The sequence below is a fragment of the Toxorhynchites rutilus genome, chromosome 1, assembly GCF_029784135.1.
Source record: "Toxorhynchites rutilus septentrionalis strain SRP chromosome 1, ASM2978413v1, whole genome shotgun sequence".
Taxonomy (NCBI): Eukaryota; Metazoa; Arthropoda; class Insecta; order Diptera; family Culicidae; genus Toxorhynchites; species Toxorhynchites rutilus.
Window position 1 is genome coordinate 1,127,793 of NC_073744.1, and position 288,358 is coordinate 1,416,150.

The 288,358-nt window shown below is 39.0% G+C and overlaps 8 protein-coding genes and 2 pseudogenes across 10 annotated transcripts; 5 read left to right on the top strand and 5 right to left on the bottom strand.

Moving 5' to 3' along the window:
- Nucleotides 1-34,936: 34,936 nt before the first annotated feature.
- Nucleotides 34,937-38,037, bottom strand: LOC129770866 (zinc finger protein 420-like). Its single transcript, XM_055774015.1, has 4 exons — nucleotides 37,970-38,037; nucleotides 35,800-37,910; nucleotides 35,497-35,739; nucleotides 34,937-35,437 (listed from the first exon to the last, which is right to left on the bottom strand). The coding sequence occupies exons 1-4, from the start codon at nucleotides 37,978-37,980 to the stop codon at nucleotides 35,145-35,147; spliced, it is 2,658 nt and encodes an 885-aa protein (XP_055629990.1). The 5' UTR covers nucleotides 37,981-38,037; the 3' UTR covers nucleotides 34,937-35,144.
- A 7,865-nt stretch (nucleotides 38,038-45,902) lies between these two features.
- Nucleotides 45,903-52,065, top strand: LOC129773426 (zinc finger protein 492-like). 2 transcript variants are annotated; one of them, XM_055777037.1, is made up of 5 exons: nucleotides 45,903-45,981; nucleotides 46,043-47,290; nucleotides 47,343-47,694; nucleotides 47,753-48,062; nucleotides 51,950-52,065. In XM_055777037.1, the coding sequence occupies exons 1-5, from the start codon at nucleotides 45,920-45,922 to the stop codon at nucleotides 52,045-52,047; spliced, it is 2,070 nt and encodes a 689-aa protein (XP_055633012.1). In that variant the 5' UTR covers nucleotides 45,903-45,919; the 3' UTR covers nucleotides 52,048-52,065. The 2 variants fall into 2 exon arrangements, with proteins under 2 accessions (XP_055633012.1, XP_055633010.1); XM_055777035.1 differs by lacking the exon at nucleotides 51,950-52,065 and adding an exon at nucleotides 48,323-48,934.
- Nucleotides 52,066-55,772: 3,707 nt separating this feature from the next.
- LOC129775173 (coiled-coil domain-containing protein 12) lies at nucleotides 55,773-56,656 on the top strand. Its single transcript, XM_055779557.1, has 2 exons — nucleotides 55,773-55,994; nucleotides 56,053-56,656. Exons 1-2 carry the CDS (start codon nucleotides 55,867-55,869, stop codon nucleotides 56,393-56,395), a joined length of 471 nt encoding a protein of 156 aa, XP_055635532.1. The 5' UTR covers nucleotides 55,773-55,866; the 3' UTR covers nucleotides 56,396-56,656.
- Nucleotides 56,398-58,170, bottom strand: LOC129775169 (spindle assembly abnormal protein 6 homolog). The gene is made up of 4 exons (XM_055779550.1): nucleotides 57,921-58,170; nucleotides 57,243-57,859; nucleotides 56,633-57,183; nucleotides 56,398-56,570 (listed from the first exon to the last, which is right to left on the bottom strand). The coding sequence occupies exons 1-4, from the start codon at nucleotides 58,077-58,079 to the stop codon at nucleotides 56,461-56,463; spliced, it is 1,437 nt and encodes a 478-aa protein (XP_055635525.1). The 5' UTR covers nucleotides 58,080-58,170; the 3' UTR covers nucleotides 56,398-56,460.
- A 5,859-nt stretch (nucleotides 58,171-64,029) lies between these two features.
- Nucleotides 64,030-66,975, top strand: LOC129771741 (zinc finger protein 345-like). Its single transcript, XM_055775741.1, has 3 exons — nucleotides 64,030-64,311; nucleotides 64,365-66,283; nucleotides 66,342-66,975. Exons 1-3 carry the CDS (start codon nucleotides 64,301-64,303, stop codon nucleotides 66,905-66,907), a joined length of 2,496 nt encoding a protein of 831 aa, XP_055631716.1. The 5' UTR covers nucleotides 64,030-64,300; the 3' UTR covers nucleotides 66,908-66,975.
- A 3,647-nt stretch (nucleotides 66,976-70,622) lies between these two features.
- LOC129766631 (transmembrane protein 132C) lies at nucleotides 70,623-181,566 on the top strand. 2 transcript variants are annotated; one of them, XM_055767211.1, is made up of 15 exons: nucleotides 70,623-72,186; nucleotides 166,115-166,979; nucleotides 167,046-167,219; nucleotides 167,289-167,514; nucleotides 167,567-167,710; nucleotides 167,771-167,973; nucleotides 168,032-168,344; nucleotides 168,405-168,652; nucleotides 168,710-168,902; nucleotides 173,400-173,490; nucleotides 173,554-173,943; nucleotides 174,000-174,189; nucleotides 174,247-174,367; nucleotides 174,429-175,244; nucleotides 175,300-181,566. In XM_055767211.1, the coding sequence occupies exons 1-15, from the start codon at nucleotides 72,153-72,155 to the stop codon at nucleotides 175,312-175,314; spliced, it is 4,023 nt and encodes a 1,340-aa protein (XP_055623186.1). In that variant the 5' UTR covers nucleotides 70,623-72,152; the 3' UTR covers nucleotides 175,315-181,566. The 2 variants fall into 2 exon arrangements, with proteins under 2 accessions (XP_055623186.1, XP_055623182.1); XM_055767207.1 differs by having other exon boundaries at nucleotides 173,400-173,943.
- Nucleotides 181,567-244,042: 62,476 nt separating this feature from the next.
- On the bottom strand, nucleotides 244,043-244,175 carry LOC129763699 (U4 spliceosomal RNA; annotated as a pseudogene).
- A 4,063-nt stretch (nucleotides 244,176-248,238) lies between these two features.
- On the top strand, nucleotides 248,239-257,638 carry LOC129762520 (cytochrome P450 18a1). The gene is made up of 5 exons (XM_055760829.1): nucleotides 248,239-248,925; nucleotides 251,274-251,395; nucleotides 251,498-251,927; nucleotides 252,000-252,264; nucleotides 255,403-257,638. The coding sequence occupies exons 1-5, from the start codon at nucleotides 248,541-248,543 to the stop codon at nucleotides 255,797-255,799; spliced, it is 1,599 nt and encodes a 532-aa protein (XP_055616804.1). The 5' UTR covers nucleotides 248,239-248,540; the 3' UTR covers nucleotides 255,800-257,638.
- A 4,220-nt stretch (nucleotides 257,639-261,858) lies between these two features.
- On the bottom strand, nucleotides 261,859-267,582 carry LOC129778427 (cytochrome P450 306a1). Its single transcript, XM_055785318.1, has 6 exons — nucleotides 267,407-267,582; nucleotides 266,929-267,238; nucleotides 263,320-263,465; nucleotides 263,003-263,208; nucleotides 262,429-262,909; nucleotides 261,859-262,366 (listed from the first exon to the last, which is right to left on the bottom strand). Exons 2-6 carry the CDS (start codon nucleotides 267,236-267,238, stop codon nucleotides 262,007-262,009), a joined length of 1,503 nt encoding a protein of 500 aa, XP_055641293.1. The 5' UTR covers nucleotides 267,407-267,582; the 3' UTR covers nucleotides 261,859-262,006.
- A 4,136-nt stretch (nucleotides 267,583-271,718) lies between these two features.
- LOC129761317 (40S ribosomal protein S10b-like) lies at nucleotides 271,719-272,144 on the bottom strand (annotated as a pseudogene).
- Nucleotides 272,145-288,358: the final 16,214 nt, after the last annotated feature.

The following is a 288,358-nucleotide window of genomic DNA, read 5'->3' on the forward strand; positions in this document are numbered from 1 at the left end:
ATAATCATGCGCAGTGCGGTGGCAATATCCCGCCTTCGGATCACAATGACAAATATTGACTTCCCAGAATCGACAACTTCCACACCAACAACAGCGATAGGGCACGTTAGCCGGTAAACAGTGACTGGTATTGATTACGAATCACGATTGCTGGCGCAATAGGCTGGAAGACGTGGCACAATTTTCATCAGCATAAATTTCGCTTGCCCCATAAATCATCCCGACAGCAAAAAGTTATACCATAAAAGAAGCCAAACAAAATATTCGATTCTCGTTCCTTTCAATGGTCTTTCACATTTTTGGGTGGGAATTGATTTCCCTATCCGAAAGGCACGGTTTTGGGCAGAGAAGCGTGTCGCTATGGAACCAATCTCTAGCGCGACAGTCGTTGCCATCTTGCAAGCTATGGGAAAAGCGGAGAGGGATAAACTCATTTGTTCGCAGTTTATTTATTCAACGAAATTTACGATTTTTTGCCTTTTCCCCTCGGTACGACTTGCTACTCACGGGATTGGCGCGTAAATTAAAGTGAATTGAAATTTGTCAAATATGCAGGGTGCGAGACGTAAAATTTGATACAAGCTTACTAGCATGGGTAAATAAAGTTTCGATTTCTTGTCTAAATTTCTCGTATCATCATGGCACATAAATTCAATTCATTCCGGCTTGAAGCTGCCCGGTATCTCTTTATGCATGGGGCAGCGCAATAAAATGGAATCTCATTAACATGTAACGCCACGAGTTGGCACTGTACTAAACCCGGGGATCAATTATCCTTTTTCGCCTTTCATTCGCCAACACCCGGCGGAACCATATAAAAACTTTATCTGCTGCGATCCAATCCCGACCAAAGTTGTGATAGAAAGAGAGTTTCCATAGAAGCCTGAATTGCGCTGACTATGCCGTTTTCCCCAAAGTGGATACCACGCTGTCAGACTCGATTGCAGCAACTAAAACAATGTTGTTTGCTGTTTTGTCGACCCCAATGTATGTGCGAATATGTGATTGAATTTTTTACGACTTTGCAGAGTCTCACACGCTGCATACTGCGCCCGGGTAAGGGGATTTAAATCCGTGCTGAGCCTTGACTCGGCGAGAGATGGTGCCATAGGAACCGTGGCGACAGTTTGGATGACCTCCGCCGAGCACGAACATGACATAATAACTTGGGCTCCATTTTTGTCCGCATCCGATGCGTTCATTCGAACAGATAAAAGCTTTGCCCCGTGAACGGTTTAGTTTCAATGCCATTCCTCTCTTTCGCTCGAAATGCTATCCCACTGTATCAACAACAGGAGAAGAGCCGGAGAAGAGTTTTAATTTAATTTTCATGTTTGCGCTCGTTAGCATAAAAATGAGAGATTTAATCGCTCCTTCCCTCGTATTATCTTAGCGAATGCAGCATCAGAAATGCCGGCGCTTTTATACATTCCTCTCAAAACATAGCATTTTCGCTAGTTCATTTCGTTTTGTTTTCCCCTCCCAATTTGCATATTTTGTGTTTTTATAGGGTTCCAGCAATATGGTGAGACTATAGTGTTTTCGGGTTTAATGTACCACAATTAAGACGCATCTAAATCGGAGTTTCTTACGATGCCGTTACTGGGAACAGCAAACCATAGGTAGCGGACTGATATACATTAAGTGTGGACTCTGTGTAGTGAACTATGTTGGATTTCATATTGTTTTGTTTTTCTCATTCATAGGAATTTAGATGGAAAAATATTTTGAATTGTGTATCATAACCGTTATCGATCTATCCCAGCTTTGAAATAATACAAAAATTTATAAATATACAGAACTTTTCCAAGCAGGGTCCCCATAAATGCAGATTAATCTATATTTCAACATATTTATCCAACTTTTTAAAACCAAGAATCCGTAGCTAAAAGTGTTGAAAGTCACTGTAATACAGACAAAAAAATCTGTAGTTGCATTTTTGTGGATTTACATTTACATTTTTTTTTCAAAAATTACAATTGAAAGTACTTACCGTCTAAAACTATCATTGATGAACGATGTAAACTACAATTAATACGATTGAACAGAGCTCTGCAAAACGGTTGTGTCCTGTTCACCCGAATACCATTCACCCGAAACACCCGAAACACAATACCCGAATGCAACATATACCCGAATGCGACAAATACCCGAATACGGCATTTACCCGAATGCAACATTTACCCGAATGAGAAGGAAAGATTCCGGCAAATCAGATTATGAGTTTCGTTGAATTTCCTGTTGATAAATAAAATTAAATCAAAACAACATGAAAAAGTAACCAAAATACGATGTGAAATGAAAAATTGTAATGAAGAAATTTGAAAATGATTTTGAAGACTTCGTGGTGTCATTTTTAAAAATTAGTGTAGGCACAATTGACATGTCGTTCCATTCCACTACGAAAGGCCTATGTATTTGCTCTCGCCAGTCTTTCACTTCTTCACAATAGTATGTAGCAAACATTACATTCGTTGTGAAAGTAGATACGAATGCAAAGAATGTGATGTAGGTTTATGCGTTGACCCTAGAATATAGAATATATCATACAGAAAGTAATTATTAAATTGTTTCTTTAATTGATATAATTGAAAATCCCTAAGATGAGTTCAATGCTATGCTTAGAAAGCTATTTAAAATAAATAATAAATTAATATTTTTATTTTATTTGCAATTATTGTTTTTAAGTTTTTAACTCACTAGTCACTGGTCTGGCGCAACACAACGACCGACATGCGCATAACGTGCCGTACCCTCTGATGGATTTCTCCGAGATTGGGCCGCAGTGAAAAGGTTAACATAAAAAATATAAAATATCATGGCAATTGATAAAAAATGGTACTTACCTATTTACCACCGCAGCACAATTTTTATCACGAATTTCTCATTTCATGAGGAAATTTATTCTGAGGTCAACGTAATGGGGGTGAAGTCTCTATTTAATGAGGATAACGAACCGGGGCGGCACCAAGCCGCCGAGGTGACGCAATCCGAGTTGGCCGCCGACCCGCCGTCGGAAGCGGCGGTCTCTCGCAAGCAAACCTGTGTTCCATTGATTGACCGGTTCGAAACATAAGAGACGATCCTTTAGCCAGGTCGGCATACGTTTACCTGGTGCATTACGTTTGCTTGGTTAATTATGCATGATATGTATTTTGATCTCAGAATGAATTTAATTGCAAAAAAAATTTCCTAATCAAAATTGCACTTCGGTGCCATAATACGTATGTACCAAAATTGTCAGCTTTCTTTTAAGTAAATGGGCTGCGTGATAGATATGAATGGATAATCTTCATAATACGTTATAAAACTACATTCTTTCTTTTCTCATTATTGTTTTTGATTGCTCACATTATTTTGAAAAAGATTCTATTTAACGCCACTATTTCTCAAATTGCACTACCCACGAGCATACTTTTTGAATGGAAATGCACACTGATCAGAAATAAATGTACAAATACTTCCTGATAATAATATTTGGTATTATTCGAATATATACTTCTTTCGGGTAAGTGTCGCATTCGGGTGGACGTTACATTCGGGTGATTGTTACATTCAGGTAATTGGAATTCGGGTGAATGTCTTTCGGGTAACTGTCTCTCGGGTGAATGGGTTTCGGGTAAATGTGACACAATCGCAAAAACAACCACCGGAACTTGAGGATAAACAAGGCAGGATAATTTTACAGCATGACATCGCCAGACCAGAAGTTCATGGAACTGTTAAAAATTATCTAGAAAGAATGAGTTCTACTCACCCGTCGTATATCCCAGATATTGCTCTCTCAGATCACTATTTGTTCCAGTCCATGGCATTCGTCCTTTTCTGAAAAGCGGGTTCGATCTTGTGAAGAATTCAAAAATTGGCCTGATAACTGGATCGCTCCAAAATAACCAAACTTCTACCATCATGGGATTCGTGTATTGCCTGAAGCACGAGCCTTTATTGTGTTTTATGTTTCAAAGAAGTAATCAAAGAAAAAGGCCTTTTTGTTTGTCATTACATGCAGAGTAACATATATAACATTTCTTCGTTGTGATATTTTTTTTCCATTATTGGGTGGAATGATCGAAATTTGAATAGAAAACGAAGTAGAAGTGTGTAACGGCCTTGGTTTTTTTTTTAATCATTCTATTTTTTTGTAGTTCGGTAACTTGTTTGTTTTGAACTGCTTTTAGCTTTCCACCATTTTTGCGACTTCTTGAAGCTTCGTTTGACGATGATCCAATATCTCTTCATGGGGCGGTGCTCTTTGGTGTTGCGTGTTTTGTTATCTTTAGGTCCCTCTATCACATTATTCTCGATATACCATTCCATCGCCTTCTTTCCATAATGGCAAGATACCAAACCTACTAAACCTGATATTTTGTTGAGAACTTGGATAGATTTATAGTTTTGAAAATATTTGGCATCTTTCCCCTTCCAGTCGCCGTATGAAGTTCCTTTCCCGAAAGCTACCTTAAGTCCGATTTTACATACGTCTCATCGTCCATCGAATTTAATATGATGTTCGTGTAATTCGATGTAAACTTGATGAGATATAATGTATTAGGAAATTTAACCATGTGTGTTGTCATAATGGATGTTGAGAAAAATATGTTCTTGTAGGAAATTTTGTGTATAGGAAATGTTATACTATCCTCCTGGAAAGAAGATTGATATTCTGGAAGTAAAAGCATTTGTTTATAAATTAATCGTTTGTAAAACTTATCTTCACCAGAAATAAGCCAAAATGGGATTGGAAAGAAATTCATTATGCGCATCTACCAGGCAGAATTAATTAATGTGATAGGCGTTGTCCATCAGGACCACGCCAAACTTCGTGTCTCTTCGACAACACGACAAATTATTTTGGATTCTGGCTGAGATGGCAGAAGTATCCCAATCCGGAATATCATCACGAGAATGGGTGAAGCGTTTCTTGAAACGACATTCTACCAGATTAAAACGAACGGCAAATCCTATATCAAAATTGATTTGGACAAACTGATAATGGCTGGATGAACTTTAAAGCATTCTACGAGTATATTACCAACGTATTCTATTCTTGGTTAGTAAAGAAAAAAATTGAGCTTCTGGTTGTTATTTTTGTTGATGAGCATCGCTCCCATACGACTTACAACGCGGTTCAATTCTGTTGAGATCGCAGCATTATTTTGGTCCGATTGCCACCAAATTTCACTAATTTTTCAAGGTGGATTTCAAGTGGGAGCATTTGCTATAACTTCGCGAAGCACCATTCGAAAACCCCTGCTGTAATCTATATGAACAGGATGTTTTTTTACTAATGCTACTTTGAGTCTCTGGTCATCCAGGAATGGACTTTAACTTTTTAACCCGCAACGTCGAACCACACTAGACTGTGCCAAAACCTACAACATCGTACTTGACGCCTGACGAACCTGACCTGAAAATGAAATCGTAGGGCAAGGGGTTAATATAATACTGTTATGTTTCTCCTAGTCTACCCTTCAGTTTGTCAAAGTACTCCAACTCAATATCGTTAAATTTTTCCACCGTTTGAAAAAAAATGCTTCATGTGTTTCACCTGAATCAAATAGTTTGTAGTAAATAACTATTTTTGCTACGCACCCATCGAATTGGAAATTCTCTATGAATGTGGAGAGAGGAGATATTGCAAATTAATCCCGTCCGTTCACAACTTATTGGGTATAAATAAGCTATTCGCGATTTCTAATACTTTCAATGACAGAAACATCATCTCTTTCAACATGGCGAATAAATGTTCGAAAGGTCCTTCGCTCCTTCTGCAGCCAAAATTTTCTGATCGATGTAATTTTTACACCACATAATTCAGCATGAATTTGGGAGAATATACCAACTGAATATTCTTGCAATGTTTCGGTGTTTGAATATTCTTTTCAAATCAGATTTACCTATAATGGTTCATTGTGGATTCCAAGCTTCTGTTTCAACAAGATGATAAAATGCACATAACGCTTTTGTCAACTAACACTTATAAATCACATATGCAGTACTTGGTCTCATGATCATTGCGTTTTTCTCTACGACAAAGGTCGGTAAAATGACGCTTCCGTCCCCAATATGTTCCCGTGGCCGAGTGGTTAGCGTTCCACATTATCATGCCGGGGGTTCGGGTTCGATTCCCGTTCTGGCCGGGAGATTTTTCGTCAAAGAAATTTCTTTCGACATGCACTATGGTCACACGTATTCTAGAGCTTGCCACTCCAGAATACATTCAAGACGTGTTGTCCGGCATAGAAATCTCAACTAAGTGCTACTGATAAAAATGACGCAAGTAATATTACGTGGAGAAGGCAGAAGTTCCACTGGGAACGTTAGGGCCATCCAAGAAGACAAGACAAGAAGATGTTCCCGAAAGATGTAAACCAACGTCAAAAAGTTTTTACACAAAAACAAATACAAAAAATCAAAATAGTCGACAAAACTGAATTTCTTAAAAAAAATCAGGACAAATGCTAGAATATGAAAAATAAATCAGGACGCACCAAAAATATCTCAAAATCAGGACATGTCCTGCTAAATCAGAACAGATGGCGTAGGACGTAGGACTATGTCTATGTCTATGGTACTAAAATCAGAAAATAGGACATGTTTCTATGAAATAAAAATAGTAAATGCAGCATTCGTTCTACGGACAACGTGGTTAGAGAAAGTATTGCAATTTAAGCCCCGTCTGCTTCCAATTTATTAAGCTATATAATAAGCGAGTGTCTAGTATCGAAAGAATTTTCGCGATGCATACTGAATGCGCTACATGCATTGGCCACGAGGACACAAATATGGTGTATTGTTCTCGCGGGAACAAGAATGAATCATGAATCACCCATCTTCAAGTACTTCTATAAATCATGCAAACAAGTCCTTTTCAGGGTCACCAAAACTATCGGTTAAAGAATTATTTTGAAAATATCGATGCATTCTAAAATAATATCCGGGTTATCAAAAGCAAATTGATTTTTATAATTTCTTACTGGAAGAAATCTTTTATGAATTAAGAGGCATGTTTAGATTTATAAGTGTAATGATGATGATGTTTTGTATTTTAGAGGCTTTGTCAGACTCTCTGACTTCCTCAGTTCATTCGTCTCTAGCTCTTGAAAAAGGCTATTACGCGAGAATTGCTTATTGGGGCTTTTTGCGATTGATCAATTAGTTTTGAATTTGAGCATGTATGCAGCTCACCAGCAGTAAAGCGCTTAAGCGAGCAGCATCCTGTGCGTAGAACGAGATACACACTACAACATGACGCAGCTTGGTCGAAATCACCCCGAATGGGATATTTGAACTAATTGAGAACTAATAATGACCTAAGTATTAGAAAATTATTGTAATTCATGTGAAATTGACGTTAATTTTGTATGGGAGTGAGAGTTTTTCCATCTGGTTCTATAGTTATGAAACACTGGAATTTTAGTTTTTCGAATGTTTCGCGCCTGAACACAACAATAAAGTTCAAATGGCCAGGCTTATAAATGAAGATAGTTATTATATCCTACAGCATATACTTCAAATCAACCGACATCTTACATATCTCTGGAAACTCAGAAAAATTGAGTGGTTCTATAGTTGTAAAACGCAGTGTATTTGCTACCAAAAGTTTGTATAAAGAGTACGTAAACAATGCGGTCGTGTCTTGGATATCACCCATCTCTCTTAATTTTTTTTACGGCCCGCAACACCATGACTAATACGTGTTTGTGGCCCCTCTGAAGAAAAGGTTCAGTATCACTGATATAGAACATCAATTGAATGTTGTTCTAAATCGTTTAAAATAGTGAAGATTGATAACATAAATTCTAAAATTCTGTCAAAATTGATGTTGAAAGCACATGGTAGAAAAAATGAGAAACGCTCCCTCGTGTCAATAATAACTTAATTCACTTTATAATCGCACAGCGTGAATCGCTATTTGATGAACAGTAATTGATTCTACACATTCGCTCATCAAATTACCGTCCTACGCCCAATATCAATTAACTGTTTGACCGATAGGTTCCTCACAGCTTCTGCTTCTGCTCAACGAAAGAACCATCGAGTAAGCGGAAACTAATTACTACCGCCTAGACTGCGTGCATTAATCATAATGCTACAGAAACAAACTGAGCTAATCATCATTAAACTTTTATTTGTGTCTATCGTGTCGCCTTATTGTTCGTATCTATTGTTATGCCTCGAAATCAACTATCATCCCTCGATGACAATAGAATGTAAGCCAAAAATTTCTTTGTGCGTAACGATCACAGGTTAATTACATCCCCACCGAGCTCAAAAGCACTTTATTCATTGGTGGCTGTTTTAGTCACATTTATTTCCCAAGCAAGACAAGTTTCACACAGACAATAAAAAGCCTCCGAACAAAATGGCCGCACCTTCATTCGTTCACACAGGTTAACTTGAGCGGCAAGTGCGAGAACCAGTTTAAAAAGCATTCCGTTGTATTCAGATTTAATGTTATCAGCCGTCGTTCTCGGTCTTCGTTCGCGTTGGATCGCATTTCGATTCCCATGGTCAACTCATTATCAACGGTATCCGAAGTCTTTTGTCGTTACTAGAAGAGTTTTCCACCTGTTTTGGGGGAAGTTGGAACGGAAAGATTGATGTTGTCTTGATTGATGATAATTTTTTGTTCGTTCTCATTTCGTTCGTTTTTTTCTGGTTTCGAAGTGCTCTGCACAGCAGTTGAAGATTGAAGACAAACTGAGGTAACACGAATCGGAGGGAAGGTTTAGTTCTGGAGCGTTTGTAATTCGATTCCGCCCGGTTTGAAGACCGCGTCAGCCAGGGTGCGGTGGGAGTGGCGGTGGTAAGGTTGAATAAAAGAAATAAAGTATATTAAATAAATTAAAGAAGGAAGAAAAATATATTTTACGACTGTGGTGATTAAAAACACATTCTGGAATGGTTTCTTTCTCTCCATCTCTCGTTTATAACTGCCTTTCGACAGTCGTGTTCATTAGAGTCAGCACTGTAGAGACGAGGGGCAAAATGCATGGGATGTAACTGGAAACCGAAACATGGCCGATTCAATCTTAGCAAGTTTAGACGTTGTTTTTTCACTCGGGGGAAATCTCTACGTACTGACCTGATGAATGATGGAAGTGGAATAGTGGAGATTAATATTACAAGAATTGTCCAACCATACTCGAATCGAAAAATCACTCCGTTATCCCTCATTCGAATACCCCTTTCATCACTAATCGGAAGTATCCTAAGCGCACTCTGATGTGAGCAACGAACTGGTTGTTTTCATAACGGATAAAATCAGAGGTTCAAAAGAGACGCTAAAGCTCCAATGATTAACAGTTTATGTTGGTCAGAATGAAAGGAGCACAATAAATCAATAATCTCATTACGTCCAAATAATGTAAACTTTTCGAACCGCACCGCCGCAGGGTACGTTCCCAGCCGTAACCGAAAAACGAGACCCGGAGAAGCACCTTCCTCGTACAAACGGGCGCGGCTTGCTATGCTAGATGCCGCAGATAATCAATGCCAAATTTCGAATGAAAGAAATAAATCTTCATTGTGACAGGTTGAGAAAAATTCGATCGAAGTTGGCGTGTTTCGTGTGGCAATGTGTAGGGGATAACACGCGAAGCAGAAACCTATGGCATTGTCGTGCCAAACTTGGCTCCAGGAAACTAAGCAACAAGCGCGTTTTTCGTTCCTTTTTGATTACTTGGGGGAACGATCGCATAGCGTGGCCGTAAATTTTGTTGTGTCTGACAAAGAAACTGAATACATTGGTTTCTCCGAGTGATATCGATCCTTGGCGAGGTTGCCAACGGCAATGTTCTCCGCTACTGCCGAGGGTGCCACAGCTATCCCTGGTGACAGTATAAATCGCGGATACTTCCACATCAGGGAACCAATGGTTACTATGACGATTTGCTGACGGTTGTGGATAGGGACTGACATTTCAGGATTTTACGAGCGTAATTTAAGTTAGTTTGCTTAATGAAAAACTCCAGAAGCATGTCCTTTCTCTCGAAACATTTTCCGCACAGCACAGTATCATAAATCAGAGCCTAACAACAAACGTTTCAGCTGACGGCTGCAGAAACAACAGAAACCGCAAAGCTTGATTATATGGGTAAAGCCGATGGCTGTAAAAGGAAACACCATAAAGTATGTCGCAAACAACACCTTTCTTTATCTTCATAAACCAAAACCTAACTGAGAGAAAATTTTTGCGGTTAGAAGGAATCGTAACCACAGCCATAGTGTGGAAGAAACTTGCAAAAATGTGGGCAGTTTGCGTGTAGAAAACTTGCTTCAAACCATGGAAAATGGGAATTTTGTATTGGAATACGTCAGACAAAACAACCGAACAAACCTGTTCGGTTCGTTTCAATCGCCTTCCCACTGATGAAAACCGTTTATTGCTTTATTGCACCAGAGCTTGTGAAGGTGTATCTTTTATGAATGCTCGAAAGCGTGCTTGTCCACTACCGACAGAGAGCCTCTTACTGATTAATTTCAAACTTGTCAAATATCCAGCCGAAAGAATTACAATGCTATTGGATTGTGCTATTGTAAATTTTTTATTTCAGCGGGTTTTCTAGATAACCAAAATACCATTTTGACCACCATGGAACCACGGTGGGAACCAATCCGCCAGGGTGGTCTTTTCGATTGCACACTAAAGCGCAACTTGCGCACTTGTAAAAATTAGTGGAAACTTGACGTCGTTTTGATTTATAACGAATAAAAAGCTTTATTAAATTGGACACAACAAAGCGGGTCCGATACTTTACAGCATGCATTTTTGTTTTTCGTCATCCCAAACTTATCCGGCGGCTGCTTATCTGCGCATTAGAACAGAAACATTTGATTTTATATCATATTGAAACGGAGAGCAAATGCATGTTGGCTATAAAGCAGCAGCACAAACCGCATTTTATGGCACTTTCATTCTAATGGTGACGGCGCTCTCGCCATCAGTTAAATTCGTTGGTGCTGCGTGATTTGGGAATTTGAAGTGACTTTTAATGCTGGTCGATTGCGTTGGATAGCCATATGTTCCCGATGAAGAGATTTATATGGTTTTTTTATAAAACAGTCTTCAGTAGGGAACAGACTTAAATTGATGATTTGATGATTGCACTCTTTTGTTCGATATAAACTTAGGCTACCATTTTCACATAAGTGTTTTTCGATGCGATGGCAAGATTTAGATATTTTTTCTGTGTGTTTCTATGCATTCTTTTGAAACCCCCATTATTTCCACCAATTTCGGTCGATTCTCTATTTTTCACCAAGCCCTCACTGCCCGCAGCCATGATGTAAGCAAACCATTCCCGGGGACCGATCGTAAACTCCCGATAAAGCCTTCGAGATCCTTCCACGAAAAGTAGACGCAGTATAATTTACGAGAGAGGAAAAATAAACACACATTTTCATTCGCGCGCTTATCGCCGGATAAACGCCGCACCCATAATTGCGACAGCGTTCGTTTTGCCCACGAGAGGCGGGGACCCGGAATGGGCCATCCAATCATTTTAGTGTCCGTACTTTTATTTATATCCTGACGTGGATAAGCGAAGGCTAAGGGCTATAATCATGGACATGAATATGTAAAACCTATTTGATGCTGCCCCCGTTTTTTTGCGATGGGTTTTGTTGGGACGAGGAAAAATAATTAAACGGACAGAACATGACAAAAAAGAAGTGAGAGTTGCGATGTTAATCTACATGTTGAATAGTGTGTCGATGCAGTTTTGTGTTTAACGCCACTAACAAAGATGCAAACCATCCTGATTTTTCAGAATTTCCCACACTTTTTGGTACTTTCCCTGATATCCTGACAAACACTCAATTTTTCCTATTTTTTCTGAAATGATCCTGATTTTTGTACATTTCACTTTTCTGAATTTCTGTAATAAATTTTATAATTTCTCTGAAAATTATCTGCAATAAATATACAAAGTTTCCTTGATTGCAAATGAAGTTGTCATAATAGCCTTCATAAGAAAAAAAACCCTCTGGTGCGCACTTGAATTATATGTAATCTTCATTTCGCTTATTATCTATCAATTCAGAAGCAATTCGTGTTCTCGAAGATACACTGTCGACCAATGTTGCCACACGTACAGATTTATCTGGAAAGGTACAGATTATTTTCGTTGTTTTTGGTAGAGTTTCTGTACGGTACAGTGTACAGATTTTCGTCAAAAAGTACAGATTGGTACAGATTTTTTTCCGCGGGTAAAATTTCTTACAATTAAACAAAGCTAAGTTAAGGTACATGATGACTTTTACGTCGCAGTATCGCTTGGTGTGGCAGCTCGAAACATTGAATAAATGATAGTATGCAATCTAGATTCAGAAAAACTATGTATAAGCATCATCAAACACACGAATGACGAGTGAAATGTAAATGTGATATTTGTAGTAAATAAATGAGTTTTTTTTAAGCTAATAAAATGGAATTTTCTCTGCAACGAATATTTTCGATGGTGCAAATTTTTGGAAGAAAAAGTACAGATGAGAAAGATTTTTAGCCCCTCTGGTACAGATTAAAATGTAACAACACTGCTGTCGAAATGTATTGAAGTTCAATTTTTCGTGAAAGAGAAATACTCTATCAGATTAGCACGCCCGAAGGCAGTTTCAAGTCTTAATATTTTGAATGAAAATCATTACTTGATGTTTTTTAATGTTTGAAACACGTTATCTTCACTCTCACTCAACCATCTATCTATATTTCAGAGATGAATCAGCGTTCGGCTGAAAATCTCCTGAATAAAGAAAGGGGAAAAAAAATATCTATATAAATAAAAATCTCGTGTCACGATGTTTGTTGTCGAACTCCTCCGAAACGGCTCGACTAATATCATTGAAATTATACACAAAAAGTTTGTTAGGCATGAGAACAGGTCGTAAAGATATATGGATATATGGATGTATGGATTAACATAATTTTAATACTGATTCTGAATTTTTATTTCAAGATTTTCATATTTTTGTATACACAATCTCCAAATAAAAAAAAATAACCGCCGCTCATTTTTCAAACCGAAAAATTCATTTACGTTGTTGAATGACAATGACAAAGGAAGCTACTACAAAAGCTTGGACTTGAGTCGGTACTTTATTCGCACATTCTCCCGACTTATGTTCGTTAGACGCCCTACTCTTTCGTTTCAATCTGGCCGGCAGCAATCTATGCGTTTGTGACCGAGGTTACCACGATATCGAACCCATTGTTTGGTCGTGTGAGGTGTATCTTGTCGCCAGATCGAATTTTGGAAACTTCCTTCGGGCTCGAGGGAAGCAGCCCAATATGCCGGTGAGAGATGTGTTGGCTCGGTTAGACCTTGATTACTTGTCCCAAATCTGTATTTTCCTTAAAGCTATTGATGCTCGTGTGTGATTATCCTTATATCCTTATTCTCTCGTTTTCTCTCTTTGCTTTGCTTTTCTCTCTTTGTACCCTTGCTATAAACAGTAAAATAAGTTGAAATGTAATACACAATAGATAGGGGAAGTCCGGGCAAGACGCCCATGTTAAGCAAAACAGGATGAAACTTGTATTTTTACTACATATTTTAACGTTTCTTCACATCCATAACGTAGTCACATCTGTTTTCTTTGTAATGACATGAGCAAGAACGATTACGAATAGGCTAACCAACAGAAATAACGAAAATTCTAAACGCATTCATATTAAACCATTCTTAAATAATCGAGGTAAAATGGCCATAAGCGTGTCCAAAATGCACCACAACAACGGGTCAAAATGGCAAACGACATCGAAGCGCTTATTTTGGATAATTCTATATTCGTTGCTTATACCTTCCGCTTCCATTATGTTTCTTCCAGTTAGGATCATCAGATGATCTCGAATTTTCGAGGCATTTTTGTCGTCGAACCCAACACAACACAACAATTAATACAATCGTATTAATATGTGCCACTGTTCATAACAATATTACTAAGTGCCGCTGTTCACAAATGGGCTGCCAGTCTTCTGGCCGTTATGTTTATGAGTTTTTATTTTGTTTTTAAGGTTTGTATTATTCTTAATAATGGATGGGTTTTAGTAGTAGGAAACATTGTAAAGATTGTGTTCGTTCTGGGTTCTATTACATAATACAAAAAAAGATATGTTAAAATGGTTTTATGCTTTTCAGAAACCATTTAGGCATAAAACAATTGCAGAACATATCTGAAGAATTTGGAAACACTGGAACTGACTAACTCTTTATTGATCTCCATAGGGGCTGTCCACATACCACGTGGACAGAAAAAGCATGATTTTAGACACCCCTCTCCCCCTCCGTGGACAAGCGTGGACATTCCTTATACCCCTCCCCTGTTGTCCACGTGGACATTCCTCCGGTTTTGAGAAAAAAAATCAAGCAATTTTATTTTTTTCGCTTAAATTTAATTTCAAGTTTGTTTCTATTTTCTATTCCATATTTTTATTGATAAAAATTATAGCCTTACCAATGGTAACGATTTGTCTTGAAATCTTCAATTTTTTTCAACATTGTCCGCTCATTATTTTCTTCCGAATTCCATTTACGTTATCTCCATATCCATTTTAAAATATCGATTGTGAACTTATTCTCGAGTATTTTTATTAAAGCTGGCTGGCTGTTTGAGTTTTCAAAAAATCAGACAATGAAATCAAGCACTTTGTTTGAAAACAGAATTTTCTCGTCTGAACATCAATGACTTTCGCTTTTACAGGTTCGGTAGTGCCTGATGGCTATAATGAACCTAGTAAAAACAAAACATCTGCAGTATCATCGTGATCGATGATTCCGTTGACCTACAACCTTCAATTGTTAAATCATGCTAAATATTGTCCTGAAAAATTCGTGCCGATTCTAAGGAAAGAATCGCCATTTCCTGTGCATGAGAGTCAAATGCGCAAATAATGAGCTATTTTAAAATCTTAAAAATGGTTTGTATGTATGCGAGCAGACATCTCTTTCTGTTTTCTTTTCTTTTTTCATTTGGGATTGTGCAAAAAAAAGTCCATACGACGTCAATGGGGATCGATCGAACCAAGGCCGGCTGGAATGTAAAGTTACTTTACACGACCACGCTATCCATATAACTGCCAACGCTATTATAAAGGAGCGTGATAATATTACACCTCATCATAAAATGTAGTTGGAAGGTATTTTCTAAGACGATAAAGAAGAACATGAACGAGAATATATTTCTCTGTCTGGGCCGTGTATTTGGCAAACTATACGAAAAGCTTTCATATGCTTTCATTTGAATGTGTCTCCTGTTTCGCTCCCTCATATTTGCTCTAGCATAATATTATACAAATGATATACATGTAATGAGGAGTAGAACATTTTATGTTATCAGCTCATTTAATGTACAACATTCATTGATCATGTACAACATGATCCAATATTCTTTGTGTAATTGGGTGTCTATATCCTGACGGATTTAAGGGCCCTCTATTACCGATTGGAATAAATTGATGGATCCAAGTTCATGTGCGTTACCTTCAGAATATACATATGGATGTTTGACCGAGCAGCACTCTCAGGCAGTTCAGTCTTTTTATTGATGAATACTGAATACTCAGGGCAGGCGCGAAGTTCAAAAAATCGTGTAAATACAAAACAGATTTCATTCAATTTTGACTATTAACTTGAATGTTTTACTTGACAAAATTACTTAACGTATCCACGTGGATATTATCAAAAACCCCTCCCCCCTCACCGTGGACAAGCGTGGACATTTTCGATGTGTATTGTAAGTGGATTTTTATGTGTATTGTAAGATGATTCGACGCAGTCAGTTTTACGTCATTCTACGGTGCTGTGAGCTGTGCCAAAAATTCATGGTCGACATGTATGCGATGGTAGAGAGCGAACGGCTGCGATTCCTACGTCACAACCGACAGAGGTGGCGTGGGGAAGAATAAATTCACTTGCGAGAAGCTATCACGAACAACGCCGACACAGCGTTCGCTATTGCCAAAACACAATAGATAGTGAAATTACCTCGGAAATTCCAGATCCGTTTTCTGATCAACTAAACACCTGTGTTCTGAAATACGATCGATCCAGAATTACCCGAATGGATCGCATTTTTTATTCTGTAATCCGTTCGACTCAAGACCATTGCGATAAAGATATAATCTTGTCACCCAATTCGACATAGACGACACTGAGTTTCGTGTTCCATTCTGTAAAAATGGTAACGAAATGTTGGGTGAAATAAACACGTTTTTGAAATGAAAACATAAATGGAAATTGGCTATACCGTTTCAGATATGTATTCTATGTAACAGAGTAACACATTTTCTGCAAGTGGGTAAAAATCTTGAACGAAAATTGTCTGAAAATGTTTTTCTTATTATGAATATGAATGTTTTGCCGGAAATTCAAGTTAAAAAATATAGAAAAATAGTGAGGACTAAGTCTTCTAAGTATTAAAATAACATCAAGTTCAAATATCAACAATTTAAAACTGATTTCGGGTCTGTCAATCTGATAGAGAGTAAATTGCTCTAGAAATACGGATGAATTAGTCTTTTTTATTTTAATCAAGGCAAAGTTTCCATATTCGCATAGAACGATTAAATTTGAGTCGAACGGATTTCGTCTTGCATGGCAGATGGAAAATGTACAAAGCGTTTTCTTAGAGATTTCACCAATAGCACGATCACAAGCGTAGTCGAATATCCAATATAAAAAAGAAAAAAATACTGATAATGGCGGAAAATCATTCACAAATATCAACGCAGACATTGGCGAACTGGAAATCGTTGGGTAGTACCATATCCGCCTCAGTTGAGCAAAACAATCAATGTTCAGTTCCGCAGTTCAGTGAAAAGCAATAAATACATTTACAAGTTCGTGTATAAGGGAAGCAATATGGCAATATGGTCAGAGTACCGATGCGAATACTCCTGGATTGAATAACAGCGACGAATTAATACGCTGCCCAATTGGCCAGCATCAGCTCCAAAGAGTTTTTTTTTTTTGTTGTTTCTCAAATTTTCATTTTCTCAATTCAAAAATGGGACTCAACAATTATGAATTTTGCCGTTCATTCAGAAAATGGCAAGCGGCTTTTTTTCACCAACGAAACATCAATTGAACAAATTTAATATTGATTTTCTTTATTTCATTTTTCTACAACTTATAACTTTGATACTTTCTTCCACTTTACATTTTACTTTATATATCAACACTTTAAAACAAACATGACAGTTACGTTACTAAAATACATTGAAATAAGATGGTTTGAGTGGTTTTTTTTAATGTTGTCGCCAGTCATCGTCTTTAGTGCTCAATTCCTCTGTATATCATAGATCGCCTCATATCCGTTTGATCTTTATCAAAAAATTGATCAAAAACGTAATACCATTCAAACACACTTACAATACATTTATTTTTTTTTTATTTTGCAACTAAAATATTTACTAGAAATAATTTATTTGGCAGAACAACTTTTGTTGGGTCAGCTAGTTCGTCTATAATTTTTTTTGCTATTTTTATTTTTAATTTGTAATTTGAAAGTGCATTTCAGAATCAGAATTGATTCTGATGAAGAAATGAAGCGGCAGGAATCAGTGATTGTGGCAGTGCCACACAATTTGACCGAAAAAAACCTTAAATTGATTGCATCTCCATTCCGTTTATGCTGGAAAAAAATACAGTGCAAACCAATGCATGGCTTGACAAACGTTATCCGTATTCTGCTCCAGCAGAGTCAAAAAGCAATGCTTTATCAATACACGAAATTCGGATTTTTCCATTTTTTTCACAATAACAAAAGTTGCTCCACTCTCAATGCTGTAACTTACGAACCAATCGACCGATTGCTGTCAAATTTTGACACGTATCCATTGAAAGGTGGTGCTTTGTGATAGTCAAGTAGATTTTTGCAAGAGGCTCTATCTAGACGTCAACCTTATAAACTTTTCAGCCGAACTGTTATATCTGCCTATAAAAATGATGCTTTTGTTTTCCCAAAAATCGGCCCGAACTTTCCTGACTACCCAATATGAGCTATGCTGATTTCTTCCTGATTTATTAAAATTATAATTGGCAACCCTGGACGCTAGTCCTTCATCAAACATGTTGATGTTTTCTGCTTCTGAGAAGTTTTGCGTAGCCAGCAGCGACTTGATCGAACATCATGGAACATTTGTTCACAATGAAAATAACTATGCGAAGAAACATTTTCAAAACAACTGATATTCGTAACCATTTGTTGTCTGATACTTTTTTAACAAGATGACCTACATGATCCTGACTGTGAAGAAACCTTTTGCACCTTACAATTCATTAAATAAATCACTCATTCACACAACTGCGTGTGAGCCAAAAGAAAACTTCATCCCGTGCCACAGTTCTTTATCGTCCTCATCGTCGTCTGGGATTTCAAAGATGGCTATTTTTACGACCATTCCTGCCATCCTCTACTTCTCCCGAAGATAATGCTCTTCCTGGGGATGTATTCAAGCTCGACTCGCATTTCTTTCGCCTTCCATTTTTTCCCGTCTCCGCGTATCCCAACAAATGTCGCTATCCGATATTGAAACCGACCGAAGAATCGGACGCCGCTAGAATAAGAAAACACTCCAGGGAAATAAATTAAATCAACAGACAACTCTCGGGCGAGTGCACGACGGATGGAAGAAAATGAAAAATATGTTCATCCCTCCCGTACCTCTCGATGACTTCGTTATAAATTAAATCTCGAATTAAAGCTAAAACTTTGCCCTGTTCGACCTGTTTTCGTATTTGATTTTGTTAGAACCGAACCACCAAACCGAAGAAGGGTTTCACGGGTTAGCTGGAACAGAACGAACCATTCGCCGCAGTGGAACTGATTTGAAATTTTAATTAAAATTTATGTTTAAAGTTTGGCGCTTTACGAGTTTGATTTCGTGGAATTTTCCAACCGGGAGACCATGGCTTCGGGCTTGGTACCGTGAATTGAGATATTTCTAATTACTCGACGTGATTGGCATAAGGTTGGCTTAATTACCTCGGTTTGAGATTTTTTTTATTGTTCACTTTGTTCAGCTACTTATGGGATTATTTACAGTTTCGAACGATGTCATAAACGGATTCATAAATAAGCTAACATTTTCATTTTACATTAGATATATTTTTGTTGGGGGTGCAAACATTGGTAAAAAACAATAATAGCATCCATGAATGTAAAGATTGCGGTTGAATCACGAAGTAGTGCAGAATCATCTGGAAACCGTCAAGCAGAACCACTTTTTAAAGCGTTGGGCTCTTTATTGGCACTAAATTTCTTTATCACCTAATAAAAATTTGTATTTAGTACTAATAAAGTGCATGAAACTGACTAACTCTCACTTACAAAAGTGTCACTTAATGTTTACTGTGGCCCATCTCTCCTTTTTTGTTGATATTTGATTTTGATGGTTCGGTGATTGTTGACAGACGCTCGGAGTCTCTCGTGTATGGATTGGTAGTTAACTGTTTACTCCGATGTGCTTCAAGTATAGTAAAGGTTTATTGATGAATAAACTCGCACAGGTTCTCGCTCGTTAGGGGAACGAAAACATGTGTCAGCTGTTCTATCGAAGACTTTTTTCGGGTGGTTACCACGGCTATAAGAGTGATATTAAAAATTTGTTGGCTTTTTTACGATTTGTTTACGTAATTTCACTTTAATTGGCTCATTTCGCTAGGCAATCTGTCAGTCTATTATTCCACCTTGTAGACCCCATAACGCAATCATTTTCAGGGGTCTTCAACCTACTCGGCCCAAATCGTCCTTACTAGCAGACGAGAGATAAATTAACAGCAGACACCTGAATATGTCAGATATCTTGAACGTTTTAATCCTGAAACATGGAATTGGATTTTTAATTTCTTTAAGAACAACATAAATTTTATTCTGACATTTTCCCCTGTTCTTTCATCAGCGTTTTTAATGGTCTTTTACTTATAATACTCTGTTCTTCGATTCGTTCTTCAGGTTCAGAACATTCGTTTCGTCATCGAGAGCACTTTTCGGTTGTGTTAATTTCCGAACAAGTCCCATGTGCTCTGAACAAAGAAGCGTCATTCCAGCTCAGTCGAACGAAACGAAAAAAAAAATTCTCGTCCCATGAAGGCACACTGAACCCACCAAATACAGCAGTAGCAACAACTACCCACCAGAACAGAGCATTTCAGCCGCGTTTCGGGTTTCCTGCGCTATAAATTACTTCTACATGACAGACGGCCATTTTGATCCCGAACCGAAACAGCGCAAGAGGTTTGTCTCCCATCAGCATGAGAATGAAAGCGAATAAAAATAACACACGATAAGAGAGGCCACGACCATGTCTGGCTCTTTCTGCAGCGTTCGAATACATTATGCATGATGGTTGCCCACGCTGCTCGGCATGTGGCCTGTGTAGGGTTGGGCAGGCTTTTATTTTCAACCTGTTTTAATTCGTTCCTCCAATGAATCCATCAAATAAAGTTCCACGAAGCCGCGCGCCGCTTTTTTTTGGGAAGGGTGAGATAGGAGAATTATAGTGAATACTATTTTGCCTCCAGTCGAAAGGATTTTTTTCTCTGTCCGATTGGATTTTTGATAAGTCAATTACAATAATGATATGAAAAAAGGAAAAATGATCGTAAAGTTTTTATTTTGTTGGGCTTATTTCTGATTAGTTGGCAGTTGCGCCTATAAAAATAGTATGTAACCAACGCACACACACTAAATATACGAGTTATGACTATTGATCCAAATAGTTCAATCATCATGTTGTAAAAGCTCTCGAACTTAAATATTCAAAATATATTTTTTTCCTGAACGCCAGCGGCATTGAAAACGTGAGAAACTGATTTAACAAACGGGAAATCGAATATATTTTGGAGCATTTTAGATTAAAACTCTCACAATAATCAATTGCCTTAAATGAACAAAAAGAGATTGGTCGATCAATTCAATCTGTAGGGATGACATTTTTATTTATTCGTATTCAAACTTGTACCATAGGAATTTTGGTGAACAATCGAGAAAACAGGACCTTTCTGTATAACTTGAATTACAATCGATATGAACGAATAGCGATAAATGTGACACTGTTCCCCAATTATTTCAAGTTTGAAAACCAATGTTTTAAAAAAAATCGACGTTTCTGGATTTATTTTGTGATCGAACCACAAGTTGCATGCCACAATCGGCTTTCATCTGAAATCTCATAAAAGTAACGCTGTTCAAGGATTAAATGATAATTAGCAACGCAGATATGTATGATTCGAAATCTGACTCGTTATATTCATCTACATTCCTAAAAACAAGTGACAAAAGCAAATGGAAATGCATCTTATCATCTCAACTGAAATAAAGAATAGAGCAAGAAAAAACGTCGTTTGTTGGTTCAACAAAATTTTAATATTTAATTTACTCTTTCACTTTTTAGTTCATATACACAGGAGAGCTATTGTAAGTTTAGGTGAATGTCCCGAAATCTACCAACGGTAGTCTTCAAAACAATCAATAACACGGAAGCCAACTAACTAATATCAATAAGCGCATTCCAATAGTAATTGTGACTTTTTGTGTACTTTTATTACACTTTATGAGCATGATGATACCTAACTAAATAGCATAAAGAGACCCAATCATTTACGTCTTCCGATACGCCATGACATTGAGGAGCACTCCCCGAACGCACAAGAACATAGAAGAAAACATTTTTTTTTCGGTTGCGATTTCACTCGCCTTGTTCCAATGGCAGGGGCCATAAAGATAATTGGTTTTCCATTTTCTAAATGCTTTTTTTTTCTTCCGAATACCGCCTCTGCCTTCGAATTTTAATGTCCGCGTGTCTGCTTTGTTATACGCACCTTTATGCTAATGTTGTATAGTCGTGTTTTTTTCACGATTATTTCACAGTGTTCAAGGATTTTATCTCATGCAAAACTGCCCAAAAACCTTGAAAGTGGGAATTGCTCTACATTTTTTGCGCCATTCACGCTCATCGGTTCGGTAACCCTTTTCTGCTCCTTTTTTTTTGCTGGACCGTTTTTCTAATTTTATGGCAGTCATATTCAATTGCATGAAATTAAGGCAAGGTCATTGAAAACAACATCCATTATAAGAATATAAGAACCAAATTTGCTGGATGCTGATGAATGCCACCAGTAATAGCAACACTGCAACTTATCAAAAAAAACTTTTATCATTATCGGTACAATCCTTTTTTTTGCGTTTTATATTGTACATCAATTTGCAATAAAAAATCAGTAAAACTTTTGCTTGACAGTTAGTAATTATATAGTTCGAGTGGAATTGTGCTTGTGCCACATCGCAAAGGAATTCAAAAGTGAAGAAAAAACATTCAAATCTATCCTTCATTTCCTATCATTCTTTAGTGCACCGTTAACCTTTGATCCCCATTTAAATGTCAGTTTTAGCACCAATTCCATTCATGATTTGAGTCTCGACTGTCACTCATCAAATGCTCGCGTCTAGGAAATTGAGGAAATTCATTTGTTTTTCTGTTGGGTGTGAGCCACTGCATCAATTGTTTTGAACTATTGTGGTATGCCCCATTTTTTCTACTACACTTCAAACTTACCTACCGCCTATTGAGTAAGAAGTAAGCATACTCATACACTGTTTGGTCGAAGCCAAATATTTGACTCTTGTTGACAGATAAAATTTGGTCAACGTGTAATGATCAAATTTATGCGACACAAAACACGACAACCAAATATTTTCATGAATATGAACTCATGAATCCGGAGTGAAAATTTAGCTCGATCAGCTGCTCAAAATTTCCGATCACCAATGAGTTCATGACCTTACACCGGATGAAGAACTGAAGAGATAATAAATTGAAGCGATCTTTTAGTGGGAGTACGCCTGCCAAAACCTCGAGACTCATGGTATGCGTTGAGGGCATACATCCCAACGCGATACGGAGACAAAGATACTGAATTCGCTCGAGTTTAATGAGGTGTGTTTTGGCAGCTGATTGAAAACAGAAACTGCCATACTCCATCACTGAGAGAATAGTTGTTCGATACAACATTATAAGATCTTCTGGGTGGGCTCCCCACCAGGTGCCGGTAATTGTACGGAGAAAGTTTATTCTTTGTTGGCATTTTTTACTCAGATACCTAATATGGGCCCCCCAAGTACATTTGGAGTCGAACCAGACCCCAAGATACTTGAATGACATAGCATGAGTGATCGGTTTACCCAAAAGTTGAAGCTTTGGTTTTGCTGGTCTATGCTTCCTAGAAAAAACCACCATCTCTGTTTTCTCCGTGGAGAATTCGATCCCTAGCCCAATGGCCCAGGTTGAAAAATTGTTCAAAGTATCTTGTAAGGGTCCTTGCAGGTCGGATTCGTTTGGTCCTACGACAGACACCACTCCACCATCTGCAAGTTGTCTTAGGCTGCAATTTTGTGTAAGGCAATTGTCGATGTCGCTTACAAAGAAGTTGTACAAAAGGGGGCTTAAACATGAACCCTGGGGGAGGCCCATGTAAGAGACCCGACTTACTGCCGAATCTCCGTGAGAAAAGTTCAAATGTTTCTCACAAAGCAAGTTATATAACATATTATTCAATAGAGGCGGCAGACCCCGAGAGTGTAATTTGTCCGACAAAACCTCTATTGAAACAGAATCGAAGGCCCCCTTTATGTCCAAGAATACTGAAGCCATTTGTTTTTTTTCGGAGTAAGCCATTTGAATTTCTGAAGAAAGCAACGCAAGACAATCATTCGTCCCCTTGCCCCTGCGGAACCCATATTGTGTATCTGAGAGTAGGCCATTCGTTTCAACCCATCGATCAAGGCGAAACAAGATCATTTTCTCCAACAATTTCCGTATACAAGACAGCATTGCTATTGGGCGGTACGAATTGAAGTCGGACGCGGGTTTTCCGGGTTTTTGAATAGCTATAACTCGTACTTGTCTCCAATCATCTGGAACAATATTATTCTCCAGAAACCGATTGAATAAATTCAACAAGCGATGTTTCGCCACATCAGGGAGGTTTTTCAGCAAGTTGAACTTAATTCTATCCGATCCCGGAGCAGAATTGTTACATGAGAGCAGAGCAAGAGAGAATTCTACCATCGAAAACTCGGAATCAAGATCGCACCTACCTTGTGGTATATCTCGAACAATTTTTTGCACAGGAGCGGAATCAGGACAAACCTTCCGTGTAAAATTAAAAATCCATCGATGTGAATATTCTTCGCTTTCATTCGTTGAAGAGCGATTTCTCATGTTTCGAGCCACTTTCCATAATTTTTTCATTGACGTTTCTCGTGACAAACCTCCCACGAAATTTCGCCAATAAGCACGTTTTTTCCCTTTGATCAAATTTTTGAACTGATTCTCAAGGGCTAAATACATTTGAAAATTTTCAGGGGTTCCACGTTTCCGAAAAGCTTTAAATGCATTCGATTTTTCTACATAAAGCTTGGAACATTGGCTATCCCACCATAGATTGGGAGGCCTTCGGGAAATGGTGGAACCTGGGATGGGTTTCGTTTGAGCGCGAACCGCGCTGTCTAAAAGATCAAACGAGAAAGGAAGTTATACTCCTCCAATGGAGGTAAACCATCTCTGGAATTGATGGCTAGAGCAATCGCGTCCGCATATTTTTTCCAGTCAATGTGTCTTGTGAGGTCATATGCCATGTTTATAGATTCAGAAGAATTCGACCCAATGGTGATGGAAATTTTAATTGGCAAGTGATCACTACCGTTGGGGTTCTGGATTACATTCCACTTGCAATCTAACGATAGTGAATTCGAGAAAAGCGAGAGGTCAAGAGCACTTGGGTTAGCAGGAGGTTTAGGTACTCGTGTTGTTTCCCCAGTGTTCAAAACGGTCATATTGAAGCTGTTACAAAGGTCATATATCAACAATGAACGATTGTCGTCGTACTGTTCCCCCCAGGCAGTTCCGTGAGAGTTGAAGTCTCCCAAGATCAATCGTGGCTCAGGAAGGAGTGAGCACATGTCATCAAGTTGTTTGCGGCTAACCGCAGCTCTCGGAGGCCAATACAAGCTGACAATACAGAGGTCTTTGCCTCTGATGTTTGCATGACAAGCAACAGCTTCGATCCCTCCAATAGGTGGAAGGTCAATTCTAAAAAATGAGTGGCACTTATTGATCCCCAAAAGCACCCCTCCGTATCTATCATCACGGTCCAAGCGTATAATATTAAAATCGTGGAAAGAGATATCATCTCGCGAAGAAAGCCAAGTTTCGGACAGAGCAAAAACATCACAATTGTAGTTATGAATTAAAATTTTGAATGTATCCAATTTAGGGATAAGACTACGACAATTCCACTGTAAAACAGTGATATCTCCGACCTCTCTATTTGAATTAGACATCAAGAGAGATAATCATTGCAAGGAGGGGCCATGTTTGCATCAATTGTTGCAAAATTGTCTTTAAGGGGGTATTCTAGTGTAGAGACACGAATTTCGGACGTTTTTTCGAACTCCGTAAAAATAAAACAAAGAATATTTTTACTATCCATTATATCATTATTCGTTTATCTATCTTTCAACAATAAAACAAAAATAGTACGGAAAAAAAATATTCATAATTAGAATAGTTACATGCTGGTGAAGTGAGGGTGTTCAAAAAAAAGTTGTGCCATGGCGTACACGATTCCAGTCCTTCTGGTTATCTGAAACAAAAAAATCGAACAGATTCTGAATCAGTAAAGATGTCGCTATGGCATGAACCTCGGACAAGTCAAAAACATGGGTTTTAACAAAATGGCGGCCGTTTGAAAACAAAAATGCTGTTTAAAACGTTTTTTTTTTGCATTTACCGATTTTTTAAAAATAGTAAAATTAAAAAGTTATAATTTTTTATTTGTTCATGCGATAGAGAGATGTATGCAGATTATTTTCATATAAATTTGACATAAATCGGTTCAGTAGAACTTGAGATATCGTGTACGCCAGTTAGAAAAAAACTAGTTCCGAGAGAAACGCGTTTGAAGTTCATTGTGATGGCCGTAACAGGTTAGATACCACATCACTAAGATGGCTCTAACTAGGTAAATAATAGGATTTTCGATAAGTCCTTTCTAGAGTATATTCTTGAATGCCTAAACTACAGAAATATGGTAAAAAAAAAATTTCGATTTTGTCAGATTTCTAGACTAGAATACCCCCTTAATACTGGAAGCATTGAGATGACAAGGGTTCTGATGGAGTCGGAAACATTAAAACACTTGAAGATTTGGTCCAAAAGGTCAGACAACTTTATAAATCCCTATTGGGAAGTTGAACTGGACGGAATAACAGGGACAGTTGGGGTTTTTGATGTCCCCTCGAGTGCTGGGCCATTCGAAGGTGAATTATTCCCACGGAAACCAGGAGGAACCTGATTTTGCTTGTCCGCTGCACTCGATTTTTTAGGCATGCTAACAGGGGGTATCACCGGAGGGGCTTGTCCTTGAACTTTGGGAGTGGTCACATTTTTGCGCCGGGGATTCCCTTGGAAAATGAACGGTGTGCCCCCGTTAGCTGTGTCCGCTTCTATTTCGTCAACGGGCAACGTGGCGAAGACATTTTGTGTGTTGATTGGTTGTGGTTGTTGGGCCAGTGGAGAAGCGCCCTTTAAAATATCCGCAAAAGTGCGTTTCAAGCGTTCCTTCAAAGAGCGCTTCTGTTTCTCCCAGCGACTCTTGTAATTTTCACAAACTGAGAGCTCGTGTGGGGATCCCCCGCAATATGGACATTTATGCTCAGTCGCACTGCAGGATTTCCCCTCATGTTGCTCTCCGAAAGTGGCACAGCGCTCCTTGTTGGCACAATAATCCGAAGTGTGACCAACTGACTTGCATTTGTTGCAAGTCATGGGCTTTGGCACGAAGAGTCGCACAGGTAGTCTCAATTTGTCCACCATAACGTAGTCAGGGAGGGCGGCACCAGCAAAGGTGACTCGAAACGAGTCGGACGGCGTAAATTTAGTTTGGTCCCCATCATGGGAAAGTTTGCCGAGTTGGCGACAGTCCAAGATTTTCACTTCCATTGAGGGGAGCTTCTTGAACTTGCCTTTTCCTTCTGCTTTTATTTGTTCACTCGTCAGACCCGTTTCAGTTATCACCCCCTCAATTTCTACGTTATGGGAGGGTATAAATGTTCGATATTCGAGAGTGAAATGTTGATCAGCAACAATCTCGTTTGCGTGTTTCCGTTCATTCACGACATCTCGCAATTTGTTCGGTCTAACCCTGCGAATTTCAGATACAGAAGTGTATCTGGCCAGATCTTTCATGATCTGAATCACGTTAAGGTTTTTTCCTTTCGGTTTTGGCCGGAGGAAAACAACCCAAGGGCCAGTTCCAGGTGCATCTTCTGGATAAACTCTGACACGTGGAGCGGAGACAACAGAGGGGGAAGACGAGGACGAGGACGAGGACGAGGACGAGGACGAGGATGAGGATGAGGACGAGGACGAGGATTGGGTTGGATCGGAAGCATCAGAAGGGGGAAGCGAAATCGATGATGGAAGAGGGGGAGTGGAAGTAACAGTGGGTTGAGAAGGGAGGCTTGCAATTTTCTTAGAGGGGGGCTTGGTAGGATGAGCGGATTCGTCCCCAGAAGAATTATCTTCCTTATGAGGGACTCGTTTATGTTTTTTCCCAAATCTTGTATGAGATTCATTATCGGAGATCTCCATCTCTGGAGATCCTCCACTATTCTCCATTTTACAAAAATTTCTGTCTTATTTCTAAATTATTATTGATTTTAACAATAATCTTTAAAAAAAATAGCAAAAAAAAAATTATGATAATAATATCAAACAATGAACAAATGAATTGAATAATAATATTAATAATAAATATGTGTACCTTAATATATAAGTTGTTCCAATAATGCGCTCTACTGCCCTAATCAGGGAGAGACAGAGGCTACGCGCTACGGAGACAACACAATAGCGCAAGAATAGCTTACGCAGCCACGTGATGATGAATCCCGTTTGCGACAGTCACGCGATGGCGATCCCGTTATGCCGAATCAGTTCAACAGCCGCAATCCGGCTCGCTGTAAGAGCGCTGCTTCCTTTGTTCCTTCGTTCCACTTCACAAAAGGTCAGGTCGAAAGCGGACAGCAATGACCTTCACTCGTACACGATTCACTCGTACCAATAGCACAATAGCAAAAGTGGCAACGCACAATACCGACACTGAACTTTACTCGTCAAGAGTTGGATAGCGAATGGGATTTCGGAGGTTAAACGCGATGAATTTGAGCTTTGTATGGAACCACAAGTTCGGCGCCTCTGCTCTGAGAAAGCTTCAGATTGTCAAGGTTTGAATACACTGGAGTTTTTTTTTCTGAAAATTGAATTCCCATATGTTCTAAAATTACATCGTGATAGTTGATCTTTGGAAATTGATTTTCAGGTAAAATAACGCACACCTATATCTACTATCTAAAGGGTCATCCATCAGCGACTTGACAGTTTTGTGTCTTCGTGTGAACGAACCCTTAAAACATTTTAATGACCCCAATTTTCGTCCGTCATAATCCCGGCAGGCTGTACATAGTTTAGTGACCAAATTTGAGTCTACAGTTTACAAACGTCATAGTGGTATTTTTTGCTTACAAAGTCAAATTGACTCAAGAACTAAAGCAACTTGACCATATGCAGCGTCGGAACTTTTCCGATTAGGCTCTGGCAAATCTTGAAGAAAATGATAATTTTCAGCGATGAGGCTCATTTCTGGCTAAATGGCCTTGTGAACAAACAAAATATGCTTTATTAGTCAGATGCAAACCCACTTGTGCTTCAAGAACCACCATTGCATCCACAAAAAATACTGTTTGATGTGGTTCTCATGCCGGAGGTGTTATTAGGGCGTATTTCTTCGTAGATGAGAACGATCGTCATGTTATGCGGGCGCTACACGATTCGTCCAACGTTTAACTCTTATGTTGGACTCAAACATTTGACTCGATGAATCGACAAATATTGTGACGAATGTGCTGCTACACGGTGAAGTGAATATTCGATCCAATGCATTCGGTCCAAACAATCGGCGAGTATTTGGATCGAATGTTTATTATTTTTGCTTACCACCAAAACCGTTTGTAAATTGGATGACGATGCGAGTATTGAAATTGCTGCCGTAGCAGTTATAGTGATATCGGGCTGTAAATCAAAAGTTATTGAAATCAACATTATTAAACGGGGTTTTCGTAGCCACTTGGTTACGCGTTCGCTTATTGAGCGATCGATCGTGAGTTCAAACTCAGGGCCCTCAATTGACCATCTTTGTGTTGTTATAGAATAACTACGTCCACGCAACCATCATCAGCGATCGATCCACGGTGGAATAAAGATCGATTCATCCATACTACTGCTATGCTCTGCATGAAACATCAGGCTGCTATTCTATTAATAACCCAACAATGATCAATATCAACTGTCTCCGCTGTCCGGTCTGCTGAACAATGGAAGACCAGAAAGAAAACCCTTACACCTAAATGGCTACTACTGTGTAATTTACCATAATGTAATGGAACAGAAAACCTAACGCCTAAATGGCTACTACTACTGTGTAATTCACAATTTATAGAACCATAAACATTTATACATGTACACGATTAAAACCCGGCTCTGTTACAGCTAAAATACTAATGAGCCTAATAAATAAACAAATGGGAAATAAACATTATGAAACGGCAGTATTTTGCCGAATATTTTGAATTTTACGAAACAATTTCATAGCTCCTTCATCTACAACTTGTGAGCAAATCGAGCATCAAATCGAGTGAATGACAAAAATCCTTTGACTCGCGCCACTCGCGTTGGAAGGTAATCCACAACGAACGGATTACCTTCCAACGCGAATATTCGACGCTCGGCATTGGAGGTTCGTAGTTCGTACATCAACTACACGATGCACCGAACCATCGAGCGTCCAATATCCGAGGATGTTCGTAGCGCCGGCTTTACCGTCAATGGAGAGCACTATCGAGACATGTTGGAAGACTATTTTTGGCCGGAATTGGAAGATACGTGGTTTCAACAACACGGTGTCACTTGCCACACAGCGCACGTTACAGTGGAAATTATTGAAAACTAAGTTTGGAGAACGTGTTGTTCCGAGAAATGAACCTGTCGATTCATTATTTAGCCATTAGATTTCTTTTTATGAGAACTATGTAAAATCACTGGTCTATGCCAACAAGCCAGCAACTTTAGAAGAACTCAGAGTCAACTTCAAACGAGAAATTCGTAACATTCCGGCCGAAATGTGTGGCCGAGTAGTGGAAAATTGGGTCCAATATAAGAGTTGAACTACAACCAGAAAAAAATTGAACTCAATATCTCAAAAAAACTATGTTTTATTTAAAAAAAAAGTTGACCATTTCTTAATGGGAGACCCGAATTATGCTTCGTGTTTCGTTGGTGTGAAGCGAAAACGGCAGTGGATTTTCAGGTGGAATAACGCGCTTTGAAAGTGAATGTTATTTGCAAATTAATCAAGAATCTTGAGCGAAAATTGTATCTGAAAATAAATCTATGTTATAATAACGGGTTTTGTAGAAGTACGAAGATAAAGTGACCAAATGGTCAGAGGTCTCACGCGGGACACTAAAACAATACGTTTGGTACAGTAAAACCCCGATTATCCACAGAATAGTCGAGCAAGGTCACTACGAATGATGGAAATCGCAGATAACGCAATAATGAACTAAAAATGAAATGCAAACACGAAAAAAAGTCGTTTCAACAAGAAAACTAAGTTTTATCAATACAATAATCATAAAACTATACATCTATAAGGTCGTGTGCACCAATGATCAATGAGTGTTATGTAGTTATTGACTGCTAGTGGTAAAAGTAGTGATAAAGATCGATTCCTTTTGAAACAATTCGCGGAACATCTCTTTCTGTTTTCTTTTCTCATTTCTGGGCCGTGTATTTGGCAAACTATGTATACGAAAAGCTTTCATATGATTTCATTTAAATGTGTCTCCTGTTTAGCTCGCTCATATTGGCTCTAGCATATATATTATACAAGGTTCCCGGAATAAATCGCCACAGAAAACGACTGCAACAGAAACCACCGCTTATAAAATGTGTAGTAGGCTATAAATATTGTGGCGCGGTATTGTATTTCAAAACAAGAATTAACCGGGCAAACGTATCGCCCCAGGCAAACGTAACGCCCCGGGCAGACGTATACCGTCCGACGCTCGCTAGAGCTCGGTCGGACATTGCTAAAGGATCGTATCCTATGTTTCAAACTAACCGGGCAATCAGTGGATCCCAGGTTTGCGTGCGAGACACCGCCGCTTCCGACGGCGGGTCGGCGGTGGACTCGGATTGCGTCATCTTGGCGGCATGGGCCGCCTCGATTCCTTATCCTCGCCAAATGGGGACTTCGTCCCCATTACATTGTCCTCAGAATAAATTTCGAAAAACGAGAACAAGAGAATAAATTTATAATAGAAATGTGAGGCACATGATGTTTTTCCCGCGCCAAATATTTCTAGCCTACTACACTTTTTCTAAGCGGTTGTTTCTGTTGCAGTTGTTTACTGTGGCGATTTATTCCGGTCACCATTATACAAATGATATTCATGTATTGGGGAGTAGAACATTTTCTGTTATTTTTCAGCTCATTCAATGTAATGAATCGAGATGCCATAACATGTGCTAAAAATTAACTTTGGGTGTAGTTGTGATTTTTCAGTGGTCCAGATTTTGTTTACGCCTGGAAAAACTCGCTCAGTCACAGCATTTTAGGCTGGCAAGCACGATTCGAATCCTACAATTTTTTCAAATTATCGAATGGAATGCTTAAAAGTTTTAATCCATTTTTCAAAGATTTTAGTGTCACCGTATGCATTAAAGAAATGGACTAATTTCGGATGGCGATGGAAAAAACGAGAAGATAATTCATTGGAACAAATGTTCCCTAAATCTTATTAAGCTTTCGACAATAATGATTCAATGCTATTGTACCACAGCAGTAGCACAGTCAAGCAACTTAATGATTTTATCATATTGCCAGCTCCACCCCACAGCGAAGGAGTTGGACTTCCTGAAGCACTTCGTGAACGGATATTCTCGATCTGGTTTTTACAACATCATCTTCCTGCTGCTCCTTAAGCCGAAGGATCGATGCAACCGACCAAACGGTGAAGAAGAATCTGGCCACAATGGACATTTTTCTGCGGAAGACGAGACCGACCGTGTCTGAGCAGCAGGCAATCACCAAGAAGGAGTAGCTGGAGGCGCTCCTTCTTCCCGGCGAAGCTCTATGTCATGCTCATAATGAAAGATGAGACGTACTTGACGATAGAATTCAACGAATGATAGGGGACCGGGTACTTTACATTCCCCACCTAGGAGGTATGCGATGACCTCAAATATATCTTCCACACTAAGTTCTCAAAGAAGGTCAGGTGGCAGACGAGAAGGGAATGTTCAAGCCGCTCTTCTTCCGAGTATTACGGTGAACGGGGAGAGATGTACAGTACGAAAGACCGCCAACATCTCCCAGCTGCAACCGATAAAAAAATTTTGGGCGAACCTAAAACGGAATATTTCCTTCAAGCATTTCATGGCCAAAATGGAGAGACAGCTGACCGCCAAAAAAAGCCACGAAAGGTTAAAGAACTTGCTTACATCCATCTTTTCATCGGCCATGGTTGGGGTCAAATTCCGTAAGGCCACCCGGTACTTCATTTACGATACTTCATCAAACAACTCTGCCTCTTCCTGTCCAAAGTACAGTAGTTCTTCCGACTTATTTAACACGTTGAGCACCGACCGAAAATGAACTTTTCGTCTGACTCACATCGGTCTCTGCGGATCAATAGGGGACTTTTATAATAATCATATTTCAATTTTGTTGCTGTCGTTCCCAGCTTACACTCTCTAAACAAAAAGTCCACTGCCGGTGCGATCAACGTGTCAGCTCAACGTGTAAATCTTCGGATGCATTGGAAGCGCTCTTGAACAGTATGTCAAATAAATGCTTTTTTTAGGTTCATCCATTTGAGGAAATCAACATGATCAAATTGTAATTCCTTTGCCATTCTTTTGGACGTTTCGCAGGACGTAATCCAACGCGGGACACTTTGTTGAAATGCGGGATGTGTTTAGTTTATACACTGAGTTTCATGACTATAAAACTATAAAACAATTTTTTGAGTTTCCAGAGATATGTAAGAAGTCGGTTGAATTGAAGTATATAGTGTTGGATATAATAACTATCTTTATTTATAAGACTGGTCATTTGAACTTTATTGTTGTGTCCAGGGGCGAAACAAGCTAAAATTCCAGTGTTTCATAACATAGAACTAGATAGAAAAACTCTCACTTCTTTACAAAATTAACGTCCATCTCAAATGAATTACAATAACTTTCTAATTCGTAGGTCATCTTTAATTCTCAATCAGTTCAAATAATCAATTCGCGGTAGTTTCGACCAAGCTGCGCTATATTGCAGTGTGTACCCCGTTCTACGCAAACGATACTGCTCGTTAAAGCTCTCCAAATCACTCATACTGCTTGTAAACTGCATTCACTATTCGTATAATCACTCCTCATAGGTTCTTGATAGGGTTTCGATCTGGTGAACAAGCTGACAAGTCCAGAATCTGAAGCCCCTATTCATTAAACCATGCCATGACTTAATGGATTTTATGAATTGTTTCCAAATTATCCAATTATCACATTGTTTTAGATGCAAAAACAGCAGTAAATGATTCTGAAGTGCTTCGTTGAACTTCTGTCTGTTCATTCGTAGTGATGGTAAGCTATCTAAACCAGGCCTTTTCGAGAAAATTCTCCCCAAACCATAGAAATCCCATCTCCAAAGCTGCGGGTCCAAAAACTAATGTGGAAGCTAATCCCAGAATTTCTTCATAGTGGAAGGAATTACGGAACATGTCATGTAATTTTTCAGCTCGTAACTTTGCAGACGTCAGTTTGATGGTTTATATGGTAAATATGTTCAAAAATGCCTGGTTCAGATAGCTTTTTATCAACACGAATGCACAGTCAGAAGTACAATGAAGTACTTCAGAATCATTTACTTCTGTTTTTAAATCAAAACGCCGTGATAATTGATAATTGGCGTCACTTGATAAAATCCGGCATGGTTTAATGAATAGGGGCTTCAGGTTCTGGACGGGTCAGCTTGTTAACCTATCAAGAACCTATGAGGAGTGATCATACGAATAGTAAATGCAGTTCACAAGCAGTATGAGTGATTTGGAGAACTTAAACGAGCAGTATCCTCTGCGTAGAACGAGATACACACTACAACATGGTGCAGCTTGGTCAAAAACACCCCGAATGGGTTATTTGAACTGATTGATAACTAAAGATGACCTACGAATTAGAAACTTATTATAATCCATGTGAAATTGACGTTAATTTTGCAAAGGATTGAGAGTTTTTCCATCTGGTTCTACAGTTATGAAACACTGGAATTTTAGTTTTGTGAATGTTCCACGCCTGAACACAACAAGAAAAGGAAGGAAGGTCTTGTATTATAGAGACAAGAAAATTCAAATGGCCAGTCTTTTAAATGAAGATAATTATTATATCCTACACTATATACTTCAATTCAACCGATGTTTTACATGTGTCTGGAAATTCTGAAAAATGTAGTGGTTCTATAGTTGTGAAACGCAGTGTACTAGAAAAATTTATAATAAAAAGAAGTTGTGAACGACCAATTAGAAGAACAATCAATGAAGATTCTTCGATTAAACCCACGAACGTTCGCTTAGTAAGAAAACGTGAATGTTCGAGAGAATTTATATCTAAAAATCAATTTTGGACGGGACAAGATTCATCGGGTCAGCAAAAATTAATAAAAAAAATCTACAAGATCTGTTTCTGAAGGAGACTTCGATTCGGATTAAAGTAATGCCGGTAAACTGAAAACTAAATGTTTTTAACAAATCATTTGTTTTATGTATCAATCACAATTTTATTACCGCGACGTTGGCGTTTTTTTCACAATCGGTACAGGCATATATGTATACGCATATAGCTAAAAATGTCATGCTTAAAACAAAAATTTCCGCCTTGATAATTCACTTCAACTGACAAACTATCTTAATGTAATGCTTGATGCGCCCTCAGTTTGGAGAAACTAATATTTATGTTACAAATTCTATGATATTCGAACCTAAATCATTTCTACAAGAACAGGGTAAATCCTTTCCTCGCTGTCCATTTCATCGACGATGGGCATTCCATCCACAATGGTTGGGTTTGGCAAATTTGCCACCAACTCAGGAAGCACAGGTTTACACATACTTTGCTTCACATGTCGCTTATAGTTGCTTCCTCCAACGAAACGCTGGCCACAATTCTCACACGCAAACGGCCGCTCACCGGTATGTATTCTTCGGTGAACCGTCAGTTGTCCACCCTGAGCAAAACGCTTATCGCAGAAATCACATTGATATTTTTTCTCACCTAAAATTCGAAAAGCTATATCAGCGCAAACGAAATGGCTCAACCGTTATTCAACCAACCCGTATGTGTTGTAATGTGTTTCGCTAATGCAGTCGAGGTGGTAAGTTGACGGCCACAAATCTTGCAGGTATATTGCTTGTACTTCTTGCCCTGTGCCCCTATATCCACCGGGGAAGCGATCTGCTCCGCGTTTGGAATGTACAACTTGCTTTGTGGATTGAAATGCATATTGTAATGGCGTCGCATCTCATTCTTATCCACGAAACCTTTCTGACAAAGCTGACAAGTATACGGCCGTTCTCCTGCAATCAATCAATGTGATGAAACTATTCCCATAACTCCCATGTGAATTACAAACTTACCCGTGTGCAACCTGGTGTGTATCGTAAGTGTGCCCTTCTGGGTAAATGTCTTCCCACAGATATCACACATAAACGGAATCGATGCCTTCCCATGGTTTTTCATGTGACATTGCAAGTTTTTCAAATGTTTGAAAATCCGGTTACAGAGTGTACATGTCATTATACCCGGCAACGTGTGTTTGAACTCATGTTCCACAATTCGCTCTGCATCGCGAAAAGTCAAATCGCAGTATCGGCACTTAGTTTCCGGGATCTCAGGATCGTGATCAATTTTCACATGTTCCAACGCTTGCGCCAACGAATCGAAATTATTAGAACAAAGGCCACAAAAGCATGGTCGATTCGCTTCTGTTTCCGAGCATGTCTCCTGATGCTCCTTAAGCTCTTCCGGTAAGCGAAATGTCGTCGTACAACCCTCGCAGATATAGGGCTTTCCAGCGTAATGTTGTGTTCGAGTTCTATGGTCCAGCAAATGACCAATCGTTCGGAACGTTTTGCCACATCCTTCACAGGAAAAGTTTGCGTTCTCGTCGTGATTTCGTCTCTCGTGGAGCGCTAACGAAGAGGCTTTAATGAAAGCCCTACCACATTTCGAGCAAACGAAAGCATTGCTTTTTGTGTGTAGATTCTGATGTTTTCTAAGACTACTGAAGAGAGTGTACGATCGATCACATTTGTCACACTGGAAACGCTTCTGTCCATCAACAACAACCACATTAGCGTTGTGGGTTTCCGCAATAATCTTTGCATCCAGGAGTTCATCAGCTTCCTTTTCTGCAGCATGACTCCGCTCATGGGCCTGACAAGCAGCCAAAGTAACAAATCGCTCCTCACAATACACACATTTGACCGCCAATCCCTCTTCATGCTGACGAAGATGCTCGCAAAGGACACGAGCGGTCGTAATCTTTTTGTTGTCACACTTTTGGCAGTGATATGGAAGCCACTCTTTGTTGTGCAATGTTACATGTGTGTTAAGATCTTCTCTCGAGCCTCCCACAAAGTCATTACAAATATAGCACTTTAGTTCCCTTTTCAGGAATTCTGCGTCGTTCGTGTTTTCTCTTATGTGACGTTTCTCGTGAGTCTCATGGTCATGTTTCTTGGTAAATTTCTTACCACAGAAGCGACATACGAATCGACGATACTTTTCCATATCCATGTTGTACTTTTCGTTGTGCATCCGCCGCATGTGACTGCTTTGCGCCTGGGCGGAATGGAATCGTGCTGCACAATACAAGCATTTGTGTTTTCTGTTTTCATCGTGTTGCCGGAAGTGTAAATTCAGCTCCTTCAATTTGTGAATTTCCCTAGATACACAAACAGCACATTTGAAGGGAAGCAGGCCTTTATGCTCCCTTCTCAAATGCTTAATCAACTCCCAGGGTTCCTTCAGATCGCTCACGCATATGAAGCATTTGACAACATCTTCACCTTCGGATTCTTCGCTTCCGTCTTTCTCCACGTCGGATTTAACTTTCTTGCGTTGTCTTTTCCGTTGCTTCTTTTCCTTTTTGATGCCATCTAGAGGGGGTTTGTAGTCGTAATCATCGGTGTGACCATCCAAGCTCACTTCCGAATCAGTGTCGTTTTTCTCTTTTTTGACATCCACTTTTCGTCTGCGCCCTCGTGTCGATTTCTGAACCCTCTTGGCCAGTGGGACACAATCATCTCTTGCCCAATCACCATCCGAGCTGACACTTGTTTCCCTTTTCACATCCCTCAAATGATCTTGAGTTTTCTGCAACTCAGGTTTATTTTCCTTCGTAGCTTGTTGTACCGGATGTTCCTGCTCATTCTTCACTAAGAGTTCCAACTTTTTAGGGATATCTTCCACTTTCACAAGCTTTATCTCTACCGGAATCGGATGGAGCAACGGTGTTGGTGGATCATATCTTTCATAGACTTCATCCTCTTCGTCACTCCCGTGAATACTCAACGGTTCGTCTTTAATTTCAACATCTTCGTTCTCGAGCAAAGAGGTCGGAAGCAACCCTCCATGTCTGCTGGAACTAGCCGCAGCCAAAGGATTGCTGTTCGGTCCTGTTTGTTCTTCCTCCTGTTTCACTATGTAGATTTCCTCCACATCGTTGTTAGTGGGAATAACATGTCTGAAATTGGCAGCAAATACATGAAACAAATGTTTGGAAACTGATTAATAACTATCTACCGAAGAAGCATTATTTTCTCCGATCACAGCGTAAACTGAAACGTCAAACCAAAATTGCACTGTGGAAAGAAGAAGACATCGATGAAATTACCAGGGGTACGACTAAAACGTCAAATCCCTCATATTGCCAGTGTACCCAATATTGCTGCGGTTTACTGACATTTTGGTTCAATCAATTACTGTTGTTTACAACTCGGTCCGGTTATATAGTTGAATAGTGGCTAACTTTAAACTCCATGTTAAATGTGAACACCTCCATGTGAAACCGAAATATGAAAATCGCTCATGCAGTTAGAATAAAGCAGCGCATTTTTCGATTTCAATCCTCGTAAATGATATGTTGGTAAACAAATGACGCTATATTGATTTTGATTTTGAGTAGCCTATATTCAATTGATGTCTAACCCCTGGAAATTACTCTCGCATCGCACAGAATCTTGTGTGCTTGTGTGTAATTATAAAATCAAGGCGTCTAGAAGTATATCCTAAGGTGGGCCAACTTGCTAAAACCACTCTTCAGCCATCTTGGAAGTCTACTGTGTTATGTTTGTAAACAAAACACAATACGCTTGTGCAAAAGCTCGCTCGTGATCAGTTTGTCTCTTTCACGCTTCAAGCAAATAATTCCCCTTCTGCTTTCTTCCGTACTGTTTTCATATACCGCTCCCTTAACCAACTTAGTGACGAAACGGCCTCACCTAGTACCATAGACCCGTCTTGGTATAAAATATCTCCAGCGATGTTTCGAAAGGGCCTAGTAGCGATTCAGCTGATCAATTTCGTTTCAGCTGTCAGTTATGCACTACAGAAACATTGCCTGCAGTTCAAAATAATGAATAGGCGCAGCGCTTACAACTTTGTATAATAATAATTATGGATACAAGAAGTAGCACACGGTGTACCCGATATGGTACACTTGTATTCATTTTTGGTATGTGAAAATTGTACTATACACACATTCCAAAATTCCAAAGAATTTCAGAACATTAATAACATTGTCATTGTGGGCTAGAAGTATTTTTTTTTCGTTTTCGCATGTTTTTTTTAAATTTCAGCTATTTTTTGTAAAAGTATTAGTTTATCAGGGTATCGGCTCAAAACTGGAAAAAAAAACCCTGATATTCCATGATTTCCCAGAAATTTATCTGAAAAATTCCAGATGTAGACTAAGGCGGCGGTGACACTGGATGCAGAGAAGTGATCGTACGAATTGTATGCAATAGTGAAAGTAAACAACCACATTGAGTTGTATTGGTGTGGTTACATTGCTTCCCCCTTGCTTCGGTCTGTTTCTATCGAACAAAATTGTTTGTTTCTATTCGTACAATCAAATTTTCGTGCGTACTCCTATCCAAAGTAACCTTAGCCTAACAATAAAATTTTCTACTAGGTCTCTTCCGTTCTACACATAGTTGTGACAATTTGCACTTTTCTGCATAAAACGATGTTTTTGTGCCTAATGAAGATAACACTAAAAAGTTGTAATGAAGGAAAACACTAAAAAGTTGTAATTCGTGCCCAGATTTTAAAAAAACATCAAGCTGAACTGTCCCATGTTGACATTCTATTCATAACTGTCCCACCATGATTTTTTTGTGGATCCATATCAAATAAATCGGTTCAAGTAGAAGAATTTTATGTCACGCTTTTAGCAGGGCTGATGCACTAACTGATGTTTGGAAGAACGAACTAATTCTCGAACAAATAAAAAAAGTTTAACAGAACACGTGTACACCTTATTAGCGAATGCCTAATAACAATGACATTTATATTCTGCAGAGTATTGCAGATCACTCCCTTCTTCATAAAACGATGTTTTATGCATAATATTTCGGAAAAACACGAAAAACTTATTGTTTGTTTCCAGTATTCCAAAAACAACATCAACTTCAATTGTCCCATGTTGATATTCTAGGCATAACTGTTCCGCCATAATTTTCTTCAAGCCCGTAACCAAGACTGATTGATATGAATGAAAGGATCTTTTCACATTTCATTAAACAATAGATTTCTGCTTATAAAAAACCCAGTGTATTGCTAAACCGAAATGCTTGAAGCTTCTGGTAGACAAATATGCTAGAAAACTTTGAATGCGTTTTTGGGACAACTATGCGTAGAACGGCAGCTCTGTAGTTGAAGTTCTTAAAACATTTAATTGACTTCAACAATGAAATTGATTAAGGTCTCTTGATATCTTCCCATAAATGAATTGTTTGTGATTTTTAATTGAGTTGAACGACGACTGAGGAGTGTCGTAAAAGATAATATTTTTTTCATACAATTTAAAGTTATCATGAAGGATACTTAAACCCTAGTATAAAACGAATCATTTTAATTTTTAATCGGATCAATCTCAAGACACTGCTACGATTTGAACGGAACGATTTTTTCTTTCAATTTTTCGGCTTCCTTCTGTGCGTTTTCCACATTTGTTTCGTTTTTCCTCGAGAAATTTCACTTCTGTTTCTCGTAGCCATTTCATTATCTTTGATTCATTTGACACAAAAGTTTTTTTTTCCGGCTTTCCTTGTTTTCTGGAATTTTGAACTCGTTGAAACTTTCTGCTTACTCAAACATATCTTACCAGCAAAAACAGTGCAAATGTAGAAATCGTATATTTAAACGCTGTTTGCGCCTCTAATGAACTGACTTCACCTACAGGCAAAAGAAAACAACCTATTGAAGAACCTACTTAATAACCGCAATAATCAAAATTCTCATCGGTGGACTTGCATTTTCTCCAGTTTGTTGCCGAAGTTCCCTCATATTCCATGACGTTTAAATTCAGTGAAATTCCCTGATTCGAGAACTCCGAAATAGTCTAGGAGGAATGTAGAACGGGATCTGCACGAGCAATTCAGCACAGTCCATAGATCTTCTGAGAATGTCAAATATAAATAATTGCTGCATCGTGACTCGTCTAGCTGATAGTACTTCCAGTCCTATCAGCTGGCATCTTTCCGGATATGGAGGAAGGTGGGTTGCATCGTTTCAAGGAAGTAGATTTTTTTTGTGGGGTCGCTCGATCGATGTAATGACCAGACCAAACTGGCGCAGCATACTCCAGCGTGCTACGCACTAGCGAATAGTAAAGTATTTTAAGTGCATGTATGTCTGTAAACTCAGCTGCGTGGCGTCGTATGAAACCCAATCCAGAGAAAGCTTTCGCAGTCATGGCGGCTACGTGCTTACCGAATCCGAGTTTGGAGTCTATTGTGACTTCAAGGTCGTAGATTGACGATACACGTTCCAATACTTCCGTTTCCATCGAATATTGATGAATGACAGGACTACAGCAACGGCCAAAGAAAATTACTTTGCATTTATTACTGTTCACACGCATTCCGTTGTCGCTACACCACGCCAACATAGTGATGATATCTGCCTGGAGCGCATCATAATCTGAAGGAGACTCGATGGTGCGGTAAATTTTTAGGTCATCGGCGAATGAGAGTTTGGACGAAGAAAGCAACCAGTACAAGTCGTTAAAAAATACTTGTTGAACATGTGATATTCAGGACACGGAAGCGGGTTGAGTAACGGGCGAAATATGCGGTTCTGTTTCACAATTACGAGGAAATACAATTCGTCAGTGAATCCGGATATCCCATGTGTTCAACCTTCTTGATGAGAAAGATATGCGAAACCGTGTCAAAGGCTTTCGCGAAATCAACAATTACTGCGTGAACTCTCTTCTCAACACCTATTTTAATTCTAGTTTGGTTAAAATGTAAATAAACAAAGCCAGAGTCACACGTTTTGTTTTGACTTAAACTCTTTTTATTTCTTAGTTTTGTTTACATTATCATATAAAACTACATTTCAAGTAATGAACCTAGGGTTTTACATCTTTAAGTTAAACCAGAGTCACAAAAACGTTTGCTCCTTTTATAGGAGAATCATTTGACAGCATGCGTAGAAAAGCCATGGAAAAAGGCGCCAGAATTTTTTCTTGCATTTGAAAAATAAATTTGATTGACTGTGCACTACAGTAGCTATTTGCTAACTGGATCTGCTTTGACTGGACTGCTTTTTAGCTGTGCGAACGTTAACTGAGCTTTAGCCATGTTGAAAAGAGACAAAGCGTAAAAAAATGATATCATATTCAATTTGAAATTGTTCTATGAGATATTCGAATGTAATTTGAGACGTTAAAAAAGCTGACATTATTTTCGCATGACAAAAATATTGATTAAATCACTGAAATATAATTTTCTCAATTTATATTTCATACCTATTGTCGTACTTAATGCAAAATTTCCATACCAATTATCCAATTTCACGATTCAGAGAACCAACCTATTCTCTATCATATTAGAAGGCCCGAACTCAAATTTAAAAATTAATTTGCTAAAATTTGAATTAAAATTTTTACTTTTTTTTTATATATTTTTTATTAAGGCACATGTGGCGTTAGCCTGACGGGGCCGGGAGTCCAATATCTTGACAATTTTTGTCTTACAACTATGTTAGTAATATGTAACCGATTACTCGCGGTTGGCTCGAGGTTAGTATTACAAGTGTTCTCATAATTGGTATGTTGCAGTCTTCGATGCTCTATACGTGTGCCCGACACGGGCTACTTCCTATTGGGATGCAGCTGACCATTAATCAGCAACGCTCCCTAGTCTGTACCCCATATCTAGCGTGGTGCGTCTTTCTCGACTCGAGGAATCCAGGATAGAATGGTCACTAGCCGGCGCAATCATCAGTTCGTGTAGAGTTGTCATGAGCGGTACAACCTTTGGCTCTTGTTGAATAATCAGTGGACTGCACAACCTTTGGCCCGTGCATCTGTAAAGAGTGTGTGTATGTATTGCCGCGACTAAGTAAAAGTTTATCGATCGGATAGGAGGGATATGAAACGGGGACACAACGAAGGAAACATCATTAAACGTTGACATCGGCGTTTCTGAGGAACAGGTATAGATGAAGCAGAAGATCAGGATCCCGGCTACCTAAGATATCCCGGACGGGTATATCCGATTGTCTGCCTTTTGCTCTCAGTGCTCTAGAGATCTGGGAGCGAGCAGCATGGAACCGGATACACGACCAGACAACATGCTCGATGTCGTGGTAGCCATCGCCACAATCACAAAGATTGTTTGCTGCGAGCCCAATGCGATAGAGATGCGCGTTTAGGTTGTAGTGATTGGACATAAGCCGAGATATCACGCGAATGAAATCACGACCTACATTCAATCCCTTAAACCAAGCACTTAAACCAACCTTAGGGATAATCGTGTGTAACCAACGACCGAACTCATCTTCCCTCCACATGCGCTGCCAACTAACGAGTGTGTCCTGACGAGGAATGTGAAAAAATTCGTTATAAGCAATTTGCCTTTCAAAAAGTGTGCCTTCTGAAGCGCCCACCTTAGCTAGCGAGTCCGCTTTCTCATTCCCCGGAATCGAGCAATGAGAGGGAACCCATGCTAAGGTAATCTTGAATAATTTTTCGACCAAAACACTCAATAGATGTCTTATTCTTGTTAGGAAATAAGATGAGCGTTTATCAACTTTCATTGAGCGGATTGCCTCTATTGAGCTGAGACTGTCTGAAAACATAAAATAATGGTCGATGGGCAGTGTTTCAATGATCCCTAGAGCATAGTATATCGCACCCATTTCTGCGACATACACGGAACAAGGATCTTTGAGTTTGAAAGAGGCACTGGAATTTTCATTGAAGATGCCGAAGCCAGTGGACCCGTTTATGTATGAACCGTCAGTAAAGAACATTTTATCAGATCCAACTTTTCCATATTTTTCCGAAAATATCGACGAAATAACATTGGAGCGTAGGTGATCTGGTATTCCATGGATTTTTTGTCGCATGGACAGATCAAAAATGACAGAGGAATTGCAAAAGTATGGGAAGCAAACTTGGTTGGAGATGCCTGGTGAAGGGTGCACGTCGTGGGTAAGGTACTCATGGTATAAAGACATAAAACTTGACTGAGGAGTCAGCTGGAGTAGATTTTCGAAGTTATCAATCACCAATGGATTCATGATCTTGCAACGGATGAGAAATCTGTAGGATAATTCTGTGAACCGAAGAGTAAGCGGGGGTACTCCTGCCAAAACTTCGAGACTCATCGTATGTGTCGAATGCAAACACCCCATGGCTATACGCAAGCAACGATATTGTATTCTCTCCAGCTTGAGAATATGAATCCTGGCAGCTGATCGGAAGCAAAAACTGCCATATTCTAACACTGACAATATCGTTGTTTTGTACAACTGAATGAGGTCTCCTGGATGGGCACCCCACCATGTTCCGGTTATTGTTTGGAGAAAATTGATTCTTTGCTGGCATTTCTGTTTCAAATACGCAATGTGTCTCCCCCAGGTACATTTAGAATCAAAATATACACCCAGGTATTTGAAAAACATAGAGTGTTGGATCGTTTTGCCGGATAGGTAAAGCTGGAATTGGGCGGGTTCGTGCTTCCTAGAAAAAACGACCATTTCAGTTTTCTCCGTAGAGAATTCGATACCCAGCTTGAGGGCCCACGTGAACAGATTGTTCATGGTATCTTGCAACGACTTTTGCAGAGCGACGGGATTAGTACCCGTGATGGAAATAACTCCATCGTCTGCAAGTTGTCTCAGCGTGCAGTCTCTAGTTAGACAATCATCCATATCATTGACGTAAAAACTGTACAAGAGGGGGCTTAGGCAGGAGCCTTGCGGTAGGCCCATAAAACTGTAACGAGAAGATTTTGAGTTGCCATGAGAGAAATTCATGTGCTTTTCTGACAGTAAATTGTACAGGAAATTATTCAGAATTGGTGAAAGTCTACGATTATGAAGCTTCTCTGAGAGAATTTCCATGGAAACTGAATCAAATGCCCCTTTGATATCTAGAAAAACGGAAGCCATTTGTTCTTTGCGAGCAAATGCGATTTGGATTTCAGAAAATAGCAGTGCGAGACAATCATTCGTCCCTTTACCTCGGCGGAAGCCAAACTGCGTATTTGACAGCAAATTGTTCGTTTCGACCCACTTGTCTAAACGAAGTAGAATCATTTTCTCTAACAATTTGCGAATACAGGATAACATTGCAATCGGCCTATACGAGTTGTGATCGCAAGCCGGCTTGTTGGGTTTTCGTATGGCTATCACTCTCACTTGTCTCCAGTCATGCGGGACAATATTCAGCTCCAGAAACTTGTTGAACAAGTTCAGCAAACGCTGTTTTGCCAAGTCGGAAAGATTCTTCAACAAGTTGAATTTAATCTTGTCCGACCCCGGAGCTGAATTGTTACATGAGAGGAGGGCAATTGAGAATTCTACCATCGAAAAATTCTCATTCATTGGAGCGGAATATCGCGTACAACGCTTTGTGCAGGAACAGAATCGGGACAAACCTTCCTTGCAAATTTGAAAATCCAACGGTCAGAGTATTCCTCACTTTCATTGGTATGGTTCCAGCCACGCATTCTCCTAGCCGTATTCCAAAGAGTACTTTTTACTTGGTGTTATCTAATTACATAAAGCAAATAGTCCTGATCCTAACCTATTATATCTAAATGTTCAGCTATTCCTACTTAAACCTATAATTATAATACGAAATCATCTCAAGACAAATTTTCGTAGAGAATTTCTTCAGCACTTGCAGGAAAAAATGATTTTCATTTACATAGAATACTAATTTGATTGGGAAATGAACCCCATTCATAATTCTCATCTCAAAATGTGTTCATTCCACATGAGAATCCATTATTCTTATCATCGTTTCTCAAATTCGGAGCACTAAGCTTAATGTTGTCATAGCAAATCAAACAAGTCCACCTCGTTTTCATTTTTCGTTTTACATGCCGGTTCAGTTAGCAAGCAAGCTTTCCCGCCCAGTTAGCGAAAGACTACTGCATAATAAATCAACTTCGTTGCGCCCTTTTGAAAGCGTCGAATATTAAGAAAACATTGAAACGTCATCACAAACCAATGAAAATCGACGAACGATTTTTTTTATTTATTGATTGTAATCGATTCAGAATGTTGTGTCGGTTCGTATTGTTTTGTATTTCTGTTTTTGAACAATCTTATTGGAATTTCTTATGTTTGCAGGCAGGTAATACCCGACACGAATGGTATAGAGCAGATTTACATTGTTAAATCTGAAAATGTGCCGGAATTGCGTGACACCACCGATGCACTCGGTCCTCCGACAATGGACCCGGAGGAGGTCGAACAAATTAAACAGGAACCTTCTAGTGACGACGAACAAGTTGACGATAAAATTGACACTGGAGATAATTTTGGAATGTTAGATGTTATAATCAAAGAAGAACCAGATGAATTTCGTGGAAAAAAGGAATACACCTGTGAACGAAATTCAAACCTGAAGAATAGCAATGCCAAGGATTCGTTGAAGGCGGAGTATGATAGTTGTTCCAGCGATGATGATGAAGATGAAGAAGGCGATGAAACATCGTCGAGCTCTACTAGCGAAGAGGAAAATCATGTTAAGTGGAGAGCAAGGCCATCCAAGAACAAACATATATCTGACGACTCAGAAGAACCCTCCGATGAACCTGAAGCGTTAAAGTTGGTTAGAAAAAGAGGACCATACAGGAAAAAGGCAAAGTCCAAAGACGATTCAACGGCCATCAAACGTAAAATAATAAAACGCTTTATTTGTCACCACTGTCCGAAGAAATTTTCCACCTTGTTCAATTTGGAACGCCACGAAAAAAGTCACGAATCCGAATTGCCAGAGGATCAGCTGCCCCAGAAGAAACGAAACCTGTGCTATGTATGTCAGAAGGAGCACGAAACCAAGGAAGAGCTGCACGAGCATCTGTGTATCCACGCGGATATGCTTCCATACACATGTGGTGAATGTGAAAAACCTGTGAGGGTCATTTCCGTTAGGCTGCTAAATAAACACTACCAGTTGCACCAAGAAATGGAAACCGGGATTATAAAGTGTATGTATTGTCCTGCCCGGTTCCATTCCCTGTCTGGATGTCGTCAGCATGAAAGAGGCCACATCGAGGGTCAGCATATAAAGGAGGCGGAAGCTAGAGCTGAATTCGAAAGTAAGAAATTGAACGTAAAGGTCATTATTGTGGATGGCTTGAAGCGATACGAATGTGATTATTGTAAAAAATCATACTCCCTTTTGGCCACCCTTCGAAGACATACCAATTCCCACACAATGGAGAAGATATACGTGTGTAAAACCTGCGGCAAGACATTCAACAAGGCGTCTTCACTAACTTTGCACGAAAAAGTTCATTCAGATTTTAAACCGTACAAATGTGAGACATGCGGGAAAGGTTTTAAGGAAACAATCCGACTCATTGAGCACAGGTAGAATTGATTTACACTTTTAAGGAAAATGAAGAAATATGTTTCTTTTTAGGCGAATTCACACTGGTGAGAAACCTTTCCAATGTCACTGCGGAATGGCGTTTCGGAAGAAGCACATACTGAAGGAACATAAGCAAGCCTGTGAAATTCCGGAGGATTTGAAAGCTTCAAATTGTCGTTTTTGCCATGAATCGTTTCCTTGCTACTCCGATATGATAAACCACGTCAAGCAGATTCACGGTCTCGGAATGTCCGACACGAAGTGCCAGTATTGTATGTCGAAATTTAAAAACGCTGTTCTTTTGGTTATCCATGAACAACGCCACCAATTGCCAAATGTCATCAAATGCGATCAGTGCAACAGGATCTTCAAACAACAATCCAATTTGCTGCGACATTTGGAGGTAGCGTCGGTCTTTTTCTAGTTTATTCTTCTGAAATTGTTTGTTTATCATTCCCCAGATCCATGCGAATGAGCCTGAATCATACATGTGTGATGTCTGCGGCAAGGTTTTCACCCAAAACGTGAATTTACGCATTCATAAACGAATTCACAGCGAGAAGCGGCCTCACGTGTGTGATTTGTGCAATAAACCGTTTTACTGTCCGGGAACGATGCGTCGGCACCGCTTGACACATTTCAAGGGTAACAGTCGGAATTACATTCCCACGCTCGACGAGGATAGAACTAAGGTGGTCAGTGATCGAATTGCAAGTGCGGAAATGGAACCTTCGGCAGGGATATTCACCGGAGAATCAACGAATGATAAAAGTATGTAAAAAATGTATTGTATATATTTAAATATGGTTGATAATTATCAGTTTTCAAACATTTCAATGTATTTCTCCGTTTTAACTAGTATGTAATGATTCACGCATAAAGTTCAACAATATGAATGAGAAAATTTTCTCAGAAGTAAGCATTTCTTGCACGTTCGGTATCACTTCCGCGCTTGTTAACTTTAAGGACCGTTCCGCTTGGTCTTCTCAAAGCGTTGTTGATGCCTCTCACCGTTTCGTGATAAATTTCAGTCCTTGCCGCTGAAACCAAATCGAGTGGTTTCTTGAATATCTCATCCGGCGAGATCGATGGTTTTGCGCTGCCCGAGGAACTTCCCAAACCTCTGGCGTCCGTAGGAGTGATACGTTTTGCACTGGAAACATTGGATCCCCCCTGCGGATGGGATCTGCCATGACGCGAGCCGCTGACTGAACCAATGCCACTGCTATCCGAATCTGAATGTCGGTTCCGTTTTAGTCCATGTTGTTCCAAAGCATTTCTTTTCAGGGTCGATACTCTGAGGGATTCATTTTGAGACTGCACAGTTATTGGACTCGCTGGCGAAATATTGAGAACACTCGAAGATTTTCTCTGTGCACGCATTTTACGTATGAGTGCGATTTCCTCATCGATAGCTTTCTTCAACGCATCGTAATGCTCTCGTAATTTTATAAGCTTTTTCTTTTTAGTATCATATTTCTCTAGTAAATCGACTTTACCTGCGATGAAAGCATCTTGTTTTTCGAATTGTAGACTACTCACTTTCACTGCTTTTGAAATAAGTTCCGAAGCTGGAATAAAATAATCCTTCAGCTGCTCGGGAGGATTATCTTTACGCAGTTCAATTATTCGACAGAGTTCCTTGCACACGGTACAGTTTGTTGTGCTATTGGCACAACGACGACAGAATAAATGTCGGCAAGATGAAATCATCAGATTTCCAACAGTATCAGTTCGTCGAAAACAAATTTCACAAAAGAGAAACATCTTTGGTAGTGATTGCAAAACACGTTTCTTTCTTTATCGTAAACTTAAAAAGCATTTAAAGAACTTGCCGATTTTGACGTATAGATGGAATATTAGTCATTATTTTTGAGACAGATGGATAGTACAGTGAATTACCTCTAATTCGACATCTAACGAATCTACGTTAGATTTTCAACTAGATGGCGCAGTGGGGAAAATGATGATGTTTTGTTTTTTGGTTTGAAATTCGTAATTTTTATTGGCGATCAAACGTACAAATCTACACCTAGGCGGTGCTGCGGTGAAAGTGATGATGGTTTTAAATTTTACCATGTGAGCTTATGGAAGGTTTGTAGTTCTTTCCATAAATTACAATGTTATAATCATAAAAGATTATTTGATTGCGATGAGTTTGTAAGAAATTTAATTCTGCGCAATTTTATATATAACATGTTATTTATTTACCTCTTTCAGTAGTGAAAACTATAAAAATGTTGACAATGGTTAAATTAAAGAAGGAAATTCGAGAGCACAATCAAACACAAGTAGAAAAATGCACGATTCTTGCATGTGAGAACTACCTTGGAAAGCCCGGAAGTAAAATATACGTGATTTGTTTTTGAGTTTTAGGTTACATTAGCATCATTTTCTTAGTTCAAAAACAAAATCCAGATGTCTTACCGATCGTTTACGTTTTGCGTTAGATTGCCAATACGAAAAATCAGATTTTGACGTAGGATTACGTCTTTCGGGAACATATTGGGGTACAAATTGAAAGTCGAAAATCGAGCACATCGTGAAAATTGTTGTTTCAAACGATTATTGCTCAGTCATTTCATGATGAGTTGATGACATTTTTGCGTCAATTGATTTCGGTACTCTATAACATTTTTTTTATATTGAAGAAAATAATATATATCATGAAACTAACTATCGAACAAGTGAAAAATCTCAACCCCTATCCTATCGGAAATACCCACTTCTGATTGGTCGAAATTGATGACACATGCGGTGGGTCCCTAACAAAGACATCAAAACCAAGCTGCCTGGGGGAAACCGACATTGCAAATACATGGAAGTAAAATTAATTCCCTAGCAGAGACATCAAAACCATGCTGCCTGGGAGAAATCGACATTGCAAATACATGAAAGTCGGGGGCATTTTTATATCGCAAGTATGGTGAGTGATACGATTAATTCTAGCGAATAAAATTTAAATTCAGCTGTCTGTTTTGTTGTGTTAATTTTCACCCAAGGAAAGTCTATACGGCGAGAAAAATTGGAAAAGTGAAGAAATACTAGAAAAAGCGATTGCTCTACATACTACATACTAATAAATAATAAAGTTGATAATTGTGTTCGGTATTGGTAATATTCTTATATTACATTGGTGAGTTCTTTTTCTTTATTTTATCATACATAACACAGGAGGCATCTCGTCTAGGAGAGTGGTTTTCATCATATCTCGTTCCACTTCGGTATCTTTTATCTGATTCGCACCAACCAACGACTGTTCGCCATCCTTCTGTAAACAAACAATACCCAACAACCAAACAAAACGGCCCTTTTCAGGAGGCCACCAAATAATTATCAAAGAGTTTAACGATGTAATTTCTCAAACATATCGAAAATCAACAGATAGGTTAACTATGCGGTCGTGTCTCGGACACAACCCTCCTGTGACTTTTTTTCAAATTTCCCGGTTTCAAATATACCAAATTGGTTGTCAAAAAGAATCCGATAGAAATTTAAAAAGAGATCCAATAACCTAGAGGGGAAAATATGTCAACTTTCTTATAATGATCCACTGCATAGATAAAGCTTTGTTATTGAAGGCTAAAATAATCAAAATTAATGAAATTGAACGAACGACTAGCATTCAGAAACAGTAAGCTCTAGTATATTGACATGGACTGGAATTTCAGTATTATTGATATAATTCAATTGTTCATCCCGCCAAAGTTCTTTTTTTTTTGTTTTCGGACGTTATAAAAACATTTTTCTTTCATTAAAACAAAAATATGAATTATATGAATCACAACATTTATTTCATTCGAGTTCATACAAAAGGCTCAATGGTTCAATGAATAATACTTAAATGAATATACTTCGACTACCGTGCCACTTGAATCTGGTCTTCATTGAACACTTTACTGAGGCGCTGTGAAACTACGAATTGCTTACTCAGCTGATTGAATTTAGATTTCCAATACTGAGCCACATTTTGTGCAATTTGTAATTAGAATATTCTGAATGTATCAATCAGGATTGTAGAAAAATTACCCTTGATATTTGGCACAACATTTTGGTGTTTTAACTTTTCCCGGGACCGATGGATAGAGTTTTCGGAATTTCACACTCAGATTCTGCGATGTTGTCGCCAGGATTAAGACCTTCCCGAATGAAATCCGCGTATTTATGAGTATAGTGGCAAAATAATCTGCGCTACATGTTGGTGATGGACGTAGTCCTCTTGTTCGATAATCGGTCTAATTGTTGGAGTGTGATGGTCGGATAATGTGAAAGCCATGACCAAAACAAAAGAACAAGAATCTATCACTCACTGACAGATTTTGGAAAGCTTTATATAATTACTATAGAGCTCATTTTTGCGGATCGCGAATCGCGAATAATCAGGGTTCTACTGTATTTCTATTGAAATGATAAATTGAAAACATAGCAAACTCTATTAGTTTATAATAATTCAACCAATGCACTTACTCTACAGACACGGAAACCTTTGTTCGGAAAAGTCCGAGTTAGAAAACGTTTGTTTCTTGATCGGAGAAACATTTGACAGATAGTGTGAGGGGCTCTTCGTAGCCTAATTGGTTGCGTGTCCGCTACTAAGCGAACAATCATGAGCTTATAACTCAGGGCCCTCAACTGACCACCTTTGTGTGTTATTCTAGCTACTACGTCCATGCATCAATCATCATGTGATGGTGATGCCAGCCTCTCACTCCACATACGATCGATCTGCTGCATCGGTAATTGGTGTTATTTATAAACACAACAATGGAAGCCTCATACCAACAGTCCCGCTGCGTCCAGCTGTGAACATTCAAACAATAGGAATATTGTAACGCCGAACAATGCGACATGTGTTGTATAGGAATCCTCTAACGCCTTATGTGTAATAAATAAAAATGTGTATCGATGGGATAGGAAAACTCTTACGCCTAAATGGCTACTGTGTAATATACAACATGGTAAAAATGTACACGATAAACTCGGCTCTGTTACAGCTGAATTGCTAGCTTCGCACAAGCGAACAGTTCAAGGCTTTTAGAACATACACATCGGCGAAGAACTGCGTACGACGTTTTAAAAATCCAAGAACTGTAAACGTTTTGGCCATGGATCGTGCTATCTTCTCGTTGAACTGGAGCTTGCTATCGAGTAGACACAAGTCATTCACGAACAGAACAAAGAGAAGAGGTCCTAATATACTTCCCTATGGCACACCGGAAGTAATCGCAAATTTCTTCGAATGCGTTGAATCAAGTTTAACATAAGCTCTGCGATAGGTAAGATATGATCAGATCCACTCAGTGAAAAGTCTGAGCGTCAATTATGCCACTTAAGTATTTTACTATACTATACATTTCGTTAAAACTTGATAACAACTCTATAACATATATGCACTCCTTTCCAGTTAATCCTAGTGCAAAATCATCATGACCTCTAAATTCATAGAAAATTGAATAACTGTTTCAGTTACTTTTTTTCCCAGTTGAGAAATCCAAAAGAAATCTAGCAAAAACCATTGCATTGAAGCATTGGCATTGAATAAGAGTTTTGCGATGGGTTAGTGAAATTTATGTATTGAAAAATCTGATCACAATAATAATCACCTTCAAAATACTCACCCTCATTCCGGTTCACGATCGGCGGTTGGATTGATTGGATTTCACAATCCGAACGAGTTCGAATGTTTTGCATTCTGCCCGTTCGCCACTAATCCTAAAGGGCGGTGATTTTCGAACTTTCATCGCAGCTGTCATACAACTGTGAAATCAAAACAAGCAAGCCACTTTCGGAACGATTATTCCATTTACTGATTCTGATGTAATTCGAACTCATTGGCATCCGAAGTTGAACCAGATTTTCCTTGGGTGTGGAAATGGAATTATCTGTGGATTGTGCGATGAGAAGCGAAGTATGAGAGGAGTCAAGCTCTGCGTGGATCGTGTCTATCGCCGGAAAAGATGCGGAAGTGATCGGAGCCGCCCAAGTCATTACTCCCCACGCGTTTTCAATGTTCCATCAGGAGAAGGAAGGAAGGTATTGAATTAGAGAGACTTTAAACTCTGAGAGTTCATTCGTCTCTACATATCAGGAGAAGTCTCGCTCTCATCGGAAGAAGATGGAGAAGGATCGATTGATTTTAAATAAATCCAAATTTTCCCACTACCAGTGAACAAAGGGGGCGTGTCACCAGTTCCGGAGGCACCTTGACGTCGTATGTAATTAGAAATCTTGGTCTGAACAAGAGAGTGGAAGATGATCAAGATCCTCGTGAGACACTTCTCAAATATGCTAAGTATGTAGAAGAAAATCCTTATTGGATTGTTCCAGTCTACTCTAAAATGCAACCTAGGGCAATATCTGTCTATGAAGATGAGCCGAAGAGTAAAAAAGCGAAGAAACAATAAAGAAAATAAAAAATATTAACGCTTACATCTATCAAATAGTCAATTTAATTATAATAATCTTTAAAGATAGTATGCTGTAAATGGAAACAGTTTCTAGCAATCTTCCATATGTTGGCTCCGGCTTGCAAAGCTTGCATTAATGCTTTCGTTCCGGTCTTGGCGATCGTACCAAGGTTATTGACCAGATCGGTTTTGGTCATTCCGATACAAGTATCGATGTTAGTCAGAGTTGCAGCTTCCTTGCTAAAAATGAGCTTGATAAACAGCTCCTTGTTCGCTGTCCAATTTTAAGGGTTCGATGAGCGATTTATAACGAATTTTGTCGAGAGCATACCAAGAGTTAGTGCTCAATTCACGCAAGAATATTTGTTCGGGTAGAACATGTTGATGATAAGCGACATCAGCTCAGAGATCTCAGCCTTAAGGCAAAGGTTTCCACATCTCCGGTTGGTTGTGGCATCTGAAAAATGATAGTAAAACTATATTGTAAAATCAACCGAAATCACGCAATACTTTACATTTTCAAATGTAAGAAAATTTCGTATTTCACATCGCAAATAATCGATATGAGAATAGGAAATATACATACCTTCGAGTCCTTTTGATCTTTTTGTAAAATATTCAAAAGTTTTACTGTAAAAGTTAAGCTTTTCAAAAACACGCTCTGGAAAAGTTTGCACTGCAAACATCTAGAACTATCAGCTAAAGAAAACCATTGAGAAATATGTTTTCGTTTTGGGCAAGGCGCCTCTATATATACCAGGTGAAACAATCATATGAAATGCACTTTCAGCCATATTGGAATTGCTGTCGGTATTGTTTACAAACAGCATCAGAACGCTTCCGGCGACTCTCTACAAACTGCTCCGACGCTTATTCGAACGATGCCTACTATGGGCCTGATTCTCGAATACACTACGAATACACTTCACGGTGGAAACGGTATGAAACGCATTCGCGATGACAACGGTACGGTGTCGACATCTGGATGCGAGATTAGTTTCCCACTAAATTTATCATTATAATATCAAATTATCTTCAGATGAAATTTTTGTATGAGATTATTATACCACATGAAGAAAACAAAGTTTTCCACTCACATTGAATACCAGTTTGATACGAAGAAGATAATTTTTATTAATGATTTTTTATTTGAAAAGTGCTCATTCTGCCTGAAAACTCATCATTATCTTCGACACTTCACTAACTCGTAAAACGTAGTTCAATAGCGTGCCGTTATTGTCGTTTCCACCGTGAAGTGCATTCGAGAATCAGGGCCTATGTTCGGCTTTCGCGAATTTATGTGAAAAAGAAGGGATGATTTTGTAGAATGTCATTCTCATTTCCACTACTCTCGCATGTGAAAATGCACAAATGGCGTATCCTAGCAACAAAACAAACAACCCCCGCTCCACAAACCGTAATCCCCTTCTTATTGTAGTGATGATGTTGCTTCACCTGTTATACATTGATATAAGCGCCTTGGTTTTGGGTTTTGCCAGAGTAAACGTCATCGTCTCCAGAGATGCCAGATGTTTTTTTTAAGTCTGCTACGAAAATGTTAATGTGTATAAATATCCGCCAGCTACCTTTTTAACCGAATCGCAAAGTGATGTCTAAAAAAGAGGTTGTTAGCGCAGGAAACTGAACCAAACCATAAAGAAGAGAAATACCATATCCCTGCAGTCTGCAACAGAATAGAGCTTGCGACGAAAATTAAATATCAGTAAAATTGCGAACAAGTCTGCGAATTTGGCATCCTTGCATTGATGAAAAACAAATTTCGAAATAATTCGAAGTCGAACGGATTGATAAAAGTGCTTATTCGAGGTCGAACGGGTTACAAAATGCATCATTTTGCTAATTTCAAACCCGTTCGTGTACCGGAATAGAGGTGACTGCCTCTTAAGCATTCAAACCAGCAAATTAGGCGAACAAAGGAAAATTGTAATAATACGCCTTGAAAAAATAAATATTAGCATTCCTCAGAACAGCGACATCTGAAAGTGAAAAATAGGTGTGAAGCGATTGCTGAAATCCTGAATTTTAATTCCGCGTGTAATATTATTTATGGGGCTAACTTCAAGCTCGTTTTCTGTATAAACAAATCGGGAGTCATTAGTTCCCAAATCGTGCTCGAGTTTATTTCATACTTCTCGTAAATCTATATCATGACTGATTCAGTGGGGAAACTCGAAGAGGAAGCCTTGAAGCGCAAGGAGCGGCTGAAAAATCTGAAACGTAAAATAGAAGCATCCAATAGCGGAGATAATGGTCAGTCTACTGAGACAATTCCGAAGTAAGTTCCTCAAATTTGTATATTTTGTTGCCTTTTTGATTTTTGTTTTGGTTTGTAGGCCTGTCTTCCGCAACTATCGACCGGAAAGTGAAGAAATTAAAGAATGCGCCATCGAGGAAGTGAAACCAACCGATGTGGTGTCGGAGATAAGTTCCCAGTTGGAAATGATGAAGGCGCCGATCGTGATTGAAGAGATTGACATAGCGAACCTGGCCCCGAGGAAACCAGATTGGGACTTGAAGCGAGACGTATCCGGCAAGCTAGAGAAACTTGAACGACGAACCCAGAAAGCGATAGCCGAGCTGATTCTCGACCGTCTCAAATCGGGACAAGAAGATATTCTTCAAGCGGTAAATGTCGCATCTGCGACTATCACTTCCGGTAAAGATGATGAAGAGTGATGTTATTTTGTATAAAAATCTATATTTTCAACACAATTTAACTATTTGTACAATTAAACGAGTATTTACTCGATCCGATTATGTGGTCTCAGATAACGATTCGTCAGACACGTATTTATGATAGGTGTTTCCATATTCTGGGCAGGGGATAACTTCACAATGAGATCATTGATTTCTGTAAGATACCAATAAATGTTAAAACAAATAAATCACAATGGATATTGGCAGGAGGGATACTTTTTCTGTATTTTTCCTCGATAACGTCGGACGTTTCCTTAATTTTTCGCAGCATTTGTGCATAATCGTCATTTGCTGATCGATTTTTGAGATGTTCCTGATGTATTTGCTTTACCGTTCCCTGAAGCTCGTTATACTCTTTTTCCTTCTCCTGAATAACTTTTTCTTGTCTCATGGCGATTTCAGTACGCAATTCAACTTTACTTCTCAGTTTCATCACCTCTTTGTTCAAGTTGTTTATCACAACATTGGCATTCGCTATTTCGTCCGTCGTTAACTGTAAGGCATTTTTCTTCGTTTGGCAAATATTCTTCTCTGCCTCTAATTCTGCTTCGAGTTCGGACTTTTGTTTCTCGGCGATTTTCAATTTGCTCTGCAAATCTATTATCTGTCGGCGAAGATCCGATATGGCGTTCTCTTGCCTTCCGTCGCGGTTCTGACATGACTGCAATTCCGCTTTTTGGCGGTCCGTTTCTTCTCGTAGATAACTGTTATGGGTCTTCAGCTTATGATTCTCCTCCCGCAGTGCTTCGTAACGCTTCGAGTCTTGTCTGCAATTGATAAACATGATTAAACGAACAATAAGTCAATGGAAAATTTAAAGACACACATTATTTTATCGGTTCCGGCTAGAAGTTCTTTGTTTTGCTGATCAATCTTCTCTTGCATTCCTGAAATAATCGCCTTCAAGCGTTTCTCTTCCAGTTCTTTGGACTCATTAATGTGTTTGATGGTTTGCTGGAGACGGTTGATCTCCTCGGTATTCCGGTTGAAGATCATATTTTCTTGTTCTACGAGTTTGGAGTTCAGAGTTCGTACTTCGCTTTGTAACCTTTGAATGGTTTCATCTCTGGCATTGATTTCAAGTTGGCATTTCTGCAATTGACTCGCGTAACCCGCCGTTTGATCATGGAGCGTTTGCAGTGATTGGTTGATATGAAATAGGACTGTTTCGGTCGACGCCGGCTGAATTTGTAAAAACAAATGGGTGAGATTTTTGAAAGAACTTTTCTCGTAGAACTGTAGCAGACGGATGGTTTCGTCGTTCACTAAACTCATGTAAAGTTCCTCTTTCTTGCAGCACTCCAGGATCTTCGTCAGATGATCGATAAATCCTTGGAAGGTGACGTGAAGCGACTGTTCAGCACGTATCCTCTCATAGCTGTTGTTGTCGATAGTACTTATAAACATCTTCGATTGATCATTGGCTTCCGTGAGACGAATTTGCTGCAATTTTAGTTCAGGTAAATACAATCCTATTGGATATGGTTTTTAATTGAGAACTTACAATAAGGTTCTGCAGATCCATCTTTTCCACGACGACATTATACTTCAGCTGAGTCCGGATGCCGTGGCTGTCCTGACTCACGGAAAGCAGATGGCTCGGAAAGAGTACTTTCACTCCCCTTCGGCGTTGAGCATCTATGAAATAAGTATCCATCTGCATAGAATATTATTGAAATGAAAGCTCAACCGCTTTATTTACATTGAAAGTTCAAATTCGACCGAGTGTAATTTTTTGACAGTTACGCATTGAATGCTTGTTTTGAAATTGGGAAATGTTTGAGATGTCAAACAAAAGCAGTGTTGCCAGTTGTGATGATTATCGAATATTGTCATTGCAACTACAGTAGAACCCTGTTTATCAGCAGAATTGACTAGTAAGGTTATTGCAGCCGGGCGCTATGATTGATGCTAAGATCGTTAAGCGGCCCTTACACGATCAGTAGCATCGACATTATCAGTAATGGCAATACTAGCAAGACACACTCCATTCGGCATCATCATTATTTTTCAACCCTACACGATCATTTTCATTGCTTCGAGGAATGCAGCAATTCTAGCCTTCATAGTCGTAAGAGAAATCTACACATTTTCGAAACAAAAACTATCAATGAAAATCAATTTTATTGTATCAAATAATAAATATCCACATCAATAATTTGAAAGGTTTTCTGCAAACTATGAAAAAATCTAGAACGAAAGTTGTTCCTAATAATGGTTTCTAATTATGATTTCAACAATTTGATCTGTTGATATAATGTCTTTCAGTGATGGATGAAGAAGATTCAAAGCAATATGTTATGAACATTCGAAAATCATTTTGAAATTCTTTTTATTAATCTATTCACAATTTAAAACTGTATCTTTCAATAGTTATCTCAATAGCTTATGCTTGATTCATTACCATTTAATACCTTTGTACATGTCGACACCGTATCTCACCCGTATGCTTCACCCACTCATTTGGGCGAAAGATGTCGACACTGCACCGTCGCTATCTTGAATTACCATTTTAAGCTTCGTGCTCCATCGTTGTGAAGCGAAAATGATAACGGGTTTTCAGGTAGAAGAAACAAACTTTTAAAATCAAAAAGAATAAATGAAAATCTTTTTTTTTTGCATCAAATATGTTGATCTATGTAATAGAGCAACAGGTTTTCTGTAAATGGTGAAAAAATCTTGAGCTAAAACTAATTCTGGTGGTAATTTTATTTTATACTAATGAGTTTTAGTAGGCATTTCAGAAAAATTATAGAAAATTGATCAAGTAAGGTTCAGTGCTACGTGTTTTATGCATTCAAGTAACAGCAAATAATAACTTTCATTCACTAATCTGATAGAGAGTAATAGAGAGTAAATTGGCTCACAAACATAGATTTTGACACAAGATGTCTCACAGTATCATAGACACCTCGAATGATAGTGTCCCTGCTCTATTACAGTAATGATGGAGCGAGATCAGAAAATCCGGATTTACATCATTATTGCCCTTCATATCAATTTTGTCAACCTTACACGATCATTGTTATTGTCATTCTGATGAAGTAATGTCATTATCATTTATCGTGTAAGGGACCCTTTGGATCTCGAGCAGAACTGTCAGTGGGGAACCAAATTCAAAACAAAGGGAAAATGCCAGTAAACAACGCGATATGTTGGCCTCTGACAGTTCAATAAGGGTTGAATTTGGATGTCACCTGCGTGGGTTATTGCGGAAATCGCAATAAAGCTTTCAAGTTTTTCAATCCTTCACGATGAAGACAGATTTTTGGGTGGTTTTCCGTCAACCAATTAGAACTAAGCACGGGATCACTTACGAAGAAACGAGAAAAGATAGGACTTTCCGAGCGAAAAAATACGAATTCGCGTTACTTTGACAGTTGTCTCTGTCCACATCTGACAATCAAGACAATCTGGATGGGTGACACAAGATATACTAATTTTCGCTCAGCTTCACGTCGATGGAACGATGTAAGCAACATTTAAGCTGGATGCCTATTGCTGCAGGATAACAAAAAAAATTACGAATTTCTATTTATACTCTATTGAATTTTCTAATATTGAATTGTATCGAGTACGAGATATACTTGATCTCGCATTTGTGAGTAATACGAATTTGTTACAATAATCGATTGTTTTTTGTTGGAAATATACTTAAATAATAAGCCGCCACTGGAAGACAATAGTTTGTCAGATTCGCATGATTTCGTAATTCAACGTGAAGGACTTTAGCGAAAATATTTTGTAAGAAAGAGTTTTGCACGTGAACGATTCGTTCATTCTAAAACAAGTTTAAATGACCAGAAATCTAGGTCTCGCGGAGTAAGGGCGTTCATACACTGTTCGGTCGCACCCAAATATTTGACTCTTTTTGATAGATAAAATTTGATAAACATGTACTGATCAAATATATTCGACACAAAACACAAAACACACAAAACACAAATACAATAGAACCCCGATTTTCTGCAGAATAGTTTGGCAAGTTCACCGCGACTAACTTAAATCGCGGATAACGCTAAATAGGACTGAAAATGAGGTCCAAACACGGAAAAAAGATGTTTAACCATTCAACAAATCTTGTACACCAGTGGTCAGGCAATTTAAAATCCATGACCAAAACAGAAGAACATGAGCCTACCACTCACTGACAAACTCCGGAAAGGGCTATAGATTTACTATGGAACTCGCTGCGGTGAATAATCCGCACTACGGATAATCGGGGTTCCACTGTATTTAGTTATTGGATGCATAAAATATTTTCGTCTGTTCGTTGGTTAGATTACCTTAAATATTTCAGTTGATTTTTTCCATGTTCGATGTTTGACATTGTTTGCCAATGTTGATAATTAATAAGTGACAAACAAAAACGTGTTTGTACCAAATTCAAACCAAACTTTATCTGTCAAGAAATGTCAAATATTCACAGGAAAAATTGGTATATACGACGAATTTTTTGGTAAATATTACCAATGATTAGTCAATTTTTGCAATACGAATTATTCGTACATAATACACGATAACATTAGTAAAAAAAATGTCAAACCGGCCAGTATAACCCTTCATAAGGCCGAGGACATAGTAAACGCGGTGCGATGCGATTCGATGCTGAGCGATGAATTGGAGCTCAACGAGTGCTATGACATACTGATCGCGCGTGATAGTTTAGCTCTATGCCGCGTTGTAACTTTGAGTTAAAGCACAGCGTCAGTGGAAACGGAACCTTCGTCTTGATGAATCCGGGAAACCTTCCAATTGATCGAACCACCGATCACAATCGTCGGCAAATTATTTATGAAGTTGCTCTTACCCAAATCTGACAGCATAGCGGTGGAATTAGGATTCGGCAGGACTCGTTTTTGTTTCTCGAAGAATCCAGCCTCCTCACTATTGAAGTAATGTCTTCGCATTCTCCCGCAGCAGACGAGGACGGATCATTGATTGGCTGTCCAATAGGTGTCAATGTTGATTAAAGAATATAAATTGAATTGATATTTAAGAATGCCAAGAATGTCCTGAATCTGAGTTTATCCGACCGTCTTTTGTGAACAAACCAAGATAAAAACTAGCGCTGCTCAACTTAATTATCAGCTCGGCAATAAGTTTAATAATGTTATGTTTACATTTTCTTCGCGGGTTCCAGTAACGACCATCGTCAAAGTTACCGATACCGCATAGTAAAGTGTATCAAGTGATGGTAGGGATTGTAGTATCGTAACCTTGCTAAATGTAATACCTCTCTTATGTATATATACCTTGGTATCGAGCTTCGAGAATCGTAGTCTATATGCGTATATGTAAGCTACAGGGGATTCGTCAATAAAAGATTCATTCGTGTTCTAACTGAAATGTGACCAGATGCGTTCTACTGCGTTCCTGTTTAATCCGAAGATCCTAGGAAAATACTACAGGGATGTGTATTGTATCTGACATATTGGGTGTACAAATAAGTCCCAATCGTTTGACTCAGTTGGTTTGCCATTTCAAACATACACATCGGACAACACTGAACACAGCTTTATTATAAAGATAAGGGTTGAGGCTTCAAGTATCAGTGCGTATTGAATCCTCAAAGTCAAAACAATACAATACAAACAATATAAACAATATAAACAATACAAACAAACAAAACTATTTTTCCCATTTCCCAATTTCGTTCCAACGAAGCCGTTTTTGCGGGGAATTCTTTTGCATTACTGCAAACAAAAGAAGAGAGCAGCTGAGACACATTGGATTCTTGTGGAAAGTTACGGTAAGCACGCCCTCTCGGAACCAACATGCAGAGCTTGGTTTCACCTTGGTTCAGAAGAACTTGCAGAAATGTTGGGAGTAACACAACAAGCAATTTCACATCGTTTAAAGCTACTCAAGCTTGATTCAAGAACAATGCAATTGGGTCCCATATGAGTTGAAGCCGAGAGACATTGAAAGGCGCTTTTCACCAGTCACCGAATCGTGGCTGGTGACGAAAAGTGGATACGGTACGATAATCCTAAGCGTAAAAAAGCTTGGGTTAAGTCCGGCCAGCCATCAACATCAACCGCAAAACCGAATATTCATGGTTCCAAGCTTATGCTGTGTATCAGCATAATGGTGGGATCAGCTCGGAGTCATTTATTATGAGCTACTCAAACCAAATTAAACTATCACAGGAGAGCGTCACCGACAACAATTGATGCATTTGAGTCGAGCCATGAAGCACAAGAGGTCGCAATACGCCGATAGACACAACAATGGGATTCTGCAACATGGCAACGCTCGGCCGCATGTTGCAGTAGGTGTCAAAAACTATCTGGAGAACATCACATGGGAAATATTACTGTACTAGACACCAGACATCGCTCCCTCAGATTACCATTTGTTCCGGTCGATGAAACATGGCCTGGCTGAGCAACGATTTTCCTCCTATGAAGATACCAAAAAATTGGTCCATGACTGGATTGCCTCTAAAGACCAGTTCTTCTTTCAGCGTGGAATCCGTATGCTGTCAGAAAGATTGGAGAAGGTTGTAGTTAGCGATGGACAGCATTTTGAAAAATCTTTGACTTCTCTTCCCTCATAATAAAACGTTGAACTTTTCAAAAAGTTGTTGGGTCTGGGCCAAGGGGTAGGGACGGGATCTTGACATAGGACTGTGATTGTGTGTTGTAATTGCATTTGAATAGAGTTTATTCATTGTTTAAAATCTGTTACTTTTCTCTGTTGATACATCCATTGAAAGCCCTGAAATAAACCGTTTCCTGTATGAATTTGTATCCTTTAAACGGGTTAGATAAGATAACGTGGTAGAATCCGGTACCATAATTACATAAATTAGTAGTAGTAAGACCTACACTATAGAAACGTCAATTGAGCACGAATCAATTGGGCAACATACAATACAATAGCTGATGAATGCCTTACTTGAATGGCGTTAACGTTCCCTGTGGAACTTTTGCCGTCTCAAAGTATGTATTAATTAGCGTCATTTATTAATACTTAGTTGAGATTTCTTAAGCCAAATAACACGCCTTGAATGTATTCCGAGGGGAGAGCTCTAGAATACGCGTGACCACAGTGCAAGTCGAAGGAAATTTCTTTGACGAAAAATCTCTCGGCCAGAACGTGAATCGAACCCGAACACTCGGCATGATAATGTGAGACATTAACAACTCGGCCACGGGTGCAAATGCCTATTATCGGTAAATGGAGAATAATTCATTCTATGCATCAAATCACACTGTGAGCTTACGCTCGGATTAAGGCAAGAAGGTTGCTCGTTGCGTCGGGGAGGAGAGTGGTATATAACAAAACAAATGTCGCAATAACGATTTTGAGTGATATGGGTTTGAAAACTCCTCATAAATCGTTACATTTTTCGTAGAGTGACCCACCTATATAGAAATCAAAGACATAGTTCTGTGTCAAAAAAACGCTGGAAGCTTATAAATTTTACATACAGTTGGTAACATTTACAGAAAATATGTTTGCATTACAAAGATTTAGCAGCCTTTTTTTCGTAACCCATTTTCTGGGTGTATGTACGAAGAAACGTTTACTCTACCAAATCTATACTAAATTAAGTTTTGAGTGTATTTATGCGCTAACATAGCGCACAAGTTATTAAACTGTCAAAGTAGATAGTGTTGTTTATAGAATTTCGGAAACATTTTTCATCGCTCATGAAAATTAGATTGAATTTCGATTCAAGATATTCTACCGATAAGAATTATTTTGTATGTAAACTAAAAGCAAAACAAGTTAAAAAACGTGAAAGTAAGATTCAGTTGGCAAAATACCAACTAAACTGTTTTACTCGAGCAGATTTTGGACAATAAAGATGGAGTGCTATTTATAAGGTTTCCTTTCTTCAAATATCTTTTCAACGCTATATCCAACGGGAACATGCTTTTAAGGTATAAATATACGCCTCATAAAGGAGTGATAATATTTTTTCAATCACTTGCAGACAGTTTATTTCGGCGAGTAATGCCATCGAAGAGATCTATATCGTTAAGCGAGAGAATGAAAGCGACAATGAGGAGAACCCTCCGGTGGATAAGCTACTGCCGGAAAACAGTGCCGTGCCTATTTCGATGACAGTGGATGTATCCAACGACGAGTACCTCACACTAGCGGTTGAGATAAAAAGTGAACCGGAAGACGAACAGAATGACGACAATAAAGAGCTTGAAACTAAGGTTGTGAATACTGATGAACCGCGTTTGGCTGCTACCGATGATTTGAAACGAATAGTCGAAGAGAAATCAGAAGTTAAGAGCGAGGAGGATGACGATGATGTACCATTGGCTGTGCGAATAAGGAAAGCTAAGCATGCAAGCGCAGAGAGAAACAGAAACCTCAGGAAGGTCCCCGAGGACAAGAGATGCGACAATTCTGACTCCGATAACGCGAACGATGATGACTGCGATGATAGCGATGATGAGAAACAACAACGGCAGGATCCTAATTGTAACATTTGTGATATAAAGTTTCATACGAAGCACGAACTTAAGGGTCATTTGCGAAGGAAGCATACGGACATGTTGCCGTTCGAATGTGATAAATGTGCCTCGGGTAAGCTGAAAAGCGTTTGCTCACTAAATAAACATTTCGCGATGCACGACCGAACCAAACCTCACAAATGCTATTATTGCGAAGCGAGATTTTCTTCACGAATACACAGAACCGCGCATCAAAGAAAATTGCACAAGGAAGACGTGGAAAACGATTCGATCAGGAATGCCAATCGGCGCTTTGTTTGCCGGTATTGTAACAAACGATTCGCAGCCAAATTTAATCTGGAACGTCACGAGCGAAACCATGAAATGAAGATTACCGACGATGAATCTTTCCTAAATCGACGAAACAAGTGCTATCTCTGTGCGATGAAACCTTTTGAGTCGAAGGATGCCCTCATTGAGCATCTTAGTATTCACGTGGACAAATTGCCGTACACGTGTAGGAAGTGCGAACAGCCGGTAGTTATTACATCTGTTCGTTTGTTGAACAAACACTTGGCCTCGCACGAGGAACCCGAGAAGCCTATCAAATGTGTCTATTGCAGTGAAAGATTCATTTCGGTTGTTGCCTGCCAGGCCCACGAGAGAACTCATGTTCAGGAAAAGGAAGCAGATGAAGTAGCGGTTGCAAAGATTGAAAGTGAAAGGATCTCTGCTAAGATCATTATCGTAGATGGAATGAAACGATACGAGTGTGGCTATTGTGGAAATTCGTACTCTCTGCTGAGTACTCTTCGGAGACATGAAAACATTCACACAGGGAAAGTTCAATATATCTGTAAGGTGTGTGGGAAAATATTCAGCAAATCATCCTGCTTGCTTCAGCACGAGAGAACACATTCCAGGAATGCACCTTACAAGTGTGAAATATGCGGAAGAGGTTTCAAAGAAACAATAAGACTTATCGAGCACCGAAGGATTCATAGCGGCGAACGTCCATTCACATGCGAAATCTGTTTCAAATCATTCAGGATTAAACCGTTGCTAAAGGAGCATAGTCTACAGTGTACTGCACCGGATATCAGTATGGAGAGCAAGTGTCGATTCTGTCCGAAGGTTTTCAGCTGTTTCCGAGAACTTTCAGGGCATATCACTAGCGTCCACCCGACGACAATCGAGGAAACGCAATGTGAATTTTGTGACTTGCGGTTCAAAGACGCAATCCAACTGGCGGAACATGAAAACTACCATCGTAATCCAAATTCAATCAAGTGCGAGGTTTGTGGGAGGGTCTTCAAACAGCTTTCGAACCTACGTCGCCATCAGCGGTTACATAGCAATGACGCCGTTCCCTTTCAGTGTGATCTTTGCGGGAAAAGTTTCTCGCAAGCTGGAGCGCTGAAGGTGCATAAACGAATTCATTCAGGTAATTTGGGTTTTCTAATTGTTTATGCATTTTTATTATACCATTCACATATTCGCAGGTGAGAAGCCATATAAGTGTGAGTTGTGTGAGCAGACCTTCTACCACAGCTCGACGATGAACCGTCACAAACGTTCTCACTACAAGGCCAAAAGTAAACTGTTCTTGTTCGGAGAAACGAATCGCGCTTCGAACACAACCGTTCTTCAGCTCGATGCTAAATCCATGGTCACGTCCATTGCGACGATTCCAGCAATTGCTTTCGTCCAACAGCAGCAGCAGCCTAGCCAGAATGGACAGAAGCAGTCGTGCGAATCTGGAGCCATGCTCAGTCTGGAAGCAGCATCAATTCCAGTTTCTGTAGAGTCCCACAGTTTGCTAGCTACACAAGTGCCTAATGCCATCCAGAACCAAGCATCACAGCAAATTTCCTTCGCTAGTTTTGGAATCGCCGCAGCAGGCGCACTTCATGAGAGTGCTTCGGCTACTCTCGAGGATGGAACGCCTCTTTACGTACTAGATACGAAATTGTTGATTCCGCAGACAATTATGCAGAATCAAGAGGACGGTTCAGCTGGTAGTCTGGATTTGGAGACATCGATCGAGGCCAGATTAGGGCAGCAGTGATAAATTCGAATGGTTGTGTGGTCTGACCGGCATTGTGTTTATGTGTTTGATACGGAATTATAGGGTATATGACTACTGAATGAGTTTTGTTTGACTTGAGAAAGCCAAGTTTTAATTTTGATGTACTGAAGATGTTTCTTCGTTTTACTTGTTAATTTGTTCACTTCTATTAATTTGCAATAAGTCATAAAAAAGAGACAAACGACACGTTCATTTGGCACAACTCAACATTTACAATCTTCGATGCATATCAAAATTTTCTTCCAAAATTTCGTGTAGTATTTACATGTAGTTCATAAACCATTAATTAATCATACAATTCGAGCAGATCAAAATGTCGTTTCCCACCACTCGAACATTACTGTGAAACAATGTTTGAGGATCTTTTCTCCGCATATTTCACACTTGTAAGGTGCTATCGAGTCTGTACAAAATATTAAGTATGTAAGAAAAATACGCATGGCTGCAAAGACCAGCCCATCATCGACGCAGTCATAGTCGGACAAGTGGTATATAATCAGGGGAACCTCAGTATGGCCCATATCGACTATCGGAAGGCTTATGACTTCATACCTCACTCGTTTCTCGTCCATGTATTGGAGATCTGTAAAACTGATCCCGTTGTCGTTAGATTTCTGCAGCATGTGATGAGGCAGTGAAGCACGACTCAGTGATGGGGCAAATGTGTTGCAGTCTAGAACGCTGAAAATAATGAGGGGAATATTCCAAGGCGACTCTTTCAGCCCACTTTGGTTTTGTCTGGCACTGAACTCCCTCGGTAGGGAACTCAAAAGAAACGGACATGGCTATAAGATAAGGTATGGGGTAAATATCTTGGATTCTGACAGCTCATCAGGATTCGTCACTCCGATATCAAGACGGAGCTGTGAGACAAGCTCTTTAGTCGAGTGAACTGTGTCACAAGGACTTTCCAACAGAATACGCGCAATCAACAAATTCGCAGTTCCCCTGCTGACCTTCAGTTTTGGAATAGTCAAGTGGAGCAAAACTGACCTAGAAGACCTTGAGAGGAGGACAAGGAAAGCATTCAAAGAGGCCGATAGTACCCGAAGATTGCAGGTTCGTGTCCTGTCACGGTTGCCATGTGGTGTTTTCGGATTCAATAAGTACGGTAAGTAAGATGGTTTGGGACAAAAGTCCCGCTCATTGGTTTTATTCAACGTGAAGTTTCCTATGTAAATGATTATGCTAAGATTATTCCTAGGCGTGGTCAGACTCATTCTTCAAAAGACAGAGAAAGATATCTCCTTCGAGCTGCAAAAGTAAAAAGGAATAAATAGTGAAAATACACATGTTTCTCGAAGCACAACATGTGTTTACCATTCGTTACTGCTAGCCAAGCTAACGGCAAAGCGGAAAGAAAACATACGCACGACTTCACTTGGTGCTGCGCGTCGTTCTCGAGTAATATTACACCATCCCCAATTGACATTGGAGAGAGAATCACTACCACACAAAGAAGAGGGACTTTGAATCGTTGACATATCTGCACTGTGTGTTGGCCACGTACGACAACTGCGCGAGTACTTCGTAGAACGTGCCAATCAAAACGCACTATACCGGGCTGTCTGCGCCAAGGATACAGCGCTCTGCACATGGCGCAAGCGGAGTACCAACTCAACTGCAATCTGCAGACAATGGTGAAGAAGATTGCAGCTGGGAGCAGAAGGCATTGCATGGTGCCTGTGTGGCATGCCCAGTTCTGGCAACACGGGCATCGTCAGTCTAACGATTAAGTTGACCGGGTACTCGGGACATTTTCGCCATGTTCTCAGCAGGCAGTCACGGCTCGGCTTCAGGCGGTCTCCGATTATCCCGCGAACGCTCGTGGGTACACTGCCAATCCCCATCAACTGGACCGGCCACGCGTTGCCAAGGCCGCATCTAATCTGTGGCTAACGCGTGGTGAACTCTCTTCAGTAGTAGAAACCGACATGATAGCCATCCAGGACAGGATAATGCCTACAAGAAACTGCAGGCGGTATGTCTGGCATGAAGTTGATGACATTTACCTGATGTACCATCAACCAGGTGAAAACATTATGGAAGGCTGTCCGTTTTGGCCAACGCAGTCTACACCGAGCGACACAATAACGTGGCCCGCATTGTCCATCGACAACTGGCGTTCCAATGTGATCTGTTGGAAGACAACATACCAACCAACCGGTACCTGCCTAGAGATGTCGGTTAATCGCTCAATTAATTCAATTAATCGAATATCTGAAGTTATAATCGATTAATTTTGTATCGAATAATTTGAAATCAAAATATGAATACATCGAATAATAATCACTGTTATCGCGATTAATGAAAGAAGGAATCTTTCTCAAGGTTAATGCATTTTTAGGCTATATAATTTTTTTTATCCAACATCTAACATCAGGCGACCAGAATGACAACGTGTTACGTGATTATTTCGAGAAATAAACATTCGTTCGATTAATCGAAAATTGAAAGAGAATTATTCGAATGAATCGAATATTGAAAAATGTCCCAACGATTAAGCGATAATCGAATAAATGAAAAATTTAGACATCACTATACCTGCCCTGGAAAATGACCGTTCCAAGCTGTACTGGGATCGCACTGTTCTGACCGACCTCTCGATCCACCACAACCGTCCAGATATTATGGTATGCGGCAAGAGCGACCGACACGCCACCATCATCGATGTCGCTATTCCGTTGAACCAAAATCTGTAGGAGACCCACGGTCGCAAGATTTGTTGGTCGTCCTTAGCACCTACGCGATTGAACGATAGAACCTAGTCCTTCTTTGGTATTCCGTATCAACCGATGCAAACATTCTTCCGATCCAATAAGAAATGATCGAGTTATGAGTATTCGGAATCTTTCATTTTTTCATGCATGTTCTATGTTTATGTTTTCATTTTACCCCGGTTAGACGTAGACGTAGTAGACGTAGACGTTTTCATTACTCCGGTTAGACGTAGTCCCACGTCAAAATGATTTTTGGCGGGACGAAGTTACCTTCATTTGGCACACCTGAAGAACATTTACAATCTTCGATGCATATCATAACATTAGTTTCCTGAAGCAAGGTATGTTTCACATGAATTTGTTCATTATTAACACTGCCAATTGACGAAATCATGCAACACAAGATGCACAGTTATGAGCAGCCTCTCCCAGTGTAAGTCGTATGCTAGAAGTATGCTCACATTGAGTTATGGTCATTCTCTCTCATTCTCTTTCAGTCACGCAAAGGTATCGATCACATACGCTATGTGAGCACTGAATTGGTAAAGTGTGCCACAGTGGATGATGCTGCCAGTGGGAGGACGGTGGGTCCACGAGTATGCGAATGATACAATAACTCTTCTGAATTGTAGCATGATGAACTACTTGAATATTGCGCCAATTCTACGGAACGTGGTTGCAGCGTAAAAACTATGTCCTATCATACATGTTTCAGGATTTATTGTCTTTTCCAATTCGGCGGTGACATATGATTGTGCATTATAAGCATAGAAATTTATGTTATGTCAACTGCGCGAAGCTCACGACCACAAATCCATCCGTGTATCGATGTGTACGTTCTGTTATTCTCGCATATTCTCTCTTCCTAAGCAGAGTTCATCCGTCGAGCTCTGCACTTTGCATCCATATGAGCATGCTGTCAGTTGGCTGCGAGGAGGCTATTTACATCCATTCGAATGCTGAAGCAAGGAGCGCAGAAATTCCTGTTCTCAGTCGAGTTGGGAACGTCGTCGTTAATAGAAGTGCTGCTGTTTTGCGGCCCGCGTGCGTTACATACTCTCAGAAATCAGCAAAAAATATCAGAGCGCAGCAGTGGGAGGACAGTAAAAGAGTGTCACTTTCGAGAGGGTGGCAGCATAATAACATAATACCCCACACTCTGCACCCAGTTTTCTCTTGTGTCCCTTCTGTCTCGTTTGCCATGATTATTTCTCCAGATCACCAGCATTGAAAGCGGAAGGAACGTGCGTGTGAGTGACACCCGAGCAGTGTGGAAAAAAAATCGCCGAAGAAAAAGTGTCGCCTTGCGGGTTTTGGATGAAACGGATAACGGTTCTTATCCTGCCTGTATGTAATAATATCATCTCGTGTGTAGGTTCGCAAAGGCTGAAGGTACGGAACGCGATGCTGCCGTTGTTAATAAAGTGATTAAAGATTCAGATGTTTGGAAGAGAGTGAAATAATTTCCAGTTTATGGGTGAGAAGGTGAGCAGAGCAATCAGAAGAGCAAAGGTACGCGAGGCAGGAAATGAAATAGAAGGGCAGAAAAAGTGAAGTTTATCCGTATACTTCTGACCGAAAACAGAAAGAGGCTGCACTGGTTCGTGTTCGCTTAGGTGTGAGGTGAAGAGGAGAAATGGTTCGCAGTCGCTACCGCTGTCGTGTACGTTCGTAGTAACAGAGTGTCAGGATGAAAACGCTGGGAGTCACCAAAAATATGGAGTTTGTTGTTAGTTCAATTGAAGGCAAAAGTTCAGTGGATCTTTCGGAGAAAAATTAAATTAGAGAAAACGTAGGCATAGCAGATCGGAAGCAAGCGCGTGCTCGACACGCGACAAAGTTCGTGTGGGTGGGGTGGTATTCTGGTAACAGAACATGTTTCCTAACATCCAGGAGGGTAATAGAAAACTTCAAAAACATGGGCTGGGCATCCAATGCCTGTCATAGCCATCTTCTGATGAGTGTTTCCAGCTTGGAGCGATTAGGCTCTGATGGTTCTATCAATTAAACTTTCTCATCGAGGTGTATGAAGTGCAACAACTAATAGCAGAATCCATCGAGCAAAATTCCGCAGCAGATCTCACTCCGACGGTGTGTGCAGTGTGTATATTCTAGTACCTTGTATCCCAAGCGTGCCGAAAACGAGCGGAACCAAACGAAACGAGAGCGAGAGCAAAGTGAGAAGCAAAGCAGCGAAAAAAAAATCGATAAAAACAATCTGCTTCTCATCAAAAATACATTTCCACCGAAAGAGAGAAAATTACCTTTTCTTTCGTGGGGTGTTTCCTTTCGCTCCTCATCTTAGAAACATCATTCGTCTTCTGACGTTTATATGGCTGCTTCTGGACCGTGTTGGGAACGACTTCGCCAACAGTAACAGGAACCATCTAACCGGAAGAGACAGCATAAGGAGAGCCGCATCCAAAAGACACCCAGCGAAAGAGCGAGAGTGGCGAGAAACCAACATTCGAACGTGAGAAATTACATCCATTCGAGAGCAAAACATGGATTTCCGGATTACGCTGCTGCTAATTATCGGTAAATATTTTAACAGAAACCTTGCTTGTTACAAGATAACGCATTCCATTCATATGATCATAAACAGTTTGAAAGTTATCACATCGAGAGCGGTCCTGAGAGGATAATTACTTCCGAGAAGTCGTTATTATATTAATAAGAAATAAGCGCAACGGGTTGTGAAAAATCATCATCGTTGCAAGTGAAGATCCTCCCTAGTCCCTTGGAGGGGCCTTTTAGTTCAAGTTGATGTTTTCCTGCTGAGAACAAGCGATGAATGCAAAGGGGAAGATGCAAAACATCACTTCTATTTCCGCACGTATCAAACAGTGGTTTGTTATGCAATACGAATGTTTGCCTGAATGAAGGAGGAAATCCTTTATGAAACTGCTGCGCTCAGCCGTTGTTTTGAATAAAAGTTTTGTGTTCTTCACATTTCTGTCTTACTATTGTGCATTGAACCTGTATGCCAAATGACGTTTCATATTTGAGTTGACTAGAACAGGCTTTAGAGTACCGATGAACGAAGCAGTAAATAATGCTTCGAATAAGCCGGATATTTAGTTCGCAGTTCTATCTCCATACATTCTACAGTGTCGGACAAAAAATGGGTGGGTTATATCTATGATATAACCGCAAGGTTGACGTGGGACTACCGTTGTCTTAGTAAGCATTTGTATTGTATTGATTAAATTATCGATTGAATGAAACAATTTTCGAATTTAATTGTATTCGACATATTTGCTCTGTAAGTAAAAAGTTTGATCAGCTGCCATATAAGATCAATTTATGCATTGTAATAGATAATGTTCTTCGTTACAAGTAAAAGAAGGAAAAAGAAGAATTGTAAATTTTACATTTCCCTCTGAAATTATTGCATCTCTCATGTTTACTTCTAATATCTGAAATGATAATTTTCCCAGGCTTCTCAGTTTAGAAGTACGTTTTAGGGAAACATATTCCGGTCTGCACGAAGACAAGCGAATACAGAAGTACTCGCAGCTTGCATGTATTTGCAAAGTGGACTCCCCAGGCACATTTATTTTGAAGTCTGTGTTGGAGAAACCGTAAATCCGGCCAATCAGAACATGGCAGTTAGGGCGTTTAAATAACGCTTGACATTTTACAGTTATTCAATTGTTCATCTCATGAAAAATAAAATTTTATTAATTGTGATAGACGCGTAGAAATATTTCCTATCAGTTGATGCAAACATCTTTCTGATTTATAAAGAAATGTTCGAGTTATAAGCATTCGAAATCTTTAATTTTTTCCTGCAAATAATACGGTTAGACGTAGTCTCACGTCAAAACATTAAGACCGCTGCTCAAGTAAAAAAAGAAAGTGACAAAACTTTTAGTAAAAATAATCCAATCCAGAGCTTTGATTCATTTATCATAATTTATTTGCGTTGTTCGAAAAATTTTATAACATCTGTAGTAACAATAGTTCGTATTGTTAAGTATGCATTCTAAGCATACTTAACTACTAAAATGGCGCGAAAAATATTAGGCATGGTAAAGAAAAAACAAAAAAATTAATATCATGAAAGTTTCTAGGGTTTGTACTTGGTCGTTTAACCTTTGTTTAGCATTACTTCAAGCACCTGGTTTGGCATGAATTCCACCAGCTTCTGGCACGTGGTGACCGGGATGTCGTACCTATTCCAATGTTGCTGCTTATTCTTCGACTTATCCGTGTACACCGACCTTTCCACGATCTCCCACAAGTTCTGTATGGGGTTCAGATCCGGTGGCTGCTCTGGCCACTCCATGACGTCGACTTTGTTATCCTAGAACCACTTTTTGGCGGTCTGAGCGGTGTGCTTCGGATCGTTATCCTGTATGAACTGCCATTTCTGGGGCATCTCCCACTCGGCGTGTGGCAGTATAACATCTCTTAGGATTGGGATGTAGAGGTACTGATCCATGATCATATCCAAACAGTACAGGGAGTCCGTACCAAGAGAAGCGTCCCCACACCATAATGCTCCCTCCTCCATGCTTGAATATCTTTTTGGTATACTGTGGCATGTAAGTGCAGCCTATTGAGCGATTGATCCAAGCTTATGCGTCCGAGGCGATGAGGTTTACCTTCGTCTCATCTGACCACAGTATATTTTGCCACTGCTTTCCCTTCTCCGGACCGATCCAATCGAAGTGGTCGTTTGCGAACTTCAGCCGCGCCTTCAGATGCTTTGGCGTCAGCATTGGGACCTTCCGGGGGCTTTTCCGCATAGCCCCTGCTCCACCAGTTGCCGCTAAACTGTCCGGGAACTCATGGACAAGTTCAGTCCATCCCGGATCTTTTTCGAGACCTTGAAGGGATCTTGAAGGATGACTCTGCCATAAAGCGAGCCTCCATCCTTGGCGGCCGTTTTCCTTGGGCGTCCAGTCGTTTCGGATTTTTTGCGGTCGTGGAAGGCGTTAAACACGAAGGTTTTGGATCGTGCACTCGCGTTGGCTGCTACCTGCCTTGGACATTTTGCGGATGACCATTCGGTGTGTTTCTATGCAATTATGTGCGCGACCCATTTTTCGATGACTGCAACTAGAATCCGAGAATTAAAACCTTACATACTTTTTGTTTATGTTAAATACTTACCAGAATCCGAAAAACACAAAATACCAACAAGAAACAAATTTTCTCCAAAAATCGGTCGAATCAACCCTCGAAGCAGCCGAAATGAGGAACTAAATGTTGTCGCGTCATTTTAGTTGTTAAGTATGCTTAAAACGTTAAAAATTTAAAAAAAAAATATGAATGACTATTGTTTTAACTACATATGTTATAAATTTCTTTGATCAATGCAAATAAATTATTATAAATTAGTTGAAGCACTGGATTAGATTATTTTTTGTCACAGTTTTGTCAGTTTCTTTTTTTGCTTGAGGTCCTAATGTTTTGTCCGACACTGTATATGATCTGCTCCTCTGTCCAAAAACGACGCCATTTCCCTCCGTTCTAGCAATCCTGAAAGATGCCAACGTTAGCATAAGCTTTTTGCTCGCATTGTTAAACGTCACTTCCTCTCGGGTCGCAGGAAGGAAACATGTACGGGTCACTGCAAAAACAGTGGCGAAATTCAAGGGAAGAGTGCACTGTATAAATTGCAACTGTCGTCATCCGGGCGCGAGTTTGGCAGCGATCGGAACAAAAACGGTGGCAGGAGAGCGTCGTCGTGTCGGGTGTCTGTGGAGCGACGTCATGTTTTGTACGGTTCTATGGGGCAGCAGCAGCAATTTTGGAAGCCGTTTCTCGAGTTTGACCTGTCTCCAAGGCACTGTTAAAAGTCTGACGATGGAGAGTAGCAAAAACTTAAATAATTGAGCAGTGGAAGCTGTGTGCTGTAGTGAGGCTAGTTTCGGTAATCAATTGACGACTTTTGGTGGGTTTCCGGCGGATGAAGCATGGTAACCGAAAATCGGATACATGTGACGCCATAACAATTTGCTTGATCTCTGAAGTTGGGAGAATTTTGCATGCTGGGCGTTTGTCTCAGTGTATCAATGTATCAGAATCGGGTTTTGTATCGTTACAAAGTTGGCAGAGCCTATCGCAAACGTATATTCATTTTATACATTCTATACAACAATGGAGAAAGTGATTTGGATGTGTGCCAATTTTCGACACTTCTATATTTTTATGACGCACACGTTGAACACGCGGATGAAGAACACTCAATTCGATTTGTCGAGAATGTTTACGATCGGCAAAGGATGTGATAAAATTGTTTGCCCGGGAAACTCGAACGATTACGACTGTTCCACGCTAGCAGTGAATATATTCATACAGTACTTCAAAGGTGATATGATCGGGGAAATGTCGTGATAATATATTATTTATCTTCTGAGATAAATATTCCCCACCAAGAGACGTTTATTGAAATACCGGATATGGCAGCGCGTGGAAAATTTTCTAACGGGGCATGACTATAAAAATAGCGAATTAAAAGATACGAAAGAAGCATCCGAATCGCCAACTGATTTTTTTTGGGAAGTCTCTATCCGGTTCGATTGGGTGCGGATGCCAACTTTATGAAACAATATCCAACAAGCACGAAAACAAGCAGTAACGGCCCTCCATTATCGCCATGGAAGGTCAAACAGCAACAAAAAAAATCGCTTTATTAAATCCCAAATAAATGTGCGTCCTTATTGATGCCGAAAAAGTTCGCAGGTAAACGGACATTATCCATTCGCAGGAAACTACATAATCTTCCCGCCCTCTCGACAGCGAGGGAAAGTGAATGCAGTAAAAAAAAATACGACAGGTTCGCTGAAAATTCTCCCTCCGCACGTATCTCGATTCTCGGGTGCTTCCGCATGGGTGAATGCTACTGCATAGGCGCTTCCATTGCTGCTTAAAATCGTGTGAAAGTTTTCATAACCCTCATTAAGACGAGCAAAGTGCTTCTGCGTGCTTGTGTGCCGCGGAATATGTTCTGTCGGGCGATAGGAGAGTCAGTGGAGTGGGCCATTCGATCGCTAGCTGGTGCCCCGGCGGATAGGTCCAGCACAAACGAATGCATGAACCCCAGCGTGTGGTTAGGTATTGTTTTCTTAATTGGGAACGCGCTCGGATTTCCATTTGCTCCATCGAATGATATTTTGCGAGGTAGCGGTCATTATCGACTCCAGAATGCGCATGAGTGGTTTGAGGGTAATTAAAGGATTTAAGAGGTCATGCAGTTTCCCTTAATTGTGTGTTATTATAGAATCACTTCATCCACGCAACAATCATTAGTGATGGATTATCTGCCTGTCTCCGTCCACACACACTCTGTTGCTTGCAACAAAAAACATCGGAAAACTGTACTGCCGTTGGAGGCATAAGTGTCACATGTTACAAAAGAGGAAATTGAGAAAAACGCAATTGAAGTTTTCAAATGTTTTTTTTTGCCAATCGGTATATTTCGCTGTTTTAATTAACTTTAACGCAATCAACTATCGAAGTTTATCTCTATCATATGAGCCTTGTTCATAAATTGCCAAAATGAACTATTTCCCCTATTTTTTTCAATCAAAACCCGAATGTGACATTTATGCCGCGAAATTCTTTGCCCAAGCGAAAAATATACGCATAATTGTCACACTGTCAACATTCTCGCACATGTTGTTGTTGTTGTTTTTGATTGGTTTGACATATTGTGAGCGACGGTTTTATTTCTTTGTTGTGATCCTTTGTGCCGGCGGAAGTGGAACCAGAGATGGAATATTTGAAGCAGTACGGAGAATCCAGTGTCGAGGAATCGGAAGAGGAGTTCCACCTGTTCGACCTGGAAAATATCACAGATGAGCGGCTATTGTCAGCGCAGCCGATGTCAGAAGTGGATGACCAATCGACTCACAGCGGCTACGGCATAGGTTCTGTGCCCAAGACGAGTTTCGAAGACGGTGACGAAACAACAATCAACTGGAACCAAACGGAATGCAAGGCTCAGAGCTGTGATACGGATAGCTCTTGTAGTTATTTAGAGGTGCGGCCACAGAGGAAATCCGGGAAAAAAACTAAAAAAGAAAGGAAACGAGAGGACTCGGCTAAAAAACGGCGAAGGTCGCATACGGCCATTCTGGAAAACTGCAGTTGCATCAAAAAGTGCAACGAGAAATTTCCGCGAGATGACAGGCTACAGTTCCACAAGACATATTGGGAACTGGACCATGCTGGTCAAGGAAATTTAATACGGCAGCATGCTCATCTAACACCTGTCAGACGGCGCCGAAGCCGAAAAGTGTCTACGGATTTAGTTAAACAGCTTGCAGTTACATGTACTCTTCCGAGCTCAAGCGGTGACCCCGTCACTGTATGCAGAAAATTTTTTCTCAACACGATTGGTTTTCGAGAAAATTGTGGGTAAGTTTTTGAAAGCATTGTGATTTTAACATGATTTATTTATTTGAAAAATAGTAATGTGATTTACAGATGTATCCAGGCAGCTCGGGACGGACCTCCAATAGACCGACGTGGGAAATATCAGAGAGATAAGAAAACACGCGAGGCTATCAAGAATCATTTATTCGGATATGGTCCAAGTATCTCCCATTATCGGCGAGCACATGCTCCAAACCGCCTTTATCTGCCATCGGATTTGACCGAGAAGTCCTTATACGAGGACTACGAAGCCAAGCAAAACCCCAAAGCAAGCTATTCGTTGTATTGTAGAGTTGTTAAAGAAAACAACGTCTCGTTTGTTAAGCTCGGGCACGAAGAATGTGAGACGTGCGTTGCTGCAGAGCAACGCAACAAAGCCAATGGACACTCCGAAATCAAGGATTGTAGTTGCTCCGACTGTTCTGAGTATGCACTACACCTTAAACGCGCAAAGGAATCACGACTGTCTTATCGAGCTGATGGTGACCAAGTACTGACTGATGAAGCAGTTTTCTCTGTGGATTTGCAAAAAGTAAGTTCTTAGATGTAGAATATCATTTCTTAAGGTTAATATTTTTTTCCTTAGGTCATACAACTTCCAAGATTGGATGGCTTCAAGAGCGTAATTTTTTCACAAAGATTGCTAGTATTTAATGAGAGCTTTGCACCTGTTGGCGCCTACGCAAAAGCATTTCCAGTGTCTGCGTGCATTTGGCCAGAGTCGGTTAATGGTCGCACAGCCAATGAAATCCTCAGTTGCTTTTTCAAAGTAATTAAGAAGTACGCTGACCTGAAGAGCATTACTTTTTGGTTGGATAATTGCAGTTCGCAGAACAAGAACTGGAATTTGTTTCAGCACATTATCCTGCTAATAAACAGTAACAAAATTCAGGTCAAGCGAATATTTTTCAAATACTTCGAATCAGGACATACGTTCATGGCCGCTGACTCTTTCCATGCAGCGGTTGAATCCAAAATGCGCCATGAACGTATCGTCACCTTCGAAAACTTCAAGTCAGCGGTTGGCAATGCTAAGAAAAATGTAGACGTACTTGACATGCAAGCTGCTGACTTTTTCCAAGCTAAACTCACCGTTTCGCAGTATACGATAAATCAGTGCAAGCCTCGCCCTTACGTGGATACTATGCGTAAAGTGATGTTTGAAAAAGGCCGTTATGAAATTAAATACACGGACAATATCAACAGCGAAGACCTTAAATATTGCAAGTTGCTTTCTAAGAAGCAACTTAAGTTGGTTGAAAAAGATTCGTTCTCTATTACGGATAATGTGCGCTGGCAAAATTCTCCTCGAGGAGTTGAAGTAGACAAGAAAACTTCTCTTTTGAAAGTGGTTCTACCTGTTGTTACTGAAGAGGAAAAATCTTTTTTTATCGATATTCCGACGAAGCAACAATCTTCTGATTAATATAACGTAATCTACATCATTGTACTTGTTACTTTCTTTAAATAAATGCTATCGTAATACAACACAATTATTATAAATCTCTTTTAAGAAAAAGAATATTCTATATTATGGGTTCCTCCTTTATCTCATTTCTTTTTTGTATGAACATTTGACAATATCTACGGAAGAGAACGAGGGTCTTAAACCTTCATGTACACGTAGCCTTCAATGTGGATGACCCCTAGAAAAATTCATCTCCTACCGCGTACAACCTTGCATATAGATTTTTAAAAAATTGTTTGGATTGTGTCGGCACTCACCAATCTCCCCCTAAACTATTCACGTGGAAAGTTGATGACACCTAAAAGTGTGACGTAATTTATGGACGGTTCCTAGAGTGAATCAAGCAGCGCTTTATAAATACTGTTAGTATGTGTGTTTATTATGTCTCATTTTTTCGGTGTGACAAATATGCGTCTATTTGTTCTGGTGTGACAAATATGCCTCCATTTGTTACAATGTGACAAAATGACTTCGATTTTTTTTCGAGTTTTCTAGTATAAACCTCATGTTTTGACAAAAAAAATCAAAACTACGTATCAAACTATGATGTTAGGCATCAAAACCTCAAAAATGTTGAAATGTAACATGTGACACTTATGCCTCCAACGGCAGTGTAACACAACAATAGAAGCCTCGTATCAACTGTACCACTGAACAAAAGCCCGGAAGGAATTCTCTTACGCATGGGAACGACCTTATTTTGCGCCAAGAGTAATCTGAGATAATGATATTAGTGTCAAAGTAAATCGTTATATTATTTTCTGTCTTCTATTGTACACCCGTCGATGACAGAAAAGGACACGACTTCAAATCTCACTTATTACAACTATGGTACCGTCATCCGAGGCCAAATTGTTCACCGAAAATTAATGAAATTGATATTTTTTGAAAACAAGCATCAATTTTTGGACGATTTACGTCATTGAATTTAAAACTTTTTTTATGACATGGTAAAAATCATCTGAAGGTTCTTTTCGCCAATGGTTCTCAACGAACTTCTTGTCAAATTACATAGAAAAGATTATTTTTCTGAATAGCATTTTCGTTTCCATTTTTAGGCATGCTAAAGGGCAAAACATATTTTCAACATATCATATAGACTCATCACCGTCTTGAGTAGTAGACCTTTTAGTAGACCACTCAGGCACTGTAACGAAGTTGGCAGAGTGCGTGAAGGCATCAACTCGTGGCATCCATAATACTCCTAACACTCGTTTCGTAGCGGAAACTGCTCGGAACGGAAGTCGGATCCAAGGAGTATTATCTCCTTGGATAACTCATTCACTTCAGCGCTCGTGGACTCAACCAATTTTTGTAACACCTTCCTGAATTTGACATCCATCCACGAATTATAAATCCGCTTCTCGAATGAACGAACGTTACCTTTTTCACCCTTCTAATAGCTTCCTCCTCGCTGTCCATGCTGTCCTAATAATCGTCAACATAATTATGGCATCCGACGCGTCCGGGTATTGATCAGCATATTCGCTAGGTTCTTAACAAATTGTGCAGAGCACGGTGAACTAGCAGAACCAAAGGTGGTCACATTCATGAAGTATTCCTGTGGTTCCGGATTCTGCCTAAACAAGATTCGTTGTGCTTGTCTGTCTGCCCGTCTCATTACCGTTTGGTGAAAGATTTCTTTTATATCCGCGCTACTTTCCGTTCGCAAAACCGGTCAGAACCGACTTCAAGGGTACTAGTAAGTCAGGTCCTTTAATTACCATCGTGTTTAGACTCATTCCGTCCACTTTCGCAGCCGTATCACAGAATATTCGGATTTTGACTGGATTTTTGAGGTTGATGATAACCTAATGGCAAATATCAAACCTCTTGAGGATTCAGGTCAGGTCTTCTTCAGTTGCCTTCTCGATGTATCTCTTTCTTTTGTATTCTTCTATTTGTTTATTCACACCAACACCGAGTTCGTAATTAGCCTTCGTCCTTCGCTCCAGACATTCCAGGCTTCGGACAGCCATAAAATAGCTATCGGGAAATTCGAAGTCATCGTACTTCCACAGCAAGTCACAGCAAAACGAAAGCCAACACGCTGTGTGGTGTTTTGCGAAATTCGTCTCGTTCGCTGATCTTCATCGGACTCCATTGGCCATGGATTAACCATCCCAGTCGCGTTTTGGCAGCGATAGGCTCATCCAATTTCCTTTCACGCATCTTCGAGGTAACACTCAAATGTGCATTATCATTTCCAATTAAGATTCTTGGAACAGAATCCTTATAGTGCTAGATCGGTAGTCCAGTGAGGTGTGGATAAAGTTCCACTAATTCCTCGTAGCACATGGTCTATTGTCGGACTCACCACATGCATGGCAGCTGTTCTGGTTGTCGTCTGGCATCTTTCGGATCCGGTTAGATCTTTTGGTTTTGTTGGAAGAGATTCGTCCACGTCACCGGACCATCATGGGACTTGATAAAGAGCTTAGAGCTTAGCTTAGTTTTGAGACACGCGGTTCTGTATAACTTCGAATGCATGGTGTCATTTGGCTAAACAATTCCGGTTTTTCACAAACTCATTTGCAAACACAGGTCGAAATTTTAAGGCTTGCCCCGATCAGAGACCTTAGAACATTTTTGTCTCGGTCTTTTACATATGTTTAATTATCCATGAAGACGCACCCTTCGAGTTTGGTGAGTACCTAGTAAAGCTTAGATCTTTTAGAAAATAGCACTTTCGAACTCCCATTATCTTCAGATTCCGCTTCCATCATGGGTTCCTCTTCGAAGGTTGGTTTGCACTTTGCGGTCAGTCGTGAGAGTTTCCATGTAGGGGAAAAGGGGGGAATTCGGACCACCTAAGCAAATCGCCTAATATTTCCAAACCAATACGGTCTAAATAAAAAATGTCACATTGCATACTAAGCTACACTTGTTTTCTCTCAATCAATAATGTTTAATCATTATATCAAGCTTTAAACTACCAAATATATCATAAAATAAAAGAGATGATTTTTGGACATAAAAATTTGATGCGAGGTGATTTGGATCATCTGTGGGGTGATTTGGTCCAGTGTGTGTTTCATCGAAAAAAACATACTTATGTTTATGTAAAGTATTTTGGAATAATGTTACAATCGGTAACAGTGTTTTGGGATCGATACCAGATGTCTTGGCCAGATTCCAGACCAGAAAAATTGGATTGAGACCATCTCGAATTCTGCATGGATTTTTTCAGTGTTGTTGGAGCATTTTCAAACACTTTCGATGCTTGGTCAAAGAAAATCCGTTCTTGATGGCCTGCGTTGCTTTTTCAAGCTCCTCCTTCTTCCAACGTTGTTTGCCCACACTCTTTTTGTAATTTTTGTAATTCAGGCATCTGGAATCAATTAGACCAAAGCATCTGGAATCAATTAGACCAAAGAAAAACCTAAAATCTGTAGGACCAATTCACCCCACAAAAACGTGTCCATGTCACCCCACTCAACATGCAAAAATTTTAATGCAATTAATTTCGTTTATTGTTATCAAACTTATTGTTTCGCTGCATCAAATTCTTCCTCTTCTGTAGGCGAACAGAACTTTACTGCACAATACACGAAAAGTTTGTTTAATCAGCGGGAAAAACCTCAAAACCACGATCGGAAAATTCACATTTTTTGACAATCAAAGTGCTTGCTGTGCTCATGCTACCATTTCCTTGCACCTGTCGAATTTTACCAAAGTTTTTTCATAGTTAGTTAGTTACATACGGTTCATTAATGCAAGAAGATGACATTATAAAAAATCCTAGTTGAGCCGTAATATTTTAGATAATGGGGTGGTCCAAATCACCCCGGGTTACCCTACTTCTAAGTACTCCCGCCATAGTACTTTTAGGATAATTTATGTATTTACTTGCGTCATTTTTATTAGTAGTAATTAGCTGAGATTTCTATGCCGAAAAACATGCCTTCTCAGTCCCAAAAGGCCGGAAATCGACCTTTTGGGACTGAGAAGCAATGAAGGTATGGAAAAAAATAATTATCGAATTTAAAGAACCGACCGATTGAGCTGAAACTTTGCACAGGTCATTTTTTGGGCCCATAAACAAAATGTACATGGTCGGTTTATGAAATTTGAAATGAAAATTTTCGCTGCCTCCCTATTTTACATACCATAACCAGTGAACCCATTCTTGTTGATTGGAGATTGTATCTCGACGGAACGATCCTGGAGATGATAAGTGTTGTGTACTTCTGGCAAATGCTGCCACACATTGCGAATATCCGTCACTGTGTTTCAATATTGTTTCAACTCCGCGCTTAGAATCAATTTTCCTGGTACTTGCTCCAATTAGGAATCACATTTTCCGCCCGATTGTAAGTCCGTTTCAATTTAGAACAACGAAAAAAATTGCATTTCACTCCCCTGTCCTGTTATCTCGGCCACAATGATGAATTTGAAGCGCAAAAGTGCGAGGGGAAGACCTGTGTTCTGTGTCTAATGATGTTTGCCTTCGACTTCATCAACTCGTCTGAAAGGGAGGATGGAAAGGTGAGCACTCGAGTCGGTCCCGAGACCGGATTAATTAATTAGCTCCACTTTGGTCGGTTGTTTTTGAATGCTGTTGCTGTTGGTGATGGAGATGAGAGATTGGCCCTGAAGGCTGTCTGACAGGATTCGTGTGAGTGTATGTGTGCGTGTTTATGTTTTTCGACCGACAATAGGGTGTTTGGGCAAACATCACCTCAAAAATGTGAAGGGTTTAATAAAGTCGTGTATGTTTACCTTACTGATAGAGCACAGAAGAGGGCCACAGAGAATCGATTGATAAAGATCGGCACGATCCATTTGGAATTATCCTAAAAGTTGCTTGTGTGAGTGATTATAGCACCGAAGACAGGTGCACTCATTCACAGTTTTAAACTTGACATTCATTTTCAGCACGTATCTGACACATTTGGGGTACTGATGCTGGTGGTAACTACGGAATTCGTTTAGTATAAAGTCAACAATCATAAACATTAATAACAAGGCGGTAAACTGGTTGGTGCGAGCTGATATACTCACATACAGGCAGCCATTCACAGTGTTGGTCGTTGAAGGTGCTTTGCCAGACGGGTACTACCGGCATCAGCTTCAGCATTCCGGGTTATCTGCATAATTGAATTCATATGTGTACGTATATGCAGAGTTTTCTCATTGCACTGTTCATATCGGTGGATATTGAAGCCCAGCGTGCAGTGCTACAGTGACTGCCCAGGCAAACTCGTGAGATACAGGTGCCTCCATATTTTACTTTTATAATAAACGCCGTTTCCATTCTTCGTTTCTGTCAAAGCCATTTATTTCTTTTTTTGTTTTGTTCGCTTCACCATGTGTTCACCTGGTGTGGTCACTTTCCTCGCTGCTTGGCACGAGTGTTGATATGGATTCTCACCGACTATGTTGAATTGAATTCGTACTGTGATTGTTTTCAGGCCCAAACGCTCCGGGGAACGGATGAAACTATTCAGTCCGTCATTCAAACCTATATGTTAAATTGATTAAAAATTCATTTGGTTGAATGTTTAGCGAAGATATTTTCCATATTTCGCTTTGTCCAATATCTAAGCGAATGTGCCGTCAACTCGTGCTTACCCTAAGGGAAGGAACACAAAGGCCGCCGGTTGGTGCATTATGTGCGCGCTCTTCCTGTTTTCGCCGGCGGTCGCTCTCGGACACCGTAAACCGCGCTCAGACTTCAGCAATTCCGGCACCCGACCAAGCAAGTTGCCTTTTCGGTGCCGTGTGTACATGGTTGAAATTTTTATCATGCTTTCGCTCGTTTGGTTCTCGTGCTGCCTTTTTTATTTCACTGTTCACATACGTTATTTCACAATCATTATGGTGGTTTGACATGGTACGGAAAAACGAGTCGGGGAACTGGTGGCGTCGATAGCTCTGGGTTCGATCATTTTGTGGCTGTCTTGTCCAAATGTGGCGGCGACAGCGACGGCGGCAGCAATGACTTGGCCACGTTCTGCACGAGCAGTTTGTGTTTATGTTGGTTTCGCTTTTGTTTGAATTGAACTAAGGATGATGCTCGAGTGAATGTTCTTTTCATTCTATTATATTTTCAATGAAGATCGATTGATTGTTGGTGGTTTTATATAACATTTCCCAAACTAGCAGAGAACTTATGCGTATAATCACCGAAAAATGAACAACACAAACTCGTCATGTGGACTGCTTAATGCGTACATGCGTCATAAAGTGGCGTTTCTCACACTCTTTTTTCCTGTTCCTTTCTATATTTCCGCACAATACCTGCTGCCTGGGATATGGTAGTCCGATAACTAATTGTTTATTCCAACTTTTGCATTTTTGCACTTGCTTGTTTGTGTGGAACTCAACTCATCCGCTTCTGTTTCCTTCCATCTCCGGGCAGTGCAGATGATAGTGGACCAAACCAGAGCTCTTCCATTTCAGAATTATGGAATTTTGTTTTGTGCTGGCATTTGTGATGATAGCTTCCTAGTCCTGCTGCTGTTGTTGTTGTTGTTGTCTCCCTCATTCGTCAGGATAGTCTTGGGGGAATTCGGAGCATACATTCAGTGCTGATTCCGTATGCAGCGAAAATTGCATGAATATTTGCGTGCCTTGTGGAACGGAAGCATGCTGCCAGGGTCCGATGAGTGGCAGAGAATGGTATTCTATAAAATATATCCTAGATTTATTTTCACTATATTTGTGTACAGAGAACGTGATTGAATTTTGCGGTTAGCGCATGTCGGGGGGTACAAGGGAAGAGGAGTTCTATTAAATAGAGAGAACATAAATCAACCATTTGTGCCAAAATGTGACACATTTCCACAATAGTTCGTGGTGTTTGGAATATTTCTCGATGGTGCGGATTCATAGCGAGCTGGGGCTTCAATGGAGAGGATAGAACTAGAATGCAGTTTGAATACGTTGTTCACTCATCGACAGTCGTTAGCTGTGTGCTGTTGGCATCAAATTACTTGTCTCCTAAAATACCTCCGAGCGGCAGCGCAAATACTCAATTAGAGACAGTCCTCGTATTGCCGCCATTAGGTCGCCAACGGCGAATCAATCAATCAATAGCTCCACATAGTGGGCGACAACGCGATTGGCTCCGTCTCCGTCTATCTGGGCACAAACACCATTGTTGTATAGGACTCGGTGGAAGCGAGTGTGATGATGGTATGTTTAATTACCAAAGTAAACATCATGGCAGCGTTTGATGATTTTTTCCTCCTCTGTCGACTAACCATTATCGCTTATTGACCCAGTTTTGAAGCAGCTCGTACTCTGTTGAGACCTAGCTTTCGATCTAAGCAAAAAGAACTCGCGTAGGGACATGATGTGGATAGATTTCAGCTAGCAGTAGAAGTAGGCAGACAGAAGGACGACTTCACTATTACAAATAGGGGATTGCTCCTGGCAGGTGGCTGATAAGTGGGTGGTTTGCTTTAGTCCGAAGGACGAATAAGGCGTTGAATGTCACAAGCCAGGCATGTGAACGCATTACTAAAGACATGCCATGCCACTGTGATTTTACCGCAGAGTAGCGGTCGTCATCGTTGTCGGCCTCAGTGTTGACTGCAAAACCCCCAACCACATAGATATTTTCCAAACATTAGCCGTGGACAGACGCGCGTGATCGTGGATGTGTGTATATGGCGCACGGAAAAACAGAAACGGTTCGCGTTATAAATAAGTGGAGTAATTATCATAATCCTGTGTAATAGTTACCACACAATTTATTTACAAGAGCGCACTCCACGATATACCGTCGTCGTGCCACGGTGGTCGCGTGATTCGAGCGGAACGATTCAAGTGCGCTTCTCGGTTGCCCTGTGTTCTATTTTTATGACTTTATTATTTATTCCGTGGCTTTAAACTGCATGCGGTGCACACAGCGGAGACAAGCGGTGACAGAATGCACTTTTCGGCTCCCCCTTGCCTCGACTACCTTGGAACAGTAGTGGAAACAAACGAACAGCTGTAACACGCGTCGCCGATTTGTTTTGGTTAATGTTTAAAGGGGTTCGTCTATGATCCAAAAGTGAATAATCCGGGCTGGCAGCAGCAGAAACAGCAGCAGCAGCTCGAAAGTGGGAGTTTTCCGGTAATTTATGGCAAGCCAGCAGCCAACAATGACATCGAATCATTTCATGGTCCAGTTGCTGCAGACTGCGATATACGACCATTTATTCATGTGAATTATTGAAGGGTTTTAAGTGCATACACTTTTGTGTATTGTATTGGTTCACTCTGAATGCTCGATATAAATTTGATTAGTTTTTTATGAGATTATTAACTTTTCCGTTCAGGAATTTGAATATTGTATTAAATCTTTGATACCTTGAGTATCGAATCGGAGGAAAGACAGGAACAGTTTAGGTACTTCCGAAATATCTATGTATAAATGACATGGAAACAAGTGTTTCCTAAATGGAAGTGTAACTGGTGATGAGACGTGGATATAATTTGAGAATCCTGCTATCTGGTACAGAGATCTACAATTCAGGAATATGATGTAATTGAAAAAGTTGGGAAGATGGATACGACATGATTCTGTTAGCAGACCTTGGCTGTAAGCGCGCTCACACCACATACAATACCTAGGTTATGTATACACAAAGTAGTAGACATAGAAGGTTTCTACCATACAATCAACTAAAAAATATAGATAATAATATTATTTTTGGGCTGAACAATGAATAGAATAGTTTAGAGAAGGGATTTCAATTTGACAATTAACCTACGATCTCATTAACATTGGTAACATATACGACACATGAGGCATTCTGAAGTACACGAAAGGGGCTAAACGTATGTTCACATAAATATTAGAATGAAAAAGGCAGTTGAACTTATTGTATACTGGTATGCAAGGTTATATACACTGAATTTCGTTTTCACTGTGAAGTGGCGTTCGTTATCAGACCCTATAATTGTGGAATGCACCTTTCCCTTCCCATTGATTACAAGGTAACAGATTCCAAAGATTAACATTCTAGCCAATCGTGAACCAATTGCAATATGTTCTAAAGCAGGGATTCTCAAACTATTTTGGACAAGAGACTCCTTTTCCAGAAAGAAATGATACCATCTACCCCTATAGCCAATTTTTTTTTAAACATTGTATCTTGTATCTTATTCATACAAAATTCTTATCAATTCAAAAAGCTTTCTGAACGGTTCTTCTTGTACATGTGTGTGTGGATGAGTATGTGTTTTGAATTTTAATTGCTACAAGGAAATATATAGAATTCAAGTTTTTTTATCCGGATGGTGGTCTTGGAAAGGATCTCAGGATACTCAACGCAAATTATATCCCCCACTAATTCGAATCGACGATTGATTAAACATTTTTGAACATTCAATATTGGCACTATTGCTTGCATCAAACAAGGCGCTTTCTTTGATATTGTGAAATATTCTCTACTACGTTTTTTGCTAGAGGTTTTGTTCAGGCCGGTAGCAAAACAGAATCGGGATTGGCCAAAGAGTACAGTGGACCTGTTCCAATCACTACAGAATCATAACTGAGTGGATTTCCGTTCTGTTCTGTTCTTATTTTTAAGGGTCTTTAGCTGGAAGGCCGATCGTCCCTGAGTGTGGAATCCCGAGTGGGCACCAGGTTGTATACAGATTTTTGTGGTTTCAAATGCCTATTTTCAAATCAATTTTCAAGCTATTGAAACAAATTTTCCGATCAATAAGAGTGAGACATTTTATCGTTCGAATAAAGTGATTGTCATACCAGTATCTGAGAGAGGATGATTAACGCTCAAAAGAGGAATCGATTCCTCCTCGGACACACCCAACGCGAATAATACTCTCATCGATCGATTGCGGCAATCATGAACAAATGATATTGGATCTGCTGTTTTGATCAAACAATATGCTTTCTTTGATATGGTAAAATATTCTCTACCCCTAATCAAATATTTCATTTTCTCCGCTATCAAATCCATAGTCAATGGCACCATTTGTACGCAATCTGTATCGAATTATCAATAATACCTCTATTTTGCTTAAGCTTCCTCTCAGTCCGGCGGTAGAAAGGAATGGGATTGGGAGAGAAGAGCATAGTGTTTAGGTGAGTGAGCGAGACCATTCTCCTGTCACTTTGCAACTAAATGAAATTCGGAGCGGGCGCCAACTTATATACAGATTTGTGTGATTTCAATAGCCCGTTTTCGAAATAATTTTTAAGCTATCGAAACAAGTTTTCGGGTCAATAATTAACAATCAAGTAACTCTTGTACATTTTGTCTTTCGGATAAAGTGATTATGATACCACTCCGTTCAGCCGACAAAGAGGTATCAACTAGGGTTGAAATGGGTATCCGGTTACTGTCCGATATCCGACCTATCCGGCCAACACCGGATATTAGAAAAAAATCAATAATTTTTCATTAACACAAGATGAATTATAAAAAAATAGCTCATTAACATTATTCATCTTTATATATAAAAGAGAATTTTTCCCACGTACGTATAACTCATCATCACGGGAGAACGGCTGATCAGATCTACGTCGTTCATTTATTTTGTGAATTTGTCTTCACCCAAATTAGAATGATAGAGAACTTTGGAAAATATTTGAGATGATTGAAAAAATTCTAAAAAATTGACTATGCATCTTTATATATAAGAAGGATATTTAAAATAAAAAGGGAAAATTCGAAAATAAGAGATACGCATATGTGTGTTTCGCTGTGAAAATCATCATTTAGATCAATTTTACAAACTCTCTTGAAGTATGTTCGTTATTTTTACCAACCAAAATATTCTCTAGCAATACATTATATGGCAGGACAACGTTTGCGTGTCAGCTAGTAAAAATAAGGTTTGATTTCTGAAATGCATGAAGTTTTTTCAAAATTAAATCAATATATAACTCATTACATTACTAACAGTATTACTTTTATTATTATTTAAATAATTTTTAATTGCAGTACTCAGAATTGATCAGTGGTAATTTTTGATGAAAAATATTATAAATTTTCAGCAGTTGCTGGTGAAAACCGATGACGCAGTATCCATTGAAATCCCATCATTATAATAGAAAATCCTTATTAGAAAAAAATCTGTTCGAGGTTCCTTGGAGAAAACTTGTTACTCTATTGAAGGATATTCGTTCTAAACGGAAAATTTAATATTCGTTTATTATTTATATTTATAAATGTGTTCATTCTTTCCTGAAATGTAATTCTTTATTTGCTTTATGCACATATGCGGTTACTCCCAGCTTCAATTTAGCAAATAAAGAGTCGAATATCCGGCAGTCTCGAAGCTCTGGTCTCGACGCTCCGGTCTTGACGTTCGTCGGATATCTGGTATCCGGTATCAAGTCAATCTACTATATACTACATCACTATTATTAACGTTCCAAATCATGCACTCCAAGTGTGACGCTCTCGTTTGCGAAACTTTGTACTTACACTCCGGTAGAGAAATGAAAGACGTAGTCCTACGTCAATAAACATTAAATTCACTAAATATCAAGCTTAATTAATAATAATTATTACTTTTTACAACAATTATACTTTTTACTAAAATATTAGTCATTCTTATAACAAGTTTATTCACGCAACAAAACTTCTACAGTATCTAGAAAGTTTCAAATAAGAACTTGTGTTAATTAATAGTTATCGATTTTTATACTTTAGAACTTGTGTTACTTAATAGTGATCAATTTTTAGACTTCGTCGACCTCCAAAATCAGTTTTCCTTTATGTCGACCCCACTTTGAGATCCCTGTTCTAACGCTTTTAGTGGGTTCAGTTGAGTATAGAAGATTGTACCGATCGTGAGACCTATTTTTGTGCATTACATATTTGTCAAACACAGTAGTTCGTATGAATGAATTAGTGAAACAGATTCTCCTTGCTATGCCAACATCAAAAAGTACATGAGATTGAATCTGTTGGTGCCGAACCAAATTGAATCCCGAGCGAACGTAATCCACAACGGTCACACAAACATAGAGAAATCGAGTCTTTCAGGAGAATTTATTGGATACTGCATTGATCGATCTATTCTTACAGGCAAAAGCAGCTGATTATGTAGAGAGCAGAATAAAACAGAGGAAAACTCAACTGTCGATAAAATCGGATCGGTGAAATATATCTGCTCGTGTTAAGTTTGGTGTTTAAATTTAAACTTCTGTTCTCCTGTAAAATAGGTGAAATTGTTACGAATACATAAATCTAGCTGTAAATCTCTTGGCAAATGAGAAATTAAAATCAGAATGGTAAAGTTTCCATCGGAAATAGTTTAGAAATGTCTAGGATCATCTTGTTGAGCTATGGTCCTCTACATAGTCTGGAGGCGGCCTGCCTCTTCTTTCGGATTCTGTTTCACCTTAATAAACAATCATATTTGTCAAATAATCTTCTGGACGGTACTATGGTACAGGGAAACTTCGATATAACGTACCCTCGATATAACGTCACTCGATATAACGTAAATTTTACCTCGATATAACGTACACATTTCCAAAGTGTGAAGGAATTTTTTTCAATATTTTTTTTCTGATAGAACAATGAATTACCTGTATTGTGATGCTAAATCAAGTTTTGTACCTTCAATCAATCCCGAAATACAGCTGGTTTTTTGATTCCGGATTCTAAGTGAATCAAGCTATAATCAACAGTACGAAGGGAAACATCATGAGAAAGGCTGGCTTCGTCTTCTGATTGAAATTATTGAATAACTTTACTAAAACAGCAACACAATAATGTATTATAGACTACGTTTGTGAGTACTTTATTATGCTTCGATATAACGTACAATTCGATACAACGTACAATTTTGAGAGTGAAATGCACGTTATATCGAAGTTCACCTGTACAAAGTTGCTTCATTGAACTTGGGTTAAATATTCTACCATCTAGCGAACATCTAGCAAAACAATTAAACAGTTAAATTTACGATAAAATCTGAAATCTGTTCACTTATGGTACGATATGAGTTCAGTACATTGAATCATTCTATGATGAGTAAAAATGCTGAGAACCAATTTTCTTTTCATTTCATTACTAATCTGGAGTAGCAATTCGCATTTTGAAACGAGTGATTTTTGTTCGTTTCGACCGCTTTTGCCATTATGGATCTCGAAGCGAGCTCGAAACGAATGAAACGAATAAGGTAATAGTAGAGTTTCGAGCAAAGTTTGCCATAATGTAACAATGTGTTTGAGCGTTTAATAGCTCGAAACGAGAACAACTGTCTCGACAAGAAATGGTTGATACCAACGTTTGAATGTGTAGAAAGAAAGCGTGGTGAGGTCTGCTGGATTGAACACTACCATCTCTGGGATAGAACCTCCGTTGGAAACTCAAGCTGATGAAAAAAAAAATTAGTGGGTTATATCTATGATATAACCGCAAGGTTCACGTGGAACTACCTTAGCTTAGCAATCATTTGTTTGTATTGATTAAATTCTTGATTGAATGAAACAGTTTCCAAATTCAATTGAGTTCAATATATTTTCTCTGTGAGTGAAAAAAATGAACAAATGCCGTGTAAAGTCAATTCATTTATTGTGATTGATTGTTCTTCGTTACAAGTAAATTTAATGACGGACCTTTTACGTTTGGTATGATGACTAGAACAAAATATATGTACGGAAGAATTATCAAACGTTTGATGAACCAGCCTAAGGCTGAAAATCATTCCAATAAAGACAAAAAAAATTTGCTTGAAACTGGGAAGTTCATTCGCTTCTAGTGGCTGCACGATTTTCCCAGGTTCCTAAGTTTAGAAGATCATGTTAGGACAGACATATTCCACTCTGCACAAAGGCAAGCGAGGACAAAAGTACTCGCAGTTTGCATTTATTTGCAGAGCCGATTTCCCCAGAAACCTCGGTTTTGAAGTCTGTGTTAGGGAAACCGTAAATCGGGCCAATCAAAACGATGCAGTTAGGGCGTTTAGATAACGCCTAATATTTTACAGTTATTCAATTGTTTATCTAATGAAAAACAACATTTTGTTAGTTGCGATAGATGCGTAGAAATATTCCCTATCAAGTGATGCAAACATCTCTCCTATCCAGTACGAAATGTTCGAGCTATAAGCATTCGAAATCTTTCATTTTTTCCTGCATGTTCTGTGTTTAGGTTTTCATTTTACCCTCCATATATTCCGGTTAGACGTAGTCCCACGTCAAAAAGATGCTATCGCCGATTTATACTTCGAAGAAGAATTGGAAGGCGGTCGAATAGAAGTGGATGAACTTAACGTGTGAGATGGAGACGCAACGAGGGCAAGCATGCGCATTAACGGGAAAAGAGGAAACTTTTTCGTAAATACGTTCTGACAAAAAAAAACAATGTAATGAGACGCAAAAGGCTTTAAAAAAGAGGCGAAATGGTTAAGTAAAACGGGAAAGCTTGGAAATGGAAGAACAAATGCTAGCGTTGCAATTGAAACAACTTGCGTGGAGTCAAACAAGCATTTAAACTAATGTTGAATGCTATGAATAATTATTTTTTGAATTAACGTTTAAGATTGATGATTGTGTTATGTGAATTTATCGATTATCCTGCGTAATCTACGCACTATCAGAATTTAATGTTTTGACAAACATGCAATTATTGGCTAAGCCGATAGGCTCTGACACTGCTAACTATAAAAATATAATTAAATAATGCTGATCTGAAGTGAAAAACCAAATACTTCAATAAAATCAACGAAAAGATGCTTCATTATTGTTTAATTTATGATTTCAAAGAATACATAGGAAACCCAGAAATTCAAATGTCTAGAGTATCAGAGAATATGATGCAACTTTGAAAGAAGGACTTCACGAAATTCAAATATTATGAATAACTTCGAAGATTGTTTAAAGAATTTCTCATCCTTTTGTGGGCTGTATCGAAGCTTGCGCTCGGACGGAAGGAAACCTTGCGTAGAATGAACAGTGTTGAAAACATCTTCTCTAGAGCCTTCAGCTGCTACCCGGTATGGCGTTAACAACCATGATGCTGGTGCTAACCCATATCCACTAATTTTAAAGCTGAAGGAATAGCAGTGCTTCTTAAAGTTGGTTGGAACACGGTTGTATCCGAAATATTTTTAAATGCTTCTCGGCTAAGCCTGAAATAGTACCGAAACCTCGAAACAAAAGAATAATTATTATCATTCATATCGAAAACGTAAATAATACCATCTCACTCATTTTCACTAGGCGATAAAGTGTTACTTTTATCCCTCAGCTCCCGCCTTTGTGGAATAAGCTTGCTCGCTCGTTCACTATCGCTGTCGTCAAAAAGTATTTCGCAATCTTTTTTTTCTAATCGCAATTCTAATATGATATCAAATTGAATATGTTTTTCGATCTTTTTTTATCTTTGCAACAACTGTGCACTTTGCTCTGTTTACGAACCCAGAAATTCGAAATTTCTCTTCGAGACAAATTTTGCTCGAAATCTAGTACATTGAGAATTTTAGTTCGAACAAGATAAAAAAGTTTGAATTTTCTCGAAGCGACTTACTCGTTTCGAAATCCGGAATGCCACCCCTGTTTATTTTCATTATCACTTTGATGTTTTAAATACTTTGGCATAAATTCAAACAATTGCAATTCAAAAAACTAGCAGGGAGATATTATTTTTTTTATTAAATAGTCAATGAATTTCATGAATTTGTTAATGGAAGCTTTAAAATAACAAGCTATTATTATTCTCAACTTTTTTTTCAAATTCATATATTTGAAAATGCCTTATAACAAAGATTTCAATTTAAAAACCAGTTACCAAAATTACGCCTGAATTATGTGTGCAGCTATAGAAAGTGATAGAATTGCATGTTCGGAAACAACGAGTCGATGATTTTATCATTTCCAGCACATCTCTTATCACGTTAGGATAAACACAAACCGGAAACAATATCACTTTCGGCCGCTATCTTCCAGGAAACAATTGTACCAAACGCTGTTAAGAAGTTATTTCAAACTACAGTAAAATTGGTAAACTTTTAACGTTCCACCCCGCAGCAATAATTTCCACCCGACTTTTGTCAACTTTGGCAATGATTATTTTGCTCCGATTTATATCCACCCACCACAAAGCCCAACACTACACACACAGACACAAACATTAAAAGCACAGTGCTGAACAATACACCGCATAGACGCGTTACTCCACACCGTGTGCGCATTTCGGAAAACTTTCCTGGAATTTCATGCCAACTCGCTTTTGTTAACTTATTTTCCAATGGTTACGGCTTAGTTTCAAGCAGCACTGTCAGCGGTGCAAAACACTTGGGAGCCAACGTAACTCGGAGCTCTCGATTCTAATCAACGCGCCATTCACGAGAGTTTCGCGCAATTGAATTGAAACATTCAGCAGTGGTGGGATCTACTTTGGCGCACTACGCCTCTAGCTACTGTCGACTGTCAGTGGTAGGAACAATAAACATGAATTAGCTCTGGATTTATGACCCATTTTCCTCCCATCGCCGTCTCTTCCATGCTGCTCTTCAACTAGTCTGCACCGTTTTTCCGGCGATTCCATGGCTAGAAACGAATCGATTTACATGAAATTGCACCTATAAATTTGTGGCTCGATCGTTATAGGCTTCAGTCGGCTGTCGAAGTGCCCGAAAATGGTTCTCTGGTTCGGGTTGAAAAAAGGAAAAGAAAAAAGGTATGCTTTGTGGGTCCTGGCGAACGTAGGGAACCACTCACCGTGCACGGTTCCCGCATAGCGTGCTTATCGCACTTTTGTGGCCGGGAGAGCAAACGGCTCCAAATTGCCCTTACTACGTTATCCTTTCGCCTAAATCAAACCGCGAAGGAATGGAATTTTCCATTTAAATATGGTAATACGCTCGATAGATGCGTGGCTTGCCACGGACCAGGGAACGAAGGAAAATAATCCGAGGCAGAAATTTATTCCGCATTATGCGTGCAAATATGCGCGAGTGCCAGGAACCTATCGTCCGGACGAGTATCCGACCGAAAACTCCAGGAACGTAGATTTTCCTTTACGTCTGAACCGTTTCCTGCTAATAATTCAGCGCCTAGCGTTGGGAGATCAAACTCGAGACATAATTTATTTATACGGACTTTGTTTTTATCCCGTACAGCTTTTCGTTTTTTCTTCTATTTCGTTGTTTTCCTGTTGAAGGAAAAAATGTGTTTGTTTTCTCTGGGTAACCGTGTCTATTTATCAGAATGAAGAAGTTTAGCACCAAACGCGCAGGGTGGGTTTGGTTGCCTGAAATGCTGGACTTGGAGCAAATATTGTGGGAATATTTGGAAAATTCTGACAAAGCCCACCCTGACAATGTTCGACGGAACGGTTCAATGATAATTCAGAAAGTTTTATTTTCTTCCCTCCTTTACGCGCAATCGTGAGGTAAGAACAGAACTACGATTTATAGATTCTGTGATGAGTTTGTTTCCAGCCTTCCACTTTCTTCAATGCGAAAATTTAATCCCTGGGATTGGCTCCTTCATTTCCACTTTCCACTTGTAATAACGTTTTTTTTTGAGAAATTGTGCAGCCAATTGCGTGATAATAATTTACTCCCGTTGGATTCTTATTCGTGTTTTCTTTTCCGTTTGAAACACCTTATGATTCACGTCCATTATGTAACTGAAAAAGAAAAATTGCTCCATTTTCAACCAAGCTGTGGCAAGCTGTGAGTGGCTATGACCCCCCGCCAACTCTCGGGGTTGATTGCAGCTGGTTTTTCACGTTACATTTTATTCCGGCAATCATTCTGATGGGGCTCGTAGCAACACCACGAATGAGTTTGTGTGAGCATCGCAGAATGGCGGAGCATCGAGAATTAAAGGACTAAAAATGAAACATGTTTCAAACAGTACGTGTGCAGCTCTACGGAGGTACACAATAACGAGTATTGAACCGCCAAAGACCACTTGACTACTGGTTGGCGTGCACATTTCTTCACTAGTCCCTCCCTCCTTCCAACTAGACTGTTCCTCAGATAACGAATGTAGCACATAAAGGGTTACTGCCTTTTGCTCCACATAGTGTCCACGGTATGTTTAGGATTGTCGTTTGTATAGATTTCCCCTCACAATCGACCGGTATTTTTTTTCGCCAGACCACTTGTGAAGAATGGCAAGAACACCATTATGGGAAAACGTTTTTCCATGATGGACTCTTCCAGTCCCCGGCAGTGTGTAGGCGAACGGAGAAAATGCTCAATGATGACAATCGTGTGGGCGATAAAACTGCACGGAGGCACATGTCCGCGTACGTGCACATTCCTGCACATAGAAACGTGTCATCTAACCCGTGCATGCAGTGGGGATGGTCGACCGGTTAGTATTATGTCGGTAGGTTTCTCCTTGCATAATTACTTGGAAAGTTTCCGTTGTCAACTCATGTGAATGAACTTCGAGAGTGTCACACAATCCGGAAATGTTGTGTAACATTTGCTGTGTATGGTTCTTACTTCAAAATTTGTTTCCGGAGGAATATTCTTTATTTTCTTCATTTTTGACAAAACGTTTTTAAATATTTTTTTGAATAATTTTTCTTTTAGTTCCATGTGTTCCAGGAATGTAACAAAGTGATTCCTTGAGCGATTCAGTTAAAAAGTAATCAGATTTTTTTTGTTTCTTCCGATTTGTATCAGTGTTCGCGCTCCATCGAATGTGCTAATTAGGATATGGGTATTTGGCTTTGGAAACTGGAAGTGCCAGTATAAAAGGAAATGACACTGCTGTAGAGAAGGAGAATAAAAGTCCTGAAGAAAGGCTACTGTTGAGGAAAATGGACATATCTTGACTATACTCTCTAGAACTAAGGTAACAACCACGTAAAGGGTGTCCCACTTCAAATTGCCTCACGGAAGAAACGCTGTAGAAATTACACATTGGATATTTTCTCTCGAAAATTTGGGTAGAAGTAGTTTAGAGTTATTGTTCACACTATATTTTTATCGCTGTCAGTTTTTCGAAAATTGGAAAAAAATGAAAAAATGCTTAACCCGAAAAGCCCGTCGCGATTTGATTTAACGCAAGCACCTGGAAAATCCTCAATTCTCTCATCGGGACATCGGAAAACAATTCGGAATCGTGCAGTCAACGGCGAGTCGTGTGATTAAACGTTACTACAAAACTCTGAGCATCGAACGGAAGGAGAATTGCGGTCAGAATGGATGTTCTATTGGTGATAAGGATCACAAGCGTGTCGTGAAAGCGTTTAAGCGGGATCCCTATGCTTCGGTCAGGGATGTGGCCAAAAAGTTGAATCTGTCCAAGTATCTCGTTCAGGGAGCCAAGGACCAGGAAGAACTGCATACGTACGAAGTGGCGGCTCCAAATCATGACGAACGGCAAAATACCGTGGGACAGATGATGACGAAACCTCATTGTCTCATCATGGATGGTGAGACTTATGTCAAAGCGGACTTTCGGTAGCTTCCGGGCTACTGTCCCACACCGCCTAGCACAAGTTTGATGTTCCTTAGAAAGTAAGTAAGCAGAAACTTTCATAGTTTATTCGTTCTTGTGGCAAACGGAGTGCGCCGTTCGTGACTACCGGGACTGTGAAAGGGCAAATCTACCTTGAGGTGTGTCTACAGAAGCGTCTGCTTCCTTTGTTGAAGCAACATGAGGGCCCTACGATCTTCTGACAGGATCTAGCTTCGTGCTACTGTTCAAAGGGTGTCCTGGAGTGGCACGAAGCCAAGGGGGCACTTACGTCATGACACCCCCCCCCCCCTCAACTCACCGGAACTAAGGCCCATCGAAAAATATTGGGCTATTATTAACCCTTAGCGAACGAAACGAACGAAATCTTCGACGGTTAAAAATGAAGACCGACTCTACTCCCAGTAGCTCCGCTTCGATTAGAGCTGCTTCGGCAGTCACCGCCAACAAAAAAATGACTTGACTAGAAAATGAATTGACTAGCGTTGACTAGCGAGGATGACTGGTGAACTAGTTGAGTCAGTGGTTTTTTTAACTGACTCGACTAATGAATACTAATCTGCCTCTTCATTCAACTGACTTCAATCCACATTTCCATTTCCCCCTGACACTAATTTTGTACCCCCGTATGCAATCTTATTGTACGTCCATATAAAGAGGAACGAAAACATGATTCCTGATGCAAAAAAGTAGTTTCCCCATCAATAGACGGTTTATTTTCTACCCATCGTGAACTCAAACCAACGAACATCGAGACATTTATCAAGTATGCTATAAAGGTCCTCGCGTTAGTATTAGGCGCGCAAAATAGCGCACACACAGCACGCTGTTTTATACGTGTGAGTAATTTTCGTGTATGATACAAAAAAATCTAGCTCACCTGTAGCGTTTGTCAAACCACGGTGAACTCAAACATCGATGCATGCATAAAGATACATGGGAAAGAGAGAGGATCGTTTTGGGGGAAGTCACTTCAAAATGCAATGAGAACAATTTGACTGGGAAGAATGAAATGATATAGTCTAGTCGGTAGAGGGAGATAGCGACTAAACGCCCGACTGACTGTTCAGTCGTTACTAACTGACTACGGATATAGTCAGTCGGTTAGTCACCCAACTATCCTCAGTTGACTATGACTATGCCGAGCCCTGCTCGTGACATTACAAATATTCTAAAAAATCGAACACCGTCATACATGCGGCAAACTTTTTTTATTACCTTTTTTGCATGTCAACAGGTAGAGTGAATCACACGTTTGGTCTATTAAATGCAACTCGGGCGCATACGTTCTTATACAGTGGACTTCCGAAATATTAGGACAGAAGAGTTGTCAAACGACCAATGTCTTCTACATTTCTCTTGAAACTCATTGCATCTCCCGACTTTCCCATTACCCATTGATAAAAACACTTTTTTCTTGTTTCTACCTGAATAATCATGACTGTGGACTATTTTTATAATATAGACTGTCTTTATTCAATGCATATTAACGCTCATAAGTGGTCCGGGGACTTTCATGATTTTTTAATTTTAATTCAATTGAAAAACACAGTTCGCGCTTACGTCAACTGTGTATATTTCGGAAGAATGGTGGCAAATTCGTCTCCTTTATGCTCTCTAGAATACGGCAACTCATAAAGAGAGCTGGCTTCTCATCTTCTAGAATATAAAAGAAGCCTGTAAGCGCACCAAATAGATGAGTAGACCAGTTAAACTCTGCTTTCTGCCATTCTGACCACGTTATGCTTTCAATGGACAGGACCGCTTGCCCAGGCACCAGAGCCCAACCCGAGGACACTAAACAATATGACACACATTTGCACATTACATGAAATACAATGAACCTTGTAAGCAGAATGTAAAGTCGTTCGGAAATTATATGGTATTTCCCCGTTTTCCGTTCTGTGTGGAATGTTGTAGCGAGTGAGCCAGAATTTCCCATCCGCTTTTTTCCAAATAGTTTTTAACTCGAATAGCAAACATGAGGCCGAGCGTTGTTATGATGAAATGCTATCAACTCGTGTCTGGTCGCATAATCTGAAAGTTTTTCGGCAATAGCTGGCTTTAAATGAATCAATTGTTGCCTGTAGTAGACTCCATTGATTGTTTGATCAGGTTTTAGCAGCTCATAGTGTATCATACCCTTTTGATCTCGTCAAATGCAGAACTTTGCTTTGGCACCGTGGATATTCGGCTTCGGCGTTGATGTTCCAGGTTGACCAGGTTCTACATGCGTTTTGGATTGTCGTGGTGAATCCATTTTTCGTCCCCGGTAACGATTCGATGCAAAATAAAACTTCCATTTGTCGTTCAGGCAACACTTCGGACACGCAAAATCGACGTTCGACATCTCTCGCTTTGAATAAGAATATAATTTTCTTGCTTTCCGATGTATCCTGATACTTTAAGTCGTTTAGATATAGCTTGTAGAGTTACAAACTCAATCGAACTTATTTTTCAAGTGCATTTTGCTTGAAAAAAAATTCTTGCAACTTTTTTCCTCATGCTGTAAATCGTTTCTCCAAAGTTTTCGTGCCTCGAGCTTTGTTTACTTACCCTTTGTGACCGAATCAGAATTGAAATAAATGTTATAATGTTGTAATGACAGGAAAAAGTTCAAATAATATAATTGTGGTGTTCAGAATCAAAGAAACCTAGCATTTGGCATGCAGTAAAATTGAATTACAATTAAGTTCAGAGAAGTTTAGAAATCGATAATATTTTAATTTCAGCATCTACCAAAATGTCAGTTGTGCTTTTATGATTTTAAACGCTAGCATTAATTGATGAAAAAGTGTAGTTCATTCATTTTATTTAATACGATTATTTTTGTCTTTAACCTATTCGCTGCCACGCATTGCCAAGGCGAGTACACTCGTCCTACTTTCAATATATTATAACATGCAGGCTTTTGAATTAGCTAATTTTTCGTGGCCACAAATATAAATATAAATATGCAAAAAAAAACATGAAAAAATACTACAAATTTTTTTTAACAAAAATCATACTTAATTTCTTATAGAGAATGATCAATAAATACAAGGGTTTTGGTAAACAATAACACTCAACATATAAATGGCAATGGGAATGACTTCATATCATTTAGGCTTGGGTTAATGTTTTTTAGGGTTAATGACAATACCTTCTTTATGTAGTGGATTATTTTATGAAAAGTAACACTTTTTCCTTCTTCTGATTATTGAATCTCTTTTGACATTTCTATTGAATTCTTTTTTACAACCAATTTGATTCTATCCGCATGACCCAGAACGGAACGAATTAGGTTACGCAGCCAATAGTTTGAATCAGTAGACTGATGGTAGCAATAAACAATTAGGCCAAAAAAAATCAGTGTGAACAAATTTCGCCAAATATTTTTTCATAATTTTCACCTTTTCATTGATTTTTCCTATCTTTTGTTCATAAACATGACGCAAACTAAAACATGTTCAATAGAAAAGAATCATTCGAATCCGTTGAATAAATTTCGGATTAAATCGTGACAAGCAGAAACCAAATATAGTGCATCCGTGGCCGAGTGGTTAGCGTCTCACATTATCATGCCGGGTTTTCGGGTTCGATTCCAGTTCTGGCCGGGGGATTTTTTCGTCAGAGAAATTTCCTTCGACTTGCACTGTGGTCACGCGTATTCTAGAGCTTTCCCCTCGGAATACATTCATGGCGTGTTATTTGGCTTAAGAAATCTCAAATAAGTATTAAGGGGGTATTCTAGTGTAGAGACACGAATTTCGGACGTTTTTTCGAACTCCGTAAAAATAAAACAAAGAATATTTTTACTATCCATTATATCATTATTCGTTTATCTATCTTTCAACAATAAAACAAAAATAGGACGGAAAAAAAATATTCATAATTAGAATAGTTACATGCTGGTGAAGTGAGGGTGTTCAAAAAAAAGTTGTGCCATGGCGTACACGATTCCAGTCCTTCTGGTTATCTGAAACAAAAAAATCGAACAGATTCTGAATCAGTAAAGATGTCGCTATGGCATGAACCTCGGACAAGTCAAAAACATGGGTTTTAACAAAATGGCGGCCGTTTGAAAACAAAAATGCTGTTTAAAACGTTTTTTTTTGCGTTTACCGATTTTTTAAAAATAGTAAAATTAAAAAGTTATAATTTTTTATTGGTTCATGCGATAGAGAGATGTATGCAGATTATTTTCATATAAATTTGACATAAATCGGTTCAGTAGAACTTGAGATATCGTGTACGCCAGTTAGAAAAAAACTAGTTCCGAGAGAAACGCGTTTGAAGTTCATTGTGATGGCCGTAACAGGTTAGATACCACATCACTAAGATGGCTCTAACTAGGTAAATAATAGGATTTTCGATAAGTCCTTTCTAGAGTATATTCTTGAATGCCTAAACTACAGAAATATGGTAAAAAAAAATTTCGATTTTTTCAGATTTCTAGACTAGAATACCCCCTTAATAAATGACGCTTGTTAATGCATACGTTGAGACGGCAAAAGTTCCACAGGGAACGTTTACGCCATTCAAGAAGAAGAAGAAGAAACCAAATATTTTTTTATTTTTATGGATGAACAAAATTCGCAAAATGAGTAACATTTTAATTTTTCATGAGTTTCTAATTTCCCAATGATTCTTTCATTACTTTTTTGACATGCGGATACCAAATCACTTTTATTTATGAAGAAATATGAGAGAGAACACATTTTGCGAGCTATCCCACTAGATGTTGACCCATGAAGGTAAGGAGAGATAGCGCTAAAATATAGATATTTGAGGAGTATAAAAGCCTAGATTGTAATTTGTTTTTTTTAATTGTACATGTTCATAAACTGTAAATAGTGTGATACAAATCAGTGTTGAGTTGTAGACTGACAATATTTGAATTGGTAAACGAAATATGCTATCGTGATTATTTGCATTGACTTCATCTTCATTGCACATAACTACTGGAACAAATAAAAAAGTGATGAAAATATTCACAACCTGATATTTTTATGGGAATGTAAAACTGCTTGATTCCTAACAGACGACAATTATATATTGTGATTTATTCCCATTATTTGATTGATAAAAAGATCCAGAGAGCAAACGTATTTTCACTCCTAGGGAGTAAGATGTGTAAGATAAGATCGGTAAAATGTTGTTTTTTTATTCCATTTGTTTATTCATTTAGGCTCAGTAGCATTTTAACTGTAACGGAGTCGGATTTAATCATTTACATGTTACATGTTTATGGTACCTATAAATTGTAAATTACACAGCAGCCATTTTAGGCGTAAGAGTATTCCTTTTGTTCTTCCATTGTCCAGTAGACCAGATAATGGAAACAGTTGATATGATCATTGTTGTGTTATATATAGCACAACAGCCCGATGTTTTTATTTTTGCAAGCAGAGCTTGCATATGGATAGAGCGAGGTCAGGGCTCCGACACTGAATCGATCTTCATCGCTGATGATTTTTTTGAACTATATATTTGGAATTTTAATTTTACCGATATAAAATTCGTAAAATCTATAACTATAAATATAACTTTTTCCATATAGATCATACATAGATAAATGCTAATTGATGCTTTCAAAATTGATTCTGACAATTTTTTTTACATATCCCGTACCGGAACCCCTCAAGTCACCCCGAACGCAGCCATTACGATTTGAGTCATCATGGTTAATTCTAGAAATTATTACGTGATGATCACAGCTCGTCCAGATGGTCAATTCGATCGATTTTTGTTTTCATGTTCGAACAAAGAGGAATGAAACAAACAGGCAATCATTGTTCAACTACCCAAATCCTATGGTTATTCCCCGGTCGACCGATTTCGAACGAGGAGAGAGCCTTCGCAGCCGTAGATTGAAATGCGCAAAAAGGCAATTGCGTCCTGGGGTGTTTACGATATGTAATAGGGTCTTCGGTGTGTAAACAAACAACCAGCACCGTGTGTTTGTCAGTCTGAATGAAAACTTAGAACTTTGTCAGTATGAAAAACTTAGAAATTCACTGAACGCAAACTGTTCTCTCCAGGATTTAGTGTCTATTCTTCTATTCAAAAATAAAACAAGTCGTTTCTTAAGGTGACATAACACCACACTACAAATATGCGTCCAACGTTTGTCTGTAATGCTGGAACAAAATATTTGGTTCATTCCCACGATGAACCAGGCATATTCCAACCATGAATATTGATTTTTTTTTTCGAAATTATTGCGTTGTCTACACGATATGTCATACCTTCAAGCGTCCAACATTTGGAAGTTTTTCTGTACTGCCCTTGTGTAGCGGCAACTTCACCAACTCCAGCTTGTCATGTTGCTCGGTCGTGCATCGTTCGTCTAGGTGAGTTATGTTTATAACTCTCCGCTCCTCTCCCTTCGGATTTTTTTTTGCTTTACTTTTGTTGAAATGTTTTCTGTTGTTGTTAAATTCGAGCCAAGTCGAGTTACTGCTTTTCTCTCCAACCTTTGGCACACAACTTTGGAAAGGTTTCTTCCTATTCCCTTTTCCAGACACCTTCGCGCGATCCTTTTATGGTTTTCGTTCGACGGCACCAGCTGCAGAGTGGGAGTTTTTGTTTTTTTGTAGCCGCACTCGTCGCTCCGTTCGTGTGATTAGGATCTTCATTATAGGGTATTAGAAAAGGGCATCGAACGGTCAGGTAGACTGTTGTAACACTTTCCGGAAGGAATGTTTGAAACTTGAGCCCTGTTCCAAGGTATTTCTTGTTTTTTTTTCTCATTTAGTGAAGCATTATAGCGGCTAATGTGAAACCTGCACCGAAGGGGTTTCCAATCACACAACAGTTTTTTTAGAGCCGTTTCGTGTAAAGGATTTAATTTCTGATCCAATTCCAAATGAGTTTTTGGATTTCGCTTTATTGGCAAATTCTTCTCCCAAGAGGGTTCGATTAGTTTTTGCTTTGTTTTCGAACTTTTACACACATTCTTCAGCGAGTCTCAAACGTTTGAAGTAAAAACAAATAATGATGTAGATTTAAGCCGATTAGTGTGGACAAATGAATTTTGTTAAAAAAATAATCATGCATCATACACATTTGTATGAATGACATGAATAAATAATTCTACAGAGAACGGTCTAAAAGTGTGAAACGAAGCCCTCTGATGTTAGGGCTTTTAAAGTTCATACTGAGTTCCTCACGTACCAACACTATCACCAAGTGTTATTAAAGGACACACGAAAAGTTGTTCGACCCCTGCAGCCTGCCAGGAGTCACATCAAATGCAGAGAAATTGCATGTGAAGCTCTAGGGCAGGGTCATGTGTACAGTGGCTAGTGTAAATACATATCCGGACCCAGAAAATATAATGTTTTGGCAGTTACCATCAGTGCCAACAGTGCATTATAGTGTATTTTTTCTTCTGAAATATTACTCCATACCAATAAGTAGTTTTAGTCAGAATCCAGCGAATGGGTCTTTATTCTGCCGGTCGCTGTAGTTTGCTGTGGAAAACTCTGACCGTTTCCCATTGGACGAATGAACTGAAGACAAGCAGATTGCATGTTTTTCCAAAGCCACTTTGGCGTAAAACTATGTTGCCTCCTTCTTTCGTGTTAATGCCTTATAACCAACTGCAACTACGGCTGCTGTATTGGCCCGAACGAGTACACGATGGCACTCATGATATGTCTACGTTTTCTGCACTCAAATAAATGTAACGATTGCTGGTTTCCCATTCATTCACACAAAGGTCCAGAAGTGTCGTCGCCATCGTCGGTGCCAACACCGGTGCCCCAGCAGGAACTGCAGCAAAACTGTGAGCTCTATACATCATTCGTAATTTAAATGTGTCCTAGAAGTTCGTGCATGCATCCGTTCAGCTGCAAAAATCGATGATGGTGATGATGATGATGATGATGATGATGCTGTTGATCCTGATGAGAATAAAACGAGCATATAAAGTATGTATGATTCAAATGAACCTCTCGAAACAGTTACAGTTACACTGATTTCCCCAACCAAAGTGTCGTTGACAATACGGACGCTGTGAACGGAAGTGAAACCAGTAGAAGAATTATCGGTAAATGATTATCTGATTGCTCAATAGTTGTTATGCTCCTGATTGCGAGTGACAATTCAATTTACCAAGAAGCGATAACAGCAGCAACAGACTGCGCAAGTGCTTTCATTGTTGATTACGGGGAAAAAAATTAAGTTGCATCAAAGAGAATGCTATCCAGTAGTAACAAAATCACGAGGAAAAAAACAACAATTTGTGTCTATCTTTAATCCTTCATTCGATGGATGTGGAAGTGGATTTTTTTTAATTTTTTTCTTGTGGAAAGAGATTTAATCATCCAGAATCCTGAAATTGTTTGCCATCATTTTTGTTTTGAAAAAAAGAACAAATGTTATTTTATGCTTACCTAAATGTGTATACAACAGTAATTAATAATAGTCAGAATGGACCGATCGCATAATCGTATCTTAACCTTTTCCTTCTATTAGTACAAAATTTTAAAAAGAAGTTACGTTAAAGAACATTTTGTTAAAACTCACAAGACTTCAAATGTTTTTCGACGTAACTTCCAAACATATATTTTTACCATAATGATGTATTTGGGAAAGTTGTTGAAAATTATAAACAAATTCATAAAACACGACAAACATATTAAAAGAGCCTATTTACTATAAAAAAGACAATAAATTGGACAATTTTTTTTAAATATCTCGAGAATGGTTGCATTTAGAAAGATATTGTTAAAGAGCTTTTTTGTTTTATATCACATCAGGATTCACAATTTGTGACTAAAATGATTGTTACCATACAAAAATTCGAAGTTTCGACAATTCCTAAAAATTCGATGTTCCAGAGTTTGTCAAAAATAGTTTTACCATCTTGGGCTCATTTTTCAAATTTTCTACTTGACTTTTATTTTATAAAAAAATGCATATATAAATTGAAAAAAAAAATTAAAATGCATTAGGGATTTCATTTTTGGGTGGTCCAAAAAGTCAACTTTTTCCCATTTAAAAAAAATGATTTTTTTCAAAAATTCATAACTTGTGAACTAGTGAACCGATCTAGAAGGTTGACATATCAAGTTGAAGCTTAGGTAGTCTTCTTGGAAAAATGTTGCAATTGCAAAAATTTGAGGCTAAGGAAGGATTTTGTCATTATTGATTGTATTTGTTTTTTATAGTTTTCATGGTCTCGGGACCAAGGGTAATATTTTTTCTTGAAAGCTGAGGATTTTTTTTACATAACATATCGAAAATGCAGGAAGGCGTTATTTTTTGTTCTTAATTCATGATTTTTCAAAGTTAACCGATGATAGAAAAAATCAATTTTTCCCCCTTTTTCAAAAAAAAATTTTTTTTTTAAATCATAACTTTTAAACTACTGTTAACTTTGAAAAATCATGAAAAAAACACTTCGCTTAGATATGTTAGGTATGGATTATAGGTTAGATATGAAAAACTCTCAGCTTTTAAGAAAAAATATAAAAAAAAGATGGCGCTATTGGTTTTGGAACCATGTAAACTATGAAAAACAATTACAATCAATAATAATCTTAAGAGATGAACCAGCCCACGGCTGAAAATCTCTATAATAAAGCAAATTAAAAAAAAAAATACAATCAATAATTACAAAAACAAGATCCGATTTTCTTCCAAGTTTAATTCGATATGTCGATCATCTGAATCGGTCCAGTAGTTCAAAAGTTATGATTTTTTTGTAAAAAATTATTTTGGGACCATCGGTTAAATTTGAAAAATCATAACTCAAGAACAAGAAACAACGCCTCTCTGATTTTTGGATGTGTTATGAAGAAAATCCTCAGCTTTCAAGAAACAATATAAAAATATATAGTGCCCTTGGTCCTGAGATAATGAAAATCATAAAAAACAAACACAATCAATAATAATTAGAACAAAATTCAAACAAAAAAAAATATTCGCAGTATTTCTTCCAAAGACCAGATCAATTTGATATGTTGAATATGTAAATCGGTCCAGTAGTTCAAAAGTTATGAAGTTTTGAAAAAAGGCATTTTTCGAAAAAAGAGTAAAAAGTTGATTTTTTGAACCACCCTAAAATCGAAATGGTTACCCTAATGAAAAAATAGAAAAATACGAGTCTAATGCTTTGCGGTAAAGAACAAAATTACCGCTTTTCACGAAAATCTGAGAACCACTATATCGGTTTGGCATGGAGTGGCTTTATAGTTACTACAGGTCGGACTTGATTATATACAGACTCGATTATATGTGATTCGATTATATACAATTTTGGATTCGATTATATACAGTTCGGAATTTTTCTTTATATTTCAAATATGACTTTTTTCAAGAAGAAATGAAACCTTTCAACGTTAAGGTGAAATTTAAGTGGCTATTCTATATACAGTGGGGTTAAAATCATGATTTTTGATGGTTTTGCTTGAATTTTTACCAGGAATTGTTTATATCGATATTGCAGCCAAATTAAAAAAGATAGAAGTTGGGTGTCGAAGAACGCATTGTAGAGCGGTTAGAGAGCTTCAATTAATTGAAAGAAACAATCTAGTTTAATATAAATATTTAGGATAAAATTAATCATACACATTGAAATGATTAACTTTCAAGTATTTCAGTTCCATAATGTTATTAAAATCCACTAATTTAGATGTTCCACTACTATATCCTGTACTAAATTTTCTCATCTTCCAAATGAAAGCAACAGAATCGTCTTCCGTAGCGTACTTTTCAATGTAGAGCCAGTTTGAGGTAACAGAGTCCGAAACAAAGAAAAAGTTCAGTAACTCTGTCATTGTTGGAATTCGAATATATGTTTAGAAGGATTTTTTCCATCAAATATGATCGTCTATCACCTCCTGAAAAAATCTGGATAAATTATTTTTTTATGTGAGAAAGGTGTTTTCTGACTTTAAAGGGATGAATCAAAAATCAAATTCCTCTTTTATATTCAAAAAACGAAAAATAAACGCACAAAAAAACGAATGAAAAGATTTTATTTTGACTCGATTATATACAGGATTCGATTATATACAGTGAAAAGAAATCCGAAACTGTATATAATCGAGTCCGTCCTGTATTTGGTAAACAAACTGAATCCTATTTGCTTCTCCTTTAAAAGTTATTGAACGATAACAGTTAGGTGCGCAGCTTTGCCCCGCACTACTCTACTCTGCGAAGCAATGACTTCTCCTGGAACACTCATCGTTTTAATTTGAAATAAACTCGATATTTTATCAGTGTGCGGTTTATGTTTGTCAGAAAAATTCGCTATTACTGAGATGGAATGAAAATCGGTAGTAGACTTGGGGTATTGCATCATTGAATAACGAGTCCGGTTTGTCCTAATTCGACCGAGAAAGCAGGTTCTTCTTTTTCAAGTGTGTGAGCGCTAGTACCGATGCTCCAGAATCGTCAGTTGATGAACATTTGATGAAATCCGCGGAAAAGATTCAAATCTGCAACACCGCAATTTGATTCAAAACATTATGCATAAATGAGAGCGTTTCCAAATGGCCTTAGTCTCCAGTTGAGGAAATTTGAATCCTCATACGAATGGCGGGCAATGAGAAAGGAAGCGCTTAATTGGAAGACCAACCTTTCCGATGTTATCGTGTTTCACCAGTTCAGCGGCTGCCCGTCAGAGGACAGAAGCCGCTATGCTTGCGTCATGGACACACAATGCTATCAACTATCAAATTGGTACAACAATTATCGACGGTGTTTACTGTTTCCCTGCATCCGTGTCTGATTCCGAAAGTGTATGCTTAGTTAGCAGCGAGTGTAACATTAACTTCAGAGTGAGCGAGTTCGCTGAGCTGTGTGACATATCCGCAAGAAAATCTACCCCAATGCACTTTCTCCGAATGTGATGCTGCCACAGAAGAACGATGCAACCGTTGACTTCGCCTCGTCTGTGCGACAGTTAGTCAGTGGTTATGCTACCCATATTGACTCAGCTCCACACGTACCACATATTTTATTTTTCTGTTGGATAATACACGGCGACATCATAATATAACCATGCGAGAAAAGACTTATTCTTCTTGAGTTTTGCTTTTGCGGCTTTTGCGTGTATCGAGAGGGGTATCAGCGCCCCGATCTCTCGTGGGGGGATGAAAACGATGATTTCCATGGCCTCGAATGAAGCCATATGTCTTCGGAAGCAGGTGCGGCAAACCTGACTGGCAAGGGCCGAGGAAGGTTCTTTCTTTCCACAAACTGCTGTCCTGTTCCGTGACGTTTCGGGGAATTTTTTTTTCAGATGTGAGACTCTTGGTTGCATAGACTCAACCGCTCGTGGGCAAATCTCAAACTGCTTCAGAGGACACAGCTTTCTCTGTGGAAGCGAAGTTACACATAATCGCACCGCTGCGACTGGGAAACATAATGAAACCTACACGTGCCTTTTGCCGTCTCCGTCGATGGGGGCTCCGAGTAGGACATCGTGCTTTGTTTGCATAGTGGCCTCGCACATGTGAAGGTGCAAAGGTTGTGACATCATACGTAGGTACGTACGTACATACTTCTGAGTGGCTAATTATTTCAGACAGACGTGCACACTGTGATGAAGATACCATTATACAAGAGTGCCGTGAGAAGAGAGCGATAGTTGTTGGAGGCATGAATTTACTTTGAGCCAACATTTTTGATTATGTTCCCCATACAAATAGACAGTACTGCCTGTTAGCATGGTGCTCTCCGGAACAGTGAAGACTCTTCAGTTTATTGACTGTGTGGTCTGGACGGTTTCGGCGGAGAATGGCCGAGAAATGCTTCAGACGTTCGTTGATTAATTGCGTCAAGAGAGGTATTTGAAAGTATTTGCGTCGATCGCAGTCAAGACGTAGGTGTCGTATTGAAACATTTGTTCACCGACGGGTGTTTTTTTTTTTTCGATTTCCGATGCTGTTGGATTTGTTATTTGTTTATTTTGTCAACAGGTAAAATTTTAGCCCAATGATAGATCATGTAAAGCAGCAAAAATCAACACAGAACACGTCCAAAGCTACACTTATTTGTTTCACGTGACACATTAAAATTGAAAAATTTAATCTATTATTAAATGTAGTGTAGGGTATTGCCTTGCAGAAGTTTTCCAGTGAAGCATGCTTTGGTCATGTTGCGTCTCTCTTCTAGTAAATCCAGGTTTATAGGCATGCAATATAGGTGCTCCCGTGGCCGAGTGGTTAGCGTCATAACTAACATGCCGGGTGTTCGGGTTCGATTCCCGTTCTGGTCGGGGGAATTTTTCGTCAAAGAAATTTCCTCCGACTTGCACTGTGATCACGCGTATTCTAGAGCTTGCCACTCAGAATGCATTCAAGGCGTGTTATTTGGCATAGAAATCTCAACTAAGTACTAATAAAAATGACGCAAGTAATACTACGTTGAGACGGCGTAGTTCCTCTAGGAACGTTAGTGCCATTGAAGAAGAAGAAGAAGAAGAAGAAGAAGAAGAAGAAGAAGAAGAAGAAGAAGGCATGCAACGACTCTAGGATCCTAGGATCCTAACCATGATCAAACCAGGTCAAATTGATCCATCCACCTCAGATGATGTAGAGCAAAGCGGACGAATTTTCGATGTGCCGCCTTAATACGTTGAATTTCATTCTGGTAGTTGACCGACAAATACTCCAGCATAGAGGGTGTATACTTAAGTAGTGCAGATCCTGCAGGCAATATATATTCCTTAATTTTTGGCAAAGCGAAAGAGGAATCCCAGCTGCGATTAGCTGCATTAGATATAATCTATGTGAAGATGAAGTTTCGTATCAATCAGGATGCCCAAGTAGGCTTTTTTTTAACCCTTCTGTTTATTTTTCGGTAATGTGAGTCAGTGAGCCTTGAGTTATGAACTCATGATCGTTCGTTTAGCAGGGTTGCCAACTATAATTTTCAAAAATCAGGCAGAATGAAAATAAAAATCAGGAAGAAATCAGGATAGCTCACATTGGGTTGCCCGGAGAGTTCGTACCGATGCAGACTTACATATATTCAATTTTATTTTACATTCTTAATAGTTCGTTCTATAATCTTCCATTCACGCAGCTTCTAATTTAAATCCTCCAAGAACATGTTTGTTTTCTCGTATTTTTCATACTATTTTTAGAGTTGAAGTTCTTGCCATTGAGAGAAATTCGCAGGGATCTTTTGATCATTTATTTTTTTCCAAAAATCTACAGGATCCCTATAGTGTTTTACTGAAAATTCAATATTCAGAACTTCTTTGAATTCATCATCCATACTTTTGAATGAGTCCTTACTTATTAAATTAGGAAAGCATTTAATGATGGATTGTTGTTTTTTTCAAATATTCATATTATTTGATTCAATTATAGATACATCTACTATAGTTATAGCTACTTTAGCTACTGTAGCTACTTTGAATCTGACGATCAAATTAAAAAAAAAATTAATATATTACATTGAATTCAAAAAGTTTCTCTTGAGTAATAACACACTCTGAAGAGTATTCCTTCGTCAATAACTTCGTGGCTACCCGTATATGAACATTATACAAGGTAATGTTGTTCTTCAAACATAATCTCGTTATTATTTCTTTAATTTGTCAAATATTCTGGTTTCACAGAATTATCTAGCACTGTTTTGAAAAGTCTCGACATATTCGTGCGTAGTGAAAATAATTCGGGGCTTCACTCTGGAAAAGCTTATTCAGTCGATTTTCAACTATTATACATATTGATAAACATGTTTGGTACAGCTCTGTATCAGGAGAATTTAATTTAATGTATGTATTATACACCTGCGGGCCGAAAAGCTATTATGACGGTTCTCATTTCGAACCAGGAAAACTTTGACAGTATAATTTATGGATTGTTTTTATTCTGATGAAGTAAAAAGTACAAAAATCAGGAGAAGATGGCTATATATTTTTTTTGTGAAATTCACGAAAAAAATCAACTTTACTTAGGGTGTCCGTCTTTACCACCCTTCCCCTATATACCAACTTTGCGAGTGGCTCTTGTAAGTATTATGGTTCAGATCATTCAACTATTATAACATTTCCTTCTTCTCTTTGGCTATTATTGTCAGTTGTCTTCCATCATTTCTCTTAGAGAACGTAATAGACCCATTCCAGGGTCTCACTAAAAACGTGTTTTTTCTCGTTTTCATGTATAAATCACACGATTTCCAAATAGTAAACGATGTCAAAGTAAAATTGAGAAAATTTCTTACAAGAATCTTCAGTTGGAGAATATTTTACAGTTGAATTCGCTTGTTTCTAGCCCAATTCTTTTGCAACGTGACAACACCTGTCTTATTGCAGTTTCCGACTTTTAAACATTTATGTTGTCATTTCAGGTTCGTTTCTTTGTATGGTTAGAAACGAAACTGAAATGACAACATAAATGTTTAAAAGTCGGAAGCTTTATTCTATGATTCGTCAATAAAAATGAACTAAATAAAAATGAAATGAACGTGGATTCCTGTATATTCAGATTTTCAAAAAACTCGCAAGAACTTTGGAAAAATCGGCATGCATTTTGTAACGTGAGAACGCGCTATGTGCGAAAAAACAGTCTCCACAGAGCGTAGTCATGTCACACAATCAATAAGTTGTATTAAATAAGAATTTAATCGTATTGTAGCAAGCTATACACAAACTATACGAGGTCTGTTCAAGAAGTATCGCGACTTTCGAATTTGCGCGGGTTACGTATATTCGATTCTAGTTTTTTTTGTGGCATTATGTTGGTACTCATGTCTCTCACTTATCTGACAGGTACGACAATTTTGAATGTTCAGTTAATTTTCAACAACTGCTTTTCTTACACGTTTTGTTTCATCTGAGATTTTTGCCTATTGCAAAAATGGATCAATGAATATGTATCAAATTTTGTGTGAAAAACAAAATAAGGTGCGCGTACACATTTCGAATGTTGATTGTGACGTGACATCTGGTGAACCTACCTTTCTGTAATATATATATATATATATATATATATATATATATATATATATATATATATATATATATATATATATATATATACTAGCTAACCCGGCAAACTTCGTCCCGCCCATTTACTTGATTAATTCTCGAGTAATGTATAAATTTGTGTTTTATTTGTATGGCAGCCACCCCTAAGAGAGGGGGGAGGGGTATCTAACCACCATAGAAACATTCATTGCACCCTAAAGTTTCCATATGCCTAATTTGGTTTAATTTGCTTGATTAATTCTCGGGTAATGCAAAAATTTGTGTTTCATTTGTACGGCAGCCTCCTCTAAGAGAGGGGGAAGGAGTATCTTAACACCATAGAAACATTTGTTGCATCCTAAAACCTCCACATGCCAAATTTGGTTTCATTTGCTTGATTAATTCTCGAGTAATGCAGAAATTTATGTTTCATTTGTATGGCAGCCCCCCCTTTGAGTGGGGGAAGGACTGTCTAACCATCATAGAAACATTTATTGCACCCTAAAACTTTCACATGCCAACTTTGGTTTCGTTTGATTGATTAATTTCCGAGTAATGCAAAAAATTGTGTTTCATTTGTATGGCAGCCCCCTCTAAGAGAGGGGGAAGGAGTATCTTATCACCATAGAAACATTTATTGCATCCTAAAACCTCCACATGCCAAATTTGGTTTCATTTGCTTGATTAATTCTCGAGTAATGCAGAAATTTGTGTTTCATTTGTATGGCAGCCCCCCCTTTGAGTGGGGGAAGGACTGTCTAACCATCATAGATACATTTATTGCACCCTAAAACTTTCACATGCCAACTTTGGTTTCGTTTGCTTGGTTAATTTCCGAGTAATGCAGAAATTTGTGTTTCATTTGTATGGCCCCCCCTTAGAGAGGGGGGAGGGGTCTCAAAATATCACGAAAACCTTCCCCGGCCCCAAAAACCCCTACATACCAGTTTTCATGTCGATCGGTTCAGTAGTTTCCGAGTCTATAAGAATCAGACAGACAGACAGACATCACTCCATTTTTATATATATAGATTAAGATATCTATATTGTGACTTCACAAAAGTATTTGACTGACAACGATATAACTATAAAATTTTCTCCAACTGATGATTCTTGTAGGGAAAATTCTCAATTTTACTAAAACATCGTTTAATTTAGTGTGATTTATACATGAAAACGTAAAAAAAGTGTTTGAAGTGAGTCAAAATGTTGTCACGTCACGCTGGAATTGATCGTATACTTTGCGTGACGTGACAACAACTTCTTGAGATTTTAAGGCGCCAGTGGATGTGTGGTTAGCGTAACAGCCTCACAATCCGATCGGTCTGGGTTCAATCCCAGCTGGCGTCGTTGGGATTTTCTGAGGCGGAAAATCTCTGGTTACGTCTTCCTTCGGAGGGGAAGTAAAAGGAGTTGGCCCGGCTCATGAGTTGTTGAGTCTGATAGGTAGGAACAGGTGGAGTCGCCTCCCTGATGTAAGTGGTTGGCGCTGGAGTGGCGGAAATATGCCGACGAAAAATAAGCGAAGATAAAAAAAAACTTCTTGAGAACGTTAATACCCCTCTATTTGTGGACAAATTTTGTGGGTTGTTGATCTTCATTGTTTGCTAAGTGAAACCCAAGTATAAACATGTTTGAACTTTGGTCCATCTGATAAATTTGAAATGCTCTATTTTTGAGACATGACAACGCTTCAAAACACCTGTTTTTCGAATCCTTGTTTCTCTCAAATTACAAAATGAAACCTAGGTCTACGAACGGCTCTCCGGACAAGTATATAATCATCCATTTAATGGTATATAGACATTGAAGTTTGGTTAAGCAAGTACAGAGATCGAGAAACATAAAAATAGTGAAAACCTAAAATTATCAAGAAATAATAAGTATAAAATAAAATATTTTAAATATAATTATATAGTTTTTTAAACTCGCCCCTCTCAAAGGTTGGTGCATGAAAATCAAATTCGTTTCAAAGAATTTACGATATAACTAGTGCTTATTCAAATAAAGTTTTCAATTTTCTCTCAACACTAGATTTGAAATTTGGTTCTCTGGTGCAAAACCTCATGAAATGGGTCAATACTTGGTAGGCTAGGAAAGATTACGATACTCGCATAGCACCATTCGACCACTTCATATAACGATTTTCTGCCGCTTCATACGCAAATGATATCTTCTCCATCAGAATTTCCCCCAGTCCACAAAAAACGCGGTAAGACTAAATTTCACTTTCATTCGCTACGTATGTGCTTTGAGTACATAACATTAGGAAGAATGTGTTCATCAACTCGAAGGTACATTAATAAAGATTTTATGCTAAATTTAATAATTAGATAGCATTTACTTGATAATGCGCCGCTGTCGTCGCGTGTTCTAATGAGTGCTTGCACAACGCGGGAGGGTGCGCCGTCTTGTCGAGTGGCTCCATAAAAAAGGAGTTTTGTTTATCCTACCTTTGGCACGTGGTTTTCCGGCCCTGCGAGCGCAGCTATATGCAGTGTTAACCGCCGCCTCACGCTCAGACCGTTTGTGGCTGAGCGGAAAGATTTGGGGTACATGATTAATCAAATTTCATCTCAAATTTCAACAAATCGTCAGCTTTGGGTTTAACGTTAATCTCGTTCATGCCCACAATACGACATATCGGGTGAGAGTGATAGTGAAAGGGGGAAAAACGAGAGGAAGAAAAAAAGACCAACACCACTGATTAAGTTACGGGCGGTGATCTCCTATAGGCAGTTACAACATCATCAACTCGTGTTAACATAATGAAATCCGAACATCAATCCACCTAGCAGATCGATCCCACGTTGGTAGCGTTGAAGCGGTGGAAAGCCTAAAAAAAACCAAAGGTTGGCGGAATCACACGCAGGTGAAAAGTCGTAGGACGAACCGGTCGTAGCTGTCGTAGCTGTCGTAGCTAAATGACCGTCGGCAGCGGGGCTTCGCAGGCACGTGGGAAATTATTAGGGATGTGAAAGCGCTATCGAAATGATTGCTAACAGAGTTTGTTGTGTATTAATAGGATGGCAAGAATGTGTTACAGATTGTGGGTTGATTCCCTGCCGAAGGCGCTGCAGTTTCGGACGAAGGAAAAGAAGAAGAACTTACGCTAATAAAATTCATCACATTGAGTGACGGACAATCGGACAGACGGATTTTCGGCTGTGTTTCTCTTCCCCGTCGAAAGCGAGATGGACACTCGTCATAAAGTGTCGTCGTGTCATGTGGATGGCGGTCAAATGGCGTGGAACGATTCCATCTGGCACATAAACTCGTCCTTTCTGGTGGTGTGGTTATTGATTATATGAACGTTTCTTTTTTTTTTGCTGGCGCCACTGTTTGTGTGTCCTACATGAGCCAGCAGAATTGCCCGAATCCGACGCAAATTAAAAAAGAAATTAATCATTGCTGACATTGATTGAACCATACTAATGGAACCAAGCGGCACACTACACATCCACTAGGATTATGGAAATCAATAAATCCTTGAAGTTGAAATGGAAAATGGAAGTACAATTGGATGGAATTGAATGAAAATTGTTTTCTATTAAACATGACACGACGCTGAAACACATTAGACAAGATGAGATGGCTTAGTTTTGGTTTGGATGATGACATAGTTTCACATAGTTCCTTCAATAACATTTGTCGCGGAACTCACGTATTATCGATTTAGCTTTCTCGCGGTATTAGGTTTCCCACAGCCTTGATGGCGCGTCGTTTACTGGGACCGAACAAACAGAATCATTAATGGTAATGAATACCGTGTTGCGTGTCTCGTTATTCAGCTACGTTATTCGCTGTTGGCGGTGATTGTATAACAATTTTTCTCTACTTTCGACGAATTGAAATTCAACCTTTTTCGTCGTTATTCTGGGTTCTTGTTCGAGTCTAGCTGTATGTTGATTATGGGGGCACAGTGGCACACAGAACTTTTGACACGGCGTGACAACGTTAATGGCACAACGGAAACGTATCAAATCAAAATTTGTTTCAATGTTTGAATTGCTCATTCATTGACACACGCTTCCATCGCGTTCTGCTCAAATTGTTCCGGCGGAAATGAAGCGTACTCCGCATGTTCGGTTATGCTCATTTTTCAACGTGTTGGAAAAGAGTTCCTTCCAATTCTCGCTACTATATGATTAATCAATTCATCGACATTTAATTATAGTAACCCGATTTCCCCGGCTTTCCCCAGTGAAGCATTGCTGTTGGCTTAAGAAACTTACCACGGTATGTTATTGACACGCCGTAAAACCAATACAACAGTAGGTCTCATAATCAAATTTCAGCACGGCGGAACAACTTGTAGGGGAAAAACGCGATCCCTCGAAGGACGACGTTCGAGGCGAGAATGGCCAATGGCGTCCCTAATGGAACTGACTTCTGAATCGCGTGTTTGATGTACATATCGGGGGTGTTGTTGGTGATGATGATATAATAATTTTCTCCGCACATTCGGGGCTACACCGTTTTTGACCATTTTTCACCGTATGCGGCGCGTAAATGCTTCCTTTTATTTTCAGCCCGAATGATTTATGGTTATTTTCACTTTCTCGTGGACCTTCTGATGATGTTCTGTTGGACCTTGCGAAACATTTAGCCTCATGGAGTGCCAATGTCAGGCTCCAGTGTGCGTGTGTGTGTGTCCACATGTGAATAGTTGTGATTCTGTTCTCTCTTTTCGCTGTTTTATTTCACTTCTGGTCACAGGTTGATACCATCAAGTGATACAACTGCGTGACAAACATGTGCCCTCGGGTCCACAAGAGGGCGACATAAGCGACAAGTGCTGGGTCCCATCGCACCATCCCGCAGCACTCGACGGAAATAAAAATCGTTTGATTGATAGTCGAGTTGGTTTCTGTCTGCTATTATTTTCCACTCTTCGTTTTATCGTTTTTTGTTTGCCTCACTGCCAGACTCCAGTCGTTTGTTAGACGACCATCCTGAATGATTTTATGATGAACCATAAAAGACGATAGAATGAGGAGGGTCATCGATTGGGCAAGGCAATCGCGCGCACACACTTTCGTACATTCGCTTCAGAGTTTGTAATCATCGCTATGAATGCCGACACATCTTTCTCCAAAATTTCACACTTAGATGACTCAGAAGATTGTTCATTTGAATTGTGGCCCAAAAGCTGCTGCCGACCCAAATATGGAAAGAGAAAATGAATGACATGCGGCGCATTTGCCACGGGCACCCATCAGGTGGCGCCAAAAATATAAATATGATCTCATTGTTTGCCGCCGCATACTCAATTGAATCGCCGTTGGTGGCAGCCAACAAATCGATCGACTGATTGTTGTGCGGCTATACTTGTTTGAGTAGCGCTGAACGCTGTCAAGTGCTCCAAGACCAGGTATAAAAATAGAAACTTTCCCGGACAAAGGGGATGTTGTGGGCACTTGTTTATCTTAATCTTACTGCGTATTGGCGTTGTAATTAAACCTTGAATTTAGCGGTGAATGTATTGCTGAACCTTCGTATTATCGCACGTGTCGCGTTCGGCCTCTTCCCAATAACAATCTTCATTCACTCATTTTCACTTCGTTTAACCGAACTGCCGTTCTACGCATAGTTGTCCCATGTTACTTTTACGATGTTTTTATGCCTAATCTTCCGGAAAAAAGACACAAACAAAAATTTTGTTCGTTCCCAGCTTCTCAAAAACAACATCAAGCCAAATTGTCCCATGTTGATATTCTAGGCATGACCAGGGCTGCCAACTAAAATTTTCAAAAATCAGGAAAAATGAAAATAAAAATCAGGAGAAATCAGGATAATTTATATTGGGTTGTCGGAAAAGTTCGTGCTGATTTTTTGGGAAAACAAAAGTGACATTTTTGTTCATTTGCACAATCATTCGCCATTTTTCACGCGGCATAGAAACTAAATCATCCCAGAGCATGTTTGTTTTTTCATCGAAAACTGTTCAACTGGAACCTGTGATAATCTGAAGGTTCAATATTCGTTTTAGTTGGTTGGTGTGACAGCACCTTAAGGCTCCAAAATGATATGTCGTGTTTTCAAAGAGACAGGAAGTTTGGCATTGCCCTGATGGAACATGACGCCTATCACATTGACTAGTTCTGAAAGTTTGTCCTGGATTAAATTTTGCATATACTCATATTAATCATATACAGGTCGGACTCGATTCTCCGGAGTATTGATCGAATCTTCCGGATAATCGAGTAAGAGAACGCATACTTTCGATTCAGCAGAAATTGATGGACCTAGATCATACCGTGCTTGACGAGGAGGTGGAGTTTGAGGCTCAGAACGACAATGACATAATCAACACTGTTTTGCATCCAAATACATCTTTCTACGATGATAAAAAATCGATTTAGACTTCCGAGGTAGCGAATGCTTCATCAGTTTTGGAGCCACATCAGGTTGATGAAGAGTCAGAAAATTGTATTTCAAATGAAACAGACTTATGTGGAGTCGATAAAGTTATTACTTGGGCTGAGGGAAACGAATTCCATTGGAAAAAAAAATCCTGCTGTGAGAATTACGTGCAACTATTTTTGAGAAAATTTACTATAGTTAAATCACAAAACGTTAGCTTAAAATGTTTGCTTTGTTGCATATTATGTACATTAGAGAGCCAATGAATGTATGGAAAAAGTGACTTTCGAATTTTCGAAAGCGACTTTCTTCAAAATGTTGATTCCCGCAAAAATACCCTATGCAAAATTTCAGCTCAATCTAACTTTATTTACTGGTGTGCCAGGTCGACAATGTTTGAGTTTTTTGAAATCCGTGAAATCATCCAAGGGATATTATCAAAAATCAACTCTCCTAGATGACAAAAAAAATCGAGATGACAGTAAGTCTCGACGTTTCGTGCAATTTGAAGTCATTTGGCATCTAAACATATTTTTCCAAAACTCCGAAATCATTCATTTGAAATTTGAAATTTATATTTTACTCCCAAATTTATATACATTGGGCGATTTTATAATTTTCGAAGAACTCAAAGCTGAAATTTTGTATAGTGTATTTTTTGCGGGAATCAACATTTTTCAGGAAGTCTCTTTCGTAAATTTTAGATGACCATTCTCATTACCACTCTGATGCATATGAAAAAAAAAAAAAAAAATGAATAATTATAAATTAAATTAATATATAATTAATAAAATAATCATTTGCCAAACAAGTTTTATAAATTTTACTTCGCGATAATATCGTAACGTATGAAGATGTTAATTAGACATCTTTTGAGAATCCAAAAAAACATCTTGGACTATCCAAATTTCAAAGGTAGTGATTTTGTATTCTTTGGAACAATTTCAATACTCCTATCCCAACTTTTTTTTCCTTACTACGTCCATGATTATTTATGTTTATTGAATTTATATTTTCATTTGAATTTATGATTTTTGAAGCAAAAAGTACGCTATGGATAACCAGATTTAAACATATTAATCGGACCCTGTTCATCCTAGCTACACCTATGTTTCATGAAATTATCATATTAGGTATGTTTAACCCTTTGCGGTCGGAATTAGTTTTCCTCGAAAGAAAACCTCTTATCTTTCCACACTAATAATATTTTATTTATAGTGAGTACCGTTACCTATTATTCATAGAAACACCGTATACATTCGTAGAAAAGTTCACTAGGTATTAAAATTTGTTTAGAAAAAAATGTAAACTGTTACTTCGTTCAATAAAGTATTTAGTATGATTCCTTGCAGTGGTGGCTGAGAGCGGACAAAAAACCGCAAAAGGTTAAATATTAATTCAAAGTATTCATTTGAATTTAGAAATTTCTACGTATATAAATCTACTGCGGATAATCGAAACTAATTGTATGGAACAATCCCTATTCCAGTCACCTCCTCTACCTAGCTACGTTAAATTTTGCTCAAATGATCAAATTTATAAAGTATAATAACAAATTATTCAAAACTTCTGATCTAAAAATAAAAAAAAAACAAAAACCAAATACTCCGGATAATCGAGTCCGAATCGAGTTGGTATGACAATATTTAAAATTTAAATATGAAATCAAATTATTAAAAATTGTACCGCACACCGTTCTAAAATTCTGAAGAAAAACGCATATCAAAATCAGGTACATTTAAACATCAACAACAATTTCAAAATGCCAAAAAAATACTTCAAATTTAAAAATTTTATTTTCTATATATTTTTTATAATTTGTAGCGGTACACCATAATAGACGAACTTTGAGTATTTCCTTGAATTCTCATTTCCTAGCCTATTGAACATGACGCGAAAAAAGGAAAATTATGCTTTTCACTATAACTCTTATAGTGAACCATATAGGGGTTCACAAAATTAATTAATTTTCAAATTTGATAACTTATACAACATTTTTCATAGCACTGGTGATAAGGTTTGGGGACACTTTTCGCGAACACATGAATACAATACAAGTATAAATTTTAGGAAAATAAACAATATTAGAATATAAACAAAATAGAAAAAAATTTTTAAAAAAAATTATTGAATATTTTCGTAACGCGCAGTTCTTGAAATTTTCAGAAAGAAATCACGAGTATTGATACTCGAAAGCATATACGAACATATTTAAACAGAAATTGAGTGAGTGGAAACGAGTGAGGGAAACTTGTCAAAATTCATTAAACAATAGTTTACTGCTTATAAAAAACCCGGTGTATTGCTAAACTGAAATGCTTGAAGCTACTGGTACAAAAATATGCTAGAAAAATTTGATTGCGTTTCCCTCAGTTGCTAGTTTTGGAACGTGGGACAACTATGCGTAGAAAGGCAGCGAAGCTTTGCGCTACAATAAATACTAATTTTACGTCCATCGTAATTCTATGCCACCTACGTGTATCAACCACGTTTCGTGCGCTGCTTTCTGGTAGAAATTCAGGCTAATTGTGTTAGTATGTGTCTGTGCCTTTGGGTCAGAAGTTACTCAGCCCCTGTTCAATCCAGCAATGGATTGTATTTCTTATTAGCAGTGAGTCTCCACCTACTCGCTACACATCTAAGATCCATTTTCTCCTACACTTTAAAATTAGTAAGCGGTAGGCAAATCCGAGGGCTAATTGATTAATTTATTGTATTAAATTCCACTTTAGCTGGATTCCGGGTTTTTCAGTAGGGTTGATTGAATTTACTCCTGTTCGGAGTAGGAGAAGACAGCGCCTCTAGCAGAAGCCTCACCCGGCTAGCGCAAAATAGCACTGATATGGTTGGGCTACCTCCACCAACGCGGAGGCGTAAATTTGCTAAAATTAGCTTCTGAACAACACTGCCTACGCTTTCGAGTTCTTCCCTGCAAATATAAAGCTGTCGCTACAAACAGGAGCACAAAGGACCCTCTGCGCGGTCGTATGCTTGCTCTGGTGGGTTGCTCATTATTTGAGTTCAGGGGTGCCGTTTTGTCTGCTGGGGGAGGAAATTTATTGCCGGTAGCAACAGCACACAATGAGGCCTCTATTGTGACATGTAGTCGGATCGGAGTATTATATTGTGGGGAAATGTTGGCATTATGGTAGACATATGGGCAGCGTAATCCAGTGTTTCTCTGGAGAACCTATATATTTCACTGTCAATACACGAGTGATCGTTTACTAATTCTTATTTCCTTATTTTATTTACAGGTAAGACACAGTGTACGACACAAGTTGGTATGTACGTAAATTTAGGAAATAAAAATAACCGAAAGTCAAGGCAATAAAAAACATCTAAACTTATTACCATGAGAGCAGCGAGAAGAAATTCATTCTCGCCATTCTCGGAAAATCTAACTTACGAGAGTTATTACTTCCAAGTGCGCGAAAAAACTTTTGAAATCCAAGCGATCGAAACGAAACATGTTTTACTTCTGCTCAATACCAATAACATTTAAAGTTTTCAACATTCATGAAATTTCAATGCTTTTTATTGGTATGCAAACAGACACCGATTCTCACTTATTGGAGCATCGACTAGAAACTAACGCATTAATTACGGCGCTTTTTAACGCAAATGATATGCGTTCCGATAGTTTTCTTTTCATCGCAGCTCTTTTGATTTTATGATCTGCAGCAAATTCCCAATCTAATATCCGAACCATAAATCAACTGGAAACCCAATTTGAGCGTGAAGTACACCCACGGTTTCCACCGTATCGGCGAGACGCGCCCTGCTGCCATGTTATCCCGAATGGAGTGTAAAAGAAGCAATTCATTTGAAATTTCTCAAAGGTCTCTCGCAGCAGCAATAAATTAATTATCATTGAATTCTGATTTCTATTGCAGTTCCGTTCGTTCTCGAATCGAATGCATGGTGCACTGGTGTCTTCTACCCGAGTTTTCCGATTACGATGATGGTGAGAATCTCGTCGTATGCCTTATGTGAAAGAGTCAGAAGTGCAGCACTTCATATGTTTCCACTTTGTCGTCGTCTCTGGGATCGTTATGCGGAACGTCCGACTGCATGGAATGAATGTTTGCAGCTGGTGCTGATGCAGCAAGAGGCAAGAGGTTTCAGCCTTGGGAAAACGCATTAGCGCTTCACAACGTTCTGGGCGAGAAAGTGTAAAGTTCGCTTCGGAATTTGGGTCGAGTCTGGAGGCGTCTCCAATAAACGTTTTTCTTCATTGGTAGCGCACACATAACTGCATGTGAAGTTCCACTTACAAAACTTTGCTAGCGAATGGGAGAACTTTAAATCTTTTTACTTCGCTCGCGTTCTAACTCAGTTTGTATCGTTAGTGTGTTCTTTACACAATTTCTTCTTTCCAACGATATTTTTCATGGGAAAATATGGCGACCTGACGCTTCTTCGCGTTCCTCCCTCAGAATGAAATGAGCAAACTTGTTATAGAAACCATGTATGTTTTTTCCCTTCTACCTTTGGTGACATTAGATGGCTGCAATGTGTAAATTTAGATTATACTTTGGGTTACCTTTTCGGAGCGCTGTCGATATATACAGTGCTTTTTTCAAAAAAAAAACTTCCCCTGTGTCTACGGATAAACGACATCTTTATGATATCCTTTTCTTTGCGCTTCATTGCTCTAACTTCTGCTGCCGGTGCTCCATGAAATCATATCCCCGTCTCGTACGAGCCACAGATATAAAGAAACACTGCTCCAGAATACTCGTAAGCGTTCGAAATTTTTTCTCTTCCTGGTTCTCCACAGTACAACGGTAAGTGTGGAAAAAGTGCGGCATTTTTGTACCAAGAAAATATACATTTCATATTTTATTTCTCTGGCAGTCACTGCGGCTGTATCTTTTCTGCAGCATCCGCCGAACAGACCGGAGGTGCTTTGCTCGCGTTTTGCCTTTCCTCCCTCGACGAGTGTGCGACTCAAATTTTGCGGTAAGTCGCGATTCCTTTGACTTTGACTTCCCCCCCCTCGTCCCATCCCGTGTCGTACGTACACAACATACACAACACACACCCAGGAGCCAGAGAACTCTTTTCGCCGCGCAATTTTCTACTCTCTGGAGCAAGAAGAAAAGATAACGATATTCGGATATATGTGCATTTGCATTAGCCTTGGTGCCTCGGGACTTTGTAGACTTTCGATGTGGATGAGAAATTGTGGCGTTTTTCATTCTCCCAAAAGTACACGAATCGTGGCGAAGTGGATGATATGGCACCGATGATCTGGAGGTTTCCTCTAGTTACTTCCGTCATTACCGCCGGGATGTCCTCTTTTCCTCCGGTGGGATAATGGGATGTAATCTTGGTGGAATTATCCGCTCTATTTTCCCGTTTTCTCCCCGGAATGGCGAGTATGAAACAAAATTGCCCTCGCGAATACTGTTGCTCGGGGAATATTTTTTTTCCTGAGATTGTTGGCATTTTTTATCGATAGGCACTACAGTGACAAAGGAAGCTTACAGTTTTAATAAAACGAACAACAATGGGTTTGTAATTGTTATGAGATTTTTCGTATTAAATTCCAGCGGTATAATTTTTACATTGCTCGGATTAATCCACGATATTTAGTACAGAAGATATTTGGGGCGCTGATAATTTTTTTGAAGCAATCATTTGTTTACGGTACTTCTTCTGATTCATTTTAGGCTTCTCAATAATAACGTGTTGATCAAAGGAAAAGTTGGCACACACCTAGGGAAGCACCTGGTTCTTTAAAATACAAAAATAAAATTATATTTTGAGTTTTTCGCCCACATCAAGTCGAACATTACTCTAGCCGTTTCGGTTGGAGGAACAAAACTAACTTTCTGTGGGACATCTTAAAGTTTTTGAGATGATATCAACCGATATGTGTGGCTGCTGGAAGCAGAATCAATGCTGAAAAGTTTATTATTACAGAAAAGTATTATCGTTCTCTTATTTTGTAGCAAGGATAAAAACTTTTTCGGTCGAGTTACTCTCCTCCATTCGTTCTTTGATCAAGGGGCGTTTTACTCTTGCACTGAGAGATGCATGCAAACCATATGTGATGATCCTCCGCATGGATGTTGTCAAATATTGGCGTCTTTGTCTATTATCCTGATGGAAAATCCCGAATTGTGCAAAATAGTGTTTGATCGATTTACCTTTCGTGTAAGTGTAGATCGTGGATATTGAATTCTGGGCTTCCGGGAAATAATAATTATCGAATAGAATTTTTGACGCGGTAAATAGTGGCCAAATAACATCCAAAACCTCCGCAATCTCTATTGGTGTTTTTTGGACAAGAAGCATTTTAGTAATTACTTGATCAACGTATATTTACAAATAGTGTACACAAGATGCCAATGAAATAAAGCTTATTTGGAATTCGGCGGAACAAGGCCTTTTGTGTCTCAGGTTTGGTTGAAGGTACAGAAAAAGGTTTTATATCAAAATGCTGATAATTTACTGTTGTTTAAGAAAAATGAATTATTCAATTAAAGTTTTAATGAATTTTCGTACTTATCTTTGGATACCCTCCATCACAGTTTGGACTCTCTGTTGGTCAACCTTAGCAACCTTTTTATTCCACGATCTCTTCATGTCTGCAGCATCCCGAATGGCTTTCGCACCCTTCTTCAATTTCCGCTTGACAATTGCCCAATATAGACGAAATTGGGGGCAATTTGGATAATTGAGTTTTGTTTTCAATGTTGTCGACCACTGAAGAACCTCTCGACTGTAGTTGCAGCTTGCCAAAACATCACCAAACAACAGGACATTTTCACCTTCAAAAGACAGATCGGTCAAATTCGAGTGTTTCCGATTTGAATGAAACTTCGAAGGAGCGCTCAAGATGTTCAGTAGTATGCATTTCCAGTCAGAATGATCTGAAAATAGGCAAAATTTTAATCAACAAAGCCAAATGAGCGTACAACTTTTCATTCGAGCTTAAAATATTCGATTAAAACGTTGCAGATTTCCAGTTCCTTCTTACAGGAAATGTTTAACATTATAGTAGCGATTCATCGAAGTTTAATGTGATATTTCAGAAAAAAATAGTTGTTCTATCATTACCCATAACACTTTCCGGCGAAAAAAACGTCGAACCAGCATAGACTACATAGGTTACTTAAATATAATGAATGTTAACTTGGCTATATCTTATTCTATCTGGATAGTCTTCAAGCATGAACCTACCTATGCAACTGAGGCTGTAAAAATAAACGAATTTATAGAAAAAGCATGAACTTTGACATGGTGACATAAATTATTCCACTGTGTTCATTGCAAAGGCTCAGCTCATATGATCAATTATACGGGCTATATTTAGCATAATTTGTTCTTCGATAATCTATGTAGAAAATGTTAGAGTATTTAATAACTAATATTCTATGAACCATCTCCGAAATTCCCGAAGATACCTCTACAGGTAGGCTGACCAAACGTACCGTTTTGAACGGAACAGTGCCGTTTTTCGACCATCTTTGATTGTCCCGTCTTTCTATCAATTTGCACCGTATTTTGAGTGTGAAAAAAAAATTGTATTGCTGTCCTGGTTCATATCTATAGTGATCTTTCAAACATTAATTATCCTTGTTTAAAGAGATGCTGTATCTGCAACTAAAATTGCTGTTAATTTTGATGATTCTATTAGAACTCTGTTCACAAAAATAGGGAGGTGTATTTTTGAAATATAGAGACTTGTATCCAAGTCCGCATTGTTGACGAAGGCTGGAAGATCGGTACCATGTCGCTGGTTTGTCTTGATATCCCATTTTAATGATTATAGCAGTTTGATCAGGTGAACATCGGGGCTTCGTCATCCGCACATTTAATGAAAAAAACAATCGGTTAGTGATGGCAAAACAAAGAGGATTCAGTCGACATTTTGATATATCCCGCTTAAAATCGGTTCCCGTGAAACTTCATGGGGCATACTTGGACGGTATAGCAGTTGAAGGACACTTTTATTTCAAGTTCCATCTCTAAAATATCATATTAACTTAATAATCAATTGAACCTGATCATGTCATGCAAAAGGCTTTGCGAAGAAATGCTTCAGACAATTTATCTTCCGTTGTTTTTTTCTTCACTCGTTTTTTTTATGAGGATCGCTTCTACCTGAGCAAGGCTGCATACAAGCAGAACTCTCGGTATTGAGTGGCTGCCAATCCAAGGGTACCCGATGTGCCATATTTAAACTCTCCAACACATACAGATTTTAACCCATTTCCGACTCAGCACGTTGAATGTTAAAATGTCAACAAAAGGTTTTACTTGTCGCAATCCTTGACCAATTGTTTCCGATAAAGATTTTTTTTCGATCATCCGAAATGATTTTGCGATTGAACTTTGTATGGAGCAAAACCGATATGGTGACGACAAAAAAACTGACGACTGCTTGCTAGTAGAAGCCAGAATGGATATTAGAAATCGCGAATGGCTTATTTATACCCAATAAGTTATAAAGTGCACCCGTGGCCGAGTGGTTAGCGTCTCACATTATCATGGGGATTTTTTCGTCAGAGAAATTTCCTTCGACTTGCACTGTGGTCACGCGTATTCTAGAGCTTTCCCCTCGGAATACATTCATGGCGTGTTATTTGGCTTAAGAAATCTCAAATAAGTATTAATAAATGACGCTAGTTAATGCATACGTTGAAACGGCAAAAATTCCATAGGGAACGTCAACGCCATTCAAGAAGTTATAAACGGGCAGGATTAATTTGCAATATCTGCTCTCTTCACAGTGTCCGTATGAACGAACGCTGCATTTGCAGTTCGAGCGAGCGCTTTACTTACGCACTAAGTGGTATATAAAATTTATACCTCACGTCTCCACTCGTTCCTCGGTATAGAAAGCACAGGCAAAAAGGCACAGAAATTCACAGCGCAAACCTGTTAAAAATGGGTATGCTTAAAATTTTTGTTAATTCAAACCATTTATGAATTAGGGAAACGTAATGCATAACATATCAAAAAATTATCAGAGAATTTTCGATTCGATTGGTATGTAAAACGTTGTCCTTTCATCTGTCAACATCCGTTGGCCGCAAGGATAGTTATTAACGTTAAAACTATTCCATAAAATTTGACATATATTTTGATCTGTCACCTTTTTTGAGGGACGTCATCTTGACGTAGGACTAGTTGATTCAGATGAAATACTGGAGGCTAAATTTCTTAAAACTGTGCAAATTTTTCAAGATACTGTTGTGGAGTTCATTGAAAAATGAAAGACTAGTCTAAGAGAAACAGTCTTATATTGAAGTTCATTACGGAGATTCAAAGTGGCATCAGTAGAAAAAAAATACAGTTTTTAAAGATTACAGGAATTATAATTAGTGAAATAAAAATATAGAACAAATAAGGCAAATCGTTGTGGGCAAATATTTTCAGGAAAGGAAAACTAATTTCTAGACTGCAAGGAATTCATGAAGCTTACTGATCATCAGTCGAAAGGATTTTTCTACAATGGTCAATATTTGGACAACAGAAAAGTCATGGTATAAATGCTATGATAATTGTCAAACAGAACTTCGATCTGAAAAAAAATATGATAGAACTTGCAAAGATTAGTGCCGATCTTTCACATTTTTTTCGATATGACACTAGATCTCTGCGTTTCATGCCATTTTAAGTCATTCGGCATCAAATTTTTTTTTTCGGAGATCCCGATTTCCTTTACTACCCCCCTTGGGTGATTAAACGATTTTCAAAAAACTCAAACTTTGACCGCTTTGCGCCACTATCCCTTAAGTCCGATTGAGCTGGTATTTTGCATAGGGTGTTTTTTCGAGGTGATACATTTTTTTTATGGGGTATCTTTTTGAAATTCCAGATGACAATTTTCATTGGCACCCTAGGGTGTTTTATACTTATTGTGAGAACATTGTTTTAGCCTTTTATTATCGCTCGAGCTTTTCCATTTGTACTCCTCATTCACAAACCGTGTATTTTGGATAATTCAACAATTTAGCCAACTCACGAGCGAATAGTTCGGGGTTTTCATTGCGAGCGTATTGGATCGATTAACGATTTGCTTGTCTCGGTGATTCCATCATATAAACGAATGAACTTGTCTAGACAACAAAAGGCTCCTATACCCGAACTAGCTTTGGCAGAAAACATATAATCTTCGGCAGAAAAAAATGCTTTTTCGTGTGCTGAAGGGTGAAATGAAAAAATAAAAGCACCTGTTTCAAAAGTTTTAAATGTTTGTATGTATGGGAGCAGATCTCAGACTAAACATCAGCTTGAGATTGTACCCAAAAAAAAAGGCCTAACTATGCCAAGCGGGGATCGAACCAAGACCGGCTGGAATGCTAGGATGTTCTACACAACCTCGCTATCCAAATAGCCACTGGTGCTGTTGCATAAATGCGTGATAATATCACATCACATTGTAAAATGAAATTGGAAAGTGTTTCCTAAAAGTATAGAGGAGAGCACCCAATCGGGAAAAGCGGGAAACGTGGGAAAAAGTTGGGAATAAAAATCCATCGGGAAAAATGCGGGAAAAAGTCGGGAAATGCTTCATGAAGTCGGGCTCAGTGATTTTTTTTGCGATCTAAAATGATACTGTTTGTTAGCGTATGAAAACGTCGCACGAGATACAACAATTTTCTCTCTTAGATGTACCAAGATGAAAAACTCTTTTTTCAACAAAATTTGTTTCGATATTTGAAGCGAAGGAAGTAAAAAATGAAGATGTTGGCTGACGCTCAGCAGCCTTGAAAACCCAGAAAATTAGAAAGTGTTGAAAGTTGAACTGGATTTGTAATAACGCCTAAAAACATAATACTACCCTATGATCAGAAAGTACCGGGAATTTTTAAATAAAACAAAATAGAGTTAAATATCAGGCAAATTTATTTGATCTCCTTCAAAATGAGGGGCTCAAAATGAAAAGGCTGTAAGTGACATCATCCATTTCTCAATATCGACTTAGCTGCAAACACATTCCTACCTGTATTTGATAAACTGGAAGATAGGTCAGAACCCAATCTGTCGGATTCTATAGCAAACTCAAATTGGAACATTTTTGCAGTTGAGTTATTAACTAAAGAGAAAGTTGGATAAGTGAAGTCGATCAAGTCACTTACACCTTTTTCCTTCTGAGCCCCTCAAATATGATCCATCTGATGCAACACACATGTGTCAACGCTTGACCCAGTCCTCCATGCATTCCTGGTAGGCAGACGAAGGGATGACATATAGTTCCCTCGTCGCGTTCTCATTAATCATCTTGATCGTCTTAAGGTCGTACCAACATAAGAAAAATAAATAAATTGGTTCCTGCACGCACGGCACATTTAAACAAAAAAAAAATCCGGTACTTTCTGATCATAGTGTATTAATTCACATTCTTTCCTCTTATGGTTTTCTTATGGTATCCAAAGAATACCATGAATTCTTAAAATAAATCAAGATTCTAGAGTAAAAATGGGACGCGTTTCAGAGAAAAAGGAGTCAGATTCAGGATCATTGAAAAAGTGCTACTTACTTCGTGTTATTTACTTCATCTCGTCTCATATGCTCCTATAGTTTTTTTGTGTCCAGCGTTATTGTAACAAGAAAGGTATTCTGTGTAATTTTATTTGCGATAGTTAATTTAATAATTGAGTTCGAGTTATTACTTTAACCCCTCGAACGACAATTTATTTTCAGTCAGCACTGCTCTAGCAGACGATTTAATTTTCATAGTTTTAAGAGAAGAGATTGATATCGAAACTCACGGTTCATATTCACTCAATTCGATTCAGTTCAAAGCGCTTTAGGTCTCCGTATCTCCTGAACCCTACATCCAACCCAAAGTCTGTTGCTGAATAACGCACCAAATGGACATGTCACATGCGGACATGCGAAATATTTTCCCAATTCGGCTTTCAAAAATCATTGTTTAACTAATGATACAATATTATAAAATTTTTATTTTTGAGAATCGGGAATTTCGTGAAATCGTGCGGAAAAAAGTCAGTCAAAATGCGGGAATTCAAATATGGAAATTGAGTGGCCACCCTGATAAACGTGAACCTATATTATTTTCAGTTTGTATGTGGCAAAATATGCGAAAAGGTTTAATACGTGCTTATTTGCAATGTATCTCTTGTTTCGCTCTCTAATATTACTCTTATATTGCTATGGCATATATACTACACAAATGCTGTGCCAGTATGGGAGAGTAGCACATTTTGTGTTATTTTTAAGCTCAATTAATGTATCCATTGTGTATCCATTTTTCTCGTGTTTAATCTAGATAAGATATGACCAATGGAAAAATCCAAGTCATTGGATCTTTGGATTGTCCACGGTTGTGGCTGAGAATATGACTTTCCTCTTTGAAAATTAGCGAGAAATATGATTTCTCTAACCGATGAGAAAAAAAAATCAACCTTATCTATTAACACAATGGGCACAAAATGAGGCCAATCCCACCGTTTATGATTGCAATTATCCTCCTTAGTCAAATCTAATTTGCTGTCAATTATTACCATTCCACGTGACCTGGGAGAACCAGTCCGGGAATGACAATTTTATCTCGAGGCAGACGAAACGAAAGTGTTTTTGTGTGATATTTTCCGAATATGCAAAAAGCCAACTTCTCCAATTCGATTTTTAACCTCACACCACTCTTGTACTATCTCGTCGCACTCGTTTTCTCCATTGTACCTCAGCAGTGGTTGACACAAGTGATCTCGAACTCTTTTTTTTGTGTACTACAATTTTCTTCTGTACATGAAGTGTAGGTGCGCACGCTTTGGAAGAACAGAAAACAAAACATAGATATCGCGACCGCCAGAGAAAGAGAGAGAGGAAGCAACCTATAAGAAACTTGTTCAACATACATACATAAGAAAGGAGTTGTGAACAAAAGATGCAGACTGTTGTTTTCGCATGTATGTTGCTGTGCTGTATTCAATAGTTTCAAGCGGAGCACGAGCAAAAATTACACCCGCCAATTCACCCGGACGGGAAGAGAGCTGAGCCAAGAAGAAAAGACGAAACGAAAACAGGTTCCATTCTTCTCTTCTTGGCAGCAGGGATTTTTTGTTGGTCAAAAAAAGTTTACTCGAATTAAAAAAAGGAGATTATATCGCAAAAGTCCGTTCTTTTTTTCTTGCGACCGCTGTATGAGCAGAGGAAAACATGTATTAAACCTTCCCTTTTCATGGCGCGTCTGTGCAAGGTTCCGCTACAACGTACATCTTATTGGGATCCGTGGAGCCAAGGAACCAGTGGTAGATTCAATCAATTAAGATAATGGATACGGACACTCGGTTTTTGGTTTCGTTCTTTCTCTTATTTTTCATTTTGTTGTGCTGCTTAGCTGCCGTTGTTTTTCTTTGTTGCTTATATTAATTAATTTCACTTTGACCAGGATTCTTAGAAATGTTTCCCGTAGCACTCTTGGAAGCGACTTATATCCCGTCCCTGGGCTCCGCTCGATGTGGTGATATTTTCCGAGAAAGGCGCCATCGGCTAACAGCTCTGCGCGGTGCTTTGAAAGTGGAGAACATTATGATTACAGCCGCCACTAGACGGGTGCCACTCTCATCCTCGCCACTTTTTTTTCGGTTTCTTTGTTGTAAATGATAGAGCATCACCGCCAGAAAGTCACCAGAGAGAATCTTACCCTCTTACCCCCATACTCTTTGGCCTAGCTCTGGAACAATAAATAGGATGCTGAGGCATGGAACCAAGAAGAACGCTGAGAGCACGAGAAAATATCTTTCATTCTTCAATTGGCAGAGAGTGTGATGCATCATTCATGTTAGCAGCCGTGTTGTCCCTAGCAGTGGTTTTTGTACGAGGGACTGGCGACAGTTAGACAATGATGATCTGTGTGTGTGGTTTGGAGCAGCGACGAAAGAAGCTGACACCAGGAATGTGGTCGACGTCGAACAACACCGGCGAATGGCGACGACAAGGATGGCGGCAGCGATGACAACGGCACATACCCTAGCGGCAGCTGGGCTTTGTTTGTGCTGCAACAATGAAATGCATATTTGTCGAGTGGAGGAAATGGAGCATTTTTGCATACATGTGGAGAAGAAATTGGGGTTACGTGGCTATTTGCTGCCCGATTGAATGATGACGAACGTTGTTTGTTGACATGTTTTTCAATTTGACAATGTGTACCAAATCATTTATTTTTGCTTATTAAAAACTTGTTGTTCGAACGTTGGATTATTACAATTCTTACAACTCCAGAATTCTTTACAGAAAGAAAATTTGGTTGCGGATGGCTTTTTATGTCCAAAATGTATCCTACTCGTTCTTCTGAAATGTATACGGCCTCAGCTAACTCGCGTAACTTTACGATCGCTTTACGATCGTTCAAAACGAGTCGATGCACTTTTTTGACGATTTCTGGATTCGTAGTCTCTTTTGGCCTTCCAGAGCGAAATGCATCTGCGGTGCTTGCACGGCCCATTTTAAATTCACTGAACCACCTATGAACTGTTGTTTTCGAAGAGGCAGATGTGGAATAACATTTCGTCGACCACTGCATTGATTGTTCAGGAGTTCTTTCCACCAAAAAATAATGTTTGATCAAAATACGATATTCCTCTTTTTCCATTTTTTATACGAAGGCTCAGGTAGTGACACTTAAACAACTGTAGTTTGTGAACAAAAATCGAAATGTCATGAAACTTCACACTTGAGCTAGTGACAGATGAACCTCTCGAAATAAATCATGTTTATTTTTTGTGGCGGCATCTCTGGAAAAACCCCGGGACTTTTCAGTCCATGTAGTCAATGTAATGTATTGATACATTACATTTTTATTTCAAATTTGTATGATGTACAAACTTCCCATACAGTGTATCAATAAATTTGACACACACTGTTTGCATCTAGCTGGTCTTCTGTCAAAATTGTAAATAAAAAACATAAAAATGATGTGCAAATAGCAGTTTCGTTTGCAGAAAATAAGTTTCTTATTGTTAACAAGTATTTTTCGTTGCTTGAGTATTTTACCACCACGATCTTTCCTTTTTATCGAATCAGCGGTACTTTTCGCTTTTACTCCATAAATATTGATTTAATATAAAATACTATTCAACTCGGGTTTTTCGCCACAGCTGTGACTACTTCCGACTTTTCAGTCGGCAGCAGGAACAAGGAAATGTAAATGGAAATGACAGAATCGTTGAAAGTATCGACATCTCCTCGACCTAGAGAGGAGATTATATGGGCAGTTCATGACGGAAGTCTGACGAAAAAAGACGGACTGAAGCATTCGTTCAATAAACCAACTCAGATGACTGGAAAAGTCTAGCTTAGTGGTTTTTGAAACGTAATCCGATCTGTCATTCCGGATGTCGGAAGCTATTTAAGACATGAAAAAATGAGAAAAATTACAAGGCCCTTCTAGGTGATTTTAGTCAAGTCTATTTGTTCAATCAACTCTTTCTTATTTTTTTCAAAGATGCTGGACACATAAATTTCGTTGTGAGCTATATAGTTGTATAGCTATATATTTTTTTGTGGAATTCAAGAAAAAAATCAACTTTCACCTAAAGGGTCTGTCTTTACCACCCTTTCCCTATAACAATGGGTTTGTGAATCGTGACACAGAAAGAGGAATGATTTCAAAACAAATTGTTGTCAAATCATTCCAGATCCGATCACTAGGAGCGCTGCAGTAAAATAAGCTGTGCGTCCAGATATTAAATGATTCGAGCTTCAGTCCGTAATATTCTTTAGTCCAGTCCACGCCAAATTATCCGGGCGCTTCTTAGAACTATAGTCGTAATGTCTAGCTTCAGTGTACATTTCCTATCTTTTTTATGTAGTAGCATTATTGACATCCTCAAACATCAAACATGAGTTTGTCACCTTTCATTTTTACATGTAACTGGATTTGCATAAGTCGACATTCTTAAAATTTTTTCTTTTATTCAATTATTCATTTATGTAGTATGCAATGTGTTAGGTTACTTATCAAAAATCTTTTAGCCACAAGGTTAATATTTCCTTCCGGAAGCTAAGATAATTTTCGCACACAGGAGTCCAAGGCCCGGAGGAGGCAGTTGGAAACATTGGGCCTGATCATGAACGTTACTTCACGGTGAAAACGAAATGATTTGTTTGCGAGGCTATATGTACTTCATTTTTTTCCGATCAATAATGTTACTTCAAGAGCTCCCGCTTTAGCAACCATCTTCGGGTTATCATTGTTCGGAAGAGAATAAGAGAAAGGTTCTGTTAATCTGCAACCCATATAGCTGACACTATCTGAGTACATGATCTTTGATGTGTAAAATACTGAATTGATGTGTAAAATTTTATGGTTTGTTGGGTAGGGTGGGGCCAATGTGTCTTAGGTTGGTCAATGAAAATATCTTGAAATCTGAGCGTCCAAAAAAATTAGCGATCTTTGGATGAAAAATGGCGAATTGCTGATGCAATAAAATAAGCAAATAGGAAAAACTTTCTATTAAGTAGGTTAAAAAATACGAACATGGTGCCGGTTTTGTCAAAAATCATTCACCGTTTGCGCATTAATTTTTTTTCTCCTAAAAATGGTTAAAAATCATGAAAAAAACGGTTCTAACGTTAAATAAAGGTTTATTGTATGTATTACGCATGTGTGCATTACGCGTTACGTTTTACTGCTAAACCCTGTGTATTTAAAACGAGACAACCTGATACCGATCACCGCCAAACCACTTGCAATATAAATTTTCATTGAATATAATAAACGCTGACATTGAATAACAACTCACATACATTCGCTCGATTAATCGAATGCTGAAAGGCAATTATTCGAATGAATTGGATATTTAAAAATGGCCCCACGATTAATCTCGATAATCGAATGAACGAAAAGGAAAACGGAAAGTTTCGGATTTTGATGCCAGGAACATGGAAGAGAGCCGAAATGGATGGAAAAGATTGCCTGACTAATTTCCAACAACGGAATTCCACGCTATCGATTAAAAATCCGGTAGCTACTATTCTAAGCAGAGCCAAACGTTTGAATATTATTATGTAGTTTTCAGCTATAAAAAAGATGGGAATTTGAAATTTTCATTATTTTTTTTACTTCACAACATGATACATGTTAACTGTTTCCGTTTTGATTTAATTAATTAATTAATAATTAAGGAAACCTCTAATGGAAAAAAACGCTTATTATTTGATCGGAAGAAACATGCCTTTTAAATGATAGACATCTATATATATATAAATGGAGTGATGTCTGTCTGTCTGTCTGATACTTATAGACTCGGAAACTACTGAACCGATCGACATGAAAATTGGTATGTAGGGGTTTTTGGGGCCGGGGAAGGTTTTCGTGATATTTTGAGATCCCTCCCCCCTCTCTAAGGGGGGGCTGCCATACAAATGAAACACAAATTTCTGCATTACTCGAGAATTAATCAAGCAAATGAAACCAAGTTTGGCATATGGAAACTTTAGGGTGCAATGAATGTTTCTATGGTGGTTAGATACCCCTCCCCCCTCTCTTGGGGGTGGCTGCCATACAAATAAAACACAAATTTCTGCATTATTCGAGAATTAATCAAGTAAATGGGCGGGACGAAGTTTGCCGGGTTAGCTAGTACCCTATATATTGACCAACTTACCCCATGTGTATACGTTAATTTTGCGGAAATCGTATCGAGTTGGGAAAAACGCCTCGAGTGCAAAGGGTAAATATTAAATTCAAATTTCGGGTAAGTTTTTTTCAACAGTGAAACTAACTTTAAATTTTCCTTAGAAAATTTATTGATTCTCAAAATAAATTGTCAAATCTTCGCATTTAAATCAAACAGCTAGTTTATAAGCTATTATTTATCTTTCGAACACACTTCAGCAAAGCAAAGGTCGGGAAGGTCGGGTTTGGAAGTCATATATACACTAAACGCATGAGCATTTATAAATAAAAAAAAAATCATTTTCAATACTTTTGTAAAGTCTTGGTTGAAACATGAAACAGGAACGCGTCCTCTGCAAATTCTTCACGCGATTGCGGAAAAGATTTGGTATTGGGTTAATGATAACGGAAAATTCGGCTTTTTCTGTGATCATTCATATTATGCATCAAATGCTGAATTCATATGATCGATTTGGATACTATGTCTCCAGATATTAATAACATTATCAACGGCTTGTTGAAAAAAACTGCAGTTTGCTTCAACCAATTTCATTAAATTACTACAACAATTGATGTTTTATTGAAGTTTATTGGGTTAGTTTAACATATAAGCATTAGAAAATTGCGAACGAAAATCTTTCCTTCCAACAACAACGCATCATTTAGTACAAGTGCTTCGATTTTCAAACAAAAGCAATTCCGGTTCAATGATTCAGCATCAGCACCCAATTCGTAACTGGCCACGTGGAAAGTCGTTCAAACTGTCGTCCACAAGGTATGCAACCAACATTATATGGCCAAAAAAATGACACATCGAAAATCATTTCGCTTCTGTTTTTCTATCATCTGCGCCACAAATAACGCCGAGCTGATAAAACCACAATCGCGTGGGAATAATTCATCACAATCAAAATCACAGAAATAATCGTGATTGGCGTTATATCATTCATTTTTTGTTTGTTTCGTTTTCTTTGATGAACAGCGGCAAAACACGAACCGTTGTTGCTAAAAAACCCTCATCGCTTTATCGGTACTTTCGTTAAAATCACTTAATATGACTCCCCGAGTAGATACACAATGCGCAAACAAACAACCCTCACACCTCTCAGACGAGAACGAAATCTGTTTTTCGCCAATCGCATTTAAATACGAAATTTTTTGTCCTCCAACCTGTTGGTGGATAATCGCGGGATTCCGAGTAGGAAAGGTGGTTGTTGGATGGCGACGGTGACTGGCTTGCAGAAACAATACGCTTCATATCGAGAATTTAAATAATAAATAAACAATTCGACTCGACCTTTAGCAGCCGGAAAAGAAAACAAAAACACACATTCCCCCTTCAATAAATAAAAGTGCTCTTGATATATGCGGGTTGCGCCAGAGTATGCAGCAGGCGCACTCACACACACGTGCCCATGTGGAAACTTTAAACGAAAATTAATGAATATGTTTCTTATATTTACCCAGCGTGTTGTGTACACGTAATCGTAAACAATAGGCTTAGAATGGGGCGATCCCTTCCGCAAACCCAGGAAGGACTTGCTCTGTCTTTTCTCGTCCATCAACACCACCGGTTGGCATTGTTTTTCCTGTTCCATTTTTTTTTGTTTTGCTGTTGCACGCATGCATTTTCGCGGCCTTGGCGACGACATTCCCAAGTGATGGTTGGGTGTTCATACGTGTTTGCGTGAAGGAATGTCAACCCACCATGGGAGAATGGGGTGAAGTGATGGTTGTGAGAAGCCGAAAAATGTTACCACGAAGACAAATGAGACCACGGTTGCCACTGAAAGACGCTTCCAAGCAGAAATTTAGGAGTAGGTAAATAGGTAAAATAGCGTGAAACGATGCGGAAAGTATGAAATATGAGTTGGTGAAGTTTTTAATTTGGCGACCGAGTATTTCTCGAAGTAATTTCACGGTCGCAGTACTTTAAACTGAACAACAAATCGAGAACAAGATTGGTTCTTCTTATTTGGTGTAACAAATACATCCCTTCTTTCAAGGCTTTCGTGTCTCATACTCTTTCATCTCACGTACCGTTTTGTAACATTTCAATCTAGGCAGTGTGGACGGATGTGGACGGTCTGGACCAAGGGTAACCAACAGTCGGGCACTGATAGTGTTTCTGGATTCCATTTAGGGAGAGGTGGTTGGTGGGTGGATGCCAAACTAGATGTTTGTTTGCAGAATGGTAAGATGAAACGCGTTTTTGCTTGCCAATGATTGCATATTGTGTCTGTGTGTTCGGCTCCGTTTTGTCTGCCAATTGCTGGCGGCGTGATTGTTCGCGACTGGCTTTGTTCCAGTGTTTCGGAAGCGTTATTAACCTTATCTTCCGCACAGCTATCAGCAGAGCATCCCTCGAGGCTGCTTGAATTTTACGCAGCGTAGTTCACAGATTGCATTGGCCGCTCCTGCAACTGTTGATGTAAACTCTTCGTCACCATCCACTTCATGATTCGATGCAGAAATGAAAATTGTAGGAAGCTATTAGGAAAATTATCCTCTTTTTAAATCCGATTACGTTTCATTATGATTCCACTCTCTCACTCTGTCAAATGTGCACTTGTGGAAAAGGCAATCGGAACTGGGACGGAAAAACAAAAGGAAAGCACTGCCGAGGGCTGCTTTCCACTGTTTGCAGTAAAATCTGGAATATCTCTAAGAGAAGGCGCTCCGTTTTGCTTTTGTCTGTGTTTTTTTTTTCAATGGTTTTATTACAACTCCTGGCGGAGATATGACATTTTCGATTGTCGAAACAAAATCAAGATAATACGCGGGGCTTTCCTATTGTCCTTCGGCAACAAAAGAGTGCCTGAAGTAAACAATGGAACGAATGTGAAAGAAGGTGTAATCGTATTTTTACGTTTTTCGCCTGTTAACTTTCCGAGATAAAAGCACCAAAATCAAGATAGTTTGCGGAATCAGAGTAAAAAAACAGACCTGAACAAATTCTGTCGCTTCTGATAGATGCATAAGAAGCAAACAACATCAGAAATTTGTGTGCGATAAACTGAAACACCATGGAATCATTCCAGATGCTACAATGCTGCTGGAAAACACGAAGCTGTAAATCTTAGCTACAACGAGAAGGTTAGTTTCAACTTCGTTTTTACTTTCGCTCCGGTAGTTTCAACGAACCGGATTGTATTTTTTCCGATTCTGTCTAGCTTATGGTCACACAAACAATCATTTATATTCCTTCGCTGGCGGGTTCGGAAACACTCGCCGAAGCGTGAAATCGCACTAATTTCTCATCGGTGAAGGAGTGGGAAGTAGAGACGATGTATCTTCATGTTGGACTGAAAGAATTCTATAAAACATCTCGATCACGAATTAATCAGTGTTCCACAAAACAGTTTACTCCGGTATATATATATATGGCTTATGTTTTCCATATCAGATCGAACGACGAAGGTGATAATTGAATTTCAAGCAAAATATATAGAAAATGAGGAACTTCTTCTTCTGTAGGAGCATTGTACCCTTGCGACCATTAGTTTGATTTATTGTAGTGAGAAGTTTCTGCTGCAACGCTGAAATTTATATAACTATTGCGATATTTGCGATAGTGCATATCATAAACCGATGATTGTTACACTCAATTACGACTTAGTCTGTCGTTATAAATGGAATCAGATATTTGCATTTTAAACGCTTTTATTTATCTTATACAACATTCTCGGGTAAAATCACAGTGTAACAAGCATCGTAGAATCGTTATATACGTACACGTAATACAGCATACACGTATATGGCCTCCAGTTTCGTATGTATATGCCAGTTATATACATAGTATATCACCCAAATGTGTCTTGGGTGTATGTCTCTCGCCTCCAACGATTTTTTAACGATCTAATGTTTGCTGGGTAGATCAGCAGTACTGAAGGTAGTAAAAAGTTGTTAAAATATTAATGAAAATTTTTACTTTATGTTATTTGATTACTTAAAACATGTTGCACTGATTTTTATTTAACCGTTTCTATATAAACTTCACGATAATTCCACTAAAACACAATCGGCAATTCAATATTCTTGAATAAAAGTCTAGCTCATTGGCTTCAATTTGATATGTTGATCATCTGAATCGGTTAATTGTTCAAAAGCTATGAATTTTTGAAAAACATTCATTTTTAGGAAAAAGTAGAAAAAAATGATTTTTCGGACCACCTTAAAATGGAAATGGTCACCCTAATGAATTTTTTTTTAAAATACAACCCTAATATTTTGCGATAAACTTTTCGTGGAAGTATGAGAACCACTATATCGGTTTGGCATGGAATGGCTGAATATATCTTCTTGGATGACACTAACGTTTCAGTGGAACTTTTGCCTTCTAACGTAGCATTACTTGCGTCATTCTTATTAGTAGTACTTGGTTGAGATTTCTATGCCGAATAAGACGCCTTGAATATACTCTGGAGTGGCAAGCTCTAGAATACGCATGGCCACAGTGCAAGCCGGAAGAACTTTTTGACGAAAAATTCCCCGGCCAGAACGGGAATCGAACCCGAACCCCCGGCATGATAGTGTGGGACGCTAACCACTCGGCAACGGGAGCACAAAGGCTGAATATATTTGAGACATCTCGCATAAACTGACAATATCATGCAGTTGCCAGTGCAGGTCGGTGCAATTTTTAGAGTGTAAAAAAAGTTCACTGTTTTTTACATTAAGCAACCTCAAATTGGTCCCCATTTTTCGCTTGAAGTTACTATCCCCTGATTTCATACATTTTTAAGACACCATGTTTCACCCAACGGATGTTATCAGATGGAGGACAGGGTATATTTTTAAGGGTCCAGAGTTTTGGGGACCAGCCGGTTTGGGGGTGGCTGTGTTTCCGAGAATTCCTAAAGAATTCCTTATATATTTTTTTCTGGGAAGCATGCTTTTGATGCTTGATTCAGCTTATTAGAGGTCGGTTCCGCACACGTCACGTTAGCGGACTTTTAAGTTTAAAGCCTCTAGGAAATAAACAATAGTAAAAAGTATGTTACATTGTATCAGACGAGAGGCGTAAATTATTTGACTCATTGACTGACACCGACAGGTACTTTTCGTACCATTCTAGACAGCGATCAGCCAACACCATATGTAGAGGCTGAGATTTAATATGAAAATTGAAATTTGTTTTTGGAGGCTACGGTAAAGTTACAACAAAATTAGTTATCAAGCCACCGAAAAAAAAATTATGAAAATTTCTTCCCTTCCTAAGGTAATATCGAAAGTAACAATTGATTGGAGGCGAACTAAATGCAATAGATTCGTAGTTCTGCGTTAACAATACGGTCGTTTCTTGGACACCACTCTTATATTTTTTAAGAATACCGAAATTAATCGCTAATCAAGATTTTATTATAATAATTTTTCGCTTAAATATTTAAGGAATTAACCAGCTCAAGAAAATGTAATTTTTTCCGCTTCTAAACAATATAATACATGTAATTTAATTATTTTGTTTTTTTTTCCAAATTTGGTATTAGATATTCATTTTTTTCGAAATAATCCTAATAGCCATGTTACAACAAGCGCATTACGTATCACGCTTTATGAATCAGTTCAATGAATGTGATAAAATATTATCAAAGACTATCAATCACAATGAACAAGCAATAAGCAAGGTAGAAAACGAACGAATTCGTGTAGTAAAAATTGTTAAGAAAAATAAACACTCGAGAACGAGAAACGCAGATCAGGAATTAATTATAACAGAGAAACCCGTCCCGTCCAACGCAGGGTCAGCAGATATCATAAAGTTGGTTTCGACATGGTATGTGCGTACGTTCCCAGCTTTGCGAGACCGACCAGAACGAGCAGCGCGCGGCCCAATCAACACTTAATTCTCATGTAATTAATTTCATGCCGCCCAAAGATGCAAAGATGAAACGCGTATGGGTCCGACATAGCCGACCGCGCGTCAATGCGGTACTTGACTTTTGATATTTTTTTTTCGGCGGCGCGAAACGAGTTTCTCAAGAGGTCATATCTTTTCACCGCTCTCGATGGAGCTCGCGGTTGAATACCGATCGTTCAGAGGGGAGAAAAATAATCAAACATATTTCACAGCACGTAAAGAAGGATTGATACGCACTCTAAATTAGATCGATTCTATTCGGCTGCGGTCTTTGTGTGTGAACATTCTTATATTTTCAACAACGCATAAGTGCCCCGCGATTGCGCTAAAAGCCACGTCAACAACAATCGGAATTCGAGTGAGTTGAACAGCAGAAAAAATTAACTCGAGTGGGTGAGGAAAAACACTTGGAAAAATCCACACTTGAGGGTATACGTAAAGCGTATAAATTGAGAGTTTATTACAAATGGACCGAGTGTGGCATTTTCGGCAGCTCTTTGAGACCGAGTGCGGTTGAAATCCAAATATAAAAGGCAGCCAGAACGAAAAAAAAATATAACAGCGACATCAAATGTAGTTTAGGGAATATGATTATGTGGATATGAACTAGGGGAGAGAGTAATAAATAGACGAATTCCAGCAAGAGGGCCACATAACGCACTTGGTTGACTTGAAGGAAAAATTCGTCATCGATGTCAAGCATCGTTTCAACACTTTTCTGTCGTTCATGTGAATAGAGCCTGGGCCGGAAAGATTCACATAAACATGAAAAATGAGAACGATTACAGAAGTCAATATCAAATCGGGGTTGAAGTCGTATTAAATAAACACTAAACACGCATTCACAGTGAGCGGCAGGAAACCATCTACGAAGCACAATCGAGATTTGATGGAAAGAGTTAACGTCAAACTTTTGGTGTCGGTCACTGTGCGCGCACACACAGTAGGCAATGACAACTTTTCCTGCGGAAAGAGAAAATGGCTTCGCCCTGAGCACAACCCAAAAGGACACACGCACTCCTCCCGTCCTCCCACTGTCGCACGTGAGCGTGAAAGAATGTTCGCAGCATGCGATGGAAAATGACACAGTGGGATGAGTTTGTATGTATCAGTTCAATAGTCGTTTTTCCCTCCATCTAAGCCTACTCTTCACTCCGCTTCCGTCACTCCAGTGTTATTTTGGTGCGTGATATGGCCGATGAAGTTGTAACTCTTTAATGGGTTTTTGGAAAATTCCACATTATTAAGAATGCTTCGTGTCAGGAGAAGATGTTGAATAAGAGATATTTCACCTGCTGAGAGAGTGTAGACAACCGTAATCTTATCGATTATATCGAAATAATGAGCTACTGATTTTATTTTCGATCAGACGATTCGAATACGAGATGAGTGCTTCCTACTAACATGAAACCAATATCCTTCATTAATCCGTGTTCACTAGTGTAAATGTATCATTCCCATAGTTTCAACTTGATTTTTATTACATTCTCATGACAAATTGCGCTGTCAGCGCTTGGCAACGAGTCGCGCGATATAACTCGTTATCCTTACGGCTTGCCTTCCTTCCGATGTTTTCACTTTGACCCGATTCCCGTTCACTGTTACACCCCCCGGCTTTCGTCGAAATTCAATAATAGATTTTATTTCAAACCCTCTCGTCCCTTCGATTTCGTGCCGCCAATCTAGCTTTACTGCTGTGTGGTTAAACATTCGAACCCAGATGTCCTATTTTTTATTCCGCGGCGTACGATGAGGGCAAGAATAAGATCCGAAATCTATTACGTCTTCCTTTTTTTCCGTTCCGTTTGTACAATGTTTTCCGCTGCTAGGATCTCATTTTTCTCAGTATTTTTTCGGGATCGCACCAGTCAGCGAAGTGAAAAGGGGAAATGAAGCAAATGATTGAATGAAGAATTTCCTTCTCTTTATCCCATCACGGCACGGCTCGGTGTTTTTCCTTCGCGAACCACTCCGCTACCACTTATTGACAGAAAATAATGATTCCTCTTCCCAATAATCAGCGGCCGACTGCCTCCTTCTAAAAATCTCCCCACTTGAGAACCTTAAAAAGCTGCCACAGCAAACCAACGCAACCAATCGCTCAGCATCTGCCATTTTTCCAACTTAATGGACTGTGAACATACACGCGATTATTGTTCGGTACGCTCCGTGAGTGGGATCAAAACGGCGACTAATGAGATTCCATCAAGGCGTCGCAGAGAAACCAGATGGATACAGTCGGCAGTGGTTCCAGTGGACGGAAAATGACATCACTCCGACCGCCGGCGGGGCAGAATAACTATCGAACGCGTGTCAGTGTCAGAGCATATGTAAAGCTGGGAGATCTTGAGATCTAGAGCAGATTTATTATGTCGCAGAAATAACTTAAAAGTGTTATAACTAATGGGATGGGGGCAAACCGATACACAGGGCGCTAAAAGCACGGAACAGTGGCTCTGGTGAGATAATGGAGCCAAACGGTGATTCACATTGATATTATGTCAGAGTGGAGTCTAATCGATTGGCTTCGAAAACCAGTTCTTCTCATACAACTCTGTGAGTAGTAGTCTAACAGGGTCAATAAACCAACAAAATTTCAGCAATTGGAAGCCTGTAAGAAACGAAATTGAGGGTTGCCAGCTGGTGTCTTGCAGATTGTGGGAACCTATTATTGAAAGATAATATTTCAAAACTCCGTAAAACAATCAATCCTACGTGAAGGACATTGACGAAACTTTTCGACCCCTCCAATTCTCCCCACCGATTTGAATTTTTCCGACAACGCCTTTTCCCCAATGTAATAAATTGTCCTAATCGTGGCGCTCCTCCCCATAAAAGATTCTCAAATAGACATTAGTCAATAAACCCCGCGGCGCCTCGACTCAGCAAGTGGTTGACGAATTGGTGTACGAATTTCTTCTGTCGCTCCGCAATAGTTCATCAAAGGATCGAAGACCGCAGAGCCCCGGGTCTCGGTCGAACCGTTCAATGTCAGCAGAACAAAAGGAACCACTGCGCGGACCATCGCCCCATCCTTACCTCCGCGAGTGGACCACCACTGTGAGACCAGCGGTAGCCCAAAATGTTTTCGTCTGTTTTGTGAGTTTGCGAATCAACGAATTCCAGTCGAGCAGGTTTCGTTTGCCATGTTTTGTTCTCCCCCTGATGCGCATCGTTTCTTCTTAAGTTTTTTTTTTCTGTTTCACCTTTCAGATTCTTGTGTGTAAAAAATCACTTGCCAAAAGTATAGAAAAGACGAATCATACTTACACACGCACGGTGGGTCAAGTTTCCATCACTTTTGGGAAGAGCGCTGGTATCAACATGTGATTTTCTTCAATCATCAAATCGAGGATAAACATCTGGTTGGTTTGCTAACGAGATCCACGATTTTTCGCAGCTATATATTTACCGTTCGCTTTCATCCTCTTTTTTGTACTCATTAATCGTTTGTTACCGCACTGTACAATCACAATTCGCACTCGAAATTAAAAAGGTCGAGGACGGCGACCTCTGTGGTTATTATACATAGATCGTTTTGAGAACCGTGTTTGACATTACGTGACTGCGACAAAAAAAACAAATGTATTGCTCAAACCAAAATCCATCAAATTATGGAGAACGGTGTGCGCCCTAGGGCACAATCGAAGAAAAACATAGCTCGGTTATCCGCCCCTTCGGTGCCAAATATGAATTATAATGTTAAACATAGGCCTGGCTAATTCAGCGTCACAAAAATTTAAAATGAATGTTTTTTTTTGGGGACGGAATCAGACTAATTTCGTTGTATAGGTTGCTTTATGATCCAACAAGATGTATGGCTAATGAAACACAATTTTGAATTTGTACGTCGTTCGTTCCTGTATGATTTAGACAAATCAATAATTTTGTTGGTCTGAACTCCCATTATTATGATTATGGGGTAAGGCTTCGTGCCGGATACAAAGAAAAAAAGAAAGCTTCAGCGTGGCCGGAAACGGAACTCTCTGTAAAAATTGATACTTGCCGAAACGTGGTGTAAATCAAGTAGCTTCCGTGAAAACATGTGCCCTATTGGTTAAACCCTTACCATGAATCAGGTGATCCCAGCGAATGTTTCCTTTGCGAACAATTTTGACCAAATTCAACGAATGGGTTCTTGCGAAGTTTGTGGGATGTATGTTTATCTCGTTCGGTTTTCGAGGAACAGAAAACACAATAATCCAGGCTTTTTAAACTCTCGAAAATGAAACATCGTATGTGGTTAGTGAAAAAATCGCAACCACGAGCGAGAAAAGTTTTCCCATATCAACCTAAACTTTCGCCAAGCTGTTAAAGCACAAGAGAATCTGCGTATATCGGAGGATAATAGAAGCAAAATTGAAAAAAAAAAACAAACCAGATAACGTCGCGAGTCATTAGAATGTTTATGGTTTTAGCTTATTCGATCTTAGTCTGATTACGCTCAACATTCAATAGTAACACTATGAAGAATAGAAAGCGTCTCAGATAATTTCTATCTTTGTAAATAGCACAATACGCTGGATGGAACGGATGAACGCTTGAAAAAAAAAACTCAAAAAGATAACGATATTGTCATTCATTAGATAAATGCATGTAACGCGTGATTTATTTTTTAAATGTTCGCTCATTTTTTGAGTTTTTAAAAATTTTAAAATTAGAATTGGTTTCATCATTGCAATTGAATAAGATTCTCGACAAAGCAGTAAAATTTCAATTTAATGCATTTCTATAAATTCATTTGTAATATTTATATACTTTGTGTGTTTCAGATAAAATCCGGAGGAAGCTGAGACAATTCATGAATTGGATGAACAAATAATCTTTTAGTGGGAAAGCAAATTGAAAAAATGTTTTTTTCCTTATTTTCAATCCATTGAGTGTACTCTCCAATCACAGTTAACTGGTTAAACAATGACTATTTGTACTACAGTTAAATATTATGCATTGGAATTAGTGAAAATATGTCTCCTAATACGGTTCACAGCTTCCAAAAATATTCTAAATATTTGTCAAGATATTACTAATAGTAACTCCTTCCGTTTTTGACCCAATCTCACCCCTCAGACCCATTCTCACTCTCAAAAACGGTAAGTATTATCGTGATGATTGTTACCGCATTGTTTGCGTAAATTGAAAAATGTCGTTACGGTTTTTTTTTCTCAGATTGATTGATGGAACCTAGGTTAAGTCCCAACAGAAAATATGGAAAATTACGGGTGGGAACCATATTTTTACATACAATTTGCGACGTTTTAAGGAGAAGCGCCTTTTCTTTCTCCAGTAATTAAAACTAAATTCCTCATACAAATTAGAAAATATTCTATCCAATTTTACGATATCAATGCCAGGGCATGAATACCTGTGAAGCTACCCATGCTTGTTGGGTTTCTGCCAACATTTAATGTTGTTCTTGATACCGGTATTGATACTGCTGAACGAAAGAGCGAAAGAATACTTCAAAAGAACTGGTTCACCCAGGTTCAGGGATTCTCAAAGTGGTCGATATCGACCCCCTTTGGGGTCGATATCAGTTTCCCACGGGCGACCCGTCACTGATGACCTGTCACTGATTAGTGGTGAATTCTGATCAACTTCATGTCATGATATTCGAAATAGCACGAAAGTCTATGATAACTTTAACTTTATGACGGAGCGTAATAATGAATTTATAAGGACTTGACCTGAGCGTCAAGAATCCGAGATTAAAAGTCCCAAGGAAGCAAAAAAAATATTATGCACTGATGCTCATTAATTAAAATGGAAGTAAAACGTAGGAGTTTGCTCTTCTAGAAATGAAAAAAAGAAGTGAAATAACAAAAATGAATAAAGTGGAAGTCAAACACTTGAGTTTGTTCTTCAAGATACGAAGATATAAAAGATAAAAGAAAAAAATGACCCTAAATAAAAGGTCATGAAAATAATGCAGCAGCATAAGAGCACAAAAACTGACATATTAAAAGAACGAAAGGCAATTGCTCTAGCGCATTGTACCGATTAGTTGAGAAATTTTATTCCGTACTCACATGTTCACTCTTCTAGACAGAGATGAGACGAGTAACGAAGAATTTCATACGCGTTGAGTCAATAACAATCTAATTCTCTAATTTCAAACTTTTACACTCTAAGTAAATACACAGTTCTAAAAAAAATCTTTTTTAAACTTTCACTTCTTTTTTTAATTTTCAAGAGTATACCAAATAGAGCATAATGAAATTCCCTGAATTTTCCAAAACCAAATGCTTGGACTAGATTGTGAAGTGCAACACAATCAGCTAAAATGCAAAACTGTAGAGAAAATTATAATTATAATGTTTATACCAGAAATTAAAATAGGATCCAGTGTAAACAGGATAGGTTTATATCGATCTTTATAGGTCTATATCCCTTCTACATAGTACCATATAGCATAGTAAACATAGACAATGCAAACAAACAATAGTACTTAAAAATAGATTAATAAAAGCATAGAAAACTTATATAGTCAAAATTTCTAAAACTACGTTTTGTGGAGGCGATCTGGCGTAGTGGTAACATCCGTACCTCTCACGCAGAGATCACGAGTTCAATTCTCACTCCCGACATTCTTCCAAAAATGGAAGTAAAAGTGACGAACCAGACAAAATGTGTTGAAAGTCACTATAATAGAGAAAAAAAAAAAAATAAACAAAAACTACGTACCGTTCTGAATCATATTTCGGACACTTTGTTCTAATATCTTGAAATGCTTAATGCACTGATGATATAACTATAAAATTAATATCACAATTGCTTCTTTCCTCGGTTTCACTATCATTTCATATGAGAACTCCATTTGAATTATAACATATTCGGCAAAAATCTATCAACACTACTCATTATCGTTTGTGTTTGACGTTTGCTTGCGTGAGCACGTAGAATTTACCCGTTCATCAATATTTAAATTTCTCCCGTGTTTCATCAGTTCTCATCATCATTAACAGTTTACTGTGATTGCTTGGTAAGTGTTTCGCAGTTGACTATAAAATATAATAATGCAATGCAATTTTCGTCCAAAAAATACGAAATAAAGTGTCCGAAATTTGAATTCAATCTGTCCGAAATTTGATTTAGTGTCCGAAGTTTGAATTTTATTCGCTTCATTTGAAAAGCATTTTATTCGATAATTGTTTATGTTTTCAATCAAATAGGTATCAAAGTAGAAAGCTTAAAAGCATATTGAACTAATTTATTAAAAATATCAACCAAAAAATACCTATGCATAATGTTTAGACCTGTTTTCTGCATCATATACCTTAAGCGTCCGAAATATGATTCAGAACGGTAAATACAAAACAAATATAAAAAAAAATAAAAAAATAAAAATCAACTGTTTTGATGAAAATAGAATAAATTGTCCGAATTTTCAATGACGTCGAGAGCTGGTGAGATCAAATTTTTGGCCTACCTTTTGGAACTCCAATTCAATTAAAATCAAAACTTGACTGCTTTGAGACACCACTAAATCATGTCCGATTGAGCGGAAATTTTGCACTGGTCATTTTTGGGCCAATAAACAAAATGTACCTGGTCGGTTCTTTGAATTCGATGATTATTTTTTTCCCATATTTCATTGCCTCTCAGGCTATATCCCAAAAGGTTCTCGACGTTTTATGCATTTCTAAGCCATTTGGCATCGAATAAAAAGCAAATGCTACAAAAATTGAAACAAATTGCTTATACAAAATCTACGCGCTACGCTACGCTATAGAAAATATAATTCACATACTGATAACATGTTTTAGCCAAATCGGTCGAATAAATAAATGAATATATAAATAAACAAACAAATAAATTACTAAATAAATAAATAAATGAACATTGAGTTATGGTGGAGGTGGACCTCTGATTAAAATTCAATAAAACACAAAAAAAAGCTTTTTTCGTCGAATGCTTTGAAGATTCATTCGTTGGGTGTTTGTTATTGCTGAAAGTTTTTTTTTCCTTTCATTTTTTTTGAGCCACAGGGGAGCCCAAGTCGATGCGACCAGAAGCGTTAGCCTCATCACAAATGTCTGTCGCTCCTGGTTGCGAACGTCCACCTTGAAGCCGAAACGTTACCTCAACGAGCCAGAGGTTCAATATTTACAGTTCCTCACACAGTTTACTCTTGGCAAATCGAAAAATGCCTCCATTATCGTTGTGCGCTCGTTATCGCCCTGAAAACCAATCTCTTCATCATCCGACTAATCTGGGCCCAATGAATGTCGTTATCTTTTTTCTCGTGTTTTTTTATTTGTTGTTTCTAGCGAAACCACATTCAGGTGTGTAATGAAAGCATGGCTCAATGTAAGCATTGGCTTTTTAGCGAGTGGAAGGACAAGTTTCAGATTTCCCACACATGTGGTACGTGCTTCTGTTTGCTTTAGATCCGTCCAAGGACACGGTTGCCAATGTTGGAGGTGGGACCAAGATCAAACGGCTGCTCTGATTCTTAATTATTGAATTGAACGGGTCTGAGTGAAGCATGTTTCTGCCGTAGAACTTCGGCATAAGTCCTCCCCGTTTTAGAGGCCCTGGGGGAGTATATGATTGAAACATATGCCAGATTCTGAGATGGCACGCAGAGCACCGACCGACCGTGTATGTGTTTATGATGTTTTGGTTTTACACTGGCATCTACCAGCGGTCAGATTGCGGAGGCGGTTCAAAATGGGATGGGGGGATGGGATCTGCTTTTGGGGTTTCGTTTTAGTTTCAAATGCGGCAGAAATGAGGAGATCTTCTTTTGTTTTGCGGTTCAAGGTGGAATGTTTTCTGAATGAGTGTCATATTCTGCTTGGGCAAGCAAATATAGTCCCCTTCGGGATTGCCTTCTCATTGTGTGGCTATGTGTCGTTTCGGAACACGCCGCATTTCATTTTTTCGTGTGTTCTCATTGTGAATGTTGATTTTCCACATGGGATTCTTCCATCCTCTGAATCGTTGGATATGGTGAGCGAAAACAAAAACTCATCATGGAGAAAATGATCCGTTGGAATCCTGCAGTTTTATACGAACAACGGAAAATAGGAAGGGAACATAATCGAGGGAGTCAATATTTGATCAGAATTCAAGAAAGTCGGTATCATCAATTACACATTTCCGACCAAACCAAACCAAACAAGGATCTGTTTTATCCTTTGATAGATCATGAACACTTATCTGTACGTCAGAGTCAGACGAATTGCAAGGAATGTAGTGTCCATTTTACAAGTACTTATCTGAGCTACAAAACGTTCCGTGCATTGATTTTACGCTCACTACAAAGCGTTCGTAAATTCTTCGGCTTCTGATCTATAAAATGGAAAAAATGATAATCTTTTCAAAAACCCATTGCACGAATGCCCCCTTCCTTCCTCGAACGATTCCTCGTCCCACAGCAGCCCTAATCCAACCACCGGATGGACGGTCGAATGCCATCGATGGCAAAAGGCAATTCCTCATCTTCCGATTCGTATTCCATTCAGACTCCCTCACATACAAATGCCGACATTTGCAGCGAACCGCGACTGCTTTGCGCTCGGCCGGGGGAACTACATCACGAGCATCTTGGCAGTTTTGTTCTGACAGCATGTTCGTTCATTTCCCATCTGCCAGTTTCCGCTGAATCTATACGCTTCTGTTGCATTGCATTCCATTCCATTTCCTTGTCGCGCTCGCCCCGTTTTTCACCCGGTAGCCAATTTACTCAACCGCTTCGATTTAGCACACTATAATGCTGCTTCGCCACTGGCTCGTATTCAGGAGGCATCGTTGTACATTTATCCACAGGAGCCAGAAGGATCCGCCAGCTGCCACCAGTTGTCCCTGTTCGTCTCAACATCACTTGAGGAGGAAAAAATCACGCAACACTATAAAACCGTTTTATGTGGAACGCCATAACGAGAGGATGACATGCGAAAAGCTATATGAACACAACATCATCTGCAGAGCGATGGGCGAGACGGAATCATTCTATTTTCCAACTGCAGGCCGCCGCACGGAACCAGCGCCTTGAACATATCTGCGAAGGACAACTCCGAGCGAAGGCTGAGAAGCTGAGCGATGGAAGAAAAATATCTCGAATAATATTTGCACTCACGTTCCGCCATATCTGAAAAATAGGCTGGCCAAGAAGATTTGCTTTCTTTTCCCCTATCTGTTTAAGCATTCAACAGTGGTAGCGAGTGTGTATGTATATAGAGATGGAAGCGATGGACATTGTTATGACAACGCCTGGGTCGCGTTTCTCCTCTTCTGAAGTTCTGACTGATAAAGGCAAGCGAGGCAAGTGAGAGACAGCGTGGTACCACTTTTTTTCTTTTGCACATATAAAAACAGAAGCGTTCTCAGAATGAAACGAACCGATGCGTAGGACGAACCGTCGGATTGTTGTAATGGGAGCAATATTTGTACTCACCAGCAAAAACGAATAAATTATGGAGACATTGGGTCACGTCAGTGGCTTTATTGCGGCACGTTATAACGACTTCTCCATGCGATCAGGATGTATGTTCAAACGTCAAAAGCAGAGAAATAATTATTTTACAACTTGGCCACAGATAACGTTCTCGGTCCATTGCCAATGATGATCATAAATAGTGTGTGGCAAGCAAGACTAACTGTCGATCGGGCGAGGTGCGAATTTGATAGATACCCTAAATCAGTACTACCAAAAGTCAATAAAACCAGAAACATGTTGACCTGTTTTCGGCACTAAAAATAACTCATCTCAACAGTTTATCATTCCGTCGGCCGTCGTCTTGGCGCTCCGCCTGGCAAAAGATCACACCTTTTGCTGAGCAATAATTTACGCGCGTGTCAAAACAAACGATTAATACATATGTTTGCATTTCTCAACCGCCGTGAAAAGTCACAATTTCGCAAAAAAAAAAGAAACGAATGCCCAGATTTACGACCGACCAATTGCTACTTTTTTCGCGTGCCTATCTCTTCCTGGCCCTGGGTGGGAACCTTTCACATTGATTTTGCAATGGCTGTCCCGACAAGAAAGCGCAGGTAAAGCGGTTTCAAAACCGGTTAACAATTCAATAATTCATCGGGTATTTATTTGCGTTTCCCGCTTGGAGCACGAAATTTGAATTTCTGTCTGTGGAACTGATTCTTGCTCTGTCCCTTGTGTGTCTCTCTCTCTCTACGAACAGTCAGTCAATAATCTTGCGTCCCATTAGCATTCCACCGCATATGTAAATGACGGGGAGACGCATACAGCAGAAAAAATGTTAACATCAGTCTGCGGGGAGAAATCAAACTCATATGCACACATGACGAGTGGAAAACCATCAACCGAAGCCCAGAAAACCAACATTATCAGTACGAGAGTGTTCGCAGTTCACACGAGAAGACATCATTCATTCTGGCGAGGTCGCACTCTGATATTGCCCCAGCTTGAGCCTCAGAAAGCAAGGGAACCAACCGCCAATGCGCAAAAAAAAGAAAATACACACAGTCTTGTTTTCGTTTTATTTTCCATAAATTTTTCATCTACATACATTCTTCTCCGGGTTCCCATGGCACGAGAGAGAAGGGCCGCAGCAGCTCGAAAGAGTAGGCCAAAAGGAAGGCCAACGTTTGGCTGAAAGTACCTCACACGGAACATTCGCGATTTGCTATCTGTCAAGAACGATGAGGATGGTTCATTCCTTACAATTTACATTCATGCGGTATTTGATTGATTTTTTTTTCTGTGCTTGTGCTTATTTTGTCTGCGTCGCAGAGTTCATAAAAGTTTCAAAGAGAAGGATCTGGGACCGGAACTTATATTGGAGTGTCCGTATCACATTGCCTCGTGGTAACTGAAAGATAACATATCGAGCAATAAAATATATTGTCATGGTACTTTATTTCTTCGTAACTGCATTCGAATGGCATAAGGACAATACATAGGTCACTAAGGACAATACATAGTACGACATTGTTGCTCAGCCAACCGATGTTTCAGCTAAAAGTAATTACCCAAATTTTGCAAAATTCCTCTCTGTCTTGACATTTTTATAAAGGTTCTAGGACCGAATGACATTGGACCACAAGCTCGACGAATAATGAAATTGATCCAAGACAATTACAGCTTCATCCAGGACAACCGAGCGAGCGGTAAAAGTCAATTAAATAGATCTGGAGGTTTCGAGCAAATTACACTATCGATAACCTCAGAGTGTATTTCTTCCACTAACCAAACTGAAAACGTGTCTATGAGGTAATCCTCGCGTTTGCCATTCAACTGGATACATCCAGCAACGCGTGGTGCCGTATATATGAAATTTTGCAATGAAATGAAATTTTAAATTTTTTATTTGATGTGCTGTAACGTCATGACAATGCATTGCGTTCTGATCTGGCAATAGCAAAGGCTGTGTTGGCATTGCTCATGATAGCGTCTCTCAAGTGAATATATTCTTCCTCATGTCACTCCTGTTTATTGTGTCTTAGGGAACGCAGTCGTTCGTTCTCTATCTCCGCGTACATGAATTGTTGTCACGGCTAACGACATCGTAGAATGACGTTGTCCTAGTCGCGTTTTATCAGCATTGATGACAATAGTGTGATTGTCACTTTGCAATTCGATCATGTATGATTTGAAGAATTTCAATCATTTATTGTACTCATTCAGAAAAACTCACAAATCCCCGAGGATGCGCCAGGCCTTAGGCGAATTAAGATTACTTGCGCAATTGTGGATGAAAGTCATTTAACTACGTCAATAAATTCGTTCTGTTCGAAAAATGAAAACTATTTTTATATTGTTTATACGAAAAAATCTAAAATCGTGATCGAAAATAGGGTATTAGAGGTTCAATGTATTTTTTTATGTCGAATTTAAGAAAAAAATCAGTTTTTTACCCCCATCGGTATTGAATATATGATAATCGGTATCATAGCGATATCATATATAGTTTACGATCTATTCTCATGACTACTATTTTTTCGTGTATAATTTCATGAGAATCCATGTAGCCGTTTATGAGGAGTTCGACCACGAACATCGTGACACGACACCTATATATATATATATATATACAGCCATTCCATGCCAAACCGATATAGTGGTTCTCAGATTTTCGTGAAAAGTGGTAGTTTTGTTTTTTATCACAAAAAATAAGACCCGTTTTTTTTATTTTTTCAGTAGTGTAACTTTTTCCTCTTTTTTCCAAAAATGATTTTTTTCAAAAATTCATAACTTTTGAACTACTAGACCGATTCAGATGATCGACATATCAATTTGAAGGCAATGATAGCCTTTTATTAAAAAGTGGATTTCATTTTCGTTATTATGGATTGTAGTCGTTTTTTATTGTTTTGATAGCTTTGGACTAGAGGGCGCTAACAATTTTTTTTTTCGAGATAACAGGAAATCTCAACGAGTAATGCAATTTGAAGACATTTGGCACCAACAAATTTGTTTGAAAATCTCGATTTTCGGTGATTTTTCGTTTTTCAAAAAACTCAAATTTTCACGTCTGTGACACTAATAAATTAAGTTCGAATGTGCTAATATTTTGCAAAGGGTATATTATCGAGCAAATCAACATTTCGCAGCAAGTTCCGAATGAAAAAATCGAGATAACTATTTTTATTGGTACCCAAAACCATACGTTTCGTTTCGTATTCCGAAAAAGTCCCAGAGTGTCGATTTTTGACAAAAAAATTATTTTTTTCGAAATGACACTCGGCAAAAAACTCGGATAGCCAATTTTCACAGGCCTCTTTTGTGGCTAACTTCTGACTACCTAGCTCGTTCGCCATGGACAAAAACAGGTGGTAGTCACTTGGTGCAAGGTCCAGACTATACGGCGGATGCAAAAAAACCTCCCATCCGAGCTCCCGGAGCTTCTGGCGCGTCACCAAAGAAGTGTGTGGCCTGGCGTTGTCCTGATGGAAGACAATGCGGCCTCTGTTCATCAAAGATGGCCTCTTCTTCATGAGTGCTACCTTGAGCGTTTGGCCATAGGGAAGCAGCTCATAATAGATTATTCCTTGACAATCCCACCAAACACACAGCAGAACCTTCCTGGCCGTTAATGAGGGCTTGGCCACCGTCTGAGCCGCTTCAGCGGGCTTCGACCACGACCGTTTGCGCTTCACGTTGTCGTAAGTGACCCACTTTTCATCGCCAGTCACCATCCGCTTCAGAAACGGGTCGATTTTGTTGCGATTCACATGCGTCGATACGGTCAAAGATGTTTTTTTTGCGTCAACGTGTGTGGCACCCATACATCGAGCTTCTTTGTGAATCCAAGCTTCTTCAAATGGTTAATAACGGTTTGATGACTTATCCCCAGCTCTTGGCCGATGCTACGGCTGCTACTATGCCGGTCTTTCTCGGCTAATTCAGCGATTTTGTCGCAATTTTCGACGACAGGCCTTCCGGAGCGTGGCGCATCTTCGACGACCTCTACACCAGAACGAAAACGTTGAAACCATCGTTGTGCGGTGGAAATGGAAACTGTATCGGATCCATAAACTGCACAAATTTTCTTGGCAGCTTGAGATGCATTTTTTCCTTTGTCATAGTAGTACTGTAAAATATGTCGCATTTTCTCTTTATTTTGCTCCATATTTGCGACACTATAACTCACGAACGACTTAACCAAACAAAACACTGTCAAGGACTATATTATAGCGCGCAAAAATACTTTTCCAACAAGCTATAGTATGACTCGATACAATGAATACAACTAGAACTACGTGCTTACAACGACACCTCACGGAAATACCGCAGGACTTTTTTGACAGCCTACCGTTTTGTCTCATATTCCGAACACTTAAGCTTTGATGTCAATTCAACAGTATCTTATTACTCAAAATAGTACTCTTTCGCGAAATTAATTTGATTTTTGGATACAATAGATCCTTCTTTTTCATTTGACTACAATAAAATGTTTCACACATACATATTCATGGCGAAAAATTAAAAATATGTTTAATCACATTTGTCTCAAATTCCGAACACCATTTTTGTCACTGACTCATATTCCGAACACTTTAGTCTCAAATTCCGAACAGCAAAAATGCATAACACTTAAACTACTGGACCGATTCATATGATCGATATATCAAATTAAAGTCAATTAGCTAGTCTTCTTTGGAAAAATGTAATGCTTGCAAAAAAAATTGGATTTTGCTTTTGTAATTATTGATTGTATTTGTTTCTTATAGTTTACATGGTTTCGGGACCAAGGGCGCTATATCGGTATCGATGCCTGTAAATGATGTTAAAATGAAATATATAGCCCAAAGAATGTCAGGGTTTTGAATATTAAATTATTCATAACAGTAACTTCACATTTAAAAATGGAGTGTTCGCAATTTGAATCATGCGAATTTTAGACTAATTTTAGAAAAAAGAGTAGAGAGAAGAATTTTAGGGTAATTGTACTTAAATTGGGGAACATAATCCCGGTTTAAGTGAGTCCAGAAATGGTTGCCATTAGTTTGATTCATATTTCGAACTCTAATTTTAATGAAGATTTCTGCATAAAATATCATTTTATTTCATCCATTTATTGTAGATTCTTACCATTTCTAGCACTTAACATGAAAACAACAAACAAAATAGTTGAATAAACTACAAAAACTGTAAAATCAACGATGCTTGTTTTTTTGCAGAATTTGCTAACACAAACATTTTATCATTGGTTTTGACTGTCACTTTTTGCAACTAATTAATATTATAAATTGTAGGCTGTATAGATACCTGTAAATGATATCAAAATGAAGACCCAAATAATTTCAGAGTTTTGATTATTCAATTATTTTTAACATTGAAGTTCAGTAAATTTACATTTGAAAATGAGTTTTCGGAATTTGAATCATGCGTAGAAACTTGATTCATATTCCGAACACATATTAATCCTAATGAAGATTTCTGCATAAAATACCATTTTTTTCACCCATTTATTGTAGGTTCATACATTCTCTAGCACTCAACATGAAATGAACATACAAAATAGTTGAAACAACTACAAAGGCTGATAAATGGACGATGCTTGTTTTTTACGGAATTTGCTAACGCAAAAATTTTATCATTGGTTTTGACTTTCCTTTTTTTTTGCAAATGTCTAATAATATAAATTATAGGATGTATCGATACCTGTAAATTATGTCAAAATGAAGCCTATATTTCAAAGAATGTCCGAGGTAATTTCGCTTACCTCGCATGAGAGCATTTTTAAACGCTGGATCGGCAAGTCCTTCCAACTACTTGGGAGAAGATCCAAATTGTAGCCTTTTCTGAACCCGAGATTGAAGTCAGACTATTTGGGAGTTCTTGAAACGGAACGGCCCAGCAGAAAATCTTATTGGAGAATATGAAATATCTTGCAACGAATTTTCTAACAGCTTTGAGTACTGATAATGTCATGTTATGAGTTAATATAATATTAATTGGGAAAAAATTGACATTCCAGGAATCAAACCTCATTTTTTAATTATGTATGAATGAAATTAATGAACATAATCTCGAAATAATTCAAACTGAGAATAATTAATCGTCTACTATCGTCATTGAAAAATTCTCATTATTCAATTACCTAGATTACCTGGCAAAATATGATGCCATTAACACGTTGAACCCCGTGTCGGTCCCTATGGACTGATGTTGAGCCTTTCGTTAAAAAAACGTTGATCACTGGGCCTGACAATTGCAAAATAAGAAATCAACAAAACTATATGGTTTGTTTTCGGAAGTTTTACGATGCGTGACTACTGTATAGTCGTATTCCCGATCATTTTCTTTTTGTACACTAACTATCTGTGAGAGCGGGGACCGACACTGATATAGAGCAAGTGCTCTTGATACGGGCTAAATGGAATGCGCAGCGAGAACAATCCGGGACTTAACGTGTTAAAGTATACAATTTGAAAATAGTGCATTATGCCTTTATTACCTTGAAAATCCAATTCAAGAATATGGAAGAATTTTAGACTAATTTTAGAAAAAAGAGTAGAGAGAAGAATTTCAGGGTAATTGGACTTAAATTGGGGAACATAATCCCGGTTTAAGTGAGTCCAGAAATGGTTGCCATTAGTTTGATTCATATTCAAAACAGTGCGAGATGAGCCAAACATAGTTGACGTAATGGGAAAATGTTTCCAGCAGATATTAATCTAATCAAACATATATCCCAATTATACCCCGTAGCAAGGCTTCAGTACAACCACAGTGCAACACTTTTCTAGTCATTGGTGTCTGTCTTCAGCATATTTGATGACTTCATTCCGCAGCCACGAAGGTTGTGGTTCTAACGTTCTAACTTCTCAGTTCACTATATCCCATCGTGGTTCGACTTCTCGTCTTCACCAAACACTAAACCGTCCGTTTAGGGGCTCATTTCTGATTAGATAATCCCGTTATTTGGTTAGGATGGAAGTTTTCGGAGCCATTGGTTAACATAAACATTTTGTTTCTGGCACCGTTCTGATACGGTGATATTTACTCTCTGAGCTGTGGGACGAAACACGCTGTTAGCTATGTTCACTTCTGTTGCGGTTTTTTTCCTGAATCCGTCGTGTGCAATTCAATGATTAAACATAAACTAAAAAAACCTATAGTGGCCAGGACGAGGGAGAGCGGAGTATAATCGGAAGGGCGGGTGAAGGTTGATTTCCATATTAACGTATGCTTTAAAAAAGAACACAAAAGATAAATCAATAAAACAAATATTCCTCTTGAAATTACTTTTATTAAGCCTTCTACAAAAATGCTTCGACGTTATGCCTGGCTACCTTAAGGTAGTTGGTCGGGACCATAGCCATGGTCAATGAGAAGATCGATGTTGGCATGTTCTTCCGCTCTTATATTTTTTAAGTGAACCAGCTTCAGTGGGCTTTAGCGATTTTGTTTCAGACAAAGCATCCTGGACAACTGGACTGAATCACAATATGGTTTATTAGGCCGTTTCAAGCAGCAGGAAACCTAGTTAGGAGAACCCGGGGCAAGAGTGATTATTTTGCCTATTTCCATCTTTTACAATTATTTAACTACAGAACTTTGTTTTAAACAGATACTGCATATATCTCACATATTATCAGCCTGAACCTTAAATATGTTTTATTGGAAAACAGATAAATACTAACTGAGCTTCTTACAACTGCAATCTATATAAGAACGCACAGGCGCAAATTAACGAAATACCCTCAGTTTCTATATGTTTGCATGACTCCGCCCATAAATACAAATAGAATAATCATTTTTCTTCAACTTATTATATGAACTAATTTCAGTCGTACGCAGTTATTCCAATAAAAAATTAATTTGTTATCTCTCAACTTCCGGGGCAAAAGGAGCCATTATTACCGGGGTAAAAATGCCATAGTCGTAACCTCGAATTCGATCTGTCAAACGCAAATAGTGTAATCGTGGTTGTGTTTGTTGTGGTCATGGTTTGTAAATATGAACGAATTTCGTTCCGAAACCAGTGGCAGATGGAAACTATGATTGTTGCCGTACATTCTATAAATCTTGGAGACGAGCTGCGGAGGGATATAGTTTGCCCAGTAGAACATTGGCCAAATATGTGCAGAAGTTAGCCCGTTTTAAAACTGTGTTTTCTAAACAACAAAAGGAGTAACTCATGAGTCACATCATTAATATGCAGAAGTTATTTTATTTGGCTGACAACACACGACATCTCGAACCTAGAGTATAAAATCGCAGAGTGAATAATTTAGATAACTCTTTCGACAAAACATCCAAATTGGCCGGAGAAGATTGGCTTGCCGATTTTCGTGAACGCCACCAGAACTTGAGTTTGCGTTCTTTGGAACCACCGTGAATTTTACAGTACTTTTTTCATCAAAAATTATATTTTTATAAGATTGGCACTCTTGCTCCGTACTGGAAAAATACAAGCCAAAAGCATCGTTTTTGTAAATGAAACATTTTCATAGTAAACATAACTTTTGAACAATTTGGTGCATAGCTACACCTAAATAGAAGTATAAATGAACAAATCAGCAAATAAAATGGAAAAAATATAACAAAAGAGCATTCAAAAACGCGTATTAGCTTAGATTGGCACTCTTGCCCCGGGTTCCACTATTTATCTTATAATCTTGCGCCTAGTTGTAAAAATGCTGACGTTTCTAAACAATTTCGACAACATACGAGTATCTTAAATTCAAATCACATCCTGGCCAGCAAACGCAGAATTACGAAACATCAATGAAATAAAACGCACATTGTGCGTACGATTTCGAAAACAGTGTCTGTTATAATCCTAAGCACCCGTCATATCAGTAGGAGTAAAACGAGAGACAATTGAATGGATCCGAACGGAACCTTACGCACTGCCGCGCTCGTAGTAAAAACGTTCCTCACGTTCCACAGCGCGAGCATTGCACGGAGGTCAACCTTTTTTATCGTTCCGAAAGCGATACGACCCCGCCCACGCTTGTCAATCAAAGTGGCGATGCTAAGAAGGAAAAAAAAGAGAGACTGTATACCAAGAAGAGTTCATCAAAGCGCCAATAACCTGCTAAACATCATCATCACCATCGACATAGTTTCGGCACACTTGCCAAACAAACTCACAAATATGCAAATGACACTCGTTAATTTACGGTCCACGCTTTTACCGGCTTTGCTCTCTATTAGGACTCAGATCAGGTATTTTTTTTTGCTCGCTGTACATTTTCCTGGACGGACGGTACTTTTATATTAATGTTTTTGAAGATCATTTCACAGCTGCTATTAGTGAGTGGTACCCACTTTTCCGGGCAACATCACGCTCCGACAGTTGGACGTTGCCGTGAATAGGGAAGTGGGATGAAAAGTATCCTCCCATTTGTGGAGGCAAATCTTGCGGTTGGGTAATCCTGGTGTCCGCCCGTATAGCCTCAATTGGCCCGAGCACCTCTTGCTCTAATCCGAGCTTATACGGCTTTGCCTCCCGTGCCATGTGAATTATTTTAGCCGCTCCTGGTCGCCCATATCGCCCAACTGGAGTACATAAATGACCACTACTGGCACTGGCGTGAAGATGAGGTAGGGTCGTGTTGCGAAAGGATCATGTGCGGGTGATTGGTGGCAGGGGGAGAGCAGAAAGAAGCCACATTGTTAGCATACTTTTTGCAGTTGCTTAGTGGTTGGAGAGTGGGGGAAAAAGAAAACATTCGCTGTCATTTGCAATAGCGTTAGCGAATGCACTGTGTGAAGCAGTGTTTTTTCAGCGAATGTCGAAAACTTGAATGGAATATTTATTTGATAATATGATAAAATGCATTTTAACGTGTTAAAGCGAATGATAAATCGCTACTAATCGACAAAGGATTGTATGACTATATTGGCCGCATACTGCTTTCTTCTCAATTTTTATTCATTTGATGCATCGATAAACCTTACGTGAAAATAACTAAACCCGGGTGCTTATAATTTACCACTTTCTCCAGACAATTTAATTTAGTGCTTGTTCAGATCCATTGTTAATTTTTGGGAGTCTAATATAAACTGTTAACGACGAATCCCACACCCAGTACTTACGTTCGAAAGTATGTTTATTTTACGGCTTCAATTGGCTAAACCATTTTCCATCGTCTCTTGGGGGGGTTCGATTTCGTTTGGTTCGATTCAAAATGTTCTCTACGATCCCCCGCTTAGTCGTTTACAGCTTAAAATTGAACAATTTTGTTCAACTATACTCGACGTGTTATTGCAGTCTCAAGTACGGGAAATTGGCAATGCACCCATTGTCCATAGCATCTTGAACAGACACCGGACAGTGGGTAGTCGACAGTCGGAGAACGCTGTCTCCTCTAAGCTTGTTGCAAAATATAATGAGATCTTTTGAATCATCGGCTCAGACTGGCACAGTCAAAGATCATATCGTTGGTATAATTCGCAACAGCATGCGCTCTCAATGTGTGAAAAGGTAGGACGAGGATTACCGCCAACGCCAGTCAACGCGTATGCACTGTTGTTTGCTGAACAGATTCATCATCGGATCGCAATGCACGAAATAAATGCTTAAAATAAGATGCTTGCTTTTTTTTTGGAGTTCGCATTTGAAGGCGCCTCTCGAATGACGGCTCGCTTCTAGAGTTTTTTTTATATTCCTTTCGCTGCGGTTGAAAGATCAGCGGAAATGAGTCCGAGCAGAGTTTGAAAACAACGCGCTCGTTTGTTTACTGATTGCCTGGCTGCTGTGGACAAGGAAATCATATAAATTAGTTTAAATTTGCATCGAAGTTGACAGCAACTTCCTCCGAAATCGACCCCACTTCCTGTGGTAGCGATAAACTTATCAGCGTTAGAAATATATAACAACGAACAATAATTTTTTTCAATCAGACTGCAATGCGAAGTGAAGATTAAAAGCAAACATCTCGAAACTGAATCTCATTTACTTAGCCTTAGTCTAGAGATAAGATAATGACGTGTGTCACTTAGGTAATACCAATTTAGTTTGTGTTTATTAATGGCACATATTCAGGTGTATTCAATCAACTAATCCCCATTATCTCTGATTTCTTTTTATCCCCCACAGGCACAGCCTTTGCAGTGGAAGTTCATTTCGAGACGCCAGACAGTGGCTTCTTTCTCAAGCATTCTCCTCGCCAGAGCTCGGTGTCATCGTCCTCGAGCAAAGGGCGACCGAGCATCGATTCGGTCCTCTCGATAGACAGATTCACAGTCGTACAAACTAGTCAACCTGTATCGATTCGCGCCAGCTATGGCCCCTTCTCAACGAAACAAACAGTTCCAGCGAGGTATATCGTCCCAGATGTGCTTGAATCGTCTAGCGATTCCACACAGAACACCACCGCTGCGTTGATGGACCTCCAGCAGTCCAATCTTCACCTGGATATTTCGGCGCACTTAGTCAAGAACAGCATACCACGTGACTCGCCCGTGTTGAGGGTACTATTTCACGCCGGTGCCGATCCGGGAGGACACCTTCAGCGTCAGAAGATATGTGTTCTTCTGCATGCATCGATAGGCAACAAAACGCCTCTGAAAGGACGTTGCATGCCAGAAGGCGAGGATGGAGTTTGCGTAGCAGAAGTTGTTATTCCAGCCAACTGGTGGTCACCCTTGCCACCACCGGAGAAAGATGGGCGTCCGGCTGCGTTTCAAAAAAGCCCACAGCGAATGGTACAAGTCTCGTACAGTGTTTTTGAACCGCCGGCCCGAAGTCCTGAGATGTGCGAACCCAAGGTACAAATTCAACCATTGACACCGTTCGCAAAGGTTCCGCTTGTGCAGTCCCAAATGACCTACAAGGAGCTGCGGGCGGATGAAACACTGACCATGATGGTTCCCCAGCAGCCCCTCTATCCGCTGTCGAAGATTCATGTTCCAGTGTTTCTGCATCCGGAGCCGGGACAAAATGTTGCGGTTTTCATCGTGAGGTAGGTTTTGACAGAATTTAATCTCTGTCCCTCTAAACTGACAATCGTCTTTCCGATGGATTTTAGGGCACGCGTCAAAGCGGGAATGCGAATTCTAGGTGCCAGCGCATCGTCGGAGGAATGGAACGTTTCGGTTGAAAAGGAGAATACCAAACATACCGTGGCGAGAGTGACCGCTTTCCGGAAGGACCAAGATCCGGATAGTCCGGTTAGCACACCTGAAGACGTGAACGCGAATAGGTATGATGGATCTCTCTCCATTTTCTTGGAGTACATCATTCAAATCGTTATACATTTTTTTTCCCGCAGAGTTATGGAAGTATTTTCCTGGCTGCTGGAGGTGGCGAATGATACCAAAGACCACTGGGATGGTGGGAGGATCGTGTGGTCCGTGAGCTACGTGCACGATGGACCAATAGTTAAACATCTTTCCGCGGAAGTCTCCACTGCTCCTCACGAGGAGGGCAGAAAGAAGATTGTGGCCAAGCTTGACATACAGAAAGATGATATTCAGGCAGTGCTGCCGATTTCAAAGGTAGGGTTGATATGGGTTTCTAGTGAGCGCGAATCTAATGCATTTCTTACAGAATTGGGCGCTGATGAACACCGCAGTGTTGACCGGACGACAAGTATCCCAGGCTATGAAGGTGTTCATCGTTTCGCAGTCGGGAAAGGTAGCCGATGTGACATTGCAGAGTTCTTGTCAGGCTGAAGATGAGAGTGTCATAAAGGTATGCAACTCCAAATCAGCTGTTGTTCAAACGTGATTAAAAATATTGTTTTTCTAACAGGTTTCATCATCATGTAGTTCAGTCTACGTGGATGGTTCAGAGGCCCGAGGCTCTTCGAATGCATCCGTTCTAGTCAAATACGGAACGTACACAGGGTTGGCAAAGTTCACAGTGTGGATGCCAGAATTTCCGCTAGAAGTATCCGTGGCCGATTTTCGTCTATCGCAAATCAAAGGATGGAAGATACCTGATGATCACAATGCGTGAGTAATCATTGGCATTTGAAGTTGGCACAATCTCAATGACCAAACTCGTTTTCAGGAGCGCGAACAGCAAAATGCGTCGCAAGAAGCGGGCCTACAGCTGGGGCCATGCAGGAGTTGATTTTGCTAACGGCGTATCGTCAGAACGAAGTGTCTGTCGGGCACGATATCAGCAAAGCCCAGTTGAAGTTTACGCTCGTTTCTTGGCAACCGATCAGGACTCTGGTCGCATAAGCTATTTGATTTCCAGGCGAACTGGACTGAGAGTGACAGATTTGGTACAGCCTTTGCTGAGGGTTGCGGATCCAAAAATTGCTACTCTGAGAGGGCGAACACTGCAGGGAAGAGCAATGGGGAGAACTGATGTTCAGGTATAAAATTAGCACATTTCTTCAGAAAACACTTTGATTCTCATTGAGATCATCTAACAGGTACTTTCGCCAATCACTGGCCGAGTTATCGGTGCTCGTGAAGTTCGAGTTGGAAGCGATAAAGTCAGTATAAACAGATTGTTGGTACGCGTCGTCTCAGGGCTTCAGCTGTCGATTACCAGCGATAATGCGATTGAGAACGGTTACATTGCTGAAACGTCGGTTACCAGAAAGCTGACAGCCCAGTATCAAGAAGGGTTGCTGGATATTGATCTGGAGTTTTCAGATGGCTCAAGAACGCCGCTAAGGTATTCGCATAACGTATTGGGTCAAGAGCTGTCGTAATGGTATTTAATTTATTGCAGAGACATTTCGGTAGATGATTACTTCTTGCTGGTGGAAAGTTTGGACACGGATGTGGTTGCATTCGCTCCAATGCTAGCCTCGCATCATCCACGTGTGATTGCGGTTGGAGAGGGCAATGGCAATCTGCTGACGGTTACTCTATTGCTGTCCGAGGAATGTCGCCTCAGACGGAATATTCCGGTTGCGAAACAGGTACGTTAACGAGTGATTTTTGTCATGTCATTTTGCTGACACGGTTAGATGTTAAGTCTTTGCTAGGTGTGTAATTAAGTATTCAGACAAACATGTCTCAATGGAAAATTTTTGTAGTCTTGTAGAAAATTTTTGTTCGAAGCATTCCCATTTCCCCATACATTTGTTCTGTCCATTTGTGTGCGCTCCCGAACAGGGCTGTCAATAACGGGTAACTAATGCAGCCGCTAGAATAGAAACAATGAAGGGGGATAGCGAAAAGAGAATATTTGCGATGTAAACTCCACCCTTGCATAGTAAGAAGCTGTCGCTAGCGTATAAGTATTGTATCTTTGAGGAAAATTCTCAGAATCTTTCTGTGCCCTAAACAACAAAGGTCGCTTATTCTGCTCGTTTTGTGTTTTATGTTTCCCCTCGAGCTGTGAACGCTAGCGAATATTTCACTTGAGGTGCATCTGACATTGTAATTAACACAACCATTCGAACCGTTGCATCTCGAAATGATTCTACAAAACAACGCAAGCCATAAAACCTTTTCAGGGTCCCCGGAATTTTTTACTAAAGAGTTATTTATGAAATTTCGACGTATTCGCGAATAATATCCGAAATGATAAACTAACAAATTTCAAAAAATTAATATTGCGTAGTCCTACGTCCTAAGCGGTCGTGTCTCGGATACGGCCCCTCGATTTTTTCATCAATGGTATATTTTAGAGATGAAACGAATATCCGGTAACTTTCCGGTATCCGGCCAGCTTCGAGGCCGGATATTGGGCTCTTTCTTAGCTTTCTTAGTTTGTATTTACTATTCGTTTAATCACTAGTATATATGTGTAATTACTCATTTAAGGATTATGTTCTCTGAATTTGGAGTCATGCGTTTCCTAGTTTCCACGGCCTTTCAAAGGGTTAAGGTATGCCGCAAATATTTTTTAAATTTCAATTTTGATAAGTCACACGGAAACGTAATCGTTAGTAACTGCTTCAAACTCACTGTAGAATTTGCGTTTCATAGAAATCTCATTTCACAATTATATGTAAAACTTCTAATGCAGTCTAATGATTGGCCTTGAAATGTTCACGGCATCTTGGTACCGCTAGCCACTATTGGCTTTCCGAAACTTCGTCCTAGAAACTTCTCAGTTTGGAAATCAACGTTTTCAGTTTTCAAAATTTCGACTACTTTTTTGACGTTTATTTACATTTTTTATTTATTCATTTACAATGATTCAACGTCCCATTGAGATATTAGATCTGATTCAAAACTTTTCGTCAATAAACCCGATTCATGGCTGCAGTTCTCCAACTCCCGGCTGCACCGATTCTTGCCAAGGAAGGACATCGAAGAGCCGAAAATGCGAGCGAACCGTCAATTCTTTGTAGACATTCAATTTTTGTCCACCAATCCTGCAAATGCGCGTTTTCTGAAAATGTGATTTTCTTACGGAGTAATTTTATTTTTAGAATACCGAATGAATCCTCCAGATCTTGTATATTTCCATTGTAGCTGTAGAGTCCTGGAAATAGTACTGGTTATTTTATTTTGATCAAATCAATTTGTTCTGCATTCCAGTTCCCAATAAATCCATTATTTTGTTTCACTATTTTAAGTTTTGTTATCCCCTGCGTGTGTTTTCTTTAGATTTCATATCTTCTTTTGAAAAATGGAAGTTTCGACGCGTACCAACAAGCTGTTTATACTGACTTTATCGCTTCCAACTCGAACTTCACGAGCACCGATAACTCGGCCAGTGATTGGCGAAAGTACCTGTTAGATGATCTCAATGAGAATCAAAGTGTTTTCTGAAGAAATGTGCTAATTTTATACCTGAACATCAGTTCTCCCCATTGCTCTTCCCTGCAGTGTTCGCCCTCTCAGAGTAGCAATTTTTGGATCCGCAACCCTCAGCAAAGGCTGTACCAAATCGATGATTTACAGAATCTGTACCAACTTTGCTATGGTTTTATCGCAAGTCAAATTATGAAAATAACAGAATTCTGAATTCGTCTGAGCTTAGCCATATCCTTATCAGTTGAAGATCGGTGTGTTCGCTTACAATTGCAATTACATACAATCTAACACATTGTAAGATTATTCTCAAATTGAATAAACCTCTACAACGTTATGTGTGATTGACGTGATAGCCTAATATCTTAGCTAACATGTTTAAAATAGTTCTTTGTAACATAGGGGAAGCTGGCCCCAATCCGACCACTGGCCCTGAACCGACCACCCTATGGAATTTTTAGTGGCGTCAAATAGGATTGGGTGATCTTTATAAAAAGATCGATTTTGGTGGATCGATTTTCGGAACTGCGTAGGGATCGATTCCCTGATTCACTGACCAAAAAATCGAATGTCTTTTTTTCCAATTTATTTATTTACTTCGTGTTGTCTTTTCTTCAACCCTTAAACGGGTCGCGAGAACTAGGCATGTAATCAACACAAACTATGATACAACGACATGTTTACATGCTAAAATACACGAAACTTTTTTTTCAATACGCAAAACAATTAAAAACATTGAAAAAATTGGTGCCAATATAGGGCCCTATTCCAGAAAACGAGACGAGCAATTCGTTTCGTCTCGTCTCGTCTCGGCTTCAATCACTGTCGAGACGAGCAAAATATCACAATCCAGTAATTGAATTTTTTTATTTGGTAGACTGGAGAGACTTCTGTCACTTTTTCTCGGTATGATCAGTGATGTCAGATGTGAGGACATGTTTTTATTTTGAGAATATTTTTGACATTTTTAACATTGATCAAACGTTACTCTTTTCTCGGTGGCAAAATAGATGCTTCATTTGCCAAATCGATTAACTCCATTTTTTGAATATTATTAAATTTTAGTATCAAAGCACTTGATTTGCCCCTAACTGTATATATTCAAAACAAATTTCTTTAATAAAAAGTATTGTAGCGTTCTGTTATTGGGAGCTTTGCTACAATGATCCCGTTCCTGACTATAATTGAGATGCAAGAAAGCGTCTCGTGTATTCGCACACTTTTCGATACCGTTTGTTTATGCAGTGTGCTACGCGCACACATTGATGGTCACGCTATTCGCCCCAAGCGAGTTCTGTATATCAATGTGATTGATTATAGATGGATCCTGTAATCAAACACTGAATCAAATAACCAGTACTATTTCAAGGACTCTACAGTAGCATCCTGGAAACGCTTCTAACACAACATTGATGCTTTTCAAATTGGAAAAACTTCTGGGATTTAACAATGCCACAGGCTTGATCGTCGAATCAACAAAACCGAATCCTTTTCTAATTAGCTTGATCATCTCCATGGAAAAACCGCGATAAACATGCTTAAAAATGATCTTTTTCGCTGTCCATTGTTCTGATAGTTTCTTCTGCTGCTATTCCAACCTTAAAATTCAAGGGATCTTCAAATTGGCACGCCGTCGTTGTCCACTGCAGCGGTGTAGTTCTTATTAACGCCGTCTTGGTCTCCTGTCTGCGCGGTGCTGAGGTGTTCATCGTAGTGCTGCTCCACCTTTTGAATCACCTCGTTCGTTCGTCAAGATGCCTTCTTCCTAATTCTTGCACTTCCAAGCGAGGCTTTTTTCCCGAAAGAGATGTGTTTGCTGCCTTCGCTTCAGTCTGTATCGTTCCACGTTTTGTCGAATCGCTCGTTGCAGCACGACTGCGCGTGCTGCATCCTTCTCGTTCAGAAGCGCTCGGCACTCGTCGTCAAACGTTTGTTCCAGCATTCATCGAGGGGAGCAGCATCCAGATCGTATTCACACTCTCGCTGCGCGTAAAATTTTTCCTTATTGTGCTGTGGGCTGTGGACGTTAATAATGCTGATATTAAAGAAGTGGCCTCGCATCCTCAATCTGCATTCTTTCGTTTGGTTCGCCACCAGCCAATCACTTGTTTCTGCATCTCCCCCATCACGATGAAAGCTGTACCTAGATGGTATACCCACCTTGGAACGATCGCACCTTCGAACCTTTCCATCATCACCTGTTTCGCCGGAGGACCGGCGTGCACAGCTCTTTTTAGTGTCCCCGCTGGCACAACCGCCCCTAACATGGTGAACAGACGCTCAGACGCCCCCTTCTCTGTCAGCATACGACCAAGATCCCACCGGGGCTGGTTACCCGATCTTCACTATGGTTAGGAGTTACTGGACAGGAAGCTAAGGACCACTTATGGGGTCTATTTTATGCCTGCAGGTACGCGAAGTACCGATGGTACGCTTATCCCAGTCGTTTACCAACCAATCGTGATCGTTTGTTGGGCTATACTTGGTGTATTTTGAAAAAGTGTCAAATTCTTAACGGTATTTATATTTTATCAGAGAGTTGATGAAAATATTTAGCTAACGAGGGATAATTCTTTAAATGAGTCATGAAATCTGATAACTTAGTTGCGCTCCTAATAGTTTACATTACAATTTTTGCATTCATTCAACATTCTTCCATATTTTCTCTCACCTTATAATAATAATCATCCATTCCGATCTCTCCCTAGGTTGGGCCCCTGGTGAGTGCCGTCGCATCAGTACAAGTGGACTTCAGTTCCGTCGACGTTGGTACCCGGCCGGACACGGTTCAGAATGACGGTATAGCCGGTCGAGATCGTAAGCCCGGACGAGAACTAAGTGATTTGGCTGATATTTTGATAGGTATTCCGCTCAAGGATGACAACAGTCAGGAACCGGTGGCCCTGCAGCCGTCGCGACAACATCGCGGTGGTATCCCGGGATACACAAACAACAAGAGCATGGTCTACGCCGACGCGAACTCGCTGGAGATCGGAATGTATGTACTGCTGGCAGCTTTCTGTCTAGCGATTGGGGTCTTTGTCATTTCATGCGTAGTTTACGCGTCCAAGTTCAGGCCGGTGTCGATTGATGTGACGGGGGAGGCCAGTGTGCGGGATGGAATGGGCAATGCTTCGGTGCTGGGGGGCAAAGGCACCGAATCCACTACCAATGCTCACGATTGGGTGTGGCTGGGACGCGCTACTGTGGATCGGTCAACCAACGGACATGAACTAGGTGGAAACAATAGAGGTAAGTTGTGGAAATATAAATCAAGGTTGCGATTCAAAACGAGATATTTCAAGCAGATTCACGAATGCATATCATCAATAACCCGATGAGCTCCAAATATGGCGACGCGGAAGAGAGTATTGTTCAGGTGAATAGTTTTGACAATCCAAATCACATCCAACTGCCGTCGAGTACTGTAGGGGAGCCAAATGGTGCCGTCAACACATGTACTTACGTTAAGAGAGAACGTAGAAGCCGAATCTTAAAGTGAGTGAAATGATTTGAACCAAAATATATAATTTAGAAAGCAATGGCATATTTCAGTGAAAACGATAAAGCACCACCTCTTCCTCCACATGGCGTTCCTGTCGTCGATGGAATAGACTATCGTCCGCCGGTTCCACCTCACAGAAGCATGGGTGTGACTGCCAATCCCATCACTAGGGTAAATTGTCTTGAAATTATATTCGTGATAGTTAAACAATAATGTTTTCTTCTTTGTTCAGCCTCAGGAACCGATGATTCAGATGCGAAACCCAAGGCCACGTCTTCATCCCCGTTATGCTCGCAACAGCAGCGGCAACTGCTCTGCCACTAATCCAGCATTTGAGATACAACTCCACGGAAATCCTTCGCAACGTAATCTTAATTTCACTCAGCAGCAAATAAACGCTGCTTTGTTCAATAACAGTGTTCCTCAGTACTCGGTTCAGCCCATTGTTCGGCCAACAACCAAGTCTCCACACGCATTTGAGAACATGGGATTCTCGGTGGCTTCCCAGCAACCAATGGCAGGTCCCTCCAGCAAAAGAAATACGGACGATTTGCACATGGCCGAACGTTTGGTACAACAGTGCGCTCAGAAATCGGCATTCAAGTTTGACACCATCAACAATCAGTCAAACAGCAGAAGTCCACCGACGGTGGTGGTCCTCGGAAATAGTAATCCAGTAGCGGGATGTAGTATTAGGGAATGTTCACCTATCAGGGTGGAGACAACCGCAGAAATCAGTCCAATGCCGGTGGCAGAGAAAAGGCGTTCCCATGGGGAGGAGTGCGCGCACGAAGCCAAAACACTTGACTCCAACTCGGACGATAACGGAGGCTTCGTGACGCCACCGAACGAACAGCCCCAGAAGCAGCAGATAAAGTCAAAGATCCCTGCGCCTCCGCAGCCACTGAAGCACAGCAAACCGACGGTCGTTGGCAATCCGATGTTCGCAAACACACCCGACAGCGAACTTGGGCCCGGCGAAAGTCTCGGCCTGGACGACTTAGATATGGATTACGAACAAATTATGCATTATTTTGACAATTTGAAGGTAGGACATTAAATTGAGGTTTCAGCGAGTTTGAGTGGATGTTTTTCTGTTTCAGGAATCGAATGCCTGAGTGCAAGAGATCATTGCAAAGATCCGCGAGATATTGTCATCGTTCCAGCAGCAGTACCGGAACGTGGCAATATCGCCCGTCAGCAGTCCGACGTGCATTCCCGGAATCAATGACCCGAACTTCGAGCACTTCTTCGAACATCTGAGCGAGTCGTACGCCTAAGATGCGACCCGCGTTTCGTTCAATGTTCCAGTTCTTCGTACTCTTTGGTTCCCCAAAACTCATCCACTGAAATAACAATATCGGTCATTCATCAGTTTCGTCGCCCTGACGCAAGACATCATCAATCAATGTGTTGCCACCGAATGCAGGTTCCGGTAGAGTCTGGCTTAGATAATGTTTCGTATCGTATTATGAATGGATCTCATTTCGCCATTATTTGTTCCTGCGAAAGAACGAAAACTAAACGAAATATGTTTGAAGTTGAAGAAGAAAAGCGTCTTTGCAGTGATCGTTTGAAGCGAACAAAGTTTTCAGAACTAACAGAACAAACAAGGAGAAAAAATAAATCTCTAGTTGAGATACGTAGGTAAATTAAAAGCGAAAATTATACACCTCTGCGCAAGATGAAAATATTGTGTACAGTGTCCGGCACCCAATTGTGGTATTACATGAGAAACATTCACTGAAATATTCGTATGATTGTGTTTTGTGACGTAATAGTAAGCAAAATCAAGCATGTAAGCATAAACAAGCGAACAAGTATTTAAAATGCAACATTTACTTTGGCTTAATCGTAATGTAAGATAAACCTACAGTGGCATTTCTTACTCCGTTTCTAGCGAGAATTAAACTTTTTTTTTAATTTTCGGAAGTTCTTCTGAGCAGGGTGGCCACCCATTCGGGAAAAAGTTGGGAATCAAAACCCATCGGGAAAAAGACGGGAAGTCGTGTTTTTTTGGCGTTCTAATATGGTGCTGGATGTGTTTTAGTGTTTTGTTTTCATCGAGATTTGTTTCTGTCTTACTCGCACTGCCTTCACTCAAATGATACTTTGGGCCTTATTTCCGTGTACTCGGAAACGTGAACGCGAAAACAATGAGAAATGAGTACATCATTATTAAAGATTACACGCAACTGTAAACATTTCATGCTCTCGTTTGTGTAAACAGAGCGATTCCTTGTACTCATCGTAGTAGCCGATGGCATTTCTTTTTCGAAACAACTCGTCCACTACTCGTGGATAAACAAATCAAAATACAACTGACGTTTCCCTTAGAAACGACTTTGGAATCTCCACTTTCTACATGAAGTTCATTTTTACACTTCACGATATGTGGAAACGGGAGTAGGTGCAAAGAAGTGAAGTGAGATGTAAGTGTAGTGGGAACGTAAGTGTAAGTGGATACGGGAATAAGGCGTGCGCTAAATGTCAGTAGTGTCTATAATGTTTTGTGCGGCATCATCGTCAGTTGAATCGTTTTTGTGTGAATATCAAACAGAGTCTCCGATGGCTCCTTTTCTTTTCGATGACCTAACGAAACTTATAAGTGCTGTTATGGAGGAAATTATGAAGCCCGAAAGAATGAAAGTGAAATCTAAACCACTTGTCGAACTTGAACTCACAGTACAAAAGTACCCGCTGCTTGCATTTATTTTGCTATGCCGATTTCCCCAGGCTCCAGCGATCATTCCTCAATCGTTGCGCAATCATCACTGAGTGAATTTCCGAGCGGCGCTCGCTTATATAGCGATTATTGTGATTTCAATAGCCTGTTTTGAAAGCAATTTTAGAGCTATTGAAACAAGTTTTTGGATAACAAAGTGACAAACATATAACGCGTGGACTTTTTATCTTTCGAATGAAAGTTATTCGTTCGTTGTGCTGCCATCGCTTGCTCACTCGAAACTATTATTTCTAAATAAGGATGGCTTTTTCATATGAAATAAGTTGGAAACGGGCAGAAGCGAATGCATTAGTTGCTTGCTCGTTATTGACGATACGGGTAGGTAAACACATAAATAGGCAGGACAAATGTATGGGAAAATGGAAATGCTCCGAGTTTTCAATGATTTTAGCGGTTTAACGATTAGAGGATTGTGATGTATAGCATTTCAAACAAATCTTAGGGAATTTCCGATTCGATTGGTATAGTATCGGAAATTGGTATAGTGCTTCTTACTTCGTGTTATTTACTTCATCTAGTCTCATATGCTCGTATTCCTGCTAAGCATTTTTGTCCAGCGTTATTTCAACAAGATAGATTTATAGTTAATAAAATAACTAAGCACAAGTTATTACTTTGAATGAAAATCTGAACAAATCTACATACCTTACTGAGTTACATAATGAGTTTTAAAACATGATTGCTTTTTTTTTAAATTCTGATTGTTCAGACTAATTACTTAATTTGACTTACATTAAATTAATTGTAGGATTTCGATTGAAAGAAGAGTCGTATTATGGACTGATCATAGAGAGTATCCGGAACATGCTCAAAATCTATTTGGATGTAATCAATAAGGTTCTTATCAGTTATTCTAATAAATGACACTTTTCGAATTCTGAGTAAATAGAGGTGGGGTGGATTTGATACGTTTTGAAGCGCTTCAGGTCCAAGGCGCACTTACATAAAAAAAATCCTGTCCGTATCTTCTGAAGCCTACATCCAGCCCAAAATCTGTTGCTGAGACCGTCGAACTTTTTGTCACATGCGGAACTTGGAAACCATAAAGTAAACATATTTTTGCAATTGTGGTTAAAAAAAACAATTTCAACTAATGACACAATATTATTAAATTTTCATTATTGGGAGTCGGGAGTTCCGTGAAATCATGCGAAAAAGGCAGGGAAAAAGTCGAGAAAAATGCGGGAATTCGAAAAATTGAAATTGAGTGGCCACTCTGTTCTGAGAGAATTTGTTGGAACCTGTTGGTCAGGATGGATACATAAGCGAAAATATATGAACTGATCAACAGAATAGAAATTGCACTCAAACATCCCTCACACATACACACAGGTTGGACACGCTTCTGGTGCTGCTTATATTTCGTAGGAATCGGGCAGGATCTTTGGCAAGCAGTTCCGCTGATGGGCAGTCGTATTGAGCAAAGTGGAACTCACTGTATTATAATTTATTCAAACAACAATAAATCAAATTAACACTCTAGTCATTCATTTAAACAAATTTAAGAAAACAATTAAATGGTAATTAACGCAAAAGTATATATTATGAAATACAGTTATTAAGGTTAAGTTGGAGACAGTGTATAGGAGATAAACTCACACATACCTTATAAATTATAATTGAAGCTTTAAAACACAAAAATGAAACATTTTATACATATATATATCGATTACCCAAGGCAAATCCTGCACACAATTGGCAACTGTTTTGTGAGAGTTCGTTAAAGCATTAAACTTATTAAACTGCTTCATATTATAATGAGAAGAGAGAATAGAACATGCAAATGCAAAGAAAGAAGCTTGTAAATTGATCATTAACATATCAGATTGATATGCTATTTTAAATTCTGTACATAGCATTCGATATCGTGGCAGAAAACAAGATTTGCACTCTGTTGAGCTTACTGTTTTGACTTTTTTTTCTGTCGTGTCGAGCTGAACAGGTATAGTGATTTCAAGATTAAATTTTAAGTAAATATCTGCCATAACAATGCTGTAACATCAAGCCACACACATCTGTCTGTACGGAAAATGATACCAAAAATTAGTTTGTTAAGAAATCGTTAGGCTTAGAAGCAGCAGCGGCAGAAAGGTAAGCAGGATTTCATTGATGCTAGAAGAAAGGCAAGAGGATAAAAATTAAATAATCTAAAAATGCAAATCGGTGTTCATTGTGCGACTTTAAACAAGAAAAGTATGGAAATAACTCATGTACCTATTACTCATTGAAAAGATGTACTCATTTTTGTTCGTATCAGTTAGTAGTTTTGTTTTGTTTTTTTTTTATTTGGAACAATATTCGTTACGATCAAACCACCAGCAGGGATGCAACGACATTCCCAGTAGTAGCCCATATATCGTCTCTGCTGGATTCGATCATAATGTTTGGAGAAAACATTCGTTTGTTTCAGTTGCGTCAAAAGAGTTTTTGTCTTGTTAGAAATGTTTTTGTTCGTATCTACACACATACTCACAGATATCGCATACTCGAGATTTGGGGCTATATGTAAACAGCTACGCTGAGAGACAAATCATTACCGCAAAACTATAAGAAAACTATTATAAAAATATATTCTATCTTCTACTCGATAGCGCGGTTTTCGCTTATACTCTCTCATCCTTCCTCCTCTCCGGCAATTGTCCTTTCTCTAACCAAGCTAAAGAGTGGTTCCAACACAAAGGTTCATACGCAGATTGCGGAGAAAATCTGGAGAATAGGTGTCTAGCTGGCAACGTAAGCAAAAGTCGAACAAGAGTGTAGTCATTCAGACGAAGCTTTCCGGATTATCAACGCGTCGCCAATTTTTCCAATATAACACAGTAACACAACCAAAATGACCAGCTAAAAATATATATTGTTTATAAATGAGCTTGATTATACACGTAATCCGCAGATATCAGACTAACGAAGAGTAATACAACAAAGTGACAAACAAACTAATGCATCTACATATATAGAAAAATTTAAAGCAAATGGATACAAAAAAAAACAAAAATATGCAAATATTTTGTATTCGATATAACGTTATGGAGATATGATTTCTAGAACTATTTATACAACCAGACGACAAGAAGCATGGCCAGAAATGTAGGGAAAAACTACGAGATTAGTAATGCAAGCCGAAAATCACAAACAGCAAACGTGTTTAGAATAGTCGAAGCGCAGAACAAATATATCTTTTTTTTTCAAATAGTTAGTGAGTCGTAGAACAACAAATCGAAAACTATTAAATGAAGGGGAAAGGATTAGCTTCGCGGCAAATGGGAGAGTAATAACCTACACGAACCCAGAAACAAACGAAAATGCGTTATATTATACATAAATTAAAAGAACCTATATATAAAATGCTGAACACAGAAACCTGCTTGAGAAACAAACATTGTGAACCAAATCAATAAAATTATTAAACGCATATATCGCTGTTGTAAGCTCCCAGAATGCAAAACAATAAAATGTAAGCTCTATACATGCGAATATATACATATAACACTACAAGAAAACCGCAATTACTACGAACCAAACCAGTTTTACAAAAAAACGTGTGATTCTTCCAACGTATGAACGCTTCTCAAAACCTGTCGAATTCTATTGCTTAACGTTTCTTTGTGGGCTTAAGTGCTTAACTGTCAATTATCGATGCCTTTGTTATCTCCCTGTCCATTTAACCCGAGCTATTGACAACGCACACCCAGATTCAGGTCTCTTTTTGGGCTGATAACATTTGATTTCATTTTGCATGATTTACAAAAACAGAAAAGAAAGTGAATGTGAATGCTTCAAAATTTCGAAACGAGAAAAATGGTAAATGTATCCCTTTAAAAATGCGAACCTCCTCTCCATACAGTGATTTTGTTATAATTGAACTAAACTCCCGAAGAAAGCTTTGTCTTTCGGGGAGAGCCAAACCTACAGTTGCTTTTTGTTGACTAATTGTATCGATTAATTTATACGTAAACAGATTTTATGAACCAGTTTTCAAACTATTTCCCGTTCCGCCCCCCACCAATCAATATCTCAGTGAACCCAGTGATACCTGAGTCTAAGAAATCTTCCAGAAGTCGACAATTGCAAACACTTGTTGAACCATTCTTGTTTTTTTTGTTTTCCGTGAACTAATTTTCTCGTGAGTGTTTAAATTGATACAGTTACCACCGATACCGAGCGAGACCCGAGTGAATAGCATTAGTCAAACCCATGCAATCATCCAAATTTCGGAGGAAACATAAAGTATTTCGTTTTTTAGAGTGCAAATGCAACAACAAAAATAAAATAACAAAAAAAAAAAAAGAAAAGAACAAACCAAATTGAAAGCATTAATGTCAGATATGTATTAGCGGCGACATTAAATGCATATACTAAAACAATTGCATACGAACCCTCAAACTCTCGGAATGAAGAAAAATAGAAAAAAAGTTATATACGCGAAAAAAAAGAACAAAATGAATGGTGAAAAAAAAAATGAAACACGATGCGATCGACGAAAGGAAGAAATCCGTGCATGAAACGACATTATTATTATTATTATATTATTATTATTTAAATAAATTATTTGAATGAATACAAAATATAAACAAATAAACGAGAAATTATTTGTAACTGTAAAAATAAACAAAAAGTGCTTATATCCGCGGTTCTTTGCACAAATTTCAAGAGTAGAATGGAAAGAAATCCGATACCATATATAAAAAAAATAAAAATGTTAAAAAGTTATAAGCAATGTTATGTTATAAGAAATGATCCAAGAATGATAGATCAGCAACTTTTCATCTAAGGAATGAATTCAGATGCCGTAAGTGACGCAACGCCCAACCGCAGTTTGAATTGTCATACATTCAATAGATCTTTGCAAGGTTGAACCCGTCAACATTCAGACACGGAAATCTCGTGTGTTTCAATTTTAAAAAAATATTTGAAGATGAAACGGATATCCGATAACCATCCGGTATCCGCCCTATTCGACCAATGTTTGCTATCCGACCGGATACCGGATATTAAAAAATCCAATAATTTCTCATTTTTTTATTCCATTCGTTTATTAATTCAGGTTCATTAGCATTTTAGCTATAACAGAATTTTAATCGTGTATATGTTAATTGTCTTATCGTATCTATAATTTGTACATGATATAGTAGCCATTACCAGGCGTAAGAGTATTCATTCTATATCATTGCAAATGATACATTACACATTTGCCATTTTCAGGCGTAAGAGGCGTAAGACTATTGCTGCAATTTGTCGCTGTTACTGCATATATTTGGGCTACTATGACAACCATTGCAACATTACCACCAAACGACGTGCAACAAAGCATAAACCGACAAAACAAATTGATGATGATGATGATGTTGAATTTAAGAGGCTTTAAACTTTTCAGTTCATTCGCCTCTAAAACAAATTCTTCACTCTATGAGGCTAAATAGTCCTCTTTATTCCGCGCGGCGAATGAGGTGAGATGGATCAAGTCACTGCTTTCCCGTAGGCGAATGCCGTGACAATAGTTTATCTCTAGGTGAGATTTGAAGTCGTGTCCTCATATGCTATCGACTCGGGTATCAAAAAGAAGTTGAAAAGTAAGGTAGCTTCCACAATAGAGCGAGGAACTTTGCTATCTCACGTCACTCGCCGCGTTGAATAAGGGGGAGTTTGTCAGAGTGTTTTGACAATCAAAGCATGTTGCAAGTCAGCACACTATGATCATCAAGACGAAAAATACCATGTCACTTGATGTAATGCAAGTTTGCACATTTACCAGGGTGCATTTGTTTACGTTGAGCTACTTGAATACCATTCTAATATAAAATACTAAAACTTCGAGGAGAGAGATTGTTCAAGCTTTGGTCAATTATATATTCTTAAATGATTTGCTATCGCATGTTCGACATAGAGTTTCCTTCAATAAATACAAGAAACAACAACCGGAATTAAAATTGAATCTTTGCTCGATGAAGATAAAATGCAATCATCAATTCGTTACGGACAATTTTACCGCCTATTTAATCGGTCAAAGCGTATTGACGAAGCTCAGTAACAGGCATAGTGTTGCATCGTACCGCGTCAGTCACCATTTTACCAAGATTTTTGTCAATAGGAAGTGACTAACGTGGCTCGTCAGTTGTCAGTGATATTGATGAAACTGTGCAGTGCATCAGGATGGCTCATATTGGGTTGTCCGGAAAGTTCGTGCAGATTTTTGGCAGAACCAAAGATAATTTTTATATGCATGCATATATTCATTCAATTTTGTATGCACAGTGATAATCCACAAGCTTTTGCCATCTCACGCTGCCTTAAAATTCTGCCATCTTAGAGGTGATTTTTTCAGATGACTTCCAAAAAAATGGTACCAAAAATTGTCTCCAAATGTCTTTACAATAATATTGAAGTAAACCAAAAAAATCAATTAACTTAATTTTGAGGAATGTTTGATAGATTATTCAGTGTTTATTCTAATTGATATTATTATATAAGGCATTCCAAGGACCCTTTGCGATCGTTTGTCTGCTTTCAGCCACCACAGCAAGGAACTTTACTTGTCTTGTACTGTGTGCAACAATGTATCAGTTCACATCTTTTCTAAACGAATTTCAATGTCTAGTGAACTTGCTCACGAATCAAAACAGTGCTCCTATGAATAATAGATACCGGTGCTCTGTACAAAAAAAGCTGTCACCCTTGCTTAAGGAAAGACTTGACGGAGAACTCCATGTATTGTGACACTGTGAAAATATAAAGAGTATTGTTATGCATGTCCTAACAGGAAGACAAAGACACCTAACTAATTATTTTTGACGTAGGACTACGTCTTTCATTTCTATACCGGGGTGTAAAATCAAAGTTTCGAAAACGAAAGCGTTACGCCGGAGACCGAGATTTTGAGCGTTAATAGCTCCTAAACAACTGAACGAAATGGTATGATAAACACTTCATTCGAAAGATAAAATGTCTACGCGTTCTATACTTGTTACTTTTTGATCCAAAAACTTGTTTCAATAGTCTTAAAATTGCTTTCAAAACAGGCTATTGAAATCACCAATCGGTATATAAGCGAGCGCCGCTCGGAAATCCACTCAGTTCTAATTGAACAGCGATTGGAGCATGTTGTCGCTGTTGTGGTGAAGCTCTTCGTTTATCATGAAAGCGCGGATGAACGGTGTCACCAAGAGCCTGTTTGTGCACTCAGGCCAGAAGGGAATCCATCAGGAGGAGAGTGATGCCACAAACGGCTCCCCGGGAAGATCTCGAAGCAGCCGCTACACACACACACATACACGCGCGGAATTCTTTCCGTTTGGATGCCATTCAGCATCGAGAAAGATCCGGAAAGATCTAATCATTTCTGGAAAATAATCTGCCAGTTCCTCTGGGAATTTAAAAATACATTCATGTGAAAGAGTTTATTTGAATGTTTTCTATCCATGTAACACTGTGACCAAATATGTTTCAAGCAAGTGCTATTAACAGATGGTTATCGAGTTAGCATTAACCACTGGTGGGCTTCCAGTATCGAGGAAAATGCGGAAATATCTAATCATTGCCTGAAAATAATCTGCCAGTTCCTCTGGGAAATTAAAATTACATTCATGTGAAAGAGTTTATTTTAATGTTTTCTATCCATGTAACACTGTGACCAAATATGTTTCAAGCAAGTGCTATTAACAGATGGTTATCGAGTTAGCATTAACCACTAGTGGGCTTCCAGTATCGAGGAAAATGCGGAAATATCTAATCGTTACTGAAAATAATCTGCCAGTTCCTCTGGGAAATTAAAATTACATTCATGTGAAAGAGTTTATTTTAATGTTTTCTATCCATTTAACACTGTGACCAAATACATTTGGTTTTGTGATTTTTCAATCAATCGCAATTAACAGGATAGCTTCTGAAGATTATTCTTCCCCATCAGTAGGATATTTCCGTATCCAATATTGGATGCATAAAACCTTGTGCCTCCAACGTAACGCTCTCGTTTTCGAAGTCCCCCAAATATTCATTCATTCAGAATGAATTCAGATTCAACTTCAAACAAATGATCTCTAAATCAACGATAGTCCTACGTCACCCTTGCGGTTATACCATAGATATAACCCACTTCCTGTTTTTTGATACGTTCGAAAACAAGGACTGCATTTTGGGGACATTCACGAATCGCTGCCCTTTGAAATCTCGTCCCGTTGTACCACCCGGTGAGCTACCCGTTACCCAACACCTAAAATCCACGTAAGAATCGTGATAAGGTGCGGCACTAATTTCCTTCATAAGCCAAAATCCGTTACAAGCGCTAATTACCGTAATATGCTCTGATGGAACATAAGAGAAAAATGTGAGCTGAGGAGGAGATGTGATATTGCACTGGTCTTTTTTTAAACGTCGTTACTCGTTACTTTTAAACCTCGTTAATTGGAAAATCCCCGTAAAAAAACCACGTTAATTGGAAAATTCGTGTAAAAAACCGCGTTAATTGGAAAATCTGCGTAAAAAAAACCTGGTTGTATTCATCTTGTCCATCTTTCATAATCTCAAAAGTTATGTAAACATTTTTATGCGGTTGATAGGGACCGTATAAAAAAAGTTTCCTTAAGAAAATAACCCAAATCCTAATGATTCCATTCGTGATCAACATTGGTTTTTTTTCTCTTTAATAAGCTGCCACTTGCGCAGATCATAAAATCAACACTTTTGCTCCTTTCTATAAGCTCCTACTGACACCTTAAAATAAACATAACAAAACTGTGAATGTGAATTAGCAGACACAGTCCCTGTGTATAGCGATGAAATGCATATCAAAGATAGAAAAACGAAAATAAATGACCGATGACTTCAACATCCTGCACAAAAAGAGTTTCACAAAACAAAAATCACACGGGAGTTTTCACGCATTTTTTTTTGGGGCGATCGTACAAAAAAAATCGCAGAAAAAAACCGCACAAAAAGAGGTTTTACTCTATTGACGTTTATTTTCTTCAAAAGTGTTGAAATATCGGAGTTCTCTATGTGGTATACCTATCTCTACGGAAATGCGTCAATTTGACACGATCGTAATGTAGACAAAGTTTTGAGTAAACATGAAAACACCAACAATATATGAATTATATATAGGAATGTAGGGTAACTCGAGGTGAGTTGGACATTTAGACTACCCCTTTATCTTAAAAAGTACGGCTCAACTTGGATGTTTTATAATGTCATCTCCTTTTGTTGTTGAACCGTATACACCTAACGTAAAAAACTTTGGTAAAATTCGACATGTGGAGTAAAACGGTAGCATGAACCAAGAAAGCACTTCGATTGTAAAAATGTAAATCTGTCGATCGGTGGTTTAAAGGGTTTTTCCGTTGATTAAATAAACGTTTCGTGAACTGTGCAGTTATGTTCTGTTTTCCCACAGAAGAGGAACCATTTGATGCAGCGAAACTGTAATAACAAGTGATGAAATAAATTGCATTTTTCAATTTTTGCACGCTATGTAGGGTGATACAGTCACGTTTCTTTGGAGTGAATTGGTCCTACAAGTTGGAACATACACTAGACCAAATCACCTCACATCGAATTTTACTGCCCAAAAATCATCTCTTTTATTTCTTTACATATTTGGTAGTTTGAAGATTGATGTAATGATTAAACATGATTGATTGAGAGAAAACAAGTGTAGCTCAGTGTACAATTCGCCTTTGTTCATTTAGACAGTATTGCTTCTGAAACGCGTGTTCCTAGAGATAGGTATATAAGAAATGTCCGTAAACCTAGTGTTAACCCTTTCCCGTACGACATCGAGTCTCACTGTACTTGCATAACATAGGGCGCTAAAACGCTTAGCAGAGTAGTGAAGTCACTTGATGTGTGACGTATTAAATAATACGGGGTTAATGAGCTGTTTTGTTATGATTTATTTTGTATTAATGGGAATTTTTTTTGTGATATCCGTAATCCGGCCAGATAGCAAATATTGACGGATTTTACGGATACCGGATAGTTACCGGCAGTGTTTTTTTTCCTTTATTGATTTAATTAGGCTCAAGTGGATAAAGAGCCACCATCAAGCAATACATTTTAAAACTATTTGAATATATTATAACTACATAATTATTAACTTAAGTCTAATTAGCTAAAACTACAGTGCAATATAAAAAAAATATAATTTATTCCTTCGTTGCCTCGTCGGTATTATCCTTGTCTGGAACAGTGCCTGTGGTGGGTCGTAACAACTACATCGCCAGTTGATGTAGCAACGGTATCCTTTGGTAGTGAGTGCCTCCTTGTTATGTTAATAGCTCCTGTAATGATCTTATCTCAACGGGTACTAAGTTCTGCTTGTGTAATAGGAAAGGAAGGGAGAATGGACAGTGGGAGTAGGAGATGCGACCTAAATAATAATATTAGCGCTTCTTAGGAAGACATATATGGGGTACATAAAATTAGGGTCACAAGTAGCTAGGATATCGCGAACTGGCATGCGTGAGAGTATTCCTTGAGCCTCTAAATCGGCAACCAGTTTAATTCTTTCACTGCAAAATTCATTACATGACCAAACAACGTGCTCGATGTCATGATATCCTTGACCACAATTGCATAAATTGTTAGTAGCAAGACCTATGCGGAAGAGATGCGCATTTAGCGCGGAATGATTGGACATCAATCTGGACATAGTTCTAATAAAATTTCTGTCAAGATCTAACCCTTTAAACCAGGCCCTCGTTGAAACTTTGGGGATAATAGAGTATAGCCATCTCCCAAGCTCATCTCTGTTCCATTGGTTTTGCCAACTGGTGAGTGACTGCTGTCGGGAAATGGAGAAGAATTCCCGATACGCTATTTGTCTTTCAAAAACTGTGCCCTGCATACTACCCATCTTTGCGAGTGTATCCGCTTTCTCATTACCAGGAATAGAGCAATGGGAAGGAATCCAAATGAAAGTGATTCGAATACTTTTATCAACAAGAGAATTCAATGCATTCCTAATTTCGATAAGAAAATATGATGCTTTCGTCTGTTGTGTCAAGGATTGAATGGCTTGTATACTGCTAAGACTATCCGAGAAAATAAAATAGTGATCAGGTGGTAAGGACTCAATGGTCTTAATTGAATGATACATTGCAGCCAGTTCGGCAACATACACTGAACAAGGGTCTTCAAGTTTATGAAAGCTAGTGTAATGTTCATTAAAGATACCAAAACCAGTGGATCCGTTTATTCTTGAACCATCAGTGAAAAACATTCTTGAAGAATTGATACGATTATATTTTGAAGCGAAAATATTAGGGATTAACGATGATCGAAGATGATCTGAAATGTCTCGAGTTTCGTCCTTCATAGAAAGATAGAAATCAACGGAAGATCTGCAAAAATTCGGAAAGCTAACATTATTGAAGATGTCTGCTGAAGGTTTTATTTCTTGAGAAATGTAATGAGAGTACAAATCCATGGATCTCGACCGTTGGTTTAATTCGAGAAGCTTTTTACAATTCTCAATTACTAATGGGTTCATGATTTCGCTTCGGATTAAGAAGCGATAGGACAGTTCCCAAAACCGAACCTGCAATGGTAAAACACCTGCCAAGACTTCAAGGCTCATGTTGTGTGTTGATTGCATGCATCCTAAGGCTAAACGCAAGCAACGATACTATATCCTCTCCAGTTTAATGATGTGGGTTTTAGCAGCAGAACGGAAACAAAACGAACCATATTCCATGACTGACAGTATTGTAGTTTTGTACAGCCGTATTAGGTCTTCTGGATGAGCACCCCACCATGTTCCAGTAACTGTCCGGAGAACATTTGTTCTCTGTTGACTTTTTTTATTCAGATACGCAATATGTTTTCCCCATGTACATTTAGCATCAAACCAAACTCCAAGATATTTGAAGCTTGTGGATTGAACGATGGTTTTGTTGAACAATTGAAGCTGAAGTTCGGGAGGTTGGTGCTTCCTAGAAAATACAACCATTTCTGTTTTCTCAGTTGAGAATTCAATACCTAGCTTCACAGCCCACGTAGATAAATTATTTAAGGAAATTTGCAGCGGTCTTTGCAAATCAATAGTTCTAGTACCTGATATGGATACAACACTATCATCTGCCAGTTGCCTCTAAGTACATCCATCTGCAAGATGATCATCTATATCATTAATATAGAAATTATACAGAAGAGGACTTAAGCAAGAACCTTGAGGAAGACCTATGTAGCTAGTCCTAGAAACGGCACAATTTCCATGAGAAAAGTGCATGTGCTTTTCGGATAACAGATTAAAAAAAAGTTGTTTAAAATTGGTGAAAATCCATGGTTGTGAAGTTTATCGAATAAAATTCTTATAGATACTGAGTCGAACGCCCCTTTAATGTCTAAGAAAACAGAAGCCATCTGTTTTTTATTACCAAAGGTCGTCTGAATTTCGGAAGCAAGTAACGCGAGACAATCATTTGTCCCTTTGCCCTTGCGGAAACCGAACTGCGTATCTGATAAAAAGTTATTAATGGCTATTACTCTCACTTGTCTCCACTCGATGGGGACAATATTTTGCTCAATAAACTTATTAAATAACCTTAATAAACGTTTCTTAGCGACGTTTGGAAGGTTCTTCAAAAGATTAAATTTGATTCGATCGGAACCAGGAGCTGAATTATTGCACGAAAGAAGTGCAAGTGAGAATTCAGTCATAGAAAACAATGTCTCGTTATTACTATTAGAAGACGGTGTATTACGAGATATGTCTTCTGCAGGGACAAAATCTGGACATACTTTTTTGGCAAAATCAAGAATCCATCGGTCGGAATACTCTTTGTTTTCGTTTGTATGGTTTTTGTTTCGCAAACACCTGGCTGTGTTCCACAAGGTACTCATAGATGTTTCCCTTGACAAATCATTGACATATCGTCGCCAGTAACTGCGTTTTTTCGCTCTAATAAGATTTTTGAATTTGGTCTCCAAAAGTTCATACTTATCAAAATTTTCCATTGAGCCATTTTTGCGAAAAATTTTGAAAGCAGAGGATTTATTGAAATAAGCATCCGAGCACTCTTTGTCCCACCAAGGAGCACCAGGGCGTCGGCGAAGTTTTGCACCAGGGAAACGTTTCGTTTGAGCTTGAATGGCAGTGTGGTAAATCAAACTAGCAATGAAATCATATTCTTCGAGAGGTGGAAGTTCAGGAGTCGAATTGATGCTCTCTGATATAATACTAGCAAATTTCTCCCAGTCAATATTATGGGTAAGATCGTATACAACTTCGACCAATTTCTGGGGACACATCTCATTGGCAATAGAAACAAGGATTGGTAAGTGATCGCTACCGTGAGGATCTTGGATTACTTCCCACATACAATCTAACGATAAAGTAGACGAACAGAGTGACAAGTCTAGTGTACTTTCTCTTGCAGGAGGTTTGGGTACTCTTGTAGCTTCGCCAGTGTTCAAAATTGATAAATTGAAATTATCGCATAGATCGTAGATGATTGAGGAACGGTTATCATCATAGAGTGCCCCCCATGCCACACCATGTGAATTGAAATCACCCAAGATTAACTTGGGTTCAGGTAAAATCTCGATATTTCCATCGAGTTGGTTCCATGAAATTCCAACTCTGGGAGGAATATATACAGAAGCAACGCATAGGTCTTTTCCCCTTATTGTGGTTTGACAAGCAACTACCTAGAGTGCTAGAAGCGATGGTAATGGGGTTTTATAGAAGGAATGACATTTTCTGATCCCCAAAAGAACGCCACCGTGTGAGTCTCTTCGGTCTAACCGGATAATGTTAAAATCAGGAGAATTCAAGTCCTCATCAGGAGTAAGCCATGTTTCACAAAGAGCAAATACGTCAGAATTTATATTGTTGACTAAAAATTTTAACGATTCGATTTTGGGTTTAATATTTCTGCAGTTCCATTGAATAACTTTAATTGTATCTATTTCGCTTATAGAACAATTAGGCATCGAGTGAGAAAATGGTTGCAAGGAGGGGCCATTTTTCTGTCAAGAATGCAAACAATGCAGGAACCAAACTAACGATAATACTTTTGAGGGGCTCGGGAATGTTTAAAGCATCTAGAATGTGATTCGCAAATACTTGGAAGGGAAAATAACCCAGCTTTGGAAGACCCGGACGGAGTGTTCACGTCTTTTTGTGTTCTCGCGGAAGTAAAACCAGGAGGTGTTTGCTTTGGAGGTGTTTGTTTTGGAGTTTTATCACTTCCAGAGGATTTCTCAATTGGTTTAACGTTTTCTTGCTTCTTACGAGGAGTCGGAGGAGTAAGAGGAGCAGAAATTTTTCTTTTTCTTGAGCCTCCCGGTATTGACATGAATGCTTCTTCAATGGAAGTAAAATTTTCACAATCATCGGTTGGCAGAATTGCATAAGGGTTCTCGTGTGCTCCAGGATTAGGGGTCTCTTTTGCCACAGCCCTTTTTAGCATTTCAGCATAGGTCGCCTCCCGCGATTTAAACGCTGGACACGCAGAAAGATCGTGAACTTCCCCTTTGCAAAAAATGCAGTTATCGGCGTCTTCAGAGCATGATTTATCTTCATGCATCCCCCCACATTTTGCACAACGTATCTTGTTGCTGCAGTGGGAGTCTGTATGCCCCAATTGCTTGCATTTCATACAACTCATCATTTTAGGTACGTAAAGGCGCACCGGAAGCAAAACTTTTTCAATTTCCACAAATTGTGGAAGAGCTTTTCCGGGAAAGGTTACTCGAAACGAACCTGATTCGAAGTACTCTTTCCCTTTTTCGGAATGAGATACCGAATGCAATTTCTTGCAAGCAAGTATCTTAAGATGATCAATATTGGCATTCTTGAATCGATCTTTTCCTTCGTTTAATATTTCATCACACGTTAGACTAGGGTCGGTGATGACACCATCAATTTCAACGTCTTTTGAAGGAATATAAACAAAATATTCCTCCGTAAAAAGTTTGCATTGCGTGATCTCAGTGGCTTGCTTGCGGTCTTTGGCAACCACGCGAAGCTTGTTCTGTCTAATAAGTTTTATCGAATCGACCGTGCTGAAATTCTTTTTGAGTTCTTTGGCTATTATCAATATTCGCAGAGCTTTCTGACGGGGGCGAAAATAAACATGGTAAGGTCCATCGGAATCTTCAGGATAGGACTTAATCCGAGGAGCTGTTTTTGATGGTGGATCGGGGTTCCCCGGCTCCGGGGTAGTTGATTCATTATTAGGAATAGGAGGGGCAGGGGGACTGTGGTGTTTAGTAACATCCACTTCCATTGTGAAAGCAAGAAATTGATTTCTTGTTAATGAGAACGATAACAACAGGAAGGAAAAGCAAAAAAAAAAGGGTAGCAAAAAGCAGAAGCCTACCTGTTTTCGAAGAGTAGCTCCAACAAGCTGGGTAGCTGACTGCAAGCCGGTGACGATGTTAGTCCAGGTAGTCGATGGGTGCCCTGTTTAGATCCTGAGTGCTAGCGAGTATGTATACCTGTACAAACACAATATTTTAAAAATAGGTAGCAAAAGAGTAATAAAAAAAACTTGATACTTCCTTTCCACTCTGCAGCGAAAGAAAAACACGTCCTTCTCCGATGAGATCAGGGAAGGAACTCCCCCGGCAGTGTTGCCACATTTTAATCTGTACCAAAGGGATTAGAAATCTTTCTCATCTGTACTTTTTCTTCCAAAAATCTGTACCATCGAAAATATTCGTTGTAGAGAAAAATCTAATTTATTAGCATGGAAAAATACTCATTTATTTACTACACTTACATTTGCAAGTCATTCGTGAGTTCGAAGAAGCTTATACACAGTTTTTCTGAATCTAGATCGCATACTATCATTTATTGAAATGTTGTTGCCACGATGTTTAATCAAATCACAAAATAGCGTTCATCGTATCGTTGCTGAGCCGATTTTAAAGCTTATATTTATTCTGATTATATTCAGAAAAATAATCGCTCGATACTTGCCGAGGAGTGAGGCATAGTAAAAACGCTACAAACAAGACATCGAAGTCCTTATAACAACTCATCTGGAAATTAAAACTTGTTACATTGTATAGTTAGCCTTGATAAAGGCTTTTTTATAGCATTTAATATAAAAGGAAAACGTTATTGGCATATTCTTTCGCAAGCGGTAGCGTACGATCCTCCTCGTCCGACTATTCGATGCGACTGAGATGGCTAGAATGACGCAAATATTCATATAGTGTCTTAGTTTGCTTGTTTCTCTTGGATAGAGTATGCGATGCGATACGATGCGATACAACCACACTGGTTTAAAAATTTGACGAGAATGATCGCTTTCGCAGCGGAGCGGGAATTTGTAAGCTGGCAGACAGACTGGAGAAATACACGAGGTGTGGCTAACGACATAATTTTTCCCTTCTCTTTCTTTCTCATTGGCTTCGGAAGAACGATATGCGTGGTGGCTTGCTACGATTGTCTTCGTCGTGGTAATGATGTATTCAAATTGTATTTCGCTGTACCTCTAGTTGCTCCTTTCAGTTGGAACCATTTGAGGAGCACAAGTTGGACCAACCAAAACGAGGCACACAGCGCATTTGGATAATGCTTGACATTTCACAATTATTCAATTGTTTATCTCAAGACAAATAAAATGTCATTCATTGTGATAGATGCGTAGAAATATTTCCCACCAATTGATGCAAACATTTTTGCGATCTATTAAGAAATGATCAAGTTATAAAAGTTCGAAATTTTTGCATTTTTTTCCTACTTGTTCAGAGCTTAAATTTTCATTTTATCCCCTATATCTTCCGGTTAGACGTAGTCCTACATAAAAATGTTTAAGCAAACAATAAATGAATATTTGCTCGTCGTGTTTTGTGTCAAATATATTTGTTCAGTACCATCAGTACACGTTGATCAAATTTTATCTGACAAAAAGTTTCAAATATTTGGCTTTGGTCAAACAGTGTCCTTTATTTTTTTTACAATTGATAATAAATTGAACGGGCTTACACATAGATTGATGTCTTTTTGAAAATGTTCAAAAACAAAAAAATTGAAGTTATATAATCCGCTCAAATGAAATAGCATAAAACTGATGCATGGAACACTTACTCTTGTTTACGATTGTCGTCTCCGTTCTCTGTTATAACACTCATTAGTCTGATGGTAGCAAAACAGCAAACACTTGCTAATTAGCGGTTACTGCGGCGGATATGTTGCACCTTCGACTGTTTTCAAACACTGCAAACACAAAACAAAAATCACAACAAAGCGTAAATACGGCCCTGCAAAAAATAAGCAGCGGCGCAGAAAAAATATCGGCTCGTCATGGGTAAACCACTACCAAACGCGCACACCATGCCTGCTAGATTCGATGCAGTCACGGAAGAAAAAAAATGGCGAAAAAAATACAATATCTATAAATAAAAGCGTGACGTAAAACAAGTGGCCACCGATGCGGGTCGCACCGGTGTCCAGTGACATTGGCCCCTTTTTCAGTGGCTCTTCTACTACTCACATAGCATAATAAAAATCATGTCACACCTTTGGCGCAGCACACTTCTTTCTCGTGCGTGCTTTATTTTGTGCAAATGCATTTTTTTTTATTTTGCAACAGGGTTGATTCGATTTTCTGATTTGATGTCTTCAATTATCCTTGCCACTGTTGTCAACTTCCATTTAAGGACAAACTTTGCATATGTAAACATTTCATAAAACACAATTCGTGAAAAATGACGAAACGATTTGTTTTTTGTTTCATTGGCATAGCCCCAAATTATGCTTGGTACCGTAAACAACGGTAATAAAATTGCTCTTCGGCTGTAGCGATCGGGAGACACCATCAGAGTACAAGAAGTCGCTGTTGGGCTTTCGCAGATGCCAAAGGCTATACTTGTGATTCATTCAACGATCGAAACCGTAGTAGGCGTGCACAACAGAACAAGCGATCGCGCCTGCGTATCCGACGTATTTTATTTTGCGTCACGTGGTTTCGCAGACACGGGCATTGTTCGGAGAAGAGACCCCCTTTTGGCGAGCAGGCGATCGATCTAGTAGAGGCATTCTTGGGATTGACCTTTTCGAGACATTCGAGACTCTGCCCGCAACCCGAGTAGAGCTGCGATAAATAGGTAAATAGCGGTAAATTATTGCGCTTTTCGACGGTTGTTTCCATGAGCGAGTGGAAGACCTTCGCGGCTCGTCGAGATTTTTGAATCACGCACTCTGACTTTTCGAAACGTAAACAGTCGCGTCACGCCGCAACGCAGGGGTCAGTGGTGTTTCGAATGAGTGAGGCAAGATCTGAAATCAACGAGAACGAGAAGACCTTAGCATTCTTCACCACCAAAAAGTTGCTCTGACTTTACACTGCTCGATCAGTCAATATTTTTTTTTGTTTTGTCTTTCGGAGAAATCGGTGGGTAGAAATAAACATCGATTCATCCAATCGATTCTGTTTTATTCGAGGTCTTAGACCTGTTCGGTAGAACGTAGCTCAATTTCATATGCACAGTGAAAATGATTTGCTTAACTGGTATCACAGCAAGGCAAAGAACTAATCGGAGTGGATCAAGTCGATACGCAAACAGTTTTGCATATATAATAATTAAGTGAGAATGTATAGTTTTTTAAACCATTCCATGCTATACCGAGAAAAGCATCGATTCATGAAATGCAAAAAAAAACCACATGACGACGCAGTCCATTTAAATCAGCAAAAATCTACTTTTATTTTTTGCAAAACATCTCTACGGTTCGATGCTAGAATTAAACAGTTTTTTCCGTCTCCACAGACAGTAACATTCCGACATTAGTTGCGAGATTCGCGAGAATTTATTGTATGGGATTGGATTGGGTCTCACACCTGTCCAGTCCTAGTAGCTAGAGGTGCTATCTTGTGCGTTTGTGAGCGTGGCAAATAAAGCAGCCATTCTGACTTCATTAGCATCCCTTTGGTTCCGCCGACCTGCTTTCTGGACCTGAAAGTGAAAATGTGTGTTTCTGGAATATTTCCTCACCTCATTCTCGGCGACTCTAGCGTGAGTGAACACGATCAACACAAGATTGTAATGATGGGAGTAGCAAACCTTAATTGACACAAGATGTAGGAATAAGAGGAATCTAGAGATGTGAGTACTTGCAACGAGAAGCAAAAAACGCATAATCACTTTGGTGATGACAGCGAGTTGTCCATCCGTGAGGATTACGCAAGAGACCGTTAATGAAGGACTGGGGTCATGATTCAGTTCAGCTTTTAGTTATTCATCTTTTTGATAGCATCCACCCTGAAGTCACACCATTTCGCGCAATTTGCATATTTTTAATGCTCGGTCTGTGCGATTAACGTCAGTCTGAGAGCCAACCACAATTTAGGTCCGCGCACTCTCCCCCTGTGCTTCGGTTCGCCCGGAAAGTCAATGGTTTATTTGTAAAAATTCAATTGTTTTGCAATTGCACATATTTTCAGTCGCACGTCGATGTTTATTGTTTTCGGTTGTTGTTGTTTTTTTCTGTGATTTTGCTTGTTTTATTTTCTGTCTGCACGCTTTTTTTTTGCGACGTGGTTTCGAGTACGTGTTATGTGTGTTGTCATTTTCGGTTATAGCATGTGACTGCTATTTTATGCTGCAGTCTTCGTGTTGCGCTGAAAGCTCTTCCGCTGATCATTGTTGGTTGATTTGAGCTAGAGCTTTTCCAAAGTTCTAACAGGAAATGAAACATTTTTTTCAGTTCTTGACGAATTCATATCTCTTATCCATTTACATCAATCAAGTTAAATTTGAGCAATGCTCGTATTCCATATACACTTATATTTTGTAGCTTAGGTCAGTCAACTCTCAGTACCCTTTGTCAAAAAAACGATTTCTCGATTTTACGATTTCACCTTATTTGCTTCTTTTCTAATTCTTTAAGATGAACCGACTAATATACATGTCGAGCTCAATTTCATACATTGGGGAATAAGTTCGTAGCGTATTTTTATTTTAACAAAAGCAATAATTATATCAAAAAGATATTCAATTATATTAGGTTGGGGGAAAAATAATCCATTATTTTTGGGTGAAATTCAAAACTATTTGTAATATGCTTCGGATTGTACGATTTGGATGAAATATGCACCGTTTTATTGTAAAATTTGTTGCCTTTCATAATGTCTCTCTTGATTTCTTATATTTTTTTTAATATTCAATATTAATTTTTTTTAAATAAATTGAATTGCACTTAGTTTACTGTTGCAGTATCGACACCATAAACATCATTCACAATTTCACAATTTCACATTTCAATTTCATTGTTAACACCCTGGCTTGGAGATCGTTCTCCTTCAAAAGTGATTTGAGATGTTCTTCATCGAATTTAGAACATTTTTGAACTTTGCAAACCATTTCCGTGCTGTAGTTCTTCTCCATACGAGTCGCAAATGACCTGGACTGCTTCGGTAGCTTTTTGACCTCGATGAAAAGCAAAGAAGAGCAGGTTTCGATAATGTTTATTTTTGCCTCCTGGGTCCCATTTCTTAGTCTCAAAATTGATTAAAAAAATGAATGACTCAAAAATACAATTAACATAGTTTTGTAGGGGGTCTTCGTAGCCACTTGGTTACGCGTTCGCTTACTAAGCTATCGACCGTTAGTTCCAACTCAGGGCCCTCAATTGACCATCTTTGTATTGTTATAGAATAACTACGTCCACGCAACCATCATCAGAGATGGCGATCGATCCACGGTGGAACAATGATCAATTCATCCATACAACTGCTCTGCTCTGCAAGAAACATCGGGCTGCTGTTCTATTAATAACCCAACAATGATCAATATCAACTGTCTCCGCTGTCCGGTCTGCTGAACAATGGAAGAACAAATAGAATACCCTTAAGCCTAATTGGCTACTACAGTTTAATTTACCATAATGTAATGGAACAGAAAACCTAACGCCTAAATGGCTACTACTACTACTGTGTAATTTACGATTTATAGAAAACATAAACATATGTACATGTACATGATAAAAAATCGGCTCTGTTACAGATAAAATGCTAATGAACCTAATAAATAAATAAATGGGATAAAAAAATAGTTTTGTAGAGCAAAACGAGTTCTATCGAATGAATATTTACCCTTTGCCAAACAGCAAGCAAATCGTTGTAAGAAAAGAAATATAGAAATGCTATGAACTTAACGTTTGTATAAAAAAATGGACAAAAATTGTCGATTTTTCATGCGTTTACCTTCACACTAGAATTGGGCGATCTTTATAAAAAGATCGATCTTATCGAATCGATTTTCCAAACGGCGTAGGGATCGATCCACTGATTAAATCGGTACCAAAGAATCGATTTTTGCCGAATCGATTTCGAATTGATTAAAAACTTTTTTCGATTTACCTGCTTGTTCTATACGAATGCTGTCTTTTATTTGAACAGGGAATACAAATTTCATATTTCTATTCAAGTATCAAAAGCATTTTGTTTCGCAATCTCGAGTTTCGCGAGTTTCGCACCATGAAGACCATAGCCACAGGGCATTCATCTTGTGCCGCCAGGTAGTCGTTTTATAGAATAAATTAATTGAAAAAGCATTATTAGAAATTCAATAACCACCTAGAACACAGCTGACAATGATCCCAAAAAAGCCACTCGTATCATACATCTGCCATTTAGTCGAAACGATTCTTGATTTTGGCGTCGGATCTAGAAGACACTCTTTCGCCTGTAATTGATGTCAACATCAGGTTCAGTGATCTCTGCGTTTGTGGTCATGGTTACCACGACATCGAACACGTTGTTTGGTCGTGCGAGCTATATCTTGTCGCCAGATCAAATTTAGAAAACTCCCTTCGGGCCCGAGGAAGGCAGCCCAATGTGCCGGTGAGAGATGTGTTGGCTCGGTTAGACCTTGATTACATGTCCCGAATATATGTTTTCCTTAAAGCTATCGATCTTCGAGTGTGATTGTTCTTACATCCTTTTCACTTCATTTTCCCCTCCTTTTCGTCCTTCGCGAGCTATCGGTTCCCTTCTTACTAACATTAGAATAAGTTAAATTGTTAATACATATTAGATGTAAGGATAGTTTCAAAAATTCAGTGTGATGTGTGAGTATGAATGTGAATGTGAGTGTGAACATTGTTACAATCTCCTTACATCCCATCCTTTTCCTAAGGAAAATGTGTCACCTTTCTAAACTCGAGTCGACCGCGAGTAATCGGTTTCCTATTTTATTAGCCGTAGAATTAAGAAAACATGTTAATAGTAAAAATATAGTTAAGAGTTTGGCTCCTTTAAACCTATGTAACTGAGCCGGTAAAAATAAACGGATTATTTAAAAAATCAGGTTCAGTGATCCTATGCGCAACCGGTTACACTTCATGACAGCATTTGTACAGAAGTATATCGTAGAAGAAGCAATCCAAATGTTTACATTCCCCTTTATTCCGCGCGGCGAGTGACGTGAGATTGCCAAGTTTACCACTTTATTCTGAAGGCCACCTTACTTTTTAGCTCCTATTTGACGCTCGAGTCGATAACAAATGAGGACACGACTTCAAATCTCACTTAGTGACGAACTATAGTCACGCCATACGCCTACGAGATTGCAGTCACCCATGCAGCATCAATCATAGTAACCCATGAGTCAGCAGAAAAAGAATGACAACTCTGTCAGTCGAACTCTAACCGTGATGGAGAAAACAGTGAGGCTACTCCGTTCAGAAGCGTGCGTGTTCAAAGAACGGTACCCCGCCGGTACTCTGTGGACGCCGGATACGCCCGTTCCGGCATCTACAACATCTTGACACTATTGGACACCAATCAGAGCATCGAGCATCGGTTCCGGGCGGCCGACGACCCTGAGCGACAAGAAGCTTCAAAAGATGCTGACGAGGAAGATCGAGAGAAAAGTGGCTACATCGCTGCGTGCGCTTGGCCGAGAGGTCAGTGCAACCGGCCAAACAGTACAGTACAAAGTACCTGGCGAACGAGGCCATACATGTCAGGAAGCGGAAGTCCCGTCTGGCTTTCTGTTAAAATTGTAAACAAAAACAAAAAAAGTAATCTACAAAGAGCAGCTCAATGTAAATTTTCGTCTGCAGAAAACAAGGTTCTCATCGTTATCGAGTATTTTTGGGGTATTTTTCGTTACGTGAGTGTTTTACTATAACTTCTCTTCCAGTTTATCGAATAAGCGGTGAAGTTTTCTCAATTTTACAGAATTATTGATGAAAATAAAATACTAATCAAGTCGGGTAAGACACACCATCGAAGGGAAGGCAAACATTTTGTTTTGAGAACAATTTGATAATCTCCTTATTTTTTTGAACAGATACCCACTAACTACGTTTGCAATTGCAACCAGATGTCATTGACGAATCAGCAGAGCGGTTTTCAAAACGTAATCTGAATTTGTCATTTAGAATTCCGGAAACTATTTTAGACATGCAAAAATGAGAAAAATTACAAGCCCTTCTAGGTGATTTTAGTTTACCCTTTTTGTTTGATCATTTTTAAGGCCTATTTGAAGACCTCCAAAACATGTACATGAATTTTCAGTTAGTGACCATCTTTCCCGCCAAGTGTCCGTCTTTCCCGACTGAACATATTTTTTCAAAAATGCCGGACACATTCATTTTGCAAAAGTTCTGCCTCAAAAACTATCAATTTGTAGTGAGATAGATACATATTTTTTTGTGAAAATCACGAAAAAACCAATATTTACTTAAGGTGTCTGTCTTTACCACCCTTCCGCTACATGGGTGGTGATTTTCCAGCTTCACACTCTTAAGAACATCAATTGTAATTTTGACTTGCCTTTTACTTCGAAATAACCAGAGCGAATAAAGCAAACCAACACATAGTGGGGAGTTGCTAGATATCAGGCAAAAAAGAAATTGGTGTCAGCTGTTTCGTAATATTTTTCCGTTTTTGCTATAATATTCAAGTGCTTAAATCCCACATTTGAGCGCAATATCATCGAATATGATTTATTATTGACGTTTTTTGATCTTTTTTTTGAAAGAAAGTACATTACTTTGAAACGCTCTGCAGCTTCAATGATAGGTTGGATTTTTAGCGGTCAAATGAAAAGTTGTTCGAAAAACTATAGAAAACAAATCTCTTTCATTAGGTATTGTGAAATTTGATCATAGTAGAGCTGACCCAAAAAAGTCATGAAAAACTGTGATTTTTGGTAGACCACCAGCTTAAAAGTTTTGTTGCCGCAGTTTGCCGCGGTTGTGACTACATTCAAAATTTAGATAAAAATATAAGCTTTCAATTGAACACTGTCCGATTGCGCGAATTTTCGTTTTAGTGAGAAAAGCGATAGCAGGTTTTTTTAACTTTATTTTTTTAATATTGAAATTTTATCTAAGATCCAATTAAATCAAAATCATAATAATCCATTGATGAAAATTATCCTTTCACAGAATCTCTAGAGGATGAAATAAATATTTCAGCTATAAAATTGAGTAATAAAAATTGTGTGATTAAAAAAATGAAAATGAGGGTAGAGTAAAAAAAATATTCAAGAAATCGAAATCATATCAAACCAATTTATCACTCAGAGCACATTAAATATATTGAAAACATTCAGTCCTTTTCAATGGTTGAACAAGATTTGCTATCAAACAAACTGATTGTACAATAGTCCGTTTGCAAGTTGATTTCACTTCATACTTCTTGGCAAACAAAAGTAAATCACTCAGTTCGTTGTATGAGATAAAAACAAATAACATTCGCGGTAATTCCGCATCTTTTCAGTTTCATTTGAAACGTTGTGTGATTCTAGTGTCAATGTTTCTACGATTCGTTCAAAATAGATATCAGCGGTATCACCAATTCCACGTCGAGTAAGTTGTTTATTCATGGTTTGATACATGTATTCTAATATCCGTTTTTAACCAAAGGAATCGGATTAGGCAGACAACAAAACTATGAAACAATGAAGTATTGGAAATCACAAGACGAAATGAAAATACCGTTTCGTCTCATATTCCGAACACTTAAGCTTTGATGACCATCAAACAGTGTATCATTACTCAAAATGGTACTCTTTCGCAAAATTAATTTGATTTTAGGATACAATAGAGCCTTCTTTTTCATTTGGCTACAATAAAATTGAATAACAAATACATATTCATAGTGAAAAACTAAAAATATGTTTAATCACTTTTGTCTCAAATTCCGAACACCATTTTTGTCACTGACTCATATTCAGAACATCAAAAATGCTTTTTTTTAAATCAAAACTTTTAATCTACTGGACCGATTCATATGATCGATATATCAAATAAAAGTCAATTAGCTAGTCTTTTTTGGAAAAATGTTATGCTCCCAAAAAAATTGGATTTTGATTTTGTAATTATTGATTGTATTTATTTCTTATTTGTTGTATTTGTTTACATGGTTTCTGGACCATGGACGCTATATCGGTATCGATACCTGTAAATGATGATAAAATGAAGTCTATAACCCAAAAAAGTCAGGGTTTTGAATATAAAATTATTTATAAAGGGTGTGTCACATCAAATTGCATCACGGAAAAAACGCTGTAGAAATTCGCCCAGTAGACCGATCCTTTTGAAAATTTTAGACAGTAAAATAAAAACTATTAAACAACTTTTGGCATTTTCTTTTTATTCATACTTCGAGCCCAAGCCCGTATGATCGCACCTTCCTCTTTACCCCGTCCATAAGGTTCTGTACAACGTCAGGTTGTAGTTTTTTTTGAACAGAAATCCATTTTCTCTTGAAGTCCGCCTCCGATTTGACAACTTTTGGGTTCTTCCGGAGGGCCTGCTTCATAATCGCCCAATATTTCACTATTGGGCGAAGCTCCGGCGCGTTGGGCGGGTTCATTTCCTTTGGCACGTAGGTGACCCCGTTGGCTTCGTACCACTCCAACACGTCCTTTGAATAGTGGCACGAAGCGAGATCCGGCCAGAAGATGGTCGGGTCCTCGTGCTGCTTCAATAGTGGTAGTAAGCGCTTCTGTAGGCACTCCTTAAGGTAAACCTGCCCGTTTACCGTGCCGGTCATCACGAAGGGGGCGCTCCGCTTTCCGCAAGAGCAGATCGCTTGCCACACCAAGTACTTTTTGGCAAACTTGGATAGTTTCTGCTTGCGAATCTCCTCCGGAACGCTGAATTTGTCCTCTGCGGAGAAGAACAACAGGCCCGGCAGCTGACGAAAGTCCGCTTTGACGTAGGTTTCGTCGTCCATTACCAGGCAATGCGGCTTCGTCAGCATTTCGGTGTACAGCTTCCGGGCTCCCGTCTTCCCCACCATGTTTTCCCTTTCGTCGCGGTTAGGAGCCTTCTGAACCTTGTATGTACGCAGGCCCTCCCGCTGCTTGGTCCGCTGGACGAATGAACTTGAAAAATTCAGCTTATTGGAGACATCCCGGACCGAACTTCTCGGATCACGTCCAAACTGCTTAACTACGCGCTTGTGATCTTTTTCACTGACGGAGCATCCATTTTTGCCGTTCTTCACCTTCCGGTCGATGGTTAGGTTCTCGAAGTATCGTTTTAGTATTCTGCTGACCGTGGATTGGACGATTCCCAGCATCTTACCGATGTCCCGATGTGACAACTCCAGATTCTCGAAATGAGTGCACAGGATTAATTCACGACGCTCTTTTTCGTTCGACGATTTTTTTCCAAATTTACGAAAAATTGACAGTGAAGCATGGCCAACGTGATCTATACACTCTTATCTGATTATAAGCGAAAGCTGAAGATATAATTCCTAAAAATTAAATTTCTACAGCGTTTTTTCCGTGATGCAATTTGATGTGACACACCCTTTAACATTAAATTTCAGTACATTCACATTTAAAAATGAAGTGTTCGCTATTTGAATCATGCGTAGAAACTTGAGTCATATTCCGAACACAAATTTTAATGAAGATTTCTGCATAAAATATCCTTTTTTTCATCCATTTATTGTAGGTTCATACATTCTCTAGCACTTAACAACAAACAAAATAGTTGAAGAAACTACAAAAACTGAAAAAATAACGATGCTTGTTTTCTTACATAATTTGTTAACGAAATTTTCCATTGGTTTTGACTGTCACTTTTTAGCTCAATATTATGAATTATATGCTGTATCGATACCTGTAAATGATGGTAAACTGAAGGCTATAACCCAAAAAATTTCAGGGCTTTGATTGTTCAATTATTTATAACATTAAAGTTCAGTAAATTTACATCTGAAAATGAAGTGTTCGGAGTTTGAATCATGCGTAGAAACTTGATTCATATTCCGAACACTACTTCAATATTAATCCTAATGAAGATTTCTCCATAAAATATCATTTTCATCACCCATTTATTGTAAACTAGTTGACTAGTAAACTAGTTGAAACAACTACAAAAAATGAAAAATGAACGATGCTTGTTTTTTACGGAATTTGCTAACGCAAACATTTTATTATTGGTTTTGAAGGTCACTTTTTTGCAAATGTCTATAATGTCTGTCTATTATAGGCTGTATCGACACCTGTATATTATGTCGAATCGAAGCCTATACCTCAAACAATGTCGGTGTTTTCATTATTCAATTAGTTATAACATAAAAGTTCAGTAAATTTACATTCAAAAATGAAGTGTTCGAAATTTGAGACTATTCGAAATATGAGACAAAACGGTAGTAGCGAAAGGAATTTTTCCTTCTGAGAAGTACAATTCCAAATTTCACTCATAAAAATAGTCAAGAAAATACTAATCATGGTATAGTCGACCATCTTCTCACTTCCACAGATCCAATGGTAAACAAATATTTTGAAAAGGAGAAAAGTAATTGTAAAAAACTTCTAGATGAAGTAATATTTTTATTGAAGGACACAATTGTTGAATCAGGAAAAGATGATTACGTGTAAAAATGGGGTAATAGTATTTGTGAGAGAAGAGCAAAGCACAAGTAAATAGATCAATTCACTTATCAGACTTTATGGCGCTTCACTGACACGAGTCTTACATTTACATTTGAGAAAAATAACATTTCAGTACTAAAGGAAAATGTATGAACACATGAATGAATGAAGAACATGTAATGATGTCAACACAATTCTATTTTATTGATTTTCATGACATGAAAGGTTGTGACTCAGGAATAACATTTTATTGAGTGGTTTTTATAGCTGCTTCGATGATGTTGTCTGGCATCAGTGTCGAAAAAATAACGATGCTTTCACCAATACAAACAAAACCATTGCGAAAAATTAAAAAATGAAAATTTAACTTTCAGAGCACTAGCTCGAGTTTTCCGACGTTTTTCACAATACGGTGCGACAGCAGATGAAAATTTAATATCTTGTGAGTAATCGATTAGAATTTGGTTGATATTACTTGATGGGAAGTGTGCGGAAATGATCATTTTATTCACAATGTTTCGCAAAATTATTGATTTTCAGGCAAGGGGTGAGGGAGGGAGATGAAAGAAATGAGCGTCATTGTGGCAGCCATTTGTGGCTTCCTTTCACCTTCACCTTCACCTTAACGACACTTTTTTTTTGCTTGGCCTTTGTATGGAACCGCCCCACTGTGCAACGCCTCGTAGAGTATGAAATATTTCAATCATCATCAGCCCAAATTGTTTCTGAAACATTCGCAGCATTAGCACCTTCGTTGTAACAATATTGTAAAGTATATAGATTATTTCTTTCGTTGAATCATTCGATGGTTTGGAATCAATGTTAAGTGTTTTCGATAGAGTTTACTCTGTTTTTCATACCACCAATGAAATATATACAGCCATTCCATGCCAAACTGATAAGTGGTAATTTTGTTCTTAACCGCAAAATATTAGACCCGTATTTTCCTATTTTTACATTAGGGTGACCATTTCCATTTATTTGTGGTCCGAAAAATCAACTTTTTCCCCTTTTTTACAAAAATGATGATCAACATATCAAATTAAAGACAATGAAGTAGTCTTCTTCAAAAAATATTACACTTGCAAAAAAAAAATCAAAAATAATTATTGATTGCATTTGTTTTTTTGAGTTTACATGGTCTCGAGACCAAGGGTGCCATATTTTTTATATTTTTTCTTGAAAGCCGAGGTTTTTTACATCATATTTCCAAAAATCAGAGAGGCGTTATTTTTTGTTCTTGAGTTATGATTTTTCAGAATCAATTCATTGCTTTTAATTTGAAATGTTGAAATTTGAAATCGGTCCAATATATCAAAAGTTATGAATTTTTGAAAAAAATAATTTTTGGAGAAAAGTTGGAAAAAGTTGATTTTTTGGACCACCACAAAATTAAAATGGCCACCCTAATTAAAAAATAGAAAAATAGTGGTCCAATGTTTCGCGATAAGGAACAACATTACTACTTTGCACGGAAATCCGAGAACCACTATATCGGTTTGGAATGAAATGGCTGTATATTGATATTATTTAGTATCAATTTCACCAGTGAACAAGATTCTAAGTAGCTATGCGAATCCTAAAACTCCACTGCCACTATAGCGATCAATCGAATTGGACTCGGCAGATTGTTTTTCTTCAATTTGTTCACTCGGTCCGAATTAATCTCGCGGGAAAGAGAATGGCTATAATAGTGCTCAAGGTCTGCTGTGAAATTTGTTCTCATGACGGAGTCGAAAATTGTAGCATACAAAACAATCCTCCTTTCCCCTGCAGAGGCCCACCGCCAGTGCCAGTTGTGTCCGTAAATTAAATAATGTGTAGAAAGGTGACCAATAAAAGAGACGGCACAACGGCCACACGTTCATGAACCACGGCGCACAAACCGGCGAATCTGAAGGGTAAAACAACAACACAGAACCACAGCGAGCAGAACTGTACACTGTCAAGATTGAATTTCGGCACGGACCTTGGCTTAAATACGCCTATCGATGGCGCATCAACATCCGACCGGATAAAGAGAAATCTCGTGTTAACTGGCACCGAGCGGTGAGTGATCTACTTCGATCGGCTATGGTCGACGGAGAAGAAATGGAAAGGGATTCGACTGCACACCCCGAGAAGGCCACCGGCCTTATGCAGTACTCCAACGAGCCGCCGGCTAACCCGCACATGGTTCGGTTCCCGAGCAGTGAGCGGTTACGGCGGCGGTCATGAACAATAAACTCAATGTTTATTTTAATTCACTAGATGTGACAAAAATGAAAACGACGTACGGTAAGTCACCTGTAAATCCGTAGAAGGGGAAGCCTTCAATTGCTTGTCATCACATAACTTTTCTCAACTCGGGGTTTGCCATCTCTCCGCTCGCAGTCATCGTCCACAAATCAATCAGCCAACCGCCAACCACCCCGAAGAAGTGTGGTCGTGCGAAAATTGAGTCTAAGGTCAACAGTTAACATTAAAAGCGGTTACAATGAAAACAATAACAATAAAATGCCGGTGAGCGACGCTGGCGTTGCCTTTGAAGACACGAAGCAGATTATTCACTTCACATCGAATCGCTGATGTAAGTGGAAAGAACTGCGCCGAGGAAACAATTTCGAGCGAAATGAGCAAAACAAACATTGATAACAGGTCAGCAGCAGCAGCGGCTTCTGAAAACGATTAGAAGGTTACCTAGCAAGCCCAAGGGTTCAACGTGGAATACTTGTACTCAGCGATGTGTTTACTTGTTGGGGGCAATTTGTAATCCTTCGGCAAATCAATCGGCTGATAGCTTATATAATTTTTGCTGTACCTTTTGTCAGGGGAAGCGGGAAAGATGTTATTAAAATTGTCGTAAATTGTGAGCATAAATTGTTTTACATTTGCTTTGAGAAAAGTCAAAATTAGGAATTGAGAATTTCGTGAAAATTACAATTTTCCTGACAAAGTCAGTTCTGAATTAAAAAGCAAAAAAAAACGATTACTAATAGAAAGGTTCACGTTTCCTTAGGCTGTATTGATTTTGTATACCGCTCAATACTTAAAACAACTCGCTTGACGCATAAGTAAAGTCCTGTAGTCTGAAGACCGAGATCCCATCAGCGTTGTTTTGTGCCAAGTTCGTTCAACTTAAACTATTTTGGATTCAGGAAATACAGCGCGATCACTGTTATCAAACGTGTTTCTACTTCAACGGTTAGTTTCTAAACAAAACTGAAACTGCGGATTCCGTTACCGCAGATAGGAAGCGGGGAGGAACTAACAGTATGTATATATATATATATATTCCTTCCTACAACGGCAAAGTTCAATGGCCCGAGAGTCCGTACCCTTCCTGTAGTCACAAAAATGATTCATCGGCGTGTCTTTTGCACCCTCTAGGAGCTTTCTCGCATCGAATGAATGATTGCGTGCTAAACTAGCCGCCGCCGCCGTCGTCACCGAGCGTTCACTCTTCCGGTCTACGTCGTATCGCTGTATATTTGCGACTGTCCTTCTCGAAGCCAATGCCCTTACCACAACCTATAAAGTGGAAAAATTCCATAAATTATCGGAGCGAATTAGAGAAGAAAAGTTAAAGTTTGTTCCCATAACGAAATTTCCGACGAATCTGCCAACGTTTGTACAATCGAGATCACATTTCTCCTGTACCAAGAGAAAGCATGGCGATTGTATTCTCGGCTTTCAAGCCGAGCGAAGAAGTTGATCCCTGGTAGGAATAAACAAAAAAACATAAGCCGTGTAGATAACAGTGATAATGACCTCAAAATGCTGACTCCGCAGGCGAGGAAAAAGATCGACTTCGCTGTAGATTTAACCCGGATTGCCTCATTGTGCGATCGTTCCCTTCTGCCGTTGTGCTCCGATCGGCGAAGACAGCGATAGCGATAGGTTGTTGCCGTCTCTTCCAGCTGCTCCTGGTGGGTTAGGTCATTCGCGCGACTTTCCAGCTCGGCAAGCGCTGGGAGAAAAGGTGAGTCCATTGACTTCCGTGCGAATCTCCGCATGTGACCGCGATCGTTGTGTGGATGTAAGACGACTTTGGCCTACAAATTCAGCACGCAGCAGAAGAAAAGTGAAATAACACTTTCGGCTCAGCCTACCCTACCCTACCCACACAGGACAGGCGCTTCGGCTTAACACGGAAAGATCGAGCAGAGAATGCGATCATGCAATTTTTCGTGGCCATTAAATGCTTCGCTTTTTGGGACAGACTTTCTTTTTGCGCGGGCTCCGTCGTACTTCTTTGCCTCCCTTTGCAAAACATAACGACAGCAAGTAGGACAAACTCCTCGCTTAACCCCGAGAGCGTAAAATGCCGATGAAAGCATGAAAGCAGATCGGGTGGCGATAGGAATAACGATAATACTTCTCAGAAGTTACGGCGAGGGAAGACGTAATACACTTCGGAAAGGATGAAACAAAAAAAGTTGCTCCGCAAATTATGGACTTCCTTGTAAAACCTGCTCTGGGATTACGCAAAGCGTTGTATTTGTTTTTGTTGAGTTTGATTTGGAGATGATTAAGTAAAACTATCGATGGATGATCCTTTGTTTTGCACTACATTTTCCAGAAAAGTTGATTCATTGAGCTACAAACAAATAAATGAAATCAAAGTCAAAATCTCCACCACAGGTCGCAATCCTTTCTGATCAACGGAACACATAGTAGCTAATATTTTGATGTATTTTGTGATATTTATAATCAAATTATTTGAATAGAAACATGAAGTACCTCTGTAAATGTGTCAGTGGAGTGTATGCTATTCTAATGAATTGGACAACGCGATCGATTCTGTAAATAAAATCATGCCAGCAATTGTTTGCCCAAAGCACACATTGGAACTCAGTCACTGGGTCGACATAGACTGTGACAATCAGTGATCAAAACATCTCCTATGTAGTCCCATTTAGAACAAACATAAACTCCCAATGGCCTCGAAACTAATCACAACAACACAGCGTGGGACAAAATGGTCCGCGTTGGTTTCGGTCAATCAGAAGTATCCTCATGTATTTGATTCTCCGGAATGGAAAAAACAAACACCCGGTCAATCAACAACACCCGCATCGTGCTCTATGACATATCGAAAACAGAATTCCCATAGCATAGCAAAATATCTTCCACGCGAGCGAAATTAAAAGCAGATCTTCCAGTTGTCATTTCCATATCTAAATTCAGCGAAAACGATAATCGGTCGATCACACAGGCTTATCGGCTTCCCCTTTTCTCATCCGTTCAGCACACACGGGGACTGTTTCTAGGAAGCGACTACAAACAAGCTCCGAAAAAGTCATTGATTTATGGTCTTGACCTTGAGTTGTTTTGTTACGAATCGGCCCATAACCTGGTCCACGTTTCAGGGTACTACTACCGCATAGCGAGTATCAATGAACTCGTACAACACCGGCATCCGAGCAAAACATCTCTTCGCGCATTCCTAGCGAAAACAACTCTGGCGAGTTTGAACTTTGCAACATGGAGCACATCTTTCAGGATATGTCAATTTAGAACCAATACAATTTACGATCAGCAAACCAAAAGTGGTGCTAGATGAATGGAAAAATTTACGCCGCCAAAAATTCAACCCATCCGAGAGCACGTGGTCAGGAATCGCGTATTCAAGCCGGGTGTAGCCAAAAAAAAAAAATCAAAACAACAACCGGCCCCAGTTCTTGAGATTCTCTTCCGGAGTTTGATGGGTGGAATGTATGTGTGAGGGAATGGGAGAGGACTGGAGAGAAGGTGGCACTATGCTATTCGTATGCGAAACAGGAAAGTTTAAGTTGGAACAGATTTATCTAGAATGATAAAAATTCTAGCGTGGAAAAAAGTTCACAGTGGGTCCGTTTTGATAAATTTATGCAAATGTTCTCTGAAGAAGATTATTGAGTTCGATTGTTGTTGAGGGAATGTTTACGATATTATCTATTTAATCAGAAAAATCAGTGCACATCGTTCTATCAGGTAAAAAAAAACAAAGAATGTATGTCAATACCTAACTCCGGGAAAATAGAATCAATGTCATAGATCGCTCAATAGACTTTATCTAAATAGTATGTTCCGAAAGCTTGTTTCCGACTTTTAAAAAAAGGAAATAGAGATCTGTATGGTTCAGTACGATTACGAGCTTGTATCACTGTAGATCAAAAGCGAAATAAAGCTTCAGATCTGTACGATCTGCTCACTTTACTATTGGGCTCAGAGTTAAGGAGGTTCTGGAATGTTTTGATAGTTTGGAAAGCTCTCCATGTTCAAAGGTTACACTTTTACGATACATTCAGACCACAAAAGTTGTCACAGATGGAAGCCAAATGAAGAAAATTGCGAAACGAACGGGAAGGCACTTGAGGAAATTCAGGTGCTCTTTTTCTAATATCTGATTCGAAATACACATTTTATGAGTCACACAGCTTCACGTTCACTCACTGTTTTTGATTCATACGAAACCAGAGTACTCACGAGTAAACATTCGTTTCACCAGGTAGGTTTGTCCAGATAGAACCGAATTGACTAACGATAAATGATAAAATAATTACAGTCCATCAAAACTGGGCTATATCATTGCTGGTGTTTGAATAAAGGGTGTGTCATATCAAATTGCATCACGGAAAAAACGCTGTAGAGATTCGCCTAGTAGGTCCTTTTGAAAATTTTAGACAGTAAAATAAAAACTATTAAACAACTTTTGGCATTTTATTTTTATTCATACTTCGAGCCCAAGCCCGTATGCTCGCACCTTCCTCTTTACCCCGTCCATAAGGTTCTGTACAACGTCAGGTTGTAGTTTTTTTTGAATAGAAATCCATTTTTCTTGAAGTCCGCCTCCGATTTGACAACTTTTGGGTTCTTCCGGAGGGCCTGCTTCATAATCGCCCAATATTTCACTATTGGGCGAAGCTCCGGCGCGTTGGGCGGGTTCATTTCCTTTGGCACGTAGGTGACCCCGTTGGCTTCGTACCACTCCAACACGTCCTTTGAATAGTGGCACGAAGCGAGATCCGGCCAGAAGATGGTCGGGCCCTCGTGCTGCTTCAATAGTGGTAGTAGGCACTCCTTAAGGTAAACCTGCCCGTTTACCGTGCCGGTCATCACGAAGGGGGCGCTCCGCCTTCCGCAAGAGCAGATCGCTTGCCACACCATGTACTTTTTGGCAAACTTGGATAGTTTCTGCTTGCGAATCTCCTCCGGAACGCTGAATTTGTCCTCTGCGGAGAAGAACAACAGGCCTGACGAAAGTCCGCTTTGACGTAGGTTTCGTCGTCCATTACCAGGCAATGCGGCTTCGTCAGCATTTCAGTGTACAGCTTCCGGGCTCGCGTCTTCCCCACCATGTTTTGCCTTTCGTCGCGGTTAGAAGCCTTCTGAACCTTGCATGTACGCAGGCCCTCCCGCTGCTTGGTCCGCTGGACGAATGAACTTGACAAATTCAGCTTATTGGCGACATCCCGGACCGAACTTCTCGGATCACGTCTAAACTGCTTAACTACGCGCTTGTGACCTTTTTCACTGACGGAGCATCCATTTTTGCCGTTCTTCACCTTCCGGTCGATGGTTAGGTTCTCGAAGTATCGTTTTAGTACTCTGCTGACCGTGGATTGGACGATTCCCAGCAACTTACCGATGTCCCGATGTGACAACTCCGGATTCTCGAAATGAGTGCGCAGGATTAACTCACGACGCTCTTTTTCGTTCGACGACATTTTTCCAAATTTACGAAAAATTGACAGTGAAGCATGGCCAACGTGATCTATACACTCTTATCTGATTATAAGCGAAAGCTGAAGATATAATTCCTAAAAATTAAATTTCTACAGCGTTTTTTCCGTGATGCAATTTGATGTGACACACCCTTTAGTACTAAATAGCGGACCTGTCAATAGGCCATTTGCTCATCAATCGTTGAGGAATAAAAGTCAATTCTACTCTTACATTTTTCTAGGCTCGTGAGTGGAATTTCATGAGGAAATTTTCATTCTACGGTTTGCTTTGCTCGTGAATCGAATTATGCGAACAACCTCGTTCACACCTCGTTCAACCAGTTCACAAACCATCGATGAAGGTGCTCTCTATTGGCGTGGGTGACCAGGTCATCGGATCGTGCTGTATGAATAGCACATCCACAAGATCCTCTAGTATGGCAGGGCACATTTCGGCGGGTGTCTTCGGGCCCTCAACTTACCCACTGAGTAAGCACTGCCACTTGAATTGATGTTCACGTTTCATCAAAGCTCCCTGAAACAATTAGATTTGCTCTGCTTTATCGCCTGTTCAAGTGCAGACCTACTCTCTGTCCAACCTCTATAAGACCAGGTGATGATCTTGCTGCTTCGAGGCATTGTAAACAATCAATGCTTCAATTTATATTCTAGTGTGTAGGTATTGGTGACTACCATAGGGCTCTTGCTACACATACATGCAGAGCATGTGTTGGGCACACATTCGCTTGTTTACATTCGTAGTGTCTATGCAGCAGAAGCGGATTTTTATCAATCAGCGTTCTTGTAGATGATTTAAATAGAGTTACGGTCATTCTAATAGTGCATAGAGCTAACATGAACTTTGTGAAACAGTTAGGCAAGCTATTTTATGAACAAGAGTTTTTGTGTAACGCATATTATTTAGTTTACTAGCACCTATTTCGCGATGTTCATTGAGCGACTCTCCCATTAGATTGGAATCGAAAAATTGGCAGAAAAGGATTATCAACATTTTCGCACCTAGATCAAAGTCACAGAGTCTCGAGCTCACGTTTGAATGCTTCCTTGTATTTCCATGAATTGGTCAATCGATGGTTTTTTTCCGTTTCCGATAAATTTTCTTATAAACGTATTTAGCTTCTCCGCAGAGCATTCGGGTACTCGGAAATCATATCTGAGAGTTGGTTGATATGTCAGGCTGAAAATGTCCTTAATTTCAACATAATCAACTGCTTTTTTGGCGGAACTAGCCGCCGATTAAGGATATCTGCACACGAATATTCATTATAGTTTATTCTTTCACGAGACCAGCAAAAAGCTTAAAGCCTAAATGGGAGCACACTTCACCTAATCCGGCTATACAATCGCAATGTGCAGTTTGCACTATTTCTGTGAAAATTTTTGAATAATCAATCTGCTTCCATTGATATGAATCATGGCCAAAACAGAAATTTCTATTTTTCCCCGTGTGTATGGCTTTGACGCTAAAAGTAAATATTTTTATGTGAAGAAACATATATTCGCATGTTATTGATATAGATTAGCGCGTAATCTTTATAACTATTTCGCTAAAATAATTATTTAAACAAAGCTCAATCTTGTCGCTCCATATAATTCCTATGGAGCGATCACTTTTGCCTGCCCAACAGCTCACTAATACATATGCACGCTGCAAGCGCCCTATGCACTGCATGATTTTCATATGTGTGTGTGCAAGCGCTGAGCGTAAACGAATGTTTTCGTATTTTTCAAATGCCAAGTAGTTAAATTTTCCGTAGTTTTAATTGTTTTGGTCAATTAAATCTGGAAAATGCCGAAGGGAAAAGTTCTTATGAAGAGAGAAGAAAGAGAAATCGATGCATTTCGCCAAGAAAATGTTCGTATTAGAGAAATTGCTCGTCGGATTCGACGATCACATCAAGTAGTACTCAATTATTTGGTGAATCCTCAAGGATACGATAAGAAAGAGAGAGCTCCAGGTAAACCGAAGCTATCTGACCGGGATAAGCGGGAAATAGCTAGAACAGGTTCGAATACCTCAAAATCGCATGTGCAAATAAACCAATATTTCAACTACTCAACTATTCAGGTGACAATTCGGTCAAAATTTTGGTCAAAAATCCTCACATAAAGAGGGCTTGAAAGGTTAAAGCTCCTCATCTTACACCATCTCACATCGGAAGGCGTCTGAGTTTTGCCAAAGCTCACATGAACCGACAGTGGATCATGGTATGTTGTCACAAAGAATGTTTCCAAAAGAATATATTTTGCTATATACCATAACGAAATGTTCTTCAATGTATAGGTTATCTTCACTGACGAAAAAAAGTTCAATTTGGATGGTCCTCTTGGTTTCAACGGTTTAGATATGGGTGCAAAATAATAACGCGCCTAGTATGTACTTTCTAGCTGGAAATTCAAAGATACGGTTGAAAGAGAAAATTGAGGAAAGCGTTTCTGCGTATGTTAACGTGAATCGTGAAATAGCTGGCTGTAAACTATAGCGCTATTTAACAAAATATAGAAATAGAGAATTGAAGGAAATCATGACGCAGAAGAATGTTTCCAAAAATTAAACATAAAAGGAATTGATTTTCTTCTATCAAATGAACATCCTCGCCAAAATTTTAGATATTTTCCTGCAATCAATGAATGGATATTGAACGAAACTTATTCCTAATACTGGTTTTTAATTATGGTTTCAACAATTTGATGGGTGCTTATAATGTCTTTCAGTAATGGATGAGTTCAGAACAATATGTTATCAGTATTCCAAGGACATTTTGCTATTATTTACAGTTATTTATCGACACGTTGACTGCCACGTCAGTCACCGGTGACTGACACTGAGTTTTCGTTCATTCTGCGTCAGTCACCGGTGTCTGACAGTATAATATATGATAATAAAGGTAAATAATATAAGCATTATTCAAATTGCAAGAATTTAAAACTGTCTTTAGGCGCACTAACCTGATAGAGTAAATTGCCTCACACACATGGAAAAGTTCATTCGCTCATTTCTTCACACCTAATTATAAATCACTCTTGTATCTGCTTGGAATAATCGTTTTTTTTATCTGTATTATAGTGACTTTTAACTCATTTGGCTGGTTCGTCACTTTAACTTCCATTTTTGGAAGAATGTCGGGAGTGAGAATTAAACTCGTGATCTTTAGCGTGAGAGGCATGGATGTTATCACTACGCCAGATCGTCTCCACAATATATCCACGAAAATATGGAATAATCATGGCGAAAAGAATGAAGCAAGCAATCGTGAGATTGCACGATGAATCATTTTACACTCCCCGACCATCTTCATTCGGGACTGGTAGTACAAAACAAAGAATGAGTGTTGTTGAACGAATTTCGATGCGATTTTACCCATACCTGCGCACAGTATTCTAGATACCGCGAATAACAGTGTCCCCGCCCTATTAGGCCGCGGTGACACTGCTAGCAGTTTCTTACGAAAATATGGCTGCACGAAACGCATGCAATCGTGAGAAGTAAACAACTACATAGAATCGTATTGGTGTGGTTACACTGGTCTCGCTTCGTTCGAATTTGTCTGCTTCAACCGAACAAAATAGATTGTTTCTTTTTGTCAGTTATCGTACAATAAAATTTTCGTGCGTACTCCGATGAAATATATGTAATTTTTCCAACTTTTTGCACAAAAGTTGTTGAATACATGATAGTAGAAAACCCGGTGTTGCTGTCCTGAAGATAGACAGAAATATAAAGAAATAACAAGCGACATCCTTCTACCTCATTACGAGAAATGTTGAATAAATTAGGTACCTGAGTGACTAACGTAATGTGTGAACGGACTGCAGATCAATGGTTGTCTGAGGCATGCTATGCTCGAGTGGCGTTTAGAACAAACATTGGCCTACATGACGCGCTATACTGAGTAATCTAGCGGATTAAAATCGAAGTTGGATGGCGGTCACAAATCCTTCGCCCAGAACGGCATATGTTCCTGCAACCACCTCTGAGTGCGGTTCTAGGTGTGACATGGAGCCCCATCTTGTTGAAATACAACATTTGGCCGTGTTGCTCTTTGATCTACGGAAGAACATACTTTCTTCAAATCCCGATGTAGACCCCCGTTTTTTGTCATCGGAAGTCACCAATCCAAACACCATAACGCTAGAAAGATGATGGTCAGATACTCGTTTTTATGCTCATCGGCCACGTCTTTTACCGGGAAAAGATTGCCGGATGTGTTCGCTTGACGAAGTTTAAGATTTTCTTACATCGCTCGACTCGTAGCTTTCGCATGCGGCTTCGCCTCGTAATCTGTTTTATGGACCATCTCGTTTTAATGCCTTGCCATCTGAAATTCGAATTGTCACACGTTTGATAATTTTAAAAAGAAATTAAAATAATATCTCAAATCAATGACCAATGTTTTCGTAATATAGATCGTTCAACCACAATAATCCATGTATCGTCGTATGCTTGCCAGTACCCTTTTTTGTGAACTTAATATTCCATGTTTATTTGTTTTTTTTTCTATTATATGTTTTGTCCTCCTATTTTATGGACCCCTTAAAAGAAATATTCTTTTTCACTGGGGTCCATATATTTTTGTTCTTCATGTTGTTGTATCTCATTTCTGAATGATTGTTTGTGTCCTTTTTTTTAACAACTGGAACCCAACTCTAGGATCCTCAAATGAGAGTATCTTCGAGATGGAGGTGAGTGGAGGGTAAAAAAAAATCATCCTTTACAAACATCCGGGCCGTGAAGTAGCTAATCCTGTGTTCCATCGCTATTTGCCTCGTTGAAGGCACTGGATTCACCCGAATCTTCCTTTTGATAGCAGCGATAACCCTTGACCTCGGAAATTTTATGACTAGCTTCGCGGATAGTTGTCCTTTCTTTTCTAAATCTCGATGAGTAATGCAATTTTAAGATATTTGGCATCAACAATTTTTTTTAAAATCCCAATTTTCGGTGATCTTTCGTTTTTCAAAAAAAACTCAAATTTTAACGTCTGTGACACTAATAAATGAAGTTCGAATGGTCTAATATTTTGCACAGGGTATACTATCGAGCAAATCAATATTTCGCAGCAAGTTCAAATTTTTTTCATATTCCGAAAAAAAAAGTTGCAACATTTCGCATAAAAAATAGAAAACCCCGATTTCCTGTACTCCCCCCTTGGGTAATTTTACGATTTTCAAAAAACTCAAACTTTGAGCGCTTTGCGCCACTCTCCCTTGAATCCGATTGAGCTGACATTTTGCATAGGGTGTTTTTTTGAGGTGGTGAACATCTTTTCCAACTCAATCTTATTTTTTCAAAAATACCGAACACATTCATTTTGAAAAATTTCTGCCTCTAAGACAAATTTTATTATAAAAAGAAACCTAGTCTTTCAATTTGTGATGAGATGGCTAGATATATTTGTGAAATTCACGAAAAAAATCAACGTTTACTTAAGGTGTCTGTCTTTACGACCCTTCCTCTTCACGTGAATGTTACAAAGAATTCTTCTAGCAAACTGTGTCAAAATATACATGATACAGTATTTTGATTCAACATCAGAGTATACATCCATAAAGCCAGAACACAACCATAAACAAAACCGAGAAACGGATTTGTTGGCGATTGGAAACAGCCATTATCTTTCCTTCAGACAGAAACAAATTGAATTGAGTTTTAAACCACTATTTCCATAAACACACAAAGCGGCTGCTGCACCTGACACCAAACAGTCAAACCGCCGGTGGAAAGCCGGCGATCGTTTGCCTGCAGAAGATAATATTCCCACTGCGTCAAAGCAGACTCTCGGCAATATATTTTTATAAATGTTAGAATCCAATATTGACAAATTAGAAGGCCGGTCGCTGAACCAGGGATCATGGGAGTTCACACAGCGGTTGGATCTTTTTTTTTTGCAGTTTCGCTGGCAAAGACGCTGCTGTGAAGCCGATCATCGTCAATTGTGCATGGCAAAATCTCACTGTTCCTCCAATCAGCGCCCGGATCGTAGAAGGCGTCGAGCGATCTTCAAACTCGGGCAGAGCAACACAACACAACTGAGCGCACTGAGCCACAGCCTGCTTTATCTCCTTCCGTCGTTTGTCGCCTGCTTTGATGGTTTCTCATATCAACAAACGACCGACCGGTGTGGCGGATCGTTCTAAGCACAGTTGTTGAGCTTAATTTACATACAAGATACTTTTGCGTTCACACGCCGCTTCCTCATCCGCACCCAGCGCACCCGCCCACAAACACCTTATCGTGTCGCAGAGTGCGCTGGGAGGCATTGGGGCGGATGTTTGGAGCTGCGCTCTTCGATGGTACACCCGGCAGTCAATCAACTTGATTCATTAAACTTTTGTTTTATATGCTTTTCGCACAACGCATGGCGTGGCGACGAGATGTAGGTATGATGTTATCAATACTTGATATGTTCTAGTTTTAGGGTAGGTTCCGCAAGAGCGGAAATCAGCGAGGGAAGGGTTTTAACTAGCGCTCTCGGGCATTTGTGTTGAAATTCTAGCTGAAGTTAAAGTCAACATTGTTTGCAATTGTTCTGCTAGCGCTGGATGCTGTAATTAAGTCATAAGCGGAAGATATGTTGCTCGGTTTATTTGCGGATATAAGAACCTTTTTTTTTAAAACCTATTTTTGGGCGATTTTGACGTAGGACTACGTCTTTCATTTCTATAACGGGGTGTAAAATCAAAGTTTCGAAAACGAAAGCGTTACGCCGGAGACCGAGATTTTGAGCGTTAATAGCTCCTAAACAACTGAACGAAATGGTATGATAAACACTTCATTCGAAAGATAAAATGTCTATGCGTTCTATACTTGCTACTTTTTGATCCAAACTTGTTTCAATAGTCTTAAAATTGCTTTCAAAACAGGCTTTTGAAATCACCAATCGGTATATAAGCGAGCGCCGCTCGGAAATCCACTCAGTTCTAATTGAACAGCGATTGGAGCATGTTGTCGCTGTTGTGGTGAAGCTCTTCGTTTATCATGAAAGCGCGGATGAACGGTGTCACCAAGAGCCTGTTTGTGCACCCTAGGCCAGAAGGGAATCCATCAGGAGGAGAGTGATGCCACAAACGGTTCCCCGGGAAGACATCGCTACACACACATACACGCGCAGAATTCTTTCCGTTTGGATGCCATTCAGCATCGAGAAAGTTCCGGAAAGATCTAATCATTGCTGGAAAATAATCTGCCAGTTCCTCTGGGAATTTAAAAATATATTCATGTGAAAGAGTTTATTTGATTGTTTTCTATCCATGTAACACTGTGACCAAATATTTTCAATCAAGTACTATTAACAGGAGGTTATCGAGTTAGTATTAACCACTGGTGGGCTTCCAGTATCGAGGAAAATGTGGAAATATCTAATCGTTGCTGGAAAATAATCTGCCAGTTCCCCTTGGAATTGTAAATTACATTCAAGCGAAAGAGTTTATTTTAATGTTTTCTATCTATAAAATATCCATATAATACATTTGGGTTTGTGATTTGTCAATCAAGTACAGTTAGCAGGTTAGCTTCTGAAGATTATTCTTCAGAACTAGGTTTTTCGTATCCTATATTGGATGCATAAAACCTTGTGCCTCCAACGTAACGCTCTCGTTTTCGAAGTCCCCCAATTATTCATTTATTCATTCATTCAGAATGGATTTAGATTCAACTTCAAACAAATGATCTCTAAAGCAACGATAGTCCTACGTCACCCTTGCGGTTATACCATAGATATAACCCACTTCCTGTTTTTTTTATTTGATTTACTTGATGATGTTATCGGTCATTTAGTTTTCTTCGATCTTTGATATGTATTTAATTGCTCCACATAGGTACTGTGTAAGCTACTAACCAAACTTATGTTTTGTTGTGTTTGTTCTAACGTGTGTTATAATCTTTGAATCCTAAAATAATTGACGTCCATGTTCCATGCTTTCACGGTTCTCGACCATGACGATAAGATATATTTCAAAGTGTAAATTGAAGTTTCTTAGCAAGTGACAGTGTGAAAAGTACAAGTTTGCATCTAAATTTTCCACTCCCATTCCATTCCCATCGTTCCATCAAATGCAATACACTGGGAATGACATGACTTCTAATAAGGTAAATGATTTTGATTTGTCCAGTCGAAAGTATGATCATGGTTTGTCCAATTTTTGGAATGCTCTAATTCAGCGCACTTCACGGTGAAAACGATTTGAACGGCACGCCATTGAACTACGTTTTACGAGTTAGTGGAGCGTCAAAGATAATGATGGGTTTTCATGCAAAATGAGCACTTTTCAAATAAAAATTATCGATGAAAATGTACTTCTTCGTTTTAAATTAGCCTCCAATGTGAATGGAAAACTTTGTTTTCTTCATGTGGTAAAATAATCTCATACCACAATTTTATCTGAATATAATTTGTTTAGTTTTAGTTTTAGTGGGAAAACAACTTCGTATCCAAATGTCGACACCGTGCCGCACAGTGGTCCCTCAGAAACTCTAGGTGGCATTAAATAGAAAATTGAACAACAATGCCTGAACAAATGAATGGTCTAGTTTTGTTCTAGAACCTTCAGAGTATCTAAAGGGTGTGTCACATCAAGTTGCATCACGGAAAAAACGCTGTAGAAATTTAATTTTTAGGAATTATATCTTCAGCTTTCGCTTATAATCAGATAAGAGTGTATAGATCACGTTGGCCATGCTTCACTGTCAATTTTTCGTGAATTTGGAAAAATGTCGTCGAACGAAAAAGAGCGTCGTGAATTAATCCTGTGCACTCATTTCGAAAATCCGGAGTTGTCACATCGGGACATCGGTAAGATGCTGGGAATCGTCCAATCCACGGTCAGCAGAATACTAAAACGATACTTCGAGAACCTAACCATCGACCGGAAGGTGAAGAACGGCAAAAATGGATGCTCCGTCAGTGAAAAAGATCACAAGCGCGTAGTTAAGCAGTTTAGACGTGATCCGAGAAGTTCGGTCCGGGATGTCGCCAATAAGCGGGAGGGCCTGCGTACCGTACCGGGATGACCAAGCAGCGGGAGGGCCTGCGTACATACAAGGTTCAGAAGGCTCCTAACCGCGACGAAAGGCAAAACATGGTGGGGAAGACACGAGCCCGGAAGCTGTACAACGAAATGCTGACGAAGCCGCATTGCCTGGTAATGGACGACGAAACCTACGTCAAAGCGGACTTTCGTCAGCTGCCGGGCCTGTTGTTCTTCTCCGCAGAGGACAAATTCAGCGTTCTGGAGGAGATTCGCAAGCAGAAACTATCCAAGTTTGCCAAAAAGTACATGGTGTGGCCAGCGATCTGCTCTTGCGCAAAGCCGAGCGCCCCCTTCGTGATGACCGGCACGGTAAATGGGTAGGTTTACCTTAAGGAGTGCCTACAGAAGCGCTTACTACCACTATTGAAGCAGCACGAGGGCCCGACCATCTTCTGGCCGGATCTCGTGCCACTATTCAAATGACGTGTTGGAGTGGTACGAAGCCAACGGGGTCACCTTCGTGCCAAGGGAAATGAACCCGCCCAACGCGCCGGAGCTTCGCCCAATAAAGAAATATTGGGCGATTATGAAGCAGGCCCTCCGGAAGAACCCAAAAGTTGTCAAATCGGAGGCGGACTTCAAGAGAAAATGGATTTCTGTTCAAAAAAAACTACAACCTGACGTTGTACAGAACCTTATGGACGGGGTAAAGAGGAAGGTGCGAGCATACGGGCTTGGGCTCGAAGTATGAATAAAAAGAAAATGCCAAAAGTTGTTTAATAGTTTTTATTTTACTGTCTAAAATTTTCAAAAGGATCGGTCTACTGGGCGAATTTCTACAGCGTTTTTTCCGTGATGCAATTTGATGTGACACACCCTTTAGTATCATATATGGCAACAGTGTTTGTGACGGTTTTCGTTGCGAGAACGACGTGGCAACGTAGTGTTTGATACAGTGAACCAGTCTAGCGATAAACACGCATGTTTTCGCAAATTTTGCACAAGTGATACAAAATACGTTAAAAAATAATGTGATGGTGTTCTGGATAGAGAATTTTATGCTGATTTAGAATTTGTATTCCGTTTTTAGTTTAGAAAACTTTGAAGCTGTGAAATAAGTGTTTAAAGATAAGTATATTTTCTACATTGAATTTATACAAAAGTAGACCTACAAAAAATCCTCCAAAAACCTCCAAAGTTTTTTATAGCGAAATGTCTTCCTTAGATTAGATTATTTGGCACTTACGGATATTGCAAACATCATGCTTGCTCATCATTTTTATCAGATATAGCAAAACCATTAAATTAACGCATTCAATAACCTCAATTCTGATCAGGAGTTGTCCAATTCACAAATGTTGTTTTGTCCACATGATTTCTATGGCAACCGCTTGGCGCGCTGCAGTTTGTTCATTGTATTCTTCTTGCATAGCAGAAACAAAGTTTCTCTATGTTGAGTGTGTTGAGGTGAACACTTTTAAAATGCCCAAGGAAGGGCAATATTCTGAAGAAAGTCTAAACCATGAATATGTATTTGTTGATTAATTTTACGGTGGAAAGAAAAGAAAAGTTTCTGTTGTATTCAAAAACCATATTAATTTCGCGAAAGAGTACCATTTTGAGTAATGAGATGCTGTTTAATGGCCAACAAAGCTTAAGTGTTCGAAATTTGAAACAAAACGGTACTTGAATTCCTTTTTATGTTTGAACTCGTTCCACGATGACGCGTTCCACAATGTAGTCGTCATTAAACATTTTTTAAGCTACAAAGTACTTTCGTCTCTAGTCTCTAACTTTGCTGTTTTTTTGTTTGTTTCATTCAGTTGTGGGTTCCAGGGTATTAACAAAGGAAGTCAACAAAGAGAAAATTTGGTAAATTTTACACTTTTCATTTTTATTTTTTTATAAAGGAGAAAACGCAAGCTAGACTGCTGAAATTGTGAATGGTGTTAATAGTGCCGATACAGTAACAATAAAATAAGTGATTTAATTACTTATTTTTTAATTAAAGAAAGTTATTAGTGCAATACACTAAATTCAGATCTGGAACATTTGAAGCTAGCGATTGAATAGAAACGTCCAACAGAGGAGGTGTTGTGTTTCATCGGGATAACTCAAGGCCACACAACTCCGGGAGCTTTATTGGTATGTTTTAATGCATCCACCATATAGTCGGAACCTGTCACCAAGCGATTACCACCTTTTCTTGCATTGTAAAACATCCTGAGTGATAATAAGTTGGGATCAAGCGAAGATTGTAAAAGTTTATTGTTAAAGTTTTTCGCCGAATAAGGACCAAGACTACTGTGATCGAGACATTGGGAAGCTACCTTTAGAAAGGTAACAAATTTTACAACAAAACGGTGTATATTTGAACCAATCCGAAGCATATTAAAAACAGTTTTGAATTTCACTCAAAAATAATGGATTACTTTTTCCCAACCAGATTCCCAAATCAAAGAAAGACAGTTAATAGTTCTTTTTGTTGAATAATGTATTGTTTTGAACATAGAAATATAATAATGTATCGTTTTGAAAGAGAAAAAATATGATATCAAACGTGGAAAAGCGGTAACATTTCGTTCAGATAGTCTTATTCAAAGTTTAAAATCATTCATGTTACGTGTATCATCAGCAAGCCGTTTGTGTGAGTACACTCTGTCTAACTTCTATAAGACCACCCTGATTATATTTCGCTGCAACACAAACAGTTAGGATTTCAACATAATTCATACATTGTGGAATGCTTAGAATAAAGTATATTTAACGTCAATTTCGTTCAAAAGAGTTGTTTGTTTATTTATCGTGCTTAAATATGATAATTTGAACTGTCCAGTTTCTATAAGACCACTTCAAAATTCATAAGTATTATCAATGAAAAATTTAAAACAATCGGCTGATTTACATTTCCATAATCATCCATCATGAAACCACGCCAGTACCGTTGAAACCATGAGGACCATCCAAATTGAACTTGTTTTCGTCAGTGAAGATAGCCTATACATTTAAGAACTTTTCGTTATGGTATATAGCAAATGTATTCTTTTGGAAAAATTCTGTATCACAACATACCATGTGAACTTTGGCAAAACTCAGACGTCTTCCGATTCGAGATGGTGTAAGATGAGGAGCTTTAACCTTTTAAAACCTCTTTATGTGAGGTTTTTTTACCAAAATTTGACGAATTGTCACCCGAGTAATTGAGAAGTTGAAATATTGCTTTATTTGCATAAGCGATTTTGAGGTATTCGAAGCTGTACTAACTATTTCCCGCTTATCCCATTCAGAGAGCTTCGATTTACGTGGAGCTCTCTACTTATTACCGTATCCTTGAGAATTCGCCAAATAATTGAGCCCAATCCAACGAGCAATTTCTCTAATTCCAACATTTTCTTGGTGAAATGCATCGATTTGTCTTTCTTTTCTCTCCGTGAGCACTTTTCCGTTCGGCATTTGCCAGATTTATTGATCAAAACAACTAAAACAACGGAAAATGTAACTGGTCATTTAGAAACATGACAGTTGAGAAATACGAAAACATTTGTTTACGCTCAGCGCTTGCACACACACATATGAAAATCATGCAGTGTATGGTAGTCACCAATATCTACACACTAGAATATAAATTGAAGCATTGTTTGTTTACAATGACACAAAGCAGCAAGATCATCACCTGGTCTTATAGAAGTTGGACAGAGTGTATCTGTACTACAACACTGTTTGATTTGTAAAATGAACAATCCAAAGACTATTTGGTTCTGTTTTTGTATATGGATTAGCCTCCACGAGACGCAATCTTTGAAACCAGGGTTTGTGGAGCTGTGATCGAATCGAGAATAACAAAGCCCAGAGTGTGACGGAAACCATATGAAATACTGTTATATGTAGATTTACGGATGCCGCATGGAGTAGAGGCGCATTGGATTATGTCGTGTGATCGATAGCAAGAGCGGCGATAAAAACACACAACAATCAGAAACAAGAACTTAGCTTTGCGCGAAACCTGAATTCAAATTTTACGCTGCAACCAAGCGGAAACAATATTTTATCGAATCGCATGGAAACAACATGCTGGAGATTCTTCGTTATTGCCGGTTTTTTTTTCAGTGGCAGCCTCTGTTACAGGTGCAAGAAGCAAAGCCGAACGAATCGGGCACTGCACGCACAAATGCCATTACCAGCTGTGACTGAGATCAGTGTCACGACTGACAGTTGTCTTACTTGTTTCCTCCATCTCCCCGTTTTGACCATATAGATGGGGACACTGTATCAAGGAAAAGTCTCTGATCTGTAACGCAGTGATTTTCCCATCGTTGCCCATGCCTGGTGTCTTTGGCTTGCGGGGGCTCATTCGTTCATTCATATTTAAACACTGATTGAGCACGAGCTTGTAATGACAGTGACCTCGTACTCCGGTGTACTTGAATTGCATAATTGATTTCTTTTTTACTCCCTACCGCTTCTTGCTCGTGACTGTCGGGCATCTACTGCAGCATCTATCGTTTGCTTGCATAGATATTTTATTTTCCCAACTCTCCTATGGAAGAGCAATATAATAGGATGGTAGGCTCAAGATATGCATCACTAGAAATATAGTAGACTTAAATTATACTCCACTATTTCGCTGAAGGCTTATACAATTTATCCAGGCCATGAACCGACCCCAATGTTGTAACTCTCACCCTGTGTAGCGTCAGAGGAAAATTAAAAAGGCCACGAAGAAATTAGGTAAACAAACTGGGATTGCAAAAAAGAGCGACAACAACAGTCACAAAAAAAAAGCATAGTAGAGAAAAAAAACATTGCAATTAAAGTCAACTGGGAAAAGGCACAAAACGAGTTTATAAATAGAGAAAAAGGTACGATGCGTCTCCTCCGTCGATAGTTGGCAACTTCTCTTCTTGGCCCGGCCGGTGTTTCAACTGTGCTGCTGTGATACAAACATGGGAATCGGTGGCGAGGAAAAAGTACTGATAAAACCCCAAACCGGAAAATATGGAACAAGCACTTCTCGTAGGGGGCCCTCCAGCCTTCGCCAATAGTCCGTATTTGTTTGCGTTGACCAACTTTTCCTCTTGATGGTCGCGGTTTTTTTTGCCGCTTTATTTTTCCTTCTACCGCTTACTTACTGACAGCCTCTTGCAGTGATTTTTTCTTCTCTCAGTTCAATGTCAAGAGCTGCTTAGCGGCCAAAGAGTAGAATACACGATGCGATCAACCTTCCATCTGGTCGGGTTTGGCTCACACCGCCTTAATTCAACTTTCCGATGGCTCGAAATGTGCTATTTATTTTTTGGACTCAGGGAGTGCAATTTTTTTGCGAGATTTGTTGAATATAGGACACTGGAAATTAGGCTAGTGTGCAGTGTATATGAATTAGCGAATTGGTGGCACGGTTTAGATGTAGCGATTGAAACCCTTTCAACCAGTGCGCATTGCTGAGTCTTTGTAAGTGATCACAAAAGAAGACGCAAAGATGTGTTTAGAAAAGTATAATAGTGCAACAACTCTATTTAGGAACTTGGAGATCGTTTCGTTCTTCATAAACTGGTAGGTTTCAGTCATTCTGAGTTCATATATGATTTGTCTTGGTTTTCTTCGGTTTTTCTTTACCCCAATTTATTACCGATTTAATTGCAGCACTAATCAATTATCGGTCAACACTGAGACAATTCACTATCTCGGCCCTTACGCTGGCAACTGTTCGATTTCAGCCACAGCTAATTCCTTACGAGCACGGCAATAAAAAAAAGCATCAACCACAACAACGATCGCATAAGCAAATTCCATTGACTGAAAACTGTGTCAATGCCAATGCAAAGCTTCGACTGAATGCCACCTATAATGTGAAGAACGCTGCGGTGACTCAGCGCGAACGAGTCTCTATTTTTTTAAATCATTTCCCAAACAAAGCCTCATCGCGATTGGCGTAAATTCTGTACCGCTTTTACCCAGATTCCGTTAGATAACATTTCTCAAGTCATCCCAAACTTACATCAAGCCGTTCCCGAAATTCGTCTGAATTACCGCATCGCCGATTCGAGTTACAGCTTTCCAGGTAGGTGATATCTATCTCCCTCTAGCTATCCTATTACACGCAGAACGCATAACGAGATTTTCAGCCTATAAAAGTTTTGTAATAAACGACAAAACCCACTCACACAGCCTATCCCGAGCCCGCCCCTTGGGACGAGATGCGGTGCGGTGCGGTGCGGTGGGAGATTCCACAACAAGGAACGGAGCGGCGCGAATAAAACGAGACCACTGACCCACTTTCCGGGACCAAGTTTTCATAACGATTTCTTCGAGCAATTTCTCTGTTTCTCTTTCCCACAATTACCATTTCACCGAAGCTTGGCCCCGTCGACAATCGACGGCGGCTCTCGAGGAGCTGGGATGCCTCTAGGGGACGGAAAACTTGACCGGCTTCGACGTGAGATTAAGAAAGAAGAAAGCTTCAGTAATAGTGTTATGTATAAAAGTGAGCATAAATTGTTTGTTTTGTTTACTGAGCTGAGCGAGCTTCGTTTTCCTTGTTTCACAACGCCACAGTCATCGTCCTTCGCGCATCCGATGGGCTTTGGAAGGTAGCTTATAAAGTTTCAAGATCAAATCAGGCTTGCCTTCATTTCGCTGCTCGGATACTATACGAAACAGATACTGCACGCGTGTAGCCAAAGAGTTCGCGCGCGTCGTTTGAATTTTGCATATTTGAATCGAGGCCCCACGCGCGCCTCGTTTCAACGAGTCGTTGTCCATGCGGCGAGATTTGGCAATCTCCTGGCCACGGCGTCGGTAGTGAATAATCCAACGACACAGCATGATGTCAATGAACTTGCTGGAAGAAATTGTGAAATTGGTCGTTGAATTCAAGTACACCGGACGAGCCGCTCGAAATGTTAATACGAGCTGTCGGACTAAATAGAATGCGTAAAGGCGTAAATGTGTTATGTTCGGGGCAATGCAATTTTTGGAAATAAGTTTTTGTTTTCGATCCACAGTATTGCTCAATGGCAAGCGCCGGTTTGATGTGTAATCGAAAACTTCGTATTTTATACAGCTAATTATTTATTGCATTTGAATCTTTTATATGGAAGGTCGATGACTGGTCGAATGGTCGGTGTTAAATTAGAGCGGACCAAGTCGCAAAAGTATAAATTTCGCGTTATTGAATGCATTAAGTTAAACTTCTTTTGAGCTTCATTCCACATTTATAAGATTTGGAATATCACGCGTACAGGAGGAATAAATTATCAAAATTGTTTGGAACGCTCAATGAAAGTCCCTTACAGCACCAAACTTCAAACTCGTTTTTCTCGAAATCATAAAAATGTCACATGGTCCGGTCTGACTTAACACCGACCAAATATCAATTTTTTTTTCACTATTATTGTTAATTATATTGAGATGCCGTACTATCAGTTCCTGCCTGTCGTAATTAGGAGAAGTTAGACTGGGAGTTGAAGGTTGAACACATCAAAAACCGAACACGAAGACCTTTTTGGTCATTTTATTTTCTATAATTCTACGTAACAGGTTCACATTAATAGGTGCAATGTGCATCACCATCGCAGTATTCCTCTATTGGCATTGGTTCCGGAGTAAAGGGTGTGTCACATCAAATTGTAGCACGGAAAAAACGCTGTAGAAATTTAATTTTTAGGAATTATATCTTCAGCATTCGTTTATAATCAGATAAGAGTGTACTGATCACGTTGGCCATGCTTCACTGTCAATTTTTCGTAAATTTGGAAAAATGTCGTCGAACGAAAAAGAGCGTCGTGAATTAATCCTGTGCACTCATTTCGAGAATCCGGAGTTGTCACATCGGGACATCGGTAAGATGCTGGGAATCGTCCAATCCACGGTCAGCAGAGTACTAAAACGATACTTCGAGAACCTAACCATCGACCGGAAGGTGAAGAACGGCAAAAATGGATGCTCCGTCAGTGAAAAAGGTCACAAGCGCGTAGTTAAGCAGTTTAGACGTGATCCGAGAAGTTCGGTCCGGGATGTCGCCAATAAGCTGAATTTTTCATGTTCATACAAGGTTCAGAAGGCTCCTAACCGCGACGAAAGGCAAAACATGATGGGGAAGACGCGGAGACGCCCGGAAGCTGTACACCGAAATGCTGACGAAGCCGCATTGCCTGGTAATGGACGACGAAACCTACGTCAAAGCGGACTTTCGTCAGCTGTCGGGCCTGTTGTTCTTCTCCGCAGAGGACAAATTCAGCGATCCGGAGGAGATTCGTAAGCAGAAACTATCCAAGTTTGCCAAAAAGTACATGGTGTGGCAAGCGATCTGCTCTTGCGGAAAGCGGAGCGCCCCCTTCGTGATGATCGGCACGGTAAACGGGCAGGTTTACCTTAAGGAGTGCCTACAGAAGCGCTTACTACCCCTATTGAAGCAGCACGAGGGCCCGACCATCTTCTGGCCGGATCTCGCTTCGTGCCACTATTCAAAGGACGTGTTGGAGTGGTACGAAGCCAACGGGGACACCTTCGTGCCAAAGGAAATGAACCCGCCCAACGCGCCGGAGCTTCGCCCAATAGAGAAATATTGGGCGATTATGAAGCAGGCCCTCCGGAAGAACCCAAAAGTTGTCAAATCGGAGGCGGACTTCAAGAGAAAATGGATTTCTGTTCAAAAAAAAACTACAACCTGACGTTGTACAGAACCTTATGGACGGGGTAAAAAGGAAGGTACGAGCATACGGGCTTGGGCTCGAAGTATGAAAAATGGAAAATGCCAAAAGTTGTTTAATAGTTTTTATTTTACTGTCTAAAATTTTCAAAAGGATCGGTCTACTGGGCGAATTTCTACAGCGTTTTTTCCGTGATGCAATTTGATGTGACACACCCTTTATGTTACAATGAATATTTTATCAAAGAATTGGTGTTTTTTACTAATATGGCATACAGGAAAACCTCTATCGCTTAACTTTTATCTTACTCAACAGCCTACCCTTTGAATTTATATGAATATCAGATGTTCTAGATGTAGTTCCAAATCATTCTAAAGTTCAAAAAATTATACGTTCAATGTTCTCCATTGACTTTATTTGACATGGATATAAAACCCAAGTAATCTTGCTCCCGTTTACATCAATGGGTTATTAGTTTTTTATGGTCACTCAAATGATTTTCCAAATATCTTGCATAAAATGCACTATAGTGTTTATTTTACTAGTTTGCATACTATGTATAATTTTTAAAAAAACTACTTTCTCGAGCAGAGAGAAATATATAAGGATACATCTTTTTGATATTGATACTAGAATTTGGTTTGGATAAAAAGAAAACACCAAAAAATAAGATCACAAACTGCAGAGAAATGTTTTTTCAATACAAAAATATGATGATATGAAGGAATACTTAAACAGTGGCCCCTAGCGACCGACGCTGGGCTCAACGTGTTAATCACATTGTCGAGCAGTTTTGCGACGATCTTCTATCAGCAATATTATGAACATGAAGCAATTAATATGAGATTTTGCAAGTTTTACCAAAATAAAACCGTATTTTTTTATCATTAGAACCGTATAGGTTCGAGAAAAAGGATCCTCAAATATTGTTTCATGGTAATGTTTGAGAGGTGTGAAACGCCATTCTCTGTTCGAATGATATGATTGATTCATGGTTTATGTCACCATTTTAGGAACTACATATAAATACTACACGAAGCTTCGAAGGACATTCTATTTCTCAAGCATTGAAATAGGTGATTTTTTGTTTTTGATAAATCAAAGCGGGGTTTCTTGGAATGAAACGGTTTGCAGGATCCAGTTTTTTTTTTAATTATTGGCAACCCTGCTCATAGGTATTTTGGTTTAGACATTAAGCTATTTTTCCAAATGTTAGGTTTGATAAACATATTGCGGTTTTTCCGTGCGGTATTTATACCCATAAGGTTTTTTCCGCGTGAGAACATTTCCAGTAGGCTTTTGTGACGAAAGGTTTTTTTTCTCTGCGGATGTTCCCGTTACTCTTATTTCCTTTGAGATTTTTCCGGGAACCTAGATTAACACTTACAATTGCATTCTACACGATCTGAGATCTCATTCGATTCCCGATGCTGAAAAGAACAGTCAAAGTGCGACAGTTTTATAAACATAGAGAGTGCACCACGTGCTAATTATGGTTACCCTAAAAGTTAGTAGAGGAAATGCGATTACCACGTTGAGCCCAGCGTCGGTCCCTAGGGGCCGACGTTGAGCTTTTCGGTAGGAAAGCACTGACTGACTGGGACTGACAGTTACAAAATATGAAAATAAAACTACATAGGGTTTGTTTCCAGATGTTTTACAAAATGTTACTACTTTCTAGTCGAATTTCTGACTATTTTCTATTTATAAAATAAATACCTTTGGGAGCTGGGACCGACACTGATATTGCGAAAACGCTCGATACGGATCGGAAGGAAAGCATAGCAATAAAAATTCGGAGCTCAACGTGTTGAACTTCGATAATTTAACTGAGAGCCAATTGATATTTCTTGATTATCCTATTCTTAGAACAGTATGAGAACTGTCAAATGTTGAATATAATAAATAAAACAGAATTTTTTCTCACGGTAGCTATTCGGGTGTAATTTTGTGCACATCGTATTTGAGGAATTTCCCTTGAAATTTATTTTATCTGACCTATTATCTTCGACAAATCATCAGTTTGAACGACTGCTCACATATTCTGGAAGAGGTATATAGATCTTGTGTTTGATTTCAGCGATTAATTCGCATTCGAAATTACTTTGTTACGTTATTACACTCGATAACGACTTAAAATGTTATGTTTTTTGAAGCTGATCACATGTTGCTCTTCAAAGGATTCTTTTTGTGACTTTTACTCTGAGGAAATATGGCACCCCAAACAAAACCCAGCCTCCTAATAGGAAACGTTGTGTTTCTTACTACGTTTTTGTACGTATTAGAAAATTTTAATTACGACTCTAGCTGAATAAGCCCAGCTTATTTCAGACGTATACCTACTATTTCAATGATGATTTAAACAAATTTAGATGAGCAACAACGCATAAATAAATTTTCAATATTCTTAGATCTTATTTATAGATTAATTAAATTATTAGCATGATATGTGTATTTGTTCATTTTATCACCACCATGTAATTAATTCAACCGCATACTTAAAATATGTTAGATTTGACGACTTTTTGACGTAGAACTGCGTATTTTGGGAAGGGTGCCGAATCGGAAAACAGGTCACGTTTTCATGAAATAAAGTTAACGTTAATAACTATTTTCACAGCGAATGAATTCTGATGATTTGCATACTGATCGAATCGGAAACTCTCTAAGATTAGTTTGATATGCTATACATTACAATACCCTAATCCCTAAACGGTTTAAATTAATGGAAGCATTCCCATTTTCTCATACATTTGTTCTGCCGATTTGTGTGCTCACCTTCCCGTACCGTCAAAAATGAGCAACTAGTACATTCGTTTTCTGTTCGTTGTCAACTTATTTGGTATAAATATTCGCAGAAATTAAGCCACACAATTTCTTCGTGAGGACACCGACTGGTGAACAACGTATGCTGGGTGAGCTGGTGTAGGAGAAAATGTGTTTATACTTTGTGATCGATATCTGAGTGAGAAGGAGACTTGGCAGCATTTAATAATAAAGTGTGGACGGAACCAAATAAACGAAAAGCGCTGATAGGTTTCGACGATTCTATTCATAAGTAATTTGTTGTCGAAGAACTCAAAGATGCTGACATATACTTGATACACGAATCAAATGGAGCGTTGGTTGTACGGGCAATGAAAGAGGAAATACTTCAGTTTAAGCTTAGCTATTTCTCGATAGTTCGCAGAAATATTTGCGTCAAACGATAGGAAATATTTCTACTCGCGCAACTCAGTGCAGACATTCTGGGCAAAAGTTGATAGTTGTTGAATGCAATAAGGGTGTGCTATAAAGTATGTAGTATACAGAGAACAAACATGGTTTTATCAGAAATTTTTATTGTCAGAGGCGGGTTCTCAGTACGGACCTGCAGCACAGACGGAGCGGGAAGTTGATTCGCGTTGACAACATTGAGCTTCCTATCACGAATTTGGGAAGCGATTTTCAGGTGGAATGCACATACTTTCAAGGTGAAAGTTATGAGTGAAAAATAACTTTTCTGTATCTAATCCGCGTTGACGGCATTGAGCTTCGTTTACTAGTGGGAGTGTCCAAGAATCAATGATTTCCAGACGGAATGAACACGCTTTAAAAATTAATATATGAATGAAAATTAATTTTTCCGTATCAAAGAGTATTCTATTCAAATGAAAAACGCTTTTTTGCGAAAATTGTTTTTGAAGACAACTTTATATTATAATGAAAAGATTCAGTAACAATGTTGAAAATGTGTAGACAAATGATTAAAAAAAAGTGAGAAATACGTGTTTCAAGTAATTGATGATGTGAAAATTTTCATTCAAATTTTAACATTTTAAAATTGGCTTCGTAATCATGGTCCCTAATTAAAAGTCATCACCAGGCGTTGACACTGTATCACTGTCATCGTGAATATGTAATTTGTTACATATCTATATATCTAATATGTAGATCTATAGTGTCGACATCTGATAACGACATCTATTTAGGGAGGCATATTCTCTATCGGTTTACCAGGCCCGAAGGCAGTTTGAAATTGTCCAAATGTCAAACGAAAATTTTTACTACTAAAGTAGTAAAAATAAATAAAAATTCAAAAATTTCTTTAATAATATCTGAACTGATGAACAAGCGGATTGAATAATAAAATTCCGTAGTTCTACGTCGAAAATGCGGTCCTGTCCTAGATACAATCCTTTTTTTTTCTTTTAATTGAAAGTATACTATTTTTATTTTTTATAGTAAAAATTGTTCGACATCTTAGTTAGGCTAGAATATTCTTCGATAAACGAGGACTGCAGCAGTATGTGGACGCAGTAAAAGGGCATATTCCTTAGGCTGTTCATTTTATCACCTCTTCCGCTACCAATAACGTTCCTTCATTGCAGAATGATCTTTTCTTTTTAATTAACAATCACTATCGACATAGCAATTTCGTACATCCAGATTATTCCTGGACATACCACTATTCAGCGATGAACAATTCTCAAAAGATACAAAAATACACTTCCTGTGGTAATCAAGATCATTTGAATACGTCGTTCAGCTCTTCGCGGTTTTCATCTGCCTCTCAACATTCCGCAATTAGACTCTCCTCCGCATCAACACATCTCTCAAAATAACAATTCTGCATTACATTGTATATTGTTGAGTGTGCAGACTAGCATGCATTTGCCTGACGCCGGTGGCAGTGGGAAAATACTGGCGTGGCATTTGCTCTTTTTTTCGTTTATAGCTCTATTCGCAAGTAACTCGCGTCCATCGACTCCAGCCAATGGTCTGACGGATGGAGACACCTACTCTTAACGAGCAAAAAATCGTCTGACATTTTTGACTTTGGGCTATCGTCTGTGTTTCCAGTGGCCAATTGAGAATTTTGGATAAGTTTGTTTTTTTTTCATTTAGCTTTCGGTACGGCCAATACTCGCATGCTAAATGCCTGCATATTGGACCGGGTAAGAGAATTGGAGGAGTGACTCGCGAATTTTCGACTGCATGGTTGTGTCTGGCCTAATCAGGAAGTGTGGTCGGTGCACCACGAACTCGCTGCTGAGAGATAGACGAAGTTTTTATAATTTTTTTTGCGAATTGCTGGTCATAAAGTTTACGGCTCTCTTGGGTAATAATTGCCTCCCACCTAAACCGCAAAAAAAATCTACATTGTTCTTAGCGATTTGTGAGCGAAACGATTCCCCTGAGTTGCAATTGTCATAAAATTATCATTATCTCTCCCATCGTGGATGTCAATCTTCGGATTTTATGATTTGCCACCATTATATGGCAAGGGAGCATTGTAGTTGGGAACAGAATTGTCCTAGTGAATTTTGTTTCCAAGGTCAACCACAAGTCGATCGTCTCGTTCATCACGAAGTCCGATTTATCAAGTACATATATTGAATGAAAAATAAGACACCCCCGGATGAAATGGGATGCAATGGTCATCTAGGAAGCATCACCTATCCGTCATCGTTTGAAAACATTCAGAGGGACGGAGAAGTTTTTTCGGTTCTAGTGAATACACTCAACCAGGGTCATCGAACGACTAACGAGCTTCTCGAGAAATGAAATAGCTGACTAGTTTTGCAAGCGATGCCGACTGATAACGCGCTGCACCCGACTAAACTGCTAGTCGCTTATATTTGATAATATTTATTATTCTCGTTCTCTTCGTCGCCTTCCGTCCCCTGGTCTATTCTATGCGGTGTGTTGTTCCGCATGATTCTATCACATTTCTGGCAATGCGGACTTTTGTATGCAAATTGTTCTTTATTCTGAAGGATACCCGACAGCCTACCGATCGCTCACTTGAAAATAGACTATGGTCATCGCTAATATTCGTTGGCGGCGATGAACTTCCGTCAACTTATGCACAGAGTGGGTGTGTTCTGCGGATAACGGTTCTCCCTCATCGGGTGCTCTTCGAGGAAGCAGAATGATTCGAGAGTGTCCTTCAGTGTTAACAGGCTTGCGAATTTTATCAACGGTGTAAATTTGAACTCCGCAAAAATATACTGTCGTCAATTGTGAGAAGCATTTCTGACCGTGAAATCAATTAGACGAATGTGGAGAAAGTAGTTCAAGGGAAAGCCACAGGGCTATTTTGCTGGGATGGAATTTTTGTTTGGCAATAATGTGACGAACGCTGCTCTAATCAGTGCAGCTTGGAATGTGTAGTGTATTTGGGGTCATCACAACTTGATGATTTTTGACATTCACACTGATTTGAATTGTGACAAAAACATGCCCATTACCTCGAAGTCTTCTTTTCCGGTGCAGCGGCCGAACTGGATTTCAATTTGTGGGAACTTTCGACACCCTAAATCATCAATTGGAAAGTTAAGCACACTTTCATAGTCAGATTCAAATGTAGCACAATTGGCAAACATTGAAAAAGTATTTTCTAACGGAGCGAGTACTCTCAATAACTTGCATCATGCTCACTGATGTTGACATTTCCCGATTACAGTTATCTCTATGTAAGAACTTTGACCGAAAATGTAGCAAATGTTTGATGAACGACACACCATGCATGTAAACATATTGTAACAGGACAGTATAAAAATTCAATGTGAACAGATTACCACCGTTTTGGTAACTGGCAACTGTCAAACTCGATCGGTGAGCTCGCGGTCGTTCTTTTCGAACCGATTACCCTATCTTCATGCACTACATAGGAAAACTATTCCGAAAGGCACTCTACCCGTGGCAAAACACTGTCCGAAGATAGTACAGTTAAAGTCTAATCTAGCGATAATAGTGGAATCATGAAAGATTCCGGCACCGTCTTGAACCGTAAATGGAAACCGAAAATTACGTATCCACACGGAGCAATTCCACCCCAAATCAGCCGAACAACAGCAAATTTTGACGCGAGCTTGTTGCGATTTTGTTGGAACTTGGTACACATGATGGAAGTTACCTAAAATTACAATTTTCATTATCATATGACCAAATTAAACTCGACTGATTTTTTGAAAGGGCGTATTGAAAATCATTGAAATAACTTTAAAAAAGTTAGAACTCAATATCCAGATTTTTTTTATCCCATCTATTTATTTTATTAGGCTCATATAGCAATTCAGCTGTAACAGAGCCGAATATATTTGTGTACATTTTTATCTTACGATAATTTTGTTGTATATTACACAGTAGCCATTTACGGCGTGAGAGTATTTCTATCGTATCGATACACATTTTGACCCATTACACACGGATGGCGGATGGGACTTGCTATTTATTCCGGTGATTTTCCTTTGTTTCTAAGATTCATAATGACAACCCTGAGCTCCGGGGAACAAGATGCTCCTCGGCCCATCTTGGCTACCCAATAATAAAAACAATATTTTTATTTGCTGGAACAAATGTTAACAGCACATTTTCCAACATATAGATGACATTTCAGATAATTACCAAATTTTCGGAATGAATTTTAAAAGAAAAACTTTTGTGCTAATCACTACTTAAAGCCCCAAAAAGCAAGAGGCATTCAACATACAGCTGTAAATCACTTGCTCGTCAAGCAAACCCATGCATCAAAACAGCTACATATTATGCTTCACAAATACAATGAAAAAGATGAATTATAAACGACCACTTGAATGTAAATCAAAAAAAGATGGTCGAGATACATTGTGCTTATTATAAGGCCACCACTGTAAAAGTTTTTAATATTAAATTCGATTTTGAGTAATAATTTTTAACAGTACATTTAAAATATTATTTTTTCTAAATGGTTCGTTCATTTTCCAACAAATTCATCAAACATCATATCTTAATCAGATATTTTGAGTCACGATTTTTTGAATGAAAGATCAATGATTTTGGATACGCGATTTTTAAAAATCAGTCGTAATTTAAATTGGTCATATTATAATGAAAATTGTGCTTTAAGGTAGTTTCCAAGTTTCAAAAAAATCGGTGAGGATCGGGAAAGCGGCCGGCTGACTTCGTGAAAAATCAACGCATATCGATGGGATCAGAATCAGGGCCCGAAATCTTCGAAGGTGGAAAAATGAAAACCGACTTTACTCTCACTAGCTTCGCTTCGACTAGAACTGCTTCGGCAGTCGCCGTTAACAAAAAGTGAATTGACTAGAAAATGAATTGACTAGCGTTGACTAGCAAGGAGCCCAGTCAGTGGTTATTCTAACTGACGCGACTAATGAATATAAATCTTCCACTTCATTCAACTGACTTCAATCCACATTTGTACCCCCTAGGAACAAAATTGTTACCCGCGTACGCAATCTTATTTTTATGCCCATATAAAGAGGAACGAAAACTTGATTTCTTATGCAAAAAAGTAATTACTCCCTTAATGGACGGTTTATTGTCTACCCATTGTGAACGAAAACCAACGAACTTAGACAGTCATCAGGTATGCTATAAGGGTCCTCGCATTAGCATTAGTAAATAGCGCACACACATTGCACGCTATTTTATACGTGTGAGTAATTTTCGTGTACGATGCAAAAAAATCGAGCCCACCTGTAGCGTATGTCGAACCACGTTGAACTCAAACATCGATACATGCATACGTAATACATGGGAGAGAGAGAAAGGAACTAATTCGTTTTGGGGGAAGTCTCTTTAAAATGCAGTGAAAACAATTTGACTGGGAACAATGAAATGAGATAGTCGAGTAGTAGAGGGGGAAAGCGACTGAACGCCCCCGACTGTCTGTTTAGTCGTTTTGGGGGAGAAACTGCGTGAAGAAGCCAAAAGTCATTTCCAACTGAGTACAGATATAGTCAGTCAGATAGTCATCTGACTATCCTGACTATCCAATTAACCTTATCAACCAGCTTTCAATTGGTTCCTATAAAGTTCTTTTCCTAACGAAAGAGTTTAGAAACGTTCTTTCTGAGAATCGCGTAGGATTTTGTACTTCTGGTACGATTTGCGATTAAATGCTCCTCTGATTTACTCCTAAATTTGAGAAATCGGCTAGAAAAACCGGCTGAACGTATCAACATGAAACGTTCACAGAAGTTTAGGGAATACACTAGGCTAAAAATTTGCCTGGTAACATTAGAACTTACTGCGATATTTACAGAATTACAGTCGATTATGTAAAGCTCTATGTTGGAGAGTTATCATCCACCCAACACTACATCCCTGGATTGATGAAGCCATAACCGCTCAGAGAATAACAGAAAACATAAGAGCTACAACGATATGGAAACAACAGCAATACAACAACGAGAGTGCGCTTGATCGAGAACGGCAGTGAGTGCCGTAAATGTGTGTGGTGTTTTGTTTTGGTTTTCGTCAAGTGGATAAAAATAGGAAGAAAGGAGAGATAGATTGTAGAGTAGAAGAATAGATGTATAGTACCGTAGAATAGTCTGTTGAGTGTAGTTCGTCGATAATTCAAATTTGATTTTGCTGTAAAATAAATGTAAATAGTCCTGTAAATGAAAATATATGTTGTTTTGTGCTAATTCAAGTGCGTGATATTTATTGAACGTTTGAATTGTGTGATTTTATCGCACACCCAATACGAGTGTTCGTCCACCCACCACCCGTTGGAATACGACTTAATTGGAAGGATTCTGGGTGGAATTGAACACTCTATAAAAAATCTGTTTTTGGAACTTTTTTGAAACCGATGCAAAAAATGTATGTTTTTCTTCAAATTATCAATGTGTATTTTTTTTTTAGCTTCAAAATGATGTACATCTTATTGATATATGTTGATTTTTCACGATGTTACAGCATTTCTAAAATCACATAAAATTTCCGACTTCGCACTCTGTTCCACTAATTTTTTTTTGTCGAGTGTGTTTGTATCGACTGTGATAAATAAATTCAACTCATAAAAATCACATTTCGGAAGTATTGGATTGTCCGGAATGTTCGTGAAAGAAGAATAGGAATACCATCTGTCCTGATTTAGCAGGACATGGCCCGATTTTGAGAAACATTTGAAGCGTTCTAATTTATTTTTTCATATTCTAGTATTTGTCCTGATTTATATAAGAAATTCAATTTTGTGGACGAATAATATGTTTTGTTTAGTGTATTCTGTATTCGGAAAACTACTTTTTTGTTGTATTTTGTTGTGCAATATTGCGAGCGTGTAAAGATTCACTGTTGCATCTTCCACAAGGTCTTCCATCTGTTTTCGTTCAGAGCAGTGGCGAAGTGTGACCAGGTGACACCCGGGGCGGATGTCTAGGATGTCAACCCTCCAATAAACGTCTTTGTTTTCGTTTTTCAATGAAAAATCCAAATTATCTAACCTAGAAACTTGTTCATTGTAATATTGAATAAAGCTAACAAGAAAAGACAAAAGCTTCACGTGTCTTAACTCAACAGCAGCAAATCATGTGATTACATTGTCGAAGTTAATAAAGTTAGCACATTCACTTTCAATTGACAACAAAGCTAATCGTTGAAATAATTGTTGTTAAACAAAAAAAAAACAATTTTAAGAAGTTTCTTTCATATGATGCCACATAAACGCAAACGGTTAGTAACAGCTCCAAACTCACTGTCAGATTTGGAAACATTTCTTGGAAGAACCACTTCACGATAAACTGTAACACATCAAATACAGTCCAATGATAGGCATCGTCCACGATTATTCCAGCAGTCTTCAAATGTCTACGGACTCCTAATGTTGCTAGCTCGCTTTCCGAAACATCGCCATAGAAATTGCCAGTTTCGAAATCTAATACAAGATAAAGTGCGATGTACTACGTAAAGTAGGCCGAAATTTCTGAAGAAATTCATTTCAACTCAACGGAAGATAGCAGGAAAACCGAAAAACACAAAATCGTAAAAAAATATTTCAAAAATAGAATCTAATCATAGTCGTGGGTGTCACCCCTCTGACACCCGGGGCGAACCGCCTTCCTCGTCCCCCGTACACTACGTCACTGATTCAGAGTTAGGTATATACATTTTACATTTTGTCATTTTGATGAAACAGAAGTGAAGAATTCAACAATGAACCATTACTGGTAAATCTCATTTTGAAAAGTGTATCCAAACACTGAAACATTGCAATAATATTTAATTGGCATCCACTCCCTAATCCATGCTGAACTATGTGGTGCAGAAACCGAATGAATTGCAGAAGGAGCTCTTGGGTTTTATACCATCACTTTAAACAGCTCAAATCCAAGGATTGTACTTCAGAACTATTGCGCATGATGTTCGATAACTCGGAAAACGCAATAATAAACTCCTGTGCCATCATCTCCGGAGTATTTTCACCGGAACTTCCGAGAAATATGTTTATTAAATAAATTTGAGTAGTGCAAATGGAGTGCAAATCACATACAACGTGTTTTCTTTATACATATCTCAAATAATATCAGAGTTCGTTCGTCATAATGGTCAAAATTGTAGCTATGACAGATGTCCTGATTTTTAACTCCGCCCAGATGGAATGAAGTGGAACTAATTTTTTTTATTCAGTTGTGCAAGGGCTGTCCTAGCGCAGTTTGATTTTTAAAAGAAACCCCAATGCAACCAATCATGAAAGTTCGTTCAATTAATCATAATAAATATTATAGCAGCACTATTGCGTTTTCATCATTTCAACCCCTCACAGTTGTGTTCCAAGTCTCACAATGGCATTCAGGAGAGGAAAAAACAGTGTTACAAAATTCATCGAAAGGACTCGAAGTTTTTTTTTCATTCCACTTTCCCACACTTTACGAAACCGAAATGCAAAGAAACACCATGGCAGACGCATTAAGGTACCAAAGGACGCCACCTCAAATGTGGTGAAGCGGTAAACGGTTTTTTATGTCCAAAGTCTTTCAAAAAACAACCACAGATACACTGATTTACGAAATGGAGTGGAAATTTTAGAAAACATTAGGTGTAGAAAATAGGAGGGAAAAGATTGAAAGAGAGAACAAGCGTGAGCCACTATCATCATCCTTGATGATTCCGAAGAGATCAACGACCGCATAACCAATCTAGAATTGAGAACCGGACCAGATCTCATCCATTCGGTGATATGTTTTCAGCAATTAGTCATCACCAAAACAATCATTGTCGATCATAACGTAAAGGTAATGAAATCCTTCAATTCTGATCATTACATCGGCTGTTATTCCAGCGTTAACATTAAGCGAAATGCACCAAAGCCTTCAAAATTTAAACTCAAATACTGTTCTAAGCTGCATCCATTATAACATAAATGCATAAGATTACATCATAACAGGAAAGGCAAAAACATTGACTCCTGTGGGAAAGCATTCCAGCGCCAAAGTCCAAAAAGGAAAAGAAGATTCCAGATATCGATTCTTTTAAGTCAACGGTCGTTGAACTTTTCTCCATAGGACTAGACCCGAACCGTTGCAGAGCAAACCAAAGTTCCAACGAACAAATGCTACGTTATCATCGTTGGGAAAGGTTCAAAAACAACGTTTATCTACTCTTCCTTGTTCTTTTTCCTTACGCCTCGGAACAGAAATAAGAAGCAAAAAGCGTAAGCTAAAATCCGAATGGCTACAGTAATTAAAAAAGTGGCGTCGGACAGTTTCTGATTTCCAGAAATTTCGGATCTCTCGCTCGAATCATTTACTACACACACAGGTAGTTGTGTAAGGATAAGAAAACTGCTCGTAAACGTGCACATGCAGATGTGTGGGTGTGTATGAAAAGAAGTGTAAGCGGAAAACTTCATCCTTGGAAGATCGGCCAAGTTCATTGACTTGTTGGCCCCCACTACCACTACCAAACAGAGAAATGGTAAGGATTTGGAATGGAGCGGTGATCAAGATGTCCATCGAATTTTCGAGAGCGTTCGAAAACGATAGTTTTTTTTATGAAATCTGTGGATTAATTGTTACATCACGTGATTGAAAACGAGATGCAAGAATAATAACAGTTTCAATATCGAGGATAAAATTGAGGTGTGTGGTGTCACATGCCTGGTTGTAATTCAATAACATTGTAGTAAAATATCCAATTTCACCAATATTGCCCTATATTTATGAAAAAAAGACTGTGCCATTGTGGAATGGCATCCTTGGTCAAAGAAGTATGAAAATGAAATGAAATTTGGAATTTCTTTCTCAAGCTGTCGAAAAAAGACAAACATACTTGAAGAAGACCTGATTCATTGAAAATAAAAATACATTGTTTATTTGTTGAAAAAAAAAATATTAGTGAACATTAGAAAAACGGTCCGTTATCGGCTGTTCGGCGAAGCTTCCGTTTAATGTCGGAACAGGAGCATTGTACGGCTTTCATGTTAACTTTACGAATGTATCTCTTGATTCTTCTGTTCAAGTGACTCACTATCCGGCCGGATACCGGATATTTAAAAAAAATATTTGTTTTAAATAAGATAAATTATATCACAATAGCATATAAACATCATTCACACGTGATTAAAAATAAGGTGTGATTACTGACATGTCAAGATGTTATTGAAATTGAATTATTATTAACTTATATCATCAAAGTTTCATTCAGCTTCATCGTTTTCGTTTCGTTTCAACGATTCGTTGAAAACGGCAATAAGCTGTTATTCTCAGAAGATTCATCTCAAGATATTTTTGTAAGATGATTTTGATTTTAATTATTTTTATCAGTCTGTTAAATGGTCTGACCTGAGCCTCGGGTCTGAAAATGTTGCAATCAGATAATTTTGATCTTCTTCTAAGTAGTTAAAGCAACCTCTCTAGCGTTTAAAGATGTTCTCATACGAAGTAAGTACGGCGTTCTTCATGCAATCTCGTCCTTATCCAAATACTTTTTTGATGCAGGAACATGTGGAATTACCTCGAATATATAAAAGCCCAACGCACTTCTCCACTAAGCCTAACGTTTGTTGAGTCTTCAAGTTAGTGAATTTGTCGCCGACCATAATAATTTAGTTTTGTAGTGAAGTAAGTATAAGTTTGTTCTCAATCTCAATGAAAATAATTGATTGCTGATTGCATGTAACTCTTACTCTTACTCGACCAGTATTCTAATTATCCCAATACACTCACAAAAATCTATTTATAATAATATAAAACCTTTATCAGAATAAAACTGTTCTAAATCCTTTGTAGAAAACTTGATACACTGTTAAATAGATTTTATTTTTCAATTAGCAACAATGGCACCTCGGTATAACCTCATTGATTACAATATCGCCTCTGCGCAACGCTAAATTGGATACTTATTCTAAACGAAAAATTAAATATTCGTTCAAATTTGTTATTAAAACATGTGTTTAACACTGCTGTGTTTAACTGTATTTAACACTTTATTTGCACAATGTTACATGCCGGTTCTCTCAATGTCGTATTTGCTAATAAAGAGCCGAATATCCGGTCTCGAAGCATCTGTGAATGATGCATAAGCAATATACAACAGCAAATTATAAGTTTCGACTTGTACTTTTTCCTACAACTTCGAGTGGTTCATTTACAAGTTCGTTTTTTTGAAATGATCGATTTTTTGTTCGAATTTTTCGAGTACGGAAATATACTGTTTCCACGTTTGAGATTACTCGAAAACATAACGAAAAAAAGTAGTTTTTTTAATAAATAAAAATGCCATAGAGCGAAATATTATGCACCGAAAATAAATTTCATTTCTCACCAAAAAGCTGCAGCGTTTCGGATGACTCCTGCGAAGATAGAGCAAATTTTGCGAGTAATTGACCCTTACACCGAGCTCTAAAATCGTGGAGACGCATTCAAGTCACGCCAACGATTGAATACAAGCTTACTTTGGCGCGGCCAAGAAAGCCAATGCAATGATACTGGGCTATGCCAGGGAATTCACATATCAACAGTGGAAAAAAAAACATAATATCCATAAACAAACTTTGACTTTGACAGATGAATGAGGCGTTACTAATAAAACAATGAAGCGTTACTAATAACACAAGTACTAATACTGTTAGTTCGATGTCTGATTATTATGCAACGCAAAACATTAGAACTTGTAGCTTCTAGACTTGTAACTTGTAACTAATATTATTAGACGGATTATGTAGCAGGGCCCAGATCGCGAAATACTATCAAATTCTTAAATATGGGTAACCACCCCTCTAGTTCTATTACTAGAAAAATTTAAAAAACTTTTTAAGTTAAACGGTTTAATGTGCTAAAAGCTGAAAAATAATTAGGCAAATAGCAGTTAATAGTTATCACATCTCTTCCTTCATTAAACTAGGGCAATGATGAGACTAAAATAAAATCGGCCTCAAACTGGCTCTACATTAAAAAGTACGCTACGGAAGACGATTCTGATGCCTTCATTTGAAAGATGAGAAAATTTAGTACAGGATATAGTAGTGGAACAACTAAATTAGTAGATTTTAATAACATTTTGGAACTGAAACACTTAAAAATTAATAGTTTTTAATGTGTTATTATTAAGTTTATCCTAAAATTTTATATTAAACTAGATTGTTTCTATCAATTAAATTGAAGTTCTTTAACCGCTCTACAATTTGTTCTTCGACGCACAACTTCTATCTTTCGTAATTTGGCTACAATATCGATATAAACAATGCTTGGTGAAAATTTGAGCAAAATCTTCAAAAATCACTATTTTTATACCACTGTACATGTAATAGCCACTTGAACTTCACCTTAACGTTGAAAGGTTACATTTCTTCATGAAATAAGTTATATTTGAAATATAAAAAAAAATAATTTCCAAACTGTATATAATCGAGTCCAAAATTGTATATAATCGAGTCAGACCTGTATTTTGATGATGTATTAGTCGAATCATTTCATTCGATACCGATATTGAGGGGATTACAAACAAAAAAGTACATACACCTTTTTGAATATATGTTGTTCATAATGTAGTGTGTTCTCCAAGTCAAGCCATCCAGCCATTTTCTAACGGTGGCCAAATTGGATTTTTCAAGATAATGGAATACACAGTATTATAATTACAGCAAAGATAGAGGTTTGTTACAAATTCCAGATCAATAAATCAAAGCGAACGGGGTCAAATTTTTGTCAATGTGGGACAACCCTACAGACGTACAAACATACATACAAACAGGTCAAGTCGAATGAAACCGTTTAAAAAAGTAATTGATTTTTTTTATTACAGCGGCCATCTTGGATTTGTATTTTCGTAAATAGCTCTGATCTACTGGTCAAGCCCCTGCATTTGATACCCATATTGATGGGTTTTTGAGAAAATTTGTAATCGCCATTTTGTGGTGGCTGCCATTTTGGATTTGCATTCCTCATGAATAACTGTGTTCTACTAGTCAAGCCCTTTCATTTGATACCCATATTGAAGGTGTTTTGAGAAAATATATAACCGTCATTTTGTAGCGACCATCTTGGATTTATAAAATCATGAAATATGCAGTTTTATTATGACTGCAGAGATAAAGGTGTGTTCCAAATTTTAGATCAATCGGTCAACAGGAAGGGGTTCAAATTTCTAAAGCGCTACAGACAAACATGTTACAAAAAACCGTTTAAAAATGAAAACCTCTAGAATAAATATAGTTTTCAAACGACTTCAAGCATTAGAAAATTAAAATCAAATTAGAATGAAATGTGCTGAAATGCGATGGTACATTATTTGAACAAAATACAAATGTGTTCTGTGTTGTGATGATCAGCGACCAAATGACTGTTCTAAATCAAAATATTGATTTCTGTGCAGAGTAACTATCCAAAATATTCTGAAGAATAATTATCTACAACATTATCGAGCCGTGCAATAAGAACAAACCACGATCCGCACATAAAAATTTAAAATTTATAAACTGATTAAGATTGTTCTCTCGGAAAATGTTTAGTGCTTCCATTGATTTCCCCAAATTCTATACACAAACGAAAAAAAAACAATATTTCACCCATAAATCTATTGAGCACATTAGCATTTGTCATAAATGTGACTCGCCAAAGATGAACATGACGTTTTGCTATGTAATATCAAATAAGAGAATTCTTACATAGAATCTCAATTGAATGTACAACTAAATGTACACCAAAGAGGTTACGCCAAACGTCAAGTCATGGAGCAAGCGCCAGACGAGGTTCCCTAGATTCCTAGGAAGCTCAGTAGGTCATGCAGTTCTATCGGAAAATGTGAATATGAGTGCAAGTGCAGGTAGCAAATGGCTATGGTCTCTCGAACGGCGAGAGGAAAAAAATAAAGTAGGAGAACTGAATATAGATGCGTGTGTCTGGGTGTGGAAATGGGAACGCAAAGTATCATTTTGGGAAGTTCAGCCGAGTTCATTGACCTCCCCACTCACTAGCCAGCCACGCTTGTAGTGGTCGTAAATCCGTTATAAACCTAAAATAGAAGTGCCATATTTCGTCAAACTAGGCTGTTTTCTTACAGATTTTTGATCCGCATTTTGTCTTGTACCGATCGAAGTATTTTATTCACATAATGATCGACACTTTTGAACTTGTATTCTTTTCTGTATTTGTATTTCCGAACAGATCATGATTCCAAATTCATAACCAACCTTTGAAACTTATTTGATGCGATTGTTACCGCAGAGACGATACATTATTCAATATTTAATAGGTCATCGCAGCCTCCCGTAATAAATTATACCAAACTAGTTCAGCTGAAAAAATCGACGGCCTATCCGCCACGCTAATAGATAGTGATCGAGAGAAAAGATATTGAATTTTGTTGTGCGTAGAGAATAGGTCGCGAATGCCCGTGCGCATATTCCGCGCCTTTCTTGCGGCCTTTCAAGATTAGTCAAAGCACGATTGACAAACGCACGAGTTAGAGGAAGATTCGGAGGCCTGCAGCATCACTCTTCCCTATATACAGGAGCCACACACACACACAGATACTCTCTTTTTTCACTGCGAAGGAATGAGAGGAAGAGAGTTGTTTGCCTTTACTCGATCTTGCGTTGCGTGTGTGGCTTGTTATGAATGATCGATCACTCATTCTCTCGGTATGCTACGGTACTACTCCACGTGCTACTTCAATGCGTATGCGTAAAACTCGTGCTGCAGCGCCACGCACGATCGCCGTATTCTTTCGCTGTGATCTTCCCTCGATCGAACCCACAACTCTTGTCACCGTGTTGGTGATCGTCTTGCACATATTTCAGCTGTCTTCCCCTGCGATCACTCACTCTCTCGCTCCCACAAGCAGTTCTCATTTTCCCCCACCTCAACACTCTCGCGACTTTTGCATTTCTCTAGGTGCCGGGCCTATAAAAGTAGCAAGGACATATAAATCTACTATAGTTGTGCTTTTTATCGCCGACGCCGACTGTTTCATTTGTTTCGTACCGTTCGTGCGAATGAGTCGCGTTATTTCATCTCCTCTCGTGGTGCGTTATTTCTTTTTCCAAGTGCTGTGTGATCTTCTGTTACTTTTCAATCTTTCCTCTTGCTTTGTGATTTGTGCCACGATCCCCGAAAATCAAACAACACTCCAATGAACAAAACTTAGTGCATGCCACAGTCGAACAAACTGTTTCCAAACGAGCGACTACAATCGTCCAGTTATTTTTTTTTTGGTTTCAAGTTTTGTCGAGACTGACAGTAAAATAAAATAAAATGTTTCTCGACACATACCTGTGCAGTGCGGTGCGACAGGAGTTCTTGGACGCGTCCAAAGCGCGAAGTACACTGCTAGTGTTCTGCTGCGCGCTGAGCTGTATTCTATTCGTGCAGTGGCTCTACCGGCAGGTGTTACAGATCAAAAATCTTCCGCCCGGTCCCTGGGGCGTACCGGTCTTCGGTTATCTCACCTTCATCGGACACGAAAAGCACACGCAGTACATGAAGCTGGCGCGAAAGTACGGCTCCCTGTTCAGCGCCAAGCTCGGTGCCCAGCTGACGGTGGTGATCAGTGACTACAAAGTGATCCGGGAAGCGTTCAAGACGGAGGATTTTACCGGACGGCCGACTTCGCCGTTGCTGAAGACGTTGGGTGGTTTTGGTGAGTATCTTTTTTTTTGTTTGCTTCTTGTGTCTACATCACCGATTTTCCGGAGACTTGTGCGAATGTGAAGAGAGTGCAGTGAAGTCACGTTGGAGAAACGCGTATCGATAATTCGGGAGTGTATAAAAATTGACAGTTCACGTATGGTCATCTAATTGCTAAGTGCGTTGATCATATGAACCTTCAATATTCTGTTAGTTTGTAATGTTGTAGTGATTGTTCAAAATCATTAGAATTTTTTTTGTTGAAATCTATTTTTGCCCGCGAAAACTTATCGTCTCATCGCAAAAAAAATATATAACGATTCTCGTTCGAAAAGGCGTATTAAGCTAAATGAATAATGTTGCTAAAACAACCCAGCTAGAAACAGCTAATGCGATTAAGCGATACATTTGCTATTTAGCCCAACAGGCGGCCGCACCGCCGTCATTGTCGATCATTATCGGACATCGCTGCAAACAAGTTTCAGTTTACAAACACTTATTGCACACGTACGCACCGCGTCAAAGAAAGTGCGTCATGCCCACCACTTGGTAAACCCACGCTACCTACCGTGGCTTCGAGCGTTGGTCGACGGGGGGTTTCATTGTACAAACTGGATTATGTCATGTGTCACCAGAGTAAATATATATATATGAAAATAGCCATGCCGACTGCGATCGTGAACGCGTACTTGTTTGCAAACCGTTCGAGGAAAAAAATGCAAACAAAAGACCGATCGGTTTATAGAAATGATAGCTTCTTAATTTGCGCCTTATTCTATGTGTTAACGGCATCGATGTAACCCTTTTTTTTTTGACGTACACCGAATTAGTCACTTGACAAATTTCGAAGTGAAAAAAACAGAAATTGCGTTGATAGAGCCGTTAACGCTCTTCATCATTTATTGTGGAGTTTTGGGGTTCGACCCGACAAGTTCAGGCAATTTTTCTGCTGGATAAAATTGCAAATGAAAATGAGTACTAAAAACTTAAATGCATTTTTTTTTTTGAATGAACAAACTCTTCGTAGCAATTGTGCTTATCATTGAAATTTGTCGTAGAAGCTCATAAAATTTCATTCATAAAGCGCATTTTACGTCGCATTTGCAGAGTACGCCGTTATCAAGTCGTGTTGTATTACTTCCCCTCTTGTTCGATGCACCTGCAGCCATCGATCAGCCCGCCATGAGGAAGTGAATGATCATATAATTATGATGCTTGCTTGGACACACGTCGGCGGCAGAAGTCAGTGATCGCAACTTTCGGCTGGACACTTGACTCATTTTTCTTTCTTCGAATACCCATATATTAGATGTGCTAAGTTCAACAAATACTCAACGGTGAATTTTACGACGCATGAAGTGTATGAATATAGCTTAGAACGTGTCAGCTATATGTAATATGATTCAAACGGGTTACCGTTTTTTCGCGATTGAAAGCAATGCCAATCACCCTTCCCGAAAAATTGCTTTGCAATGTGTCTGGAAGAGGAAGTTTCACGACCCATACTAGAGCGTATGATTGGATTTCAATGAAAATCTATTTGTCAGGACTTTATTCACAAATCGAAATCAGTTTAGCTAATCTGGAATTCTGAATGGCCACAAACCGATCAGCAGTTGCATCAATCGCTGCAATTACGCATCCCATTGTAACCATTTTGCAACTGAAACGCATTAAGCTCTTATCAACTTTTGAAACAGTGACGCAAACCCGTGAAGGAAGAAAAAAAAATACTAATCACTCCCGCCCCGTACTTCATTTTCGACCAGTGCATAATAAATATTGACCAAACGCGCGCACTTCGCTCCGAAGGGATGCAATATTATTTGCTCATGAACTGGTTACGTAAAGTGTGCGCGCCTCCGCCGTTCCGAACGTGCGCTTCCTATACTCTCGAAAAGTGCACGATCGCGCGCGAGAATTGCACTGCACCCGCCCGGAGTGCAGACCCGCTGCTACACTGTAGAGGCTTGGAAGTCATTGCACTTTGCTGGCTACGCGGTCCCGATCTGGCCTTGAGGTTTCCCGCCTTCAAGCGCACTCACACGAGAGGCAGCAACGATGACGACGACTTCGGAGCTAAGATTAGTGAATTGAGCGCTGCAAGAGTTTGGGATGGGCGTTTAGTAAACAGCGCACACATGTGTTTTCGCTTCTGATTTATTGAGAGCACGTGAGAATGTTTCCTCGCGATCGCATTTCCCCAACACTCCCCTTCAGATGTTGCGGGAAAGAACACGTGCTGCATGCGCGATAGTTGTGTGCGTGTGAGTAAGAGTGTCGAGTGGAATTTAGAACTGAACCATGTTGGAGCACACTTTGCTAAGTCGTTTCTTCTTCTATCTCCAACACACTCAACAGGTATCATCAACAGTGAAGGTCAGCTATGGAAAGATCAGCGGAGGTTCTTGCACGAGAAACTGCGGCACTTTGGGATGACTGTTCTTGGAAACAAGAAGCATCTGATGGAGAGTAGAATTATGGTGAGTGTCCTGTTAATTCTTTTGATCGGTTGTTCTCCTACATTTGGTGGTATTGTGGTAACTAAACTAAATGTTTCCTTCCCTTGTGATCTCCTTTCGCAGACAGAGGTCACCGAACTTCTAGCAGCGCTGAACGAGGTTAGTGGTCAGTCTACTGATTTGAGTAAATTTCTGTCCGTTTCGGTGAGCAACGTGATCTGCAACATTATCATGTCGGTGCGCTTCTCGTTGGAGGATCCTCGATTCAAGCGGTTCAATTGGTTGATCGAAGAAGGGATGCGACTATTTGGCGAGATCCTAACCATCGACTACATCCCACAAGTTCAGTACCTTCCGGGCAGTATTAACGCTAAAAACAAGATCGCCAAGAATCGCCAGGAAATGTTCGATTTCTACCGGGAGGTGATCGATGATCACAAACGTACGTTCAATGTAAATAACATCCGCGATATTGTGGATGCTTACCTGGAGGAAATTCAGAAAGCCAAAGCCGAGGGTCGCGATGCGGAACTGTTTGAAGGAAAAGATCACGGTTAGTGTGATAAACTTCAGAGAAAAATCTGGTGACCTGGTTTCTCAAACCGCACTTGTTTTCTCCCCACAGAAATCCAAATGATGCAGGTGATTGCGGATCTCTTCTCGGCCGGTATGGAAACGATCAAGACTACTCTGCTGTGGATGAACGTTTTCATGCTGCGTCACCCGGATGCGATGAAACGAGTTCAGGACGAACTGGATCAGGTGGTCGGTCGCAATCGCTTACCGAAAATCGAAGATGTACCGTACTTGCCCATAACGGAGACTACCATACTGGAGGTGATGCGCATTACCAGCATCGTCCCACTGGCCACCACTCACTCCCCGAAAAGGTAAGAGCCGCATTTTTCAACTCCACATTGATAACAGCAGCATCTACAAAGTCCTCACACGTTGTCGCTCAGATTGTAGCCGCTCGCGATCGTCACAAACTGAGAAGTTCCTCCCCTGCTAGTCCAAAACAGCACTCAGAGAAGAAGAAAAAACACACGCAAGAGAACACTCCAAGAATGGCACACACCAACACACAGTTAAATCACTCAGCTGAGGGTTCTGATGGGGCTACTACTCGGGGTCTGTTGGTTATTGATTGTTTGGCTTTCCACAGTCTGGTTCTGGACGACCACTTTTTCGCGTTGTAGCCCCTCTTCCACTATTTTCGATTCTCGCTCCGCAGGAGGGCTCATTTAACGGGAATTCTTGTAAGAGAACTATAAACTGCCTGCTGGTTTCGATACTCACTGTGTTAGCGGTGTGACCTGTTTCTTCATCGGACGAAAGAGTGGTGGGTTTCCAACGGGAAATCGGAGCAAATGTAGGAAACCAGAACTGGCGGCGGCGGGCATTCGGTAACTGTGGAGAACAACGTGAGTTGCTTTTTTTTTCTTTCGTTCTCACAGCTGTTCGAAAAGTGGGTAAATCGGGAATTTGGTCAACGAGAGTGAAAGTTTTTCTTTCTGTTCATTCTTGAGCGTTGATACGCGAGCGCCGTCTCGGGACACACGTGCGTGCGTAGCGTAGCGTGTTCTTGGAATGAATATTTGTTTCGTTTACGCGGGAAACCTTGATGCTATCGATGTTTTCAAAGTACTGAGACTATGAATGTCTGGAAAATAACACACAATGACTTTTAGTTTTGGTACGCATGCACTCAGTTCACTTTGGCAGAATGAAAATTAAATAATATAGTTTTCAGTTCAGTGTGGTTGAATGTAATTTTAGTCTGAATCATTACGAAAATAATACTATTAAAATGGTTGAAATAAATTTAAAGTTCTTCGTCGCTGATATCAAGTCTTTTTTGGAGAATCGGGAACCAGCTTCATGAAGAATTAATGGTTTACAAAAGGTACGTATTTCATCAGATGTTGAATGTCTTTGTACTTCGCACGAAGAATTCGGTGCCCATTTAGATGTAATAGTTCCATTTTTGGTGCTCCCGTGGTCGAGTGGTTAGCGTCACACATTATCATGCCGGGGGTTCGGGTTCGATTCCCGTTCTGGTCTGGTCGGGAGAATTTTTCGTCAAAGAAATTTTCTCCGACTTGCACTGTGGTCACGCGTATTCTACAGCTTGCCACTCAGAATACATTCAAGGCGTGTTATTCGGCATAGAAATCTCAACTAAGTACTAATAAAAATGACGCAAGTAATACTACGTTGTGACGGCGAAGCTCCTCTAGGAACGTTAGAGCCATTTAAGAAAAAGAAGAAGAAGAAGTTCCATTTTGGTTTGACTAAAAAAGATGAAGGGCCTTCTAATCTCTTCCTCGAGTCTAACGCAAAGAATCTGGACCGTGGCTATACTTAGACATAAGTATTCTGGGATACGATTTCACCACAAAAATGTCTTTCATACTCAGCCAGTTCACATTGTCTTTGTTCTTATCCTTTTTTATTATTGATATTTAACTTTTGCAACGCTTCAATGGAGTAAAAATCGTCGCTTGTTGTTTTAGTGACAACAAACTTTTTCTTGTTTTCCTTACCAGATGAGACAACTTCTTCCACTGATCTGGTTCACGAGAACTGAAACATTTGGCAATAAAAACTGTTTGAAATTTGACAGACGTTGCTCAAAAGACATTTTGTTATAAAAATTTTTCGTACAATCACAGACGTAATCGGTTTGAATCTTCTTAGCCGCAACTCCCGTCTCTCGTATGTTGATGTATGACTTGTTTCATTTGTTTCATTTTTTTCTTGTTCTAAAAAGTTATTATCGAAGAAAATTTGAAAAAATAATCAGCCAGAGTAAACTAAGTCAAAAAATGTCACCTAGAGTTTTATCGCCTCCTCAAATTCTGTCCTCCACAACCAAGTCTTTTTCAATAGAATCCTCCCATTCATGCTGTGAGCCCACATCTTTGTTAATTTTTTGATTGCTCTTTTCAGAGAAAAATATTGAAAAATTTATTCCTTACCACTTTTGATAAATTTTCACATTTTTCGTAGGATACCGTCCATCAAAATTTGGACTCTTGGTTGGTCAACCTGAGCGGCCAATTTATTCCACGATTTTTCCATATATGCACTATCCCGAGTCATTTTGGCACCCCTCTTCAATTTTCACTTGACAATTGCCCAATATTTTTCGATTGGGCGGAATTGGGGGCAATGGGGAGGATTGAGGTCTTTTTCAAAGTAGTCGACCCCAATGTCAAGGTATCGCTAAAGCACCTCTCGATTGTAGTGACAGCTCGCCAAATCTGGCCAAAACTTCTCCGAAACTTTGTGAGCCTTAATGAACGGAAGGAAACGTTTCTGTAGGCACTCTTCCCTATGCATTTTCGAGTCTATTGCCTTGTTTGTGACGAGAACCTTGATTTTCTATCCACAGCTGCAAATCTCTCGTCAAATCGACAATTTACTGGCGAAATTGAGAATTTTGTCAGCGAAAACAAACCTAAATTTGCTCCTCTGGTAGTGGCCTCAAAGAATTTAAGGCCTGGGAACTGTCCAGAATTCCGAGCGCGTCTTTTAACCACCAGAGTTTCCTTCAGCGTCCTGTTTGATTGCTTGCAGGCACGAAAACTACGATAACCCTCTCGTATACGGGATCTCCGGATGGTACATTGGTTAGACTTATGTTTTTTGGTGATGTCGTAGTCCAAGAGTCCCGGGTTTGTCTCAACTGTTCTCAATACCTTCAACCTCAGTTTCCGATCGCAAATTCCACTACGACGCGTCCTCTGATCCATCCGAACAACAGTTGTACGTTCACAGAAATGTTTCAGTACACCACACACGGTCGATTTAGCCATTTCTCTCGGTTTATATCTTGCACGTTTTCAAAACAAAACGTATCAACGTGAATTTTTTTTACCGTCGAGAGGCACAGGTTTTCCAAGCAACTTGCTGTCAAAAGATTCCAGATATGCCTACTACGACTGCTGCTATAAAATGAACAGTGAAATGAGGCATCGCTCATTAATCGTTTGTATTTCTTTCACTTCTCTTCCTCTCTGTAGCGATGTCGTTATCAACGGTTACACAATCCCGGCAGGTTCGTATGTGGTGCCACTGATAAACAGCGTTCACATGGATCCCACGCTGTGGGACAAACCGGAGGAATTCAACCCGAACCGCTTTCTGAACGCCGAAGGCAAGGTTAACAAACCGGAATACTTCATTCCGTTCGGTGTCGGGCGTCGTCGTTGTTTGGGCGATGTCCTGGCCCGAATGGAACTGTTCCTATTTTTCGCCTCGATAATGCACACCTTCTCGATCGAATTGCCAGAGAACGAACCGATGCCAAGTTTGAAGGGCATCATCGGAGTCACCATCAGCCCGCAAGCGTTCCGAGTAAAGTTGGTTCCACGTCCACTGAATACCGACGACAGGGTACGTAGTGTTGGGAGCTTCTGAAGAAAAAAAATTACGTATGAACCCTCCTCCAACGATTCCAAAGAGCACGGTACGTTCCTATGCTTCATGCAACAAAACAGAGCAACATAAAACAAATGCAAATGCAAAAATTCACATTCGTGAGCTACAAGAAAGAGCTGAGCGATCTGAATTTTGAACAAAACGAAACACAAACGAGTTAGCACACACACGTTTAGCTCCTGCTGGATCCTGCCGCGACTCCAGGGGCATGGTGATGAAAATCAAAACATTTTAATTGAGTGCCTGCACCTAAATCAAAAGTACACTAGCTAGTCATGCGTTTTTGTTCGGAGAGTAATTTTTGTTGAATAATTATTCTATAATGTTGAGTTTGTTTTTAATGCCTATATAGAGCAAAACCCGCATTTTTAATCGCATTTTAATGACAGTTAATTATTTATACACACCGCACCGAGTTTTAAAAATAGTTTGTAATAACGGACTCGAGAAACAGAAGAAAAAAAAACGTCGTACAAATGGCTCGAGTCAAATATATCGACACATACACGCACGCATGCAAAGCCAAGGAATTGATAAATCTTTTCCACACACACATACACATACACGCACACAAACACAGACCCACAGTTTAGATTCTCTAAGGGTGAAGAAAAAAAATTCTCGCGGGCGCAACAAATGAATGAAGCAAAAAACGAAAAAACGCGTCGAACAGCATGACAGGTTGCCATTTTGTTTGTGGCTAACATATTATTAAAAATTAAGAATTACTGCGATCTGGATGGATTGCGAAACGCCAGAAAGAGATGAAGGAGAAGTAGTAACTTGAACGATGCCTCCCAAAATACAATGTGTTCAATTAACTTTAGAAAATACGATATATTCCAAGCAAGAAAGTACATATTTATTATTTTTAAACGTGAAAAACTTGATATAGTATTCGAACGGTTGCGCGAAGTAAATGAAAAGTTCAATTTTCATAGCAGCGAATAAATTTTATAAATTTCTGACTTGATGTGGGCAAACGCAACGGTTCGCGTCTACTACTCAGAGAGAGGCGGGAAAATAATATCTTCTGTTTTTCTGGATTTATTTTTTCGATGTTGCTCCCACTGTTAGGATTAGGCTTAGGCCGTAGAGTAAGCATATAAGCATCATAAATGTGGTTAGTTTTATGACACAACACAACTGTGACAAAATCTTCCGCTTCCGACTTATTCGAAAGTCGGCTTACCGTCGGTTTTAATCTCTGTTCGTTTTAGTTCAAACATTCCATTGTACCACCTACTTTACGGTTGACCAGAAAAATTAACACTGAGCGCGTAATTTTATGAACAGTAACAGTTAAACGAATCGTTGGTTAATCAGGGATGGTCATAAAAACAATTCATGCATTGCTGTCGTCTACAGGGTCCTCTAGGAGGTGAAATATGACCATCCCACCGGTAGCCGAACGATAGACGTAAGATAATGAAAGGCGCGTAGCGTTTATCGAGTTGGAAGAAGCAAGCATGAAAGGTTGGAGAAAATCAGTGCCAATATTTTTAATCAGCAAACGACGGACAATAAATGCAAAAAAAAAGAATGAATACAATTTCCACACCTTCGAAGGCAAGTGAATGGAAGGTGTAACCAGTGGAAGAGAAAACAAAGCGCTCGTTTGAGCGTTCGATACTTCGTAATTTAAACATTATAGCATTTAAAGAGATATTTGAGTTTATTTATAATTCACAGTTTTTTGTTTATAAAGTAAGATTTCCGCTTGACGTTTGACAGTTGTCTCACAGTCAATTTTCGGAATTGATTGGCACACAAACAGGAAATCGTCAATTTTTTTATAAAAAAGGAAATAAATGAAAAATCAGGAAAAAGAACATTTGTCGACTACTTGTTTAATTCACTTCAGAGTGTAGTGATATGCACAGTACGGGAAAGAAAGAAACGACGTGGATTTCGTTCAACCATGAATCAGCTTTGGCTGCTCCAGCATCTGCTGGAGTACATCGTCTATTTTATCGTTCCATACTCGTGCTGATTGTTTGAGATCATATATACTGCGCATTAGGTGGCACACTAAACTGTTATTCGTACCGAATCCCGGGTGGCTGTTTCATATAAATGTTCTGTTTTAGCTCGGCATTCAAGTAGACTGTTTTAATGTCCAAGTGTTTAACCAACATGCCTTCCCTACTCGCAATCATCAGCATCGTTCTAAGGGGCGCGTGTTTCATTTCGGGTGCAAACACTTCATCGAAATCACTACCATACTGTTGCGAAAACCCCTGCGCTACGAGTCTCACCTTATGACGCACGGTTCGTCCTGTTTCGTTTTCCTTTATTTTGAAAATCCACCTACACCCAATTGCCTTTTTACCACAGGGAAGTGGTACCAAGTCCCACGTCTGATGCTCTTTGAGGGAATCCATCTCATCCTGCATCGCTATTTACTAGAATACTTTGTCGTGACTGTTCATCGTTTCATTGTAGTTTCTAGGTACATCGACACTTTGCGTCATGGTACCCGTAACATCGTAATATCTTGCTGGTCACACACTTTTCGTCGAACGCTCGGAAACTCTCGTCGCTTGTTCGAGTTCTTTATCCGACACACTTTCTTCATCACTAAATCCATAAAAACTTTCATTTGATTCTTCTCTCGTATCTGTATCGTGATCGTTGCAACTATTTCTGTCGATGATCATTGGATGGACCGTCTTCTCTTCAGCTGGAACTCGAACTCAACTTTGTCGTTCTTCTCGTTGCTAGGCATACTTCTTAGATCTACAAATCTTGCATCCCGACTTATAATGTCTTTCTTCGTTGCTCGGTGATGAAATCTGTAGGCCTTATGCTCGTTGGAATAGCCCAGAAATGTAAGCTTCTGGGATGCTTTTGCGTTTTTTTTTCGGTATATAAATCCACGCGTTACCGTCATAGATTTTCAAATCACTCACATTCGGTTTGGCGTTGAACAATAACTCGTATGGAGTAACACTTACGGATTTCGATGGTAAAATATTCTGGAGGGAAACAGCGGTGTTCAAAGTTTCTGTCCAGTAACACTGCGGAAGATTAGCCTCGAAAAGCAAACATCTAACCATCTCCACTAGATAGCGATTACGGCGTTCAGCCATTCCATTCTGTTGAGGGCTGTAACCTGCAGTGAACTGTTGATCCGATCGTATTATCTTCGGGCTGTGTTCGAAAAGGTTCTTCACGTAAGCCACGTACTCTTCCATTTTGTCGGCTAATTTCGACTTTTCCTTTAGTAGATACACTAAATAATAACGTGAGATATCATCGGTCACCGTCATGAAGACTGAAGAAACTGAAGAAACTTTTACCGGACCACAAACATCTGTTTGTACGATATCTAAAGTAGCTAAACTTCTCGACTCAAACTTAGGAAATAGAATACGTGTACTCTTACCCTTCATGCAGCATTCACACGGCTCATCGACGTCACAATCAGTTATTTTCAGCCCGTTCACAAGATTTCGCGTCTTCAGAAGTCTGATGACATTCGGTTCTCTATGGCCAAACTTTCTGTGCCAGGTATGCTTACAATTTTCATTGTGTTGGCTCTTCATTGTCAAAACAACCTCATCGTGTCGTTTGAGCTGATATAATCCCTGCTTGACACTGGCCACGGCGACTGTCGCTATTCCTCGCTTTATTTGACAACCACTGTTGCTTGCTTTTATAAGCGCCAACACCGAAAGTAAATTCATCGCCAGAGATGGAATACATAGTGCCGAGCTTAATTGCATCTTCGTAAGTTTACTCTTTTCATCACAACATTCAATTTATCCGCAACCTTCACCATCTACTTTGGCTATTTTTCTGTCCGCCAGTTTCACGTATTGTATTTCACTACGACGGAACTAAACGAAAAAAATTTTGTCCGCGACGGTGTGGCTCGTAGCACCGAAATCAACAATCCAACACTTGTCCATATTATCGCTTCCCGACTCTCCAATAAACTTCCTACAAAAAAAAAGTCTCAGGAGGGTTGTGTCCGAGACACGACCGCATAGTTGACGTAGGATTCCGTTAGGCTATCTGTTGATTTTAGATATGTTTGAAGAATTACATCGTTAAACTCTTTGATAATGATTTGGTCGTCTCCTGAAAAGGGCCGTTTTGTTTGGTTGTTTGGTTGTTGGGTATTGTTTGTTCACTCCACCATTGTTTACTGAGTGATGATGACAGAAAGATGGTAAACAGTCGTTGGATGATGCGTATCAGATAAAAGATACCGAAGTGGAACGAGATTGGGAAAACCGCCCTCTATGATCCTAGACGAGATACCTCCTGTGTTATGTATCGATGAAATAAAGCAAAAAACTCACCAATGTACCGAACACAATTATCAATTTTTCTCATCAGTATAAACATGTTACGTTAATATAGAGAAAACATATTTGAAATGGAAAAGGTAATTTTATTTTAAAATCTATACTTTCTGAGTGTTTATTCTACTTAATGCGAATTTTAATTGGACTAACAACACCTAATACTATATGTAGAGCATATGGGAAAGCATATTTCTAATATTTCTTCACTTTTCCTATTTTTCTCGCCATATAAACTTTCATTGGGTGAAAATAAACACAACAAAACAGACAGCTTAAATTAAACGACCCGTTCTCAAGCGGGAACACACCTTGGTTTTTATTTATGAAAATTGAAATGAATCGTTTCATATATCAAGTCATTTCTAACACAATTTTTATACAATTTCACACTTACACTTGTGCTAAATTTTTCACAATGCATGATCGATCATCGATATGAAATTTCACGAAGCAACTAACATTGAAGTTCTAAATTTAAATTTTATGAGCTAGAATTAATCGTATCACTCACCTTACTTGCAATATACAAATGCCCACGACTCGCATGTTGCAATGCCGATTTCCCCCAGGCAGCTTGGTTTTGATCTGTTAGGGAACAAATTTCGGTGGGAACAAAAGCTTCCCCTACATTTATGTGTTTGCAATGCTGATTTCCCCCAGATAGCTTGGTGTTGATGTCTCTGTTAGGGAATACATTTCGGTAGGAACAAAAGTTCTCCCTACTTTCATGTATTCGCAGCGCCGATTTCCCCCAGGCATCTTAGTTTTGATGTCTCTGTTAGGGACCCGCCGCATGTATCGTCAATTTCGACCAATCAGAAGTGGGTATTTCTGTTAGGATAGGGGCTGAGATTGTTCAATTGTTCGATAGTTAGTTTCATGACATATATTATTTTTTTTAATATAAAAAATTGTTATGAAGTGCCGAAATCGATTGATGCAAAAATTTCAACAATCCATCGTGAAATGACTGAGCAATAGACGTTTGAAATTGGACAATTTTCACGATGTGCTCGATTTTCGATTTTAAATTTGTACCCCAATATGTTCCCGAAAGACGTAATCCTACGTCAAAATTGCTGCTTGTCTGCACCCTGGCGCTTAGTAGCTTCATCCAAAGGATTCCATTTTACCAGTTCCAACGTTAAATCAGCTTCAGCTCGACTCTCGAGAGTAGTCGTCAAGGCGTCGAAGGATTTTGGACGATTTCGCAAAATCATTGCGACCGCGAGGTTTTCTGCAAACTCCTGGCCGGCGTTGACAAGTCTTGAAAATAATTCGTCCATGGCAAACAAATGTTCTTCCATGCTTTCCCTCTCCGAAAAGCGTTTATTACAAATGCGCTTCAGAAACGAAACTTTGGAGGTTTGCTGGTTTCTTCATGATGATTTTTCAAAGCGAGTATTCCAAACAGCATCATTCTCGCCTTCGGGCTTGACTCCTGGTTCAACATAGCGTCAGAGCTCCTCGCGGATAAGCAACAGCTCGACCTTGAAACGTCGACTGGGGTATTTACTATTATTGAATTTCTGGATACTGAAGCGGGATCTATTCGTTTCAACACACTACTGCGACGACGATTATCGCGACGAAACATCGAATTTCAATGGAAAAACACGCGTCCTGAACAAAATGGCGTCACTTTCTTTTCTCTACATGCAGACCCATAACCTCTTGTGATATGCATAGTACGGGAAAGAAAGAAAGGACGTGTTACTCGTTCAACTAACTAACTTATAATAAGTTTTATTTCTCATCTGTATGGATACATGTATCTGTGTTTATGTGTGCGTATAACTGAAAGTGTAAAATATATTGAACACTGATACAAATGTGATACTATCTTTGTTGTCATAGTGATGAGATGAATCTAACACAGAGAGCCTTTTGTGAAGATAATATCGTATGTGGGTGGTGTTAGTGTGATTCCGCAGATACCGGTCAAATCAATACTGTCTCGATTGCATACATCCAGCTCGAAATGCCAGAATAATCGAGCCGTGTAGAGATAAAGAATCATACGAGCCAATTCATCTCCCAAACACATTCGTTTGCCGGTTTGGAATGGCATGAAATAGCTCGGCGCTGCATATTGTCCCAAATCGTCTAGAAAACGCGACGGATTGAAAGTCCCCGGGTCAGACCAAAGTTTCGGGTTCATGTGGACCGCCCACAGCAGTGGTAATATCATGGTATTTTTCGGAATTTTGTAACCAGCTATTGTAGTCTCCTACCAAACGGGAAACTTGTTATCAACCTGAAGCACACACAAAGTTCTGTTGAGGAACTCACCGAAACTGCCCCATGTGGAATTCCGACAGGCACTACAGTCCTCAATCTTTGTGCTTCAGCGACGCAAGCCTTCAAGTATGGCAACTGGTTCACATCGTCGAGTGTTGGCGCTCTCTCAAGCTGACTGGAAAGTTCCTCTCTTAGTTTTTTCTGTACATTTTTGTTCAGAGCCACGAGTAGAATTATCCAGCGAAGAGTGCTAAACGTTGTGTCAACACCTGCTCCGAAGAGATCGGCCAAAACGTGCCTCAGCTGGGTATCGCTGCAGAAGGCTTGCTCTGGGCGATTGGCAGCTTCCCGTCGGCGAGCTTCTTGCACAAAATTTGACAGAATGCAATCATTTTCCGGAGTATTGGCCTCGCTGTCCGAATTCTCCGGCAGTTCTTTCCGCCGTTGCTCGATAATCGAGTCGTAAATTTTATGCGTTTTTGCTTTACCATTTAATAAAAATTCAATTACGTTTTTGCTTGAAGGCAGATGTCTGCATATTTTAACCAACCGACCCGAGAAAAAAGAATAGAAAAGTAAAGATTAATCATCTCACGCTATACACGCGTTACACATCGGTGTATACCTTAAAAATGGCAAAAAGTTTACCGCCATCGACACGCCAATGTGCTTAACGCCTTCCTCCTGAAGATGTTGAAGATATCGCCAGGTTTCATCATCCCGCTCGTACTTTATTCCAAAAACGAGGTCATTCATCAGATTTCCTAGAATATGGTGCAAAAAAGGCGCGGGATCGAAGGCTAATACTTTTGTCGATTCTTTTTCCAAATCCTGCAACCGCATGATGACACACAAACGAAGCACAAAAAGGGATTATTATTCACCAAACGGAAACACATTCCCCTCGAACATCAGGTGAAACCGAAACACAAAATTCCATACCTGAACGAGTTCCTCGATACTGGCCAAGATACGCTTCTCGAGCGTCGTGCGCGCCAGACCGAACTTAGTCATGCCCATTTTACGCAGCCACTCGATCGACAGACGCCGCTGATCGCGCCACAGATTGCCCTCCGCACAGATGATTCCTGGAAAAGCGCAGGAGAATTACTCTCACTTTTTTTTTTGCAAAAATCACAACCGATTCTTGGTCTTTTCCATTCCTGGAATGCGGCATTCGAAACATACAGGAAATACCACACATAGTTGGCAACCTTTCGGATCATTCTTTCGCGGGATAGCCTTGCTCCGAAATTTGAGTAATTCCAATTGAAATCGTCCTAAACATGTAGATTTTTAAAACATGTATTTTCGATTCGAATGAAAGTTTGTATTCCGTTCGGGGTGGAGGAAATATGAGTTTTCCACAGCAATTGGAATTTTTTTGACCCAAGTGTACCTTTTGAAAAAGGCGTATCGATTTTAGTAAGGGAAATTTTTGATAATTTATATCTCAAAAACTATGATTAAATAGTGTCTTAGGAATTATAGAGTATTGGTGTCCAAACGTGGAAAAAATATACACTGAGACAAAAAATTAGTACATTTTTTTATTTACAAAAAAAAACTTTAATTTGTAATATCAGAAATATGTATGTTTTAATTTTTTCATCGGAAATAGAAGTTATGTAGAAAATTTTAAAAAATCAGTCCAAAATCGTAAAACTATGTATGTTGTATTGTTGGACATCCAATTTTTATGAATTTTCGAAACTTCGAATTTTTGTATTTTAACACATTAAGGACCGGAAAGAAATCTGTAAGGCATACGCCTGGGATCCCACGTGTTGACTTGTGTAAAGTTAGTGGATGAAAGTTCAGCGGATAGAAGTTTTTGTTGCGTGCAAGTTACTGTTCAACCTCTTGCTGGTTTTAATGAATAATGAATTATTCCAATTGGAATAAATTGATAGTTTATCAAGTAACAACCTTCAACATCATACTCATTAGATAGAGAATCGAATCATTCATTTTTCCACATAATTCATTTTTTTCTTGATCGTGACAGAGAAAGGTTATAGACTGAAACGTGAGCATGGGTCAATATAGGAAAATATACAGAATTATGAAAATCAAAAAAAGTTGTTCGAATGGAGTTATCGAAGTTATTCGATAGAGAAATATTTTACCTATCTTCCAGCCACAATTTTATGAATCGGAAAAGGGTCTAAAAAAAGTTACGGGCCAAAAAGTATATGAATGGTTGGGAGGAAAGGGTCTGGCTAGGTAAGGAAGTAAAAAGTGCCTTCAAACCAAATCACCAGCTCTGTGGAAAATAGTGTATAGTGTATGAATTTGAAAAAAAAAATGAGTGGGTTATATCTATGATATAACCGCAAGGTTGACGTGGAACTACCTTAGCTTAGCAATCATTCGTTTGTATTGATTAAATTCTTGATTGAATGAAACAGTTTCCAAATTCAACTCGGCAAACTTCGTCCCGCCCGCGAATGGATTTTTTCTTATGAATACTTTCAAACATTTACGTTTTCTTAATAAATGAACGTTCAACGTTCTAATTGACCCTTTCAATTTTCTTTTACTGTAAGTTTCCTAGTACTTCTACCAAAACTCGTCATTATAATATTCTCGTATAATATTCACAATTCTCGTTCAAGATTCTTCAATCACTTGCAAATACAGGTCGGACTCGATAATATAGAATCGCAATTTCACTTTCAACGTTTATTTTCGAATCACAAAAAAGCTATTTTTCTATTAATGTTTGACATTCATACATGAATGAAAAAAATGTTTTCTTTAGATTCAATTATGTATAGGATTTGAAAATAATTGTTGAAGAAAAATGGTCGACTATATATAATCGAGTCCGACCTGTAACATGATTCTCCGTTTCATGAAATACATGTTTGATATTAAAATATAATAAAATAAAGACAGCTTAAATCGGACGATTCCTTTCCTGAGTTTTGCACTCATCAACACATTTGGCGATCCATTTTTATTTATATAGAAAACAAACATCAAATGGACTAACAACGCATATCACGATGTAATTGTAGATTATATGGGAATTCAATTTAACGCATTTTCCTCTTTTACTTGAGGGTTTTCCAAAAATTTTCATTTGTCATGTTTGGTTCGAATATTTTTATATATATTTTTATGGGACCCCCATTCCCTTCCAGAGAAGGGAGGAGTTTCGACCTGCATATGCCAAATTTGATTCTATTTGCTTGATTAGTTTTCAAGTTATGCAGAAATGTGTGTTTCATTTGTGTGACGATGTGTAATGTTTTTATGGTGATTCAACACTCCTCCCCACTCATTAAGGGGGGCTGCCATACAAATGAAAAACAAATTTCTGCACAACTCGAGAACTAAGCAAGCAAACGGAACCAAATTTGTTATGTGGATGTTTTAGAGTGTACGATACATTGAGAAGGAGATTTGTAAAAAGTGTTTTGTTTTAAATCACATCAGGATTCATAATTTGTGGCTAAAAATTATTTTTAACATACTAAAATTCGAAGTGTCGAAAATTCATAAAAATTTGATATTCCACAGAGTTCGTCAAAAATAGTTTTACCATCTTGGACTTTTTTTTTAAATTGTCTACATGACTACTTTTTATATGAAAAAAAATTGAAAAATACATATTATAGATATTGCAAATTCAAGTTTTTTTGTACATAAAAAAGAGTACTAATTGTTTTCTCAGTGTATATTTTTCACGTTTTAACATCAACACTCTATAACTCTTACATACACTATTTCAGTAGGGCTCATACTTTTTGAGATATAAAATATCAACGATTTCTATGATACGCTCTTTTCAAAAGTTAGACTTGAGTCAAAAAATTCCCAATTACTGTGGAAAACTCATATTTCCTCCAACCCAAACGGAATACAAACTTTCATTCGAATCAAAAATACTCATGTTTTGTCATTTGTCGATTTCATTTGGAATTTCTCATTTCTGAGTCATCGGCGTTGAATGAGAATGAACATTATTCTGGATTGAGATTTCGTCAGATGTTTTTTTCAACCGATCAAACCATGGCACGGTTGGCTAGAGATCGATAAGTTTTACCAAGAACGATTCGAAACTGCACCCTGGTCGGCAGAAATGGCAGATGCGAAGCGCTTGGAAACAAAAGAGCCATAAAAATCCCACCACCGAAGCAAAAGGTGTCATAAATCAAAATTCCTCGCGTCAACCATCCGTCCATCCTTCCTAGTTCCCGCAGCCATACAGTTGTCTAAGCGCTAAGAACTTAAAACCGAGAGCGGACTTTTCTTTTCGTTCTTCTTCTGAGCGTATCGCGGTTTCCATTTCATTCGGCACCGTTTTCACTTTTCGTGCGCTAAAGACGAAAAAAAAACATTCTCGAGTGGCTTTCAACGATGTTCGCGCATCACTTGATATTTGAGAACAAAACCAGTGCGCTGCGGGCAGAGAGCAGCATCATTCACTTTCATCATCAGAAGAAACGAAAACGAGAACGCGGAACAGTGAGAAAACGAGATGCTGAAATTCTTGCCAGTGATGACTAACATGTTTTTTTCCCCCCTGAGAGTGAAACTTACCGTGTCCTCCCATTATTCCATGGGTGACGAAGAGTGGGGCACGTCCTGTTAGCTCCTCTCGTTTGAGTGCGTCCCGAAGCAATGTCTGGTCGGTCAGGACAACTGTGTATACCTGGCCCATCTGAAGACTGAAAATAGGTCCATACTTCTCTGCGAGCTTCAACAGTGTTTCGTAAGGCTTTTCTGGGTCGATGAAGGGAAGATAGCCGATCAAAGGGAGACCCAGTGGACCGGGTGGCTTGCCGCGGCGATTCAGGAATAACCAGGCGATATAAGTGCAAATGGTTATAGCGATTAGTATAAGATACATCTGAAACAAGACAACATTTTAACGGTCAATAATTTTATAAGTAGCTTACAATATTTCAATGAGTTGCAGTTCACTGCATAACTAAGATGTATTACAAACAATTTCAATAAACATAAACGATGGCGTTCGGATTTACCGGGATAAAAATGATCAAACTAAAATACTCACCTTAATGTACACTGAAACACATCTGAAGCTAGACTGATCCTTACGCCTCTTTGTTCACATAAATATGCTCGGATTCGAAACCAGCATCCGTTAAATATTGATCAGTAAATCAATTATACTTTACAATTTACGACTGATTCGCTGCTCGATTCAAATCCGTTCACAAACATTCCCATGTGCGCGGCAACCAAAAGATAAAAGCTCAGAGTTTGACAGTTCCTCTGATCCTCTCGCCGTTTTCGAAATTCGAATTTCGCGCGTTCTCTTCTCTCTCTCTCATGCCTGTTGTGTTTTGGCGAAGCAGTCGTTAGAACGATATTTGAGAGCCCAAATTCCTGAGTACACACATATGTTGCGGTAACTCAGCTGCGATATGGATGGCACAACATTACACTAACGAGGGGTCGCTCCTGTGAGGCTGCAGAAATTAGGGCCGTCGTCAGAAAAGGCGGAAACATTTGCCAGACATAATATATGCGCATGCGGAGATCCTTCGACCAGATTGCAACCGAGCAGAGCGTGGTGGCTTGAGTGTTGCACTATGCAGTTTAAAGCTACAAGGGTCAACGAACTGCACCGGACGGTGTTAAACGTAATGCAGTTGTGTGTGAGTATTTGTGGGGGAGGTTGAACTGGTTGGGTGTTACATATTGGGGAAGTGGTAAGCATAACACCGCAACAGCTCAGCTCGTGTATACGGGAAATGAAACAAGTTTCCTTAGTCTCCTGGAGCTGTGGTACTTTGAGCGAATAGTTGGATAGTTGAATTACTTTCAATAGCTCCCTCTGTTTTATTATTACATATTTATATTTCCACAACAGTGTAGTTACAAAAAAAAGTGAATAATTGCCAATCGCCTATATCATTTTTCTAGATATTATCATGTAGTTGTTCGAAACAACTGCATTATTTCTGTGAAATCTATATTATAGTATCCATCAGAATTCAATGAACCCGGTTTGTCTGAAATTTATCCCGAAACACACTTACGCAGAAAGGTTCGTTCACTTGCGCACCGAACAAAGCATGATGGTTAATCTGCTGCAAAGCCTGATTCGATTGATCTCATGCGAAAATAAAATCAACATAAAGAATAGAGAAGAAACAAGAGTAGTTGATTGATTCTGCTAGTAGTGTAATCGCAGAGCAAATTGATGATAATTTGACTTAACTACCGTTCTGAATCATATTTCAGAGGCTTAAGGCATATGGTGTAGAAAACAGATCTAAACTTTATGCATAGGTATTATTTGGTTGATATTTTTAATAAATTAGTTCAATATGCTTTCAAGCTTTGTACTTTGGTACCTATTTGATTGAAAACATAAAAAAATCATCGAGTAAACATTACACTTGATTATATTTTACAGTCAACTGCGAAACACTTACCAAGCAATCACAGTAACCTGATAACGATCATGAGAACTGATAAAACACGAGAGAAATTTAAATATTGATGAAGGGGTAAATTCTACGTGCTCACGCTAAGCAAACGTCAAACACAAACGATAATGAGTAGTGTTGTCAGATTTTTGCCGATTATGTTATAATTTAAATGTAGTTCTCATATGAAATGATAGTGAAACCAAGGGATTACTCTAAAGAAGCAATTGTGATATTATTTTACAGTTATATCATCAGTGTATTAAGCATTTCAAGATATTAGAACAAAGTATCCGAAATATGATTCAGAACGGTATCATTTGCATTCCTTTTTCTGGGTTCCTAGGCCCAGAGTAAAGAGCACATTTTTTAATATGAGTGAGAAGGTTTGTAAATTTAACGAAGTTTTATAACATTTGTTTAAAGATACATCTCCGAATTCCATATGGCAAAATCTGGAATCACGTCGATTAAGTTAATAGGTAGAATGTGACGAACAATATTGGTGTACTATTCTCTCGGAAAAATCAAGTTTTAGGATATGTAGGGAAGCAATACCTACATAACTAAGAACGCGAAATTTGTTTCTAACCAAAACATCCAGAACAAATTATGCAAATAACGCCCCTATCAATCGCATGATGCGTATATACAATCAGCACTGCGAAATAATTGACACAACAATGAATAAACAGCTAAAACAGCGAAAAAGAAACATGTACCGCAAAAATAATATTTAACCTAAGAAAACATTGTAACATTAGTGTACAAGTGTGTAGTCTACATTTGTTTGACGAAAATGAATAAATAAATAAATATGTAACTGGAGTGTTTCTTGGAAATTATCAAAAACAGAATTGCAAAACTTCTGAGCAATGCTGGTAAAGAATGTCTTCATTGTATTATGTAGTTGTGAAAAGTGCTTAAAAAATAATGAACATAATTTCCTACATCATTACTGTAAAATTCTTATTCATTAAAAACGAGTCTGATGCGATATTTGTAGATCGCATACATTAACTGAATGCTAAATCAACCCCTTAGCTCAGTGGCGTAGCATGACTTATTATCCAGACTTTGGTTTCGTTTTATAATGAAAAATCAAATTAAGCGAACCATGAAACGTATTTATCATAAAAATAAATGCCTTCTGCAAAATAAATCACAAAATCTTCACTCGTCTTGACATGACAGCAGCAAATTGTCCGAACACATAGTCAAAATCAAAAGATATAGCACATTCACTTTCAATTGACAATAAAGCCAATCCATTTAACCGTTCTGGTACTGGGCAATTTTGGTGAGCATGCATATGAGCTTGGTTATATTTATATGAATTGATGGATTGGTTCAAAAAATTCTTAAATCCATCGAAAAATTTAAGAACAATAGGCGATAGAATCTAGATTTGTTCATTTTGTACCTCTAAAGCACCTGTACCCCGTTAAAAAAAGCCATGTCGAAAATGTTAACATAAAACGAGAGGAGCACTATCGTGCTCCCCGTCCTCAAACGGTTAGGCATTTGTCGTTGACTGCATTTATAAATTAATTTCACGATAAACTGTAACACACCTATTTCAGTCTAATGATTGACATTGTCGAGATTAATCTCAGCGGCCTTCAAATTTCTGCAGTTGACGGCGTCAGTCGCCTTCCTGGCGTCGGTGATTAGCACTAAACGTGGTGAAAATAGTCCGACGGAAAATAAGCAAAGATAAAAATTCGAGGGGTTATATCCGAGACACAACCGCTTAGGACGTAGGACTGCGCAATCTTTTTTTTTAAATTTACTGGTTTATCATTTCGGATATTATTTGCGAATACGTCGATATTTCATAAATAACTCTTTAGTAAAAAGTCCCGGGGACCCTGAAATGGTTCAATGGCTTGCGTGGTTTTGTAGAATCATTTTGAGAAGCAACGATTCTTTCTTGTCTTTGCGAGAACAATACACCAACTGGTCATATGTCGCAATTTGTTTCTTTATACAATGCACGCATTGCACTGAGTATTTAACATGTTGAGCCCAGCGTCGGTCCCTAGGGACTTGTTGCATCAGAACAGAGCCGATGCGCACGAGACCAAATACGAATGGCAACTAAAAGTATCGAACATGTGCTATTCAAATGTACAGGAAATGAACAAGTTCTATGTTTCGCGCAACGAAAACTAGCAACATAAACAAAGCCAAACACTGATGGCTAGAGGCGACCTATAATCATTTGCAATCTTCTCTTTTTTCGCCTGCTTTGTCATGGCTCGGATGATTGTGTTAATTGCAATGCCAGATGCACTTCAAGTGAAATATTCGCTAGCGTTCACAGCTCGAGGGGAAACATAAAACATAAAACGAGCAGAATAAGCGACCTTTGTTGTTTCGGGCACAGAAACATTTTCCTCAGAGGAGATGCAATACGCTAGTGACAGCTTACTTACTATGCAAGGGTGAAGTTTACTTCGCAAATATTCTCTTTTCTATCTCTATCTTCTCTCTATCTTCTAGCGGCTGCATAAGCTGCCCGTTATTGACAACTCTGTTCGGGAAAGAGCACAAATGGACAGAACAAATGTATAGGGAAATGGGAGTGCTTCCAAGTTTCATCAATTTAAACCATATACATACTATGGAGTTGTAATGTATGGCATATTGAATAAATCTTAGAAAATTTCCGATTCGATAGGTATGCAAATCGTTAAAATCGTAAAGTCTATGAAAATTTGATATTTAAAGGAAAAGCTCGCTTTCCGAAACTTCGTCGTATAGATTGGCTGGTTTTCAGTTCGCTGTCAGATGCTAATAACATGTGTCGAGCTTGAATTGCTTCAAAAATTTGCCTCAAATAATTCGGCTACAGCTTTAGAAGATTTCGAACGCTCTCTTAATTCCCGATTAAAACCAATGCACTCCAACATTCCCCCTTCATTGTTAGGAAGGTCTTTCCACTAGCTTGTTTATTTTATAAGTAACTCTTCTTTCAGTATCTCCGGAGCGAAGACCAGCCTGTCCAGCGCGGGCGCGCTTTGATTCCGTACGGGCGCTTGAAGGTCGACGGGATAATTTCCGGGGGCAAATGCAGGTACAGGAGCGCAGATATTCGATGCCCTCACCCGTGAGGTACTAGTAGCAGTGACGCCAGGCGAACTGCTCCTTCACGAAGTTCTTCGACTTCAGCGACTGTATCGTCTTGATGACGTGCAGGTTTGGGATGTTCACCAGCTCTGGATGCTTGGGGGCATAGAAATCCTTCGAGGCCACCAATACTCCCTCCTTGAAGAGGTACTTGTAGATCGCGACGCGGTGAGCTTTGGGCATAAACATCTTGAAGGAAATGTGTGACAACTATTCCATACGATAGCCGGAAAACTCGTCATCTTTGGATTTTGAGAAAGCCTTTTGAATGGTTTTTTCGACAACCCCTCTGAGGGTGACACTCGATACTTTTACGTATCGAACATGTATTCTATGTGATGAAATAAAAGTTTTTTTCGAAATTGCAAAAAAAAAACATATAAAACGAAAACCGTGTCTGATGATTATTTCATATTATAATGGTAAGTGTTTGTGGAAAGAATAGAAAATGTAAAGACAAATGATGAGTGAGTGTCAGGACTACATGTGTTAGGTAATCAAACAACATGAAGTAAAAATTTTCATTCAAATTTGAATAATTTTACACTGCACATTCACACATTCTGATCTGAAAGAGAACAATTCACAATTTACCTCTAACGCACAAATGTCACCACTGTACATTTGTCATCGCAAAAAAAAAACAAATCAGACTATATAACGCACACCAACAATCCGCCTCATTCGTGAACCCGAAAACGTTTTTTTTTATTATTTTTTTAGTCAGGTTGGAACTAACCCAGGTTCAAAAACGAATTCGCTATTAGATTGTTCGAATAATTCGATTCACGAGCAGAGTAAGGCAGAGAATTAATTTTTGATCAAGTCGAATTTCTCGTATTTTCTCGCAAGCATAGGGCCTAACCATATAACTTGTCATCAAAGGTGCCAACCTTCCTGATTTTTCAAGATTTCCCAGATTTTTTGGCACGTTCCCTGATATCCTGACAAATATTCAATTTAGCCTGATTTTTCAGAAATGATCCTGGTTTTTGTACTTTTTATTTTTTTCAGAATAAAAATTAGTAAACTCAACGTTAACGTGAAAACTGTGGTAAATATTTCTATAATCGAATCAAATATCATCAAAAATTTTAAAAAATCAACAAATATGATACGCTTTCCTCATTTGGTGAGTTAAAATTCATTCCAAAGTATGGACGATTATTAAAAAGAAATTCTGAATATTGATCTCAATTTATTGTAGGTATGCTGTAGGTTTTTGGGAAAAAACCAAAAGATTCCTGCAAAATTCTCTCAATGGCAAAAACTTCATGTCTATGACTCTATACGAGAAAACAGACATTTTCTAGAAGGATATAATTTTCAAGCTGCGCGATAGATGGCGATAGATTTTAGATCAACATAACAAAATGTCGAATGTATTATTATTACATTACATTGAATATACATATGTAAGTCTGTCTATAACAATGATGCTCTTGCTTTCCCAAATATCAGCACGAACTTTCCGGACAACCCAGTATAAGCTGTCCTGATTTATTCCTGATTTTTACTTTCATTCTCCTTGATTTTTTAAAATTATAGTTGGCAACCCTGCTTGTCATAGTAGAACTGGGTTTCATGTTTCAGATTAGATTGATTTCATGTTTTCTCTATATTCCTAAACTCAATATTATTTGAGTAAGCGTGAAAGTTGAACGTGAAAAAAATCCGGACACATTTAGTCCTATTCTGTATTCCGACTGATTTCGAGTTATAATTTATCATTCCCTATTTCGAACGTTTTGCCCATTTAATGTTCGAAGAGAGACAGATCGAACGAAATGCAAAAACAACTCGAACAGAGTACATGTTACTATTTATCAAGTCGTTCGAAATATTTCGAATCAATCGAATAGAGGTGATTACCACGTTGAGCCCCGGCCAAACAATCTTTAACTTATATTAAGGGAGTATTCTAGTCTAGAAATTTGAAAAAAAAATCAATTTTTTTAGGCAAATGCCCACTACTCAAATTCCACCGTTTGGTGATACTGCCAAAAATTAAGTTCCCAAGTAGATGAATCTGGCCAATACTCGGGAACGAAGGCCAACTACTGGTCAATTCTGAAGCAAATACTGAAGAGCAAAGAAGGGATACCAATTGAACTGAAGGATTTCAAGCGGAAAGTTAGCAGCCAAACAAGTTGGAACAGGACTTGTGCTAGAGAAAATGGGCTATATATGAACAAAGTTTGAGCATTAGTCTATGGGGAGAAGGAAGACTGAAACAATGGTCTCACATTAATCATAATAGTCTGTTAAAGGGTGTGTCACATCAAATTGCATCACGGAAAAAACGCTGTAGAAATTCGCCCAGTAGACCGATCCTATTGAAAGTTTTAGACAGTAAAATAAAAACTATTAAACAACTTTTGGCATTTTCTTTTTATTCATACTTCGAGCCCAAGCCCGTATGATCGCACCTTCCTCTTTACCCCGTCCATAAGGTTCTGTACAACGTCAGGTTGTAGTTTTTTTTGAACAGAAATCCATTTTCTCTTGAAGTCCGCCTCCGATTTGACAACTTTTGGGTTCTTCCGGAGGGCCTGCTTCATAATCGCCCAATATTTCTCTATTGGGCGAAGCTCCGGCGCGTTGGGCGGGTTCATTTCCTTTGGCACGAAGCTGACCCCGTTGGCTTCGTACCACTCCAACACGTCCTTTGAATAGTGGCACGAAGCGAGATCCGGCCAGAAGATGGTCGGGCCCTCGTGCTGCTTCAATAGTGGTAGTAAGCGCTTCTGTAGGCACTCCTTAAGGTAAACCTGCCCGTTTACCGTGCCGATCATCACGAAGGGGGCGCTCCGCTTTCCGCAAGAGCAGATCGCTTGCCACACCATGTACTTTTTGGCAAACTTGGATAGTTTCTGCTTACGAATCTCCTCCGGAACGCTGAATTTGTCCTCTGCGGAGAAGAACAACAGGCCCGGAAGCTGACGAAAGTCCGCTTTGACGTAGGTTTCGTCGTCCATTACCAGGCAATGCGGCTTCGTCAGCATTTCGGTGTACAGCTTCCGGGCTCGCGTCTTCCCCTCCATGTTTTGCCTTTCGTCGCGGTTAGGAGCCTTCTGAACCTTGTATGTATGCAGGCCCTCCCGCTGCTTGGTCCGCTGGACGAATGAACTTGACAAATTCAGCTTATTGGCGACATCCCAGACCGAACTTCTCGGATCACGTCTAAACTGCTTAACTACGCGCTTGTGATCTTTTTCACTGACGGAGCATCCATTTTTGCCGTTCTTCACCTTCTGGTCGATGGTTAGGTTCTCGAAGTATCGTTTTAGTACTCTGCTGACCGTGGATTGGACGATTCCCAGCATCTTACCGATGTCCCGATGTGACAACTCCAGATTCTCGAAATGAGTGCACAGGATTAATTCACGACGCTCTTTTTCGTTCGACGACATTTTTCCAAATTTACGAAAAATAGGCAGTGAAGCATGGCGAACGTGATCTATACACTCTTATCTTATTATAAGCGAAAGCGGAAGATATAATTCCTAAAAATTAAATTTCTACAGCGTTTTTTCCGTGATGCAATTTGATGTGACACATGTGATGTTTTCGAAATCTGTCAACAATATCAATTCAAAATATCAGAAGTGTCTCACAGGCATAACTTTTTTCTTGTTTTTTTTGTTTGCAAAAACTAAAAAATCCGCAATAGGATTGAAGTCAATCTATTGACTTCAATACCACGATTGGGAAAAGTCTGTTTTTACCGACTACGTTAGCCATAGGAATTGAAACTAAAAAATTGAAATTGAAGGACTTCTGTGAAATGTTAAGGCATGATCCTCAACTATTTTGGAACCATGTCGACCCCCATGCCAAAATGCAATCACGAGTGGTTCATGAATTCATGAATGATATAGCCAAATGTGTCTCATTCGAAAACATGTACTAGGGTCGAACTCGTTAGGAGGCCAGCCCAATTATTGTTAACAGCATGAAACTTTCATGAGGAATAAACTTACTTTCAAATTTTTTACAATACAAAAATTATGCATTGTACAATTTACGTACAACTTGATACTTTTTCCAACAAGCAAACCATAACTCGTGAGATAAATACCGGTCACCATCAACTATCGCTACGCGACCAAGTATTATTATCTCCTGCCTTACCGATCGAACCAAAAATGTGCCATGATTGGGTTCTTTTCGGTGGATCGATCCGACAAGAGGTTGTCCTCATCAGACGAACCTCAATCCATTGACCTTTATTCCTCTGATCCTTTGCTTAGTCTGATGATCTCAAAATGCAAGAAAAAGAAGTGCAACGTCTCCCTCCTGAATGCAGCCTGCATTCCTAGCCGGACAGCGAACTTTTTGCAAACTCTTGTGTCGCCTTTTTTTTTCGCCCGCTCCTGTCACTTCGGAGGCAATAAACTTCTCAGTATAATGATCCTTGCCTGTTCTGTTTCCAAATTGGATTTGCGGGAACGGAAAAGCGTACGTGCGATCGAATCGATAGGAGAAGAGGAGATATGTTGCACTCCCCGCACTGTTTCGAACTGCTCAGACGAATTTTAATTGTTTCTGCTTCGAGATGGATGGGTTCCTGGAGGCGTCTGATTTGAATAAATGGTGAACGAGGAACCGGACATGAGTAAAAGGAAACCAGGTTCATCCACTGATGCAGCGAACGTGTGAGATCTGTTTCGGAGATATGTACAGTGACGGTCTACTTCAGTTTACACAGCCTAGTGAAAAAAAAATACGTGCAAGGATGCGATCGGTTTAACATCTTGTGAGATAATTCGCAATTTCAGACTGTGAGATGATAGCCTACTAACGATAAAGAAACTGGAAAAATAGCCGTACCCTTGCAATGATTCTTTTTCAATGGTTTGTGCTTATTCTTTGTGTAACTGCTCCCAGCACAAATTCGTACGGATCGATTATCATACCACGACTTCAGGAGCTTGTGCCTTGTATCTGGGGAGGAGGAATAATAGTTCCGTGTCTCGTACCGTGTCGTAATCGAATAATAATTAACCTCAAAAGCTTTTATGTTTCATCCTACTTTTTCCTCCCTCTGTCTTCTAAAATGACCCATAAAATATTGTCGATTCAGGGAGCAAAATGCAAACCGAGCCTGAATGTTGCTAAGACAATGGGACTCACTCGCGGGAATATTATGACTCGTTGGCATTAGTAACCCAGTGAGCAGTTACTGTTTTTATCGCAACACTGAAAGCAGATTTGCGCTTTCCTCGTTCTACTTCGTTGACTACCGAGATGACAACGATAGAGGAGTTTATCCGGATATTGTTCCTGGATGTATGTATTCTATTCACATCTAAGAATCTCAACTGGTTCGAAAGCGGCTAGTCTACGTGTGGGAAGATTTCTTTCTAGAGCAGCGGTACTCAACCTTTTCCCATAGGGGCCACAGACACGTGTTAGTCATAGTGTTGCGGGCCGCAAAAAGAAAAATATAGTATAAATCTTGCCGTTTGTGTATCTTGTCGCCAGATAGAATTCAGAAAACTACATTCGGGCCCGAGGAAGGCAGCCCAATGTGCCCGTGAGAGATGTGTTGGGTCGGTTAGACCTGGATTATATGCTCCAAATATATGTTTTCCTTATAGCTATCGATCTTCGAGTGTGATTGTTCTTACATCCTTATCCCCTCTTTTTCGTCCTTCGCGAGCTATCGGTTTTCTTCTTACTAACATTAGAATAAGTCAAATAGTAAATACATAGTAGATATAAGAAAAGTTCTAAGAATTGAATGTGATAAGTGTGAGTGTGAACATTGTTACAATCTCTTTATATACCCTCCTTTTCCTGAAGAATATATGTCATCCTTCTAAACACGAGTCGACCGCGAGAAATCGTTTACCTATTTTATTACACTTAGAACAGAGTTGCTAACCAATTTTTTTAAAAAGCTGGAAAAAATAAAAAAAAGTGGAAAAAAGCTGGAAGAATCCATTTTTTTTAATTAGCAATAAAAATTACGATATACAGTGACAATATAAGTAATTGGCATTTTTAGTTTACCTGTTATCACATATTTTAACATTATACTTCTATTATATATGTTGTTCCATTCTAATTAATCCTGAGCTCGTTTTAGAACATTTCCATGCCAAATTAGCCGAAAACAACCAATTTTGACGCCATTTCGATTTTATTGAATTTTGGTACTTATGATGGAAGCTACACAAAGTCATAATTTTCATTATGACCGATTCAAATTACAACTGATTTTTAAAAGGGCATATTTAAAATAATTTTTTTTTCAATCCAGATGTTAAAATATGATCTTTGACAATGTTGTTGAAAAATCAATAAGAAAAATAACATTTTAAATGCAGTTCATCTGACATATTCTCGAGATATATCCAACTTAATACAGTGATTCACCTCTAATGGAACATCCCGCATTAGAGGCGGTCGTGACCTATAGTTGGACACATCAACAAATACAACACAAACAAAAAAAAACAATGTGAGTGACATGTTAAAACTGCAAATTCATTGAAAATCTAACAAATCAGCATTAGAACACCGTGTAAAATACATAATCTAGCAAAATGAACTCAACTTTCGGAGACTTTGATGAAAAATTCACCTTTTCGAATAACAACAACAGTTAATAGTAATCAAGTAAATGATATGATTAAAGTGTTAAAAAATTTTGTTGTAGCACCATAAATTATTGGGAAATGGTTGAAAACACTCCTCGAAATTTATCGTGTTGTAGAAACTCGCACAAAGGTATATTTACAAAATGTCCGATTAGAGATCAAATGTCCAATTTGTAAATTTTACATATTAAAAATATTCATTGAACACCATTTCGATAGCAGTGCTACATAAACATTTTCCAAAATGGCATTTCCCGATTGAACTGAATATAAATAAAAAGGAGGCAAATTAGCGAAAAAACACCATACCATACTTTTGTGTGCTTATACTAGATAGATAGATATAGATATAGAAAGACGATAAACGTCATACAAGTCTTCGATGTGAGTTCAAGGGGAGTAGAATTCTCACAAATGGATAAGAAAAAAAAATGAATTCAGTTTTGGGGAGAAAAATACTTGAAAATGCCGAAAAAATAAAAAACTGGATAAAACTGTGAAAATTATAAAAAAAAAACTCTAGATTTTTTGGCTCTGACTGTTTCGCTGGCATGCTTAAAAAACTGGCAATATACAGAAAAAAAACTGGGAGTTTGGCAACTCTGCCTTAGAATTAAGGAAACGTGTTAAAATATTCTAGTAAACATATAGTTAAGAGTTTGGCACTTTTAACTGATCCTGTAAAAATAAACGGATTAATAACACAGAAAGAAACACCTCAGCAGACGCAGAACGTCAACAGAAAATTTGAACCAAATCTACTGTGAGGTAGCGGCGGAGGCGAAAGCAATAGCATCGAAACAAATTTTCACTTTCACCGAAGAACACAACTCTCAACGCTGAAAAACACCTTACGACACTTTTAACCCGTAAACAATAATAGAAATCACGAAAATTGAATGATCTAATGAAAAAAAAAATACAAATAAGTCTCTCACGATTTATCAGTCATTCAGCAATTACCGGACGGCAAAACGGTTTTCCAAATATTATTTTAATTTAATCAATATACAGAGGCGAATGCCACATTAGGCAAAGTCTCTTTAAAAAAAAAAAATAAAAAAAAAATAAAAAAATGTTATTTCTCAAGCTTAACTCACTTCTTAACTAGGCGAACCTAGCCAGAATTTTCACCTGCCCCCGGGCTTCTGAATGCCAAAGGGGGACTAGGCTCTGCGGAATGCACGTATCTGCATGCTCGTGCTGTTTCAGTCCTGACCGAGAAATTGCCGGACAATCGCGCAGGTGCTTAGGATGACCGACTTTTGGATGCCGGCCAATTCCTTCTCCATATTCAACACCTTTAGCGCTTCCAGAAGTGTCTTCGGGACAATTCCAGTTCCAGAGAGAACGACTGGAACAATTCTTGGGACCTCCCTTAGCCCCCACAGTTCCTTGAGCTCCACGGCCAATGGTCGGTACTTGCAGATTTTGCGACCGTGGGTCTCCTCCAGATTCTGGTTCAGTGGAATAGCGACATCGATGATGGTGACTTTGCGGTCGCTCTTGTCGTAAACCATTATATCTGGCCGGTTGTGGTGGATCGAGAGGTCGGTCAGAACAGTGCGATCCCAGTACAGCTTGAAACGGTCATTTTCCAGGACAGGTGCAGGCAGGTACCGGTAGTTTGGTACGTTGTCTTCCAGTAGAGCACATTGGATCGCCAGTTGTCGATGAAAAATACGGGCCACGTTGTTGTGGCGCTCGGTGTAGGCTGCGTTGGCCAAAACGGGACAGCCTCCCATAATGTGCTCTATGTTTTCACCTGGTTGATGGCACATCCGGCAAATGTCATCAACGTCTTGATGCCAGACGTACCGCCTGCAGTTTCTCGTCGGCATTATCCTGTCCTGGATGGCTATCATGTCGGCTTCTACTACTGAAGAGAGTTCACCACGCGTTGGCCACAGATTAGATGCGGCCTTGTCGACGTGTGGCCGGTCCAGTTGATGGGGGTGGGCACCATGCACTGCCTTCTGCTTCCAAGCTGCAATCTTCTCCTCCACTGTCTGCAGATTGCAGTTGAGTTGGTACTCCGCTTGCGCCAAGTGCAGAGCGCTGTATCCTCTGTCGGCGGCGCAGACAGCCCGGTATAGCGCGTTTTGGTTGGCGCGTTCTGCGAAGTACTCGCGCAGTTGTCGTACCTGGGCAACACACAGTGTAGATATGTCGACTATTCCAAGTCCCCCTTCTTTGCGTGGCAGTGAAACTCTCTCCAGTGCCGATTGAGGATGGTGCATTCCGGCCTCTTTAAATGCTTTCCTCATCCTCCTCTCAAGGTCCTCTAGGTCAGTTTTGCTCCATTTGACTACACCAAAACTGAAGGTCAGCAGGGGAACCGCGAATGTGTTGATCGCGCGTACCTTGTTCCCCGCGTTGAGGAAAGTCCTCAGGACACAGTTCACTCGACTCAAGAACTTGTCTCGCAGCTCCGTCTTGATGTCGGAGTGGCGAATCCCGGTGAGCTGTCGGAATCCAAGATATTTATAGGATTCGCCACGAACCATGTCTCTTATGAACTCGCCGTCATAGACCTCGTAACCTCCGGATTCGGTAAGCTGCCCTTTCAGCAGATGGACACAGCGGCACTTGTCAAGGCCGAACTCCATGCAGATGTCCCTGCTTATGTCTTCGACAACCCGGATAGCTACACCTAGACGCTGACGTGAATCAGCGTAGACCTTGAGATCATCCATGTAGAAGGTATGGGTCGCTTCTTCGTGGGCGCCGTCGCCATACCTTATTTTATAGCCATGACCGTTTCTATTGAGCGTCCTACTGAGGGGGTTCAGTGCCAGACAAAACCAAAGCGGGCTGAAAGAGTCGCCTTGGAATATCCCCCTCTTTATCTGCAGCGTTCTAGACTGCAACACATTTTCCCCATCACTGAGGTGCAGAGACGTACTCCACTGCCTCATCGCATGCTGCAGGAACCTAACGACGACGGGATCAATTTTGTAGAGCTCCAATACCCGGACGAGAAACGAGTGAGGTATGGAGTCATAAGCCTTCCTGTAATCGATGTAGGCCATACTTAGGTTCCGCTGGTTATATACCGCCTGGCCGACTATGGCTGCGTCGATGATGGCCTGGTCTTTGCAGCCATGCGTATTTTTCCTGCATCCTTTCTGCTCTTCTGCGATGATGTGATGCTGTTCGCAGTGAGCAGAAACTTTGGCGGTAATTATGCTGCTCAGTATTTTGTACAGACTCGATAGGCACGTTATCGGTCTGTACTTTGATGGGTTCAATGTGTTGCTGTCTTTCGGGAGGAGGAAGGTGACGCCACGGGTGGCGAATTCAGGAAGGTTGTGTGGGTCACGTAGCACCTTGTTGAAGCACTCAGCTATCTTTGGATGTGCGACGGTTAGCTTCTTGTGCCAGAAGTTCTGAACACCATCGGGGCCCGGTGCTGACCAGTTCCTCAGGTACCACGAGGCTTCGCGGACATCGTTCTCTCCGACGATGATAGCTGGCATCTCTCCAATTTCACCACAACTCTCCTCCTCCCGTCTTAACCACATTTGCCCGTCGCGATGTTCTACTGGGGTCTCCCAAATACCAGCCCAGAAGTTCGTCACATCGCTAATATCTGGCAAACCTTCGCGGTAGTCGGGCTTCTCGTCGCTAATGTGGTCGTAGAACGCTTTCTCGTTATCTCTGAACATCCGATTTTGTTCCTGGCGCTTTGCAGAGTCAGAGTAACGTTTCAGCCGTTTTGTAAGGACGCTCAATTGCTGTACCAGTGTATTTCTCAAGGTCGATTTGATTAGTATGATTTTTCAAAATTTTCTAAAATAACTTTACACGAAAGCTTTAGTGGCCCTCAAAAGGACTGATACTGATAGGCAGGGTTACCATATCGACAGAATAATCTTTATTAATACAGACTTTTCAGACTTTTTGAAACCAAGAATCTGTAGATACAGATTACAGATTTTTTTTGGTTTTCATACAGATTTTCAGATTTTTCAAAATAACGATCCAATATTAGTTATGAGTTGATCTCAATAATATGTTTTCCCAGCTCACCAATTTTATTCATATAAAGTTCGAATCGAGCAAGCATTTTGGCATTCATATGTAGCGTGTAGTATTGCTTTCTCATGTTTAATATAAGGTGAAATCTGCAAAAGTCTGCGTCATCGACTAGCTTTACAATAAATAAACAATACTGTTTATCTTTTCCCTACTAAAACACAGTGAATGGGATTTTTTATGTTGATACCACCAACATCGTCAAAGGGCCTGGCCGGGTAAGGGAGTAAAAAGTGCCCCCAAACCATATTTTTTATTTTTTATATTTTTTTTTGTATCGAGAAAAACACTCTAAAAATTCTGAGAAAAATCACATATACCTAAAATAGACGTAGGAAAAAAATTGAATACAAACTAGAGTAGTACTAATCTCAAAATAAAAATAAAATTTAATTTAAAATAAAAATAGAAAAGCGAAGCAGTGCATTTTTCACCATAGAACCTATGTTGTATTATATAAGAACTCAAATATATGGTACTACTGTCAAAATTTCATATTTAGTACCCTATACAATATTTTCCATACAGCTACAGTGATTTGGTTTGGAGGCACTTTTTACTCCCGTACCCAGCCAGCCACTTTGGAAATATAAAAAAATATATTTTTGTACCGTGCAACACTGAAAAAAACCGCACATATTTAGAAAAACCGTAGGAACACATTTAAATATGAATTAGAGTAGTACTAGAACTCTAAATCCCAAAAAAAAATTCATGATTTCAATTTTTGTTGGTACTTCAATTTTTGATGAAATTTTTTTTGATAATTTTTCTTGATACAGCGCACATTCAGTATTTTCTTTTCAAATTTTTATCTCGAAGCTTTTGACGATGGCGTGAAATAAACGAAAAAGTACGTTTTTCACTATAGATCCTATGTTAAGCCACATAGGGGTTCGAAAATCCGCCAAAATTTCTTATTTAATATCCTAAACAATATTTGTTATACAGCTAGTGATTTGGTTTGGGTGCAATTTTTACTCCCTTACCCGGCCAGGCTCTTTATAATAACTATGCCAATCAATGATACTAAAGTTAATATTATGCTTCAAAAATGAACTAATAAATTTAACATTTTGCAGTCGTATTAAATTTCGACATGTATTTACTTCAAAAAGCAGTGATGTGTAACTTTGTGAGATTATGAAAGATGAACTAGATTCCTTTTTTTTTTTTGTAAACTTCTGATAACTATTTACTGAATAATGTTTTTATGTTTATGTTTGAAAAATATTTGCTATAATTCTTCATCGTGTGATATTTTTCGCATGTATCACAAAAAATTATTAGTTTGGCGTCTTTAGTCTTTTATATTTCAGTTTGGACATACAGAACAACGCTCTTTGCATCTACACAGTGCCGTAATACATGGATTTTCCCATTAATCCTCTCCTCAAGTATGGATGACAAGTTTTTTTTTATACTGAGTACCGTTATCTATTATTCATAGCAGCAACGTCTTGGTTCGTTAATAAGTTCACATGACTTTGAAATTCGTTTAGAAAATATGTGAACTGATACATTTTTTCATAAATTATAATATTTGTATACTTCTTCGCAGTGTTGGTTGAGAGCAGAAAAACTACCGCCAATGGTTAATACAGATTTCGATACAGATTTTCTGAGAAAAAACTCAGATAAAAAGATTTTTTGACACCAAAAACACAGATTTTATTATAGCAACCCTGCTGATAGGTTTGCGTTGTTTTGTAGACTCAGCTAAAGATGGTTGGTTCATGATTCATTCTTATCCTCACGAAAATACTATATAAATATATACTTAACGCACACACAATGCGGCTCCAGATGATTATATAATTGTCCCCCACTACCGTTATCTATTTGATAACGCACAAAATCAACAATTCGTACGTACGTACAAACCGACGACGTACGACCTATTCGTTAATTCTCTTCTGTTTTGGTTCTGCTCTGTACTATGCTTGCTTCTTGCATATTTTAAAGATGCATTCTGTGGCGAAAACCAAAACTACTGTGTGTATGACATCAGCATTGAAAAATACTGCTGTCTGAAGGCTGGAGCGAGACTACTTGAATGATGACGATGATGGTGTTTTGAATTATAGCGGCTTTAAATTCATCAGTCCATTGGCCTCTAGCCATGAAAAAGAACAATTTGGAAAACTAAACTAAATACTCAGCCTTGAGAAACATCATTTCGAAAGCCACGTTGTGAATACTGTAATTTGAAATCGCTAACGGTTTGTTTATACTCAATAAATAGAATACGGCGGAGCTGAGATTGCAATATTTTCTTTATCCACATTGTCCTAAGAACGAATGCTACATTGGCATTTCGGGTGATGTACCGAAAAAATTGTAATGGGTTGTATCTAGGACACGACCGCAGTTTCCACGACGAACTACGGAATTATAATATTCAATTCACTTGTTTATCACTTTGGATATTATTTTAGAATGCATCGAAATTTTTATAATATCTTTTTAGCTATTTAACTTTTTATTACTCCAGTAGACTCGAAAGTAGAGTCGAAAGCTATCAGCACTTCTCGTTTATTTGGTTCAATTCGCTTCAGACTGTCTCCTTCCCACTCAGATATCGATCACAAACTATGAACCCTTTTGCTCCTATATTCCGCTTGAGATGTGATCGAACCCCACAACATGCAATAGTAATTTTACCCTGCTGGTATTTGAACGCATACTTTCATGAAATATACTTTTACCTAAACAAATGCACTGTATATCTTTATTCCAAAATTTTGGATACTCTTCCATATCCGCACTAGCACAAAAAATTCTCGTATGCTGTTCTCCTTCGTCGTAGCACACCTCGATACAGAGGGCTTCCCCTCCTTGTATCGAGCTGTATGTGTATGTGTGTGAAATCAGCATTAGGCTTAATGATATCCGCTCGTTGTGTTATGCTTGCTCACTCGCATCTGTGTTTTCATACTATTCTATTTCTGGTTTCCGCCTCGAGCCCTGAGAATGGCGGTTGTGGAAAGGAACTCTATTCCATACTCCTCCTTCACCCGACAAGAAAACAATCTTCTCCCGCTCGACGCTCTGCGGTAACCATGTTGCTTCGTTTAAATCATTATGGGTTACGATAGATAGATCCTGTTCATTTCGATTATTAGAACTTAACAGATCGTGCCAAATGATTCGTTGTTAGCTAACATAAAGGGTGTGTCACATCAAATTGCATCACGGAAAAAACGCTGTAGAAATTTAATTTTTAGGAATTATATCTTCAGCTTTCGCTTATAATCAGATAAGAGTGTATAGATCACGTTGGCCATGCTTCACTGTCAATTTTTCGTAAATTTGGAAAAATGTCGTCGAACGAAAAAGAGCGTCGTGAATTAATCCTGTGCACTCATTTCGAGAATCCGGAGTTGTCACATCGGGACATCGGTAAGATGCTGGGAATCGTCCAATCCACGGTCAGCAGAGTACTAAAACGATACTTCGAGAACCTAACCATCGACCGGAAGGTGAAGAACGGCAAAAATGGATGCTCCGTCAAGCGCGTAGTTAAGCAGTTTAGACGTGATCCGAGAAGTTCGGTCCGGGATGTCGCCAATAAGCTGAATTTGTCAAGTTCATTCGTCCAGCAGACCAAGCAGCGGGAGGGCCTGCGTACATACAAGGTTCAGAAGGCTCCTAACCGCGACGAAAGGCAAAACATGGTGGGGAAGACGCGAGCCCGGAAGCTGTACACCGAAATGCTGACGAAGCCGCATTGCCTGGTAATGGACGACGAAACCTACGTCAAAGCGGACTTTCGTCAGCTGCCGGGCCTGTTGTTCTTCTCCGCAGAGGACAAATTCAGCGTTCCGGAGGAGATTCGCAAGCAGAAACTATCCAAGTTTGCCAAAAAGTACATGGTGTGGCAAGCGATCTGCTCTTGCGGAAAGCGGAGCGCCCCCTTCGTGATGACCGGCACGGTAAACGGGCAGGTTTACCTTAAGGAGTGCCTACAGAAGCGCTTACTACCACTATTGAAGCAGCACGAGGGCCCGACCATCTTCTGGCCGGATCTCGCTTCGTGCCACTATTCAAAGGACGTGTTGGAGTGGTACGAAGCCAACGGGGTCACCCTCGTGCCAAAGGAAATGAACCCGCCCAACGCGCCGGAGCTTCGCCCAATAGAGAAATATTGGGCGATTATGAAGCAGGCCCTCCGGAAGAACCCAAAAGTTGTCAAATCGGAGGCAGACTTCAAGAGAAAATGGATTTCTGTTCAAAAAAAACTACAACCTGACGTTGTACAGAACCTTATGGACGGAGTAAAGAGGAAGGTGCGAGCATACGGGCTTGGGCTCGAAGTATGAATAAAAGGAAAATGCCAAAAGTTGTTTAATAGTTTTTATTTTACTGTCTAAAATTTTCAATAGGATCGGTCTACTGGGCGAATTTCTACAGCGTTTTTTCCGTGATGCAATTTGATGTGGCACACCCTTTACAAGCGATGAACAAAAAGAATGAGACTATATTGTCGATTTTGAAACAGTCATTGTTGCATTGTTACGTTTCTGAATTTGAAATGGCTAGTGCAGTGATTTAAATAACCGGTGGTAATTTCCGCCTAATGAGGAATTTGGTCATTAAATGGGGTGAATTTTGCAAGGGAATATTGTACATTTACTTCGCTTTTAAGATGACAATGATCAGCAGAAATCGCCACAGTTACTTTATTGGATACTCTAAAATTTGCGGTCCTCGAAAACTTTTTCAAATCTGAAATATAATGTTTAATTGAACAACTTCGTAATGTTCTGAAGAGTTTCGTCGGTGAATGACGATGGAACAGATGACGGAACAGTACAGAAGACCATAAAAAAGGAAATTGTACAGCATTTGTCAAGACTTTTTACAACAAGATAAACTTGAAACATATTTTCCTTATATCAAAAAACAAATTTGGACATGGTTTGAACTGCCTTCCGACTGGCAGTGACGAATGTTTCGGATCAATTTCAGAACAATCTCATCGATCTACAAATGATCGATTCTTATTCTGATATGCGGAATAAGCGTTACGAGTGCTGTTGTCTTTTGCGTAGAATTTATGTATATCTGGATTTCCTACAATGCTGTTGATGGGAACAATACACCGTAACAGAGTGGATATCGAAGACAATGTTCTCATGAATTACGATTTTGGCGGAAAACGTTCTGGCGCTGGTACCATACTGACTTGCCAAACTTTATATACCTTTTTGTAATCAGGTACAAGTATAAAATCAAATTTGTTGCGATTATAACTTGAAACCTGTTGGTATTCTTACATTACTTTACTGATATACTACAGACTTTCTTAAAAAATACTGATAGGGGTGAAGCAGTGGGATTAATTCTCGTAAAGTGGAGAATTGAGCAAAAAAGTTTGTAACTAGTTCAAATATTTGGAAACAATAATATAGAACAAATAAAATCTAACACCGGGAAAAAATAGAAGTGATGGAAAAAGCAGCCTCCAAAAATCCGGAGCATCTCCAATGTTCGCTAGTCACCTGATAGTCAGAAACAGGATGATAACGGAGCCCGATAAATTTCGCCGTCAAATACAACCCGTTGCATTTAAATAATTATTTTTTTCCTAAGAGCGATGATTGTTTGGATATTGGCGAAATTTCGCAAGCCAGTGGAGGCAACGCGTGCGTATCGGAGATGAGAGCACAAGATTTTACCTCCTTTTTTGAACATTCTCTTCGGGGCATAGTTTTTTTGGTTATGTCAACATAAAGTGGGTGCGCCAGATTCATTCGAGCGTCCGTACATGAAACATACACCGGATAA

Excerpts from the sequence above, each read along its gene's own strand:
- LOC129778427 (XM_055785318.1), bottom strand. The coding sequence starts at position 267,238 with ATGTATCTTATACTAATCGCTATAACCATTTGCACTTATATCGCCTGG. Across the intron at positions 263,466-266,928 it reads TGGAATAATGGGAGGACACG|GAATCATCTGTGCGGAGGGC; the intron begins GTAAGTTTCACT and ends GCGCTTTTCCAG. Across the intron at positions 262,910-263,002 it reads AACTTTTTGCCATTTTTAAG|ACATCTGCCTTCAAGCAAAA; the intron begins GTATACACCGAT and ends TAAAATATGCAG.
- LOC129775169 (XM_055779550.1), bottom strand. The coding sequence starts at position 58,079 with ATGCAGATGGATACTTATTTCATAGATGCTCAACGCCGAAGGGGAGTG. Across the intron at positions 57,860-57,920 it reads TGGATCTGCAGAACCTTATT|CAAATTCGTCTCACGGAAGC; the intron begins GTAAGTTCTCAA and ends CTAAAATTGCAG. Across the intron at positions 57,184-57,242 it reads GCCGGAACCGATAAAATAAT|ACAAGACTCGAAGCGTTACG; the intron begins GTGTGTCTTTAA and ends TATCAATTGCAG.
- LOC129775173 (XM_055779557.1), top strand. The coding sequence starts at position 55,867 with ATGACTGATTCAGTGGGGAAACTCGAAGAGGAAGCCTTGAAGCGCAAG. Across the intron at positions 55,995-56,052 it reads TCTACTGAGACAATTCCGAA|GCCTGTCTTCCGCAACTATC; the intron begins GTAAGTTCCTCA and ends TTTGGTTTGTAG.
- LOC129766631 (XM_055767207.1), top strand. The coding sequence starts at position 72,153 with ATGGATTTCCGGATTACGCTGCTGCTAATTATCG. Across the intron at positions 167,974-168,031 it reads ATACCTGATGATCACAATGC|GAGCGCGAACAGCAAAATGC; the intron begins GTGAGTAATCAT and ends ACTCGTTTTCAG. Across the intron at positions 168,653-168,709 it reads GGCTCAAGAACGCCGCTAAG|AGACATTTCGGTAGATGATT; the intron begins GTATTCGCATAA and ends AATTTATTGCAG.
- LOC129762520 (XM_055760829.1), top strand. The coding sequence starts at position 248,541 with ATGTTTCTCGACACATACCTGTGCAGTGCGGTGCGACAGGAGTTCTTG. Across the intron at positions 251,396-251,497 it reads TGATGGAGAGTAGAATTATG|ACAGAGGTCACCGAACTTCT; the intron begins GTGAGTGTCCTG and ends CTCCTTTCGCAG. Across the intron at positions 251,928-251,999 it reads GTTTGAAGGAAAAGATCACG|AAATCCAAATGATGCAGGTG; the intron begins GTTAGTGTGATA and ends TTCTCCCCACAG.
- LOC129771741 (XM_055775741.1), top strand. Across the intron at positions 66,284-66,341 it reads GCATAAACGAATTCATTCAG|GTGAGAAGCCATATAAGTGT; the intron begins GTAATTTGGGTT and ends ACATATTCGCAG.
- LOC129770866 (XM_055774015.1), bottom strand. Across the intron at positions 35,740-35,799 it reads ACACACCAGGTTGCACACGG|GAGAACGGCCGTATACTTGT; the intron begins GTAAGTTTGTAA and ends GATTGATTGCAG. Across the intron at positions 35,438-35,496 it reads ACACATTACAACACATACGG|GTGAGAAAAAATATCAATGT; the intron begins GTTGGTTGAATA and ends TTCGAATTTTAG.
- LOC129773426 (XM_055777035.1), top strand. The coding sequence starts at position 45,920 with ATGAAAATCGACGAACGATTTTTTTTATTTATTGATTGTAATCGATTC. Across the intron at positions 47,291-47,342 it reads ATCCGACTCATTGAGCACAG|GCGAATTCACACTGGTGAGA; the intron begins GTAGAATTGATT and ends GTTTCTTTTTAG. Across the intron at positions 47,695-47,752 it reads ATTTGCTGCGACATTTGGAG|ATCCATGCGAATGAGCCTGA; the intron begins GTAGCGTCGGTC and ends ATCATTCCCCAG.